Source organism: Asterias amurensis, chromosome 19 (assembly GCF_032118995.1).
Source record: "Asterias amurensis chromosome 19, ASM3211899v1".
NCBI classification, from domain to species: Eukaryota; Metazoa; Echinodermata; class Asteroidea; order Forcipulatida; family Asteriidae; genus Asterias; species Asterias amurensis.
The window spans coordinates 6,646,861-6,900,460 of NC_092666.1; the positions used below are offsets into that span (position 1 = coordinate 6,646,861).

Genomic DNA, 253,600 nt, shown 5'->3' on the forward strand with positions numbered 1-253,600 from the left:
CGGCCATTTTGTTCTATTCTCTTATGCAATCAGTATGAGGCTGAGTTCTTAATCAAGCGACTATGGCTACAACTGTGAATGTTGGCTTCAGCGACAACTGTTTTGAGTAATCGTCATTAAAGGCAGTGGACACTATTAGTAATTACTCAATGTAGTCTGTGAGAAACGGCTCCCCCTCAAGTAACTGAGGTTTTCAAGAAAGAAGTAGTTTTCCACGAATTTGATTTCGAGACCTCAGAATTAGATTTTGAGGTCCCGAAATCAAGCATCTGACAGCACACAACTTCGAGTGACAAGGGTGTTTCTTCTTTCATTATTGATATTGAGATACACACCAAAAGAGAGGACTGGTCTTTGACAATTACCAATAGTGTTTCTCGCCTTGGCCACCACCAAATGTCGGGCACTATCCTACACCAAGCCAAGACTAGAAGAAACACGTTATAGTCAGGTACCTTTTCATTTAATAAAAACAGAATCATCAGTGATCGCTATGCACACATGCCACATGGTGACATACTTCACTAATCTAAAAAAAGTAAACAAACAATTTTAAATGTAGGTTTACATTTAGATTTTGTAAGTGTTTACCCCTTGTGGTTCTGTACACATAAGTATTGCCAATCAATTCAACTAAAAAAAATTTTGTATTTCAAAAGATTTTTGATACCAATTATTCCCATGGCACTTTGTCATCGTGCATCTGAAAAGCTTGATACATGTACTTCTCCACTAAATCCCAGAATAAACCAATACTTTTAAATTACAATAATTAACACCATACACGATAGTTTGCATGTTATCTGTTGGTCTTATTTTGCACCGTGGCTTCTCAAAAATATTTGACCTTTAATCACATCGTACTAAACAATTTGCAATAATTAAATACTAAATAAATACAAATTATGCATACTTCTTTGCTTATATACTTACAAGTTTTATTTAAGTATCATATTCGAAATGCATGTTTTTATAATATGACGCTTTACTATTTGATTCAAATCGGGAACTGCATAGTAGTTGGTGCTGTGAGGGTGAGGTGTTAATAGTTAAATATTAAATTGTGAGTGATATTTGTTATGGTATTAGTGTTATTGGTAAAGTTAAAGTGTTACGTTAGTGCAGGGTTAAGGCCCGGTCACACAGGCCCCGATAACGAGAACGAAAACGATAACGATACAAATGCACGCCCTCGATTGGTTGAACGAGCGTGGGCGTATTCTGCGTGGATCAATTCAACCAATCGCGAGTGTGCATTTTATCGTTCTCGTTTTCGTTCTCGTTATCGGGGCCTGTGTGACCGGGCCTTTAGGGTGAGGAGTAGAGAGTTCGGTTTCACAAAAACACTCAGATTCACCTAAAGACAAGTTGTCAATATCACCATGGTGATTTGTACTATGGCATCATCACACATTGCCAAGTAACTCAGACTGAAATTATTATCTTAAGTTCTTTGTAAACCGAGCCCTGGTGTTATGATTGTTGCCATGGTTTGTGTTGACATGGCAACAGGAGTCTGGGTCCAATTTCATAGAGCTGCATGCTTAAGCATACAAAGTGGCCACCAAAATTATGCTAAGCAATATTTTCTATTTAAGCAGCGTTATGAAAAGTGGGCCAAGCTCAATGCGCACTTCACTAATACACCCATTTCAATAAAACATTTGTCTATTTTGCGCTCAAGTACACTTCTCCCACACTTATTTGAATATGATAATTGTTTAGCCAAGAATAACTTTGATTTAATCCGACAAAATGTAAGATAAAAAAATTAGACAACTTGGAAATTAATGTTACACTTGTGTCATAAGTATATCAGGTTTTCTACCATCATAATTTTTTTTATCTGACATTGTTCAACAGTCAAATTACTAACGCTGAGCTTTTTTTTTTTTCCATGATTTCTAGCATTTCTGAGCAAAGTGGTAACTCACAGTTTAATTTGGACAAAACTTGAGTCTCCCTGCGTGTAACTGTAGACAATTTCACTGATTAAGTTTTTTGTAGCCAAAAAGGTCTTGGCAAAAAAAAAAAACTTCATAAATGCCGCGCATTACCGGTACACTGACAAAATTTGGTATCCTTAATGTATATAGGATTTGAGGCATTGCATGGTGGGGTTTCAATATATATTTGGTTTCCGGTAACACTATGTGTGTATCTACTTGCAGGTAGAGTTGTTCTTAGGGAACTGTCTTGCTTTATCCTACTGCCCCGGAGTAGATAATCGGAGGTTCGGGAGACTTCTCAGTTCTGAAAAGAACAGTCCTGCTTTATAACTATTACCAGGGCGGATGGTATAGAAATTAGACTGGACTACTACTTTAGCTTATAGGATCGTAATAACTGTACTGCCGCGGAGTCAGTTCGGAATTGGTCTCAACATTTCGACTAGCTTGCTCTAGTCATCGTCATTATCCTTAATGTATTATTCCTTTACTTCTCTTTACCAAAGCTATACCATCTTTGGGAGTTGTATTCCAAACTACTCCAACACCTACAAAATGCAATGGATACTTTACTTGATGTGAATGAACTTGTTTTTCCACGATAAACAAACACTGCTTGGCATAAGGCAAGAGGTGTGCCAACTTTTATCAAATTAACTGTTGGGAGTATACAGAGCTGCACTGTAGAATATGATTGGAGTTTGATGGAGTCAAGAAAAGCCAATTGAGGAAACATTAATCTAAGGCCGTTACTGAGGTAGTGACTGTGGATGTGGCATGATCGCCATGACAACATGTATTAGCAGCAATTGCACATGAAGCCATAGCAACAGCCACATACATAGCCACAGCTGTATGTTCAGCACGGACTAAAAGGGTCCTCTCCTCAGTGGCGTAACTAGACATTTTCGTTTGGTGGGGCAAGTGGGGGCAAAGATTAAATTTGGGGGGGGCCAAAGAAGTGCAAGATTATTATTAAATATGTTAACTGATATATAGTTGATACACACCAATGCAGTTCTAAAACAGTCTATAGTCAGCATGTAACAAAAGATTGCGAAAACAACAAAATCTTAGAGAACATGTCATTTTGTATAAGATAAAACTCTTTGACTGTATAAAAGGATTAAATTACCAACTGTGGTCAACAAGTACCAATTTAGAGTTGTACACGGTATTCTCAACTAGGCTTTGTGGGTGTGTAAATACCCAAAACATAATAATATTAGGTCAAGTAAAAATAGAAAAATAGAAATGTTTAGCGTCCCCGCCCGCTTCCTTTTTACAGGACACCTCTTTTTTTTTTCTTAAGTTTTTTTATGCACATTTTTTTTTTCTTTTTTTTTTTTTGAAAAAGGGTTATTTTAAATGATCTCAGCAAAAAAAAAAAAAAATCTGAATGTCTTGTCTGAATGCCTTGACCAAACTGTTTCATTAATGTTTTGTGTATTTCAGCAGCAGAAAAAAAAACAGTTGATATTTGACATTCATGGCGACCATCTTGAAATAAAAAATAAAAAGCCCCTCCTCCTTCCTTATTTTTGAGAAACCCAGACACTAAACATGTTTCTTTTTTTACTCGGCCTTATTGTAACAAAAATACAGGATCGAAATTGTGGGTGTTTAATAATCACATTTTAGTTACGAAACGGATATTTAAAAATAATAGGCCTACCTCTCAATTGCACCGCTTGCTTCAAAGGAGAAGAAATGGTCTAAGCAACCTTTTTCGCTGGCCATTTTTGTGCTGTAGTAAATTTCTCTGTAGTGCATCTGACCATGGAGGTAGCATGATCTGACTTTGTGTTTACGGAGCTATTGGTCTGCGTTCAGACCACCACGTATTTAACAGAACTTTGTCACATCCTGCACTCTCTGTAACCGCAAAACCACAACAAACATTTACCGCCAATACGATCGCGCGCGCGTTTCCACGCATTTTTCATGTTATAGTCCACATAGGGCCTACTGATAATGAATAAAAGTTTTCCGTTTTACGGCAGCATTTTATGCAGCCTTAAACGATTTATATATAAGGCCTATAAGAATATACTTATCTCTGATTTCATATGGGGGGGGCAAGAGGGGGGCAAGGGTTCTGAGCGGGGGGGCGCCGGCCCCCCCTGCCCCCCCTCTGGTTACGCCACTGCCTCTCCTCTTCATTATAGTAAAATAAATGGCGCCATCATTGTCCAAATTGAATTAGTTGAACATCATCTGACTAGACTCAACAGTCTTTCTTCTATGGCTACCTTCCAAAAATAGTCTTAGTTACAAATGTAGCGACAACATCACTATGCGAGTTGTACTTGTTGCGGAGAGACTTTGCATAGTCTTTCTGCAGTCATCAAATGGCGACCTTCCATTATGCACAAGTTACAAAGGTAGCATCAATATCAACTTGTAGCGGAGACTGGGTAAACTTGATGTAGTCTTTTAGCTGATGGCACCTGTCCAAAACACGTTGGTTGGGCTCAACATTCATACATCTGTTTAGCAGTTGAACACTATCAGGCTAGGCACTGACACAGTCTCTCTTCTATGGGGACCTTCCAAAAAGCATTTTTTAAGTTCAAATTGTAGCGGAGTCAACTTGCTGGTGGCACACAGTCCAAAAAACATTGGTTGGGCTCAACAACCTGAAGTCACTTTAAGAGTTAAGGAGAGAAACACCAGGCTAGGCTTGACGTCGTCCTCACTCAGACAGTGGCAATGATTAGCCTCAAGATTGGTTGTACGTCATCTTCACAGGGCATCTTCTCAATCTGTAGGGGGAAAAAATTCAAAAGGATTATTGTTGATAACGAATTGGGATACTACAAGAATCAGTTGAGTCTGAATGTAAAGGGGAATTCCCCTCAAGCTCCAATCAGTTCTTCTTGTCTTGTCATTATAGACTTAAAGGCAGTGGACACTATTGGTACTTGTCAAAGACTAGCCCTCACAGTTGGTGTATCTCAACATATGCATAAAATAACAAACCTGTGAAAATTTGAGCTCAATTGGCCAATGAAGTTGCCAGATAACTATAAAAGAAAAAACACCCGTGTCACATATTTTCAGATGCTTGATTTCGAGACCTCACATTCTAAATCTGAGGTCTTGAAATCAAATTCATGGAAAAACACTTCTTTCTCGAAAATTACTTCACTTCAGAGGGAGCCGTTTCTCACAATGGTTTATACAATCAACCTCTCCCCATTACTCGTTACCAAGTAAGGTTGTACCCTAATAATTATTTTGAGTAATTACCAAGTGTCCACTGCCTTTAAAATACTAGTTCATTTTACAAACTAGTTCGTAATTTGCTTCTCTTCGGAGGTTGTTTGGTATTCATGCTTGTTGCAGAATATTAAACAATACTAATTAGTACTTCGGTTGTAGGGTTACAAATCTTTACTTCTAAAAAGATTTGTTTGATGGATTATAAATAAATGTGTTGGGCATTGTTAGACAATGGTTGTTTGGTATTCATGTTTGTTGCAGAATGTTAAACAAGACTAATTAGTACTTCGGTTGTAGGGTTACAAATCTTTACTTCTAAAAAGATTTGTTTGATGGATTCTTAATAAATGTGTTGGGCATTGTTAGACAATGGTTGTTAGGTATTCATGTTTGTTGCAGAATGTTAAACAAGACTAATTAGTACTTCGGTTGTAGGGTTACAAATCTTTACTTCTCAAAAGATTTGTTTGATGGATTCTAAATAAATGTTTTGGGCATTGTTAGACAATGGTTGTTTGGTATTCATGCTTGTTGCAGAATGTTAAACAATACTAATTAGTACTTCGGTTGTAGGGTTACAAATCTTTACTTCTAAAAATATTTGTTTTGGGCATTGTTAGACAATGGTTGTTTGGTATTCATGCTTGTTGCAGAATGTTAAACAATACTAATTAGTACTTCGGTTGTAGGGTTACAAATCTTTACTTCTAAAAATATTTGTTTGATGGATTATAAATAAATGTGTTGGGCATTGTTAGACAATGGTTGTTAGGTATTCATGCTTGTTGCAGAATGTTAAACAAGACTAATTAGTACTTTGCTTGTACGGTTACAAATCTTTACTTCTAAAAAGATTTGTTTGATGGATTATAAATAAATGTTTTGGGCATTGTTAGACAATGGTTGTTTGGTATTCATGCTTGTTGCAGAATGTTAAACAATACTAATTAGTACTTCGGTTGTAGGGTTACAAATCTTTACTTCTAAAAATATTTGTTTGATGGATTCTAAGTAAATGTTTTGGGCATTGTTAGACAGTGGTTGGCTGTTGTTCATGCTCGTTGTTGCAGAATCTCAAACAATACAAAGTGTTTTGACTGCTGGTTACAACTGTCTTTACTACTTAAAGGACTTGGGTACCTTTTCAAAATTTCCTTAGATTTACATTTAACTTACAGGGTTTGAAGACAATGATAGTGGAAAGTTTCCCTTCAAACTTTACTTACTGAGGTGCTGTAGTTTTTGAGAAATGAGTAAAACAATGTTATAATAAGTTTGTAAATGCTTAAAATAATTTTCGTCTCATGAGACAAAAATTATTTTCATGACATTGTTTTACCATTTCTCAAAAACTACAGCACCTCAGCACGTAATATTTTCAGGGAAGCTTTCTACTATCATCATCTTCAAACTGTGTAAGTTTAGTGTAAATCTGTGGACATTGTGTTTTTTGTCCTACAAAAGTTACATACACCCTTTAAGAGATTTGTTTGGGGGATTGCAAATATTCTTTGTTTTGCTGCATATCTCGTTTGTTAAATGTCATTCCAAAGTTATCAATATGTCAGACTTGACATAGTCCTTTAGGGCCAAATTTCATAGAGCTGCTAAGCAAAATAAACAGCTTATCAAGAAATTTCTGCCTTGATACAGGATTACCATAGAGTAAGGGATTACCAACCAAATGTTTCAAATGTTGCATTGCTTGTTCAGCTGTTGTTTGCTTATCCTGAAAATCACATGGAAATTGTGTTGGTAATCCCGTTTTTATCAAGGCAAACATTTCATGCTAAGCAAACTTCTGTGTTTAGCAGCTCTATGAATATAGGCCCAGGTTGTGGCACAAAATTGAAAAAGAATGAGTTTACATCAACATCTCTACTCACCTCAACAGTTAAACTTGTAGTCTGTGATGAGAGTCATCTAGCTGGACTTGACACAGTCCTTCATCAGTTGGTGAAACCATGGAGGAAGAAAATATTTTCTTCCTCCATGGTGAAACTCAGTCCAGAAAGCATTGATTGAAGCCTCAAGATTAGGGGCGTGTCGTCTCCAAAGGGCATCTTCTCAATCTGTAGAAAATAAACAATATTTAACATTTATTTTTGAGCAACTTTTTTTAATGAAAGAGTAATATCTTTGATGAATATTTCAGTCGGAGTGCAATCATGTGCAAGGAACTTCTCCAGCTCCAATCAGTTCTTCAAATAGTTAGACTTACAGACATGCAGCATCCCAAGGGGGGGATTTCCACAAAGAGTTAAGACTAGTCTTATCTCGAGTAAGGGCAAGTTACTCATTCTAAAGGCCGAGTAACACTGCAGCGATAACGAAAACAATATTGATCAAGACGCAAAAAGAACGCATTCTATTGGTTGAACTGCTCCATGCAGAATACATGCACGCTCTATCAACCAATAGAATGTGTTCTTTTTACATCATGATCGTTATTGTTTTCGTTATCACAGCAGTGTGACTCGAAGTTAACTTGTAACTAGCCTCATCCTAACTTAGGCCTAGCCTCAAATTACTAGGTCTTTCTTTGTAAAATCGACCCCAGGTTTTGTTGTCCTTTTTGTGTGTTTTCATTTCTAAACAACTTGACCTTCTATTTTAACCAAGTTTTCCACCAGTTTGTTGTATGGTATGTTTAATTGAAACTGATGACAAGGATACAATCTTTTGAAACTTTGAGTTAAAGGCAGTGGACACTATTGGTAATTACTCAAAATAATTATCAGCATAAAACCTCACTTGGTAACAAGTAATGGGGAGAGGTTGATAGTATAAAACATTGTGAGAAACGGCTTCCTCTGAAGTGCCATTGTTTTCGAGAAAGAAGTAATTTTCCACAAATTTGATTTCGAGACCTCAGATTTAGAATTTTAGGTCTCAAAATCAGGTGTCTGAGTATGCCTACACTACACGTTGTTTTATAAACATTGACCTGCTATTTTATTCAAGTTTTCCACCAGTTTGTTGTGTGATGACAAGTGTATTGCAAGCTTAAGGATGAAAATGAATATATACTTTGAAATTTTAAAATACAACTTAAAATCTTAGAAGCAAATTCTGAAACAGTTATTGCTTTTCAAAGTTTGTTGAATGAAACTTCTCAATCGAAGAAAAGTTGTAGGATTTTTGTTTTTCAAACTTACCTGGACGCCCAATTTTTGACTCTTTGCACACATACACTGTAGAAATGATCATCCAAACAGGTCTGGCGTCTGGGTTGTAGTCACAGCTCCGCAAGAGACCGCTCTCCCCGTTTCCTCCAACGATGCTCATCCAAACAGGTCCAGTTGTTGTAACCACTCCAAAGGAGACTGTTCAACTAAGAGACCATTAAAGGGAAGGTACACATTTGGTAATTACTCAAAACAAATTTTAACTTAAAAACTGACTTTGTAAGAGCATTGGAGAGCTGTTGTTGACAGTATAAAACATTGTGAGAAACGGCTCCCTCTGAAGTAGCAAAGATTTAGACAAAGAGGTAATTTGTCACTCAAATAATAAACGACTTCTAGCTAGAAGTCTTTTACTCCTATCTGAAAGCACATAAACTCATCCAACAAGGGTGTTTTTTCTTTCATCTTTTTCTCGCAACTTCGATGACCAATTACTCGATAGTAATTTAGTTTACTTTTTTAAAATCCTTCAGGGGTGCTTCTTTTTTTCTTATTGTATTGTATGTTCTTGTTTTTGTTTTCTTACTGTTCTTATTGTCTGTGCTTGAATTTTTGCCTGTGAAATTAATAAATGAAATGAAATGAAATAAGACCAAAATTTTCACAGGCTTGTTATTTAATGGTTATGATGAGATACACCAAGTGAGAAGCCTGGTCATTGACATATACCAAACGTGTACCGTCCCTTAAAGTTGAAACTAGCATTTACCATTCTTTGTGGTAAACTGCAAGAAGAGCCGACTAATACATTATTCCAAGAAGACTTTTCGATTTGTTTGGATTGTTCCAGCACAATTTTGTGGTTGGTCGGTTGGTTTTTGCCCATTGCTGTTGTAGAATATTAAATGATACTAGTCATTTGTACTGCTGGTTACAAACTGTCTTTACTTGTTGGAGAGATTTGTCTTGCGGAGAGATTCAAGTTCATCACTTTATTTTTGTTTTGGTATGTTGAATGTTTCACTTTCCTTCCTAAAGTATCAATAAACTATAGGTTTAGATTTGTTCATGATTCTCCAAAATTCTTGGCGTAGCTGTTCCGTTTATAAGGTGGTCCATTTCAGAAGTAGTTTCACCTTGAAGTTTAACCTACATATAAATAAACTGATACATTACCAAATCTTTTGCTTACCACCCTGGTGTATGCATCACCTCAGCTCAGTGAAGATCAGGTTCACCATAAACGTTACCTGGAACCTTGATACTTAACCAAACCCTCGTCAACTGTGCCGCCGTCTTCGCAGAAATTGCTACAATCCCCTTAAAGATTAACCACTACAAACTGTGAAAAACAAAAAACATGGTTGTTGCCTGTAGAGGAATAAAAGTTAGAGCTATGGGGAAAGGATGACTAGTTCCTTGTTCCAAAACAGAGCCCCACAAGTCTTTTTGTTTTCAGCGGATTGTATCCCCATGTGGAACCAGCTTCCGCTGTCTGTCAGATCTATTGTCCCCTTTATAGTCAGCATTTAAGACTCTTTTAGTTTTTAACTGTGGGGTGGGTATTAGCGGACATTCTTTGGCAGGACGACTTTGGGGGATTGTTATTTTGTTTAATTATTTTGCCTATTTGTATCTTTATGTATCGATTTGTTGCCTCCGCAAGAAGGTCTGGTTTGGATCAAAAGCTAAGGCCATCTACCTTACTCATTTTATGTCTTGATTTGTATATTTTTATGCCAGTGTAAAGTTGAATAAAACTAAACTAAAGCTAGTCTTTCACGATCCCCCCCCCCCCAATTTACATAAAACCTTACAAAATACTTAACCTTTGATGCTTTGAACCTGCTGACCTCGGTTCGACATTCCGGAACATCAAAGAGATTTTTGTAATGTCGCTCCTTTCTCTCAGTCTAGTACAAAAAATGCTTGTTAGTCGCTGTGATAAAAACGCTTGTTAGTCGCTGTGAAAGAAACGCTTGTAACTTGCTGTGAAAGAAAGTAACGCTTGTTAGTCGCTTTGAAGAAACACTTGTTAGTCGCTGTGAAAGTAACGCTTGTTAGTTGCTTTCGAAGAACCGCTTGTTAGTCGCTGCGAAAGAAACGCTTGTAGTCGCTTTCAAAAGAACCGCTTGTAAGTCGCAGTGAAAAAAAAGCTTGTTAGTCGCTGTGAAAGAAACTGTTGTTAGTCATTGTGAACAGAAACGCTTGTTAGTCGCTGTGAAAGAAACGCTTGTTAGTCGCTGTGAAAGAAACGCTTGTTAGTCGCTGTGAAAGAAACGCTTATTAGTTGCTGTGAAAGAAACGCTTGTTAGTCGCTTTCGAAGAACCGCTTGTTAGTCGCTGTGAAAAAAAAGCTTGTTAGTCGCTGTGAAAGAAACTCTTGTTAGTCGTTATGAACAGAAACGCTTGTTAGTCGCTATGAAAGAAACGCTTGTTAGTCGCTGTGAAAGAAACCCTTTTTATTCGCTGTGAAAGAAACGCTTTTAAGTTGCTGTGAAAGAAACGCTTTATAGTTGCTGTGAAAGAAACGCTTGTTAGTCGTGTTAAATAAAACGCTTTTTAGTCGCTGTGAAAGTACACTTTTTAGTCGCTGTGAAAGAAACGCATTTTAGTGGCTTTAAAAGTAACGCTCGTTAGTCGCTGTGAAAAAAAAGCTTGTTAGTCGCTGTGAAAGAAACGCTCGTTAGTCGCTGTGAAAGAAATGCTTGTTAGTCGCTGTGGAAGAAACGCTTTTTATTCACTGTGTAAGAATCGCTTTTTAGTCGCTGTGAAAGAAACGCTTGTTATTCGTGTGAAAGAAGCGCCTGTTAGTTGCTGTGAAAGAAACGCTTGTTAGTCGCTGTGAAAAGAACCGCTTGTTAGTCGCTGAAAAAGAAACGCTTAGTCGCTGTAAAAGAAACGCTTGTTAGTCGCTGTGAAAGAAACGCTTTTTAGTCACTGTGAAAGTAACGCTTTTAAGTTGCTGCGAAGGAAATGCTTGCTAGTCGCTGTGGAAGAAACGCTTTTTATTCATTGTGTAAGAAACGCTTTTTATTCGCTGTGAAAGAAACGCTTGTTAGTTGCTGTGAAAAGAAAAGCTTGTAGTCGCTCTGAAAGAAACGCTGAGCGGCTGTAAAAGAAACGCTTGTTAGTCGCTGTGAAAGAAACGCTTTCTAGTAACTGTGAAAGTAACGCTTTTTAGTCGCTGTGAAAGAAACGCTTGTTAGTCGCTGTGAAAAAAACGCTTGTTATTGTGTGAAAGAAACGCTTGTTAGTTGTGTGAAAGAAACGCTTGTTAGTCGTGTGAAAGAAACGCTTGTTATTGTGTGAAAGAAACGCTTGTTAGTCGCTGTGAAAGAAATGCTTGTTAGTCGCTTAGAAAGAAATGCTTGTTAGTCGTGTGAAAGAAACGCTTGTTAGTCGGGTGAAAGAAAAGCTTCTTAGTCCCTAGGAACGAAACGCTTGCCAGTTGTGTGAAAGAAACGCTCGTAAGTCGTGTGAAAGAATCGGTTGTTATTTAGTTGCTGTGAAAAAAACGTTTGTTAGACCCTGATACTTAACTTCTGCTGCAAACACCTGGCCTCGATCACATCCAGTCACTCCAGGGACATCAAAGGGAGAGTCTTCTCAAGTTGTGGCTTTACTGATGACTGGGTAGCTCTTAGTTTTGCTTTAAGATTGAGTATCTTAGAATCAAGACTAAGACTTACACCAGTCATATATTTTCTACTTTATCCATAGCCAATGATCGTGCTGAAAGACATCGTTGGCCCTCTACATTTTTTCAATACTCTAGGCCTACAGTACACTAGGTTACCACCCATACAAACCCAAACATTGGTGGTGTCTTTTTCCCCTTGGATAAACTGCTCCTTTTTTCTTCCTCTCCTGTCTTTTTTTCCCTTTCTTCTTCCTTTTTTAATTTCTTCTTTCCGTGTCTTTATCGCAGCGCACGCAAATAAATAGCTGAGAAGTTTTTGCATTTTGCTCATTTTTTACGCATTTTTGTTCCTATTTTTTTCGGCATTTTGTGTTTGTGAAAAATACCTTTAACCTGTGTGTGTATGTGTAACAGGTCCCCCCCTCCTTATTTATCTTTTTTTTTTTTTTACTTTTATTTAAATGGGCAAGGGTCAAAGACATGTTGTTTATTTATTGTCAGAATGGATGTAATGCTGATATTTGGATGGTAAATATTAATTTAGCTCAGGTCTAAATTGTCTATTTACTACTCCAAAATCGAACACTAATCAATCATTAATGGGACAGACAATTGTTGACTTTACAGTTACCTCTAAGACATTTGGTGGGTTTTGGGAGGGTTATTTTATTGCTCTACAAAGACACTTTATGGTTACATTTTTGCATTTTTCTTATTTTTTTTTGCAATTTGCATTTTGCATTTGTGAAAAAGACCTTTAACTTGTGTGTATGTGTACAACAGGTCCCCCCTCCTAGTTTATCATTTGAACCTTTATTTAAATGGGCAAGGGTATGTTTATTTATTGTCAGAATTGATGTAATTCGGATGGTAAATATTAATTTAGCTCTGGTCTAAATTGTTTATTTACTACTCCAAAATTGAACACTAATCAATAATTAATGGGGCTGACAATTGTTGACTTAATGGTTACCTCTAAGACATTTGGTGGGTTTTGGGAGGGTTGTTTTATTGCCCAGGGCAGTTGCCCTTCTAAAGACACCTCATGGTTACCTCTAAGACACTTGGTGGGTTTTGGGAGGGTTGTTTAGTTGCCCAGGGCAATTGCCCTTCTAAAGACATGGTTACCTCTAAAACACTTGGTGGGTTTTGGGAGGGTTGTTTAGTTGCCCTAATTCTAAAGACGTAAATTGACCTGTTATTAAGTTTGTATAAGCATTGCGCTATTTTAAATATAAAATCACAACAATTTTAAATAACATAACAACTGATGACTTGAAGTACCAACCCCACAGAAATTTCCAGTAAGACTAGTCTCCTAACTAACAAGCATCATCGGCTTCGACCGATATGCAAATTAAGAAATGCCGAGGAAACTCTGATGAGGTCACCTTGAAATCTCTACTAGCAAGGACACATCAACAAGATCGAGGAACATTGGGGCGGGGGCACAACGGGGGTTGGACTCTGCAAGAGAGCGGGTTAGATCTCCTCTTACCCTTCGCCGACTTCACACACCTCCTCTTTTACACCTTAACGTCAACTTGCGTTTTCCGACCTCCACTATAGCGCTCTAGTTTAATAATGTAACTTTGTTTTTCGTTACTTTATGGAAAATGTCCAATGATTTAAGCAGGTTTTAACTGATAAATTATAACGATTCAATTAAAAAAAAAAAAAACATGTGAAAACACATGAATTGGGTTGTTTCCCGCTATAGCGCTCTTTAAAAGAGTAACTTTGTTTGTCAATACTGTTTAGAAGGTTAAATTGTTTAAGCAGTTTTAAACTAATGAATGATAACATCCAGTTCAACTAAAATATCAATGTTTAAACACATGAATTTGGGAAAATTGGATTTTTGTCTCTTGTGACAAATGAAGTGTAAGAACATTGGGTCTCCGAATACATTAATACATTGTATAATAACAGTTGTTCAGCAGAATAAAATAAAAATTACGAACAAAATAAATTCCAAAATCTATCAAAGAGATGAATATTATTGCACAAACAAAGTTACAAGTGGAGGTCGGATTTTGCCAAGTTTTCCTTACCTGAATCCGGCGATGACTCCAGCGATGACTCCAGCGTTGACTCCAGATCCACAGATATAACACACCCAAACCACACATCCATAGATAAAACTGGTCACAGACTCTTGAGAGTCTTCAGCAAAAAGATGTTCTCACTTGCTGCTCGCTGTCTCTGACCTGGAAAAAAACAACCCCTAAATTATTTACTATTTTAGTCAAAGTTTCATTTTAACTCTAAAAATCGTAATACAAGTCCAACCAAATTACGTTCTGTGGATGTCTCAGTTGTTCCTTTTGCTATGTTACTCCACGATAAAAAGTTACAGCCTACAATACACAACATATTCACTGTCACTGACTTGGAATTCCATCTTTAAAGGCAGGGCCATTTTTTTTATTTTGCAAAAGGCACTTTCATCGGAAAATAGAAAAAACATTTGAAAGGGGAACCAAGGTCATGGCCTCCGTTGCCTACGTATCATACCAGGCCTGCTGTCAAGCATAAAGTTTGATAAGTTTCCACCAAATTTTGAAACGAAAACAAAACGCCTTGAGATTGTTTGCCCATGTGTTTCTGTTGTCATCTTTATTTCTGCCAAGGTTTGCATACCAAGTGTCTGCTAAATGTAAGAGTCAGCCTGGTTCAACAAATGTTTCGATCAGCAGCCATCTTTTCATTACAAATTGCTTTACCTAGAGAATTTATGCAAGACTAGTGTAGAAATGAATTTCAGAATATCTGCCTTCTAGCCATATATGAGAAAATATGAAGTAGAAAGCACACAACATAGAAACAAATTGGAATGCAATCATTTGAAAACAAATTGCCCATTAGGGGCCATTCATAAATGTTTTTAAAAAATTCTCAAAAGTGTTTTGAACCCACCCACCCACCCCAAATTTCAATTTTTAAATATTTATTTACTTCACAATCATACTCTATAAACTCAATAATAAAGTAATGTCTTAAATTATGCAGATTTATCAGGTCAAAGGACTCCAACATAGAGCAGATCGAGCAGCCTTCTTTATTTTATCATGTAAAAATAAAATAAGTTATTTCTTTTGACCCACCCACCAACAATTACGAAAAAAGATCGATATATTTTTTAAACATTGACTATTATGAATGGCCCCTTAATGAAGTTGAATGGTAAACCCTTCATTTTCAAACAAAAGAAAATGAGCTGGTTATTAAAATGAATGAATTTTGGCAATAAAAAAAAACCAACTGATGAGATTTCTAACTTTAGGGTTTGTGATAACAGCAACTCACCTTTCGTTGTGTAGTTCCACATGGCCATCTTCGCATGGTGGAGTGTTGCAACTAGGTAAAACTTTACACTGGTCAGACACGAGTCCATGAAAAGATCAAAAAGACCTGCAAGGGAAAAAAGAGCTAAATTATGACAGGAGAAAGAAATGTTGACTTTATTAGACATAGTAATTACTCAAAATAAATATTAGCATAAAGCACTACTTTGTAACAAGTAATGGAGAGCTGTTGTTAGAATAAAACATTGTGTGAGACAGCTCCCTCTGAAGTAGCGTAGTTTTTAAGAAAGAAGAAATTTCTCACTAAAATATTTGATTCTGGTTTTGAGCTGAGTGTGGTCTAAATGAAATGCTGCTATATAAGAACCCATTATCTTGTATAGTGTTGTATTGTATTGTATATTGAGACTTCAGAATTAGATTTTGAGGTCGCGAAATCAAGCATCTAAAAGCACACAAATTGTGCAACGAGGGACTTTTTTGCTTCCATTAGTCTCTCGTTTTTTTTATGCATTATGTTGAGAAACACTAAGTGGAAAAAATGGGCCCAATTTCATAGAGCTGCTTAAGCACAAAATTTTGCTTAAGCGAAAAAATCATTGGCTAGTAAAATCAGATTATTGGCCAAGACTCCACTCAATTTTTTTGCTAAGTAAACAACAGCTAAATACCAGTCACAAGCAATGTATATGGCATTTAATTCTGGCCAGTAACATGTGTAAAATAAGCGAGCTATTTTCGTGCTTAAGCAAATTTTTTGCTTAAGCAGCTCTATAAAATTGGCCCCAGGTCTTTGACAATTACTTGCGTCCAATTCTAGTAATTAGCTTTTCAATTCTGTTGAATGTCAAAGATAAGTCATACCTTGTCTATACTGCTTGTTAAAATAAAAACAGTTTACACGTAAAAATCTGAAGAAAGTTGTATCCCGTTTAAACTTTTGTTTTCTAACTTTATTCCAGTCCGGTGAAAGTTTTAAGCTAGAAGCCCTGCAATCTTGTGGCAATTTACACCCAATTCAATGTCTGAAGTATTGGTATCAAATGGAACAAAGCTTGACCCAAGTTCACTTAACTGGGGTCGATTTCACAAAGAGTTAGAACTAGTCCTAGCTTAGGACTAGTCCTAGGAGATATACAAATTGCATGGATAGTCCTAAGTTAGGACGAGTAACTGGTCCTAACTCGAGATAAGACTAGTCCTAACTCTTTGTGAAATTCACCCCTGGTCTCATTATTTCAAGACCACTTACGCATAAATTATACTCTCAGAAAGACACCAGTGTTCAAGCAAAGTACTTTTCAATTGAGTATCAAGTACTGTTGAGTACTCAGCGTTCGAACTGAACAGGTGAACGAGTAGTAGGCTACTGCTCAAGTTTGAGTACTTTAGCTGCTGAGTGTACAAGTGTTAAGGTACCAAATTTTCCGTTTTCCCAGCACGGAGTCGCTTGGATTTGAATCAAAGACCTCCAAATTAATGTGCCGGTGCTCCATCAACTGAGCTAGCACTTTGTTAAAGGATTTTGGTACTTTTTTGTAGCACAAAACTCAATGTCCAAAGATTTACATTAAACTTACACCGTTTGAAGATAATGATAGTAGAAAGCATACCTTAAAATATAAGTTGCTGAGGTGCTGTAGTTTTTGAGAAATGAGTAAAACAATGTCATGAAAATACGTTTTACATGCTAAAATATTTTTATGACATTGTTGTACTCATTTCTCAAAAACTACAGCACCTCAGCAAATAATATTTTCAGGGAAGCTTTCTACTATCATTATCTTCAAACTGTGTCAGCTTAGTGTAAATCTGTGGACTTGTGTTTTTTGTCCTACAAAAAGTACATAGAACCTTTATGGAGGTCTCCCTATTTTGTCAGTATCTTGGTTTTGGGTACCAGTCAGAAGCAATGCAACAAGGATCACACCTATGTTTCTGACAATGGAAATTCACAAACAACATGAGGCCTGGTGTCTTTTTACCTTTCAGGTTTGTGGACTTCATTGGAGCCATCCTTGCTCGATGTTTAGTAACGCCGTCGCCAATCATTCTCCTTCTTTAGAGAATGTCCTCCCGCTGTCATCCGGATACAACTTGAGATAATGAGATATTGAAGCCAACTTCAAGAAGAAGCTCAACAGGGAAATAAGCCCGGTGCGGAGGGATTTGCTACAGCTATCTTCAAGAGAAAGCTTGGCCTCTTCCTCGGAGCCTCTGGTCACACGAGCTCAACATCAATGTCGGCAGTTCAGTTCTCAACTCTGTAGTGACGTACTGAAGCATTTTACACACACTGCAGCCATCATTTACAGTGCTGCCAAAATAAAGCAAAACTGGTTAAAGTTAGTTAGCTGTTGTCTTTTGACATTGCATCAAGGATAAGAGATGCAGAATCATCTCATTTGCATAACAAAGAGATTTGCATACAGTTTAGCAAAGCCTTGCTTTGAAGAATGCATAGAAACTAGTAATAGTTTCTTTTAATTATTCAGCGCCCAGGCGCATGTGTACATGTAGAGGCGTGAAATAAATCTTCATTATTATTGTTATTATTATTTATATTATTATTATTATTATTATTGTTATTATTAAACTGAAGATAAAATAAGAACACTGCTGTATGTTTTTATGCTTTTTGGTCCTGTAACTAAGATGTATGTTCAAGGTAAGCAAGAGAGTGGTTGTAAAGACCCTTCCCATGAAATATGTAAATTTCACATAGCGCATGCGCATTAACATTTTGGTTGGCAAAATTAGGGAAAATCGCGCCGTTTTGTACATGGCTAATGGCTGCGAGAGGCAGACGCGATTGCGCGTCTACTTAGTGCACAACTCTATGGCGTTTGCCAACCAATAGGGTCTGTTCGCATGCGTGAATGTAATTAGCATATTTCATGGGAAGGGTCCATTATAGGCCCTATGCATTATTAAGCCCCCCCCAAAAAAAACAAAAGGGATACAAAGAAGAAATAAAACCTTTTTTTGAAGGAATCAGGGTCAAATATACACAATGCTTTTCTGAACAAGTATTTGTGAAAAACTAAAAATACTTTTTCTCTTAAAAGGGGGTAAACCTAAGATATAATTGCAACAACAGTGACGCAAGTAGTACAACACAATAACTGTGTCTATAGAAAAAAGTAAGAGTTTAAATGGCGTTCCAGAAAATAATGTCAAATTATGTCGAAAACAATATGAAAACAATGAAAATTGCCCTTTAAAGGATTTCATTCATTCATTCATTCATTAAGGTTTATTAAAAATATCACCAAAAATCCACGACAGAAGTTAAAAAGACTTAAATTGGCGTGCTTACATTCATTTTTGTTAAAAATTATTAAAAAAACAACTGACTTAAAAAAGAGAAGAAAAACTGAAGGCATAAATGCACAAAAAATGATAAAAATTTGATTAAATTTGATAACAATTTTGATTTGGGTACTTTTTGTAACACAAAACACATTGTCCACAGATTTACGTTAAACTTACACAGTGGGAAGATAATGATACTGAAAGCGTACCTTAACACATCCGTTGCTGAGGTGCTGTAGTTTTTGAGAAATGAGTAAAACAATGTCATGAAAGTAAATTTTTACATGCTAAAATATTCTTTGTCTCATGATCACTGAGACAAAAAATTATTTTCATGATATTGTTTTACTCATTTTTTCTAAAACTAAACCAACTCAGCAGGAAGCTTTCTTTTCTTCTATCATTATCTTCAAACTGTGTACATTTAGTGTAAATTTGTAGACATTGTGGGTTTTTTTTCCAACAAAAAGTACATAGACCCTTTAAAAGCAAAGTTTGGAATCTCTCCGATTTATTTTCTTTGTTACCAAATACAACCAGTGTGAGCGTTTTGAATTAAAAAACAACATTAGGCCTGGGTGTTTACCTTTCTGGTTTGTGGACTTCACACAGCGGCAGCAGCCATCCTTGCGGGGCCGGGCTGCTGCAGCTCTAGTCCCACGGTCTGGTTGGGTGTGCTCTGGTCCCGCGCCGGGTGGGCTGGGTCGTATGCTCTTGCAGTGGACCTTTGGTCAGTACCGCCTTCGCAAGTCAGTATTTATTCCCGTTGTCATCGAGATCCAACTAATAAAGAGTGACACTTTGAAGCCAACTTGAAGAAGCAAGCAACTGAAAGCTCAACAGAGAAGTAAGCCCCGGTGCGGAGGGATTTGCTACAGCTATCTTCAAGAGAAAGCTGGGCCTCTTCCCCGGAGCCTCTGGTCGCTCGAGCTCAACATCAATGTCGGCAGCAATTTCGTAAAGTTCAGTTCTCACTCTATGGCGACGACGTACTGAAGCATTCTACACACACTGAGGTCATTAACACTGCTGCAAACACACACCAACAAATCACCTATTTTATAGAAAACTAATTAAAGTTAACTAGGTTTTTAATTTGGATACAAGCAAGTGCGGGGGTTACTTTTAAGTGGGCGAGAAAATGTAGCAACCCTCGTGTTCAGTCCGCAGTACCAGTGTAAAACCACATGGTTTCGCCCACTGCTGGTAGTAGTTAGCTGTTGCCAAAAAGAGCATTGCATTCAGGATACGAAACACGGAATCGTCTCATTTGCATAACCAAGATATTTGCATACAGTTTGGCAAAGTATTACTTTAAAGAATGCGGGGAATTTACAAGATGCCTGCAAACTTATTTTGGTAACCTGTTTTTGGCGTGGTTTTTACGGTCGAGTGCATTTTGCTGAGCAAACAAAAATCTTAACAACAAAATTACCAAGAATAAAGAGGGGGATCAGCGTGTTCATAAACTGGATTAAAACAAAAGTCAGGCTAATATGGTTGGTTTTCAGAGGAATAACTAGAAAATACCCCTTTCCCCCCAACAGTGAACCGGTATTATTATTATCATTTATTATTATTATTATTTCATTATTATTATTATTTTTTTTTGGGGGGGGGGGAGGGGGAGGTTAGTATAGTTTAATTTATTTGTAAATTTAAAAAAAATGAATGTCAAAAATTTACTTTTTTGTAATGTTGCCTCAGCACATCTTTGTGAAGTGCATGACAAATTATAGCCATTTTTATAAAAATCGCTGAAGAACATTGGACAAATGATTTTTTTTTGTAATGGGGGTGGGGGGGAATGAGAAAATGTCTCGGAACACTGCAAAGAAATGTCTTGAAAACTGAGTTGGGCACCTCAACAGCTCTCCATTGTTCGTTACCAAGTAAATTTTACGCTAACAATTATTTTGAGTAATTACCAAAAGTGTCCATGCCTTTACCAGTCACTATAATGTAAACGTCATAATGTAATTTGGCTGATAACCTATGTTTGTTTTTTACATGCTTAGCAGGTTTTTGTGCATACAAGCTTAATGGAAATTGGACCCTTTGCTGAAAGACGCCTCTCTTTGACAACTACCAATAGTGTCCAGTGTCTTTAAATGAACCTGTTGCCTTGGATCGGTCGAGTTGGTCTTTGAAAAGCGTTTGTAACCGTTTGTTATAAAATGCATATGATTAGAAAGATATTTTAAAAGCAGAACATAATGATCCACACAAACATGCCTCGAAATTGCGTGGTTTTCCTTTTACCTCGTCGACTAACACGGTCGGCTATTCATCGGAGTCAAATTTTTGACTCCTATAAATGGCCGACCGTGTTAGTTTGCAAAGTAAAAGGAAAACCACGCAATTTCGAGGCAAATGTGAGTGGATCATTGTATTCTACTTTTAAAAGATATTCTGCATTTTATAACAAACGGTTACAAACGCTTTTCAAAGACCAACTCGACCGATCCGAGGCAACGTGTTCCTTAAACGATATTTCAAACCAAATTCTTCTTCATGTTGTGAATTGAAACAAAACTCGAATAATCTGAATGTCACTTTGTCAAAATCGAACTTGTCAAAACATCCTTTGAAAACCCTGTATAATGGAATATGCAAGCGAATCAAACGTCACTTTCGATCGTAGATAACAGGAATCATTTAAGTTATTGCTAATCTTGTACTTAGTGAGGGATAACAATAAGAAATCAATAATAGTAACATGGGACACTGAAAGAAAAAAATCTCACACAAATAATTTCCATACAAAACTTCAAGAATAAGTTGGTGTTTTATTCTCTTGAGAAAATAGAATAAGCTGTTGCAAACAACTTACCAACAAAATGGAAAGAAAATAGTTAATGGCCTGACATTTCGACCTAAGCCAAGTCTTATTCTTTTATTCTCTCATTACATTCACTCCAAGAATCCCGTGTCAGAATTGACCCGGATTTGGGTCCCAGGGGGCCAGACCCATTTCTGGGCCTGTTTGACCCGGAATCCATATAAATGTGACCCGGAATCCGTGTCATTGTGACCAGAAATTTGGTTAAATACGGGGATTTTGAATCGGATTCCGGGACACATTGACACGGATTCCGGGTCAAACTGACCCAGAAATGGGTCTGGCCCCCTGGGACCCAAATCCGGTGTCAATTCTGACCCGGGAGTTTTTAGAGTGTTCTACAACAGTTCAATAGGCAAGGCAATGAGAGTGTAATTTTTCTTAGCATTGTACCTTACATACACTCGCCTCAATGAAAAGGAACATAAATAACAAAACTATAAACAACACTGTTTCATCAGTCAACATAAATAATCTGTAGACACATTTTATCAAGGAGTTAAAGGAACACGTTGCCTTGGATCGGTCGAGTTGGTCATTGAAAAGCGTTTGAAGCCGTTTGTTATGAAATGCATATTGGTAAGAAATATATTTTAAAAGTAGAATATAATGATCCATACAAGTATCACTCGAAATTGCTGATCATTAGGTACCAATTAATAATAACCATAATAATAGCTGCATTTATGTAGCGTTTAATACAAGGTTTCTAAGCGCTGTTAGTGTTACAGATAAGTGTAAAATAGAAGACAAAATTCTACGTTAGATGATAATACATGTAGCTTATACTGAAATCTTTGTCTTTAAAGTTAATATTCCAAATAAGTTCTTCTAAACGAACTAAATGACCAATTATAAATCTACATGTTTAGTGTAAATTTTTCATTGATAACAGTGTCAACTGTCAACCAACTGCTGTCTGAAATACTACCATTAACCAGAGACCATGAACCAATCGGGGGACAATCTTGGATGTGTGGCAAAAAATTATCCCCAACATTTGGTTCTTATATAATTGGCAATCAAAAGTCTTTCTATTTAAAGGCAGTGGACACTATTGGTATTACTCAAAATGATTATTAGCATAAAACCTTACTTGGTAACGAGTAATGGGGAGAGGTTGATAGTAAAAAAAACATTGTGAGAAACGGCTCCCTCTGAAGTGACGTAGTTTTCAAGAAAGAAGTAATTTTCCACGAATTTGATTTCAAGACCTCAGATTTAGAATTTGGGGACTCAAAATCAAGCATCTGAAAGCAAACAACTTAGTGTGACACAGTGTGTTGTTCTTTCATTGAGCTCAAATTTTCACAGGTTTGTTATTTTATGCATGTTGAGATACACCAAGTGAGAAGACTGGTCTTTGACAATTACCAATAGTGTCCAGTGTCTTTAAACATGCCCACAATCCATGTCAAAGGATTTACCAGTATTTATAATCATATAAGAAGATAAACCATTCATAGGTTGGTTTTGATCTGTTTGTTGGAAACTAAAGAGGATCGGAATGACTGTGCTCTTCAAATAAAATAGTATCACGCTTTTTTAAATCCTACCTTTCAACTAGAAATACTACGGTGTGTCTTTAATTATTAATGAATACCCTAAAGGCACTGGACACTATTGGTAATTACTCAAAAATAATTATTAACATACTTGGTAACGAGCAATGGAGAGCTGTTAGTAGTGTAAACAAACTTTGTGAGAAACGGTTCCCCCTCTGAAGTAGCATAGTTTTTGAGAAGGAGTAATTTCTCAGTAAAATATTTGAATTGATTTTGAGACCTCACACACAAGGTCTCGACATCAAACACCGAAAGCACACAACTTCGTGTGAAAAGGGTGTTTTGATCCATCCATTATTATCTCAACTTTGACGACCAATTGAGTTCAAATTTTCACAGGTTTATTATTTTGTGCAATTTCCAAAGGTGTCTATAGTGTCTTTATTATAAGAAAACTCCCATCTAGATCAGGGTGCTACATCTAGACAACCACAAAAGTGAACATAATAAATAAAATTGAAATGCAAAGTAGATTGGAATTGAACAGTTTACTAATTCTTCTTGACCATTTGATTTTTCTCTCATCCCATGTTTGGTCAAGTTCTTCTTGGTACTCGACTTTTATTGTAGAACTAGAAAAAGTTGCCTTTAGTAATTGAAATATTACACCAGATGTTTGTTTATATTTCACTGGATACTTGTCTATTTCATGTCTTGTTTTATTATACCAAAGTAACTTAACTCCATAACTCTGGGGAAGTGTCGTGGCCGCGCAGTTAAGAGCACCGAATTAAACACTGGTATTACTGATCAGCAGAGTGTGGGTTCGAATCCCCAGCCGTGACACTTGTTTCCAAAGGGTATATGTACTTTTTCCTAACAGGTTTACATTAAACTTACAGTTTGAAGATTATGATAGTAGAAAGCTTCCCTTTAAATTTTACTTACTGAGGTGCTGTAGTTTTTGAGAAATGAGTAAAAGTAGTAATTTTCGTCTCAGTTTTAGCATAAAAAACGTATTAACCAGTTATGCTATGGTTTTAGTATAATATCATAACTAGTTAAGGGGATTTTACATGCTAAAATCATTTTGGTCTCATTAGACCAAAATGATTTTATGACTTGTTTTACTCATTTCTCAAAAACTACACAACCTTAGTTAGTAGTATTCAAAGGGAAGCTTTCCACTATCATTATCTTCAAACCCTGTAAGATTAATGTAAATCTGTGGACATTTTGAAAAAGTACCCGAATGCTTTAAGCAAGACACTAAACCATTGCTTTGTCCTTCGGATGAGACGTTAAGCCGTTGGTCCCATGTGTTGTGTAACGCATGTAAAAGAACCAAGTGCACTTATCGAAAAAAAGAGAAGGGGTTAGCCCCGGTGTTCCTGGCTGTGGCTGCTGTATGCGCCCTAGCCTTGTAAACCCTTATAAGGTGCTACATAATTCAGTTTCAGAATTCATCACTGCAATAACCTATATTTCTGAAAGTTTGTATATACTCAGCGCCTTGAGTACCTTGTTTGGTAGATACATGTACGTGCGCTATATAAGCCTCTGATATTATTATTATTACATCCCAACACAAATAAAGTTTACATCATGACAGCAGAGATAGCTTACAGTATTCGTTTTAAAGGAACGTTACAGAATTGGTAAGAAACAAAAATTGTGAAGATCACAGGTTTACATAAAACTTACACGGTCTAATGATGATGATAGTAGAAAACATCCTGTGAAATATTATTGTCTTTAAATGTCATATATTTGTTGAGGAATAAATTATTTCGTGTTTGGAGTTTATCGCTCAGTGAGCGTTTTATTCATTTTTCTTTTTGCATTGATTGTAATGCAAAAATGTGATTTGGTTTTTCACTATTTTCTCGGACCCAGATGGCCAATCGATCTCAAACTTCTACAGGTTTGTTAGTTTATATTACATATCTGGTGGATTACATAAAGTGCTTACACTGCCAGCAACTGTTTTGTCAGCAAAATCAATTCTGTAAAGTTCCTTTAGTCTAATTTAAAAGAATATCTTTCCCTCAACTTAGCAGAGAGCACAATTGTACTTGGCTTTAAATACACAGACAGTGAAACTTCATTTACCTTGAACTACATCTAATTGCATTCTTGTATAAAACTGTGAGTGTTTAGTTATAACAAAAAATAATAGAAGTTCTAAAAATATACATCAGATTTGCCTTTATTTACACACACACATAAGAGATGATGACATGATGCTTAACTCCTGCACCACGTTTCTGTCAATGTATTAACACAACCAGGGCCCAATTTTAATTCCATGGTTTAACTTTTAAGAAAGTTGTTCCCGTTGCATTCAGACAGCACTGCGTAAAACCCGATACAATTTATCTTTGGTTTTAAGAGGTCAAAGCAAACTTGACCCCGTTCCTCTAACATCTGGTTTATTGTCTTGTTCATTGGTCACAGTGTGTTTACGTAATGATTACGGAGGTCAATGGGTCGTCTGTTGTGAGTGAAACCGGATATGGTCTTTTTTATTCTGTCCACACAGTGTTAAAAGAAAAACCTGAAAGCGGTTTCAAGATAAACCCCCTCGTTGGACGGTCTATGTTTTGTGGGTTGAACTCGATTCGGTCTTACTTTAGACACACAGAGTTGAACTTGATCAGGTTGAACCATGAGTTCAACCAACTTTAGTACTGTGTCTGAACGTACATTATGAACGCGGTGCAAGACTAGCCAACTTGAATGCGCGCATTCGTGTGACAAAGGGAAAAAACATCTTCCCATGAATGGAGGGGAAGGAGTTGTGTATGTTTATTGTGAAACTTGCTGTTCGTTTTCTGTATTAGAGATGATGTCGTTATTTGGCTTTTGATGATTATAGGCAAAATTATAAGCCACGGGTTCAACTTCAGTGGTGTGTTATATTTGAGTGTATTCACCTATAAGGACATGAAGAAGTCAGAGCCATGGGACACTTGATCAACTGCTGCTCAACAAGAATCATTTCAACCACTTAGTTGGGCAGTGCAATTTGTATTTGTCACAGCTTCGGAACATCATGCTCAGCTTATGAAGGTTCTTCCATCTTCTTTAGTGATGGTACCCATATTGCAGCGGAACCAGCCAAAGGTTTCGTTCATCTCGATGTATTGATAATACCTTACACCATGTACATTAGAACATGGAAGGAAGGATGCAGTGCAGAGTGTTGTAGAGTCACCATTACATCATGCATGAGGACCGTTGAGGTTTAGCTTGTCTTAAAGCTAGCCGTCTTTTTCACAAATTTTTCAAAATCTTTGGATCATCCATTGAGAATTATTCATTTATGACCAAATGGGGCAAACCACGCCATGCATTATCAATATGTGTAACATCTTCATCTTCAAGTAAACAGAAGCTCAAGTAAAGCTTCTGAAGGTTCTCCATCTTCTTGAAGTGATGGGCCCATGATGCAGCAGAACCACCAAGGGATCTATTTTCTGAAAGATCCAACTCAACCAAGTTGGGAAGATCACACAGTGCAGGATCAATATGTGTCATATCTTCACTCGTCAAAAAAGGGAACCTCAAGTAAAGCTTCTGAAGGTTCTTCATCTTCTTGAAGTGATGGGCCCATGATGCAGCAGAACCACCAAGTGATTTATTTTTTCTTAAGATCCAACTCAACCAAGTTGGGCAGATCACACAGTGCAGGATCAATATGTGTCATATCTTCACCTGTCAATAAGCAGCCATTCAAGACAAGCTTCTGAAGGTTCTCCATCTTCTTGAAGTGATGGGCCCATGATGCAGCAGAACCACCCAGGGATTTATTTTCTGAAAGATCCAGGTCAACCAAGTTGGGCAGATCCCACAGTGCAGGAACAATATGTGTCATATCTTTACCTGTCAATGAGCAGTCACTCAAGAAAAGCCTCTGAAGGTTCTTCATCTTCTTGAAGTGATGGGCCCATGATGCAGCAGAACCACCAAGGGATCCAATTATCGAAAGATGCAACTCAACCAAGTTGGGCAGATCCCACAGTGCAGGAACAATATGTGTCATATCTTCACCTGTCAATAAGCAGTCACTCAAGAAAAGCCTCTTAAGGTTCTTCATCTTCTTGAAGTGAAGGGCCCATGATGCAGCAGAACCAATAAGGGATGTATTTCCCCCAAGATCCAATTTAACCAAGCTGGGCAGATCACACAGTGCAGGAGCAATATGTGTCATATCTCCACCTGTCAATGAGCAGTAATTCAAATTAAACGTCATAAGGTTCTCCATCTTCTTGAAGTGATGGGCCCATGATGCAGCAGAACCTCCAAGGGATTCATTCATCGAAAGATCCAACTCAACCAAGTTGGGCAGATCACACAGTGCAGGAGCAATATGTGTCATATCTTCACCTGTCAATGAGCAGCAAATCAAGACAAGCCTCTTAAGGTTCTTCATCTTCTTGAAGTGATGGGCCCATGATGCAGCAGATGAGGCTGCTCCTGATAAAGCAGAATATTCTTCAGTACTCTCATTCAATTCGCATTCATCCAAAGTCACTGTTGAAAGATTCGTCATTAAGCTCATAGAGTCTACCAAGTCTGACATACACCCACCCAAGTGACAGGAATGTATCACTACTGACTGTACCTTCTCAAGATAATCAGTTTGTTTGTTTTCCACTGTGCATGTGTGAACATTTCTAAGCAAATATGTGAATGAGTTAAGAGTGTCCCTGTTCCAAAAATTAATGTCTATATGATCTGTTAGAACAGACTTCATGAACTCCACTGGGGGTAAATCTTTTGTCTGACCCTCAAAGTAGTAGTCAAGGCCGATTTCCATCCAGCCTGGTACTTTAGCAAGTGTTTGTAAAATGCTATTTGTACATGTCATGTTGTCACCAGCACAAAACCGCAAAATATAATGAAAGTCACCACTTCTAGAAATGATCATTTCATCCAGGCTCTTTTGGAATTCCACCGGGTCTGTTTCTAACAAGCTTTGTAAGTATTTACCAGCACAACACTCTTGAAAAGTCTTATGAAGGAATTGAATGCTGTTGTGACTTTTCATTCCCTTCAAGACCTTTTGTCTTGTAAGAATACCTGCTTTTATGGCAGATTCAAGCACATTTGGTTCAAACACTTGCTCAGGAAAAGCAAGCTGTTGTTCTGGAGCAAGAAGACCAAGCAAGGCAATCTTTCCAAGTTCATTTGTTACTTTTGATATCTCATTTGATGACATATCAGTTTTTCTGTGAAATATGTACTCCAATGCCTCACTGTAGATACGAGACATTGTTTCTGGGAGTTTAGAATCCTCTCTCCACAAAATGCACATCAACAGAAGTAGCATTGGACTCTTTGCCAAATCAGATAAAGCATTTGAGGATTTGATCCTCCGAATAAGCCCTTCTGCTTTGTCATGTTCATCCGAGTAAAATCTCTTCACATACTTCTTGATATCTTCACTATCAAAACCTTCAACCTTGACCTGTGTGAAAGGCTCTTGAATTAATGATCTTGTCACTAATTTATCATAGTGAGAGGGGCGAGTGGTAACTACAACAAAACACTCTCTGTCTTTCTTACGGTTCAGGATCTTTAGAATTGAACCAAATAAGGCTTTATCAAGGGCACGGGTCTTCAACTCATCAAAGCCATCAAACAAGAACAGTACTTTCTCTTGATTGTGACTGATAAAAGAACTCAACGAGTTCTTATCTACACTTGTTACTCCGCTTAAAAGTTGGTCAAAAATTGAGTCAACTAGCTCTGTGCTTTGTTCAACTGCACTCATTCTTATAACAAATACAAGCTCAAACTGCTGCAGTGCTTCACCACATGCCCAATCATAAGCCATCTTATCAATGAGGGTAGACTTCCCTCTTCCAGCTAACCCACTCAAAACAGCCTGATTTATGCAATCACCATCTCTTGTTTTCTGAAGGAAAATATCCTTATATGACTCCAGTTTCTTTCCAGATTTCTCCAATGTTAATTCTGTAAAGATATCTTTGATGTGTTTCGTGTCATCATCCTCCCATGGTATCAGTTTCACATAGCTACCTGTTTTCCTATAATGAGTTCTTATTGCCTTTCCACAACTCTTTGCAGCGACCTGGGCTGGATCGTTTGTCGAATGGGCTCCTTGCACACTTCCATCATCTGATTGTAAACAAAAAACATGATATGGAACAATTAATCTTGATTCATAAACACGCCCCTTACAGTTTCTCTTCTCCTATTGGTGGAGAGCGCGTCACAAGGGGGTGTTTAAACGGTTGATAAGGACCAGCTGGAGCTGTTTATAACCAGCTGACTTCCGCGAGTCGGGCGTGCGCGTACACCAATATATCACACAGAGCGCACAATTCATAGCTATTAGTAATCTATTTCTAAGCGCGCGCACGTAAGCTATTTCTAAGCGCGCGCGCGTAAGCTATTTCTAAGCGCGCGCGCGTACACACAACCCACGTGCATGAAACAGATTCTTCACAAAGTTTTTGACAAAAATACTTCAAACCTCGAATTTTCATTGTCAAAGTGTCTATAATTGTATTGTTTTAATGTTTTTTAACAAAAGGGCATTTATGAATGAGAATAAGAGTAGTGACTCGATCATAAACGTCCGTTTAAAACCTTGCAGGATCGTTGCCATGCGATAAAGGCCCTATCACACGGCAACGACCTTGCCGGATTTAAACGGCCGTTAAAGAACTCGTTGCTACCCTTTTATTCCCTTATTTAAATTGTTTCACTTGGCTGCTTGGAGGTTTTTTTAGGAATCACAAACGATATCTGCATCCATTTATTGTTTGCATTACTTGGGTATGTTGACTTTTTAGTAAAGCTAATCTGCAATCATGTCTCATCTTGTCCCAAGTTGACCATCACAAGAAATGACACCATGTACTTACCTGAAGTTTTGGGTTGTATTGACGTTCCACTGGCAGTGGCAGTAGCTTGGGAGGAGTCAACTAGCTTTGGAATCTTGGGTGGAGTGCACTCTTGGTCAGACCCTACAACACAGTTTAAAGGGCATGTTTGATGATCAAATATCAACATATCATGGTTTTATTTTCATCAATGTATAAAAACAAACAAAGTTTAAGGAAAGCCCATAAGATACTGGCAATCTTTTAGAAATTTTAGGTCTAAACTGGGAGTGTTGTGACGGGGGCCCACATTAATTTCAGAGATTTCTTGACGCTGCAAGCCTCCTTATCAAATCATTGCCACCAAGGCCCTTTCAGCAGAAACTGCCAGAAAAAAACAACACAGCAAACTTCTTCTCTTAATGATCAGTGTGGGTATAATAATGACTATCCAAGATTTGACATGTTTTGGTTGATTAAATTACCTGTTGGTTTTACTGCTGAATCCAAAGCTTGTTTCTGTTGTAAAGTGGCAGTTAGTTTCTCCAATGCAGGTAAAATATTCTCTGGAAGACAAAGTTAAAGAAAGAAATAACGGTTATTAAGATTAGATGATAAATTATAGAGAAAACTCTTGAGTAGCTGAACTATTTACAAGCAAAATGTAGCACAATGGATGCACAATCTGGATACATATCAAGAAACCTCACTCCATGATGTATTAAATTCAGTACTAGCTCATTTTACAGACAATATTTTTGATGGTGTAACTGCGAACCTCATCACAATATATATTATTATAGTTGTCATCTCCCACCGGTGATGTGTTTATATTGTTGTTTACAATTTATACGTTTCTCTTACGTTTATCAGCTTATCCTTGTTTGCATAAAGTCAAAGTTCAGTGACCACAGCCAATCGCCTGCGGGCATCTTAGGAATTTGTTTTAAGGTGTGGCAAGCCCATATTATTTCTGTACACAGGTATTGGGGTGCCGGTATTTCTAAGTCATTTCTTTTCCTGGTTTCGTTTGGTTAAGTTCGCCGTATTTTTTGTAGACAACCCCAGCTAGTTTTCATTGCCGTTTTCGTAAGTAGTATTTCTTCATTGTATAATATTTAATGTCACTTATTTCAATTATATAAATGTATTGGTTATTGTAAATTATTTCCTTTTTATTACGATGATTTTGGCTAGTTGGAGTTATTTTTCTGGTTCATCCAAAAGCTGTAATTTTGGGATCCTAAATAGATCTGGCACAAATTTTTTGGATTGCTAAGATTTTTTGGCGCCACTAGGCAAAGCTGTTTTATTCTTCTAAGTCCTATTTTTGTACCCAACATATTTGTTTCTTAAAATTACTTATATTATCATGTGTGTATTTCCCAACAGTTTTGTTATATCAGTATGCCGCCGTAAACTCCTGTAAACTCCTGTAAACCTATCTGTACATCGCCGTTAAGTTTCCCACTGTGTTAAAGTGATTTCCACGGTAACAATTTGTAAGTGTTAATTTAGTACAGTCTATAATTGTTATAATTGTTCATCGTTTGATACCGAATTGTTGTGAAGTAGAATTGTTCAAGCTTTTAATAATTGCTTTCTTTAATCCTTCTGGAAACCCCCGATTGCTAATTTCCTTTAATCTTTTCTGGAAACTATTTACCGTTCATTTTTGTATAATCTTTCCGGAAACCTCTGATTGCGTGTTTTCTTTAAATATCTTTCTGGTACTTTGATTTATTATTGAGTTAATTACGTATTTATATATTAATTATCTATTTCATTATTTGACATTCTAGTTCACCTGCTCCTCGCTGAGTGCAAATAAACTACCGGGTCGATAAAACACAATTTGTCCACGGCTTATTATTGTTATCATCAACACGGTGACAATAATTGAATATAAAATTATCTCTACTATCGAATTCCTCTGTTCCGATGTTTTGGATATAAATCAAAACAAACAATTTCCACCTTTGTCTTTTCCACTATAAAAATTCTAATAAAATTCTAATTCATGTTTAATTTGTTCTACATTTGTAACTTAAAGGAACATTATAGAATTGGTTTTTGCTAACAAAACAAATGCTGGCAGTGTAAGCGCTTTATGTAATCCACGTTATACATTAACTGACAAACCTGTAGAAGTTTGAGATTGATTGACCATCTAGGTCACAAGAGAACAGTGAAAAACCGATCACAAATTGTGCATTGCATCCATGCCACAATAAAAATGAATAAAACGCTCATTGAGCGATAAACTTCAAACACAAACTAAGTATATTTATTTTACATTAAATATGACATTTCCCAAAAAAATATTTCAAGGGATGTTTTCTACTATCATTATCATTAAACCGTGTAAGTTTTAGGTAAATCTGTGATCTTCACGATGTTTGTTTCTTACCAATTCTGTAATGTTCATTTAAAAGAAAGAAACCAATCTACAAAATATCTTCATGTTTGTGCCTTACCTGTTGCTCCTGGCTTCAGCTGTAGGATGTTGAACGTACAGTTAGTAGGATTACCAACAGCCAAATTACCACTGCCTTCAATACGGTGTAGAGCCAAAGACTGGTTGGCCATCAAACAGGTTCCTTGACCTAATTGATTTTCTGCTGTAGGGGCAATGAAGGAAAGTCATTTCTACAAAACATAACAACATAACAATTCAAATTACTAAAGCGCTATTCCATAAAGATCATAGCGCACTGGAACAAAATTAAACATGGAATAAAGGTGACTCTTAAGGACTTTACAAAAAAGCAGATAGAGTATTAGATTCCATAATGGCAGTAGGGAGATTGTTCCTAATCATCAGCCCAGCTACACTGAATGCAAATTTGACCTGGAACTTTGTTTGCTCGGGTATTATTCAAGCGAGTGATGTCAAGTGTGGACCTAAGAAATCATGGAGGAGTGTAATGTGACAGTAAAGTGGTAACATAATAAGGTGTAGTTTTGTTAAAGCATTTAAAGACACTGGACACTATTGGTAACTGTCAAAGACCAGTCTTCTCACTTTGTGTATCTCAACATATGCATAAAATAACTAACCTGTTAAAATTTTACCTCAATTGGTCGTCAAAGTTGCGAGATAATAATGAAAGAAATAACCCTTTTCACACGAAGTTGTGTGCTTTCAGATGCTTGATTTCGAGACCTCAAAATATAATTCTATGGCCTCAAAATCAAATTCGTGGAAAAATACTTCTTTCTCGACAACTAAACTACTCTTTTCTCGACAACTACGTTACTTCAGAGGGAGCGGTTTCTCACAATGTTTTATACTAACAACCTCTCCCCATTACTCGTTACCAAGTAAGGTTTCACTAATAATTATTTTGAGTAATTACCAATAGTGTCCACTGCCTTTAAGAATGTCATTTACAAACTTGTCCACACTGTGTCCAAGAATAATTAATTTATGCATTTTGTATGTCATGTCCCATGTATAATTTGTTTAGAAAAAAACGTGCATGATACTTTTTGTAAAAGAATGGTAGAATTTATAAGAAATATCTAACTACTGGCCTCTCAGAAAAAAGCCTTAAGGTAGTGTGCCATGCTTAGCCAAGTATTTGCATATCTGCCGAGTTGAAGGAAATTCATTCTACAAATAGTTAGGTTAAAATTAATCCTCTTTATATAACACCCAAGCAGATGCTTGCCATTTGATTGGATGATTGTCCGTCACATGATAGCAAATAAAAGTACTATTGCACGCTTACGTCACCCACCGTGCATTTTTCGTTCCATTCACCGTGTATTTTTCGTTCCATCCGAAAAGTACTATTGCACAGTGAGTAAAAACATCACTGTGCGCGCGTGTTTGCCAATGCAGCAGTGTTACTGAACTGCAAGGCACATACTACATACAGCGTCTGCATGTCTCAAAATAGCTGTACAGAACGCACATAGTCACTGTTAAATCCCAGCAGACCGAACCAAAAGAAACAGTGTAATTTCATCTGCTGAAAGGTGGAATGTTCAATTCAACTCGGCTCCGCCTCGTTGAATAGAACATTCCACCTTTCAACTCACGAAAATATTTGCACCATTGCACTCATAACAATCATTATTTGTATACTACCAACCATGCCAACTCTTTATTAATTTAAAATTGATGTTATATCCCTTCTCCAGGGTGTTGGGTGTATTTTCTAGTTTAAAAGGGTGTGTGTACTTTTTTCTAACACAAAACATAATGGCCACAGATTTACATTTAACTTAATCGGTTTGAAGATAATGATAGTAGAAAACTTCCTTTAAAATATTACTTACTGAGGTGCTGTAGTTTTTTAGAAATGAGTAAAACAATGTCACAAAAATAATTTTCGTCTCATTTTTAGCATGTAAAAAGGTATTAACTAGTTATGGTATGTTATGGTATGATAGAGAGGTTTCGCAGAGTTGCGGATATGAATACACATACAGATATCGAACCGTACGTGTTCGCGTCAAGTGAGCTGTGTAGTTTTGTTTCGCAAAATTCTAACGAATACCCTCAACTTGAGGCTCAAGAGGGCGCTATTAACCAAATGGCTGCACCCATGGACAATCGCCGTTTGTCTTTTTCTGAAGCATGGTGGTTAACAAATGTCCAACTACGTCCATGTATGATACCTCTTATAGACATGGTGAAAACCTGGTACATTTGAAAATAACAATCCGCTACAAAAACATGAACAAAATATACTCGTTGTTTACTTACGTGTATGGCGACAGATTCCCATTTTGGGCAACTATTCTAACTTGTGTACAACGGTTATACGCCACATGGACCTCAAAAAGTGATGACCTATTATGACGTACACGTTCACGTAAGAGTATCGGTGACTCTGCGAAACCTCTCTAGTATCATGTTTTACGTTTTTACATGCTAAAAAAATTTTCGTCTTACTAAAACGAAAATTATTTTGTGACTTGTTTTATTCATTTCTCAAAAACTACAGCACCTCAGTATGTAATATTTGAAGGGAAGCTTTCTACTATCATTATCTTCAAACCTTGTAAATTTAATGTCAATCTGTGGACATTTTGAAAAAGTATCCGCATCCTTTAAGGAATAAAACAAGATATCAAATCAAATAAGATATTGTTTTTATAGACAATGGTGCCCATTATTACATAACTCATCTACAGATAAATACATTTCAAATTATGCACAGTAAGTTTATAGGCCTACCTTGAAGCATTTGTGTGTTTTCTGCTCTCACTAAGTCCCTTGTTTCTGGTGATGGTTGAATATTTTCAACAACAGCCATTAATCTTTGTTCTAGTTCTTGAGATTGCCTGGCCATCTCCTCCTCTTTCATGGTCTCCTCACTCTGGTCAGCCATTATCTGACACAATCTTAGGAATCAAAGAAAGATATTGACTCAGATGCCTTTTCGTGTTTCATTCTTGTCTATGGATCACGACAAACAATATATTTCTGATTAGATGTCAAAGTTCATGAAATACTGGTCAGTTATATGATGTAGTCTCTTACCTTCAGTTCAAGGACCAATCAGTGCTTTAGCCAGGCTCATTCACCCAATAGTCCAAAAGACGAAACATCTTCACTGAAGTCCTAGCCCATTACAAAGTCCATGTTGAGTTGCTTGACAAACCTAATTTTGAGAGCAAGAATTCAAAGAAATGTTCTAAAACAATAAAGATGCATGGTGATATAAATTCAGGTTTTGAACTTTTCCTTGTCTGACTGTGTTAATAATCGAGTTATAACGAGTAATATCAACTCATGACAAGACCTAAGAAATCCTCTTTTATTGTTCAACAGCTGAGTGTGGAACTTCTCTCTAGTCACATGATCCATCCATAAGATGCCCTCCTCAATGTGCTCCATGTGTGGACAGCTTTTCAAGTCTTCAATTATCCTAACAAGTCTTTTTATCAGTCGTTTATTGAAAAGGTTATATTATAAGGTGTCGTGGCCGAGCGGATAAGAGCACCCAACTTAAGCACTTTGTGCTTCTGTTCAGCAGAGTGTGGGTTCGAATCCCGGTCGTGACACTTGTGTCCCTGTGCAAGACACTTAACTGCTTCTCTTACCAATCAAAATTACCAATAATGTTCAGTGTCTTTACAATTATATGTGATGACCCATATGCCACATCAAACTCAGCCACTTCTTGGAAAAAGCAAAAAATATCTTTACAGTGAAGACAGCCATGAACTGAAGGAAGGGTGAGAATTTGAGAAAGCTGACCACCCACCCTTATCAATAAAATGTAAAAAAAGGTAGCACTAATCTAATGACACTTCTCATAGATTGATAAATACTCTCAACAACGAAAAGCCCATAAAAACGTACTTGTTAGCTGTTGAGTGAGACAGAAATCCCCAGCAATAATGTGGTTTCGATAATTGTTCACAATCATCTACAACTGTTAACAATTTACGCATATTTTATGTTTCTCAGATTTCGGATGCTTGATTGAAAATGGAAATTTGAATCATAGAATTAGAAATTATGATGTTCATTCGCACATGCTGCAGTCATGGAGGTAGAAATTTTGCAGCTAGCTAAATATGCAGTTGGTGCCCGCTGTCACCTTGCTACAAAAGTTAATGCAACTGACAATTGATATTCTTGTGAAAAGTTTTTGCTAATTTTTAAAACAACAGACATCGTTTTCATCTAAAATTTCAAAGGAATCCAGATCTTTTTACTTAAAAAAAAATCAAAGTATAAATTGAGTATTCAAAATCGGCATTTGACCGTCCAAAACAAATCAACAACACTACCTTTCAACAAAGTTGTGATACTAACTGTACACATGGAGGTAGAAATTTAGTATTTCTACCTCCATGCCGTACACAAATAATATTTAAAAGCTCCAGGCAGGCAGTGGACACTATTGGATATTACTCAGAATAATGATTAGCATAAAACCTTACCTGGTAACAAGTAATGGGGAGAGGTTGATAGTATAAAACATTGTGAGAAACGGCTCACTCTGAAGTGACGTAGTTTTCGAGAAAGAGGTAATTTTCCCCGAATTTGATTTCAACTTTTCAAGACCTCAAATTAGACGTCTCGAAATCAAGCATAATCAAGAAGAATACCGGACACTTGGGCACCTCGCAAAGTTGGCACTTGCAAAGTCGGCACCTTGCAAACTCGGCACCTTGCACACTCGGCACCCACTCGGCACCAAGAATGTCGGCACCATACAAACTCGGCACCAAGCGAAAAATTACTATCACCTCGAGGAGTCAAGTGGTTACAAATAAAGTAGCGTGCGTGTTCTTACACAATGAAAAATGGTTTGGTAGTTGGTAGCTTTGTAAACTATGTTAAATCACTAATTCTGTGGGTGATGAAAATTCTGAACTTTCGAGAACATTTGGGCCCCCGGAAGTTTACCGTCCGGCCCCCATGTGCTGTGTTTAGTCAACAAGTAGGCTGCATGTCGGTGAAAGTACGGTGCCATTTTCTTATGATTTTGGCTCTGAACAAGTTTAATAAGGGTTTGTTTTATAGTCAGGTAAATAATTTTAATGGATTTTTGCCTCTTAACAGAGCGTGATTTGCCGAAAGGCACTGGCCGGATAATTTCTCGAGGGCTCCGTTTTGTGCGTGATATGGACGGCATGCAGGCACACGCCACTAGATCGTTTGGTGTGCACACTCCTTCCAGTGCTAATTTATTATTATTTTTTTACGATAATTATATTCAAATAATATTTGCAATGTTATTACTAATAACTTTATAACAGAATCAAGCTTTTTATGGGACTATGATGGTGGGACTGATAACATAAAAACGAGGCCTACCACACAGTGTGAAAATCAAACTTTTTCAACTGCGTGCCGAGTTTGTATTTGATACATGTGCCGAGTTTGTGGGTGCGAGTTTGCAAGGTGCTGAGGTTGTGGGTGCCGAGTTTGCAGGTGCCGAATTTGCAAGGTGCCGAAGTGACCGGTACCCATAAAGAAAGCACACTCTTCGTGTGACAACAAGGGTAATTTTTTCTTCCATTATCATCTCGCAAATTCAACGACCAATTGAGTTCAAATTTGTACAGGTTTGTTATTTTGTGCATATGTTGAGATACACCAAGTGAGAAAACTGGTCTTTGACAAAATTACCAATAATAGTGTTCAGTGTCTTTACTATTGAGCGTCATACGTTATCGACCCTCATATGTTTTCGAACCCCAACTTTGACTCCCGTTTACCGCGAGATTGTGCAAGCTGCACCGGTGACAGAAGCTATGCAGTTTACTCTTGGTCTGTATTTTCATCAGGCTTAATCATGCTGAGAATAAAGTTTCCTGTCGTTGGTTATGCTCAAACATTTATAAAATGATTGATTTTTGGTACAAATCACTAGTGCATTATTATGCCAACATTCAAATGATTCATTAGAAACATCATCCAACCTCAAAAGTTCAAAACAAAATTACTATCTGCTAGATTGAGTTTCATTCTGCTGTCACTAGATGGATCATGTGAGGTGGTTACTATTTGAGATTCTATGGTGTGCCAATAAAAGGGAACAAATCAAAACATTTTAAGTGAAAATGACAACAACAAAAATTTGATTTTAAAACTGCATACTGTAATACATTCCGCCAAGCGTAATAAATATTAAGTCTACAGAGAAAATAATCATAGATTGGTTTCTTATCTCCTGAAACCAAACATTACTGGTCTGAAATGGGGGAAAACGGATTGTTATGAAGTGTGTGTATTTCAAGGGGGTGGGGTGTTTTACTTTCATGCCTTATGATATTTCTGGATTCTAATATAGTAGCCATGCCTTAGGACAAAAATGTAATTAAATTTGTTAAGTAGTAATTGAATAATATTTTTGATTTATTTTGCACGCCATACTAGCTTCTGAATATTCAATAAAATACCAACCAATGAAAGGTGTGAAAACATATGACGTTGCTCCAATGTCGTGCATGCATAACCACTGTTAATGGCGGACTGTCTCTCGCAACGTAAAACCAAAACTTTAAAAATTTCAACACACCATGAAGTTAAAGTATTATTGTTAAAAAATTGGATAGATGATTTGAAAAAAAAAAGTTTAGTTTTTGATTGTGAACAATTTTCCTGTTATCCTACTGAAAACACATGACACCAGGATACTAGCCCACCTTGTTGAGCTGTTAATGGCTCCGCTTTTAACATCGGTCTCATCACTGTCACGGTGACAGTGATGAGACCGATGTTAAAAAAAAAAAGCGGAGCCAGCCATGAACAGCTCAACAGGACCTCCTACGATACACTAGACTTAGACTAGCTCACACCACCTGCCCGATATTCACACGGCCACCCATTTCTAAAAAATAAAGAAGGAGTGATAAACGTTAAATTATGTACTTACGTATACTCCAAAAATGATGATAATCTGAAGATGTGTACAGTGTAGGCAATGGGGAGTTTTTTCCCCAGGTTTTTCGTGTGTAACTTGTCTACGCCGACACAATTTGGCAATAATTTCCACTCCTATTCATTTCCGCATAGATGACATTGACCTTGTCGTCGACAGAGGGCGGTATTTTTTTATTAGTACCGTGACTTAAAAGTTATGCTGATCGAGGGTGCTCCACAATAAAATAAAACTCCCATGTAGGTAATCAATGTTAAATGCTAAATATTCAAAAATTCTCATTAACTATTTTAAAGTTTCTTGAAAACCAGTCAGATAAATTTAGACCCCTAAACTTCTTATTTTTATTAAATTGTTTGCAGGTCAGAAAGCTAAATAGGAAAAACTCTTAAAAACCCAAACTTATCATCTCCCCAGAAACTGAAAACTCACAACACCATGTCGTGATCTATCTCAATCCTTTCTCACTCTCGAGTCTACTACTTTTTCATTGTGACAAAGTAGGTAACAATTACATTTAATGGATGTGTTGTAGAGTCTGAATTAAAGCAAGACTTTGTGGGGGGGGGGGGGGGGGTCTGCAAATGAACCCTACTTATTTTTGAAATACTCAACTCGAGTTATAGAAATAGATGGTCCCTCCACCACACAATCATTTTTCGCTGATTACAAAAGAAAACTCAAATGTCGTATCTATGTTCTAACGCTTGCAAGGTGGTAAACTGTGCAAGAATGTTAGGATAACAATCTCGCGAGAGCTGCAAATACAAACAAATTGGGGATCGGTGAAAAATTAAAAGGAGCAAGTATAATAAGTGATCCAGTAATCACACGTAGGCCTGATGGGTAGGTCTTACGTCCTTCTTCTCGAAGACAAACTCTCAATTTCCAAAATTTGTCCACTAAAATGAGTCTCAATTAGGCCGACTAGAGTTGTTTATTTAACGATATTCAAAATTCATATGTTAATCGAAACAAAGAATTTGATTGTCACTTTGTCAAGATCGAACTTGTCAAAACTTCCTTTGAAAACCATGATAGAATATGCAAGTGAATCAAAGGTCACTTTCGATCGTAGATAACAAGAATCATTTAAGTTATGGTTAATCTTGTACTTAGTGAGGGATAACAATAAGAAATCAATAATAGTAACATGGGACACTGAAAGAAAAAACCTCACACAAATAATTTCCATACAAAACTTCAAGAATCAGTTGGTGTTTTATTCTCTTGAGAAAATAGAATAAGCTGTTGCAAACAACTTACCAACCAAATAGACCAATGGCATTATATGCAAAAAGAAAAAATAGTTAATGGCTTGACGTTTCGACCTTAGCAGAGTCTTATTCTTTTATTCTCTTATTACATTCTACTACAGTTCAATAGGCAAGGCAATGAGAGTGTAATTTTTCATATCATTGTACCTTACATACACTCGCCTCAATGAAAAGGTGCATAAATAACAAAACTAAAAAACACTATTTCATCAGTCAACATAACTTGTAGATACATTTTTATCAAGGAATTAAAGGTTCACGTTGCCTTGGATCGGTGGAGTTGGTAATTGAAAAGCGTTTGTAACCGTTTGTTATAAAATGCATATTGGTAAGAAATATATTTTAAAAGTAGAATATAATGATCCATACAAGTATCACTCTAAATTGCACAGTTTTCCTTTAACATCGTCGACTTACACGGTCGGCCATTTATGGGAGTCAATTTTTTGACTCCCATAAATGGCTGACCGTGTTAGTAAAATAAAAAGAAAACCACGCAATTTTGAGGCAAATTTGTGTGGATCATTGTATTCTACTTTTAAATCATCTTTCTATGCATTTTATAACAAACAGTTACAAATGCTTTTCAAAGACCAACTCGACCGATCCAAGACGTGTTCTTTTAAATTTCACTGAATTAGATTGACGATATCTCTCACCAATTGCACTAGTATGAACTTTATCATCAGTTTTTTATTCAGTGAACTTTCAGATAATTAAAACTGATCATTTATCATCAACAGTTACCAATTAATAATAACAATAATAACAGCTGCATTTATGTAGCATTTAATACAAGGTTTCTAAGCGCTGTTAGTGTTACAGATAAGTGTAAAAATAGAAGGCATAATTCTACGTTAGATGATAATACATGTAGCTTATACTGATATCTTTGTCTTTAAAGTTAATTTTCAAAATGAGTTATTCTAAACGAACTAAATGACCAATTATAAATCTACATGTTTAGTGTAAATTTATTTTCATTGATAATAGTGTCAACTGTCAACCAACTGCTGCCTCAAATACTACCATTAACCAGAGACCATGAACCAATCGGGGGACAATCTTGGATGTGTGGCAAAAAATTATCCCCAACATTTGGTTCTTATAATTATTGGCAATCAAAAGCCTTTCTATTTAAAGGCAGTGGACACTATTGATAATTACTCAAAATGATTATTAGCATAAAACCTTACTTGGTAATGAGTAATGGGGAGAGGTTGATAGTAAAAAACATTGTGAGAAACGGCTCCCTCTGAAGTGACGTAGTTTTCGAGAAAGAAGTCATTTTCCACGAATTTGATTTCAAGACCTCAGAATTTGGGGACTCTAAATCAAGCATCTGAAAGCACACAACTTTGTGTGAGACAGTGTTTTATTGTTTCATTGAGCTCAAATTTTCACAGAGTTGTTATTTTATGCATGTTGAGATACACCAAGTGAGAAGACTGGTCTTTGACAATTACCAATAGTGTCCAGTGTCTTTAAACATGCCCACAATCCATGTCAAAGCATTTACCAGTATTTATAATCATATAAGAAGATAAACCATTCATAGGTTGGTTTTGATCTGTTTGTTGGAAACTATAGAGGATCGGAATGACTGTGCTCTTCAAATAAAATAGTATCACGCTTTTTTAAATCCTACCTTTCAACTAGAAATACTACGGTGTGTCTTTAATTATTAATGAATACCCTAAAGGCACTGGACACTATTGGTAATTACTAAAAAATAATTATAAACATACTTGGTAACGAGCATTGGAGAGCTGTTAGTAGTAAAAGACTTTGTGAGAAACGGCTCCCCCTCTGAAGTAGCATAGTTTTTGAGAATTTCTCAGTAAAATATTTGAATTGATTTCGAGACCTCACACTCAAGGTCTCGAAATCAAGTACAATGCACACAACTTCGTGTGACAAGGGTGTTTTTCCTGCCATTATTATCTCAACTTCGACGACCAATTGAGCCCAAATTTTCACAGGTTTATTATTTTGTGCAATTTCTAAAGGTGTCTAGTATCTTTAATATAAGAAAACTCCCATCTAGATCAGGGTGCTACATCTAGACAACCACAAAAGTGAACATAATAAATTAAGTTGGAATGCAAGGTAGATTGGAATTGAACAGTTTACTAATTCTTCTTGACCATTTGATTTTTCTCTCATCCCATGTTTGGTCAAGTTCTTCTTAGTACTCGACTATTATTGTAGAACTAGAAAAAGTTGCCTTTAGTAATTGAAATATTACACCAGATGTTTGTTTATATTTCACTGGATACTTGTCTATTTCATGTCTTGTTTTATTCTACCAAAGTAACTTAACTCCATAACTCTGGGGAAGTGTCGTGGCCGCGCAGTTAAGAGCACCGAATTCAAACACTGGTATTACTGATCAGCAGAGTGTGGGTTCGAATCCCCAGCCGTGACACTTGTGTCCTTAAGCAAGACACTAAACCATTGCTTTGTCTTTCGGATGGGACGTAAAGCCGTTGGTCCCATGTGTTGTGTAACGCATGTAAAAGAACCAAGTGCACTTATCGAAAAGAGAAGGGGTTCTCCTAAGTGTTGCGCTCTAGCACCTTGTAAACCCTTATAAGGTGCTACATAATTGGGTCTCAGAATTCATCACTTCAATAACCTATATTTCTGAAAGTTTGTATATACTCAGCGCCTTGAGTACCTTGTATGGTAGATACATGTACGTGCGCTATATAAGCCTCTGATATTATTATTATTACATCCCAATACAAATAAAGTTTACATCATGACAGCAGAGATAGCTTACAGTATTCATTTTAAAGGAACGTTACAGAATTGGTAAGAAACAAAAATTGTGAAGATCACAGGTTTACACAAAACTTACACGGTCTAATGATGATGATAGTAGAAAACATCCTGTGAAATATTATTGTCTTTAAATGTCATAAATTTGTTGAGGAATAAATTATTTTGTGTTTGGAGTTTATCGCTCAGTGAGCGTTTTATTCATTTTTCTTTTTGCATCGATGTAATGCAAAAATGTGATTTGGTTTTTCACTATTTTCTCGGACCCAGATGGCCAATCGATCTCAAACTTCTACAGGTTTGTTAGTTTATATTACATATCTGGTGGATTATATAAAGTGCTTACACTGCCAGCAACTGTTTTGTCAGCAAAACCAATTCTGTAAAGTTCCTTTAGTCTAATTTAAAAGAATATATTTCCCTCAACTTAGCAGAGAGCACGATTGTACTTGGCTTTAAATACACAGACAGTGAAACTTGCTTCATTTACCTTGAACTACATCTAATTGCATTCTTGTATAAAACTGTGAGTGTTTAGTTATAACAAAAAATAATAGAAGTTCTAAAAATATACAACAGATTAGCCTTTATTTACACACACGCATAAGAGATGATGACATGATGCTTAACTCCTGCACCACGTTTCTGTCAATGTATTAACACAACCAGGGCCCAATTTTAATTCCATGGTTTAACTTTCAAGAAAGTTGTTCCTGTTGCATTCAGACAGCACTGCGTAAAACCCGATACAATTTATCTTTGGTTTTAAGAGGTCAAAGCAAACTTGACCCCGTTCCTCTAACATCTGGTTTATTGTCTTGTTCATCGGTCACAGTGTGTTTACGTAATGATTACGGAGGTCAATGGGTCGTCTGTTGTAAGTTAAACCGGATATGATCTTTTTTATTCTGTCCACACAGTGTTAAAAGAAAAACCTGAAAGCGGTTATAAGATAAACCTCCTCGCTGGACGGTCTATGTTTGTGGGTTGAACTTGAATCGGATTAACTTTAATACCGTTCAGACGCACAGAGTTGAACTTGATCGGGTTGAACCTGATCGGGTTGAACCATGAGTTCAACCGACTCGGTACTGTGTCTGAACGACCTCTATGTATTTGAGGGTGATTATTACTGCCCTATGAGCGTACATTTGAGCGCTCGTGCAAGACTAGCCTTTCACTTGAATGCGCGCGTTCGTGTGACACAGGAAAAAAACATCTTCCCATGAATGGAGGGGAAGGAGTTGTGTATGTTTATTGTATGGGATGAAACTTGCTGTTCGTTTTCTGTATTGGAGATGAAGTCGTTATTTGGCTTTTGATGATTATAGGCAAAAATATTAGCCAAGGGTTCAACTTCAGTGGTGTGTTATATTTGAGTGTATTCACCTGTAAGGTCATGAAGAAGTCATGAACCATGGGACACTTGATCAACTGCCGCTCAACAAGAATCAATTCATTCACTTAGTTGGGCAGTGCAATTTGTATTTGTCACAGCTTTAGAACATCATTCTCAGCTTATGAAGGTTCTTCCATCTTCTTCAGTGACGGTACCCATAAATGCAGCAAAACCAACCAAAGGTTTTGTTCCTCTCGATGTAGTGAAATACTTTACACCATGTACATTAGAACATGGAAGGAAGGATGCAGTTCAGAGTGTTGTAAAGTCACCAGTACATCATGCATGAGGACCGTTGAGATTTAGCTTGTCTTGAAGCTAGCCGTCTTTTTCACAAATTTTTTAAAAATCTTTGGATCATCCATTGTGAATTACTCATTTATGAATTATCTTCCGGTTACAACCAAATGGGGCAAACCATGCAATGCATTTTCAACATGTGTCATATCTTCATCTTCAAGATAACAGAAGCTCAAGTCAAACTTCTGAAGGTTCTCCATCTCCATGAAGTGATGGGCCCATGATGCAGCAGAATCACCAAGGTCTACATTTTCTGAAAGACCCAACTCAACCAAGTTGGGCAGATCACACAGTGCAGGAGCAATATGTGTCATATCTTTACCTGTCAATGAGCAGCCCCTCAAGACAAGCTTCTTAAGGTTCTTCATCTTCATGAAGTGATGGGCCCATGATGCAGCAGAATCACCAAGGGATTCATTCATCGTAAGATCCAACTCAACCAAGTTGGGCAGATCACACAGTGCAGAAGCAATATGTGTCATATCTTCACCTGTCAATGAGCAGCTACTCAAGACAATTCTAAGCCTCTTACGGTTCTTCATCTTCTTGAAGTGATGGGCCCATAATGCAGCCGAACCACCAAGAGATTCATTTCCCCAAAGATTCAACTCTTACCAAGTTGGGCAGAACACACAGTGCAGGAGCAATATGTGTAATCTCTTCGGCCGTCAATACACCGAACCACAAGTAATCCTTAAGGTTCTTCATCTTCTTGAAGTGATGGGCCCATGATGCAGCAGAACCACCAAGGTCTACATTTCCTAAAAGATTCAATTCAATCAAGTTTGGCAGATCACACAGTGCAGGAGCAATATGTGTCATATCTTCACCTGTCAATGAGCAGCCACTCAGGACAAGCTTCTGAAGGTTCTTCATCTTCTTGAAGTGATGGGCCCATGATGCAGCAGAACCACAAACGTACGGGTTACAGGAAAGATCCAACTCAACGAAGTTGGGCAGATCACACAGTGCAGGAGCAACATGTGTCATAGTTTCACCTGTCAATAAGCAGTCCCTCAAGACAAGCTTCTGAAGGCTCTTCATCTTCTTGAAGTGATGGGCCCATGATGCAGCAGAACCACCAACGTACGGGTTACCGGAAAGATCCAACTCAAGGAAGTTGGGCAGATCACACAGTGCAGGAGCAACATGTGTCATAGCTTCACCTGTCAATAAGCAGTCCCTCAAGACAAGCTTCTTAAGGTTCTTCATCTTCTTGAAGTGATGGGCCCATGATGCAGCAGAACCACCAAGGGATTGATTTACCGAAAGATCCAACTCAACGAAGTTGGGCAGATCACACAGTGCAGGAGCAATATGTGTCATATCTTCACCTATCAATGAGCAGTAAGCTAAGACAAGCCTCTTAAGGTTCTTCATCTTCTTTAAGTGATGGGCCCATAATGCAGCCGAACCACCAAGAGATGTATTTGCCGGAAGATTCAACTCAACCAAGTTGGGCAGATCACACAGTGCAGGAGCAATATGTGTCATATCTTCACCCGTCAATGAGAAGCCCCTCCAGACAAGCTTCTTAAGATTCTTCATCTTCTTGAAGTGATGGGCCCATGATGCAGCAGAAAAACAAACGTACGGGTTACCGGAAAGATCCAACTCAACGAAGTTGGGCAGATCACACAGTGCAGAAACAATATGTGTCATATCTTCACCTGTCAATGAGAAGCCCCTCCAGACAAGCTTCTTAAGATTCTTCATCTTCTTGAAGTGATGGGCCCATGATGCAGCAGAACCGCTAAGGTATCCATTTTCCGAAAAATCCAACTCAACCAAGTTGGGCAGATCACACAGTGCAGAAACAATATGTGTCATATCTTCACCTGTCAATGAGAGGCCCCTCCAGACAAGCCTCTTAAGGTTCTCCATCTTCTTGAAGTGATGGGCCCATGATGCAGCAGAACCGCTAAGGTATCCATTTTCCGAAAGATCCAACTCAACCAAGTTGGGCAGATCACACAGTGCAGAAACAATATGTGTCATATCTTCACCTGTCAATGAGAAGCCCCTCAAGACAAGCCTCTTAAGGTTCTTCATCTTCTTGAAGTGATGGGCCAATGATGCAGCAGATGAGGCTGCTCCTGATAATGCAGAATATTCTTCAGTACTCTCATTCAATGTGCTAACAACTATGTCCACCTTTGAAAGATTCGTCATTAAGCTCATAGAGTCTACCAAATCTGACATACACCCACCCAAGTGACAATTAGTTACCCTTACTGACTGTACCTTCTCAAGATAATCAGTGTGTTTGTTTTCCACTGTGCATGCATGAACATTTCTAAGCAAGTATATGAATGAGTTAAGAGTGTCCCTGTTCCAACCGTCAATGTCTATATGATCTGTTAGAACAGACTTCATGAACTCCACTGGGGGTAAATCTTTTGTCTGACCCTCAAAGTAGCAGTCAAGGCCGATCTGCATCCCGCCTGGTACTTTAGCAAGTGTTTGTAAAATGCTATTTGTACATGTCATGTTGTCACCAGCACAAAACCGCAAAATATAATCAAAGTCATCACTTCTAGAACTGATCATTTTATCCAGGCTCTTTTGGAATTCCACCGGGTCTGTTTCTAACAAGCTTTGTAAGTATTTACCAGCACAACACTCTTGAAAAGTCTTATGAAGGAATTGAATGCTGTTGTGACTTTTCATTCCCTTCAAGACCTTTTGTCTTGTAAGAATACCTGCTTTTATGGCAGATTCAAGCACATTTGGTTCAAACACTTGCTCAGGAAAAGCAAGCTGTTGTTCTGGAGCAAGAAGACCAAGCAAGGCAATCTTTCCAAGTTCATTTGTTACTTTTGATATCTCATTTGATGACATATCAGTTTTTCTGTGAAATATGTACTCCAATGCCTCACTGTAGATACGAGACATTGTTTCTGGGAGTTTAGAATCCTCTCTCCACAAAATGCACATCAACAGAAGTAGCATTGGACTCTTTGCCAAATCAGATAAAGCATTTGAGGATTTGATCCTCCGAATAAGCATTTCTGCTTTGTCATGTTCATCCGAGTAAAATCTCTTCACATACTTCTTGATATCTTCTTTATCAAAACCTTCAACCCTGACCTGTGTGAAAGGCTCTTGAATTAATGATCTTGTCACTAATTTATGATAGTGAGAGGGGCGAGTGGTAACTACAACAAAACACTCTCTGTCTTTCTTACGGTTCAAGATCTTTAGAATTGAACCAAATAAGGCTTTATCAAGGGCACGGGTCTTTAACTCATCAAAGCCATCAAACAAGAACAGTACTTTCTCTTGATGGTGACTGATAAAAGAACTCAACGAGTTCTTATCTACACTTGTTACTCCGCTTAAAAGTTGGTCAAAAATTGAGTCAACTAGCTCTGTGCTTTGTTCAACTGCACTCATTCTTATAACAAATACAAGCTCAAACTGCTGCAGTGCTTCACCACATGCCCAATCATAAGCCATCTTATCAATGAGGGTAGACTTCCCTCTACCAGCTAACCCATTCAAAACAGCCTGATTTATGCAATCACCATCTCTTGTTTTCTGAAGGAAAATATCCTTATATGAATCCAGTTTCTTTCCAGATTTCTCCAATGTTAATTCTGTAAAGATATCTCTGATATGTTTGGTGTCATCATCCTCCCATGGTATCAGTTTCACATAGCTACCTGTTTTCCTATAATAAGTTGCTATTGCCTCTCTACAGCTCTTTGCAGCGACCTGGGCTGCAGCGACCTGGGCTGGATCTTTTGTCGAATGGGCTCCTTGCACACTTGGTTCATCTGATTAAAAACGAAAAACACGATATGGAACAATTATTCTTGATTCATTTTCTCCACTCCTATTGGTGGAGAGCGTGTCGCGTGGGGGTGTTTATACGGTTGATAATGACCAGCTGGAGCTGTTTATAACCGGCTGGCTTCCGCATGTTGGGTGCGTAAGATTATCACGCGGAACGCAATTTAAACCGTTTAGTAACAGCGCATAATCTGTTTCTAAGCACCCGCGCATACACACAACTTATGCCCATCAAACAGATTCTTCACAAAGTTTTTGAAAAAAATATTTCAAACCTCAAATTTTCAGTTGTCAAAGTGTCTATAATTGTATTTTTTAACATTTTTATCAAAAGGGCATTTATGAATGGGTGGTGTTGAATAAGGGAATAAAAAGTAGTGACTCGTTCTATAAACATCCGTTTAAAACCTTGCAGGGTCGTTGTCGTGCGATAAAGGTCCTCGCCTTCTGTTTGGGCCTTTATCACACAGCAACGGCCCTGCCGGTTTTAAACGGCTGTTTAAGAACTTGTCGCTACCATTTTATTCCCTTATTCAACACCATCAATAAATAAATTCAGAACAACCTTAAGAGAGATGAATGTAGCTCTAGTACTTCATCATCCATTTATATAATCTTATAACACCCGGCCTTACAACAATTCTGCCTTTTCATCTGTTTAGAGCGTGTCACATGATATGTCTTAGTTTTACTAGAAACCCGGCGGCCGTGTGATAGTCGTTTGCCATGCAATAGCAGACTATTACATGGCACGTGATACCCAGACGTCTTTTAACCCACCTTGAAGCCAATCAGTTGTGTGCTGTGTACCTGAAAAACACGTACGAATACACGTGTACGAGGATGATAAATAGTCTGTTGGGTGTAATGAAACAAATATTGACTGCCTTTACTTGTGCTTTGGTTAAAACTCCTGCTCTCTTGGTAATCCCCGGACCGTTCCATTTTTTCCTCAGCTTCGCCTTTTGTATTCTGGTTGGCTGAAACACGGTCACATGGGATGAACTAATATAGGCTAGTGATCGCGCGCGCGTGTTTTGCGGGAATAGTACCAGAGCGGGGAATAGTCTTTGAATATAGTGCCCGCGGTAACAGCGCCCTCTCTTGACTTGAACCATGAACAACAACTACAAAACTCCTTGTTCTGTTCTTATTTGACATTTAAGACCGAGCTGTTATACAACACATATTGACTGGCATAAATCGGTAACTATTGTACGTCCTATTCCCCTCGGGCCTGTGAGTGACCAGAAGAGGGGCCTATTTCCCTTGGTCTTCGGCCTCGGGAAATAGGTTCGCTCTTCTGGTCACTCAAAGTCCCTCGTGGGAATAGACGTATACATAGTTACCTCGTTGCCAGTCAATATGTGTATACTAGAGCATGTCCATTCAATATCAACCACCATGGCAGGGTTTGCCCTTAACTTTGTCAGCAACTAGCCAGCAGGACCAATTAGCTTGATATTTCACAAGTTCATCATTTTTTTCACCGGACCACTCGCAGGGTATTCTAACTGGTCTTGGGTGTTTTAACTGACATTAGGTCAGCGGACCACTAGCGCGTAGTGTCCGAAAACAACCGGATATAAACAGAGCACCAGCTGGTCATTATCAACCGTTTAAACACCCCCATGTGATGCGCACTCCAACAATAGGAATAGCGAAACTGTCTGAGGTATTTATGAATTCCTATTAAATAGCCATAACACTAAACAAGCCAGTCGGACCACTTGGAGAGTGTTCTAACTGGTCCTCAGGTGTTTTAACTGACATTAGGTCAGCGGACCACAGTTAAGGGAGAACGCTGAATGGTTTTTATTGCAAGAAAAGCCACCGTATGCTACAATGATATCATAAAGTGAATGGAATGTTCAAAATGTTCATGGGATGTACTTACCTAAGGTTTTGGGTTGTATTGACGTTCCACTGGCAGCAGCTTGGGGGCAGTTATCTAGTTTTTGAATATTCGGTGGAGTGCACTCTTGTCCAGATCCTACAAGACAGTTTAATGGGCATGATTGATCAAACATATCATTGCTTTATTTTCAAACAAAGTTTAAGGAAAGCCCATGAGATACTGGCAATCTTTCGCACTCAATGAAATTTTAGGTCTAAACTGGGAATGTTGTGAAGGGGGGCCCACATTAATTTCAGAGATTTTCTTGACGCTGCAAGCCTTGTCATCAAAACATTGCCACCAAATACAAATATTTCTGTAAGTACGTTCCAGGGGGTAGATCAGCGTTTTTTTGAAAGAGTTTATTTTATTCATATCCTCTGTTAATTCCAAACTCATTAAAGGCAGTGAACACTATTGGTAATTACTCAAAAACATTATTAGCATAGAACCTTACCTGGTAACGAGTAATGGAGAAAGGTTGATAGTATAAAATATTGTGAGAAACAACTCCCTCTGAAGTGACATAGTTTTCGAGAAAGAAGTTATTTTTGACGATTTTGATTTTGAGACCTCAGATTTAGAATTTGAGGTCTCAAAATCAAGCATCTGAAAGCACACAACTTCATGTGGCAAGGGTGTTTTTTCTTTCATTGTTATCTCGCAACTTCGACGACCAATTGAGCCCAAATTTTCACAGGTTTGTTATTTTATATTTATACATATGTTGAGATACACCAAGTGAGAAGACTGATCTTTGACAGTTACCAATAGTGTCCAGTGTTTTTAAAACAACCAACCTGTGAATTATATTATCCATCATGACATGCTGGCCTGGAATTTCATCTTTAAAAGAGCAAGGACATTTTCTTTTTTGCAAAAGGCACGTCCGTTGTAAAATCTGAAAGTCTATGGGACACTTTTGAAGGGCACCAAAGCCAAGACCAGGGGCACCAAGGCCAAGACCAGGGGCACCAAGGCCAAGACCAGGGGCACCAAGGCCAAGACCAGGGGCACCAAGGCCAAGACCAGGGGCACCAAGGCCAAGACCAGGGGCAACAAGGCCAAGACTAGGGGCACCAAGGCCAAGACCAGGGGCACCAAGGCCAAGACCAGGGGCATCTCAGGCCAAGACCAGGGGCACCAAGGCCAAGACCAGGGGCACCAAGGCCAAGACCAGGGGCACCAAGGCTAAGACCAGGGGCACCAAGGCCAAGACCAGGGGCACCAAGGACAAGACCAGGGGCACCAAGGCTAAGACCAGGGGCACCAAGGCCAAGACCAGGGGCACCAAGGACAAGACCAGGGGCAACAAGGCCAAGACCAGGGGCATCTCAGGCCATGGCCTCCGTGGACTCCATGTTAATTCCAGGCCTGACAAGTCTCACATAATAAAAAACCTACAACAATTGCCTTTTGTTTTGACAGTTATTTTGTATATTCTAAATATTGATTGCTTGATTGTTGCAAACAAAAATTATTCTTGTTTAAGACAGGTCGCCCTATGCTCATGGGCGTCAATCAGGGGGGGGGGGACAGGGGGACATGTCCCCCCCACCTTTTGGAGGGTGGGGGACACAATATCAAATGTACCCCAACCTTTTTGACCACCTTTATCATGAAGCCCAAGTTTTGCACTGTGTAAGACGAAACCAGGTGTCCCTATGGGCATTAATCCCGTGGGCAAAAGATGACACAATTTTTTGAAGGGTGGGGGACACTATATCAAATGTCCCCCCTCAAAATTGGCCCTAGATTGCATCACAGAGCATCTAAAATGCAAAATTTCCCCGGGCTCTTAATCGGGCCCGCACCTCACGACGTAAAGGCTTCCCACACGCATGGTCCATCGTTGACAGATTTGCACCTCCCCCTGAAAGAGTGGAAGGAACGTGAACCCCCACCCCATTTTCGAAGGGTGGGGGACACAGTATCAACTGTTCCCCGTGTCTTTTGACCACCTTTATCATGAAACTCATGTTTTGCACTCTGGAACTGTGGAGCAATGGAACACAATATTCCCACAGCTCATTGTTCTGTTTCGTTTGCCATTTGGCCGCTAAATGGCCTAAAGATTGCACCATCTAAAAATACAAAATTTTCCCGGGCCCTTAAGCGGGCCCGGACCCATGCCGTAAAGGTTTCACATTCGCGTGCTCACTCTTTGGCAGATTTGCCCCCTAAAATTCGTGTCAGATCAACACCTGAACATGCTGTTAACCAAAAAGATTCTACTGCTGCTAACATTTTTACAGATGTTCTGTTCCATTCTGTAAGTGAAAGCCTCTTATTGGCCTAAGATTGCACCACAGAGCATCTAGAATGCAAAATTTTCCCGGGCCCTTAAGCGGGTCCGGACCCATGCCGTAAAGGTTTCACATTTGCGTGCTCACTCTTTGGCAGATTTGCCCCCAAAAATTTGTGTCATAGATCAACACATGAACATGCTGTTAACCAAAAAGATTCTACTGCTACTCACATTTTACAGATGTTCTGTTCCATTCTGTAAGCCTCTTATTGGCCTAAAGATTGCACCACAGAGCATCTAGAATGCACAATTTTCCCGGGCACTTAAGCGGGCCCGAACCCATGCCGTAAAGGTTTCACATTCGCGTGCTCACTCTTTGGCAGATTTGCCCCCTAAAATTCGTGTCAGATCAACACCTGAACATGCTGTTAACCAAAAAGATTCTACTGCTGCTCACATTTTTACAGATGTTCTGTTCCATTCTGTAAGTGAAAGCCTCTTATTGGCCTAAGATTGCACCACAGAGCATCTAGAATGCAAAATTTTCCCGGGCCCTTAAGCGGGTCCGGACCCATGCCGTAAAGGTTTCACATTTGCGTGCTCACTCTTTGGCAGATTTGCCCCCAAAAATTTGTGTCATAGATCAACACATGAACATGCTGTTAACCAAAAAGATTCTACTGCTGCTCAAATTTTACAGATGTTCTGTTCCATTCTGTAAGCCTCTTATTGGCCTAAAGATTGCACCACAGAGCATCTAGAATGCACAATTTTCCCGGGCACTTAAGCGGGCCCGGACCCATGCCGTAAAGGTTTCACATTTGCGTGCTCACTCTTTGGCAGATTTGCCCCCAAAAATTTGTGTCATAGATCAACACATGAACATGCTGTTAACCAAAAAGATTCTACTGCTGCTCACATTTTACAGATGTTCTGTTCCATTCTGTAAGCCTCTTATTGGCCTAAAGATTGCACCACAGAGCATCTAGAATGCACAATTTTCCCGGGCCCTTAAGCGGGCCCGGACCCATGCCGTAAAGGTTTCACACTCGCGTGCTCACTCTCTCACAGATTTGCCCCCTAAAACAAGGTTCGTAGATCCGCACTTGAAGGTGCTGTTAACTCAAAAGGTTCTACTGCTGCTCACATTTTACAGATGTTCTGTTCCATTCTGTAAGCCTCTTATTGGCCTAAGATTGCACCACAGAGCATCTATTATGCAAAATTTTTCCGGGTCCTTCAGCGGGCCCGGACCCATGCCGTAAAGGTTTCGCACTCGTGTGCTCACTCTTTGACAGATTTTCCCCCTAAAACTTGGTTCATAGATCCGAACTTGAAGATGCTGTTAACTCAAAAGGTTCTACTGCTGCTCACATTTTACAGATGTTCTGTGCCATTCTGTATGCATCTTATTGGCCTAAGATTGCACCTCGGAGCATCTAGAATGCAAAAAATTTCCGAGCCCTTAGGCCTGGACCCAAGGCCATAAAAGGCTTTGTGTTCCGCTTTATAGCAGGCTCCATCTTTAATACCCACCAAGGATGAACTGCCGTCTGAGCATTATAATGCAGAAACAATATGGATATTACGAAGCTATAATTGAGTTGTTTTTTAGGTACAATAACCATGAAAGCAAAAATAGGTGTATCATAGCTTGAAATAGGCATTAAATTCCAACATCTGAGAGGGGGGAACATCACCACTCAGACTCCCTAGATTGCATCACAGAGCATCTAAAATGCAAAATTTCCCCGGGCTCTTAATCGGGCCCGCACCTCACGACGTAAAGGCTTCCCACACGCATGGTCCATCGTTGACAGATTTGCACCTCCCCCTGAAAGAGTGGAAGGAACGTGAACCCCCACCCCATTTTCGAAGGGTGGGGGACACAGTATCAACTGTTCCCCGTGTCTTTTGACCACCTTTATCATGAAACTCATGTTTTGCACTCTGGAACTGTGGAGCACTGGAACACAATATTCCCACAGCTCATTGTTCTGTTTCGTTTGCCATTTGGCCGCTAAATGGCCTAAAGATTGCACCATCTAAAAATACAAAATTTTCCCGGGCCCTTAAGCGGGCCCGGACCCATGCCGTAAAGGTTTCACATTCGCGTGCTCACTCTTTGGCAGATTTGCCCCCTAAAATTCGTGTCAGATCAACACCTGAACATGCTGTTAACCAAAAAGATTCTACTGCTGCTAACATTTTTACAGATGTTCTGTTCCATTCTGTAAGTGAAAGCCTCTTATTGGCCTAAGATTGCACCACAGAGCATCTAGAATGCAAAATTTTCCCGGGCCCTTAAGCGGGTCCGGACCCATGCCGTAAAGGTTTCACATTTGCGTGCTCACTCTTTGGCAGATTTGCCCCCAAAAATTTGTGTCATAGATCAACACATGAACATGCTGTTAACCAAAAAGATTCTACTGCTGCTCACATTTTACAGATGTTCTGTTCCATTCTGTAAGCCTCTTATTGGCCTAAAGATTGCACCACAGAGCATCTAGAATGCACAATTTTCCCGGGCACTTAAGCGGGCCCGAACCCATGCCGTAAAGGTTTCACATTCGCGTGCTCACTCTTTGGCAGATTTGCCCCCTAAAATTCGTGTCAGATCAACACCTGAACATGCTGTTAACCAAAAAGATTCTACTGCTGCTCACATTTTTACAGATGTTCTGTTCCATTCTGTAAGTGAAAGCCTCTTATTGGCCTAAGATTGCACCACAGAGCATCTAGAATGCAAAATTTTCCCGGGCCCTTAAGCGGGTCCGGACCCATGCCGTAAAGGTTTCACATTTGCGTGCTCACTCTTTGGCAGATTTGCCCCCAAAAATTTGTGTCATAGATCAACACATGAACATGCTGTTAACCAAAAAGATTCTACTGCTGCTCAAATTTTACAGATGTTCTGTTCCATTCTGTAAGCCTCTTATTGGCCTAAAGATTGCACCACAGAGCATCTAGAATGCACAATTTTCCCGGGCACTTAAGCGGGCCCGGACCCATGCCGTAAAGGTTTCACATTTGCGTGCTCACTCTTTGGCAGATTTGCCCCCAAAAATTTGTGTCATAGATCAACACATGAACATGCTGTTAACCAAAAAGATTCTACTGCTGCTCACATTTTACAGATGTTCTGTTCCATTCTGTAAGCCTCTTATTGGCCTAAAGATTGCACCACAGAGCATCTAGAATGCACAATTTTCCCGGGCCCTTAAGCGGGCCCGGACCCATGCCGTAAAGGTTTCACACTCGCGTGCTCACTCTCTCACAGATTTGCCCCCTAAAACAAGGTTCGTAGATCCGCACTTGAAGGTGCTGTTAACTCAAAAGGTTCTACTGCTGCTCACATTTTACAGATGTTCTGTTCCATTCTGTAAGCCTCTTATTGGCCTAAGATTGCACCACAGAGCATCTAGAATGCAAAATTTTTCCGGGTCCTTCAGCGGGCCCGGACCCATGCCGTAAAGGTTTCGCACTCGTGTGCTCACTCTTTGACAGATTTTCCCCCTAAAACTTGGTTCATAGATCCGAACTTGAAGATGCTGTTAACTCAAAAGGTTCTACTGCTGCTCACATTTTACAGATGTTCTGTGCCATTCTGTATGCATCTTATTGGCCTAAGATTGCACCTCGGAGCATCTAGAATGCAAAAAATTTCCGAGCCCTTAGGCCTGGACCCAAGGCCATAAAAGGCTTTGTGTTCCGCTTTATAGCAGGCTCCATCTTTAATACCCACCAAGGATGAACTGCCGTCTGAGCATTATAATGCAGAAACAATATGGATATTAAGAAGCTATAATTGAGTTGTTTTTTAGGTACAATAACCATGAAAGCAAAAATAGGTGCATCATAGCTTGAAATAGGCATTAAATTCCAACATCTGAGAGGGGGGAACATCACCACTCAGACTCCCTAGATTGCACCAGAGAGCATCTACGGCCTAAAAAATTCCCGGGGCCCTAAAGCGGGCCCCGGACCCCACGCCGTAAATGTTATGTCCCCCCCCACTTTTCAAGACGGATTGACGCCCCTGCCTATGCTATGTTTTTGATGTTTGCGACTCATTTATAATATACCTTGCAAATCACATTCAGCAGAAACTGTCAGAAACAAATGCCACAGCAAACTTCTTCTCTTAATCTTCTCTTAATGAAAGTGTTGGTATAATAATGACTATCCAAGATTTGACATGTTTTGGTTGAGTAAATTACCTGTTGGTTTTAATGCTGAATCCAAAGCTCGTTTCTGTTGTAAAGTGGCAGTTAGTTTCTCCAATGCAGGTAAAATATTCTCTGGAAGACAAAGTTAAAGAAAGAAATAACGGCTAACAAGATTAAATGATAAATTATAGAGAAAACTCTTGAGTAGCTGAACTATTTACAAGAAAAATGTAGCACAATTGATGCACAATCTAGCTAGATACATTTCAAGAAACCTCACTCCATGATGTATTAAATTCAACACTAGCTCATTTTACATACATTATTTTTGATGGTGTAACTGGGAACCTCATCACAATATATATTATTATAGTTGAATATAAAATTATCTCAACTATCGAATTCCTCTGTTCCGATGTTTTGGATATAAATCAAAACAAACAATTTCCAATTTTGTCTTTTCCACTATAAAAATTCCAATAAAATTCTAATTCATGTTTAATTTGTTCTACATTTGTAACTTAAAGGAACATTAAAGAATTGGTTTTTGCTAACAAAAAAATGCTGGCAGTGTAAGCGCTTTATGTAATCCACCTTATACATAAACTGAAAAACCTGTAGAAGTTTGAGATCGATCTACCATCTAGGTCACAAGAGTGAAAAACAGTGAAAAACAGATTACAAATTTTGCATTGCATCGATGCCACAATAAAAATGAATAAAACGCTCATTGAGCGATAAACTCCAAACATAAACTAAGAATATTTATTTTACATTGAGTATGACATTTCAGAAAAAAATATTTCAAGGGATGTTTTGTACTCATTAGACCATGTAGATCATCATTAGACCATGTATATTTTAGGTAAATCTGTGATCTTCACGATGTTTGTTTCTTACCAATTCTGTAACGTTCCTTTAAAAGAAAGAAACCAATCTACAAAGGTTGTTCATGTTTGCACCTTACCTGTTGCTCCTGCCTTCAGCTGTATGAACGTACAGTGGCTAGGATTGGCAACAGCCAAATTACCACTGCCTTCAATGCGGTGTAGAGACAAAGACTGGTTGGCCATCAAACAGGCTCCTTGACCTGATTGATTTTCTGCTGTAGGGGCAATGAAGGAAAGTCATTTCTACAAACATAACAACATAACAATTCAAATTATTAAGGCGCTATTCCATCAAGATCATAGCGCACTGGAATGAAATTAACCTTTATCGAATGGCAACAAACCTGCACCCGCATTGCCCGTAACGAAAAACGTCTTGCGCCAAGACTAGCGTGCAGTATCTGAAAACAACCAATTATAAACAGAGCTCCAGCTGGTCATTATAAACCATATAAACACCTCAACGTGACATGCTCTCCACCAATGGGAATAGTGAAATTGTCAAGTAATTACGAGTTCAAAATTATTCACCAGGATGATGGGTATATTTTTTAGTTTAAAAGGTCTGATACTTTTTTCTAACAAAAAACACAATGTTCACAGATTAACATTAGACTTACTCAGTTTGAAGATAATGATAGTAGAAAGATTCCTTTAAAATATTACTTACTGAGGTGCTGTAGTTTTTGAGAAATGAGTAAATAATTTTTGTCTCAATTATAGCATTTAAAAACGTATTCACCAGTTGTGGTATGTTATTATAAGTTATCACACAAGCAAAAGTTGAATACGGAAAAATATAGCGCTTCTGTGTCCCATATCCATGGGACGCAGACGTGCTATTTTTTTTTTTTTTTTTCGAGCGCGCGTGTTATAACGAATTTATCTTCAAGTCTCACGTGCAAAGCGCAAAGTTTAAAAACTCAGAACGTTATGCTGAATGTAATTTTTGCACTGTCCGTATACATTGACACTCACAATACGCACTGTGCAATAAAAACAGAGAAAGTAGTATATTAAACAGAGGAAGTAGTATATATGTTTTTATCCCCCTAGTCGTTCGAGCATCTGATTGGTGGATTAGCGCGTACTGGAAGATACTATATGTTTTTACATGCTAAAATAATTTTTGTATTTTGTGACTTGTTTTATTCATTTCTCAAGAACTACAGCACCTCAGTAAGTAATATTTGAAGGGAAGCTTTCTACTATCATTATCTTCAAACCATGTAAGTTGAATGTAAATCTGTGGACTTTTTCAAAAGTATCAAAATCCTGTAAGGAATAAAAATAATATCAAATTAAACAAGATTTGAAAACAAACACTTTTATAGACAATGGTTCCGATTATTGCATAACTCAGCTAAAGATGAATACATTTCAAATTAGCGAACAGATTGATACTAATAATCACAGTAAGTTTATACCTTGAAGCATTTGTGTGTTTTCTGCTCTCACTAAGTCCCTTGTTTCTGGTGATGGTTGAATATTTTCAACAACAGCCATCGATCTTTGTTCTGGTTCTTGAGATTGCCTGGCCATCTCCTCCTCTTCCGTGGTCTCCTCACTCTGGTCAGCCATTATCTGACACAATCTTAGGAATCAAAGAAAAATATTGACTCAGATGACATATTGTGTTTCGTTCTTGTCTATGGATCACGACAAACAATCTACTTCTGATTAGATGTCAAAGTTCATGAAATACTGGTCAGTTATATCATGGAGGAAGGAATAGAAGGAGCTCGAACGAAGGGACTTCAAAAGTCGAACCTGCGGTACCGCGGTCGTTTAACAACACCTCGTAATCACCGACATACCTTATACAGACAATGGGCGAACTGGCGTAAGTGAGTTTGCGCGTGCGGACTTGGTTCTTCACTCAACCAAGGTGTCGTATGTCGTATGGATATAATACAGAAAAACAGAGACCTGATTAAAATTGTGTACACTTGTGCTCACCAAATCGAAAAACACAATTGAATACCTACCACCCTCGTGTGCTAATACCCAAATTTTGAACCACCGCTAGTGACCGGAAAGTAAAAAAAAATGAAAAAATATGCCATGATGTTTCAGTGAAACACCACAAACGGTAAATGAACGTGTAATATTCACAATTCTTGTCTCCAATGATTCAACTTTTCACGAAGGCAACGGTGCAGAGCGGCGGTACCGCACGTTCTGTACAAAGAGATCTAATCCTGCTCGTTAATCGGCCGTCCAGCTGGAGGTCTCCTATCTTTTTCAACTGGTCAGACAGGGGCATTGTCAGGGTATTCTTTTGTTACTCTGCGGTTTTGCGGATCGTTTGAGCTCCTTCTATTCCTTCCTCCATGGTTATATGATGTAGTCTCTTACCTTCAGTTCAAGGACCAATCAGTGCTTTAGCCAGCCTCATTCACCCAATAGTCCAAAAGATGAAACATCTTCACTGAAGTCCTAACCCATTACAAAGTCCATGTTGAGTTGCTTGACAAACCTAATTTTGAGAGCAAGAATCCAAAGAAATGTTCTAAAACAATAAAGATGCATGGGTGATATAAATTCAGGTTTTGAACTTTTCCTTGTCTGACTGTGTTAATAACCGAGTTATAACGAGTATCAACTAATGCAAGTCCTAAGAAATTCTCTTTTATTGCTCAACAGCTGAGTGTGGAACTTCTCCCTAGTCACATGATCAATCCAGAAGATGCCCTCCTCAATGTGCTCCATGTGTGGACAGCTTTTCAAGTCTTCAACTATCCTAACAAGTCTTTTTATCAGTCGTTTATTGAAAAGGTTATGGTGTCGTGGCCGAGCGGATAAGAGCACCCAACTCAAGCACTTTGTGCTTCTGTTCAGCAGAGTGTGGGTTCAAATCCCAGTCATGACACTTGTGTCCCTGTGCAAGACACTTAACTATAATTGCTTCTCTCCACCCAGGGGTAAATGGGTACCTGTGAGGGCAGAGGTGGTTCTTGTGACTGATTTAGCCGAGTAGCGCTTATTAATGTTGCACAGGCTGTTTACTCCCCAGGGAGCTGAAATGGTCTAAGGAATGAATTAAGGTCTAGTGACCAGGGGTAGTATTGTTGGAAGCGCTTTGAGGCGCCCAACGGGTATGAAAAGCGCTAATATTTAAAAAAGAGGTTAAAGTATGTTATGTTTTTTATTTATTTCCTGGTGGTTTTAACTTAAAAGTGTAAAGAACAAAAAACAGTTTGAGAAGGATTGCAGACTTTGGACTAAATTAATTGGAGAGCCACAGAAAGACCGTACCCAGTTCTTTGATCAATAGATAGGAAAACTCAATCAATCTTAACCAGTGATAATCATGTACGTATAAACAATTGTTTCAATTCCTTCCTTATGACATTGATTTAGACTCCCTCCTTGCAAAACAAATGGAAGAAAGTTCTCTTTTGTTCCAGTGGCAGCCAGATGAAGTTTTGCACTTGTTTTCAAACATTTTTGTGTGCGGGATGTCAGCTATTTGGAGGTCTGGTTCGCCACTGTTTATCTGTTTACACTGTATCTATATACTTTGTTATTTGTTGTGTTTTTTTACTCATGTATCGTAGGAAGTCCTGTTTTCAAGGTGTCCCTAAAATCGTGGCAAATCTTTTACCTCTCTGTGCACGATTTAAACAGTCCCTTGATACAATGTTTGTGGTTTTACTTGCCAAACAAAGAGTCTCCTCTCCCTTGACCAAAACTCAGAAACACATAAGGCTCCCCTGGTTTTGCACTTGTAATGCAAAAAGTTTGGTATTTTAGGCATTTCTACAAGGTATAAATATATGTCATACTGTTGAGGCCATATAAAAAATTTGCCCACCGAAAAAAATTCATCAAACACTATTTCAATTCACAATTCACGATGATTAAGTCATGTGACTGAACATTTTACTGAGCATTCTGGGAAAAAAAATACAGAGGCTTAAAGAAGCCATGTGCCTTGTAACATTTTCTAATATTTTTTGAAAATTTTTGTTTTAACTGTCATATCAATATTATTATTAATAATAAACTGCGCCAATAAAGTATCTAAACACTTACAAATGGTCAGATTTATCGGAACCTGAAATAGTATACAAAAAAATAATTATTCATTTCTATTCACCGTTAACTTCTGCACATTTTGACACATCTTGTGTTGCGCTACGATGTTGTTGGGTGGATTTATGGGCACTTGAGTGGCTTAAGGTCGAATTTCAAAAGTTGCAAAAGCCCCTATTCACCCCAATTCCAGAAGGGAACTCGCACAAGCACCACACACAGACAAAATCAAAAGACACAAACTCGTTTCGTTTACTTGACCATGAAATTTATTGCCGTATCTTTAACTTTAAAACTGCTGATATCCTGTCCTCAGTTCTTAGTGTGTCCTCCATCACTGTCCTGAACGCCAAGGAGTCGTCTTCTCATACTCCCAATGAGACCTCTGATCTGTACCTGGTCAATCCCCTGCCATTTCCTGATCAGGTTGCGTCGCAATCCCTCGAGAGTGGTGTCAGGCTTTATGGACTTGTTAACTTTCTTCTGCTGCAGAAGTCACCCTCGGACGGCCACTCCTTGACAGGTCGTCCCCATTTCCCTGAGCTTGGTAGTCATTTCATCATTTACTGACCGTCGCTGGTGACGTTGTAACCATGAGCTGCAGCTCGCATCGACGTACCGGCTTCTATCAAACCAACGATCCGTCCTCTTTCCTGTTTGGTCATTTGAGCCATCTTTCCTGTTATCTTGAACCACCTTTCCCTATCTCATCATAATCAGGGATTCTGGCTCTTAACCCATATTGTTGTAAGCCTCCCATCTTTGACCCCTTTGCTTGGTTACTGACAATTATTGCTGATGTTCATCACAACCGATTTATCAAACAAGCGACCAAAAAAATCGTTTATAAAAGGTGGGCAAAAGAAACGCTGATCTTACTCGTCACAATACAACGATTTAGCTTGAATAGGGGCTTTTACAACTTTTGAAATTCGACCTTAAGCCACTCAAGTGTCCATAAATCCACTAAACAACATCGTAGCGCAACACAAGATGTGTCAAAATGTGCAGAAATTAACGGTGACTTGAAATGAATAATTATTTTTTGGCATACTTTTTCAGGTTCCGATATATCTGACAATTTGCAAGTGTTTAGATACTTTATTGGCGCAGTTTATTAAAATTTAAACATCGGCTTTGTTATTCAATTATCACTGTTTATTTATAGGCTTTATTATAAATGTTAAAGATAAAAATTAAATAAATAAATAAAAATCAGATTTGAACAAGGCCATTAATTATTCACACTTTTTATTTATTTTTTATTTATTTTTTATTTTTTGCCAATTACCATGGTTATTTTTAAGAGGTCATAAAAAATATTTTTAATAAAATGAAGACAACTGTTTGCTATAGAGACATACACAGAGTCTCAAAGAACACCTGTAGTCACTGCAGATGTTTCTACCACGTATGGCCTCACCGGGAAACCATACTTTCTCGTTTGCCTTGAAAACAGGAAAAACTCAAAACAAATGGGACCAAGACTTGAAGTCATCGAAGATCGGTGTGTGGTGTGAACATTTAAATTTCCATCAAGTTTTAATATATGTTTGTATACTTCGTATATCCAAATATTTACTATCACTATTTTTTTGCCAATTCAAAGAAAAAGACATAATACCGTGAAAACAGGTAAGACGAGGATCATTCAATAAATGTTTTTTAAATGTAATTACATGTAATTGCTGTGGTTTCAACCACTTTTTACACTTTGTGCTTATTGTCATTTTGTCAAATAATCTTTATATTTTTAAAATAATTGTATTCGTCTATTTATAATCATAACTGTATTTGTTTATATATGGAGCTAGCTAACTGATGTAATTGTCTTTTGAGGATGATTAAAGTTTGTTTTATTGAATTGCATTAAATTCAATGAGGCACACAACAATTACTATTTCTACATCCATGCCGTATTATTTAAAAGCTCCAGGCAGTGGACACTACTATTGGTAATTACTCTCAGAATAATTACAAGTAGCATAAAACCTTAATTGGTAACGAGTAATGGGGAGAGGTTGGTAGTAAAAAACATTGTCAGAAACGGCTCCCTCTGAAGTGACGTACGTAGTTTTCGAGAAAGAGGTAATTTTTCCCCGAATTTGATTTCAAGAAATCAGAATTAGAATTAGAGGTCTCAAAATCAAGCATCATAACGCATAGCACACCTTGTTGAGCTGTTAATGGCTCCGCTTTTAACATCGGTCTCACCACTGGATGGCGACAGTGATGATGAGACCGATATTAAAAGCGGAGCCATTTACAGCTCAACAAGGTGGGCGACAAGTTTTTTTTTTCTTCCATTATCATCTCGCAAATTCAACGACCAATTGAATTCAAATTTTCACAGGTTTGTTACTTTGTGATGATGATAATATTGAGATACACCAAGTGAGAAAACTGGTCTTTGACAAAGGTTTTCGAGTCTTTTTTAAATCTCAACACCTGCTCGATATTCACACCCACTTCTAAAACTAGAGTTTTTACAAGAAGGGGTGATAAACTTTAAATTATGTACTTACCATACTCCAAATTATGATAATCTGAAGATGTGTACAGTGTAGGCAATGGGGAGTTTTTTCAAATCAATGTGTAACTTTGGTCTACGCCCAGCCTATGAACAATCCAGACACTGACTGTTTGGCAATAATTATTTCCAACCCTATTTTTGTATTTCCGCATAGAGGACATTGACCTTGTCGTCGACAGAGGGCGGTACTTTTTGTAGTACCGTGAGTGAAAAGTTATGAGGGTGCTCCACATTAAAATAAAACTCCCATGTATAAATGTTTATAATGCTAAAATATAAAACAATTTTCATAAGTCTCTTAAAACCCAGTCAGATGAATTTAGACCCCTAAACTTGTTATTTATATTAAATTGTTTGCACGTCAGAGTTTTCGATTTTTTTTGTTAACTCTCCGCCAGTTTTCATGAGGCAATTCTCCATTTCCCAAACTAAATAGGAAAAACTTTTAAAAACCAAACTTATCAACTCCCTCAGAAACTGAAAACTCAGAACACCATGTTGTGATCTATCTCAATCCTTTCTCACTCTGTAGCCTACTACTTTTTCATTATTACAAGAAGTAGGTAGGAAACACGGCATTTAATGGACATGTTCTAAAAGCAAGACTTGGTAGGGGGGGGGGGGGGGGTGCTGAAAATGAACTCTTCTTCTTTTTGAAATACTTGACTCGAGTTATAAAAATAGATGGCCCCTCCACCACACAATCATTTTTTGCTAATTTCAAAAGGAACTTTTTTTTTTACAAAATGAAAACTCGAATATCGAACCTATGTTCTGAGCTTGCAAGGTGGTAAACTGTGCAAGAATGTAGGATAACAAACTCGCGATCGGTGAAATAGTCAAAGGAGCAAGTAAGAAGTGACCAGTAATCACACGTAGGCCTGATGGGTAGGTCTTACGTCCTCACAAAGAAAATAGTTTTCTTCTCAGCGATGACAAACTCTCAATTTCCAAAATTTGTTTACTTAAACGAGTCTCAAAGGCCGAGTTGTTTATTTAACGATATTCAAAATCAATTCTTTTTCATGTGATCACTTAAACAAAACTCAAATAATCTGAATGTCACTTTGTCAGAATCGAAATTGTCAAAACTCCTTTGAAATCCAGCTGTATATATGGAATATGCAAGTGAATCAAACGTCACTTTCGATCGTAAATAACAAGAATCATTTAAGTTATGGCTAATCTTGTAAATAGTAGGAGGGATAACAATAAGAAATCAATAATAGTAACGTGGGACACTGAAAGAAAAAAACCTCACACAAATAATTTCCATACAAAACTTCAAGAATAAGTTGGTGTTTTATTCTCTTGAGAAAATAGAATAAGCTGTTGCAAACAACTTACCAACCAAATGGAAAGAAAATAGTTAATGGCCTGACATTTCGACCTAAGCCGAGTCTTATTCTTTTATTCTCTCATTACATTAACTCTAAAAATCCCGTATCAGATTTGGGTCTCAGGGGGCCAGACCGTCCATTTCTGGGCCTGTTTGACCCGGAATCCGTGTCGATGTGACCCGGAATCCGTGTCATTGTGACCAAAAATTTGGTTAAATGAGGGGATTTTGAATCGGATTCCGGGACACATTGACACGGATTCCGGGTCAAACTGACCCAGAAATGGGTTTGGCCCCCTGGCACCCAAATCCGGGTCAATTCTGACCCGGGAGTTTTTAGAGTGTTCTACTACAGTTCAATAGGCAAGGCAATGAGAGTGTAATTTTTCTTAGCATTGTACCTTACATACACTCGCCTCAATGAAAAGGAACATAAATAACAAAACTATAAACAACACTATTTCATCAGTCAACATAAATAATCTGTAGATACATTTTATCAAGGAGTTAAAGGAACATGTTGCCTTGGATCGGTCGAGTTGGTCATTGAAAAGCGTTTGAAGCCGTTTGTTATGAAATGCATATTGGTAAGAAATATATTTTAAAAGTAGAATATAATGATCCATACAAGTATCACTCGAAATTGCTGATCATTAGTTACCAATTAATAATAACAATAATAATAGCTGCATTTATGTAGCGTTTAATACAAGGTTTCTAAGCGCTGTTAGTGTTACAGATAAGTGTAAAATAGAAGACATAATTCTACGTTAGATGATAATACATGTAGCTTATACTGAAATCTTTGTCTTTAAAGTTAATATTCCAAATAAGTTCTTCTACACGAACAAATGACCAATTATAAATCTACATGTTTAGTGTAAATTTATTTTCATTGATAATAGTGTCAACTGTCAACCAACTGCTGCCTGAAATACTACCATTAACCAGAGACCATGAACCAATCGGGGACAATCTTGGATGTATGGCAAAAAATTATCCCCAACATTTGGTTCTTATATAATTGGCAATCAAAAGTATTTCTATTTAAAGGCAGTGGACACTATTGATATTACTCAAAATGATTATTAGCATAAAACCTTACTTGGTAATGAGAAATGGGGAGAGGATGATAGTAAAAAAAACATTGTGAGAAACGGCTCCCTCTGAAGTGACGTAGTTTTCGAGAAAGAAGTAATTTTCCACGAATTTGATTTCAAGACCTCAGATTTAGAATTTGGGGACTCGAAATCAAGCATCTGAAAGCAAACAACTTAGTGTGACACAGTGTTTTGTTCTTTCATTGAGCTCAAATTTTCACAGATTTGTTATTTTATGCATGTTGAGATACACCAAGTGAGAAGACTAACTGGTCTTTGACAATTACCAATAGTGTCCAGTGTCTTTAAACATGCCCACAATCCATGTCAAAGGATTTACAAGTATTTATAATCATATAAGAAGATAAACCATTCATAGGTTGGTTTTGATCTGTTTGTTGGAAACTATAGAGGATCGGAATGACTGTGCTCTTCAAATAAAATAGTATCACGCTTTTTAAATCCTACCTTTCAACTAGAAATACTACGGTGTGTCTTTAATTATTAATGAATACCCTAGAGGCACTGGACACTATTGGTAATTACTCAAAAATAATTATAATCATACTTGGTAACGAGCAATGGAGAGCTGTTAGTAGTAAAAGACTTTGTGAGAAACGGCTCCCCCTCTGAAGTAGCATAGTTTTTGAGAAGGAGTAATTTCTCAGTAAAATGTTTGAATTGATTTCGAGACCTCACACTCGAGGTCTCGAAATCGAACACCGAAAGCACACAACTTCGTGTGAGAAGGGTGTTTTGATCCATCCATTATTATCTCCACTTTGACTACCAATTGAGTTCAAATTTTCACAGGTTTATTATTTTGTGCAATTTCCAAAGGTGTCTAGTGTCTTTATTATAAGAAAACTCAGTCTAGATCAGGGTGCTACATCTAGACAACCACAAAAGTGAACATAATAAATTAAGTTGGAATGCAAGGTAGATTGGAATTGAAGTTTCCAAATTCTTCTTGACCATTTGATTTTTGTCTAATTCCATGTTTGGTCAAGGTCTTCTTGGTACTCGACTTTTATTGTAGAACTAGAAAAAGTTGCCTTTAGTAATTGAAATATTACACCAGATGTTTGTTTATATTTAACTGGATACTTGTCTATTTCATGTCTTGTTTTGTTCTACCAAAGTAACTTAACTCCATAACTCTGGGGAAGTGTCGTGGCTGCGCAGCTAAGAGCACCGAATTCAAACTCTGGTATTACTGATCAGCAGAGTGTGGGTTCGAATCCCCAGCCGTGACACTTGTGTCCTTAAGCAAGACACTGAACCATTGGTTTGTCTTTCGGATGGGATGTAAAGCCGTTGGTCCCATGGGTTGTGTAACGCATGTAAAAGAACCCAATGCACTAATTGAAAAGAGAAGGGGTTCTCCCCAGTGTTCCTGGCTGTGGCTGCTGTATGCGCCCTAGCACCTTGTAAACCCTTATAAGGTGCTACATAATTGGGTCTCAGAATTCATCACTGCAATAACCTATATTTCTGAAAGTTTGTATTACTCAGCGCCTTGAGTACCTTGTTTGGTAGATACATGTACGTGCGCTATATAAGCCTCTGATATTATTATTATTACATCCCAATACAAATAAAGTTTACATCATGACAGCAGAGATAGCTTACAGTATTCATTTTGAAGGAACGTTACAGAATTGGTAAGAAACAAAAATTGTGAAGATCACAGGTTTACACAAAACTTACACGGTCTAATGATGATGATAGTAGAAAACATCTTGTGAAATATTATTGTCTTTAAATGTCATATATTTGTTGAGGAATAAATTATTTCGTGTTTGGAGTTTATCGCTCAGTGAGCGTTTTGTTCATTTTTCTTTTTGCATTGATTGTAATGCAAAAAATGTGATTTGGTTTTTCACTATTTTCTCGGACCCAGATGGCCAATCGATCTCAAACTTCTACAGGTTTATTAGTTTATATTACATATCTGGTGGATTACATATAGTGCTTACACTGCCAGCAACTGTTTTGTCAGCAAAACCAATTCTGTAATGTTCCTTTAATCTAATTTAATAGAATGTATTTCCCTCAACTTAGCAGAGAGCACCATTGTACTTGGCTTTAAATACACAGACAGTGAAACTTCATTTACCTTGAACTACATCTAATTGCATTCTTGTATAAAACTGTGAGTGTTTAGTTATAACAAAAAATAATAGAAGTTCTAAAAATATACATCAGATTTGCCTTTATTTACACACACACATAAGAGATGATGACATGATGCTAAACTCCTGCACCACGTTTCTGTCAATGTATCAACACAACCAGGGCCCAATTTTAATTCCATGGTTTAACTTTCAAGAAAGTTGTTCCCGTTGCATTCAGACAGCACTGAGTAAAACCTGATACAATTTATCTTTGGTTTTAAGAGGTCAAAGCAAACGTGACCCCGTTCCTCTAACATCTGGTTTATTGTCTTGTTCATTGGTCACAGTGTGTTTACGTAATGATTGCGGAGGTCAATGGGTCGTCTGTTGTAAGTTAAACCGGATAATGATCTTTTTTATTCTGTCCACACAGTGTTTTGGGCAAGTTGGGCAGATCACACAGTGCAGGAGCAATATGTGTCATATCTTCACCTGTCAATAAGCAGCCCTTCAAGACAAGCTTCTGAAGGTTCTCCATCTTCTTGAAGTGATGGGCCCATGATGCAGCAGAACCACCAAGGGATCTATTTTCTGAAAGATCCAGGTCAACCAAGTTGGGCAGATCCCACAGTGCAGGAACAATATGTGTCATATCTTTACCTGTCAATGAGCAGCCAATCAAGAAAAGCCTCTGAAGGTTCTTCATCTTCTTGAAGTGATGGGCCCATGATGCAGCAGAACCACCAAGGGATCTATTTTCTGAAAGATCCAGGTCAACCAAGTTGGGCAGATCCCACAGTGCAGGAACAATATGTGTCATATCTTTACCTGTCAATGAGCTTTCCCTCAAGACAAGCTTCTTAAGGTTCTTCATCTTCTTGAAGTGATGGGCCCATGATGCAGCAGAACCACCAAGGGATCCAATTATCGAAAGATGCAACTCAACCAAGTTGGGCAGATCACACAGTGCAGGAGCAATATGTGTCATATCTTCACCTGTCAAAAAGCAGTCACTCAAGAAAAGACTCTTAAGGTTCTTCATCTTCTTGAAGTGAAGGGCCCATGATGCAGCAGAACCAATAAGGGATGTATTTCCCCCAAGATCCAATTTAACCAAGCTGGGCAGATCACACAGTGCAGGAGCAATATGTGTCATATCTCCACCTGTCAATGAGCAGTAATTCAAATTAAACGTCATAAGGTTCTCCATCTTCTTGAAGTGATGGGCCCATGATGCAGCAGAACCTCCAAGGGATTCACTTCCCCCAAGATCCAATTCAACCAAGTTGGGCAGATCACACAGTGCAGGAGCAATATGTGTCATATCTTCACCTGTCAATGAACAGAATGTAAAGACAAGCTTCTGAAGGTTCTTCATCTTCTTGAAGTGATGGGCCCATGATGCAGCAGATGAGGCTGCTCCTGATAAAGCAGAATATTCTTCAGTACTCTCTTTCAATTTGCACAAACCCAACTTCACCTTTGAAAGATTCGTCATTAAGCTCATAGAGTCTACCAAATCTGACATACACCCACCCAAGTGACAATCAAATATCCCTACTGACTGTACCTTCTCAAGATAATCAGTTTGTTTGTTTTCCACTGTGCATGTGTGAACATTTCTAAGCAAATATGTGAATGAGTTAAGAGTGTCCCTGTTCCAAAAATCAATGTCTATATGATCTGTTAGAACAGACTTCATGAACTCCACTGGGGGTAAATCTTTTGTCTGACCCTCAAAGTAGTATTTAAAGCCGATTTCCATCCAGCCTGGTACTTTAGCAAGTGTTTGTAAAATGCTATTTGTACATGTCATGTTGTCACCAGCACAAAACCGCAAAATATAATCAAAGTCACCCCTTCTAGAAATGATCATTTCATCCAGGCTCTTTTGGAATTCCACCGGGTCTGTTTCTAACAAGCTTTGTAAGTATTTACCAGCACAACACTCTTGAAAAGTCTTATGAAGGAATTGAATGCTGTTGTGACTTTTCATTCCCTTCAAGACCTTTTGTCTTGTAAGAATACCTACTTTTATGGCAGATTCAAGCACATTTGGTTCAAACACTTGCTCAGGAAAAGCAAGCTGTTGTTCTGGAGCAAGAAGACCAAGCAAGGCAATCTTTCCAAGTTCATTTGTTACTTTTGATATCTCATTTGATGACATATCAGTTTTTCTGTGAAATATGTACTCCAATGCCTCACTGTAGATACGAGACATTGTTTCTGGGAGTTTAGAATCCTCTCTCCACAAAATGCACATCAACAGAAGTAGCATTGGACTCTTTGCCAAATCAGATAAAGCATTTGAGGATTTGATCCTCCGAATAAGCCCTTCTGCTTTGTCATGTTCATCCGAGTAAAATCTCTTCACATACTTCTTGATATCTTCACTATCAAAACCTTCAACCTTGACCTGTGTGAAAGGCTCTTGAATTAATGATCTTGTCACTAATTTATCATAGTGAGAGGGGCGAGTGGTAACTACAACAAAACACTCTCTGTCTTTCTTACGGTTCAGGATCTTTAGAATTGAACCAAATAAGGCTTTATCAAGGGCACGGGTCTTCAACTCATCAAAGCCATCAAACAAGAACAGTACTTTCTCTTGATTGTGACTGATAAATGAACTCAACGAGTTCTTATCTACACTTGTTACTCCGCTTAAAAGTTGGTCAAAAATTGAGTCAACTAGCTCTGTGCTTTGTTCAACTGCACTCATTCTTATAACAAATACAAGCTCAAACTGCTGCAGTGCTTCACCACATGCCCAGTCATAAGCCATCTTATCAATGAGGGTAGACTTCCCTCTACCAGCTAACCCATTCAAAACAGCCTGATTTATGCAATCACCATCTCTTGTTTTCTGAAGGAAAATATCCTTATATGATTCCAGTTTCTTTCCAGATTTCTCCAATGTTAATTCTGTAAAGATATCTCTGATATGTTTGGTGTCATCATCCTCCCATGGTATCAGTTTCACATAGCTACCTGTTTTCCTATAATAAGTTGCTATTGCCTCTCTACAGCTCTTTGCAGCGACCTGGGCTGCAGCGACCTGGGCTGGATCTTTTGTCGAATGGGCTCCTTGCACACTTGGTTCATCTGATTAAAAACAAAAAACACGATATGGAACAATTATTCTTGATTCATTTTCTCCACTCCTATTGGTGGAGAGCGTGTCGCATGGGGGTGTTTATACGGTTGATAATGACCAGCTGGAGCTGTTTATAACTGGCTGGCTTCCGCATGTTGGGCGCGTAAGATTATCACGCGGAACGCAATTTAAACCGTTTAGTAACAGCGCGTAATCTGTTTCTAAGCACGCGCGCCTACACACAACCCATGCCCATCAAACAGATTCTTCACAAAGTTTTTGAAAAAAATATTTCAAACCTCAAATTTTCAGTTGTCAAAGTGTCTATAATTGTATTTTTTAACATTTTTATCAAAAGGGCATTTATGAATGGGTGGTGTTGAATAAGGGAATAAAAAGTAGTGACTCGTTCTATAAACATCCGTTTAAAACCTTGCAGGGTCGTTGTCGTGCGATAAAGGTCCACGCCTTCTGTTTGGGCCTTTATCACACAGCAACGGCCCTGCCGGTTTTAAACGGCTGTTTAAGAACTTGTCGCTACCATTTTATTCCCTTATTCAAACCATCAATAAATAAATTCAGAACAACCTTAAGAGAGATGAATGTAGCTCTAGTACTTCATCATCCATTTATATAATCTTGTAACACCCCTTACAACAATTCTGCCTTTTCATCTGTTGGGTGTAATGAAACAAATATTGACTGCCTTTACTCGTGCTTTGGTTAAAACTCCTGCTCTCTTGGTAATCCCCGGACCGTTCCATTTTTCCCTCAGCTCCGCCTTGGGAAAATAGAACGCTCTGGGGATCACCTCGGGAGTTGTAGTTTCAACCATAGCACTCGAAGTAGTCAATATTTGTATATTATAACACACCTCTTGCTCGTTCTGTATTCTGGTTGGCTGAAACACGGTCACATGGGATGAACTAATATAGGCTAGTGATCGCGCGCGCGTGTTTTGCGGGAAAAGTACCAGAGCGGGGAATAGTCTTTGAATAAAGTGCCCGCCGTAACAGCGCCCTCTCTTGACTTGAACCATGAACAACAACTACAAAACTCCTTGTTCTGTTCTTATTTGACATTTAAGACCGAGCTGTTATACAACACATATTGACTGGCATAATTCGGTAACTAGTGTACGTCCTATTCCCCTCGGGCCTGTGAGTGACCAGAAGAGGGGCCTATTTCCCTTGGTCTTCGGCCTCGGGAAATAGGTTCGCTCTTCTGGTCACTTAAAGTCCCTCGTGGGAATAGACGTATACATAGTTACCTCGTTGCCAGTCAATATTTGTATACTAGAGCATGTCCATATCAACCACCATGGCAGGGTTTGCCCTTAACTTTGTCAGCAACTAGCCAGCAGAACCAATTAGCTTGATATTTCATGAGTTACTCAACTTTTTTACCGGACCACTCGCAGGGTATTCTAACTCGTCCTTGGGTGTTTTAACTGACATTAGGTTAGCGGACCACAGTTAAGGGAGAACGCTGAATGGTTTTTATTGCTAGAAAAGCCAACATATGCTACAATGATATCATAAAGTGAATGGAATGTTCAAAATGTTCATGGGATGTACTTACCTAAGGTTTTGGGTTGTATTGACGTTCCACTGGCAGCAGCTTGGGGGGAGTTATCTAGTTTTTGAATATTCGGTGGAGTGCACTCTTGTCCAGATCCTACAAGACAGTTTAATGGGCATGATTGATCAAACATATCATTGCTTTATTTTCAAACAAAGTTTTAGGAAAGCCCATGAGATACTGGCAATCTTTCGCACTCAATGAAATTTTAGGTCTAAACTGGGAATGTTGTGAAGGGGGGCCCGCATTAATTTCAGAGATTTTCTTGACGCTGCAAGCCTCGTCATCAAAACATTGCCACCAAATACAAATATTCATGTAAGTACAATTCAGGGGGTAGATCAGCGTTTTCTGAAAGAGTTTATTTTATTCATATCCTCTGTTAATTCCAAACTCATTAAAGGCAGTGAACACTATTGGTAATTACTCAAAAACATTATTAGCATAGAACCTTACCTGGTAACGAGTAATGGAGAAAGGTTGATAGTATAAAACATTGTGAGATACGACTCCCTCTAAAGTGACATAGTTTTCGAGAAAGAAGTTATTTTTGACGATTTTGATTTTAAGACCTCAGATTTAGAATTTGAGGTCTCAAAATCAAGCATCTGAAAGCGCACAACTTCTTGTAGCAAGGGTGTTTTTTCTTTCATTGTTACCTCACAACTTTGAAGACCAATTGAGCCCAAATTTTCACAGGTTTGTTATTTTATACATATGTTGAGATACACCAAGTGAGAAGACTGATGATCTTTGACAGTTACCAATAGTGTCTAGTCTCTTTAAAACACCCAATTTGTGAATTATATTATCCATCATGACATGCTGGCCTGGAATTTCATCTTTAAAAGAGCAAGGACATTTTCTTTTTTGCAAAAGGCACGTCCGTTGTAAAATCTGAAAGTCTATGGGACACTTTTGAAGGGCACCAAGGCCAAGACCAGGGGCACCAAGGCCAAGACCAGGGGCACCAAGGCCAAGACCAGGGGCACCAAAGCCAAGACCAGGGGCACCAAGGCCAAGACCAGGGGCACCAAGGCCAAGACCAGGGGCACCAAGGCCAAGACCAGGGGCACCAAGGCCAAGACCAGGGGCACCAAGGCCAAGACCAGGGGCACCAAGGACAAGACCAGGGGCACCAAGGCCAAGACCAGGGGCACCAAGGACAAGACCAGGGACACCAAGGCCAAGACCAGGGGCACCAAGGCCAAGGCACCAAAGCCAAGACCAGGGGCACCAAGGCCAAGACCAGGGGCACCAAGGCCAAGACCAGGGGCATCAAGGCCAAGACCAGGGGCACCAAGGCCAAGACCAGGGGCACCAAGGCCAAGACCAGGGGCACCAAGGCCAAGACCAGGGGCACCAAGGCCAAGACCAGGGGCACCAAGGACAAGACCAGGGGCACCAAGGCCAAGACCAGGGGCACCAAGGCCAAGACCAGGGGCACCAAGGCCAAGACCAGGGGCACCAAGGACAAGACCAGGGGCACCAAGGCCAAGACCAGGGGCAACAAGGCCAAGACCAGGGGCATCAAGGCCAAGACCAGGGGCACCAAGGCCAAGACCAGGGGCATCTCAGGCCAAGACCAGGGGCACCAAGGCCAAGACCAGGGGCATCTCAGGCCAAGACCAGGGGCACCAAGGCCAAGACCAGGGGCACCAAGGCCAAGACCAGGGGCACCAAGGACAAGACCAGGGGCACCAAGGCCAAGACCAGGGGCAACAAGGCCAAGACCAGGGGCATCAAGGCCAAGACCAGGGGCACCAAGGCCAAGACCAGGGGCATCAAGGCCAAGACCAGGGGCACCAAGGCCAAGACCAGGGGCATCTCAGGCCAAGACCAGGGGCACCAAGGCCAAGACCAGGGGCATCTCAGGCCAAGACCAGGGGCACCAAGGCCAAGACCAGGGGCACCAAGGCCAAGACCAGGGGCACCAAGGACAAGACCAGGGGCACCAAGGCCAAGACCAGGGGCAACAAGGCCAAGACCAGGGGCATCAAGGCCAAGACCAGGGGCACCAAGGCCAAGACCAGGGGCATCTCAGGCCAAGACCAGGGGCACCAAGGCCAAGACCAGGGGCATCTCAGGCCAAGACCAGGGGCACCAAGGCCAAGACCAGGGGCACCAAGGCCAAGACCAGGGGCACCAAGGCCAAGACCAGGGGCACCAAGGCCAAGACCAGGGGCATCTCAGGCCATGGCCTCCGTGGACTCCATGTTAATTCCAGGCCTGACAAGTCTCACATAATAAAAAACCTACAACAATTGCCTTTTGTTTTGACAGTTATTTTGTATATTCTAAATATTGATTGCTTGATTGTTGCAAACAAAAATTATTCTTGTTTAAGACAGGTCGCCCTATGCTATGTTTTTGATGTTTGCGACTCATTTACAATATACCTTGCAAATCCCATTCAGCAGAAACTGTCAGAAACAAACGCCACAGCAAACTTCTTCTCTTAATCTTCTCTTAACACCATATCTGCTTTTAAATTGTATGATAAACTTATAACTTTGAATTTTAACCATTCTTTGTGTCGTTGGATTTTAGATTTTTTATTGGATCGCTCACAGAAGGTTAGAATTGGTCAATGTTTCTCTAAGTCACTTGTCCTAAGTACAGGAGCGCCACAAGGATGTATTTTATCTCCAATGCTGTACTCATTGTTTACGCATGATTGTGAAGTAAACTCTGTTAATAATTTTATGGTAAAATATGCTGACGACACTACATTAGGTGGACTAATTTTTAAGGACGATTCCATGTATCGTGATGAAGTTAATCATTTAGTTCAATGGTGTCACGACAATAACTTAGAATTAAATGTTCAAAAGACTAAGGAAATTATTGTAGACTTCAGAAGAAATCCAGACAAAGTTGAGCCGCTACATATTAATGGATCCGAAGTGGAAATTGTCGACTCTTTTAAATTTCTAGGAGTGCACCTATCAAACGATCTTAAGTGGGTGACTCATGTTGATTCCATTGTTAGGAAGGCCCAGCAACGGTTGTTCTTTCTTAGAAGATTGAGGAGTTTTCGTGTCAGCCAAGATTTGCTGGTAAAGTTTTATCGGGCAGTTGTTGAGAGTATTTTGACACTCTCGATCACTGTCTGGTATGGCAACACCACGGCAGATGACCGAAAACGCCTCAATCGTGTAGTCGGTACTGCTAGCTTTATCATTGGTCGTGAGCTTCCTGCTTTGGATAAACTTTATACTGCTCGGGTTCTGAAGAAATCTAGATCTATTATTTCGGATGAATTTCACCCTGCGAACAGTTTGTTTGAATTAATGAGATCAGGTAAGCGATATAGAGCGACCAGAGCCGACTCCAACCGTACTCGCAATAGTTTTTATCCCAGTGCAATAAGGTTACTTAATGATTAATACTTTTTAATTTGTTTTGGGGGTTTGCAATTTTGTTACTGTTATTGTCTCTCTGCATATTGTGCGCATACTGTTTATTTGTTCGTTATTGTATGCCTATGTGGTTTTAGGGTTTTCTGTATTTTTTGTAATTTTTGTAATTGTTAATATTTTTAGACTCGCAAGCCGAAGTGAATTTCACTGTATATGTATTTATATGTGTGACAATAAACAATTGAATTGAATTGAATTGAATTGAATGAAAGTGTTGGTATAATAATGACTATCCAAGATTTGACATGTTTTGGTTGAGTAAATTACCTGTTGGTTTTACTGCTGAATCCAAAGCTCGTTTCTGTTGTAAAGTGGCAGTTAGTTTCTCCAACGCAGGTAAAATATTCTCTGAAAGACAAAGTTAAAGAAAGAAATAACGGCTAACAAGATAAACTTATAAATTATAGAGAAAACTCTTGTGTAGCTGAACTATTTACAAGCAAAAATGTAGCACAATGGATGCACAATCTGGATACATATCAAGAAACCTCACTCCATGATGTATTAAAATCAGTACTAGCTCATTTTACAGACATTATTTTTGATGGTGTAACTGCGAACCTCATCACAATATATATTATTATAGTTGTCATCTCCCACCGGTGATGTGTTTATATTGTTGTTTGTAATTTATACGTTTCTCTTACGTTTATCAGTTTATCCTTGTTTGCATAAAGTCAAAGTTAAGTGACCACAGCCAATCGCCTGTGGGCATCTTAGGAATTTGTTTTAAGGTGTGGCAAGCCCATATTATTTCTGTACACAGGTATTGGGGTGCCGGTATTTCTAAGTCATTTCTTTTCCTGGTTTCGTTTGGTTAAGTTCGCCGTAATTTTTGTAGACAACCCCAGCTAGTTTTCATTGCCGTTTTCGTAAGTAGTATTTGCTTCATTGTATAATATTTATGTCACTTATTTCAATTATATAAATGTATTGGTTATTGTAAATTTTTTCCTTTTTATTTCGATGATTTTGGCTAGTTGGAGTTATTTTTCTGGTTCATCCAAAAGCTGTAATTTTGGGATCCTATTTTGGAATTACAGATATCGTTTATATATAAGAGAAAGAGTATTGGACCTAGAATTGAGCCTTGAGGTACGCCACATTTAATAGTTTTAGATGTAGAGTCATAATCTTTCCAATGAACGAATTGTTTCCTATCAGAGAGATAGCTTTTGAACCAGTTCAAGGCCTTTCCCCTAATTCCATACCTCTCAAGCTTTGAAAGTAAGATAACATGATCAATAGTGTCGAATGCCTTTGAAAGGTCCAAGAACAATCCTATAGTGTGGTTACATTTATCAAGAGACGAACTGATTTTGTCAACAAGGTCTATAAGTGCCGTTTGGGTTGAGAAGTTAGCACGGAAACCATACTGGGAGTTATGCAGAATATTATACTTAGTTAAAAAGGTATTAAGACGATTAGCAACCAAGCGCTCAAGCAATTTGGAGAGACAAGGTAATATAGAAATAGGGCGGTAGTTGCATATTAATTTAGGGTCACCATTTTTATACAAAGGAATAACCTTAGCCTTCTTAAAATCATGTGGCACAATTCCTGACTCCAGCGATAGGTTAAATATTTTCAGCAACGGCCCAGCAATAATGGTACCAGTCTTTTTAATAAGATAGCTGTCTAATTTATCATGGCCAGGACTTTTGTTAGACGATAAACCATCAATACACTTCAGAAGTTCACTTTTAGTTATAGGGGTAATAAAAAGAGAATTAGGATAATCACCTTCGATAAAGTCAGTGGGGTTTAGTCTTGAATCCGGAATCTTTGATGCCAGGTTAGGACCAATATTAGTAAAGAAATCGTTAAAATGCTCAGCAATGTGTCTTGGGTCGTCTACGGTCGTACCATTGACAAGGAATGAATCAGAACCGGGCGGCTTTTTACTTCTTTTGTTCAAGACATTATTGATCATTTTCCATGTTTGTTTAATATTACCTTTTTCCTTATCAAAGGAAGCAGTGAAATAAATCTTTTTCGCTTCTCTAATACAGTTGTTAACTTGTTTCTGTATTTATCATACTTTCTTTTGTTAGATTCATTTGGGTTTCGGAGATAGCATTTATACAACTTGTGTTTTCGTCTGATTGATTTCAACAGACCCTTGGTCATCCAGGGATTGCACACTGATTTCTTACATTTGAATCGTTTATATGGAACATATCTATCAAACACTTCATTTAATTTTGTAACAAACCGGGAGTAACATTCATTTACATCTTCAGTATTAACAATGTCATCCCATTGGATTGTGTCCATTTCACGTTTCATGAAGGAGACATTTCGATCTCTGGTATCCCGTTTCCAATAAAACATATTTGAGTTTTTAACTTTAACAAAACTGGGACCGAACAATACAATTGGCAAATGATCACTAAGACCTGAAGTAATAATTTCTGCCTCATGAGAGTCTACGCTGTTGGTGAAAATGTTGTCAATAAGAGTAGCTGAATTGCACGTTATTCTTGTTGGTTTGTCTACAGTTGGGCAAAAGGAGTGTGAATATAAGATATCCAAAAACTTGCGAGTTGGGTTATGGGAATCACTTTTAAGTAAGTTTATATTGAGATCCCCTAAAATGTAGCAGATTTTGTTTTCAGTCGTTAGTTTGTTAAGAATTTCATCCATTTCTTCGGAAAAGTTAAAAACAGCAAGACCGGGAGGTCTGTAAATTAAACCTATGATGATAGTTTTCTTTGTATTTGTACCGATTTCTAAAAAAATTGATTCAAAACATCCTGAAGCACTAACAATGTCGGGCCGAATGGTGTATTGCAATGAGTCTTTTACATATAACATGACACCACCGCCATTTTGCATAGGTCTATTTTTGTGCTCACATTTATATCCAGGAATGGATAACATAGAATGCGGGGTGCTTTTGAGCCATGTTTCAGTAAGACCGATAATGTGGAACTTATGTTGTATTTCATTTAGAGTAAAAGTGAGATCTTCAAAATTTTTGTTTACACTTCTGATATTGGCGTGGAAGATTGAAAAGGAGTCATTTTCTAATTCCTTTGTTTTATCTCTGAGTTGTCTTTCTGACTTGTATTGAGCACCACAGGTGTTAAATAAAAGCTGACTAGGATCCGCTGAATTCAGAATTGTCGGGTTAAAAACACAATCATTGAAACGAAGAGTAGTGTCTTTCAATGGCTCAGAGCTACTGTCGTTCATTTTTGTATAATCTTTTCGGAAGCCTTCAATTGCATTTACGTCTGATTACATGTTTTCTTTCAATATCTTTCTTGTACTTTGATTTATTATTGAGTTAATTACGTATTTATATATTAATTATCTATTTCATTATTTGACATTCTAGTTCACCTGCTCCTCGCTGAGTGCAAATAAACTACCGGGTCGATAAAACACAATTTGTCCACGGCTTATTATTGTTATCATCAACACGGTGACAATAATTGAATATAAAATTATCTCTACTATCGAATTCCTCTGTTCCGATGTTTTGGATATAAATCAAAACAAACAATTTCCACCTTTGTCTTTTCCACTATAAAAATTCTAATAAAATTCTAATTCATGTTTAATTTGTTCTACATTTGTAACTTAAAGGAACATTACAGAATTGGTTTTTGCTAACAAAACAAATGCTGGCAGTGTAAGCGCTTTATGTAAACCACCTAATACATAAACTGACAAGCCTGTAGAAGTTTTAAATTGATCAACCATCTAGGTCACAAGAGAACAGTGAAAAACCCATCACAAATTGTGCATTGCATCGATGCCACAATAAAAATGAATAAAACGCTCATTGAGCGATAAACTCCAAACGCGAAATAAGAATATTTATTTCTCATCAAATATGACATTTCAGACAGAAATATTTCAAGGGATGTTTTCTACTATCATTATCATTAAACCGTGTAAGTTTTAGGTAAATCTGTGATCTTCACGATGTTTGTTTCTTACCAATTCTGTAATGTTCATTTAAAAGAAAGAAACCAATCTACAAAATATCTTCATGTTTGTGCCTTACCTGTTGCTCCTGGCTTCAGCTGTAGGATGTTGAATGTACAGTTAGTAGGATTACCAACAGCCAAATTACCACTGCCTTCAATACGGGGTACAGCCAAAGACTGGTTGGCCATCAAACAGGCTCCTTGACCTGATTGATTTTCTGCTGTAGGGGCAATGAAGGAAAGTCATTTCTACATAACATAACAACATAAGTGTTACAATTTATGAGGCACTATTCCATCAAGATAAGTACAGTGAGTACAAACATTGCACTCATAAACATTCATAATTTGCATACTACTAACTCTTTATTAATTTAAAAATGTTGTTATATCCCTTCTCCAGGGTGATGGGTGTATTTTCTAGTTTAAAAGGGTGTGTGTACTTTTTTCTAACACAAAACACAATGGCCACAGATTTACATTTAACTTAATCGGTTTGAAGATAATGATAGTAGAAAACTTCCTTTAAATTATTACTTACTGAGGTGCTGTAGTTTTTGAGAAAGGAGTAAAACAATGTCACAAAAATACTTTCATATTTCAATAAAAAGGTTTTAACAAGTTATGGTATGTTATGGTATAATATCATAACTGGTTTTACGTTTTTACATGTTGAAATAATTTTCGTCTTACAAAGACAAAAATAATTTGTGACTTGTTTTATCCATTTCTCAAAAAATATAGCACCTCAGTAAGTAATATTTGAAGGGAAGCTTTCTTCTATAACTAAAACCCTTGTAAGTTTAAGTTAAATCTGGGGACATTTTTATCCGAATCCTTTAAGGAATAAAACAAGATATCAAATCCAATAAGACTTTGTTTTTATACAGACAATGGTGCCCATTATAACATAACTCATGTACAGATAAATACATTTCAAATTATGTGTACAGATTGATACTAATCACAGTAAGTTTATACCTTGAAGCATTTGTGTGTTTTCTGCTCTCACTAAGTCCCTTGTTTCTAGCGATGGTTGAATATTTTCAACAACAGCCATCGATCTTTGTTCTGGTTCTTGAGATTGCCTGGCCATCTCCTCCTCTTCCGTGGTCTCCTCACTCTGGTCAGCCATTATCTGACACAATCTTAGGAATCAAAGAAAGATATTGACTCAGATGACATATTGTGTTTCGTTCTTGTCTATGGATCACGACAAACAATCTACTTCTGATTAGATGTCAAAGTTCATGAAATACTGGTCAGTTATATGATGTAGTCTCTTACCTTCAGTTCAAGGACCAATCAGTGCTTTAGCCAGGCTCATTCACCCAATAGTCCAAAAGATGAAACATCTTCACTGAAGTCCTAACCCATTACAAAGTCCATGTTGAGTTGCTTGACAAACCTAGTTTTGAGAGCACGAATTCAAAGAAATGTTCTAAAACAATAAAGATGCATGGGCGATATAAACTCAGGTTTTGAACTTTTCCTTGTCTGACTGTGTTAATAACCGAGTTATAACGAGTATCAACTCATGCAAGTCCTAAGAAATTCTCTTTTATTGTTCAACAGCTGAGTGTGGAACTTCTCTCTAGTCACATGATCCATCCAGAAGATGCCCTCCTCAATGTGCTCCATGTGTGGACAGCTTTTCAAGTCTTCAATTATCCTAACAAGTCTTTTTATCAGTCGTTTATTGAGTGGGTTTTATTTTAGGGTGGCGTGGCTGAGCGGATAAGAGCACCGACTTCAAGCACTTGTGCTTCTATTCAGCAAAGTGACAGTTCGAATCCCAGTCATGACACTTGTGTCCCTGTGCAAGACACTTAACTATAATTGCTTCTCTCCACCCAGGGGTAAATGGGTACCTGTGAGGGCAGAGGTGGTTCTTGTGATTGATTTAGCCGAGTAGCGCATATTAATGTTGCACAGGCTGTTTACTCCCCAGGGAGCTGAAATGGTCTAAGGAATGAATTAAGGTCTAGTGACCAGGGGTAATATTGTTGGAAGCGCTTTGAGGCGCCCCACGTGTATGAAAAGCGCTAATATTAAAAAAAGAGGTTAAAGTATGTTATGTTTTTATTTCCTGGTGGTTTTAACTTAAAAGTGTAAAGAACAAAAAACAGTTTGAGAAGGATTGCAGACTTTGGACTAAATTAATTGGAGAGCCACAGAAAGACCTTACCCAGTTCTTTGAACAATAGATAGGAAAACTCAATCAATCTTAACCAGTAATAATCATGTACGTATAAACAATTGTTTCAATTCCTTCCTTATGACATTGATTTAGACTCCCTCCTTGCAAAACAAATAGAAGGAAGTTCTCTTTTGTTCCAGTGGCAGCCAGATGAAGTTTTGCACTTGTTTTCAAACATTTTTGTGTGCGGGATGTCAGCTATTTGGAGGTCTGGCTCGCCACTGTTTATCTGTTTACACTGTATCTGTATACTTTGTTATTTGTTGTTCTTTTTTACTCATGTATCGTAGGAGGTCCTGTTTTCAAGGTGTCCCTAAAATCGTGGCAAATCTTTTACCTCTCTGTGCACGATGTAAACAGTCCCTTGATACAATGTTTGTGGTTTAACTTGCCAAGCAAAGAGTCTCCTCTCCCTTGACCAAAACTTAGAAACACATAAGGCTCCCCTGGTTTTGCACTTGTAATGCAAAAGGTTTGGTATTTTAGGCATTTCTACAAGGTATAAATATATGTCATACTGTTGAGGCCATAAACAAAATTTGCCCACCGAAAAAACCTCATCAAACACTATTTCAATTCACAATTCACGATCATTAAGTCATGTGACTGAACATTATACTGAGCATTCTGGGAAAAAAATACAGAGGCTTAAAGAAGCCATGTGCCTTGTATCATTTTCTAATATTTTTGGAGAATTTTTGTTTTAACCGTCATATCAATATTATTATTAATAATATTAAAATTTAAACATCGGCTTTGTTATTCAATTATCACTGTTTATTTATAGGCTTTATTATAAAATAATGTTTAAGAAAAATAAATAAATAAATAAACAAAACTCAGATTTGAAAAAGCCAATAATTATTCACACTTTTTATTTATTTTTTATTTATTTTTTATTTTTTGCCAATTACCATGGTTATTTTTAAAAGGTCATAAAAAATATTTTAAATAAAATGAAGACAACTGTTGGCTATAGAGTCATACACAGAGTCACACAGAACACTTGTAGTCACTGCAAATATTTCTAGCACGTATGGCCTCACCGCGGGAAACTATACTTTCTCGTTTGCCTTGAAAACAGGAAAAACTCAAAACAAATGGGACCAGGACTTGAAGTCATCGAAGATCGGTGTGTGGTGTGAACATTTCAATGTCCATCAAGTTTTAATATATGTTTGTATACTTCGTATATACAAATAAAGATAATTAGTAGGGCATCAGTTGATATAGATCACTAGTTTTTTCAAAGAAAAAGACATAATACCATGAAAACAGGTAAGAGGAGAATCATTCAATAAATGTTTTTTAAATGTAATTACATGTAATTGCTGTGGCTTCAACCACTTTTTACATTTCTGCTTATTGTCATTTTGTCAAATAATCTTTATATTTTTTACAATTGTAAATTCATCTATTTATAGTCATAACTGTATTTGTTTTTATATGGAGCTAGCTAACTGATGTAATAGTCTTTTGAGGATGATTAAAAAAATTTTTAATTGTATTAAATTCAATGAAGCACACAACAATTACTATTTCTACATCCATGCCGTATTATTTAAAAGCTCCAGGCAGTGGACACTACTATTGGTAATTACTTTCAGAATAGTTATAATTAGCATAAAACCTTAATTGGTAACGAGTAATGGGGAGAGGTTGGTAGTAAACAACATTGTGAGAAACGGCTCCCTCAGAAATCAGAATTATAATTTGAGGTCTCGAAATCAAGCATCATAATAAAGCATAGCCCACCTTGTTGAGCTGTTAATGGCTCCGCTTTTAACATCGGTCTCACCACTGGATGGCGACAGTGATGAGACCGATGTTAAAAGCGGAGCCATTTAAACAGCTCAACAAGGTGGGCTAAATATTGAGATACACCAAGTGAGAAAACTGGTCTTTGACAAAGGTGTTCGAGTCTTTTTTAAATCTCAACACTTGCTCGATATTCGCACCCACTTTTAAAACTAGAGTTTTTACAAGAAAAGGGGTGATAAACTTTAAATTATGTACTTACGTACAATGATGATAATCTGAAGATGTGTACAGTGTAGGCAATGGGGAGTTTTTTCAAATCAATGTGTAACTTTGGTCTACGCCCAGCCTATGAACAATCCAGACACTGACTGTTTGGCAATAATTATTTCCAACCCTATTTTTGTATTTCCGCATAGAGGACATTGACCTTGTCGTCGACAGAGGGCGGTACTTTTTGTAGTACCGTGAATGAAAAGTTATGAGGGCGCTCCACATTAAAATAAAACTCCCATGTATAAATGTTTATAATGCTAAAATATAAAACAATTCTCATAAAATATTTTAAAGTCTCTTAAAACCCAGTCAGATAAATTTAGACCCCTAAACTTGTTATTTATATTAAATTGTTTGCACGTCAGAATTTTCGATTTTTTTTTTAACTTGCTGCCAGTTTTCATGAGGCAATCCTACATTTCGCAAGCTAAATAGGAAAAACTTTTAAAAACCAAACTTATCATCTCCTCAGAAACTGAAAACTCACAACACTATGTTGTGATCTATCTCAATCCTTTCTCACTCTCGAGCCTACTACTTTTTTATATTATTACAAGAAGTAGGTAGGAAACACGGCATTTAATGGACATGTTTTAAAAGCAAGACTTGGTAGGGGCATTAGGGGGAAGGGGGGTGGTGAAAATGAACTCTACTTCTTTTTGAAATACTTGACTCGAGTTATAAAAATAGATGGCCCCTCCACCACACAATCATTTTTCGCTAATTCCCAAAGGAACTTTTTTTTTTACAAAAATGAAAACTCGAATATCGAACCTATGTTCTGAGCTTGCAAGGTGGTAAACTGTGCAAGAATGTAGGATAACAAACTCGCGATCGGTGAAATAGTCAAAGGAGCAAGTAAGAAGTGACCAGTAATCACACGTAGGCCTGATGGGTAGGTCTTACGTCCTCACAAAGAAAATAGTTTTCTTCTCTGCGATGACAAACTCTCAATTTCCAAAATTTGTTTACTTAAACGAGTCTCAAAGGCCGAGTTGTTTATTTAACGATATTCAAAATCAATTCTTTTTCATGTGATCACTTAAACAAAACTCAAATAATCTGAATGTCACTTTGTCAGAATCGAAATTGTCAAAACTCCTTTGAAATCCAGCTGTATATATGGAATATGCAAGTGAATCAAACGTCACTTTCGATCGTAAATAACAAGAATCATTTAAGTTATGGCTAATCTTGTAAATAGTAGGAGGGATAACAATAAGAAATCAATAATAGTAACGTGGGACACTGAAAGAAAAAAACCTCACACAAATAATTTCCATACAAAACTTCAAGAATAAGTTGGTGTTTTATTCTCTTGAGAAAATAGAATAAGCTGTTGCAAACAACTTACCAACCAAATGGAAAGAAAATAGTTAATGGCCTGACATTTCGACCTAAGCCGAGTCTTATTCTTTTATTCTCTCATTACATTAACTCTAAAAATCCCGTATCAGAATTGACCCAGATTTGGGTCTCAGGGGGCCAGACCGTCCATTTCTGGGCCTGTTTGACCCGGAATCCGTGTCGATGTGACCCGGAATCCGTGTCATTGTGACCAAAAATTTGGTTAAATGAGGGGATTTTGAATCGGATTCCGGGACACATTGACACGGATTCCGGGTCAAACTGACCCAGAAATGGGTTTGGCCCCCTGGCACCCAAATCCGGGTCAATTCTGACCCGGGAGTTTTTAGAGTGTTCTACTACAGTTCAATAGGCAAGGCAATGAGAGTGTAATTTTTCTTAGCATTGTACCTTACATACACTCGCCTCAATGAAAAGGAACATAAATAACAAAACTATAAACAACACTATTTCATCAGTCAACATAAATAATCTGTAGATACATTTTATCAAGGAGTTAAAGGAACATGTTGCCTTGGATCGGTCGAGTTGGTCATTGAAAAGCGTTTGAAGCCGTTTGTTATGAAATGCATATTGGTAAGAAATATATTTTAAAAGTAGAATATAATGATCCATACAAGTATCACTCGAAATTGCTGATCATTAGTTACCAATTAATAATAACAATAATAATAGCTGCATTTATGTAGCGTTTAATACAAGGTTTCTAAGCGCTGTTAGTGTTACAGATAAGTGTAAAATAGAAGACATAATTCTACGTTAGATGATAATACATGTAGCTTATACTGAAATCTTTGTCTTTAAAGTTAATATTCCAAATAAGTTCTTCTAAACGAACCAAATGACCAATTATAAATCTACATGTTTAGTGTAAATTTATTTTCATTGATAATAGTGTCAACTGTCAACCAACTGCTGTCTGAAATACTACCATTAACCAGAGACCATGAACCAATCGGGGGGACAATCTTGGATGTGTGGCAAAAAATTATCCCCAACATTTGGTTCTTATATAATTGGCAATCAAAAGTCTTTCTATTTAAAGGCAGTGGACACTATTGGTATTACTCAAAATGATTATTAGCATAAAACCTTACTTGGTAATGAGTAATGGGGAGAGGTTGATAGTAAAAAAAAACATTGTGAGAAACGGATCCCTCTGAAGTGGCGTAGTTTTCGAGAAAGAAGTAATTTTCCACGAATTTGATTTCAATACCTCACATTTAGAATTTGGGGACTCGACATCAAGCATCTGAAAGCACACAACTTTGTGTGACACAGTGTTTTATTGTTTCATTGAGCTCAAATTTTCACAGGTTTGTTATTTTATGCATGTTGAGATACACCAAGTGAGAAGACTATAACTGGTCTTTGACAATTACCAATAGTGTCCAGGGTCTTTAAACATGCCCACAATCCATGTCAAAGGATTTACCAGTATTTATAATCATATAAGAAGATAAACCATTCATAGGTTGGTTTTGATCTGTTTGTTGGAAACTATAGAGGATCGGAATGACTGTGCTCATCAAATAAAATAGTATCACGCTTTTTTAAATCCTACCTTTCAACTAGAAATACTACGGTGTGTCTTTAATTATTAATGAATACCCTAGAGGCACTGGACACTATTGGTAATTACTCAAAAATAATTATAATCATACTTGGTAACGAGCAATGGAGAGCTGTTAGTAGTAAAAGACTTTGTGAGAAACGGCTCCCCCTCTGAAGTAGCATAGTTTTTGAGAAGGAGTAATTTCTCAGTAAAATGTTTGAATTGATTTCGAGACCTCACACTCGAGGTCTCGAAATCGAACACCGAAAGCACACAACTTCGTGTGAGAAGGGTGTTTTGATCCATCCATTATTATCTCCACTTTGACTACCAATTGAGTTCAAATTTTCACAGGTTTATTATTTTGTGCAATTTCCAAAGGTGTCTAGTGTCTTTATTATAAGAAAACTCCGTCTAGATCAGGGTGCTACATCTAGACAACCACAAAAGTGAACATAATCAATTAAGTTGGAATGCAAGGTAGATTGGAATTGAAGTTTCCAAATTCTTCTTGACCATTTGATTTTTGTCTAATTCCATGTTTGGTCAAGGTCTTCTTGGTACTCGACTTTTATTGTAGAACTAGAAAAAGTTGCCTTTAGTAATTGAAATATTACACCAGATGTTTGTTTATATTTAACTGGATACTTGTCTATTTCATGTCTTGTTTTGTTCTACCAAAGTAACTTAACTCCATAACTCTGGGGAAGTGTCGTGGCTGCGCAGCTAAGAGCACCGAATTCAAACTCTGGTATTACTGATCAGCAGAGTGTGGGTTCGAATCCCCAGCTATGACACTTGTGTCCTTAAGCAAGACACTGAACCATTGGTTTGTCTTTCGGATGGGATGTAAAGCCGTTGGTCCCATGGGTTGTGTAACGCATGTAAAAGAACCCAGTGCACTAATTGAAAAGAGAAGGGGTTCTCCCCAGTGTTCCTGGCTGTGGCTGCTGTATGCGCCCTAGCACCTTGTAAACCCTTATAAGGTGCTACATAATTGGGTCTCAGAATTCATCACTGCAATAACCTATATTTCTGAAAGTTTGTATTACTCAGCGCCTTGAGTACCTTGTTTGGTAGATACATGTACGTGCGCTATATAAGCCTCTGATATTATTATTATTACATCCCAATACAAATAAAGTTTACATCATGACAGCAGAGATAGCTTACAGTATTCATTTTGAAGGAACGTTACAGAATTGGTAAGAAACAAAAATTGTGAAGATCACAGGTTTACACAAAACTTACACGGTCTAATGATGATGATAGTAGAAAACATCCTGTGAAATATTATTGTCTTTAAATGTCATATAGGAGTTTATCGCTCAGTTTATCGCGGAGTTTATCGCTCAGTGAGCGTTTTATTCATTTTTCTTTTTGCATAGATGTAATGCAAAAAATGTGATTTGGTTTTTCACTATTTTCTCGGACCCAGATGGCCAATCGATCTCAAACTTCTACAGGTTTGTTAGTTTATATTACATATCTGGTGGATTACATAAAGTGCTTACACTGCCAGCAACTGTTTTGTCAGCAAAACCAATTCTGTAAAGTTCCTTTAGTCTAATTTAAAAGAATATCTTTCCCTCAACTTAGCAGAGAGCACAATTGTACTTGGCTTTAAATACACAGACAGTGAAACTTCATTTACCTTGAACTACATCTAATTGCATTCTTGTATAAATCTGTTAGTGTTTAGTTATAACAAAAAATAATAGAAGTTCTAAAAATATACATCAGATTTGCCTTTATTTACACACACACATAAGAGATGATGACATGATGCTTAACTCCTGCACCACGTTTCTGTCAATGTATTAACACAACCAGGGCCCAATTTTAATTCCATGGTTTAACTTTTAAGAAAGTTGTTCCCGTTGCATTCAGACAGCACTGCGTAAAACCCGATACAATTTATCTTTGGTTTTAAGAGGTCAAAGCAAACTTGACCCCGTTCCTCTAACATCTGGTTTATTGTCTTGTTCATTGGTCACAGTGTGTTTACGTAATGATTACGGAGGTCGATGGGTCGTCTGTTGTGAGTGAAACCGGATATGGTCTTTTTTATTCTGTCCACACAGTGTTAAAAGAAAAACCTGAAAGCGGTTTCAAGATAAACCCCCTCGCTGGACGGTCTATGTTTTGTGGGTTGAACTCGATTCGGTCTTACTTTAGACACACAGAGTTGAACTTGATCAGGTTGAACCATGAGTTCAACCAACTTTAGTACTGTGTCTGAACGTACATTATGAACGCGGTGCAAGACTAGCCAACTTGAATGCGCGCATTCGTGTGACAAAGGGAAAAAACATCTTCCCATGAATGGAGGGGAAGGAGTTGTGTATGTTTATTGTGAAACTTGCTGTTCGTTTTCTGTATTAGAGATGATGTCGTTATTTGGCTTTTGATGATTATAGGCAAAATTATAAGCCACGGGTTCAACTTCAGTGGTGTGTTATATTTGAGTGTATTCACCTATAAGGACATGAAGAAGTCAGAGCCATGGGACACTTGATCAACTGCTGCTCAACAAGAATCAATTCAACCACTTAGTTGGGCAGTGCAATTTGTATTTGTCACAGCTTCGGAACATCATGCTCAGCTTATGAAGGTTCTTCCATCTTCTTTAGTGATGGTACCCATATTGCAGCGGAACCAGCCAAAGGTTTCGTTCATCTCGATGTATTGATAATACCTTACACCATGTACATTAGAACATGGAAGGAAGGATGCAGTGCAGAGTGTTGTAGAGTCACCATTACATCATGCATGAGGACCGTTGAGGTTTAGCTTGTCTTAAAGCTAGCCGTCTTTTTCACAAATTTTTCAAAATCTTTGGATCATCCATTGAGAATTATTCATTTATGACCAAATGGGGCAAACCACGCCATGCATTATCAATATGTGTAACATCTTCATCTTCAAGTAAACAGAAGCTCAAGTAAAGCTTCTGAAGGTTCTCCATCTTCTTGAAGTGATGGGCCCATGATGCAGCAGAACCACCAAGGGATCTATTTTCTGAAAGATCCAACTCAACCAAGTTGGGAAGATCACACAGTGCAGGATCAATATGTGTCATATCTTCACTCGTCAAAAAAGGGAACCTCAAGTAAAGCTTCTGAAGGTTCTCCATCTTCTTGAAGTGATAGGCCCATGATGCAGCAGAACCACCAAGGGATTCATTTTCTGAAAGATCCAACTCAACCAAGTTGGGAAGATCACACAGTGCAGGATCAATATGTGTCATATCTTCACTCGTCAAAAAAAGGAACCTCAAGTAAAGCTTCTGAAGGTTCTTCATCTTCTTGAAGTGATGGGCCCATGATGCAGCAGAACCACCAAGTGATTTATTTTTTCTTAAGATCCAACTCAACCAAGTTGGGCAGATCACACAGTGCAGGATCAATATGTGTCATATCTTCACCTGTCAATAAGCAGCCATTCAAGACAAGCTTCTGAAGGTTCTCCATCTTCTTGAAGTGATGGGCCCATGATGCAGCACAACCACCAAGGGATCTATTTTCTGAAAGATCCAATTCAACCAAGTTGGGCAGATCCCACAGTGCAGGAACAATATGTGTCATATCTTTACCTGTCAATGAGCAGCCAATCAAGAAAAGCCTCTGAAGGTTCTTCATCTTCTTGAAGTGATGGGCCCATGATGCAGCAGAACCACCAAGGGATCCATTTATCGAAAGATGCAACTCAACCAAGTTGGGCAGATCACACAGTGCAGGAACAATATGTGTCATATCTCCACCTGTCAATGAGCAGTCACTCAAGAAAAGCCTCTTAAGGTTCTTCATCTTCTTGAAGTGATGGGCCCATGATGCAGCAGAACCATCAAGGGATCCATTTATCGAAAGATCCAATTTAACCAAGCTGGGCAGATCACACAGTGCAGGAGCAATATGTGTCATATCTCCACCTGTCAATGAGCAGTAATTCAAATTAAACGTCATAAGGTTCTCCATCTTCTTGAAGTTATGGGCCCATGATGCAGCAGAACCTCCAAGGGATTCATTCTTCGAAAGATCCAACTCAACCAAGTTGGGCAGATCACACAGTGCAGGAGCAATATGTGTCATATCTTCACCTGTCAATGAGCAGCAAATCAAGACAAGCCTCTTAAGGTTCTTCATCTTCTTGAAGTGATGGGCCCATGATGCAGCAGAACCAATAAGGAATATATTTCCCCCAAGATCCAATTTAACCAAGCTGGGCAGATCACACAGTGCAGGAGCAATATGTGTCATATCTTCACCTGTCAATGAGCAGCCAATCAAGACAAGCCTCTTAAGGTTCTTCATCTTCTTGAAGTGATGGGCCCATGATGCAGCAGATGAGGCTGCTCCTGATAAAGCAGAATATTCTTCAGTACTCTCTTTCAATTTGCACAAAACCAACTTCACCTTTGAAAGATTCGTCATTAAGCTCATAGAGTCTACCAAATCTGACATACACCCACCCAAGTGACAATCAAATATCCCTACTGACTGTACCTTCTCAAGATAATCAGTTTGTTTGTTTTCCACTGTGCATGTGTGAACATTTCTAAGCAAATATGTGAATGAGTTAAGAGTGTCCCTGTTCCAACCATTAATGTCTATATGATCTGTTAGAACAGACTTCATGAACTCCACTGGGGGTAAATCTTTTGTCTGACCCTCAAAGTAGCAGTCAAGGCCGATCTGCATCCTGCCTGGTACTTTAGGAAGTGTTTGTAAAATGCTATTTGTACATGTCATGTTGTCACCAGCACAAAACCGCAAAATATAATGAAAGTCACCACTTCTAGAACTGATCATTTTATCCAGGCTCTTTTGGAATTCCACCGGGTCTGTTTCTAACAAGCTTTGTAAGTATTTACCAGCACAACACTCTTGAAAAGTCTTATGAAGGAATTGAATGCTGTTGTGACTTTTCATTCCCTTCAAGACCTTTTGTCTTGTAAGAATACCTGCTTTTATGGCAGATTCAAGCACATTTGGTTCAAACACTTGCTCAGGAAAAGCAAGCTGTTGTTCTGGAGCAAGAAGACCAAGCAAGGCAATCTTTCCAAGTTCATTTGTTACTTTTGATATCTCATTTGATGACATATCAGTTTTTCTGTGAAATATGTACTCCAATGCCTCACTGTAGATACGAGACATTGTTTCTGGGAGTTTAGAATCCTCTCTCCACAAAATGCACATCAACAGAAGTAGCATTGGACTCTTTGCCAAATCAGATAAAGCATTTGAGGATTTGATCCTCCGAATAAGCCCTTCTGCTTTGTCATGTTCATCCGAGTAAAATCTCTTCACATACTTCTTGATATCTTCCTCATCAAAACCTTCAACCTTAACCTGTGTGAAAGGCTTTTGAATCAATGATCTTGTCACTAATTTATCATAGTGAGAGGGGCGAGTGGTAACTACAACAAAACACTCTCTGTCTTTCTTACGGTTCAGGATCTTTAGAATTGAACCAAATAAGGCTTTATCAAGGGCACGGGTCTTCAACTCATCAAAGCCATCAAACAAGAACAGTACTTTCTCTTGATTGTGACTGATAAAAGAACTCAACGAGTTCTTATCTACACTTGTTACTCCGCTTAAAAGTTGGTCAAAAATCGAGTCAACTAGCTCTGTGCTTTGTTCAACTGCACTCATTCTTATAACAAATACAAGTTCAAACTGCTGCAGTGCTTCACCACATGCCCAATCATAAGCCATCTTATCAATGAGGGTAGACTTCCCTCTACCAGCTAACCCACTCAAAACAGCCTGATTTATGCAATCACCATCTCTTGTTTTCTGAAGGAAAATATCTTTATATGAATCCAGTTTCTTTCCAGATTTCTCCAAAGTTAATTCTGTAAAGATATCTTTGATATGTTTGGTGTCATCATCCTCCCATGGTATCAGTTTCACATAGCTACCTGTTTTCCTATAATGAGTTCTTATTGCCTTTCCACAGCTCTTTGCAGCAACCTGGGCTGGATCTTTTGTCGAATGTGCTCCTTGCACACTTCCATCATCTGATTGAAAACAAAAAACATGATACGGAACAATTAATCTTGATTCATACATACCCCCGTCAGTTTCTCTTCTCCTATTGGTGGAGAGCGCGTCACGTGGTGGAGCTGTTTATAACCAGCTGGCTTCCGCGAGTCGGGTGCGCGCGTACACCAATATATCACGCAGAACGCACAATTCATAGCTATTGGTAACAGCGCGTAATCTATTTCTAAGCGCGCGCGTAAGCTATTTCTAAGTGCGCGCGCAGACACACAACCCACGCGTATCAAACAGATTCTTCACAAAGTTTTTGAAAAAAATACTTCAAACCTCAAATTTTCATTGTCAAAGTGTCTATAATTGTATTGTTTTAACGTTTTTTAACAAAAGGGCATTTATGAATGGGAATAAAAGAGTAGTGACTCGTTCGTAAACGTCCATTTAAAACCTTGCAGGATCGTTGCCATGCGATAAAGGCCCTATCACACGGCAACAACCTTGCCGGATTTAAATGGCCGTTAAAGAACTCGTCGCTACCCTTTTATTCCCTTTTTAAAATTGTTTCACTTGGCTGCTTGGAGGTTTTTTTAGGAATCACAAAACAATATCTGCATCCATTTATTGTTTGCATTACTTGGGTATGTTGACTTTTTAGTAAAGCTAATCTGCAATCATGTCTCATCTTGTCCCAAGTTGACCATCACAAGAAATGACACCATGTACTTACCTGAGGTTTTGGGTTGTATTGACGTTCCACTGGCAGTGGCAGTAGCTTGGGAGGAGTCAACTAGCTTTGGAATCTTCGGTGGAGTGCACTCTTGGTCAGATCCTACAAGACAGTTTAAAGGACATGTTTGATGATCAAATATCAACATATCATTGTTTTATTTTCATCAATGTATAAAAACAAACAAAGTTTAAGGAAAGCCCATAAGATACTGGCAATCTTTTAGAAATTTTAGGTCTAAACATTGGAGTGTCGTGACGGGGGCCCACATTAATTTCAGAGATTTCTTGACGCTGCAAGCCTCCTTATCAAACCATTGCCACCAAGGCCCTTTCAGCAGAAACTGCCAGAAAAAAACAACACAGCAAACTTCTTCTCTTAATGATCAGTGTGGGTATAATAATGACTATCCAAGATTTGACATGTTTTGGTTGATTAAATTACCTGTTGGTTTTACTGCTGAATCCAAAGCTTGTTTCTGTTGTAAAGTGGCAGTTAGTTTCTCCAATGCAGGTAACATATTCTCTGGAAGACAAAGTTAAAGAAAGAAATAACGGTTATTAAGATTAGATGATAAATTATAGAGAAAACTCTTGAGTAGCTGAACTATTTACAAGCAAAATGTAGCACAATGGATGCACAATCTGAATACATATCAAGAAACCTCACTCCATGATGTATTAAATTCAGTACTAGCTCATTTTACAGACAATATTTTTGATGGTGTAACTGCGAACCTCATCACAATATATATTATTATAGTTGTCATCTCCCACCGGTGATGTGTTTATATTGTTGTTTATAATTTATACGTTTCTCTTACGTTTATCAGTTCATCCTTGTTTGCATAAAGTCAAAGTTCAGTGACCACAGCCAATCGCCTGTGGGCATCTTAGGAATTTGTTTTAAGGTGTGGCAAGCCCATATTAATAATAATAATAACAATAACAATAACAATAACAATAACAATAACAATAACAATAACAATAACAATAACAATAACAATAACAATAACAATAACAATAACAATAACAATAACAATAACAATAACAATAACAATAACAATAACAATAACAATAACAATAACAATAACAATAACAATAACAATAACAATAACAATAACAATAACAATAACAATAACAATAACAATAACAATAACAATAACAATAACAATAACAATAACAATAACAATAACAATAACAATAACAATAACAATAACAATAACAATAACAATAACAATAACAATAACAATAACAATAACAATAACAATAACAATAACAATAACAATAACAATAACAATAACAATAACAATAACAATAACAATAACAATAACAATAACAATAACAATAACAATAACAATAACAATAACAATAACAATAACAATAACAATAACAATAACAATAACAATAACAATAACAATAACAATAACAATAACAATAACAATAACAATAACAATAACAATAACAATAACAATAACAATAACAATAACAATAACAATAACAATAACAATAACAATAACAATAACAATAACAATAACAATAACAATAACAATAACAATAACAATAACAATAACAATAACAATAACAATAACAATAACAATAACAATAACAATAACAATAACAATAACAATAACAATAACAATAACAATAACAATAACAATAACAATAACAATAACAATAATAATAATAATAATAATAATAATAATAATAATAATAATAATAATAATAATAATAATAATAATAATAATAATAATAATAATAATAATAATAATAATAATAATAATAATAATAAGACTTGTAATGCGCACATATCCACCCTGCTGGGTGTTCAAGGCGCAGTAAAACCAAAAACAAAACAAAACACAACACAAAGAAAAACAGACACAACAAAATTAGTCGTTGAAAACCTGTGACATAAGATAAGTTTTGAGAAGAGACTTGAATTTTGCGGTACAAACACAAGATCGAAGATTAAGTGGTAGAGAGTTCCAGATGCGTGGCGCGGCTGAAGAAAAAGACCTGTCACCCATGAGTATCGAGACTTGGGTTCAATGAGGAGAAGCATGGAACTTGATCGAAGATTCCCTGATGGAGTGTAAACTTGAAGCAGTTCAGAAATATAGTGGGGAGCCTTGCCATTTAGAGCTTTGTGGACAATGAGCATCAGCTTGAAGATGATTTGTTGAGAGATAGGGAGCCAGTGTAGTTGTTTCAGAATGGGGGTGATAGAACAGGATTTTCTAGACAGTGTCACAATGCGGGCAGCAGTATTTTGGAGCCGTTGAAGTCGGGAAATCTGGTTGTTAGGAAGACTGTAGAGAAGAGCATTGCCGTTGTCAAGACGAGAAGTAACAAATGCGTGAATGACCTTTTCAGTGGCACTTTTGTCCAAGTACTTGCGAATCTTACCTATATTCCTGATGTGATATGATGATAAACGAACAATATTGTTGATGTGTGGCTGAAGTGTCATCGATGAATCAAAAATAACCCCCAAGTTCCGAGCTTTCAGCGAGGGAGCTATCCGAGCATCACCGATGGAGATGTATGGCACTGAAACCTTGGTTAACTGTTGACGTGACCCAAATAAAAGGAACTCTGTCTTATCATCATTTAACTTCAGGAAGTTTTGTTGTGTCCAACGCCGAATCTCTTGGATGCATTTCTCAAGTCTTGCAATAGATGCATTGGCGTTTTCTTGAGAAGATTTAAACGTGATGTATAGCTGAGTGTCGTATTATTTCTGTACACAGGTATTGGGGTGCCGGTATTTCTAAGTCATTTCTTTTCCTGGTTTCGTTTGGTTAAGTTCGCCGTATTTTTTGTAGACAACCCCAGCTAGTTTTCATTGCCGTTTTCGTAAGTAGTATTTCTTAATTGTATAATATTTAATGTCACTTATTTCAATTATATAAATGTATTGGTTATTGTAAATTATTTCCTTTTTATTTCGATGATTTTGGCTAGTTGGAGTTATTTTTCTGGTTCATCCAAAAGCTGTAATTTTGGGATCCTATTTTGGGGCACAAGTTTTTTGGATTGCTAAGATTTTTTGGTGCCACTAGGCAAAGCTGTTTTATTCTTCTAAGTCCTATTTTTGTACCCAACATATTTGTTTCTTAAAATTACTTACATTATCATGTGTGTATTTCCCAACAGTTTTGTTATATCAGTATGCCGCCGTAAACTCCTGTAAACTCCTGTAAACCTCTCTGTACATCGCCGTTAAGTTTCCCACTGTGTTGAAGTGATTTCCACGGTAACAATTTGTAAGTGTTAATTTAGTAGTCTATAAAATTGTTATAATTGTTCATCGTTTGATACCGAATTGTTGTGAAGTAGAATTGTTCAAGCTTTTAATAATTGCTTTCTTTAATCCTTCTGGAAACCCCCGATTGCTAATTTTCTTTAATCTTTTCTGGAAACTATTTACCCTTCATTTTTGTATAATCTTTTCGGAAGCCTTCGATTGCATTTTATTTAATCTTTCCGGAAACGTCTGATTGCGTGTTTTCTTTCAATATCTTTCTTGTACTTTGATTTATTATTGAGTTAATTACGTATTTATATATTAATTATCTATTTCATTATTTGACATTCTAGTTCACCTGCTCCTCGCTGAGTGCAAATAAACTACCGGGTCGATAAAACACAATTTGTCCACGGCTTATTATTGTTATCATCAACACGGTGACAATAATTGAATATAAAATTATCTCTACTATCGAATTCCTCTGTTCCGATGTTTTGGATATAAATCAAAACAAACAATTTCCACCTTTGTCTTTTCCACTATAAAAATTATAATAAAATTCTAATTCATGTTTAATTTGTTCTACATTTGTAACTTAAAGGAACATTACAGAATTGGTTTTTGCTAACAAAACAAATGCTGGCAGTGTAAGCGCTTTATGTAATCCACGTTATACATTAACTGACAAACCTGTAGAAGTTTGAGATTGATCGACCATCTAGGTCATCACAAGAGAACAGTGAAAAACCGATTACAAATTTTGCATTGCATCGATGCCAAAATAAAAATAAATAAAACGCTCATTGAGCGATAAACTTCAAACACAAACTAAGTATATTTATTTTACATTAAATATGACATTTCCAAAAAAAAATATTTCAAGGGATGTTTTCTACTATCATTATCATTAAACCGTGTAAGTTTTAGGTAAATCTGTGATCTTCACGATGTTTGTTTCTTACCAATTCTGTAATGTTCATTTAAAAGAAAGAAACCAATCTACAAAAGTTCTTCATGTTTGTGCCTTACCTGTTGCTCCTGGCTTCAGCTGCAGGATGTTGAACGTACAGTTAGTAGGATTACCAACAGCCAAATTACCACTGCCTTCAATGCGGTGTAGAGCCAAAGACTGGTTGGCCATCAAACAGGCTCCTTGACCTAAATGATTTTCTGCTGTAGGGGCAATGAAGAAAAGTCATTTCTACAAAACATAACAACATAACAATTCAAATTACTAAAGCGCTATTCCATAAAGATCATAGCGCACTGGAACAAAATTAAACATGGAATAAAGGTGACTCTTAAGGACTTTACAAAAAAGCAGATAGAGTATTAGATTCCATAATGGCAGTAGGGAGATTGTTCCTAATCATCAGCCCAGCTACACTGAATGCAAATTTGACCTGGAACTTTGTTTGCTCGGGTATTATTCAAGCGAGTGATGTCAAGTGTGGACCTAAGAAATCATGGAGGAGTGTAATGTGACAGTAAAGTGGTAACATAATGAGGTGTAGTTTTGTTAAAGCATTTAAAGACACTGGACACTATTGGTAACTGTCAAAGACCAGTCTGCTCACTTTGTGTATCTCAACATATATGCATAAAATAACTAACCTGTTAAAATTTTACCTCAATTGGTCGTCGAAGTTGCGAGATAATAATGAAAGAAATAACCCTTTTCACACGAAGTTGTGTGCTTTCAGATGCTTGATTTCGAGACCTCAAAATATAATTCTATGGCCTCAAAATCAAATTCGTGGAAAAATACTTCTTTCTCGACAACTAAACTACTCTTTTCTCGACAACTACGTTACTTCAGAGGGAGCGGTTTCTCACAATGTTTTATACTAACAACCTCTCCCCATTACTCGTTACCAAGTAAGGTTTACGCTAATAATTATTTTGAGTAATTACCAATAGTGTCCACTGCCTTTAAGAATGTCATTTACAAACTTGTCCACACTGTGTCCAAGAATAATTAATTTATGCATTTTGTATGTCATGTCCCATGTATAATTTGTTTAGAAAAAAACGTGCATGATACTTTTTGTAAAAGAATGGTAGAATTTATAAGAAATATCTAACTACTGGCCTCTCAGAAAAAAAGCCTTAACCCTAACCATGCTAAATGCAACAATATGCACCAGATTTTTTAAGTTGTTGTAATTTGTTGCATTTGGCAGTCAACTCAGATGTCTTTCTTTGACTGAATTTGTTGCATTTGGCAGTCAAGTGACTGTGTATTGGTGTTGCATTGTGTTGCACTGGGCAGTCAACTCAAATTCTCACCTTGATGGAATCTGTTGCAATTAGCAGCCAAGTGATTTTCTTATGTTGCATTCTGTTGTAATTAGGGTTGTTATTTCATTGGGCACCACACAATGATGTTATTGTTATTTGGTGAATTACATACTGTATAGTTGTAAATGCTTGGGTACTTACATTGTGTCGGGGTCACATCCACTAGTTTCTATTGGTTGCAAGGTCAATATACAGGGGTTGTGGGTAATGTAAGCTCTCAATCACGCCTCATTATGTTAACTATGTAAACTTAGAGCTTGGGTGATTCCATTGTATTTGAGCAACTTATAATGGGTGTTTACAAATAATTTATTGTTTGGGAAAAGTATTGGGAAGTAATTATGATGTAATATTGGGTAATATTTATAATTTAAATGGAATTGAAAAGAATAATGTAACAGTAAAAACATTTAAATAACAGTTACATTTACATAACAGTTACATAAAAAAGTATATAAGGCCTCCCAAATCTCCAGCAACCCACACATTCTTATGTGGTAGCATCCTGTTAACATGTCAAGCCGTGAGGCCAAGAATCTGCAGTTTGCACTGAAGGAAAGCGAGAGCAACATCTTTATGGATTCCATCATGGAGAAAAAGAAGAGGAAATGTAGAGGAAAGAAGAGTCGGCCTCTGGGAGGAAAGAAGAGGAATGGAGGGAAAGGACTCCTCGATAAGAAATGTGACAGGCGCTACCAGCAGCGAAAGAAGGAGGAGGAGAGGCAAGCCCTTAGAGAGTCCCTGAGAAGGAGTTGCAATGAGGCCGGCATTGCCATGACGAGAGGCAACTACCGAGCTGTAGTTGATGTGTCAACGGAATCCGAAGACGAGTACTTAGATGGGATCGTCGATCAGCTAATGGAAGACTGCCCACCTGAGAGCCCGGTAGTTGATGATGAGGAGGCTGATGAGGACTTCCAGTCTTCTGAGGAGCAAGAGGGAGAGTTTGATGACAGAGAGGAAGATGAAGTTGATTCCCCGGAAGAGGACATGGAGGTGCCAACTTCATCAACTGGAAGAAAGAAGCGCCCCAGGAAGGTCTACAGTCCAGATTCTGACAATGATCCAGACCCACCCGGTGCCGATGACCACCACTATGCTCCTGATGAGTTTGGATGGAGCAGAACCCTCAGACGAGTGAAGGTGCAGCGGTTCAAGGGGCCAACACCAACTGGCCCAACCTTCAGACGACACAGGACACCTGCCAAGTACTTCTTGGCCTTCTTTCCACTTGCTGTACTCTCCCTCATTGTGGAATGGACTAACATCAATCTCCGTGATGCAGGATGTAAAATTCTTTCTTCAGTGGCGGAGCTACGCGCTTGGTTTGGTATCCGGATCGTCATGGGCCTGGTCAAGATACCCTACTACCAGGACTACTGGTCCAACAGTCCTGGCTACTACAACAGACTCATCGCTACCACCATGACGAGGAGTAGATTTGACCAGATAACTCAACATTTAGCTTGTGCAAACCCGGCAGAGAACCCCGAGGCATATCCCCACCGAGACCCTTCCATGTTTTCTGACAAAAAACACCACTACAGCTACATGCGGAAGCACCCCCTCTATCCCCTGCAGCCTGTTTGGGATGCTGTGCTAGCAAAATGCAAGGGAAACTACAACCTCAGCAAGAACTTGGCAATAGACGAGGCCATGGTCAAGTACTCTGGCTTCAAGGCCAAGGTTCGGAAGTTCTTCATGCCATTGAAACCGATCAGATCGGGTTTCAAGATCTACGCCCTGGCTGAGTCTTCAACTGGGTACATGGCAAACTTCATGGTCCATCCCTTCAAAACAGGCAAGCCAGCCAAGATGGTGGACATTGCGATGTCTGTGGCCAGTCCGTTTGTAGGAGTTCACCACCACATCTACACGGATAAGCTCTACACCTCTGTTGAGCTTGCTCGGAGACTTTTGGCAGCCAACACCTACCTGACTGGAGCGGTGAAGTCAACGAGCAAAGGTCTGCCCACCGATTTCAGCAAGAATTCGGAGAAAAACCCACGCCACTTCAGGAAACTGAAGGCCCTGAACAAGATGCCCCGAGGGACTTTCTACAGTAGACAAGCTGACCAACTCACTGCTATTGCCTGGAAGGACTCCAGAGTGATGACGATGCTCAGCTCTGCTCACCAAGGGTACAGAAACAGGATTACCGACAAGCTCACACGGAAAGTCAAGGATGATAGTGGCCGGAGGGTGTCATCATCTGTTGCAGCCCCAAGCCAGGCAGTAGACTACACCAAGAATATGGGCGGTGTCGATAGGGGAGACCAGCTGAGAGCCTACTACACCTGCTCCAGGAAGTCTCAGTACTGGTGGAGAAAGCTGCTTTACTTCCTTGTGGACATCGCTCAAACCAATGCCTGGGTATCCTACAAGAGCCACCACGCCGCTACAGAGGGTACCACGACATGCACCACATCCGAGGATGATCTAGGCAGAAAGACAGGCAGAATGAGCCATTCTGCATTCGTCATGGAGGTGGGAACTGGGCTGATCAAAGGCTACTCAAAGGGGAGCACTCCTCGTCAGTCCTCCACAAGGCCACTGTCATCTGCCACCATGCCTCTCCATCACAGACAGAAGATGCCGGGGAAATACGCCAAGCAGTGTAGATGGTGCCTGCGAGGCAAGAAGACGGCGGGGAAGCGGGTTTCAATGAGTCGGCACGGCTGCCTGACATGTAATGTTCACTTGTGCGAGGGCACCTGCTTCCTCCAGTTTCATGGCGGCCAGCAGTAAAATTGAACAAACATCCGGTACACCAAAGATGGAAAGAAAAAGAGAGAAAAAAAAAGCCAAACAAAACAAGCCCAAGTGTAAATAATACTTTCCCAAAAAACAAGGGAAAAAACAAAAAATAAACCAAGTGTACAGTGTAAATAAAAGTTCCCAAAAGAAGAAGAAACAGGGCAAAAACACGTGTATATAGTGTAAATAAAAGTTGGCAAAAAAAAAAACAAAAAAAACATAGGGCAATGATGATTATTTCTTTTGCAGTCAGACACAAAGCAGTGCATGCAAGATAACTGAGCCCTAATAAATAGTCCCACATGTTAACTGTGCATACTGTTGCAATTAGCAGGGCAACCCACCCAAAGCTAATTCCTGTCACAAACACATGCCTGCACAATGCAACACAACCCGCTGTTGCATTGTGTTGCATTTGGCATGGCTCTCATTTCAACTGTGTTGCATTCTGTTGTATTTGGCAGGGTAGGTGGACGGACCCTTTTGATGGTTAGGGTTAAGGTAGTGTGCCATGCTTAGCCAAGTATTTGCATATCTGCCGAGTTGAAGGAAATTCATTCTACAAATAGTTAGGTTAAAATTAATCCTCTTTATATAACACCCAAGCAGATGCTTGCCATTTGATTGGATGATTGTCCGTCACATGATAGCAAATAAAAGTACTATTGCACGCTTACGTCACCCACCGTGCATTTTTCGTTCCATTCACCGTGTATTTTTCGTTCCATCCGAAAAGTACTATTGCACAGTGAGTAAAAACATCACTGTGCGCGTGTTTGCCAATGCAGCAGTGTTACTGAACTGCAAGGCACATACTACATACAGCGTCTGCATGTCTCAAAATAGCTGTACAGAACGCACATAGTCACTGTTAAATCCCAGCAGACCGAACCAAAAGAAACAGTGTAATTTCATCTGCTGAAAGGTGGAATGTTCTAATCAACTCGGCTCCGCCTCGTTGAATAGAACATTCCACCTTTCAACTCATGAAAATATTTGCACCATTGCACTCATAACAATCATTATTTGTATACTACCAACCATGCCAACTCTTTATTAATTTAAAAATGTTGTTATATCCCTTCACCAAGGTGATGGGTGTATTTTCTTGTTTAAAAGGGTGTGTGTACTTTTTTCTAACACAAAACACAATGGCCACAGATTTACATTTAACTTAATCGGTTTGAAGATAATGATAGTAGAAAGCTTCCTTAAAAATAATATTACTTACTGAGGTGCTGTAGTTTTTGAGAAATGAGTAAAACAATGTCACAAAAATAATTTTCGTCTCATTTTTAGCATGTAAAAAGGTATTAACTAGTTATGGTATGTTATGGTATGATAGAGAGGTTTCGCAGAGTTGCGGATATGAATACACATACAGATATCGAACCGTACGCGTTCGCGTCAAGTGAGCTGTGTAGTTTTGTTTCGCAAAATTCTAACGAATACCCTCAACTTGAGGCTCAAGAGGGCGCTATTAACCAAATGGCTGCACCCATGGACAATCGCCGTTTGTCTTTTTCTGAAGCATGGTGGTTAACAAATGTCCAACTACGTCCATGTATGATACCTCTTATAGACATGGTGAAAACCTGGTACATTTGAAAATAACAATCCGCTACAAAAACATGAACAAAATATACTCGTTGTTTACTTACGTGTATGGCGACAGATTCCCATTTTGGGCAACTATTCTAACTTGTGTACAACGGTTATACGCCACATGGACCTCAAAAAGTGATGACCTATTATGACGTATACGTTCACGTAAGAGTATCGGTGACTCTGCGAAACCTCTCTAGTATCATGTTTTACGTTTTTACATGCTAAAAATATTTTCGTCTTACTAAAACGAAAATTATTTTGTGACTTGTTTTATTCATTTCTCAAAAACTACAGCACCTCAGTATGTAATATTTGAAGGGAAGCTTTCTACTATCATTATCTTCAAACCTTGTAAATTTAATGTCAATCTGTGGACATTTTGAAAAAGTATCCGCATCCTTTAAGGAATAAAACAAGATATCAAATCAAATAAGATATTGTTTTTATAGACAATGGTGCCCATTATTACATAACTCATCTACAGATAAATACATTTCAAATTATGCACAGTAAGTTTATAGGCCTACCTTGAAGCATTTGTGTGTTTTCTGCTCTCACTAAGTCCCTTGTTTCTGGTGATGGTTGAATATTTTCAACAACAGCCATTAATCTTTGTTCTGGTTCTTGAGATTGCCTGGCCATCTCCTCCTCTTTCATGGTCTCCTCACTCTGGTCAGCCATTATCTGACACAATCTTAGGAATCAAAGAAAGATATTGACTCAGATGCCTTTTCGTGTTTCGTTCTTGTCTATGGATCACGACAAACAATATATTTCTGATTAGATGTCATAGTTCATGAAATACTGGTCAGTTATATGATGTAGTCTCTTACCTTCAGTTCAAGGACCAATCAGTGCTTTAGCCAGGCTCATTCACCCAATAGTCCAAAAGACGAAACATCTTCACTGAAGTCCTAGCCCATTACAAAGTCCATGTTGAGTTGCTTGACAAACCTAATTTTGAGAGCAAGAATTCAAAGAAATGTTCTAAAACAATAAAGATGCATGGTGATATAAATTCAGGTTTTGAACTTTTCCTTGTCTGACTGTGTTAATAATCGAGTTATAACGAGTAATATCAACTCATGACAAGACCTAAGAAATCCTCTTTTATTGTTCAACAGCTGAGTGTGGAACTTCTCTCTAGTCACATGATCCATCCATAAGATGCCCTCTTCAATGTGCTCCATGTGTGGACAGCTTTTCAAGTCTTCAATTATCCTAACAAGTCTTTTTATCAGTCGTTTATTGAAAAGGTTATATTATAAGGTGTCGTGGCCGAGCGGATAAGAGCACCCAACTCAAGCACTTTGTGCTTCTGTTCAGCAGAGTGTGGGTTCAAATCCCGGTCGTGACACTTGTGTCCCTGTGCAAGACACTTAACTGCTTCTCTTACCAATCAAAATTACCAATAATGTTCAGTGTCTTTACAATTATATGTGATGACCCATATGCCACATCAAACTCAGCCAATTCTTGGAAAAAGTAAAAAAAATCTTTACAGTGAAGACAGCCATGAACTGAAGGAAGGGTGAGAATTTGAGAAAGCTGACCACCCACCCTTATCAATGAGATGTAAAAAAAGGTAGCACTAATCTAATGACACTTCTCATAGATTGATAAATACTCTCAACAACGAAAAGCCCATAAAAACGTACTTGTTAGCTGTTGAGTGAGACAGAAATCCCCAGCAATAATGTGGTTTCGATAATTGTTCACAATCATCTACAACTGCTAACAATTTACGCATATTTTATGTTTCTCAGATTTCGGATGCTTGATTGAAAATGGAAATTTGAATCATAGAATTAGAAATTATGATGTTCATTCGCACATGCTGCAGTCATGGAGGTAGAAATTTTGCAGCTAGCTAAATATGCAGTTGGTGCCCGCTGTCACCTTGCTACAAAAGTTAATGCAACTGACAATTGATATTCTTGTGAAAAGTTTTTGCTAATTTTAAAACAACAGACATCGTTTTCATCTAAAAATTCAAAGGAATCCAGATCTTTTTACTTAAAAAAAAATCAAAGTATAAATTGAGTATTCAAAATCGGCATTTGACCGTCCAAAACAAATCAACAACACTACCTTTCAACAAAGTTGTGATACTAACTGTACACATGGAGGTAGAAATTTAGTATTTCTACCTCCATGCCGTACACAAATAATATTTAAAAGCTCCAGGCAGGCAGTGGACACTATTGGATATTACTCAGAATAATGATTAGCATAAAACCTTACCTGGTAACAAGTAATGGGGAGAGGTTGATAGTACAAAACATTGTGAGAAACGGCTCCCTCTGAAGTGACGTAGTTTTCGAGAAAGAGGTAATTTTCCCCGAATTTGATTTCAACTTTTCAAGACCTCAAATTAGACGTCTCGAAATCAAGCATAATAAAGAAGAATACCGGACACTTTGGCACCTCGCAAAGTTGGCACTTGCAAAGTCGGCACCTTGCAAACTCGGCACCTTGCACACTCGGCACCCACTCGGCACCAAGAATGTCGGCACCATACAAACTCGGCACCAAGCGAAAAATTACTATCACCTCGAGGAGTCAAGTGGTTACAAATAAAGTAGCGTGCGTGTTCTTACACAATGAAAAATGGTTTGGTAGTTGGTAGCTTTGTAAACTATGTTAAATCACTAATTCTGTGGGTGATGAAAATTCTGAACTTCCGAGAACATTTGGGCCCCCGGAAGTTTACCGTCCGGCCCCCATGTGCTGTGTTTAGTCAACAAGTAGGCTGCATGTCGGTGAAAGTACGGTGCCATTTTCTTATGATTTTGGCTCTGAACAAGTTTAATAAGGGTTTGTTTTATAGTCAGGTAAATAATTTTAATGGATTTTTGCCTCTTAACAGAGCGTGATTTGCCGAAAGGCACTGGCCGGATAATTTCTCGAGGGCTCCGTTTTGTGCGTGATATGGACGGCATGCAGGCACACGCCACTAGATCATTTGGTGTGCACACTCCTTCCAGTGCTAAATTATTATTATTTTTTTACGATAATTATATTCCAATAATATTTGCAATGTTATTACTAATAACTTTATAACAGAATCAAGCTTTTTATGGGACTATGATGGTGGGACTGATAACATAAAAACGAGGCCTACCACACAGTGTGAAAATCAAACTTTTTCAACTGCGTGCCGAGTTTGTATTTGATACATGTGCCGAGTTTGTGGGTGCCGAATTTGCAAGGTGCCGAAGTGACCGGTACCCATAAAGAAAGCACACTCTTCGTGTGACAACAAGGGTAATTTTTTCTTCCATTATCATCTCGCAAATTCAACGACCAATTGAGTTCAAATTTGTACAGGTTTGTTATTTTGTGCATATGTTGAGATACACCAAGTGAGAAAACTGGTCTTTGACAAAATTACCAATAATAGTGTTCAGTGTCTTTACTCTTTACTATCTTTACTACGACCCTCATATGTTTTCGAACCCCAACTTTGACTCCCGTTTACCGCGAGATTGTGCAAGCTGCACCGGTGACAGAAGCTATGCAGTTTACTCTTGGTCTGTATTTTCATCAGGCTTAATCATGCTGAGAATAAAGTTTCCTGTCGTTGGTTATGCTCAAACATTTATAAAATGATTGATTTTTGGTACAAATCACTAGTGCATTATTATGCCAACATTCAAATGATTCATTAGAAACATCATCCAACCTCAAAAGTTCAAAACAAAATTACTATCTGCTAGATTGAGCTTCATTCTGCTGTCACTAGATGGATCATGTGAGGTGGTTACTATTTGAGATTCTATGGTGTGCCAATATAGGGAAAAAATCAAAACATTTTAAGTGAAAATGACAACAACAAAAATTTGATTTTAAAACTGCATACTGTAATACATTCCGCCAAGCGTAATAAATATTAAGTCTACAGAGAAAATAATCATAGATTGGTTTCTTATCTCCTGAAACCAAACATTACTGGTCTGAAATGGGGGAAAACGGATTGTTATGAAGTGTGTGTATTTCAAGGGGGTGGGGTGTTTTACTTTCATGCCTTATGATATTTCTGGATTCTAATATAGTAGCCATGCCTTAAGACAAAAATGTAATTAAATTTGTTAAGTAGTAATTGAATAATATTTTTGATTTATTTTGCACGCCATACTAGCTTCTGAATATTCAATAAAATACCAACCAATGAAAGGTGTGAAAACATATGCCGTTGCTCCAATGTCGTGCATGCATAACCACTGTTAATGGCGGACTGTCTCTCGCAACGTAAAACCAAAACTTTAAAAATTTCAACACACCATGAAGTTAAAGTATTATTGTTAAAAAATTGGATAGATGATTTGAAAAAAAAATGTTTAGTTTTTGATTGTGAACAATTTTCCTGTTATCCTACTGAAAACACATGACACCAGGATACTAGCCCACCTTGTTGAGCTGTTAATGGCTCCGCTTTTAACATCGGTCTCATCACTGTCACGGTGACAGTGATGAGGCCGATGTTAAAAAATAAAAGCGGAGCCAGCCATGAACAGCTCAACAGGACCTCCTACGATACACTAGACTTAGACTAGCTCATCACACCACCTGCCCGATATTCACACGGCCACCCACTTCTAAAAAATAAAGAAGGAGTGATAAACGTTAAATTATGTACTTACGTATACTCCAAAAATGATGATAATCTGAAGATGTGTACAGTGTAGGCAATGGGGAGTTTTTTCCCCAGGTTTTTCGTGTGTAACTTGTCTACGCCGACACAATAATTTGGCAATAATTTCCACTCCTATTCATTTCCGCATAGATGACATTGACCTTGTCGTCGACAGAGGGCGGTATTTTTTTATTAGTACCGTGACTTAAAAGTTATGCTGATCGAGGGTGCTCCACAATAAAATAAAACTCCCATGTAGGTAATCAATGTTAAATGCTAAATATTCAAAAATTCTCATTAACTATTTTAAAGTTTCTTGAAAACCAGTCAGATAAATTTAGACCCCTAAACTTCTTATTTTTATTAAATTGTTTGCAGGTCAGAAAGCTAAATAGGAAAAACTCTTAAAAACCCAAACTTATCATCTCCCCAGAAACTGAAAACTGACAACACCATGTCGTGATCTATCTCAATCCTTTCTCACTCTCGAGTCTACTACTTTTTCATTGTGACAAAGTAGGTAACAATTACATTTAATGGATGTGTTGTAGAGTCTGAATTAAAGCAAGACTTTGTAGTGGGGGGGGGGTCTGCAAATGAACCCTACTTATTTTTGAAATACTCAACTCGAGTTATAGAAATAGATGGTCCCTCCACCACACAATCATTTTTCGCTGATTACAAAAGAAAACTCAAATGTCGTATCTATGTTCTAACGCTTGCAAGGTGGTAAACTGTGCAAGAATGTTAGGATAACAATCTCGCGAGAGCTGCAAATACAAACAAATTGGGGATCGGTGAAAAATTAAAAGGAGCAAGTATAATAAGTGATCCAGTAATCACACGTAGGCCTGATGGGTAGGTCTTACGTCCTTCTTCTCGAAGACAAACTCTCAATTTCCAAAATTTGTCCACTAAAATGAGTCTCAATTAGGCCGACTAGAGTTGTTTATTTAACGATATTCAAAATTCATATGTTAATCGAAACAAAGAATTTGATTGTCACTTTGTCAAGATCGAACTTGTCAAAACTTCCTTTGAAAACCATGATAGAATATGCAAGTGAATCAAACGTCACTTTCGATCGTAGATAACAGGAATCATTTAAGTTATGGTTAATCTTGTACTTAGTGAGGGATAACAATAAGAAATCAATAATAGTAACATGGGACACTGAAAGAAAAAACCTCACACAAATAATTTCCATACAAGACTTCAAGAATAAGTTGGTGTTTTATTCTCTTGAGAAAATAGAATAAGCTGTTGCAAACAACTTACCAACCAAATGGACCAATGGCATTATATGCAAAAAGAAAAAATAGTTAATGGCCTGACGTTTGGACCTTAGCAGAGTCTTATTCTTTTATTCTCTTATTACATTCTACTACAGTTCAATAGGCAAGGCAATGAGAGTGTAATTTTTCATATCATTGTACCTTACATACACTCGCCTCAATGAAAAGGTACATAAATAACAAAACTAAAAAACACTATTTCATCAGTCAACATAACTAACTTGTAGATACATTTTTATCAAGGAATTAAAGGTTCACGTTGCCTTGGATCGGTGGAGTTGGTAATTGAAAAGCGTTTGTAACCGTTTGTTATAAAATGCATATTGGTAAGAAATATATTTTAAAAGTAGAATATAATGATCCATACAAGTGTCACTCTAAATTGCACAGTTTTCCTTTAACATCGTCGACTTACACGGTCGGCCATTTATGGGAGTCAATTTTTTGACTCGCATAAATGGCTGACCGTGTTAGTAAAATAAAAAGAAAACCACGCAATTTTGAGGCAAATTTGTGTGGATCATTGTATTCTACTTTTAAATCATCTTTCTATGCATTTTATAACAAACAGTTACAAATGCTTTTCAAAGACCAACTCGACCGATCCAAGACGTGTTCTTTTAAATTTCACTGAATTAGATTGACGATATCTCTCACCAATTGCACTAGTATGAACTTTATCATCAGTTTTTTATTCAGTGAACTTTCAGATAATTAAAACTGATCATTTATCATCAACAGTTACCAATTAATAATAACAATAATAACAGCTGCATTTATGTAGCATTTAATACAAGGTTTCTAAGCGCTGTTAGTGTTACAGATAAGTGTAAAAATAGAAGGCATAATTCTACGTTAGATGATAATACATGTAGCTTATACTGATATCTTTGTCTTTAAAGTTAATTTTCAAAATGAGTTATTCTAAACGAACTAAATGACCAATTATAAATCTACATGTTTAGTGTAAATTTATTTTCATTGATAATAGTGTCAACTGTCAACCAACTGCTGCCTCAAATACTACCATTAACCAGAGACCATGAACCAATCGGGGGACAACCTTGGATGTGTGGCAAAAAATTATCCCCAACATTTGGTTCTTATAATTATTGGCAATCAAAAGCCTTTCTGTTTAAAGGCAGTGGACACTATTGATAATTACTCAAAATGATTATTAGCATAAAACCTTACTTGGTAATGAGTAATGGGGAGAGGTTGATAGTAAAAAACATTGTGAGAAACGGCTCCCTCTGAAGTGACGTAGTTTTCGAGAAAGAAGTCTTTTTCCACGAATTTGATTTCAAGACCTCAGAATTTGGGGACTCTAAATCAAGCATCTGAAAGCACACAACTTTGTGTGAGACAGTGTTTTATTGTTTCATTGAGCTCAAATTTTCACAGAGTTGTTATTTTATGCATGTTGAGATACACCAAGTGAGAAGACTGGTCTTTGACAATTACCAATAGTGTCCAGTGTCTTTAAACATGCCCACAATCCATGTCAAAGCATTTACCAGTATTTATAATCATATAAGAAGATAAACCATTCATAGGTTGGTTTTGATCTGTTTGTTGGAAACTATAGAGGATCGGAATGACTGTGCTCATCAAATAAAATAGTATCACGCTTTTTTAAATCCTACCTTTCAACTAGAAATACTACGGTGTGTCTTTAATTATTAATGAATACCCTAAAGGCACTGGACACTATTGGTAATTACTAAAAAATAATTATAAACATACTTGGTAACGAGCAATGGAGAGGTGTTAGTAGTAAAAGACTTTGTGAGAAACGGCTCCCCCTCTGAAGTAGCATAGTTTTTGAGAAGGAGTAATTTCTCAGTAAAATATTTGAATTGATTTCGAGACCTCACACTCGAGGTCTCGAAATCAAGTACAATGCACACAACTTCGTGTGACAAGGGTGTTTTTCCTGCCATTATTATCTCAACTTCGACGACCAATTGAGCCCAAATTTTCACAGGTTTATTATTTTGTGCAATTTCTAAAGGTGTCTAGTGTCTTTAATATAAGAAAACTCCCATCTAGATCAGGGTGCTACATCTAGACAACCACAAAAGTGAACATAATAAATTAAGTTGGAATGCAAGGTAGATTGGAATTGAACAGTTTACTAATTCTTCTTGACCATTTGATTTTTCTCTCATCCCATGTTTGGTCAAGTTCTTCTTAGTACTCGACTATTATTGTAGAACTAGAAAAAGTTGCCTTTAGTAATTGAAATATTACACCAGATGTTTGTTTATATTTCACTGGATACTTGTCTATTTCATGTCTTGTTTTATTCTACCAAAGTAACTTAACTCCATAACTCTGGGGAAGTGTCGTGGCCGCGCAGTTAAGAGCACCGAATTCAAACACTGGTATTACTGATCAGCAGAGTGTGGGTTCGAATCCCCAGCCGTGACACTTGTGTCCTTAAGCAAGACACTAAACCATTGCTTTGTCTTTCGGATGGGACGTAAAGCCGTTGGTCCCATGTGTTGTGTAACGCATGTAAAAGAACCAAGTGCACTTATCGAAAAGAGAAGGGGTTCTCCTAAGTGTTGCGCTCTAGCACCTTGTAAACCCTTATAAGGTGCTACATAATTGGGTCTCAGAATTCATCACTTCAATAACCTATATTTCTGAAAGTTTGTATTACTGATAGTAGAAAACATCCTGTGAAATATTATTGTCTTTAAATGTCATATATTTGTTGAGGAATAAATTATTTCGTGTTTGGAGTTTATCGCTCAGTGAGCGTTTTGTTCATTTTTCTTTTTGCATCGATGTAATGCAAAAATGTGATTTGGTTTTTCACTATTTTCTCGGACCCAGATGGCCAATCGATCTCAAACTTCTACAGGTTTATTAGTTTATATTACATATCTGGTGGATTACATAAAGTGCTTACACTGCCAGCAACTGTTTTGTCAGCAAAACCAATTCTGTAAAGTTCCTTTAGTCTAATTTAAAAGAATATATTTCCCTCAACTTAGCAGAGAGCACAATTGTACTTGGCTTTAAATACACACACAGTGAAACTTCATTTACCTTGAACTACATCTAATTGCATTCTTGTATAAAACTGTGAGTGTTTAGTTATAACAAAAAATAATAGAAGTTCTAAAAATATACATCAGATTTGCCTTTATTTACACGCACACATAAGAGATGATGACATGATGCTTAACTCCTGCACCACGTTTCTGTCAATGTATTAACACAACCAGGGCCCAATTTTAATTCCATGGTTTTAACTTTCAAGAAAGTTGTTCCCGTTGCATTCAGACAGCACTGAGTAAAACCCGATACAATTTATCTTTGGTTTTAAGAGGTCAAAGCAAACGTGACCCCGTTCCTCTAACATCTGGTTTATTGTCTTGTTCATTGGTCATAGTGTGTTTACGTAATGATTACGGAGGTCAATGGGTCGTCTGTTGTAAGTTAAACCGGATAATGATCTTTTTTATTCTGTCCACACAGTGTTAAAAGAAAAACCTGAAAGCGGTTTCAAGATAAACCCCCTCGCTGGACGGTCTATGTTTTGTGGGTTGAACTTGAATCGGATTATCTTTAGTACCGTTCAGACGCACAGAGTTGAACTTGATCGGGTTGAACCATGAGTTCAACCGACTTTAGTACTGTGTCAGAACGACCTTTATGTATCTGAGAGTGATTATTACTGCCCTTTGAGCGTACATTATGCGCGCTCATGCAAGACTAGCCTATAACTTGAATGCGCGCATTCGTGTGACACAGGGAAAAAACATCTTCCCATGAATGGAGGGAAAGGAGTTGTGTAAGTTTATTGTGTGGGATGAAACTTGCTGTTCGTTTTTTGTATTAGAGATGAAGTCGTTATTTGGCTTTTGATGATTATAGGCAAAATTATAAGCCACGGGTTCAACTTCAGTAGTGTGTTATATATGAGTGTATTCACCTGTAAGGTCATGATCAAGTCAGCGCCATGGGACACTTGATCAACTGCTGCTCAACAAGAATCAATTCAACCACTTAGTTGGGCAGTGCAATTTCCATTTGTCACAGCTTCAGAACATCACTCTCAGCTTATGAAGGTTCTTACATCTTCTTCAGTGACGGTACCCATAAATGCAGCAGAACCAACCAAAGGTTTTGTTCCTCTCGATGTAGTGATAATACCTTACACCATGTACATTAGAACATGGAAGGAAGGATGCAGTTCAGAGTGTTGTAAAGTCACCAGTACATCATGCATGAGGACCGTTGAGATTTAGCTTGTCTTGAAGCTAGCCGTCTTTTTCACAAATTTTTCAAAATCTTTGGATCATCCATTGAGAATTATTCATTTATGAATTATCTTCCGGTTACAACCAAATGGGGGCAAACCATGCAATGCATTTTCAACATGTGTCATATATTCATCTTCAAGATATTAGAAGTCAAACTTCTGAAGGTTCTTCATCTTCTTGAAGTGATGGGCCCATGATGCAGCAGAACCACCAAGGGATTCATTCATCATAAGATTCAACTCAACCAAGTTGGGCAGATCACACAGTGCAGGAGCAATATGTGTCATATCTTCACCTATCAATGAGCAGTAAGCTAAGACAAGCCTCTTAAGGTTCTTCATCTTCTTTAAGTGATGGGCCCATAATGCAGCCGAACCACCAAGAGATTTATTTGCCCAAAGATTCAACTCAACCAAGTTGGGCAGATCACACAGTGCAGGAGCAATATGTGTCATATCTTCACCTGTCAATGAGCAGCCACTCAAGACAAGCTTCTGAAGGTTCTTCATCTTCATGAAGTGATGGGCCCATAATGCAGTAGAACCACCAAGGGATTTATTTCCCGAAAGATCCAACTCAACTAAGTTGGGCAGATCACACAGTGCAGAAGCAATATGTGTCATATCTTCACCTGTCAATGAGCAGTCCCTCAAGACAAGCTTCTTAAGATTCTTCATCTTCTTGAAGTGATGGGCCCATGATGCAGCAGAACCGCTAAGGTATCCATTTTCCGAAAAATCCAACTCAACCAAGTTGGGCAGATCACACAGTGCAGAAACAATATGTGTCATATCTTCACCTGTCAATGAGCAGCCACTCAAGACAAGCTTCTGAAGGTTCTTCATCTTCATGAAGTGATGGGCCCATAATGCAGTAGAACCACCAAGGGATTTATTTCCCGAAAGATCCAACTCAACTAAGTTGGGCAGATCACACAGTGCAGAAGCAATATGTGTCATATCTTCACCTGTCAATGAGCAGCCACTCAAGACAAGCTTCTGAAGGTTCTTCATCTTCATGAAGTGATGGGCCCATAATGCAGTAGAACCACCAAGGGATTTATTTCCCGAAAGATCCAACTCAACTAAGTTGGGCAGATCACACAGTGCAGAAGCAATATGTGTCATATCTTCACCTGTCAATGAGCAGTCCCTCAAGACAAGCTTCTTAAGATTCTTCATCTTCTTGAAGTGATGGGCCCATGATGCAGCAGAACCGCTAAGGTATCCATTTTCCGAAAAATCCAACTCAACCAAGTTGGGCAGATCACACAGTGCAGAAACAATATGTGTCATATCTTCACCTGTCAATGAGCAGCCACTCAAGACAAGCTTCTGAAGGTTCTTCATCTTCATGAAGTGATGGGCCCATAATGCAGTAGAACCACCAAGGGATTTATTTCTCGAAAGATCCAACTCAACTAAGTTGGGCAGATCACACAGTGCAGAAGCAATATGTGTCATATCTTCACCTGTCAATGAGCAGCCACTCAAGACAAGCTTCTGAAGGTTCTTCATCTTCATGAAGTGATGGGCCCATAATGCAGTAGAACCACCAAGGGATTTATTTCTCGAAAGATCCAACTCAACTAAGTTGGGCAGATCACACAGTGCAGAAACAATATGTGTCATATCTTCACCTGTCAATGAGCAGCCACTCAAGACAAGCTTCTGAAGGTTCTTCATCTTCATGAAGTGATGGGCCCATGATGCAGCAGATGAGGCTGCTCCTGGTAATGCAGAATATTCTTCAGTCCTCTCATTCAATGTGCATCTAGACAATACCACCGACGAAAGATTCGTCATTAAGCTCATAGAGTCTACCAAATCTGACATACAACCACTCAAGTTACAACCATATATCCTTACTGACTGTACCTTCTCAAGATAATCAGTTTGTTTGTTTTCCACTGTGCATGTATCAACATTTCTAAGCAAGTATGTGAATGAGTTAAGAGTGTCCCTGTTCCAACAATTAATGCCTATCTGATCTGTTAGAACATACTTCAAGAACTTCACTGGGAGTAAATCTTTTGACTGACCCTCAAAGTAGCAGTCAAGGCCGATCTGCACATCGCCTTGTTCTTTAGCAAGTGTTTGTAAAATGCTATTTGTACATGTCAAGTTGTCACCAGCACAAAAACGCAAAACATAATCAAAGTCATTAATTCTAGAATTGATCATTTTATCCAGGTTCTTTTGGAAATCCACTGGATCTGTTTCTAACAAGCTTTGTAAGTATTTACCAGCACAACACTCTTGAAAAGTCTTATGAAGGAATTGAATGCTGTTGTGACTTTTCATTCCCTTCAAGACCTTGTGTCTTGTAAGAATACCTGCTTTTATGGCAGATTCAAGCACATTTGGTTCAAACACTTGCTCAGGAAAAGCAAGCTGTTGTTCTGGAGCAAGAAGACCAAGCAAGGCAATCTTTCCAAGTTCATTTGTTACTTTGGATACCTCATCTGATGACAAATCAGTTTTTCTGTGAAATATGTACTCCAATGCCTCACTGTAGATACGAGACATTGTTTCTGGGAGTTTAGAATCCTCTCTCCACAAAATGCACATCAACAGAAGTAGCATTGGACTCTTCGCCAAATCAGATAAAGCATTTGAGGATTTGATCCTCCGAATAAGCCCTTCTGCTTTGTCATGTTCATCCGAGTAAAATCTCTTCACATACTTCTTGATATCTTCCTCATCAAAACCTTCAACCTTAACCTGTGTGAAAGGCTCTTGAATTGATGATCTTGTCACTAATTTATCATAGTGAGAGGGGCGAGTGGTAACTACAACAAAACACTCCCTGTCTTTCTTACGATTCAGGATCTTTAGAATTGAACCAAATAAGGCTTTATCAAGGGCACGGGTCTTCAACTCATCAAAGCCATCAAACAAGAACAGTACTTTCTCTTGATTGTGACTGATAAAAGAACTCAACGAGTTCTTATCTACACTTGTTACTCCGCTTAAAAGTTGGTCGAAAATCGAGTCAATTAGCTCTGTGCTTTGTTCAACTGCACTCATTCTTATAACAAATACAAGCTCAAACTGCTGCAGTGCTTCACCACATGCCCAATCATAAGCCATCTTATCAATGAGGGTAGACTTTCCTCTACCAGCCAACCCACTCAAAACAGCCTGATTTATGCAATCACCATCTCTTGTTTTCTGAAGGAAAATATCCTTATATGACTCCAGTTTCTTTCCAGATTTCTCCAATGTTAATTCTGTAAAGATATCTTTGATATGTTTGGTGTCATCATCCTCCCATGGTATCAGTTTCACATAGCTACCTGTTTTCCTATAATGAGTTCTTATTGCCTTTCTACAGCTCTTTGCAGCGACCTGGGCTGGATCTTTTGTCGAATGGGCTCCTTGCACACTTTCTTGCACATCATCTGATTGTAAACAAAAAACATGATATGGAACAATTAATCTTGATTCAACACCATCAATAAATAAATTCAGAACAACCTTCAGAGAGATGAATGTAGCTCTATTACTTATGGAATGGTAATACCATGGCTTGAAACATCATCCATTCATATAATCTTATAACACCCCTTTCAACAATTCTGCCTTTTCATCTGTTTAGACAGTTAGAGCGTGTCACATGACATGTCTTAGTTTTACTAGAAACCCGGCAGCCGTGTGATAGTCGTTTGCCATGCAATAGCAGACTATTACATGGCGCGTGATACCCAGACGTCTTTTAACCCACCTTGAAGCCAATCAGTTGTGCGTCTGTGTATCTGAAAAACGCGTACCAACGTGTACGAGGATGATAAATAGTCTGTTGGGTGTAATGAAACAAATATTGACTGCTTTTACTCGTGCTTTGGTTAAAACTCCTGCTCCCTTGGTAATCCCCGGACCGTTCCATTTTTCCCTCAGCTCCGCCTTGGGAAAATAGAACGCTCTGGGGATCACCTCGGGAGTTGTAGTTTTAACCATAGCACTCGAAGCAGTCAATATTTGTATATTATAACACACCTCTTGCTCATTCTGTAATCTGGTTGGCTGAAACACGGTCACGTGGGATGAACTAATATAGGCTAGTGATCGCGCGCGCGTGTTTTGCGGGAATAGTACCAGAGCGGGGAATAGTCTTTGAATATAGTTCCCGCGGTAACAGCGCCCTCTCTTGACTTGAACCATGAACAACAACTACAAAACTCCTTGTTCTGTTCTTATTTGACATTTAAGACCGAGCTGTTATAAAACACATATTGACTGGCATAAATCAGTAACTATTGTACGTCCTATTCCCCTCGGGCCTGTGAGTGACCAGAAGAGGGGCCTATTTCCCTCGGTCTTCGGCCTCGGGAAATAGGTTCGCTCTTCTGGTCACTCAAAGTCCCTCGTGGGAATAGACGTATACTAGTTACCTCGTTGCCAGTCAATATGTGTATACTAGAGCATGTCCATTCAATATCAACCACCATGGCAGGGTTTGCCCTTAACTTTGTCAGCAACTAGCCATCCAGCAGGACCAATTAGCTTGATATTTCACGAGTTCATCAACTTTTTCACCGGACCACTCGCAGGGTATTCTACCTCGTCCTTGGGTGTTTTAACTGACATTAGGTCAGCGGACCACTGGCGCGTAGTGTCCGAAAACAACCGGATATAAACAGAGCACCAGCTGGTCATTATCAACCGTTTAAACACCCCCATGTGATGCGCACTCCAACAATAGGAATAGCGAAACTGTCTGAGGTATTTATGAATTCTTATTAAATAGCCATAACACTAAACAAGCCAGTCGGACCACTTGGAGAGTATTCTGACTGGTCCTTGGGTGTTTTAACTGACATTAGGTCAGCGGACCACAGTTAAGGGAGAACGCTGAATGGCTAGAAAAGCCAACGTATGCTACAATGATATCATAAAGTGAATGGAATGTTCAAAATGTTCATGGAATGTACTTACCTGAGGTTTTGGGTTGTATTGACGTTCCACTGGCAGCAGCTTGGGGGAAGTTATCTAGTTTTTGAATGTCTGGTGGAGTGCACTCTTGTCCAGATCCTATAAGACAGTTTAATGGGCATGATTGATCAAACATATCATTGCTTTATTTTCAAACAAAGTTTTAGGAAAGCCCATGAGATACTGGCAATCTTTTGCACGCAATGAAATTTTAGGTCTAAACTAAGAATGTCGTGAAGGGGGGCCCACATTAATTTCAAAGCAAGCCTCGTCATCAAAACATTGCCACCAAATACAAATATTCATGTAAGTACGTTCCAGGGGGTAGATCAGCGTTTTCTGGAAGAGTTTATTTTATTCATATCCTCTGCTAATTCCAAACTCATTAAAGGCAGTGAACACTATTGGTAATTACTCAAAAACATTATTAGCATAGAACCTTACCTGGTAACGAGTAATGGAGAAAGGTTGATAGTATAAAACATTGTGAGAAACAACTCCCTCTGAAGTGACATAGTTTTCGAGAAAGAAGTTATTTTTGACGATTTTGATTTTGAGACCTCAGATTTAGAATTTGAGGTCTCAAAATCAAGCATCTGAAAGCACACAACTTCATGTGGCAAGGGTGTTTTTTCTTTCATTGTTATCTCGCAACTTCGACGACCAATTGAGCCAAAATTTTCACAGGTTTGTTATTTTATACATATGTTGAGAAACACCAAGTGAGAAGACTGATCTTTGACAGTTACCAATAGTGTCTAGTCTCTTTAAAACACCCAATTTGTGAATTATATTATCCATCATGACATGCTGGCCTGGAATTTCATCTTTAAAAGAGCAAGGACATTTTCTTTTTTGCAAAAGGCACGTCCGTTGTAAAATCTGAAAGTCTATGGGACACTTTTGAAGGGCACCAAGGCCAAGACAGGGGCATCTCAGGCCAAGACCAGGGGCACCAAGGCCAAGACCAGGGGCACCAAGGCCAAGACCAGGGGCACCAAGGCCAAGACCAGGGGCACCAAGGCCAAGACCAGGGGCACCAAGGCCAAGACCAGGGGCACCAAGGCCAAGACCAGGGGCACCAAGGCCAAGACCAGGGGCACCAAGGCCAAGACCAGGGGCACCAAGGACAAGACCAGGGGCATCAAGGCCAAGACCAGGGGCACCAAGGCCAAGACCAGGGGCACCAAGGCCAAGACCAGGGGCACCAAGGCCAAGACCAGGGGCACCAAGGCCAAGACCAGGGGCACCAAGGCCAAGACCAGGGGCACCAAGGCCAAGACCAGGGGCACCAAGGCCAAGACCAGGGGCATCTCAGGCCATGGCCTCCGTGGACTCCATGTTAATTCCAGGCCTGACAAGTCTCACATAATAAAAAACCTACAACAATTGCCTTTTGTTTTGACAGTTATTTTGTATATTCTAAATATTGATTGCTTGATTGTTGCAAACAAAAATTATTCTTGTTTAAGACAGGTCGCCCTATGCTATGTTTTTGATGTTTGCGACTCATTTATAATATACCTTGCAAATCCCATTCAGCAGAAACTGTCAGAAACAAACGCCACAGCAAACTTCTTCTCTTAATCTTCTCTTAACACCATATCTGCTTTTAAATTGTATGATAAACTTATAACTTTGAATTTTAACCATTCTTTGTGTCGTTGGATTTTAGATTTTTTATTGGATCGCTCACAGAAGGTTAGAATTGGTCAATGTTTCTCTAAGTCACTTGTCCTAAGTACAGGAGCGCCACAAGGATGTATTTTATCTCCAATGCTGTACTCATTGTTTACGCATGATTGTGAAGTAAACTCTGTTAATAATTTTATGGTAAAATATGCTGACGACACTACATTAGGTGGACTAATTTTTAAGGACGATTCCATGTATCGTGATGAAGTTAATCATTTAGTTCAATGGTGTCACGACAATAACTTAGAATTAAATGTTCAAAAGACTAAGGAAATTATTGTAGACTTCAGAAGAAATCCAGACAAAGTTGAGCCGCTAAATATTAATGGATCCGAAGTGGAAATTGTCGACTCTTTTAAATTTCTAGGAGTGCACCTATCAAACGATCTTAAGTGGGTGACTCATGTTGATTCCATTGTTAGGAAGGCCCAGCAACGGTTGTTCTTTCTTAGAAGATTGAGGAGTTTTCGTGTCAGCCAAGATTTGCTGGTAAAGTTTTATCGGGCAGTTGTTGAGAGTATTTTGACACTCTCGATCACTGTCTGGTATGGCAACACCACGGCAGATGACCGAAAACGCCTCAATCGTGTAGTCGGTACTGCTAGCTTTATCATTGGTCGTGAGCTTCCTGCTTTGGATAAACTTTATACTGCTCGGGTTCTGAAGAAATCTAGATCTATTATTTCCGATGAATTTCACCCTGCGAACAGTTTGTTTGAATTAATGAGATCAGGTAAGCGATATAGAGCGACCAGAGCCGACTCCAACCGTACTCGCAATAGTTTTTATCCCAGTGCAATAAGGTTACTTAATGATTAATACTTTTTAATTTGTTTTGGGGGTTTGCAATTTTGTTACTGTTATTGTCTCTCTGCATATTGTGCGCATACTGTTTATTTGTTCGTTATTGTATGCCTATGTGGTTTTAGGGTTTTCTGTATTTTTTGTAATTTTTGTAATTGTTAATATTTTTAGACTCGCAAGCCGAAGTGAATTTCACTGTATATGTATTTATATGTGTGACAATAAACAATTGAATTGAATTGAATTGAATTGAATGAAAGTGTTGGTATAATAATGACTATCGAAGATTTGACATGTTTTGGTTGAGTAAATTACCTGTTGGTTTTACTGCTGAATCCAAAGCTCGTTTCTGTTGTAAAGTGGCAGTTAGTTTCTCCAACGCAGGTAAAATATTCTCTGAAAGACAAAGTTAAAGAAAGAAATAACGGCTAACAAGATAAACTTATAAATTATAGAGAAAACTCTTGTGTAGCTGAACTATTTACAAGCAAAAATGTAGCACAATGGATGCACAATCTGGATACATATCAAGAAACCTCACTCCATGATGTATTAAAATCAGTACTAGCTCATTTTACAGACATTATTTTTGATGGTGTAACTGCGAACCTCATCACAATATATATTATTATAGTTGTCATCTCCCACCGGTGATGTGTTTATATTGTTGTTTGTAATTTATACGTTTCTCTTACGTTTATCAGTTTATCCTTGTTTGCATAAAGTCAAAGTTAAGTGACCACAGCCAATCGCCTGTGGGCATCTTAGGAATTTGTTTTAAGGTGTGGCAAGCCCATATTATTTCTGTACACAGGTATTGAGGTGCCGGTATTTCTAAGTCATTTCTTTTCCTGGTTTCGTTTGGTTAAGTTCGCCGTAATTTTTGTAGACAACCCCAGCTAGTTTTCATTGCCGTTTTCGTAAGTAGTATTTGCTTCATTGTATAATATTTATGTCACTTATTTCAATTATATAAATGTATTGGTTATTGTAAATTTTTTCCTTTTTATTTCGATGATTTTGGCTAGTTGGAGTTATTTTTCTGGTTCATCCAAAAGCTGTAATTTTGGGATCCTATTTTGGAATTACAGATATCGTTTATATATAAGAGAAAGAGCATTGGACCTAGAGTTGAGCCTTGAGGTACGCCACATTTAATAGTTTTAGATGTAGAGTCATAATCTTTCCAATGAACGAATTGTTTCCTATCAGAGAGATAGCTTTTGCACCAGTTCAAGGCCTTTCCCCTAATTCCATACCTCTCAAGCTTTGAAAGTAAGATAACATGATCAATAGTGTCGAATGCCTTTGAAAGGTCCAAGAACAATCCTATAGTGTGGTTACATTTATCAAGAGACGAACTGATTTTGTCAACAAGGTCTATAAGTGCCGTTTGGGTTGAGAAGTTAGCACGGAAACCATACTGGGAGTTATGCAGAATATTATACTTAGTTAAAAAGGTATTAAGACGATTAGCAACCAAGCGCTCAAGCAATTTGGAGAGACAAGGTAATATAGAAATAGGGCGGTAGTTGCATATTAATTTAGGGTCACCATTTTTATACACAGGAATAACCTTAGCCTTCTTAAAATCATGTGGCACAATTCCTGACTCCAGCGATAGGTTAAATATTTTCAGCAACGGCCCAGCAATAATGGTACCAGTCTTTTTAATAAGATAGCTGTCTAATTTATCATGGCCAGGACTTTTGTTAGACGATAAACCATCAATACACTTCAGAAGTTCACTTTTAGTTATAGGGGTAATAAAAAGAGAATTAGGATAATCACCTTCGATAAAGTCAGTGGGGTTTAGTCTTGAATCCGGAATCTTTGATGCCAGGTTAGGACCAATATTAGTAAAGAAATCGTTAAAATGCTCAGCAATGTGTCTTGGGTCGTCTACGGTCGTACCATTGACAAGGAATGAATCAGAACCGGGCGGCTTTTTACTTCTTTTGTTCAAGACATTATTGATCATTTTCCATGTTTGTTTAATATTACCTTTTTCCTTATCAAAGGAAGCAGTGAAATAAATCTTTTTCGCTTCTCTAATACAGTTGTTAACTTGTTTCTGTATTTATCATACTTTCTTTTGTTAGATTCATTTGGGTTTCGGAGATAGCATTTATACAACTTGTGTTTTCGTCTGATTGATTTCAACAGACCCTTGGTCATCCAGGGATTGCACACTGATTTCTTACATTTGAATCGTTTATATGGAACATATCTATCAAACACTTCATTTAATTTTGTAACAAACCGGGAGTAACATTCATTTACATCTTCAGTATTAACAATGTCATCCCATTGGATTGTGTCCATTTCACGTTTCATGAAGGAGACATTTCGATCTCTGGTATCCCGTTTCCAATAAAACATATTTGAGTTTTTAACTTTAACAAAACTGGGACCGAACAATACAATTGGCAAATGATCACTAAGACCTGAAGTAATAATTTCTGCCTGATGAGAGTCTACGCTGTTGGTGAAAATGTTGTCAATAAGAGTAGCTGAATTGCACGTTATTCTTGTTGGTTTGTCTACAGTTGGGCAAAAGGAGTGTGAATATAAGATATCCAAAAACTTGCGAGTTGGGTTATGGGAATCACTTTTAAGTAAGTTTATATTGAGATCCCCTAAAATGTAGCAGATTTTGTTTTCAGTCGTTAGTTTGTTAAGAATTTCATCCATTTCTTCGGAAAAGTTAAAAACAGCAAGACCGGGAGGTCTGTAAATTAAACCTATGATGATAGTTTTCTTTGTATTTGTACCGATTTCTAAAAAAATGGATTCAAAACATCCTGAAGCACTAACAATGTCGGGCCGAATGGTGTATTGCAATGAGTCTTTTACATATAACATGAAACCACCGCCATTTTGCATAGGTCTATTTTTGTGCTCACATTTATATCCAGGAATGGATAACATAGAATGCGGGGTGCTTTTGAGCCATGTTTCAGTAAGACCGATAATGTGGAACTTACATGTATGTTGTATTTCATTTAGAGTAAAAGTGAGATCTTCAAAATTTTTGTTTACACTTCTGATATTGGCGTGGAAGATTGAAAAGGAGTCATTTTCTAATTCCTTTGTTTTATCTCTGAGTTGTCTTTCTGACTTGTATTGAGCACCACAGGTGTTAAATAAAAGCTGACTAGGATCCGCTGAATTCAGAATTGTCGGGTTAAAAACACAATCATTGAAACGAAGAGTAGTGTCATTCAATGGCTCAGAGCTACTGTCGTTCATTTTTGTATAATCTTTTCGGAAGCCTTCAATTGCATTTTATTTAATCTTTCCGGAAACGTCTGATTGCGTGTTTTCTTTCAATATCTTTCTTGTACTTTGATTTATTATTGAGTTAATTACGTATTTATATATTAATTATCTATTTCATTATTTGACATTCTAGTTCACCTGCTCCTCGCTGAGTGCAAATAAACTACCGGGTCGATAAAACACAATTTGTCCACGACTTATTATTGTTGTCATCAACACGGTGACAATAATTGAATATAAAATTATCTCTACTATCGAATTCCTCTGTTCCGATGTTTTGGATATAAATCAAAACAAACAATTTCCACCTTTGTCTTTTCCACTATAAAAATTCTAATAAAATTCTAATTCATGTTTAATTTGTTCTACATTTGTAACTTAAAGGAACATTACAGAATTGGTTTTTGCTAACAAAACAAATGCTGGCAGTGTAAGCGCTTTATGTAAACCACCTAATACATAAACTGACAAGCCTGTAGAAGTTTTAAATTGATCAACCATCTAGGTCACAAGAGAACAGTGAAAAACCCATCACAAATTGTGCATTGCATCGATGCCACAATAAAAATGAATAAAACGCTCATTGAGCGATAAACTCCAAACGCGAAATAAGAATATTTATTTCTCATCAAATATGACATTTCAGACAGAAATATTTCAAGGGATGTTTTCTACTATCATTATCATTAAACCGTGTAAGTTTTAGGTAAATCTGTGATCTTCACGATGTTTGTTTCTTACCAATTCTGTAATGTTCATTTAAAAGAAAGAAACCAATCTACAAAATATCTTCATGTTTGTGCCTTACCTGTTGCTCCTGGCTTCAGCTGTAGGATGTTGAATGTACAGTTAGTAGGATTACCAACAGCCAAATTACCACTGCCTTCAATACGGGGTACAGCCAAAGACTGGTTGGCCATCAAACAGGCTCCTTGACCTAATTGATTTTCTGCTGTAGGGGCAATGAAGGAAAGTCATTTCTACATAACATAACAACATAAGTATTACAATTTATGAGGCACTATTCCATCAAGATAAGTACAGTGAGTACAAACATTGCACTCATAAACATTCATAATTTGCATACTACTAACTCTTTATTAATTTAAAATTGATGTTATATCCCTTCACCAGGGTGATGGGTGTATTTTCTAGTTTAAAAGGGTGTGTGTACTTTTTTTCTAACACAAAACAACGGCCACAGATTTACATTTAACTTAATCGGTTTGAAGATAATGATAGTAGAAAACTTCCTTTAAAATATTACTTACTGAGGTGCTGTAGTTTTTGAGAAAGGAGTAAAACAATGTCACAAAAATACTTTCATATTTCAATAAAAAGGTTTTAACAAGTTATGGTATGTTATTAACTTAAATGGTATAATATCATAACTGGTTTTACGTTTTTACATGCTGAAATAATTTTCGTCTTACAAAGACAAAAATAATTTGTGACTTGTTTTATCCATTTCTCAAAAAATATAGCACCTCAGTAAGTAATATTTGAAGGGAAGCTTTCTTCTATAACTAAAACCCTTGTAAGTTTAAGTTAAATCTGGGGACATTTTTATCTGAATCCTTTAAGGAATAAAACAAGATATCAAATCCATTAAGACTTTGTTTTTATATAGACAATGGTGCCCATTATAACATAACTCATGTACAGATAAATACATTTCAAATTAAGCGTACATATTGATACTAATCACATTAAGTTTATACCTTGAAGCATTTGTGTGTTTTCTGCTCTGACTAAGTCCCTTGTTTCTAGCGATGGTTGAATACTTTCAACAACAGCCATCGATCTTTGTTCTGGTTCTTGAGATTGCCTGGCCATCTCCTCCTCTTCCGTGGTCTCCTCACTCTGGTCAGCCATTATCTGACACAATCTTAGGAATCAAAGAAAGATATTGACTCAGGGTATGTTCAGACGTGGGGTTAAACTAGTCCTTAATCCGAGCACCGCGGGTGTCCAAAAGATAAACATGACTTAGTCCAAAATTGGCTTGCGTTCACACAGTGAGTTTATTCTGGTCAAGCGGACTAAACTAGCCCACGATGTTGATTATTGGGTCATGCATCGGCGAACCTTACCATTGCTGGTTCCGGTTTGTTACATTGTCCATGCGTTTTCCACAGGGTTTCGATCCGCTATCGTCTCTACAAACCTCATGGTCATCATGTATCCCATCTTTAAAGACGGCAAAATCACTTCGTATCCTTGCTTGGCCCCTTGCTCTATGCTTGGCCCCAGCACAAACACGATTCTATTGTGCCCGCTGAAGTTTCCGTTCCGCACTGCCCGCGATGAACGAAACATTTACACGTTTTTGTTAAAAGCTTCAAATTGTTTTCGAGTGTGAACTTTTGTAAATATATCACAACTTAGTCATTGAGAAGTCGTAGCCTACACACATTCTCATGTTACGTTAAAAATTGTTTTTTAATTCAACATTAGTCTGGTACTCGTATAACTGTTACGTAAAGTTGTTGAGGGCAGGAACCAGATACAACCTAGTTTTCGAACCCAAACTTTGGTCTTAATATTGTCGATCCCGTGTGTGTAGCTTAGCTGTGATTAGATGCCACTTTCTTCAAAGCAAAACCCGTTCGTTATCATAAAGTAGCGTTGTGCACAGAAGAAGTGAATTTAAAAACTAAATAGTGCCACTAAAAATGAGAACTTGTTTTCGTGCGACGTCCATTTCAAACATTTTCGGCGAAGGGGAATACCAGGGCCCCAACACTTAATGGTAACATAAAGGGAAGGCAGCGGAGAGACGCAAGGAGATACTATAGTATAGCTCCATGGATTCATCATGCAGACACCACCCAATACTCGCTGCCGATCCATCCATACACGTGGAATGACGTCACCTTTGTTGCCGCGGTCATTTGGGCTAAAATAGACCGGAAGTAGCAGGTCAGTTGCGTTCCAACGATGGTTTACTGGGCCTCGCAGCGGTTCGCAGCGGGGGGTTGGTCGTAAAACCTGGGCTAAGATAGGCTAGTCCACCATTTTTTTTGGTTTAGTTTAGCCCAGCTCAGTGGGTCAAATTAACCCTCGCGGACCAGAATATTGCGTTCCCACGCAGGGTTAGTTTAGCACTTTTGGATTAAGGACTAGTTTAACCCCACGTCTGAATGTACCCTCAGATGACATACTGTGTTTCTTGTCTATGGATCAAGACAAACAATCTATTTCTGATTAGATGTCAAAGTTCATGAAATACTGGTAGTCTCTTACCTTCAGTTCAAGGACCAATCAGTGCTTTAGCCAGGCTCATTCACTCAAAAGTCCAAAAGATGAAACATCTTTACTGAAGTCCTAACCCATTACAAAGTCCATGTTGAGTTGCTTGACAAACCTAATTTTGAGAGCAAGAATTCAAAGAAATGTTCTAAAACAATTAAGATGCATGGGTGATATAAATTCATGTTTTGAACTTTTAATTCCTTGTCTGACTGTGTTAATAACCGAGTTATAACAAGTAATATCAACTCAAGACAAGACCTAAGAAATTCTCTTTTTTTGCTCAACAGCTTAGTGTGGAACTTCTCTCTAGTCACATGATCCATCCAGAAGATGCCCTCCTCAATGTGCTCCATGTGAGGACAGCTTTTCAAGTCTTCAATTATCCTAACAAGTCTTTTTATCAGTCCTTTATTGAAAAGGTTATATTATAAGGTGTCGTGGCCGAGCGGATAAGAGCACCCAACTCAAGCACTTATATGCTTCTGTTCAGCAGAGTGTGGGTTCGAATCCCGGTCGTGACACTTGTGTCCCTGTGCAAGACACTTAACTATAATTGCTTCTCTCCACCCAGGGGTAAATAGGTATCTGTGAGGGCAGAGGTGGTTCTTGTGACTGATTTAGCCGAGTAGCGCTTATTAATGTTGCACAGGCTGTTTACTCCCCAGGGAGCTGAAATGGTCTAAGGAATGAATTAAGGTCTAGTGACCAGGGGTAATATTGTTGGAAGCGCTTTGAGGCGCCCAACGGGTATGAAAAGCGCTAATATTTAAAAAAGAGGTTAAAGTATGTTATGTTTTTTATTTATTTCCTGGTGGTTTTAACTTAAAAGTGTAAAGAACAAAAAACAGTTTGAGAAGGATTGCAGACTTTGGACTAAATTAATTGGAGAGCCACAGAAAGACCTTACCCAGTTCTTTGATCAATAGATAGGAAAACTCAATCAATCTTAACTAGTAATAATCATGTACGTATAAACAATTGTTTCAATTCCTTCCTTATGACATTGATTTAGACTCCCTCCTTGCAAAATAAATAGAAGGAAGTTCTCTTTTGTTCCAGTGGCAGCCAGATGAAGTTTTGCACTTGTTTTCAAACATTTTTGTGTGCGGGATGTCAGCTATTTGGAGGTCTGGTTCACCACTGTTTATCTGTTTACACTGTATCTATATACTTTGTTATTTGTTGTGTTTTGTTACTCATGTATCGTAGGAAGTCCTGTTTTCAAGGTGTCCCTAAAATCGTGGCAAATCTTTTACCTCTCTGTGCACGATTTAAACAGTCCCTTGATACAATGTTTGTGGTTTTACTTGCCAAACAAAGAGTCTCCTCTCCCTTGACCAAAACTCAGAAACACATAAGGCTCCCCTGGTTTTGCACTTGTAATGCAAAAAGTTTGGTATTTTAGGCATTTCTACAAGGTATAAATATATGTCATACTGTTGAGGCCATAAAAAAAAATTTGCCCACCGAAAAAAATTCATCAAACACTATTTCAATTCACAATTCAGGTTGATTAAGTCATGTGACTGAACATTTAACTGAGCATTCTGGGAAAAAAATACAGAGGCTTAAAGAAGCCATGTGCCTTGTAACATTTTCTAATATTTTTTGAAAATTTTTGTTTTAACTGTCATATCAATATTATTATTAATAATATTAAAATTTAAACATCGGCTTTGTTATTCAATTATCACTGTTTATTTATAGGCTTTATTATAAATGTTAAAGATAAAAATTAAATAAATAAATAAAAATCAGATTTGAACAAGGCCAATAATTATTCACACTTTTTATTTATTTTTTATTTATTTTTTATTTTTTGCCAATTACCATGGTTATTTTTAAAAGGTCATAAAAAATATTTTTAATAAAATGAAGACAACTGTTTGCTATAGAGACATACACAGAGTCTCAAAGAACACCTGTAGTCACTGCAGATGTTTCTACCACGTATGGCCTCACCGGGAAACCATACTTTGTCGTTTGCCTTGAAAACAGGAAAAACTCAAAACAAATGGGACCAGGACTTGAAGTCATCGAAGATCGGTGTGTGGTGTGAACATTTCAATGTCCATCAAGTTTTAATATATGTTTGTATACTTCGTATATCCAAATATTTACTATCACTATTTTTTTTGCCAATTCAAAGAAAAAGACATAATACCGTGAAAACAGGTAAGACGAGGATCATTCAATAAATGTTTTTTAAATGTAATTACATGTAATTGCTGTGGTTTCAACCACTTGTTACACTTTGTGCTTATTGTCATTTTGTCAAATAATCTTTATATTTTTAAAATAATTGTATTCGTCTATTTATAATCATAACTGTATTTGTTTATATATGGAGCTAGCTAACTGATGTAATTGTCTTTTGAGGATGATTAAAGTTTTTTTTAATTGTATTAAATTCAATGAGGCACACAACAATTACTATTTCTACATCCATGCCGTATTATTTAAAAGCTCCAGGCAGTGGACACTACTATTGGTAATTACTCTCAGAATAATTACAATTAGCATAAAACCTTAATTGGTAACGAGTAATGGGGAGAGGTTGGTAGTAAAAAACATTGTCAGAAACGGCTCCCTCTGAAGTGACGTACGTAGTTTTCGAGAAAGAGGTAATTTTTCCCCGAATTTGATTTCAAGAAATCAGAATTAGAATTAGAGGTCTCAAAATCAAGCATCATAACGCATAGCCCACCTTGTTTAGCTGTTATAATGGCTCCGCTTTTAACATCGGTCTCATTTACCACTCGATGGCGACAGTGATGATGAGACCGATATTAAAAGCGGAGCCATTGACAGCTCAACAAGGTGGGCGACAAGGTTTTTTTTCTTCCATTATCATCTCGCAAATTCAACGACCAATTGAATTCAAATTTTCACAGGTTTGTTACTTTGTGCATATGATGATAATATTGGGCTCAATTGCAGAATACCCCACAACTCATAAGCACCACCTCATAGGCGGCGACTCCTAATATTGAGATACACCAAGTGAGAAAACTGGTCTTTGACAAAGGTTTTCGAGTCTTTTTTAAATCTCAACACCTGCTCGATATTCACACCCACTTCTAAAACTAGAGTTTTTACAAGAAGGGGTGATAAACTTTAAATTATGTACTTACCATACTCCAAATTATGATAATCTGAAGATGTGTACAGTGTAGGCAATGGGGAGTTTTCTCAAATCAATGTGTAACTTTGGTCTACGCCCAGCCTATGAACAATCCAGACACTGACTGTTTGGCAATAATTATTTCCAACCCTATTTTTTTATTTCCGCATAGAGGACATTGACCTTGTCGTCGACAGAGGGCGGTACTTTTTGTAGTACCGTGACTGAAAAGTTATGAGGGCGCTCCACATTAAAATAAAACTCCCATGTATAAATGTTTATAATGCTAAAATATAAAACAATTCTCATAAAATATTTTAAAGTCTCTTAAAACCCAGTCAGATAAATTTAGACCCCTAAACTTGTTATTTATATTAAATTGTTTGCACGTCAGAATTTTCGATTTTTTTTTAACTTGCTGCCAGTTTTCATGAGGCAATCCTACATTTCGCAAGCTAAATAGGAAAAACTTTTAAAAACCAAACTTATCATCTCCACAGAAACTGAAAACTCACACCATGTTGTGATCTATCTCAATCCTTTCTCACTCTCGAGCCTACTACTTTTTCATTATTACAAGAAGTAGGTAGGAAACATGGCATTTAATGGACATGTTCTAAAAGCAAGACTTGGTAGGGGGGGGGGGGTGCTGAAAATGAACTCTTCTTCTTTTTGAAATACTTGACTCGAGTTATAAAAATAGATGGCCCCTCCACCACACAATCATTTTTTGCTAATTTCAAAAGGAACTTCTTTTTTACAAAATGAAAACTCGAATATCGAACCTTATATGTTCTGAGCTTGCAAGGTAGTAAACTGTGCAAGAATGTAGGATAACAAACTCGCGATCGGTGAAATATTCAAAGGAGCAAGTAAGAAGTGACCAGTAATCACACGTAGGCCTGATGGGTAGGTCTTACATCCTCACAAAGAAAATAGTTTTCTTCTCTGCAATGACAAACTCTCAATTTCCAAAATTTGTTTACTTAAACGAGTCTCAAAGGCTGAGTTGTTTATTTAACGATATTCAAAATCGATTCTTTTTCATGTAATCACTTAAACAAAACTCAAATAATCTGAATGTCACTTTGTCAGAATCGAAATATTGTCAAAACTCCTTTGAAATCCAGCTGTATATATGGAATATGCAAGTGAATCAAAGGTCACTTTCGATCGTAGATAACAAGAATCATTTAAGTTATGGCTAATCTTGTACTTAGTGAGGGATAACAATAAGAAATCAATAATAGTAACATGGGACACTGAAAGAAAAAACCTCACACAAATAATTTCCATACAAAACTTCAAGAATAAGTTGGTGTTTTATTCTCTTGAGAAAATAGAAAAAGCTGTTGCAAACAACTTACCAACCAAATGGAAAGAAAATAGTTAATGGCCTGACATTTCGACCTAAGCCGAGTCTTATTCTTTTATTCTCTCATTACATTCACTCTAAGAATCCTGTGTCAGAATTGACCCGGATTTGGGTCCCAGGGGACCAGACCCAATTCTGGGCCTGTTTGACCCGGAATCCGTATCAATGTGACCCGGAATCCGTGTCATTGTGACCAGAAATTTGGTTAAATGCGGGGATTTTGAATCGGATTCCGGGACACATTGACACGGATTCCGGGTCAAACTGACCCAGAAATGGGTCTGGCCCCCTGGCACCCAAATCCGGGTCAATTCTGATCCGGGAGTTTTTAGAGTGTTCTACAACAGTTCAAAAGGCAAGGCAATGAGAGTGTAATTTTTCTTAGCATTGTACCTTACATACACTCGCCTCAATGAAAACGAACATAAATAACAAAACTATAAACAACACTATTTCATCAGTCAACATAAATAATCTGTAGATACATTTTGTCAAGGAGTTAAAGGAACACGTTGCCTTGGATCGGTCGAGTTGGTCATTGAAAAGCGTTTGAAGCCGTTTGTTATGAAATGCATATTGGTAAGAAATATATTTTAAAAGTAGAATATAATGATCCATACAAGTATCACTCGAAATTGCTGATCATTAGTTACCAATTAATAATAACAATAATAATAGCTGCATTTATGTAGCGTTTAATACAAGGTTTCTAAGCGCTGTTAGTGTTACAGATAAGTGTAAAATAGAAGACATAATTCTACGTTAGATGATAATACATGTAGCTTATACTGAAATCTTTAAAGTTAATATTCCAAATAAGTTCTTCTAAACGAACTAAATGACCAATTATAAATCTACATGTTTAGTGTAAATTTATTTTCATTGATAATAGTGTCAACTGTCAACCAACTGCTGTCTGAAATACTACCATTAACCAGAGACCATGAACCAATCGGGGGACAATCTTGGATGTGTGGCAAAAACTTATCCCCAACATTTGGTTCTTATATAATTGGCAATCAAAAGTCTTTCTATTTAAAGGCAGTGGACACTATTGGTATTACTCAAAATGATTAAAACCTTACTTGGTAATGACTAATGGGGAGAGGTTGATAGTAAAAAACATTGTGAGAAACGGCTCCCTCTGAAGTGACGTAGTTTTCGAGAAAGAAGTAATTTTCCACGAATTTGATTTCAAGACCTCAGATTTAGAATTTGGGGACTCGAAGTCAAGCATCTGAAAGCACACAAGTGTGAGACAGTGTTTTGTTCTTTCATTGAGCTCAAATTTTCACAGGTTTGTTATTTTATGCATGTTGAGATACACCAAGTGAGAAGACTAACTGGTCTTTGACAATTACCAATAGTGTCCAGTGTCTTTAAACATGCCCACAATCCATGTCAAAGCATTTACCAGTATTTATAATCATATAAGAAGATAAACCATTCATAAGTTGGTTTCGATCTGTTTGTTGGAAACTATAGAGGATCGGAATGACTGTGCTCTTCAAAATAAATAGTATCACGCTTTTTTAAATCCTACCTTTCAACTAGAAATACTACGGTGTGTCTTTAATTATTAATGAATACCCTAAAGGCACTGGACACTATTGGTAATTACTCAAAAATAATTATTAACATACTTGGTAACGAGCAATGGAGAGCTGTTAGTAGTGTAAAAAAACTTTGTGAGAAACGGCTCCCCCTCTGAAGTAGCATAGTTTTTGAGAAGGAGTAATTTCTCTGTAAAATATTTGAATGGATTTTGAGACCTCACACACGAGGTCTCGAAATCAAACACCGAAAGCACACAACTTCGTGTGAAAAGGGTGTTTTGATCCATCCATTATTATCTCAACTTTGACGACCAGTTGAGTTCAAATTTTCACAGGTTTATTTTGTGCAATTTCCAAAGGTGTCTAGTGTCTTTATTATAAGAAAACTCCCATCTAGATCAGGGTGCTACATCTAGACAACCACAAAAGTGAACATAATAAATTAAGTTGGAATGCAAGGTAGATTGGAATTGAACAGTTTCCAAATTCTTTTTGACCATTTGATTTTTCTCTCACCCCATGTTTGGTCAAGCTCTTCTTGGTACTCGACTATTATTGTAGAACTAGAAAAAGTTGCCTTTAGTAATTGAAATATTACACCAGATGTTTGTTTATATTTCACTGGATACTTGTCTATTTCATGTCTTGTTTAATTCTACCAAAGTAACTAAACCCAAAACTCTGAGGAAGTGTCGTGGCCGAGCAGTAAATAAGAGCACCGAATTCAAAATCTGGTATTACTGATCAGCAGGGTGTGGGTTCGAATCCCCAGCCGTGACACTTGTGTCCTTAAGCAAGACACTAAACCATTGCTTTGTCCTTTGGATGGGACGTAAAGCCGTTGGTCCCATGGGTTGTGTAACGCATGTAAAAGAACCCAGTGCACTTATCAAAAAGAGAAGGGGTTCGCCCCGGTGTTCCTGGCTGTGGCTGCTGTATGCGCCCTAGCACCTTGTAAACCCTTATAAGGTGCTACATAATTGGGTCTCAGAATTCATCACTTCAATAACCTATATTTCTGAAAGTTTGTATATACTCAGCGCCTTGAGTACCTTGTTTGGTAGATACATGTACGTGCGCTATATAAGCCTCTGATATTATTATTATTACATCCCAATACAAATAAAGTTTACATCATGACAGCAGAGATAGCTTACAGCTTTCATTTTAAAGGAACGTTACAGAATTGGTAAGAAACAAAAATGGTGAAGATCACAGGTTTACATAAAACTTACACGGTCTTGATAATGTCAGTAGAAAACATCCCATGAAATATTATTGTCTTTAAATGTCATGTTTGTTGAGGAATAAATTATTTCGTGTTTGGAGTTTATCGCTCAGTGAGCGTTTTGTTCATTTTTCTTTTTGCATCGATGTAATGCAAAAATGTGATTTGGTTTTTCACTATTTTCTCGGACCCAGGTGGCCAATCGATCTCAAACTTCTACAGGTTTGTTAGTTTATATTACATATCTGGTGGATTACATAAAGTGCTTACACTGCCAGCAACTGTTTTGTCAGCAAAACCAATTCTGTAAAGTTCCTTTAGTCTAATTTAAAAGAATATCTTTCCCTCAACTTAGCAAAGAGCACAATTGTACTTGGCTTTAAATACACAGACAGTGAAACTTCATTTACCTTGAACTACATCTAATTGCATTCTTGTATAAAACTGTGAGTGTTTAGTTATAAAAAAAAATAATAGAAGTTCTAAAAATATACATCAGATTTTCCTTTATTTACACACACACATAAGAGATGATGACATGATGCTTAACTCCTGCACCACGTTTCTGTCAATGTATCAACACAACCAGGGCCCAATTTTAATTCCATGGTTCAACTTTTAAGAAAGTTGTTCCCGTTGCATTCACACAGCACTGCGTAAAACCTGATACAATTTATCTTTGGTTTTAAGAGGTCAAAGCAAACTTGACCCCGTTCCTCTAACATCTGGTTTATTGTCTTGTTCATTGGTCACAGTGTGTTTACGTAATGATTACGAAGGTCAATGGGTCGTCTGTTGTAAGTTAAACCGGATATGGTCTTTTTTATTCTGTCCACACAGTGTTAAAAGAAAAACCTGAAAGCGGTTTCAAGATAAACCCCCTCGCTGGACGGTCGATGTTTTGTGGGTTGAACTTGAATCGGATTATCTTTAGTACCGTTCAGACGCACAGAGTTGAACTTGATCGGGTTGGACTTTAGTACTGTGTCAGAACGACCTCTATGTATCTGAGAGTGATTATTACTGCCCTTTGAGCGTACATTATGCGCGCTCGTGCAAGACTAGCCTATAACTTGATTGCGTGCATTCGTGTGACACAGGGAAAAAACATTTTCCCATGAATGGAGGGAAAGGAGTTGTGTATGTTTATTGTGTGGGATGAAACTTGCTGTCTGTTTTCTGTATTAGAGATGAAGTCATTATTTGGCTTTTGATGATTATAGGCAAAATTATAAGCCACGGGTTCAACTTCAGAGGTGTGTTATATTTGAGTGTATTCACCTGTAAGGACATGAAGAAGTCAGAGCCATGGGACACTTGATCAACTGCTGCTCAACAAGAATCAATTCAACCACTTAGTTGGGCAGTGCAATTTCCATTTGTCGCAGCTTCAGAACATCATGCTCAGCTTATGAAGGTTCTTCCATCTTCTTCAGTGATGGTACCTTTAATGCAGCGGAACCAACCAAAGGTTTTGTTCATCTCGATGTAGTGATAATACTTTACACCATGTACATTAGAACATGGAAGGAAGGATGCAATGCAGAGTGTTGTAGAGGCACCATTACATCATGCATGAGGACCGTTGAGATTTAGCTTGTCTTAAAGCTAGCCGTCTTTTTCAAAAAAAATTCAAAATCTTTGGATCATCCATTGAGAATTATTCATTTATGACCAAATGGGGCACACCAAGCAATGCATTTTCAACATGTGTCATATCTTCATCTTCAAGTAAACAGAAGCTCAAGTCAAACTTCTGAAGGTTCTTCATCTTCATGAAGTGATGGGCCCATGATGCAGCAGAACCACCACGGGATTTATTTTCCGAAAGATCCAATTCAACCAAGTTGGGCAGATCACACAGTGCAGGAGCAATATGTGTCATATCTTCACCTGTCCATGAACATAGCGTCAAATCAAGCTTCTGAAGGTTCTTCATCTTCTTGAAGTGATGGGCCCATGATGCAGCAGAACCACCAAGGGATCCATTACACCAAAGATCCAACTCAACCAAGTTGGGCAGATCACCCAGTGCAGGAGCAACATGTGTCATATCTTCACCTGTCAATGAGCAGCCACTCAAGACAAGCTTCTTAAGGTTCTTCATCTTCATGAAGTGATGGGCCCATGATGCAGCAGAACCACCAAGGGATTCATTTCTCGAAAGATCCAATTCAACCAAGTTGGGCAGATCACACAGTGCAGGAGCAATATGTGTCATATCTTTACCTGTCAATGAGCAGTAACTCAAATTAAACGTCATAAGGTTCTTCATCTTCACAAAGTGATGGGCCCATGATGCAGCAGAACCAATAAGGGATCTATTTCCCCCAAGATCCAATTCAACCAAGTTGGGCAGATCACACAGTGCAGGAACAATATGTGTCATATCTTCACCCGTCAATGAGCAGTAACTCAAATTAAACGTCATAAGGTTCTTCATCTTCATGAAGTGATGGGCCCATGATGCAGCATAACCACCAAGAAATCCATTTTTCGAAAGATCCAATTCAACCAAGTTGGGCAGATCACACAGTGCAGGAGCAATATGTGTCATATCTCCACCTGTCAATGAGCAGCCCCTCAAGACAAGCTTCTTAAGATTCTTCATCTTCACAAAGTGATGGGCCCATGATGCAGCAGAACCACCAAAGAAGTTATTTGCCGAAAGATCCAATTCAACCAAGTTGGGCAGATCACACAGTGCAGGAGCAACATGTGTCATATCTTCACCTGTCAATGAGCAGTAACTCAAATTAAACGTCATAAGGTTCTTCATCTTCTTGAAGTGATGGGCCCATGATGCAGCAGAACCTCCAAGGGATTCGTTTAACGAAAGATCCAACTCAACCAAGTTGGGCAGATCACACAGTGCAGGAGCAACATGTGTCATATCTTCACCTGTCAATGAGCAGCCCCTCAAGACAAGCTTCTTAAGATTCTTCATCTTCATGAAGTGATGGGCCCATGATGCAGCAGAACCAAGCTTCTTAAGATTCTTCATCTTCATGAAGTGATGGGCCCATGATGCAGCAGAACCACCAAGGGATTTATTTGCTGAAAGATCCAATTCAACCAAGTTGGGCAGATCACACAGTGCAGGAGCAACATGTGTCATATCTTCACCTGTCAATGAGCAGCCCCTCAAGACAAGCTTCTTAAGGTTCTTCATCTTCATGAAGTGATGGGCCCATGATGCAGCAGAACCACCAAGGGATTCATTTTTCGAAAGATCCAAACAAACCAAGTTGGGCAGATCACACAGTGCAGGAGCAATATGAGCAGCCCCTCAAGACAAGCTTCTTAAGGTTCTTCATCTTCATGAAGTGATGGGCCCATGATGCAGCAGAACCACCAAAAGATCCAATTCCCGAAAGATCCAATTCAACCAAGTTGGGCAGATCACACAGTGCAGGAGCAATATGTGTCATATCTTCACCCGTCAAAGGGCAGTCAATCAAGACAAGCCTCTTCAGGTTCTTCATCTTCTTGAAGTGATGGGCCCATGATGCAGCAGATGAGGCTGCTCCTGATAATGAAGAATATTCTTCAGTACTCTCATTCAATTCGCATTCATCCAATTCTTCAGTACTCTCATTCAATTCGCATTCATCCAAAATCACTGTTGAAAGATTCGTCATTAAGCTCATAGAGTCTACCAAGTCTGACATACGCCCACCCAAGTGACAGGAATGTATCACTACTGACTGTACCTTCTCAAGATAATCAGTTTGTTTGTTTTCCACTGTGCATGTGTGAACATTTCTAAGCAAATATGTGAATGAGTTAAGAGTGTCCCTGTTCCAACCGAGAATGTCTATATGATCTGTTAGAACAGACTTCATGAACTCCACTGGGGGTAAATCTTGTGTCTGACCCTCAAAGTAGCAGTCAAGGCCAATCTGCATCTTGCCTGGTACTTGAGCAAGTGTTTGTAAAATGCTATTTGTACATGTCATGTTGTCACCAGCACAAAACCGCAAAATATAATCAAAGTCATAACTTCTAGAACTGATCATTTTATCCAGGTTCTTTTGGAATTCCACCGGGTCTGTTTCTAACAAACTTTGTAAGTATTTACCAGCACAACACTCTTGAAAAGTCTTATGAAGGAACTGAATGCTGTTGTGACTTTTCATTCCCTTCAAGACCTTTTGTCTTGTAAGAATACCTCCTTTTATGGCAGATTCAAGCACATTTGGTTCAAAGTCTTCTTCAGGAAAAGCAAGCTGTTGTTCTGGAGCAAGAAGACCAAGCAATGCAATCTTTCCAAGTTCATTTGTTACTTTCGATATCTCATCTGATGACATATCAGTTTTTCTGTGAAATATGTACTCCAATGCCTCACTGTAGATACGAGACATTGTTTCTGGGAGTTTAGAATCCTCTCTCCACAAAATGCACATCAACACAAGTAGCATTGGACTCTTCGCCAAATCAGATAAACCATTTGAGGATTTGATCCTCCGAATAAGCCCTGCTGCTTTGTCATGTTCATCCGAGTAAAATCTCTTCACATACTTCTTGATATCTTCCTTATCGAAACCTTCAACCTTGACCTGTGTGAAAGGCTCTTGAATTAATGATCTTGTCACTAATTTATGATAGTGAGAGGGGCGAGTGGTAACTACAACAAAACACTCTCTGTCTTTCTTACGGTTCAAGATCTTTAGAATTGAACCAAATAAGGCTTTATCAAGGGCACGGGTCTTCAACTCATCAAAGCCATCAAACAAGAACAGTACTTTCTCTTGATTGTGACTGATAAAAGAACTCAACGAGTTCTTATCTACACTTGTTACTCCGCTTAAAAGTTGGTCAAAAATCGAGTCAACTAGCTCTGTGCTTTGTTCAACTGCACTCATTCTTATAACAAATACAAGTTCAAACTGCTGCAGTGCTTCACCACATGCCCAATCATAAGCCATCTTATCAATGAGGGTAGACTTCCCTCTACCAGCTAACCCATTCAAAACAGCCTGATTTATGCAATCACCATCTCTTGTTTTCTGAAGGAAAATATCCTTATATGACTCCAGTTTCTTTCCAGATTTCTCCAATGTTAATTCTGTAAAGATATCTTTGATATGTTTGGTGTCATCATCCTCCCATGGTATCAGTTTCACATAGCTACCTGTTTTCCTATAATGAGTTCTTATTGCCTTTCTACAGCTCTTTGCAGCGACCTGGGCTGGATCTTTTGGCGAATGGGCTCCTTGCACACTTCCGTCATCTGATTGTAAACAAACCATGATATGAAACAATTAATCTTGATTCATAAATACCCCCCCGACAGTTTCTCTTCTCCTATTGGTGGAGAGCGCGTCACGTGGTGGAGCTGTTTATAACCAGCTGGCTTCCGCGAGTCGGGCGCGCGCGTACACCAATATATCACGCAGAACGCACATTTCATAGCTATTAGTAACAGCGCGTAATCTATTTCTAAGCGCGCACGCGCGCAAGCTATTTCTAAGCGCGCGCGCGTACACACAACCCATGTGCATGAAACAGATTCTTTACAAAGTTTTTGAAAAAAATTTGAATGGCGAATGGGCTCCTTGGACACTTCCATCATCTGATTGTAAACAAAAAACATGATATGGAACAATTAATCTTGATTCATAAATACGCCCCTTACAGTTTCTCTTCTCCTATTGGTGGAGAGCGTGTCACGAGGGGGTGTTTAAACGGTTGATAAGGACCAGCTGGAGCTGTTTATAACCAGCTGGCTTCCGCGAGTCTGGCGCGCGCGTACACCAATATATCACACAGAGCGCACAATTCATAGCTATTAGTAACAGCGCGTAAGCTATTTCTAAGCGCGCGCGCGTAAGCTATTTCTAAGCGCGCGCGCATACACACAACCCACGTGCATGAAACAGATTCTTCACAAAGTTTTTGACAAAAATACTTCAAACCTCGAATTTTCATTGTCAAAGTGTCTATAATTGTATTGTTTTAACGTTTTTTAACAAAAGGGCATTTATGAATGAGAATAAAAGAGTAGTGACTCGATCATAAACGTCCGTTTAAAACCTTGCAGGATCGTTGCCGTGTGATAAAGGCCCTATCACAAGGCAACGACCTTGCCGGATTTAAACGGCCGTTAAAGAACTCGTCGCTACCCTTTTATTCCCTTATTTAAATTGTTTCACTTGGCTGCTTGGAGGTTTTTTTAGGAATCACAAACGATATCTGCATCCATTTATCGTTTGCATTACTTGGGTATGTTGACTTTTTAGTAAAGCTAATCTGCAATCATGTCTCATCTTGTCCCAAGTTGACCATCACAAGAAATGACACCATGTACTTACCTGAGGTTTTGGGTTGTATTGACGTTCCACTGGCAGTGGCAGTAGCTTGGGAGGAGTCAATGTATAAAAACAAACAAAGTTTAAGGAAAGCCCATAAGATACTGGCAATCTTTCGCACGCAATGAAATTTTAGGTCTAAACTGTGAGTGTCGTGACGGGGGCCCACATTAATTTCAGAGATTTCTTGATGCTGCAAGCCTCCTTATCAAATCATTGACACCAAGGCCCTTTCAGCAGAAACTGCCAGAAAAAACAACACAGCAAACTTCTTCTCTTAATGATCAGTGTGGGTATAATAATGACTATCCAAGATTTGACATGTTTTGGTTGATTAAATTACCTGTTGGTTTTACTGCTGAATCCAAAGCTCGTTTCTGTTGTAAAGTGGCAGTTAGTTTCTCCAATGCAGGTAAAATATTCTCTGGAAGACAAAGTTAAAGAAAGAAATAACGGTTATTAAGATTAAATGATAAATTATAGAGAAAACTCTTGAGTAGCTGAACTATTTACAAGCAAAATGTAGCACAATTGATGCACAATCTAGCTAGATACATTTCAAGAAACCTCACTCCATGATGTACTAAATTCAACACTAGCTCATTTTACATACATTATTTTTGATGGTGTAACAGGGAATCTCGTCACAATATATATTATTATAGTTGAATATAAAATTATCTCAACTATCAAATTCCTCTGTTCCGATGTTTTGGGTATAAATCAAAACAAACAATTTCCACCTTTGTCTTTTCCACTATAAAAATTATAATAAAATTCTAATTCATGTTTAATTTGTTCTACATTTGTAACTTAAAGGAACATTATAGAATTGGTTTTTGCTAACAAACCAAATGCTGGCAGTGTAAGCGCTTTATGTAATCCACCTAATACATAAACTGACAAACCTGTAGAAGTTTGAGATCGATCGGCCATCTGGGTCACAAGAGAATAGTGAAAAACCGATTACAAATTTTGCATTGCATCGATGCAAAAATAAAAATAAATAAAACGCTCATTGAGCGATAAAATCCAAACACAAACTAAGAATATTTATTTTACATTAAATATGACATTTCAGAAAAAAATATTTCAAGGGATGTTTTCTACTATCATCATCATTAGACCATGTATATTTTAGGTAAATCTGTGATCTTCACGATGTTTGTTTCTCACCAATTCTGTAGCGTTCCTTTAAAAGAAAGAAACCAATCTACAAAGGTTGTTCATGTTTGCACCTTACCTGTTGCTCCTGCCTTCAGCTGTATGAACGTACAGTGGCTAGGATTGCCAACAGCCAAATTACCACTGCCTTCAATGCGGTGTAGAGACAAAGACTGGTTGGCCATCAAACAGGCTCCTTCACCTGATTGTTTTCTGCTGTAGGGGCAATGAAGGAAAGTCATTTCTACAAACATAACAACATAACAATTCAAATTATTAAGGCGCTATTCCATCAAGATCATAGCGCACTGGAATGAAATTAACCTTTATCGAATGGCAACAAACCTACACCCGCATTGCCCGTAACGAAAACGTCTTGCGCCAAGACTAGCGTGCAGTATCTGAAAACAACCAGTTATAAACAGAGCTCCAGCTGGTCATTATCAACCATATAAACACCTCAACGTGACGTGCTCTCCACCAATGGGAATAGTGAAATTGTCGAGTAATTATGAGTTCAAAATTATTCTCCAGGGTGATGGGTGTATTTTTTAGTTTAAAAGGTCTGATACTTTTTTCTAACAAAAAACACAATGTTCACAGATTAACATTAGACTTACTCAGTTTGAAGATAATGATAGTAGAAAGCTTCCTTTAAAATATTACTTACTGAGGTGCTGTAGTTTTTGAGAAATGAGTAAATAATTTTTCGTCTCAATTTTAGCATGTAAAAACGTATTAACCAGTTGTGGTACATGTTATTATAAGTTATCACACAAGCGCAAGTTGAATACGGTAAAATATAGCGCTTCTGTGTCCCATATCCATGGGACACAGACGTGCTATTTTTTTTTTTTTTTTCGAGCGCGCGTGTTATAACGAATTTATCTTCAAGTCTCACGTGCAAAGCGCAAAGTTTAAAAACTCAGAACGTTATGCTGAATGTAATTTTTGCACTGTCCGTATACATTGACACTCACAATACGCACTGTGCAATAAAAACGGAGAAAGTAGTATATAAAACAGAGGAAGTAGTATGTATGTATTTTTCCCCCTAGTAGTTCGAGCATCTGATTGGTGGATTAGCGCGTACTGGAAGATAAGGTATAATATCATAACTGAACTATATGTTTTTACATGCTAAAATAATTTTTGTATTTTATGACTTGTTTCATTCATTTCTCAAAAACTACAGCACCTCAGTAAGTAATATTTGAAGGGAAGCTTTCTACTATCATTATCTTCAAACCATGTAAGATTAATGTAAATCTGTGGACTTTTTCAAAAGTATCAAAATCCTTTAAGGAATAAAAAATAATATCAAATTAAACAAGATTTGAAAACAAACACTTTTATAGACAATGGTTCCCATTATTGCATAACTCAGCTAAAGATGAATACATTTCAAATTAGCGTACAGATTGATACTAATCACAGTAAGTTTATACCTTGAAGCATTTGTGTGTTTTCTGCTCTGACTAAGTCCCTTGTTTCTGGTGATGGTTGAATATTTTCAACAACAGCCATCGATCTTTGTTCTGGTTCTTGAGAATGCCTGGCCATCTCCTCCTCTTTCACGGTCTCCTCACTCTGGTCAGCCATTATCAGACACAATCTTAGGAATCAAAGACAAATATTGACTCAGATGACATATTGTGTTTCGTTCTACTTCTGATTAGATGTAAAAGTTCTTGAAATACTGGTCAGTTATATGATGTAGTCTCTTACCTTCAGTTCAAGGACCAATCAGTGCTTTAGCCAGGCTCATTCACCCAATAGTCCAAAAGATGAAACATCTTCACTGAAGTCCTAGCCCATTACAAAGTCCATGTTGAGTTGCTTGACAAACCTAATTTTGAGAGCAAGAATCCAAAGAAATGTTCTAAAACAATAAAGATGCATGGGTGATATAAATTCAGGTTTTGAACTTTTTCTTGTCTGACTGTGTTAATAACCGAGTTATAACGAGTATCAACTCATGCAAGTCCTAAGAAACTCTCTTTTATTGCTCAACAGCTGAGTGTGGAATTTCTCTTTAGTCACATGATCCATCCAGAAGATGCCCTCCTCAATGTGCTCCATGTGTGGACAGCTTTTCAAGTCTTCAATTATCCTAACAAGTCTTTTTATCAGTCGTTTATTGAGTGGGTTATATTTTAGGGTGTCGTGGCCGAGCGGATAAGAGCACCCAACTCAAGCACTTATGTGCTTCTATTCAGCAGAGTGTGGGTTCCAATCCCGGTCATGACACTTGTGTCCCTGTGCAAGACACTTAACTATAATTGCTTCTCTCCACCCAGGGGTAAATAGGTACCTGTGAGGGCAGAGGTGGTTCTTGTGACTGATTTAGCGGAGTAGCGCTTATTAATGTTGCACAGGCTGTTTACTCCCCAGGGAGCTGAAATGGTCTAAGGAATGAATTAAGGTCTAGTGACCAGGGGTAATATTGTTGGAAGCGCTTTGAGGCGCCCAACGGGTATGAAAAGCGCTAATATTTAAAAAAGAGGTTAAAGTATGTTATGTTTTTTATTTATTTCCTGGTGGTTTTAACTTAAAAGTGTAAAGAACAAAAAACAGTTTGAGAAGGATTGCAGACTTTGGACTAAATTAATTGGAGAGCCACAGAAAGACCTTACCCAGTTCTTTGATCAATAGATAGGAAAACTCAATCAATCTTAACCAGTGATAATCATGTACGTATAAACAATTGTTTCAATTCCTTCCTTATGACATTTATTGAGACTCCCTCCTTGCAAAACAAATAGAAGAAAGTTCTCTTTTGTTCCAGTGGCAGCCAGATGAAGTTTTGCACTTGTTTTCAAACATTTTTGTGTGCGGGATGTCAGCTATTTGGAGGTCTGGCTCGCCACTGTTTATCTGTTTACACTGTATCTGTATACTTTGTTATTTGTTGTTCTTTTTTACTCATGTATCGTAGGAGGTCCTGTTTTCAAGGTGTCCCTAAAATCGTGGCAAATCTTTTACCTCTCTGTGCACGATGTAAACAGTCCCTTGATACAATGTTTGTGGTTTTACTTGCCAAGCAAAGAGTCTCCTCTCCCTTGACCAAAACTTAGAAACACATAAGGCTCCCCTAGTTTTGCACTTGGAATGCAAAAAGTTTGGTATTTTAGGCATTTCTACAAGGTATAAATATATGTCATACTGTTGAGGCCATAAAAAACAATTTGCCCACCGAAAAAAATTCATCAAACACTATTTCAATTCACAATTCACGATGATTAAGTCATGTCACTGAACATTATACTAAGCATTCTGGGAAAAAGAAACAGAGGCTTAAAGAAGCCATGTGCCTTGTATCATTTTCTAATATTTTTGGAGAATTTTTGTTTTAACCGTCATATAAATATTATTATTAATAATATTAAAATTTAAACATCGGCTCTGTTATTCAATTATCACTGTTTATTTATACGCTTTATTATAAATGTTAAGGAAATGTTTTGTTTTTTTGCCAATTACCATGGTTATTTTTTAAAAGGTCATAAAAAATATTTTTAATAAAATGTAGACAACTGTTGGCTATAGAGTCATAAACAGAGTCAAACAGAACACTTGTAGTCACTGCAAATGTTTCTACCACGTATGGCCTCACCGGGAAACCATACTTTCTCGTTTGCCTTGAAAACAGGAAAAACTCAAAACAAATGGGACCAGGACTTGAAGTCATCGAAGATCGGTGTGTGGTGTGAACATTTCAATGTCCATCAAGTTTTAATATATGTTTGTATACTACATTCATATAACCAAATAAAGATAATTAGTAGGGCATCGATTGATATATGGCATCACTATTTCTTTGCCAATTCAAAGAAAAAGACATAATACCGTGAAAACAGGTAAGAGGAGGATCATTCAATAAATGTTTTTTAAATGTAATTACATGTAATTGCTGTGGTTTCAACCACTTTTTACATTTTGTGCTTATTGTCATTTTGTCAAATAATCTTTATATTTTTTTAAATAATTGTATTTGTCTATTTATAATCATAACTGTATTTGTTTTTATATGGAGCTAGCTAACTGATGTAATTGTCTTTTGAGGATGATTAAAGTTTTTTTTTTTAATTGTATTAAATTCAATGAGGCACACGACAATTACTATTTCTTCATCCATGCCGTATTATTTAAAAGCTCCAGGCAGTGGACACTACTATTGGTAATTACTCTCAGAATAATTACAATTAGCATAAAACCTTAATTGGTAACGAGTAATGGGGAGAGGTTGGTAGTAAAAAACATTGTGAGTAACGGCTCCCTCTGAAGTGACGTACGTAGTTTTCGAGAAAGAGGTAATTTTTCCCCGAATTTGATTTCAAGAAATCAGAATTAGAATTAGAGGTCTCAAAATCAAGCATCATAACGCATATCCCACCTTGTTGAGCTGTTAATGGCTCCGCTTTAAACATCGGTCTCACCACTGGATGGCGACAGATGAGACCGATGTTAAAAGCGGAGCCATTGACAGCTAAACAAGGTGGGCGACAAGGGTTTTTTTCCTTCCATCATCATCTCGCAAATTCAATGACCAATTGAATTAAAATTATCACAGGTTTGTTACTTTGTGCATATGATGATAATATTGAGATACACCAAGTGTGAAAACTGGTCTTTGACAAAGGTTTTCGAGTCTTTTTTAAATCTCAACACCTGCTCGATATTCGCACCCACTTCTAAAACTAAAGTTTTTACAAGAAGGGGTGATAAACTTTAAATTATGTACTTACCATACTCCAAATTATGATAATCTGAAGATGTGTACAGTGTAGGCAATGGGGAGTTTTTTCAAATCAATGTGTAACTTTGGTCTACGCCCAGCCTATGAAAAATCCAGACACTGACTGTTTGGCAATAATTATTTCCAACCCTATTTTTTTATTTCCGCAGAGGACATTGACCTTGTCGTCGACAGAGGGCGGTACTTTTTGTAGTACCGTGACTGAAAAGTTATGAGGGTGCTCCACATTAAAATAAAACTCCCATGTATAAATGTTTTGTAATGCTAAAATATAAAACAATTCTCATAAAATATTTTAAAGTCTCTTAAAACCCAGTCAGATAAATTTAGACCCCTAAACTTGTTATTTATATTAAATTGTTTGCACGTCAGAATTTTCGATTTTTCTTTTTTTAACTTGCCGCCAGTTTTAATGAGGCAATCCTACATTTCGCAAGCTAAATAGGACAAACTTTTAAAAACCAAACTTATCATCTCCTCAGAAACTGAAAACTCACAACACTATGTTGTGATCTATCTCAATCCTTTCTCACTCTCGAGCCTACTCCTTTTTCATTATTACAAGAAGTAGGTAGGAAACACGGCATTTAATGGACATGTTTTAAAAGCAAGACTTGGTAGGGGCATTAGGGGGGAAGGGGGGTGGTGAAAATGAACTCTACTTCTTTTTGAAATACTTGACTCGAGTTATAAAAATAGATGGCCCCTCCACCACACAATCATTTTTCGCTAATTCCCAAAGGAACTTTTTTTTTTACAAAATGAAAACTCGAATATCGAACCTATGTTCTGAGCTTGCAAGGTGGTAAACTGTGCAAGAATGTAGGATAACAAACTCGCGATCGGTGAAATAGTCAAAGGAGCAAGTAAGAAGTGACCAGTAATCACACGTAGGCCTGATGGGTAGGTCTTACGTCCTCACAAAGAAAATAGTTTTCTTCTCAGCGATGACAAACTCTCAATTTCCAAAATTTGTTTACTAAAACGAGTTTCAAAGGCCGAGTTGCTTATTTAACGATATTCAAAATCAATTCTTTTTCATGTAATCACTTAAACAAAACTCAAATAATCTGAATTTCACTTTGTCAGAATCGAAATTGTCAAAACTCCTTTGAAATCCAGCTGTATATATGGAATATACAAGTGAATCAAACGTCTCTTTCGATTGTAGATAACAAGAATCATTTAAGTTATGGCTAATCTTGTACTTAGTGAGGGATAACAATAAGAAATCAATAATAGTAACATGGGACACTGAAAGAAAAAACCTCACACAAATAATTTCCATACAAAACTTCAAGAATAAGTTGGTGTTTTATTCTCTTGAGAAAATAGAATAAGCTGTTGCAAACAACTTACCAACCAAGTGGAAAAAAAATAGTTAATGGCCTGACATTTCGACCTAAGCCGAGTCTTATTCTTTTATTCTCTCATTACATTCACTCTAAAAATCCTATGTCAGAATTGACCCGGATTTGGGTCCCAGGGGGCCAGACCCATTTATGGGCCTGTTTGACCCGGAATCCGTGTCAATGTGACTCGGAATCCGTGTCATTGTGACCAGAAGATTGGTTAAATGCGGGGATTTTGAATCGTATTCCGGGACACATTGACACGGATTCCGGGTCAAACTGACCCAGAAATGGGTCTGGCCCCCTGGGACCCAAATCCGTGTCAATTCTGACCCGGGAGTTTTTAGAGTGTTCTACAACAGTTCAATAGGCAAGGTAATGAGAGTGTAATTTTTCTTAGCATTGTACCTTACATACACTCGCCTCAATGAAAAGGAACATGAATAACAAAACTATAAACAACACTATTTCATCAGTCAACATAAATAATCTGTAGATATATTTTATCAAGGAGTTAAAGGAACACAGTGCATTGGATCGGTCGAGTTGGTCATTGAAAAGCGTTTGAAGCCGTTTGTTATGAAATGCATATTGGTAAGAAATATATTTTAAAAGTAGAATATAATGATCCATACAAGTATCACTCGAAATTGCTGATCATTAGTTACCAATTAATAGTAACATTAATAATAGCTGCATTTATGTAGCGTTTTTAAACGTATTAAAATACAAGGTTTCTAAGCGCTGTTAGTGTTACAGATAAGTGTAAAATAGAAGACATAATTCTACGTTAGATGATAATACATGTAGCTTATACTGAAATCTTTGTCTTTAAAGTTAATATTCCAAATAAGTTCTTCTACACGAACAAATGACCAATTATAAATCTACATGTTTAGTGTAAATTTATTTTCATTGATAATAGTGTCAACTGTCAACCAACTGCTGCCTGAAATACTACCATTAACCAGAGACCATGAACCAATCGGGGACAATCTTGGATGTATGGCAAAAAATTATCCCCAACATTTGGTTCTTATATAATTGGCAATCAAAAGTCTTTCTATTTAAAGGCAGTGGACACTATTGATATTACTCAAAATGATTATTAGCATAAAACCTTACTTGGTAATGAGAAATGGGGGGAGGTTGATAGTAAAAAAAACATTGTGAGAAACGGCTCCCTCTGAAGTGACGTAGTTTTCGAGAAAGAAGTAATTTTCCACGAATTTGATTTCAAGACCTCAGATTTAGAATTTGGGGACTCGAAATCAAGCATCTGAAAGCAAACAACTTAGTGTGACACAGTGTTTTGTTCTTTCATTGAGCTCAAATTTTCACAGATTTGTTATTTTATGCATGTTGAGATACACCAAGTGAGAAGACTAACTGGTCTTTGACAATTACCAATAGTGTCCAGTGTCTTTAAACATGCCCACAATCCATGTCAAAGGATTTACAAGTATTTATAATCATATAAGAAGATAAACCATTCATAGGTTGGTTTTGATCTGTTTGTTGGAAACTATAGAGGATCGGAATGACTGTGCTCTTCAAATAAAATAGTATCACGCTTTTTTAAATCCTACCTTTCAACTAGAAATACTACGGTGTGTCTTTAATTATTAATGAATACCCTAGAGGCACTGGACACTATTGGTAATTACTCAAAAATAATTATAATCATACTTGGTAACGAGCAATGGAGAGCTGTTAGTAGTAAAAGACTTTGTGAGAAACGGCTCCCCCTCTGAAGTAGCATAGTTTTTGAGAAGGAGTAATTTCTCAGTAAAATGTTTGAATTGATTTCGAGACCTCACACTCGAGGTCTCGAAATCGAACACCGAAAGCACACAACTTCGTGTGAGAAGGGTGTTTTGATCCATCCATTATTATCTCCACTTTGACTACCAATTGAGTTCAATTTTTCACAGGTTTATTATTTTGTGCAATTTCCAAAGGTGTCTAGTGTCTTTATTATAAGAAAACTCAGTCTAGATCAGGGTGCTACATCTAGACAACCACAAAAGTGAACATAATAAATTAAGTTGGAATGCAAGGTAGATTGGAATTGAAGTTTCCAAATTCTTCTTGACCATTTGATTTTTGTCTAATTCCATGTTTGGTCAAGGTCTTCTTGGTACTCGACTTTTATTGTAGAACTAGAAAAAGTTGCCTTTAGTAATTGAAATATTACACCAGATGTTTGTTTATATTTAACTGGATACTTGTCTATTTCATGTCTTGTTTTGTTCTACCAAAGTAACTTAACTCCATAACTCTGGGGAAGTGTCGTGGCTGCGCAGCTAAGAGCACCGAATTCAAACTCTGGTATTACTGATCAGCAGAGTGTGGGTTCGAATCCCCAGCCGTGACACTTGTGTCCTTAAGCAAGACACTGAACCATTGGTTTGTCTTTCGGATGGGATGTAAAGCCGTTGGTCCCATGGGTTGTGTAACGCATGTAAAAGAACCCAGTGCACTAATTGAAAAGAGAAGGGGTTCTCCCCAGTGTTCCTGGCTGTGGCTGCTGTATGCGCCCTAGCACCTTGTAAACCCTTATAAGGTGCTACATAATTGGGTCTCAGAATTCATCACTGCAATAACCTATATTTCTGAAAGTTTGTATTACTCAGCGCCTTGAGTACCTCATTGGTAGATACATGTACGTGCGCTATATAAGCCTCTGATATTATTATTATTACATCCCAACACAAATAAAGTTCACATCATGACAGCAGAGATAGCTTACAGTATTCGTTTTAAAGGAACGTTACAGAATTGGTAAGAAACAAAATTGTGAAGATCACAGGTTTACATAAAACTTACACGGTCTAATGATGATGATAGTAGAAAACATCCTGTGAAATATTATTGTCTTTAAATGTCATATATTTGTTGAGGAATAAATTATTTCGTGTTTGGAGTTTATCGCTCAGTGAGCGTTTTATTCATTTTTCTTTTTGCATCGATGTAATGCAAAAAATGTGATTTGGTTTTTCACTATTTTCTCGGATCCAGATGGCCAATCGATCTCAAACTTCTACAGGTTTATTAGTTTATATTACATATCTGGTGGATTACATAAAGTGCTTACACTGCCAGCAACTGTTTTGTCAGCAAAACCAATTCTGTAAAGTTCCTTTAGTCTAATTTAAAAGAATATCTTTCCCTCAACTTAGCAGAGAGCACAATTGTACTTGGCTTTAAATACACAGACAGTGAAACTTCATTTACCTTGAACTACATCTAATTGCATTCTTGTATAAATCTGTTAGTGTTTAGTTATAACAAAAAATAATAGAAGTTCTAAAAATATACATCAGATTTGCCTTTATTTACACACACACATAAGAGATGATGACATGATGCTTAACTCCTGCACCACGTTTCTGTCAATGTATTAACACAACCAGGGCCCAATTTTAATTCCATGGTTTAACTTTTAAGAAAGTTGTTCCCGTTGCATTCAGACAGCACTGCGTAAAACCCGATACAATTTATCTTTGGTTTTAAGAGGTCAAAGCAAACTTGACCCCGTTCCTCTAACATCTGGTTTATTGTCTTGTTCATTGGTCACAGTGTGTTTACGTAATGATTACGGAGGTCGATGGGTCGTCTGTTGTGAGTGAAACCGGATATGGTCTTTTTTATTCTGTCCACACAGTGTTAAAAGAAAAACCTGAAAGCGGTTTCAAGATAAACCCCCTCGCTGGACGGTCTATGTTTTGTGGGTTGAACTCGATTCGGTCTTACTTTAGACACACAGAGTTGAACTTGATCAGGTTGAACCATGAGTTCAACCAACTTTAGTACTGTGTCTGAACGTACATTATGAACGCGGTGCAAGACTAGCCAACTTGAATGCGCGCATTCGTGTGACAAAGGGAAAAAACATCTTCCCATGAATGGAGGGGAAGGAGTTGTGTATGTTTATTGTGAAACTTGCTGTTCGTTTTCTGTATTAGAGATGATGTCGTTATTTGGCTTTTGATGATTATAGGCAAAATTATAAGCCACGGGTTCAACTTCAGTGGTGTGTTATATTTGAGTGTATTCACCTATAAGGACATGAAGAAGTCAGAGCCATGGGACACTTGATCAACTGCTGCTCAACAAGAATCAATTCAACCACTTAGTTGGGCAGTGCAATTTGTATTTGTCACAGCTTCGGAACATCATGCTCAGCTTATGAAGGTTCTTCCATCTTCTTTAGTGATGGTACCCATATTATTGCAGCGGAACCAGCCAAAGGTTTCGTTCATCTCGATGTATTGATAATACCTTACACCATGTACATTAGAACATGGAAGGAAGGATGCAGTGCAGAGTGTTGTAGAGTCACCATTACATCATGCATGAGGACCGTTGAGGTTTAGCTTGTCTTAAAGCTAGCCGTCTTTTTCACAAATTTTTCAAAATCTTTGGATCATCCATTGAGAATTATTCATTTATGACCAAATGGGGCAAACCACGCCATGCATTATCAATATGTGTAACATCTTCATCTTCAAGTAAACAGAAGCTCAAGTAAAGCTTCTGAAGGTTCTCCATCTTCTTGAAGTGATGGGCCCATGATGCAGCAGAACCACCAAGGGATCTATTTTCTGAAAGATCCAACTCAACCAAGTTGGGAAGATCACACAGTGCAGGATCAATATGTGTCATATCTTCACTCGTCAAAAAAGGGAACCTCAAGTAAAGCTTCTGAAGGTTCTCCATCTTCTTGAAGTGATAGGCCCATGATGCAGCAGAACCACCAAGGGATTCATTTTCTGAAAGATCCAACTCAACCAAGTTGGGAAGATCACACAGTGCAGGATCAATATGTGTCATATCTTCACTCGTCAAAAAAAGGAACCTCAAGTAAAGCTTCTGAAGGTTCTTCATCTTCTTGAAGTGATGGGCCCATGATGCAGCAGAACCACCAAGTGATTTATTTTTTCTTAAGATCCAACTCAACCAAGTTGGGCAGATCACACAGTGCAGGATCAATATGTGTCATATCTTCACCTGTCAATAAGCAGCCATTCAAGACAAGCTTCTGAAGGTTCTCCATCTTCTTGAAGTGATGGGCCCATGATGCAGCACAACCACCAAGGGATCTATTTTCTGAAAGATCCAATTCAACCAAGTTGGGCAGATCCCACAGTGCAGGAACAATATGTGTCATATCTTTACCTGTCAATGAGCAGCCAATCAAGAAAAGCCTCTGAAGGTTCTTCATCTTCTTGAAGTGATGGGCCCATGATGCAGCAGAACCACCAAGGGATCCATTTATCGAAAGATGCAACTCAACCAAGTTGGGCAGATCACACAGTGCAGGAGCAATATGTGTCATATCTTCACCTGTCAATAAGCAGTCACTCAAGAAAAGCCTCTTAAGGTTCTTCATCTTCTTGAAGTGATGGGCCCATGATGCAGCAGAACCACCAAGGGATCCATTTATCGAAAGATCCAATTTAACCAAGCTGGGCAGATCACACAGTGCAGGAGCAATATGTGTCATATCTCCACCTGTCAATGAGCAGTAATTCAAATTAAACGTCATAAGGTTCTCCATCTTCTTGAAGTTATGGGCCCATGATGCAGCAGAACCTCCAAGGGATTCATTCATCGAAAGATCCAACTCAACCAAGTTGGGCAGATCACACAGTGCAGGAGCAATATGTGTCATATCTTCACCTGTCAATGAGCAGCAAATCAAGACAAGCCTCTTAAGGTTCTTCATCTTCTTGAAGTGATGGGCCCATGATGCAGCAGATGAGGCTGCTCCTGATAAAGCAGAATATTCTTCAGTACTCTCTTTCAATTTGCACAAAACCAACTTCACCTTTGAAAGATTCGTCATTAAGCTCATAGAGTCTACCAAATCTGACATACACCCACCCAAGTGACAATCAAATATCCCTACTGACTGTACCTTCTCAAGATAATCAGTTTGTTTGTTTTCCACTGTGCATGTGTGAACATTTCTAAGCAAATATGTGAATGAGTTAAGAGTGTCCCTGTTCCAACCATTAATGTCTATATGATCTGTTAGAACAGACTTCATGAACTCCACTGGGGGTAAATCTTTTGTCTGACCCTCAAAGTAGTAGTCAAGGCCGATTTCCATCCAGCCTGGTACTTTAGCAAGTGTTTGTAAAATGCTATTTGTACATGTCATGTTGTCACCAGCACAAAACCGCAAAATATAATGAAAGTCACCACTTCTAGAACTGATCATTTTATCCAGGCTCTTTTGGAATTCCACCGGGTCTGTTTCTAACAAGCTTTGTAAGTATTTACCAGCACAACACTCTTGAAAAGTCTTATGAAGGAATTGAATGCTGTTGAGACTTTTCATTCCCTTCAAGACCTTTTGTCTTGTAAGAATACCTGCTTTTATGGCAGATTCAAGCACATTTGGTTCAAACACTTGCTCAGGAAAAGCAAGCTGTTGTTCTGGAGCAAGAAGACCAAGCAAGGCAATCTTTCCAAGTTCATTTGTTACTTTTGATATCTCATTTGATGACATATCAGTTTTTCTGTGAAATATGTACTCCAATGCCTCACTGTAGATACGAGACATTGTTTCTGGGAGTTTAGAATCCTCTCTCCACAAAATGCACATCAACAGAAGTAGCATTGGACTCTTTGCCAAATCAGATAAAGCATTTGAGGATTTGATCCTCCGAATAAGCCCTTCTGCTTTGTCATGTTCATCCGAGTAAAATCTCTTCACATACTTCTTGATATCTTCACTATCAAAACCTTCAACCTTGACCTGTGTGAAAGGCTCTTGAATTAATGATCTTGTCACTAATTTATCATAGTGAGAGGGGCGAGTGGTAACTACAACAAAACACTCTCTGTCTTTCTTACGGTTCAGGATCTTTAGAATTGAACCAAATAAGGCTTTATCAAGGGCACGGGTCTTCAACTCATCAAAGCCATCAAACAAGAACAGTACTTTCTCTTGATTGTGACTGATAAAAGAACTCAACGAGTTCTTATCTACACTTGTTACTCCGCTTAAAAGTTGGTCAAAAATTGAGTCAACTAGCTCTGTGCTTTGTTCAACTGCACTCATTCTTATAACAAATACAAGCTCAAACTGCTGCAGTGCTTCACCACATGCCCAATCATAAGCCATCTTATCAATGAGGGTAGACTTCCCTCTACCAGCTAACCCACTCAAAACAGCCTGATTTTTGCAATCACCATCTCTTGTTTTCTGAAGGAAAATATCCTTATATGACTCCAGTTTCTTTCCAGATTTCTCCAATGTTAATTCTGTAAAGATATCTTTGATGTGTTTCGTGTCATCATCCTCCCATGGTATCAGTTTCACATAGCTACCTGTTTTCCTATAATGAGTTCTTATTGCCTTTCCACAACTCTTTGCAGCGACCTGGGCTGGATCGTTTGTCGAATGGGCTCCTTGCACACTTCCATCATCTGATTGTAAACAAAAAACATGATATGGAACAATTAATCTTGATTCATAAATACGCCCCTTACAGTTTCTCTTCTCCTATTGGTGGAGAGCGCGTCACAAGGGGGTGTTTAAACGGTCGATAAGGACCAGCTGGAGCTGTTTATAACCAGCTGGCTTCCGCGAGTCGGGCGCGCGTGTACACCAATATATCACGCAGAACGCACAATTCATAGCTATTAGTAACAGCGCGTAATCTATTTCTAAGCGCGCGCGCGTAAGCTATTTCTAAGCGTGTGCATACACACAACCCACGTGCATGAAACAGATTCTTCACAAAGTTTTTGACAAAAATACTTCAAACCTCGAATTTTCATTGTCAAAGTGTCTATAATTGTATTGTTTTAACGTCTTTTAACAAAAGGGCATTTATGAATGAGAATAAAAGAGTAGTGACTCAATCATAAACGTCCGTTTAAAACCTTGCAGGATCGTTGCCGTGTGATAAAGGCCCTATCACACGGCAACGACCTTGCCGGTTTTAAACGGCCGTTAAAGAACTCGTCGCTACCCTTTTATTCCCTTATTTAAATTGTTTCACTTGGCTGCTTGGAGGTTTTTTTAGGAATCACAAACGATATCTGCATCCATTTATTGTTTGCATTACTTGGGTATGTTGACTATTTAGTAAAGCTAACCTGCAATCATGTCTCATCTTGTCCCAAGTTGACCATCACAAGAAATGACACCATGTACTTACCTGAGGTTTTGGGTTGTATTGACGTTCCACTGGCAGTGGCAGTAGCTTGGGAGGAGTCAACTAGCTTTGGAATCTTCGGTGGAGTGCACTCTTGGTCAGATCCTACAAGACAGTTTAAAGGGCATGTTTGATGATCAAATATCAACATATCATTGTTTTATTTTCATCAATGTATAAAAACAAACAAAGTTTAAGGAAAGCCCATAAGATACTGGCAATCTTTCGCACGCAATGAAATTTTAGGTCTAAACTGGGAGTGTCATGACGGGGGCCCACATTAATTTCAGAGATTTCTTGATGCTGCAAGCCTCATTATCAAATCATTGCCACCAAGGCCCTTTCAGCAGAAACTGCCAGAAAAAAAAAAAAACAGCAAAATTCTTCTCTTAATGATAAGTGTGGGTATAATAATGACTATCTCAGATTTGACATGTTTTGGTTGAGTAAATTACCTGTTGGTTTTACTGCTGAATCCAAAGCTCGTTTCTGTTGTAAAGTGGCAGTTAGTTTCTCCAATGCAGGTAAAATATTCTCTGGAAGACAAAGTTAAAGAAAGAAATAACGGTTATTAAGATTAGATGATAAATTATAGAGAAAACTCTTGAGTAGCTGAACTATTTACAAGCAAAATGTAGCACAATGGATGCACAATCTGGATACATATCAAGAAACCTCACTCCATGATGTATTAAATTCAGTACTAGCTCATTTTACAGACAATATTTTTGATGGTGTAACTGCGAACCTCATCACAATATATATTATTATAGTTGTCATCTCCCACCGGTGATGTGTTTATATTGTTGTTTATAATTTATATGTTTCTCTTACGTTTATCAGCTTATCCTTGTTTGCATAAAGTCAAAGTTCAGTGACCACAGCCAATCGCCTGCGGGCATCTTAGGAATTTGTTTTAAGGTGTGGCAAGCCCATATTGATTCTGTACACAGGTATTGGGGTGCCGGTATTTCTAAGTCATTTCTTTTCCTGGTTTCGTTTGGTTAAGTTCGCCGTATTTTTTGTAGACAACCCCAGCTAGTTTTCATTGCTGTTTTCGTAAGTAGTATTTTCTTCATTTATAATATTTATGTCACTTATTTCAATTATATAAATGTTTTGGTTATTGTAAATTATTTCCTTTTTATTTCGATGATTTTGGCTAGTTGGAGTTATTTTTCTGGTTCATCCAAAAGCTGTAATTTTGGGATCCTATTTTGGGGCACAAATTTTTTGGATTGCTAAGATTTTTTGGTGCCACTAGGCAAAGCTGTTTTATTCTTCTAAGTCCTATTTTTGTACCCAACATATTTGTTTCTTAAAATTACTTACATTATCATGTGTGTGTTTCCCAACAGTTTTGTTATATCAGTATGCCGCCGTAAACTCCTGTAAACTCCTGTAAACCTCTCTGTACATCGCCGTTAAGTTTCCCACTGTGTTGAAGTGATTTCCACGGTAACAATTTGTAAGTGTTAATTTAGTAGTCTATAAAATTGTTATAATTGTTCATCGTTTGATACCGAATTGTTGTGAAGTAGAATTGTTCAAGCTTTTAATAATTGCTTTCTTTAATCCTTCTGGAAACCCCCGATTGCTAATTTTCTTTAATCTTTTCTGGAAACTATTTACCGTTCATTTTTGTATAATCTTTTCGGAAGCCTTCAATTGCATTTTATTTAATCTTTCCGGAAACGTCTGATTGCGTGTTTTCTTTCAATATCTTTCTTGTACTTTGATTTATTATTGAGTTAATTACGTATTTATATATTAATTATCTATTTCATTATTTGACATTCTAGTTCACCTGCTCCTCGCTGAGTGCAAATAAACTACCGGGTCGATAAAACACAATTTGTCCACGGCTTATTATTGTTGTCATCAACACGGTGACAATAATTGAATATAAAATTATCTCTACTGTCGAATTCCTCTGTTCCGATGTTTTGGATATAAATCAAAACAAACAATTTCCACCTTTGTCTTTTCCACTATAAAAATTCTAATAAAATTCTAATTCATGTTTAATTTGTTCTACATTTGTAACTTAAAGCCATTGGACCCTTTCGGTAAACAGTATTGTCCAAGGCCCACACTTCGTGTATCACAACTTCTATATCAAATAACAAACCTGTGGATATCTAGGCTCAATCGGACATCGGAGTCGGGAGAAAATAACGGGAAAACCCACTCCTGTTTTCGCGCGTTTCGCCGTGTCATGACATGTGTTTATAACAAATCCGTAATTCTCGTTAACGAGAATTTATATTGTTTTACCGTTTTCTCAAAAAGTAAAGCATTTCATGGACTAATATTTCACGAGAAGTCTTTCACCATTACCTTCTGTAAACCCTGTAAATTATTTGTAAATCTGTGAACTTTTTTTATTTTTTCTGTACCGAAAGGGTCCAATGGCTTTAAAGGAACATTACAGAATTGGTTTTTGCTAACAAAACAAATGCTGGCAGTGTAAGCGCTTTATGTAATCCACCTAATACACAAACTGACAAACCTATAGAAGTTTTAAATTGATCAACCATCTAGGTCACAAGAGAACAGTGAAAAACCCATCACAAATTGTACATTGCATCGATGCCAAAATAAAAATGAATAAAACGCTCATTGAGCGATAAACTTCAAACATAAACTAAGAATATTTATTTTACATTAAGTATGACATTTCAGAAAAAAATATTTCAAGGGATGTTTTGTACTATCATCATCATTAGACCATGTATATTTTAGGTAAATCTGTGATCTTCACGATGTTTGTTTCTTACCAATTCTGTAACGTTCCTTTAAAAGAAAGAAACCAATCTACAAAGGTTGTTCATGTTTGCACCTTACCTGTTGCTCCTGCCTTCAGCTGTATGAACGTACAGTGGCTAGGATTGGCAACAGCCAAATTATCACTGCCTTCAATGCGGTGTAGAGAAAAAGACTGGTTGGCCATCAAACAGGCTCCTTGACCTGATTGATTTTCTGCTGTAGGGGCAATGAAGGAAAGTCATTTCTACATAACATAACAACATAACAATTCAAATTAATAAGGCACTATTCCATCAAGATCATAGCGCAGTAGAATGAAATTAACCTTAAGTAGGATTTGAAACTTTGCATGGTGGAGATAAGATATAGAAGAGTTTGCGGTAACACCATGTAATAACAATCTCTAAATGAGTTGGGGTGGTTCTGAAAAGAACCGTTGGGTTAACTCGACGTTTCGATCAGTATGCTCTGATCGTCTTCTGGAGAATGCTGGACTCTGATGCTGCATGCTGCTTAAGTACTAGGCGGTGGATCAGCGGAAATTAACCTTTATCGAATGGCAACAACCCTACACCCGCATTGCCCGTAACGAAAAACGTCTTGGGCCAAGACTAGCGTGCAGTATCTGAAAACAACCAGTTATAAACAGAGCTCCAGCTGGTCATTATCAACCATATAAACACCTCAACGTGACGTGCTCTCCACCAATGGGAACAGTGAAACTGTCGAGGTATTCATGAGTTCAAAATTATTCACCAGGATGATGGGTATATTTTTTAGTTTAAAAGGTCTGATACTTTTTTCTAACAAAAAACACAATGTTCACAGATTAACATTCCCCTTACTCAGTTTGAAGATAATGATAGTAGAAAGCTTCCTTTAAAATATTACTTACTGAGGTGCTGTAGTTTTTGAGAAATGAGTAAACAATTTTCGTCTCAATTATAGCATGTAAAAACGTATTCACCAGTTGTGGTATGTTATTATAAGTTACCACACAAGCGCAAGTTGAATACGGAAAAATATAGCGCTTCTGTGTCCCATATCCATGGGACGCAGACATGCTATTTTTATTTATTTTTTTCGAGCGCGCGTGTTATAACGAATTTATCTTCAAGTCTCACGTGCAAAGCGCAAAGTTTAAAAACTCAGAACGTTATGCTGAATGTAATTTTTGCACTGTCCGTATACATTGACACTCACAATACGCACTGTGCAATAAAAACAGAGAAAGTAGTTCGAGCATCTGATTGGTGGATTAGCGCGTACTGGAAGATAAGGTATAATATCATAACTGAACTATATGTTTTTACATGCTAAAATAATGTTTGTATTTTATGACTTGTTTCATTCATTTCTCAAAAACTACAGCACCTCAGTAAGTAATACTTGAAGGGAAGCTTTCTACTATCATTATCTTCAAACCATGTAAGATTAATGTAAATCTGTGGACTTTTTCAAAAGTATCAAAATCCTTTAAGGAATAAAAAATAATATCAAATTAAACAAGATTTGAAAACAAACACTTTTATAGACAATGGTTCCCATTATTGCATAATTATTGAGTTTCTCATGTGGTCTTGCCAGGGGATGTTTAGGGTCATACGCTGCATCCTGGTGTAGCAACCATCCAGAGACTTCTCCATCCTGGTGGTTAGGGTCTAGGTCTCATCTCCGTATAGTAGCACTGACTCCACTGTTGTGACAAAAGGTGATCTTTTCACTCCCACTCCAGCGCTGCTGCGTGCTGCAGATGAAAATAAACATTACACAATAACTTTACATTTCTAATACAAGCAATTTGGACAGTAACAACAAGAATTTTTACTACTGGCACTACAATTATTTATTGCTAATAGGGTTATGGGTCAGTCAGTTTTTTAAACCCAGGATTTGAGCTGCCTCTAGCCATCGGGCTAGCTCGGTGGTCTAGTTGTAGGACATCTGCTTTAGCAATGCAAAGGTCGCGCGTTCAAATCCCACTCGAGTGATTTGCATACTATATTTGTTTTCACAGGGTACAGTGGTTAAAACACATCAGTGTAAAGGTTAAAAACAAATTATAAACCCAGAAATGGTTGAGTTAATAAATGCATTCTCATTCAGGGACAATCGATAAAAGGAATGACGATCTCAAAAACAAGTACAAAGTTGTATCTTTAAAGGGTTTTGGTACCTTTTGTATAACAATTTTGCCCATTACATAAATCCCTATGCACTGTGAATGATGTACATGTACTATACAATTTTAGCAACATTAGTTTTAAAGTTTTGCGAAGAAAACAAAAGGCAAAATCAAACAGCAAGGTTTTCAGGAGAGTAGCGTAAACACGTTTTACATGCTAAGATCACTTTTGTTTCATGAAACAAAAACTACTTTCATAATATTTTTTTACTCATGTCTCAAAACTTACAACCTCAGCAAGGCAAGTAATATTTTAGAAGCCTTCTACCACCATTATCTTCAAACCGGATAGTTTAATGTATATCTGCTGACATTGAGTTTTGTGTTGTACAAAAGGTATCCAAACCCTTAAGTACGGTGTTGCTGAGATGTAATCTTGAATAAGAAAAAAAACAGTGTCTCTTACAGAGTCTTCCTCCGCTTCCTGTTATCCTTCATTTGACTCTCCAGCTCAGCTCTTTTGCTCTCTTGGGTTTTGTGCAACTGAGAAAATGAGAAAACATTCATAATGTTATAATTTCTTTAGAGTGACCATTAGCATCGACGTCAATCTGTCTTGAAAGATGGGGGGAGGAACATCGTTAGTCATACCATCTACGGCGTGGGGTCCCGCCTCGCTTAAGGGCCCCAGGAAAATTTTAAGGCCATTTATGCTCTCTAGTGCAATCTTATGAGTCTGAGGGAAGATGTGCCCCATCTGAGATCTTGGAATTTAATGGCTATTTCGAGCTATGACAAATGATGCACCATTTAATTGCTATCCTGGTTATTAGCTAAAAACCAATTCAATTATAGCTGCGTATACAAATTATTTCTACATATAATGCTCAGACGGCGGTTCATTCCTAGCATCGTCAAGGGTGGATTAAGACAGGAAATTCTATAAAGGGGGTGGGGGCTTGTTGGTAGGGCAAACCAATTAAAGATGGAGCATGCTATAAAGCGGAACGCAAAACCTTTTTCGGCCTGGGGAAAACTTTGCATTCTAGATTCTCTGGTGCAAACTTAGGCCAATAGGCAAAACGAATGGAACAGAACATTTATAAAGCCTTTTAAATGTGAGCAGCAGTTGTATAACCTTTTTGGTTAACATCATCTTCATGTGCGGATCTATAAGCATGCTCGTGTGAAAACTTTACGGCGTGGGTCGGGCCCGTTTAAGGGCCTGGGAACAGTTCACATTCTAGATGCTCTGTGGTGCAATCTTAGGGCAACTGTCAACAAGAGGCAAAAAGAATGGAATAGAGCAAAGCCTTTACAATGTGAGCAGCAGTAGAACCTTTTGAGTTAACAGCATCTTCAAGTACGGATCTACATACATGACACAAGTTGTAGGGGGCAAATGAGTCCGGGCTCGCCTAAAGACTCTGGACACTATTGGTAATTTTCAAAGACCAGTCTTCTCACTTGGTGTATCTCAAAATGCCTAAAATAACAAACCTGTGAAAATCTGAGCTCAATCGGTCGTTGCGAGATATTAATGCACAAAACAAAAAAACACCTGTCACACAGAGTAGTGTGCTTTCAGATGCTTGATTTCGAGACCTTGCATTCTAAATCTGAGATCTTGAAATGAATTTCATGAAAAATTACTTCTTTCTCGGGAACTACGACACTTCAGAGGGAGCCGTTTCTCACAATGTTTGATACTATCAACCTCTCCCCATTGCACGTTACCAAGTGAGGTTTTAGGCTGATAATTATTTTGAGTCACTACCAATAGTGTCCACTGCCTTTAATCAGGCCTGGATCTTAGATGCTGTTTGGCTTCTCACACTATTGCTCAAACGTTGACAAAATTGCACCTCCCCCTTGAAACAGTGGAAGGGACTACCCCCCCCCTCCCCCCCCCATTTTTGAAGGGTGGAGGGCATAAACTCAAATGTTTGCCGTATCTAATGACTTGTCTTTATCTTGAAACTCAAGTATTGCACCGTATAAGACCAAACCCTGTGTCCCGTCAATGGCATCAATCATAATGTTTGAGCATTTGTGTGAGAAGCCAAACAGCATAGGGTCCAGGCCCGCTTATAGACGATGTGACCATGTTTACATTCAAACCACCCTCTGTTGACAAAACACTCTATACGTCATGTTTCGCCGGGCACCTGAGTTGCGCAGTCACAGTAAGATTGCGTACACTTTCTAGCTGGCTGCCAAAACACAAAGGTTTTGCCTGGCAGTATGCGCGCGAATCATGTTATGGTTTTCGTGTGATGTCAGAGGTCACATCGTCTATAGGCACGGGAAAATTCTGCATTTTAGATGCTCTGTGGTGCAATCTTCGGTCAATTTTGAGAGGGGGACGTTTGATATAGTGTCCCCCACCCTTCTAAAAAGTTGTGTCATCCTTAGGGGTCTTGTCAAAACTCATCCTGGACAGACCACAGGACGAGGCTCGTCCGATGTCACATTTTTGTCGGACGGGCCACAGGATGGGAGTTCATATGGAACAAGGTTCCACACGATGAAATGTGTATTCCCGTCCGATACACAGTACCCAAGGCACCCCACTGAGCGCTCTGCGGTTTCACTGGCTCATTAAACACTAACTAAACAAACCTGGGGTTTGCGGTTTGGGGCAAGTCTGGACTGACTGTTTGGAGGTCACTGTAGGAAAGATTATACTAGCATAGCTCATGTAAACCGTTAACAGTGTTTTATTCTCCATTCCTAAATTGTATAGGTTTATAAAAATTAAACCAATGAAAAATATAAAGCATCAAATGAAAACTTATTGCAATATTGGTGAAATTATCCACCATCTTGAAAAATAACCACATGGATGCTAATCATGGCCACCCGTTCATACACAGGAAATTCCCTTCAAAGATTTATACCCTTCAAAAATGGACCATAACACTTCAAACTTGTTGGATTGTGGGGTGATGTTCCAAGGTTATTTATTGTCTAAATTACTTTCAGGATAATTTCTATTCAATCACGATGCATCAAAAGGGATACATCATTGTAAAGGTGCTGTTTAATAACATGGATTTCTCAAATAATTAGATTTTAATCTAAAGATTTTAAAAGGGGTTGTCCCACTAGATTGAATGGCACCAACACGCATAAACATAAAACTGACTGTTTATTGTGTTGATCCTAATTCATCTTTTGACGTTTGTGACTTTTGTTTTAAGGAAATATATACCGTAAGAACCGTTTGCTTTTTAACATTTTATAATCACTGCGTACAATTTTGAAAATACCATTGTAAGATATCTATTTAAAATGCGTACATTTTAAGTGCATAAAACTTCTATCCTTTTGTTGATAATGAGTTAAATTAAGTATATATACTGTAATTAAAAACACCCCGACCGATTTAAACTTTGTAATGAACTGAGTTTTATGGGGGGTTGATGCAACACAATTACATTCGAGTGCCTTCAAGTTTAAGTTGACCATTAATAGTGAAAGATACGAGAATCGGATCCGTCTCATTGTTCCAAACTCTAATAAAACAAGGTACCCCGTTTGTTCGAAAACTTTTCTTGTTGATATGTTGAAACTGATTCTCTAGGATCTCAAATAATTAAATAAGCTTTTATTGACGCAGAAGAACAACATAGACAATAAAGACAATTGCAATTTTGTCCACAGACTGAAATAAAAACGTTGAAACCCATCCTGTTAAAAAGTTACAAATTGAAATGCACAGAGAGCTTAAGATATGACCAATTTGTCTGTAGTAAATACTCAAGGTCATTGAAGCCCAGTGTGAAACCCCAAACTGGCCCTCGGGAGACCCCCTGCTTGTTTTCCAGTAGATAGCAATCTAAACACTCTGCGGTTTGTAAACAAATGATCTCTGGTGAAGGCCAGTCACTGCGAGCTCGTCCTATAGCCCGTCCGATAAAGTAATCACTACAAGGGAATTGAACATGGGACAGAAACCTGGTCCTGGACGGGCGCCCGTCCGTTGGCTGTCCAGGATGAGTTTTGACAAGGTCCCTTAGCCCCCAGGATTAATGCCCATGGCGAGACACAGGGTTGGTCTTACACAGTGCAATACTTTGGCTTCATGATCAAGGTGGTCAAAAAGATGGGGGGGGGGGACATTTGATATTGTGCCCCTCTCCCCTTGTCACACCCCACCCCCACCTATTTGATGCCCACCACCATTAGTAGAATTTGAAACTTTGTATGGTGGAATTATAACTATAAGAACATTTTGTGATAACACCGTGTGAGTCTCTTTTTGAATAGTGTTGGTTAGGAAAAGAACTATTGGTTAAAGACTCATGTTTCTATTAATATACGCTGATCATCTACAGGAGAAAAATCATTAGAAAGACTGTACTTACCGTTTGTCTAGATGCTACTGCTCGCCGAATGTACTTCTGTAGGGCTTCTCTACGCAACCTACAATAGACAACAAATATCGGACAAATTTACATCAGCTGCTGTTAAACGAAGAAATTCAGTCTGAATGATCTACATGTGTAGTTGCATGTTTTGTGTGCATTTGATCACTAGCACTAGGCATAGTTAATTTTTTACAGTATTACATTTAACAATCACCAGTTTCTTAAAAGCTCAGAAATGCCTAGTTCATTTTGATGGGCCATAATAAATAATTTGCAGATATTAATTACCTATTTGTCTTTTTAAAGACAAATTTGTCTTTTTAAAGACAAATAAAGCACTTGTGTTTTAATCCAACGAAGTCTTTTGGGGAAAAAAGTACCTACATGTGAGGTGAAACTAAACATGGATTGGAAATCACTAACAAGGCAATACTTTTTTTAGAAACCTCTTTCATCAGTGAAAAGGGTACAAAAGAATTTAGGCTTTGCATGGTGAGGTATCAATTGTATTTGGTTTGCGGTAACAAACACCATGTGTGTTTCTACTTGCCAGGTAGAGTTTGTTCTTTAGAGAACTGTCTTGCTTTATTTTACTACCGCAAAGAGTAGAATATCAGATTTTGGGGAAACTTGTTCTGAAAAGAACTGTCCTGCTTTGTAAATATACCCTGGCGCAGGTATAGAAAATTGGCTGGGACAACTACTTTAGCTTTATAGGATCATAATTAACTGCACTACCCCGGAGTCAGTCTCTTGACGATGGCTAGAGCAAGCTAGTCAAAATGTTGAGACCAATTCAAGAACTGAATAGTGATTTGGTTCCCTATTGGGCAATCCATATAGGCTTCTGCTTGCTTTTTGTTGATATGTCTCTAATTATTTTACTAATAATGCAAAAGTTATACATTTCTACTTATTGTTGCTGTGTGTTTTGAAGTTTTTAAAGCCTGGGTGAATAAATAAATAAACAAATAAATAAACTACTTGTCCTCTGCATTGTTCTCACTAAGCCTCTTCCTTGATGCAACCTCTTCCCTGCAAACAGCCAATCAAAACAAACAAAGCTCGGTAAATAACACCAAACTCACAAATCTCAACTCATGTTAATCCGGCATGGTTAGGCCTGTCGTCTTCTTGATACTCCAAGGGTTTATGAAGATGCACCAAAAATTCAATCCATACTCAGTGATACTGCCTCTTGAAATACATAATTCTAAAAACACCCCCTTTCTGGAGCTCCAGCCCTGACCCCACGCGTCGACCTGGTATTCTTTTAAAACGTAAGAGCCCATAATTTAATAACAACAAGTATGCTAGTAGCTGGGTTAAACAACAGAGGAACCGCAGTTGAAATGACCAGATAGAGAAAGGACCAATAACACTATAATTAATACCAGTATCAGCCACCAGACTTGAGATTTGCTGAATTGGGCCCGCCAGACACCCCCCCCCCTCTCCTGGGTTAAACATCTGAGGAACCACCTAAAACCAAGTTGAAATGACCAATGATGACACTATTCCCAATACCAGTATCAGCCACCAGACAAAGGTTTTGCTGCATTAGGCCTGCCAGACCCCCCCACGTTAAATATCAGACCCCCTTGTAAACCAAGTTGAAATGACAAATGATGACACTATTCCCAATACCAGTATCAGCCGCCCGACAAAACATTTGCTGCATTTTTATTTATTTATTTATTTTAAATCTTTAGACATACACAATAGTTGCAAGTTGTACAGGGGCTGTCAAGGCTAAAACAAAAGTATAAAACTGTCATCAAAAGATGTGTAAAACCAGACCCCTGCCAACGATAAAAATATAATTATACAATATAAAAAGGTGATTGCACTGAAACATTTAAGAATCACACAATAGAAATCATTAAAACACAACAAAATCAGACTATTGAAAACAAAAAACTACACCCACAACAAAACACCGCAGCGATAAGAGGAAGGGACAACAATTGAAAATAATAAAAAACATAGAATGGACTAAAAAAAAACAGAAAAAATAAAATTGGCACAGAGTGCACCCTCACAGATTCATGCCAACCCACCGGGCTCGAGGACAATGATAGCAGAGAGCCTCCCCAAACACCACCCAAAAAGCACAAAGACCCCTTAGACAATTAAAACCACTAGCACTTTTAACATACTAAAAATTCCCCCCTCAGCTTCATACGAAAGGACTTGTACCCCTCCAAAATCAAAACATTCCTGGTATCCAAAGTGAGCTCTGAGAACATTTTAGGAAAGCGAACAATGGTAGAAAATTTATAAGCATCCGTCCTAGGTTTTAGGTGATGAAAAGTGAGCAATTCTGTGTGACGGGAGTTAACTTTAGACAGATTAGTTAAGTCATTCATAAAACTATACCGAGTGGACATCAACAGTTTTACAATAAAGCAAATGTTTAAAAAAATTCTTCTGTCAGACAGCAACATAAGACCCAGAGTCTTCAGTCTTTCTTGATAAGGCTGTTCCATATATGTTTGCCGAAGTATCATCCTGCTGGCTCTGCGCTGTACCGATTAGATTGATATGATGTGTTTTTTACGGTGAACCCACCAGACGGGTGAGCAGTAGTCCAAGATTGGCTGCACAAGAGTCTTGAACAAATGGAGCGATACGCACGAAGGACAGTTGCCAGAGATGAGGCGAATCAAACCAATCAGTCTATTACATTTTGAAGTAACAGCCTGCACTTGTAGATCCCAAGATAAGTTACTCTGGAATATACAGCCTAGAAGCTTGATGGAGTCCACACATTCCAGGGGGGAGTTTCCAAGATTGTATTCTGGTTTGCTCATACGTCGCTAAGTCAACCGTATCGATTTGCACTTGTCAGCATTTGAGCGCAAACAGTTCAATTTAGCCCAGTTAACTATAGTGTTTAGGTCCTTCTGAAGTAGAGAATCCGGCGCGTCAGTTGTAACATTTTTGAACTAAAATGTGTCATCTGTGTACTGTACAAGGTTTGAAGAAAGTTGAAGCTGAAGATCGTTCGCGTACAAAACAAAGAGCAGGGGGCAAAGTACAGAGCCCTGTGGCACTCCTGAACCGACCGGTAGCCAGTCTGAAGTAAAGCCTTTGTAGACAACTCGTTGCAGGCGGTTTGTTACAAACGACTCAATCCAGTCAAGAGCAGCACCCTTTATGTTGTAGCAAAGTTGGAGTTTCTTAACAAGAATATCGTGGCTTATAGTGTCAAACGCACGACTGAAATCTAAGGAGATTACATCCACTGCAGGTACCCGTGCGTCCAAAGATTGAAGCCATCGAGAACTAGCTGACACCAATGCTGTAGAACAAGACCTCCCAGGAATGAACCCATGTTGCCGGTCAGCTACAAGTCCGTTGATTTGACAGTGGTCGAGAATTTGACGACACAAGATTTTTTCTAAAAGCTTGCAGATTATTGGAGTCAAAGAAACGGGTCTGTAATTGATCAAGTTGCTCTTTTCTCCTTTTTTGAAGACGGGCACTACATTAGCACGTTTCCACGCACTTGGAAGACAACCTGAAGCAAGAGTGTGGTTGTAAAAAGTTGTGAGAACAGGAACAATGGCTGGGGCAGCAAGTTTCAACATTTGGGCGCTAATACCATCAGGTCCATATGCTTTGTGTGCGGAAAGATTCCGAATCTCAGACGAAACTTGAGTTGAAGTGATGGAAAAACGTTCCAACGGGGGAAATTCCAACGTGGGAGAAGTGACACGGTCCTGGTCGGTGGATCCGGAGAAAAAACTGGCGAAAAGAGAGTTAAACTCATTTGCAATCCGAGATGGGTCACTTATATTTCACCATTGATGAAATAAGAATTGGTAGATTGAGAAGATTTGCGTTTGGACTTCACAAAAGACCAGAAAGTTTTCCGATTATCTCTTTTCTTAAACAAATCAGTTACCAACTCACTGTACGCCCTTTTGGAGAGATTGCGTACTTTGTTCCTGACAAGTTTAAATTGTTTCCAAGCTGTCTCAGTTCCACTTACACGAGCTCGTTTAAACAACCTTTGCTTCTCAAGGATGAGCCGATTAAGTTCCTCGGTGATCCAGGCTTAGCTCTCTTGCTACCTTTTCGGACAGGAACACACTCCTTGACGCAATTGAGGAAGAAATCACTGAACGTATCCCAAGCATCGTTAATGTCGTTGTAGTCAATCACTCCCCAAGGAACTGCAGCTAGCAAAGTCTGGAAATGAACAAGGTCCGTTTTGTGGTACTGGAAGGTTTCCCTTACACGACGTGGTAATTTTCCAGGCGACCCGCGAATTAGGGGCCCGCCATCCAGGGGCCCGCCAGACACCCCCCCCCCCCCCCCCCCGGGTTAAACATCAGAGGAACAGCCTGAAACGCAGTTGAAATGACCATAGAGAATTAGGACGATTAACACTATTCTTAATACCAGTATTCAGCTGCCTGACAGAAGTTTTGCTGCATTGGGCCCGCCCGACACCCCCCCCCCCTACTTAAGTAAACATCAGAGGAACCACCTCAAACAAAGTTGAAATGACCAATGACACTATTCCCCAAACCAGTATCAGCCGCCAGACAAGGTTTTTGCTGCATTGGGCCCGCCAGACTCCTCCTCTCCCAACCCCCAGGTTAAACATCGGAGGAGCCACATAAACCAAGTTGAAATGACCAATAACACCATTCCCTATACAAAGTTGGGGGGGGGGGAGCAGAGCGTCTGCCAGGCCAAATGCAGCAAAACATTTGTCTGGCGGGTGACACTTTGTTTTTGGAAAAGTGTTTTTGGTCATTTCCACTCGGTTGCAGGTGGTTCCTCCGATATTATGTCAAAGGGGCGGAGGAGCGGGATGTCTGCAGGCCTAAGCGGTTTGTCTAGCAGTTCATACATGTGGATGTAAAGGGTTTTAAACCAGAAAGGGCTTTCAACCTTTTTCAGTTGCTCAGATCTCATGGTGTTATCTCCTTTCATAAATTTTGAACAAAAGGTTGTATAAACCTAGAGTTTTCAAAGTAGCAGAGTATAGCTTTTGCTCTTTTCAGATTTCCAAAAATTAAATAAAAAATGACAAGGGTCGAAAGACAACTCAATTTGCCTTAAAGCATCATTGTACAAACTTAAAGTCACCTGGAAGTACAATTTTTTTCTTTCAAACATAAGAGTATATAATTTTTTTAGTAATTGTTTGTCACGATATATATGTTAAAAAAATATATAAAGTTGTTTGGGGGCTGACTCCGCCTACCCCTTTTGTGACGCCATTCGAGGCAGACTTTGCCTGCAATGCGTATAATAAACACACGTGCAAAGTACATGTACGTCCAAGTCGTGAGTTGGTACATTTCAAAAAGTGTTTTTCTGCATTCAGCAGCAATACACCTGGTCGGCATTGCCGGAAAAAAACATTTTTGTTTGTTTTTAAAAGTACAAACTCACGACTTGGTCCGTACATTTTGCAATTGTGTTTACTCTACGCATTACAGGCAAAGTCTGCCTCGATTGACGTCACGAACAGCGCCTTCTCGGGTCGGGGTCTACTGTTAAATTTGTAAATAACATAAGAACTGATTTTTTAAAACCTTAGTTAACTGATTCACATTCCACTCATCAAACCACATTAGTGACAAAAGCTTTATTTTTAAAAAATACCACTTCCAGGTGACTTTAAGAGCCCAATAAAACTTCTGCCCACAAATTAATCACAGAAGCTGTTCAACTGCCTCACTGGCTGATGACCATTATGCAATACAAGACCTACCATTGGAACTAGTTGTGGTATTGGCAGTCTGTTTTTCAGCTGAAGTGCCAGGCGGAACATGTCAGTACTGGGCAGGCCCGCCCACCGTCGCCCACCATGGCTACAACACTGATCATCACCAATGAAGGTAAGTATTACAGTTCCAACATCAAGAGTACTGTACTGTAAACAAAAAAGGTGAAAGCAAATGAGAAAATTGGAAAGAAGTTGTTCAATCTTCACTTACCTTCATCCATTGTTGAAATGAACGAGCTTTACCACTGATTGGTGATGTCTTTACCTCTTCCACAGAATAGAAGAAGCAGGCGTGGGTAAACAAAGCACACATCACATATCCGTAGACAACGAAACAGGCCTAGGCCTAGTGTCAATTATTATTAAAAAAATTTTTATAGGTAATACAGCATGTACACAAAACAATGAGATCAACTGGATTATTATTAGGCCCAAAGAGAAGAAACACAGCACTAGTAACCTTAATAATCAACCACTTGATGATTGGGTACTCCGGAACTTCTGTAACTACGGTAAAACACTACCATATCGTAACTGGTAAATAACAAACTTTCCCATGCACGCAGCAAACCATCAATGATTAATCATCACACTGATCACGAGCCCCATACTTAAAAAATACCAATATCCCATCTTTAGAGATAACAAAAGAAGAAAAGTCCTACTCACTTCTATACTGCACGCACGGGCGAGAATTAACTGGTTGATGGATGAAGAATAATCTGTAATTTTTAAGGCGATTTCGTGAAATTATTGGAGAACATTGGTGAAGAACAATTGGCGATATAATTTGAATCATAATGAAATTAGCCTGTCAATAGAGGGCGCTATCAAAGTTCAATTTGTATGACTTTTTCCAATATTTTTGTGCAGAAATCCAGCCTTCTATTTATTTGGTCGTTATCATACAGCATTTTTCATAATATGAGCAGTGGAATGTATTGCCTGCCAGGAAATAGACTGGAACGTAGGCCTAATTTCATTATGCCTGGAAGCACAAACACTTGCTAAGCACAGAAAAATAGCTTAAAGGCAGTGGACACTATTACTCAAAATAATTATTAGCATAAAACCTTACTTGGTAATGAGTAATGGGGAGAGGTTCGTAGTATAAAAGATTGTGAGAAACGGCTCCCTCTGAAGTGGGTAGTTTTCGAGAAAGAAGTAATTTTCCACGAATTTGATTTCGAGACCTCAAGTTTAGAATTTGAGGTCCCGAAATCAAGCATCTGAAAGCACACAATTTTGCGTGACAAGGGTGTTTTTTTCTTTCATAGTTATCTCGCAACTCCGACGACCAATCGAGCCCAAATTTTCACAGGTTTGTTATTATATGCATATTATGTTGAGATACAGCAAGTGGGAAGACTGGTCTTTGACAATTACCAATAGTGTCCAATGGCTTCTGGCGACCCCAAAATTTAATGTAAGAAGCGTCACTGCGGTAATGCTTCTCAGATTGTGTTTCTATAGGAACTATTCTTCCCATTATGACAATGAAACTCTGAAAAACCAGTGGAAAAAAATCTAAGTGGTAAGAAGTACGACAGCTTTGGATAGTACAATGCATCGTTTAAGAAGTACATTTACGTCCGGGTATGGAAAACGGGGTACCACTTTTTATTCCCTCCCCTCCCCCCCCCCCCCCCAAATTGAATATAAAAGCATTACCGCAGTAACGCTTCTCGGATTGTATCCCTATTGTATCCTAATTTGACTAAATTCTTTCCAGTTAGACCATATTGAACTCTGGAATGCCATAAAACTTTATACATGCGGTGAGGAGTAGGGCCTATAGCAGTTGGATAGTAGGCCCTACAGTGCAAGTTTTAGATAAAAAAATTATACTTCGCTTCCTGTTACAAACGCTTGACCCCCCCCCCCCTCCCCGATCATAACACGCATTACCGCGGTAATGCTTCTCAGATTATATTCCTATTGGGATTATCCTTCCTATTTTTATTCTCCCAAATAATTAAAATGAGAAGCGTTAAAGGGAAGGTACACGTTTGGTAATTACTCAAAACAATTAACTTAAAAACTGACTTGGTAACGAGCATTGGAGAGCGGTTGTTCATGGTATAAACATTCTGGGAAACGACTCCCTCCGAAGTAACGTAATTTTTGAGAAAGGGGTTATTTCTAACTAAAATATTAAAAGACTTCTAGCTAGAAGTATTTTATTCCTAGCTGCAAGCACACCAAATGTTTTCTCGCAGCTTCGATGGCCAATTGAGCCCAAATTATGACAGGCTTGTTATTTTATGCTTATGATGGGATACACCAAGTGAGAATACTGGTCTTTGACAATTACCAAACGTGTACAGTGCCTTTATTGCCTCCCAGATTGTATTCCTATAGATAATATTCAACTTTCAAATAATGGGTCAGTAAAATCTTATAACTGCGGTGAAGCTTAGTAAACAGCTTTAGATAATCGCATTTTGAGAAACATTTCATCTTTTTTGTACATTATGGGGATGAAAAAGGTGTAACAATTTTGAACCCCTCTCACAAATTGAACATAAGAATCGTTACAGCGGTAATGCTTTCCAGCTTGTATTCCTATATAAAGGGAAAATTCTTTCCATGTTGACACAAATAACACAGGTTTTTAAAAACGCAATCACTTTTTGAAATGTTTTGTTGCAGATTAATTCTATGTTTGAAGTTCTGGCATAAAGAATCGTTAACCAACGGTCTTTAAAACAAACACTTCTCAAAACAGATGTTTTACTGTATACTATCTCTTTAATAAAACTTCCACCGTGCAAAGTTTCAAATCATATCAAAGGAAATTACTGACTGGGCAAATTGTAAATGATTTTGGGGTGAACAAAGACAAATTCACTGGAGTGGGATACAAACCAAATAACTTAAGGTTTTTCCGGATTTTTTATAGGTTAACAAATCATAATTCACACAGGCCCCTTTTCCTTTGACATTTTGACAAAACAATGCACGGTTGTTTTACAGGGCAGGGGTATTTCTACTATTTTTTACAATGATCAGTCTACATCACACAGTTGTTTCCTGTTTCACATGACCAATGCATTTATTTTACTCAAAAGCCATACTTGTACACTGAATGTTAAGCTCTATTTTTCTCTGCCTCAATAAACAACCAATTGGTTATCCTTTACAAAACCAATTATTGTTTGTACTTGATTTCATGAAGATAAATGTAAGTTTGAATGAATAAAAACCTGGCAACACAAATTGAACATTTTAAAACTTACTATAGCTTAGACCTAATGGCAAAAGAAAACACTTCAAAGTAAAGTGATTGATAATTATGTTAATGAGCATTACCAGCAATGACATACGGATACTAAAAATAACATAATGCCAGGGAGCTGATACACAGTCGAGTTATGATAATGCATTAAAGTTAATAAACTGCAAACTAAGAAAGCTTAGACGGAAGTTTTACTGAAAATTCATGAAATTTATAAAAATCCATTCATAAATACCCAAGACAGTTTCGCTACTCCTATTGGTTGAGAGCGCTACACCTGAGGTGTTTAAATGGTTGAGAATGACCAGGGCCCAATTTTATGGCTCTGCTTACCGCCGAATTCCGCGCTTACCATCACGATTCCCCGCTTACGTGCAAGCGCCAAATTTCTGAGGTAGGCTTTTAAGCGTAGAATGCCTAGAAGCGTGGAGTAGGCTTGCGCAAAAGCCAAAATTCGTCGCAAGCCCGTGAAATACACTTGCCATATACACAGAATTCACTGCTTCCGTAAGCGCTGATTCTTTGCTTACGGCAAGCAGAGCCATGATATTGGGCCCAGCTGGAGCTGTTTATAACCAGCTTTCTGTGCTAGCCTTTTAAGCAGAGAATGCATAGAAACGTGGAGTTACCATCACGATTCCCCGCTTACGTGCAAGCGCCAAATTTCTGAGGTAGGCTTTTAAGCGTAGAATGCTTAGAAACGTGGAGTAGGCATGCGCAAAAGCCAAAATACGCCGCTAACTTGTGAAATACGCTTGCCGTATACACAGAATTCCCTGCTTCCGTAAGCGCTGATTCTCTGCTTATCGTAAGCAGTGCCATGAAATTGGGCCCAGCTGGAGCTGTTTATAACCGGCTTTATGTGCTAGCCTTTAAAGCGTAGAATGCCTAGAAACATGGAGTAGGCACGCACAAAAGCCAAAATTTGCCGCTAACCCGTGAAATATGCTTGCTGTATACACAGAATTCCCTGCTTCCGTAAGCGCTGATTCTCTGCTTATCGTAAGCAGTGCCATGAAATTGGGCCCAGCTGGAGCTGTTTATAACCGGCTTTATGTGCTAGCCTTTAAAGCGTAGAATGCCTAGAAACATGGAGTAGGCACGCACAAAAGCCAAAATTTGCCGCTAACCCGTGAAATATGCTTGCTGTATACACAGAATTCCCTGCTTCGGAGAGCGCTGATTCTCTGCTTACTGTAAGCAGTGCCATGAAATTGGGCCCAGCTGGAGCTGTTTATAACCGGTTTTATGTGCTAGCCTTTCAAGCGTAGAATGCCTAGAAACGTCATGCGCAAAAGCCAAAATTCGCCGCTAACCAGTGAAATACGCTTGCCGTATACACAGAATTCCCTGCTACCGTAAGCGCTGATTCTCTGCCTACCGTAAGCAGTGCCATGAAATTGGGCCCAGCTGGAGCCGTTTATAACCGGATTTCATTGCTAGCCTTTTAAGCGCAGAATGCCTAGAAATGTGGAGTAGGCACGCGCAAAAGCCAAAATTTTCCGCTAACCTGTGAAGTACGCTTGCCGTATACACAGAATTCCCTGCTTCGGTAAGCACTGATTCTCTGCTTACTGTAAGCAGAGCCATGAAATTGGGCCCAGCTGGAGCTGTTTATAACCGGCTGGCTTCCGCGTGTCAGGCTTGCACGTACGCCAATATACTCATGCCAAACACGCAATTCATAGCTTTTAGTAACAGGGCGTAATGTAAGTGCGCACACATATCTATTTCTAAGCGCGCTTTTTAACAAAAGGGCATTATTATTAATGGGAATAAAAGAGTAGTGACTTGTTCTTAAACGTATGTTGCCGTGCAATAAAGGCCCTCGCCATCTGCTCGGGCCTTTATCACCTGGCAATGACCCTGCTGGTTTTAAAAGGCCAATAAAGAACTCGTCGCTTCCCTTTTGTTCCCCTATCAAACGTCCATCAATTGAACAGATAAACAGTTCTTGAACTTGGTTCATGATCTGCTCTAATGAACATGTTATGAACTGTTTTAGGCATGGTCATTGACTGATCATGAACATTCTTGAAAGTTCATCGAGCCTGATGGGGTTACTGGTTAAATGCATAGAGCTATATATACATACGTATATACAGCTGTATTGTTTGATGACAATTAGTTAACAACAGGGTGGACCACGTGAAGGTTGTCATCTCCCACCCCACAAAAGGGATCGTAATAAATTTGAGTGTGTAACCACTACAACAATTGCTTATTTGTAATGTTACCCCTCTCTGAAAATTATTTATCACTATTATTTTATATTATTATTATAATATAAAATCTTGTTAATGAGTACTCTATTCAGCTAAGACAATGCCATGACCTTTGTAATTATTAATTCTTGTTAATGAGTACTCTATACAGCTAAGACAATGTCATGACCTTTGTAATTATAAAACCTTGTCAATGAGTACTCTATACAGCTAAGACAATGTCATGACCTTTGTAATTATAAAACCTTGTTAATGAGTACTCTATACAGATAATGTCATGACCTTTGAAATTATTCAACCTTGTTAATGAGTACTCTATACAGCTAAACAATGTCAATAGCTGTGTAACTAAATAACCTCGTTAATGAGTACCCTATGACATTGTCAACACCTTTGTAGTTTAATCACCTCGTTAATGAGTGCTCTATGACAATGTCATTCCCTTTGTAATTAATTAACCTCGTTAATGAGTACTCTATGACATTGTCATTCCCTTTGTAATTAAATAACCTCGTTAATGAGTACTCTATGACATTGTCATTCCCTTTGTAATTAATTAACCTCGTTAATGAGTACTCTATGACATTGTCATTCCCTTTGTAATTAAATAACCTCGTTAATGAGTACCCTATGACATTGTCAATACCTTTGTAATTAAATCATCTCATTGGTGAGTACTCCATGACATTGCCATTCCCTTTGTAATTAATTAACCTCGTTAATGAGTTCTCTATGACATTGTCATCACCTTTGTAATTAATATAACCTCGTTAATGAGTACTCTATGACATTGTCAATACCTTTGTAATTAAATCATCTCATTGGTGAGTACTCTATGACATTGCCGTTCCCTTTGTAATTATTTAACCTCGTTAATGAGTTCTCTATGACATTGTCATCACCTTTGTAATTATATAACCTCGTTAATGAGTACTCTATGACATTGTCATTCCCTTTGTAATTAATTAACCTTGTTAATGAGTATTCTATGACATTGTCATCACCTTTGTTATTAATTTACCTCGTTAATGAGTACCCTATGACATTGTCAATACCTTTGTAATTAAATTACCTCTTTAATGAGTACTATATGACATTGTCATGACCTTTGTAATTAAATAACCTCGTTAATGAGTACTCTGTGACATTGTCATTCCCTTTGTAATTAATTAACCTCGTTAATGAGTACTCTATGACATTGTCATAACCTTTGTAATTAAATAACCTCGTTAATGAGTACTCTATGACATTGTCATTCCCTTTGTAATTAAATAACCTTGTTAATGAGTACCCTATGACATTGTCATGACCCTTGTACTTAAATAAACTCGTTTAATGAGTACTCTTAACCAACCTCCATTTTCACACGACACAATGGCATGACCTTTCACATTAAAAGCTTTATTCAGAGTTACCAACAACAAAGTATGGTGGCCACCATGTAAGCTACCCCAGAACAAATACCATGTAAACAATTAGACTAATAAATAATTGATAGACAGAATGACACATTACAAAAGTTACATTTTATATTTGATTCACTATTCAAATTAAGTAGTAACAATACAAAACTTAATGTCTAATAAACACTTAAACAAACTCATTAAAACAAATTCTCTTTTTATTTGTTATGAATTTACTACAAATAAAATTATGTTGTTTCGTATTTTGTAATTAGCAAACTGCATTACAAATTAACTTAACTTGTTTCATGGTTGTAATGCGGTACTTCATTACGCACATGAAGCTTTTACATACTTGCAATAAGGTACTTTATTGCAAGCATGTTATAATTACATGATTGTAATGAAGTACCTCATTACAAACATGCAATTTTTGTATGTGAATACATGAACTTGTATAGTACCTCGATACAAGTTTATTATGTATTCTGTCTACATACTTGTAATGAAGTACCTCATTTCAAGTATGTTGACAATATTTCTAAAAGCACATATACTTCCAAGAATGAATTAAACATGCCAACGAAATGTGAAATCTTCACAAATCTTTTTTTTTTTATTGTAAGTGACATAATATCTAGCCTATGTGGCTCCATACTGCAGAAGGAAGGCTTCTTCATCACCATTCCACCTTGATCTTTCTTGTGCTTGTTGCTTGATGTCATCCATCTAACGCCAACTTGGTCTGTCTCTTCGTCTCATTCGTGTACTTGGGTTCCATTCTGTTGACAATGTGTTCATCTGTTGTCATGACGCCTTAGATGAGGTGGTGATGATGATGTTGTATGCTATGCTGACTTTAAATGGTACGGCATAAGGTGGCTCAGCATCTTGATGTGTCCAACTCAAAGTTGTTCGACTGCGTTAGTCCTGTAATATGATCAAAAACCGAAAAATAAACCAGTTAGATTGCGACTTGGATTTAAAGATCGAAGATTTGTGCATAATAGTAACAATAATGGCTTTTTATAAAGCATGCATATCCCTCACTCAGTGACGCTCCTGGCCCTTTAACAGTATTCGTGCAAGGTAAATGGGACTAACTTTAATTATGAGACCCAAGAAATGTCAATTTTATGCACTTTAATTGACTTCTAAACTTGAAAGTCAAGCTTAACTTAAAAGACATCTTACCTTCATATTCCATTTGGGACCCTGGTATGTAGCTGCCTCAAGCCATGATGTATCTCTCTCTCTCTGTACTGTGCTGTCACATCTTCATGGTCCATGTTGACGGGATGGCTGGAAAGCAGTCGTCACAATCATCTGAAAGAAAATTACAATGTACTACATAAGTACAAACCATATAAAGACATAGATCATCAGGGGCAAATTTCATAGAGATGCTTATAGGCACAAAAAGGATCCAAGCATAAAATAATAGAGAACTGTTTTAGCAATATTTCTGCCTAAACAGCTCTATAAAATTGGTCCCAGATGATCATCACAGGACTACTGCTTAAAAAAATGCTTAAACTGACTTTTAAAGCACTTTTAAAGGCATTTATCGAAGAAAAGGAACCTTGTAGGGGATGGAACTTCCAACACCATTTGGGGGTCTAAACCAACATGTTTTCTACGAGGGACCAAGTGTTAAACCGAGAGCCCTTTAATTAACAAGATAATTTTCTAGCCATCTACCAATGTTTGATGTGCTTCAATCACATGGGATGATGGCTCGTAGTCAGGCACCCTCTGGGATGTGGCTCGTAGTCAGGCACCCTCTGGGATGTGGCTCGTAGTCAGGCACCCTCTGGGATGTGGCTCGTAGTCAGGCACCCTCTGGGATGTGGCTCGTAGTCAGGCACCCTCTGGGATGTGGCTCGTAGTCAGGCACCCTCTGGGATGTGGCTTGTAGTCAGGCACCCTCTGGGATGTGGCTCGTAGTCAGGCACCCTCTGGGATGTGGCTTGTAGTCAGGCACTAAAAAGATTCACACAAAAAAACTTGGCTAGGGCAAGCACTTTTAAAGGCATTTATCGAAGGAAAGGAACCTTGTAGGGGATGGGACTTCCAACACCATTTGGGGGTCTAAACCACCATGCTTTGTAAGATGGACCAAGTTTTAAACCGAGACCCAATGAATTAACAAGATCATTTTCTAGCCATCTACCAATGTTTGATGTGCTTCAATCACATGGGATGATGGCTCGTAGTCAGGCACCCTCTGGGATGTGGCTCGTAGTCAGGCACCCTCTGGGATGTGGCTCGTAGTCAGGCACCCTCTGGGATGTGGCTCGTAGTCAGGCACCCTCTGGGATGTGGCTTGTAGTCAGGCACCCTCTGGGATGTGGCTTGTAGTCAGGCACCCTCTGGGATGTGGCTCGTAGTCAGGCACCCTCTGGGATGTGGCTTGTAGTCAGGCACTAAAAAGATTCACACAAAAAAACTTGGCTAGGGCAAGCACTTTTAAAGGCATTTATCGAAGGAAAGGAACCTTGTAGGGGATGGGACTTCCAACACCATTTGGGGGTCTAAACCACCATGCTTTGTAAGAGGGACCAAGTTTTAAACCGAGACCCAATGAATTAACAAGATCATTTTCTAGCCATCTACCAATGTTTGATGTGCTTCAATCACATGGGATGATGGCTCGTAGTCAGGCACCCTCTGGGATGTGGCTCGTAGTCAGGCACCCTCTGGGATGTGGCTCGTAGTCAGGCACCCTCTGGGATGTGGCTTGTAATCAGGCACCCTCTGGGATGTGGCTCGTAGTCAGGCACCCTCTGGGATGTGGCTCGTAGTCAGGCACCCTCTGCGATGTGGCTCGTAGTCAGGCACCCTCTGGGATGTGGCTCGTAGTCAGGCACTAAAAAGATCCACACAAAAAAACTTGGTTAGGGCAAGCACTTTTAAAGGCATACATCAACGGAAAGACACCATGTAGGGGATGGGACTTCCAACACCATTTGAGGGTCTAAACCAAAAAGTTTTCTAAGAGGGACCAAGTCTTAAACCGAGACCCCTTGAATTAACAAGATCATTTTCTAGCCATCTACCAATGTTTGATGTGCTTCAATCACATGGGATGATGTCCTTTAGGCAGGCACCCTCTGGGATGTGGCTCGTAGTCAGGCACCCTCTGGGATGTGGCTCGTAGTCAGGCACCCTCTGCGATGTGGCTCGTAGTCAGGCACCCTCTGCGATGTGGCTACAACTGCGACTACAACTGCGACTACAACTGCGACTACAACTGCGACTACAACTGCGACTACAACTGCGACTACAACTGCGACTACAACTGCGACTACAACTGCGACTACAACTGCGACTACAACTGCGACTACAACTGCGACTACAACTGCGACTACAACTGCGACTACAACTGCGACTACAACTGCGACTACAACTGCGACTACAACTGCGACTACAACTGCGACTACAACTGCGACTACAACTGCGACTACAACTGCGACTACAACTGCGACTACAACTGCGACTACAACTGCGACTACAACTGCGACTACAACTGCGACTACAACTGCGACTACAACTGCGACTACAACTGCGACTACAACTGCGACTACAACTGCGACTACAACTGCGACTACAACTGCGACTACAACTGCGACTACAACTGCGACTACAACTGCGACTACAACTGCGACTACAACTGCGACTACAACTGCGACTACAACTGCGACTACAACTGCGACTACAACTGCGACTACAACTGCGACTACAACTGCGACTACAACTGCGACTACAACTGCGACTACAACTGCGACTACAACTGCGACTACAACTGCGACTACAACTGCGACTACAACTGCGACTACAACTGCGACTACAACTGCGACTACAACTGCGACTACAACTGCGACTACAACTGCGACTACAACTGGGACTACAACTGGGACTACAACTGCGACTACAACTGCGACTACAACTGCGACTACAACTGCGACTACAACTGCGACTACAACTGCGACTACAACTGCGACTACAACTGCGACTACAACTGCGACTACAACTGCGACTACAACTGCGACTACAACTGCGACTACAACTGCGACTACAACTGCGACTACAACTGCGACTACAACTGCGACTACAACTGCGACTACAACTGCGACTACAACTGCGACTACAACTGCGACTACAACTGCGACTACAACTGCGACTACAACTGCGACTACAACTGCGACTACAACTGCGACTACAACTGCGACTACAACTGCGACTACAACTGCGACTACAACTGCGACTACAACTGCGACTACAACTGCGACTACAACTGCGACTACAACTGCGACTACAACTGCGACTACAACTGCGACTACAACTGCGACTACAACTGCGACTACAACTGCGACTACAACTGCGACTACAACTGCGACTACAACTGCGACTACAACTGCGACTACAACTGCGACTACAACTGCGACTACAACTGCGACTACAACTGGGACTACAACTGGGACTACAACTGGGACTACAACTGGGACTACAACTGGGACTACAACTGGGACTACAACTGGGACTACAACTGGGACTACAACTGGGACTACAACTGGGACTACAACTGGGACTACAACTGGGACTACAACTGCGACTACAACTGCGACTACAACTGCGACTACAACTGCGACTACAACTGCGACTACAACTGCGACTACAACTGCGACTACAACTGCGACTACAACTGCGACTACAACTGCGACTACAACTGCGACTACAACTGCGACTACAACTGCGACTACAACTGCGACTACAACTGCGACTACAACTGCGACTACAACTGCGACTACAACTGCGACTACAACTGCGACTACAACTGCGACTACAACTGCGACTACAACTGCGACTACAACTGCGACTACAACTGCGACTACAACTGCGACTACAACTGCGACTACAACTGCGACTACAACTGCGACTACAACTGCGACTACAACTGCGACTACAACTGCGACTACAACTGCGACTACAACTGCGACTACAACTGCGACTACAACTGCGACTACAACTGCGACTACAACTGCGACTACAACTGCGACTACAACTGCGACTACAACTGCGACTACAACTGCGACTACAACTGCGACTACAACTGCGACTACAACTGCGACTACAACTGCGACTACAACTGCGACTACAACTGCGACTACAACTGCGACTACAACTGCGACTACAACTGCGACTACAACTGCGACTACAACTGCGACTACAACTGCGACTACAACTGCGACTACAACTGCGACTACAACTGCGACTACAACTGCGACTACAACTGCGACTACAACTGCGACTACAACTGCGACTACAACTGCGACTACAACTGGGACTACAACTGGGACTACAACTGGGACTACAACTGGGACTACAACTGGGACTACAACTGGGACTACAACTGGGACTACAACTGGGACTACAACTGGGACTACAACTGGGACTACAACTGAGACTACAACTGAGACTACAACTGAGACTACAACTGAGACTACAACTGCGACTACAACTGCGACTACAACTGCGACTACAACTGCGACTACAACTGCGACTACAACTGCGACTACAACTGCGACTACAACTGCGACTACAACTGCGACTACAACTGCGACTACAACTGCGACTACAACTGCGACTACAACTGCGACTACAACTGCGACTACAACTGCGACTACAACTGCGACTACAACTGCGACTACAACTGCGACTACAACTGCGACTACAACTGCGACTACAACTGCGACTACAACTGCGACTACAACTGCGACTACAACTGCGACTACAACTGCGACTACAACTGCGACTACAACTGCGACTACAACTGCGACTACAACTGCGACTACAACTGCGACTACAACTGCGACTACAACTGCGACTACAACTGCGACTACAACTGCGACTACAACTGCGACTACAACTGCGACTACAACTGCGACTACAACTGCGACTACAACTGCGACTACAACTGCGACTACAACTGCGACTACAACTGCGACTACAACTGCGACTACAACTGCGACTACAACTGAGACTACAACTGAGACTACAACTGAGACTACAACTGAGACTACAACTGAGACTACAACTGAGACTACAACTGAGACTACAACTGCGACTACAACTGCGACTACAACTGCGACTACAACTGCGACTACAACTGAGACTACAACTGAGACTACAACTGAGACTACAACTGAGACTACAACTGCGACTACAACTGCGACTACAACTGCGACTACAACTGCGACTACAACTGCGACTACAACTGCGACTACAACTGCGACTACAACTGCGACTACAACTGCGACTACAACTGCGACTACAACTGCGACTACAACTGCGACTACAACTGCGACTACAACTGCGACTACAACTGAGACTACAACTGGGACTACAACTGGGACTACAACTGAGACTACAACTGGGACTACAACTGGGACTACAACTGGGACTACAACTGAGACTACAACTGAGACTACAACTGAGACTACAACTGGGACTACAACTGGGACTACAACTGGGACTACAACTGGAACTACAACTGGCACTACAACTGGAACTACAACTGAAACTACAACTGAAACTACAACTGAAACTACAACTGAAACTACAACTGAAACTACAACTGAAACTACAACTGAAACAGTACTCACAAAACATAGCACAGCAAAGCAAAGCAAAACAGCACAGCACACAGATCCACCAAGAAGCACTTCCAACCGCGGCATATTGGCGAGTCACTCAACCGTGCTGTGTGCAGGTTTCGTAGCAGAAATTTCCACTCAATCACGTGCTTACTTGAGAAGAACTATTCACAACTGGGCTATTCACATTCAAATTAGCCAAGGAGCATGCAAGCCCCACACCAAAAATAACAAAGAAATTGGATCACAAAAGCGCTCTTCTTAATCAATACGATCTTATAGCAGTAGCGATCAATGGAATCTTCACGGGCTTTTACTTTCTGAGTTATAATTGGTCAGCTATGAAATGATGTACGAAGTCATACATCCATGGGCTAGTTCCATAAGCTGTTAAAGGCACTATTTGTAATTACTAAAAAAGATGATTTTTTAGCATTTCCCCCCCGGAAAGTAGACAATCTGACGTGAAATGAAAGTTAAAAAAATAATTACTCACTAATAAGCCTCCAAAAGCACAAAAGTGCGCTCACTTTAGGCAGAATTGCTCCCAAATTCTCGAGACTAAAGATTTGCATAAAAACGAGTATTAATCAAAGACGTTTACTTTACGTCAGATTTTTGCAAAGTTCTTTTTTTTCGCACCATGACTAGAACCACGCACCCAAAATACCCCCTTGCCAAATCCCTATTCAAGGCCTGCGCAAAAAGGGCAGCAAAAAAGCTACTCCTTACCCTAAGGGAAAAAGGCTCAAAACGTACGTTTTTCTTCAAACAATGACACTACACGGAGGCCCATATCGTATCCAAGACATTATTGAATTCGCACATACTATACACCAACGGAAAGCGCTAATCATGGGCTACAGTTTCATGTTTTTGTTTTGTGTATCTGGTTTTGGTATTAGCGATGCAAGCCGACAAAGGAGGGAGCCATTTTCGGCCATTTTGGCGTGTGTGAAAATGCCAGGAATCGGGGTGGAATACGATACACCAACGGAAAGCGTAAATCATGGGTTACAGTTTCATGTTTTTGTTTTGTGTCTGTGGCTTGGATCTAAGCGATGCAAGCCGACAAAAGAGGGAGCCATTTTCGGCCATTTTGGGCAAGTTTGAAAATGCCAGGCAACGGGGTGCCGAAAATGGTTGGCATACAAGTTCGCTCAGAGTCTGTGAACTTGACCATTGTTCCTGAACTTGGTAGGCTAGAGAAATAATCAGGGTACCTGTGTGTGGCTTGAATAATACCGCATCCGATGATCAACTTGCGGAGACCCTCCATCAACTCTGTGGTGCTCAAAAAAACGTTTGAGCAAGCCTACTCCGAATGGTTGGCACGAAGAGTGTTTTCCGGACGTCAATATTAGCCATTCTGGAGAGAAATTCAAAGTACAAAGGTTATTTTGAACCCGAAGAATTTTGTTGATCCACACATAATATACACCAGAGGAAAGCCCCATTCAAGGGCTACACGTTTATAATTGTTTCGTGTCTGACGCATAAATCTGCGCAACAAGGGCGGCGAAAAAGCTACCCCTCACCCTAAGGGAGAAAAAGGCTAAAAAAGTAAGTTTTTCTCCAAGTAATGACACTACACGGAGGCCCATATCATATCAAAGACATTATACAATTCGCACATACTATACACCAACGGTCGCGCTAATCATGGGCTACAGTTTCATGTCTTTGGTTTGTGTCTGTGGCTTGGATCTAAGCGATGCAAGCCGACAAAGGAGGGAGCCATTTTCGGCCATTTTGGTCAAGTTTGAAAACGCCAGGCAACGGGGTGCCGAAAATGGTTGGCATACAAGTTCGCTCAGAGTCTGTGAACTTGACCATTATTCCTGAACTTGGTAGGCTAGAGAAATAATCAGGGTACCTGTGTGTGGCTTGAATAATACCACATCCGATAATCAACTTGATGAGACCCTACATCAACTCCGTGGTGCTCAAAAAGTGTTTGAGCAAGCCTACTCCGAATGGTTGGCACGAAGAGTGTTTTCCGGACGTCAATATTAGCCGTTCTGGAGAGAAATTCAAAGTACAAAGGTTATTTTGAACCCGAAGAATATTGTTGATCCACACATACTATAAACCAGAGGAAAGCCCTATTCAAGGGCTACACGTTTATAATTGTTTCGTGTCTGACGCATAAATCTGCGCAACACGGGCGGCGAAAAAGCTACCCCTCACCCTAAGGGAGAAAAAGGCTAAAAAAGTAAGTTTTTCTCCAAATAATGACACTACACGGAGGCCCATATAATATCCAATACATTAATATTTGATTCGCACATACTATACACCAACGGAAAGCGTAAATCATTGGCTACAGTTTAGTGTTTTTGTTTTGTGTCTGTGGCTTGGATCTAAGCGATGCAAGCCAAAAAAGGACGCCTACTTTTGGCCAATATTTTCAATTCTATTTGAACATTCTTAAGCCCAGATAGTAGTACAATTAAGAAAACTTTCACCTCAAATTTTAATGCAAACGTTTCTTGAAACTTAAAAATACAAAGCATAGAAAATGTATACAAGTTTAGAAATATTGGAAACTTGCACAAGTTCAAATTGCCGTTTTCGCCTGTTATTTCCACTAGTTTATGTGTGCACACGCCCTGATAGTTGTTTAATAGACCGATTCACTAAGCTCCGCCCAATTGCGTATTGACCAATCACAAAGCAACGAAGGTCCGACATGTGTGCGCGTATCTTGGTGCGCGCGGCAGAGTTCTGCAGAAAAGCATTGGAGAGCCCCACGTGTTCTTGATCACACGTGCGTCGTGAGCGGTGCCTTCTGGATCGGTCTATTGATATCACTGTCACACTGAATTTGCATGCAACTGTCTCTTGAAACTAACCCTACCAAATAAAGCATCTAAGGTGACAATAAAGTGAAACTAAATTTGTTTAATTTAAGTTACTTGCGTTTAATGCCTAACAAGAAATGCGAGACTGCTTTAATTTATGTCTGTCGCCTTGGACCGGTCACCACTGGAACGGAAGATATTAGAGAGGGGTTGCAAAAGTATTATCTCTAGCAGGGTTATGGGGCTTTAAGTATTTTTTGGGACTGAACTTAGTTTAATAAGTATTACGTCACGTATTACAATGCACTAAAAGTTATTGAAATAATTATGTCACTTGCGCTTTAAATTATGCTGGACACCTTAGACTGGGCACCACTAGGTAAGGCTGTCAACCTCCCTAACATCTACTGACCTTGTGTGGTCAGGCCTTAAAAAGGTGCACTCATTATTACAAGCATTTGTAGGGGCTTGTTACGCACGTAATCTTAATTAAACAAATTTAATTAAATTATACTGGAACCCCCATGACAGGGCTAGGGATAAAAAACTTGTAAAGTTTGGAACCTCATTAAAGGAACACGTTGCCTTAGATCGGACGAGTTGGTCTATGAACAGCGTTTGAAACCGTTTGCATATGGTTAGAAAGATGTTTTAAAAGTAGAATATAATGATCCACACAAGTATCACTCAAAATTGCACGGTTTTCATTTTACGTCGTGAACTAACTCGGTCGACTATTTATGGGAGTCAAAGTTTTGACTCCCATAAATGGCCGACCGTGTTTATCGACGAGGTAAAACGAAAACCACTCAATTTTGAGGCATATTTGTGTAGATCATTGTATTCTACTTTTACAACATCTTTCTAACCATAACAAGCGGTTACAGGACGCTTTTCAAAGACCAACTCGACCGATCCAAGGCAACGTGTTCCTTTAACATTTTCAACCTAGGGTGCTAAGTCCAAGACGTCAAACATAATTTAAAGACGCAGTCATTATTGCATTACTTGTTAGTGCATAATACGCGCGTAACTCTAAATGTACAAATTCAATTAAAATGTATTTGCATTTGTGATACCTCGAATATGGTTGATACATTATTCGGGAGGGTTACCTTGTTTCAAGAGACATATGACAAGATATCAATTATTCTGGAACTATCAGGGCGTGTACACACATACACATAGTGAAAAACAGGCGAAAACAGACAATTTTGAATTTATGCAGTTATGAATATTTTTCGTGGTTCCTTTTTTCTACGTGATACAATGTTTTGGGTTGTTTCAAAATTGATTTCAAAATTTGAAGTGAAAATGATATAACTTTGACTACTACCAGGGATACATACATACATTAATGTACCTAGAGGCAAAATGGCAACTTGAAATTTCACAAACAATGCATATTTTACCTGCTTGCTTTTTTCTACTTTTTCGATGTGGTGTTGCAATTTCGTCTACAGGTCAAGTCATTTTTGGGGGGCCTTTAAAGACTAGACTATTTGGCGTATAACGGGCTGAACTGTAATCTTCTAGCGCCTCCTTTGCTTTAAAAAAACACCTGGTAATGCTTCGATGAACTAGGAATGGTAGATCTGTATAGGACTCTTTGTACTGTAAATCCGTACACTATATTTAATAATACGAAAGTATATGGCCGCCAGGTCTATAGGTATGGCAACTATTACCGCGCTGTTGCGTTCTTGCAGCCAACGCTAAGTCCTCCCACCAAACAAAACTCAACTTTTATTCGCCTTTGCTTTGCGTATAGGCATCAAATAGGGTTCTGTATCGGGCGACATAACAATTACACCGACACATCAGTTTCATTACCTCGTAAAAGATGACAGTTTGCAGAAAGTGTCCTGTAGCCATCTTGGCATCTACGGTCTTCTTAGCTCCAATTCTTTCTTGGATGCCTCCTCTGATACTAAAACTCTCTGTCTGTCCTCTGAGGAAATGCTGGTTTTTCTCCCATCTCTCGAGACGTTGGATGATGGTTATCCGACCAGATTTGCTTGTATCAGTTTTCCCAACCGAATTTCTAACTGTCCGCAGAAATGAAAACGGTGCTATTTTCTCGCTATTGTTAGCTGTTGTGCCTCTCCCCGCTCAAAGCTCTTTAAATCTTACATCAGCCTCGTTTGATGTTGCGTTTGTGATCGACCGGAGCTTTCAGTCGAAATAATGCTGTTTCGATTGGCAAGTCAGTGTAAACCCCAGTCGGCTCCTCTTTTTTTATACATCGTTTCTCGATAGTACTGATTTACTATAATGTAAGGTATTGACATGTATCCTATGGCGTATAGCGGCCTGACCTAAATTTTCTAGCGCCACTTCTATACAGGGTTATGCTTCATTGAACTAGGAATGTCAACTATTTCCTTGACTTGTTATTGGAATAAATGGATGATGCAAGATTCTCTGTATAACAACGGGACAAACTTTAAGATGTCCCACAGCTTTCATGAGCAGTTGGCAATGCACCATTTCGTTTTAAGATTAACCATGGTGGAAGGATGGTTTAATAAATATGAGTACCGAGTACTGAGTAGGCATATGTACAGTGCTAACACACGTCGGTGTGTGTGGGTAAAAAACAAAATGAATATTCTTTATCCCCGATGCAAATTTAACATTAATAAATCGTTCGCAGTACCCGCTGCTAAAACATAATATCCGAACTGCCTCTAGTGTAGCCACCGGGCAATCTATGTGGTTTAGTTGGTATGACACTGCTCTAGAATTTCAAGGGTCGTGGGTTCCAATCTCACCCGAGTAATATGCCTGTGATTTTACAAGTACTTAGTTTACAAGGTTGTTAAACACATCTGTGTGTAACTGTAAAAATCCTCATGTCGCGCACCTTACTTTGGTGGATCTGGAACCTGAGATCCGATCTGGACCCAATCTCATAAATACCACGATAGCCACAATATGCAAACTTCTTTTGCTAACAATCTGTTTCTGCTAAGCAATACTTTTATGTGCTTACGTTTTTTTGTATTCCTGCATGCCTACGAAATTGGTCCCAGTATGTAGCTGCTTTAAGGCAGTGGACACTATTGGTAATTACTCAAAATTTCTTATCCTACCTCCATGCTCAAAATAATTGTTGGCATAAAACCTATCTTTGTGACGAGTAATGGGGAGAGGTTGATTGTATAAAACATTGTGAGAAACGGCTCCCTCTGAAGTGCCATAGTTTTCGAGAAGGAAGTAATTTTCCACGAATTTGATTTCGAGACCTAAGATTTAGAACTTGAGGTCTCGAAATCAACCATCTAAACGTACACAACTTAATCTGACTAGGGTTATTTTTCTTTCATTATCTCGCAACTCCAATGACCGATTGAGCTCAAATTTTCACAGTTTTTTGTTATTGTATGCATATGTTGAGATACACCAACTGTGAAGGCTATTCTTTGACAATTACCAATAGTGTCCACTGCCTTTAACGGCAGATTTTGCGCTCACTGTGTGATTTCCATTTTAAAGCAAACGCAATACCTATGCCCTACTTCTTGGAATAAACACTTAAACCCATCGCTTAAAGGCACTGATGGACACTTTGGTAGTTTCTCAAATAATAATTGTAAGCAAACAAACTAGCTTTGTAAAAAACAAACAATGAAGGGCTGTTGACAGTACAAAGTATTGTGAGAAAAGGCTCCCTCTGAATGAAGTAGCGTAGTTTTTTATATTCGAGACCTCAGATGAGATCTCTAATTCAAGCATCTGTCAACACAATCTCTTGCAACTTCGACGACAAATATTGAGTCCAAATTTTCACAGGTTTATTACTTTATGAATTTCTTGAAATACACCTAGTGAGAAGACTGGGCAAAAATTCAGCCCGTTGCTTGTACCGTGCACAGAATCGGCGCTTACGGAAGCAGGGAACAATGAACTATAACCTCAAGGCTAACGCAAAAACTCGGCGCTTGCAATAGCGGGGAATCGTGATCATCAGGGCAGAATTCTGCGGTAAGCAGAGCCATGAAGTAGTGCCCTGGTCTTTGACCAAAGGTGTCCAGTGCCTTGAATAATGAAGCATTGCTAGATAATAATTTTCCCAATCAGTCTTCATTCCTGGTTAAATCTCTTAACAACAGATTAATGGACAAAGTTCGAGGTCCTTTCAAAATTTGGAATAAGTGGAAAGCGTAATTCCGAAAGGATGTCAGTTGGAGATGGTTTCATATTTTATTTCTTCATAGGTTCATGGTTAATGATGTTTTTATCCAGATTGAACCATTTTTAACCATAATATTGAGGATATGGTGCACTTATTGTGTCAACTAGCCATAAGTTTTTCAATTTTGGAAAAAAGTAAGTAAGAACAAGCTTTTTATTAAAACTTAATATTGATCTTCTGAATATAATATCATGTTTGGTTACAATTTGTTTAAAGGCGCTTGACACGTTTGGTAGGTGTTTATCAACATACGCATAACATACATGTAACAAACCAGTGAAAATTCGAACTCTTTGTCGTCAATGTTGCGAGAGAATAATGGAGGAAACACACCCTTGTCGCACAAGTTGTGTGCTTTCAGATGCTTGAATTCAAGACAACTTCATTGCTCGTTACCAAGTAAGTTGTTATTTTTGTTTACAATTATTTTGAATAATTGCCAGTAGTGCCGTGAGCTTTTAACCAAGATTTGTTTAAAAAGTAATTGATTTTCTTAGGCGAGCAATACATTTATACTGATTTAGAATTGACCCAATCTCTTAATCATTCAAGACAAATTATGGAGAGACTGGAAATTAATCAGACTAAATGCTTTTATAGTAAGTGGTCTTTGATAAGGAATCAAATCAAACCCTCTCCTACAATATTTTACTTTGTATCCAAGTGGTCGTTGTTGTTAAATTAGTTCCAAATTTATTTAGCTTATTTTCTTTCTGTCTCTCTTCTCTCATATTGACGGAAATTCTCCATGTTACTTCACAGAAGAAGAGATCTCAAGAATTACCTCCTGTACACATTGGTGAGACCCGGGTCTCATGTAGTGGTGCAGTGAGGGATCTTGGGGTGACACTAGACAGCCATCTATCTCTACGCCAGCATCTGAACATAGTATGTCGCAAAGCCTCATTCGCACTTTATAGAATCGGCAAAGTGCGCCATCTTCTCGATAAGCAAACTACAGAGATTCTGGTCCACTCATTTGTAAGCTCCCTTCTGGATAACTGCAGCTCTCTCTTGTTTGACATTCCCCAAAAAGACATAGCTAAACTTCAACGTATCCAGAATTCCGCTGCCCGTCTGGTCTCACGTTCTACTAAGCGCAAACACATCACTCCGGTTCTGAAAGAATTACACTGGCTTCCCATCTCTTTTAGAATTCAATACAAGCTCCTCATCACTACGTTTAAAGCAATCCATAGAACATGCCATAGCTACCTGTCTGACCTCATCATCCCTTATGTACCAGCCCGTCCACTCCGTTCACCATCACAACATCTTCTCACCATACCACCCGTTCGAACTAAATCCTTCGGTTCAAGGACTTTCTCTAGTGCCGCCCCCCAACTTTGGAACTCTCTTCCTGGCTACATCCGCTCTCCACAGAGCATGGAACAATTCAAAACTCTGCTCAAATCCCGTTTGTTTTCTATTGCCTTCTGTTCAGTTTAATCCTTTCGTTTGCATTTTGTTAGCGTATTTTTTGTTATTGGTTGCTTTATTGTTTGCCTTTTGTTTTTTGTTAAGCGCATTGGTATTTCTTTCAGTTATGAAATGCGCTATATAAGAATTAGCTATTATTATTATTATTATTATTGTTTATTTATTTTTATTTTTTTTTATTGTTTTTTTTGTATTCAGTGTTGTTTTGCAAAAAAACTATTAAGATAACTTTTTGGTAAAGTAAGTTGTTATTTTTTTTACAATTATTTTGAATAATTGCCAGTAGTGTCGTGAGCTTTTAAACAAGATTTGTTTAAAATGTAATTGATTTTCTTAGGCGAGCAATACGTTTATACCGATTTAGAATTGACCCAATCTCTCAATCTTTCAAGACAAATTATGGAGACCCTGGAAATTATTCAGAAAGACTGAATGCTTTTATAGTAAGTGGTCTTTGACAAAGAATGAAATCAAAACCCTCTCCTACAATATTTTGCTTTGTATCCAATCTTCTTTGTTGTTAAATTATTTCCAAATTTATTTAGCTTAGTTTTTTCTCTCTTCTCTCCTATTGTTTATTTATTTATTTGTTTATTTTTATTTGTGAATAAAAAATATTAAGATAACTTTTTGGTTGCTTAAAGGCAGTGGACACTTTTGGTAATTACTCAAAATAATTATTAGCATAAAAGCTTACTTGGTGACAAATAATGGGAACAGGTTGATAGTATTAAACATTGTGAGAAACGGCTCCCTCTGAAGTAATGCAGTCTTCGGAATAGAAGTAATTTTCCATGAATTTGATTTCGAGACCTCAGATTTAGAATTTGAGGTCTCGAAATCAAGCATCTGATAGCACACAACTTCCTGTGACAAGGGTGTTTTCTTTTTCATTATTATCTCGCAACTTCGGCGACCGATTGAGCTCAAATTTTCACAGCTTTGTTAATTAATGCATATAATGTTGAGATACACCAACTGTGAAGAGAAGTCTTTAGAAATTACCATTAGTGTCCACTGCCTTTAACTAAAACAAAAACGAAACAAGAAACGAGAATGTCCAAAATTACAGACACCTAGGTAGCACCATATCGACTCGTAAAACAAGAAGTATTATTCGAGTTTACAGATCACACTTAAAGCTTAATTCACACGAGAGCACTTTTAGCAAGGGTCCATTGCTAAATTGTAGCATGGTTGTTAAATTTTACAAAGATGTAGTCATGTGAAAGGACAACAATTTGTTTCTACTGCCCAAGTGTTCTTGCGAAATTTTGTTAAACATTGCTACAGTTTACAACCATGCTAAAATTAAGCAAGGGACCCCAGTTAAACAGAACGTAGACCAAGAACTTGGACAGTAAAATTTACCGATCAGAATGATTTCAGTGATTTGTTTTCAGTCCTTTCCTGCATACAAGATACAAGGCACTTGGCATGTAAGGGAAAATCAACCAAATAAATGTGGCGGTTCAACAATATACATTAAAAGCCTACCACCATATCAATTGTTTGTTAAAATTAAATTCATGATTCTCACTTCTAAGATACCAAATAAGCCACACAGATAGATTTAATGTGATTTGGTGTCTACCTTAAAGCTCAGATACACGGCATCCTATACGCAGGAGAAAATGGTTATTTGAGTGTGAAACAATATCAGGGTGATAGTATAATAGTGAAAGTGGCCTTTGAATAAAAGTTTTTTTATCTAAGACTTATAAGAACATGCCTAAGTTTATAACCCAAGAGGGGTTGTGGCCCAAAGATTAAAAGTAACATTTAAACCCGTTTTTTAAACTGGTTAAAAACTTACTTTATTTACAGAGTTAAAACGGAGACTTGGCATTTGGCATCTTGTAAATGGCAAGACACTCAGCAGATCAAGCCAGAAATACAATCTTATTACATACATTTCAATGCATAAAGACGGAGGACAAGTTGCATCAAACATTATTAAACTAGCCTCTACATTTGAAATGTTCAAAGGCACTGGACACATTTGGTTATTGTCAAAGACCAGTTTTCTCATTGGTGTATCTCAAAATATGCTTTAAATAACAAACCTGTCAAGATTTGAAATCAACTGGTCATCGAGCTTGCAAGATTATAATGAAAGAAAAAAACACCCTTGTCGCAAAAGTTTCGAGACATCAGCTGATAACTCAGCTGAGGTCTTGAATTCAATGCAAATGTTTTTGCGAGAAATTACATCTTTCTAAAAAACTACGTTACTTCAGAGAGATCCGTTTCTCACAATGTTTTATACCATAAACAGCTCTCCATTGCTAACAATTATTTTAGGTAATTGCCGTTAGTGTCCAGTGCCTTTAATAAAACCGAAAAAAGTTGAATTAAATACATTGATTAATTTCTTCAAATAAAAAATGACCCTAGCAGGACTGAGTAGAAAGTTTGGTTGCAATTTTCAATCTAACCTTGTCAAAAAAAAGACACTGAACACATTTTGGTAACTGTCAAAGACCAGTCTTCTCACTACGTGTATCTCAACATCTTGAACTCAACTGTTCATACTATGAAGTTGTGAGATAATAATGGGAGAAAAAAACTCTTGTCACACGAAGTTGTGTGATTTCAGATGCCTGAATTTGAGACCTCAAAATCAGTTCTGAGGTCATGAAATCAAATTCAATTATTTCAGTGAGAATTACTTCTTTCTAAAAAACCACATTACTTCAGAGGGAGCTGTTTATCACAATGCTCCCCAACAGCTCTCCAATGCTTGTTGCCAAAAAAGTTTGTATGCTAACAATTATTTTGAGCAATTACCAAAAGTGTCCAGTGCTTTTTTAATAAAATAATGTCCGAGCTACTCAGGACATAATAATAAGTGACAAATGCATGAAACGCCAATTTCACCATAGTTGCATACATGAGTGTTATAGACATAATAAACAGATTGTTTTCGAATTTGAAAACCATTAAAACACATTACTTGAAAGTGTTATAACTTCACAAAATGTCACTACTTTTACTTCGAAGTCACACCAATTTTCGAAATGATAAATAAAACTTGTTTATCATAGAGTGGCGCTGCCGAGTGGTTAAGAGCATCGAATTCAAGTTCTGCCTGAATTCACCGGAGTGTGGGTTCAAATCCCGGTCGTGACACTTGTGTCCTTGAGCAAGATACTTTACTATAATTGCTTCTCTTCACCCAGGGGTATAAATGGGTACCTGCCAGGGTAGAGGTTGATATTGTGAATGAAAAGCTTTTGGAGTGCACAGCAGCTCGGGGCTGTATACTCCCTAATGGGAGCTGAGAAAGATTAAAGGGATGTTTATTGGCTCAATGACCAGGGGACTAATGTAAAGCGCATTGATTCGGTTTATTGTGAAATGCCCTATATAAGAACTTGTTATTATTATTATTATACCATTTTTTATTACTAATAGTTCAGGGTTGAATATCATACCTCCTGATTCGTCTAGGTGTCTGACCAATCTGAGCCGTTGTTTCATTCATTTTATAAGAGGCTTGCTTTGATTGGCCAAGCGAGATTTCTTGTAGTGATCCATTTGATTGGCTGGAAAGAGTACTCTCTTGCGAAGAAGTATGTGGTGCTGGCTATCTAAGAAAAATAAAGAAATCCGATAGAAATATAATGATTAATTGACTGGGTTTGTTTTGGTGTTAGCTCTTTTTCTTTTCCAAATTAAAAAATACCCTTGGTTGGCCTGCCTGGTATTAACTAAAAGTAATGATAAAACTAAAGCCTTGTAATGTGCACATATCCACCATGCTGGGTGTTCAAGGCGTAGTAAAAACCAAAAACAAAATTAAAGAAAACAGACACAACAAAATTAGTCCTAATTGAAAACCTGTGGCATAAGATAAGTTTTGATTAGATTTAAATTTTGTGGTACAAAGAAAAGATCCAAGATTAAGTGGTAGAGAGTGCCAGTACGACGCTGCACTGTTCCTCACTCCAAAGATTCGAGGAAGAAGCTGAGATGATGGGGATGCACACATCATGGGCAAAAACCAAGATCCAGAACTGTACCAACCTCCGCCAAACACCTGCTTCAGTCAACGTTGAGGGTAACTCTGTCCAAATTACACAGAAGTTCAGGTATCTCGACTGTGACATCCATTCCTCCGGCTCATCCTCCCCCGACATTCTCCGACGTCTTGGACTTGCCTCATCCACCTTTGGCCAATGAGATTGTGTCTGGAGAAACAAACGCCTGAAGCTCACAACCAAGCTGAAGGTATTTACTACCCGTGTCCTCCTCGTCCTACTCTTTGGCTCAGAAACATGGACACTCCGGGCAGACGACACAGGAAGGCTCCAAGCCTTCAGCCTAAAGTGTCTACTTCATCACTAATGCAACAATCTCGGAGACCACCATCATTGATGACATCCCAGAGGATACACCTTCCCATGTGACCATTAAGCTGAATGTCGACGCACGGGGAGGATCCCGCCCCTGCCTACCTTGCGGACTTTGAGTATCTGCGTGGCAGCTGTGGCGAAGAGCATTAGAACCCATTGGTTTGGCAGCTTAACGTCCCCATAATGTATTAAGAGAATGATGACGACGACGATGATGATGATGATGATGATGTTCCAGATGCATGGCAAAGCTGAAGAAAAAGACCTGTCACTCCATGAGTGTTGAGACTGGGGTTCAATGAGGAGAAGCATGGAACATGATCAAAGACTCCATGACAAAGTGTAAACTTGAAGCAACTCAGAGATATAGTGGGGAGCCTTGCCATGTCAATTTCCCCAAGTCCACACTTTCCTGACCCGAAGTTTGCTGCAAACGCTGGCAATAAAAAAAAAGAAGCTAGGAATAATCTAGACTTGTGGACAAGTCTAGGATTAATCTTGTGGACAAGTCGTTAAATCGGCCCCTCGGGCTGAGATAGCGCTCTCACGAGATCAATGCTCTTGCGCGAACTGATGGCTCCCCGATTTCGACTCCTTAGCGCGTGGGGCCGATTTACCGACTTGTCCACAAGTCTAGGATTAATCTTGTGGACAAGTCGTTAAATCTGCCCCTCGGGCTGAGATAGTGCTCTCACGAGATCAGTGCTCTCGCGTGAACTGATGGCTCCCCGATTTGGACTCCTCAGCGCGTGGGGTCGATTTAACGACTTGTCCACAAGTCTAGGATGAATCTAGACTTGTGGACAAGTCGTTAAATCTGCCCCTCGGGCTGAGACAGTGCTCTCTCTCGATTATGACTCCTCAGAGTCATAATCGGAAACCATCAGTTCACGCGAGAGTGCTCTCATGCGAGCACTATCTCAGCGCGTGGGGCCAATTTAACGACTTGTCCACAAGTCTAGGATTAATCCCGATCTAGAGTAAGGACAAGTTACTCATCCCAACTTAAGGAAGGGTTCAATGTGTCTTAACTAGTATGGTTACGGAACTTAACTCGTCCTAAGCCATTAGATTATATCCTAAGTTAGGAAGAGTTTGGTGAAATCAACGGCTGGTTATACAGTGGATCACACGCTGTATAATAAACAACTAGCATTAGTTGAGTAATTGACTGATTGATTGATTGATTGATTGACTGATTAAAGTTATTTGGTTAAAAATACAGTAAGAACATGCCGAAAAAACACACACACAACAACATGAGAAAAAAAATGAAATAAGATAAACCAAAATGTAACGTAAGATAGAAATACTGCACAATTATAACCCCCAAAAATCAACCTTACAATGTCAAAGACCAACAAGGTTTTTATACCAATCTTCACAAACTGTTATTTTGTCTGTATTTATTTTGTTTTTCTCTATTGTTACAAACAAGTACACTACCATCAGCTATTGTTGTAATCTACAAACAAGTACAGTACCATCAGCTATTGTTGTAATCCGAATGAATTATATGAATTGTATGGATTCGTTTGAAAACAATACCTTCTTTAAAAACTCTGGCAAGCGTATTGGGCAGTCTTCCCTGGTACCAGTCTTTCCAAGCACAGTTTAATAAAAAAGGCAAGGACCTGGAGATACAGATAAGAAGACGGATGATAAATTAGCAACACCCCCTGAATACAAAACATTACAAGACATGTTGAAATAAAAATGAATAACGAAATAAATCACAGCAGGACTGGGCACCTATCAATGTGGTGGGTGTTGGTACTTAACAAGAAAAATATGAGAGCAGAAAAATAAGTAAGTGAAATCCTTGTAAAGAGAAGTTCATATGCTCACTATTGGTAATGACTCAAAAAAGTTATTAGCATAACACCTTACTTGGTGACGAGTAATGGGGAGAGTTCGATAATAAAGAACATTGTGAAAACATTGTGAGAAACAGCTCCCTCTGAAGTGACATAGTTTTCGAGTAAAAAGTAGTTTTCCATGAATCTGATTTCAAGACCTCAGATTATTTGCTAACACGTGACGGACAATCCTGCAATCAAATGGCAAGAATCTGCTTGGGTGTTATATAATATAAAACATTGCGAGAAACAGCTCCCTTTGAAGTGACGTAGTTTACGAGAAAGAAGTAATTTCCACGAATTTGATTTCAAGACCTCAGATTTATAATTTGAGGTCTCGAAATCAAGCATCTGAAAGCACACAACTTCGTGTGACAAGGGTGTTTTTTATTTCATTCATATCTTGCAACTTCGACGACAAATTGAGCTCAAATTTTCACAGGTTTGTTATTTTATGCATAATAGATGTTGAGATACAGAAGACTGGTCTTTGACAACTACCAATAGTTTCCACTGTCTTTAAATGATGCTGTTAAATATTCATCATCTCTATCTGTGTTTGTTAAAAACCTACATAACAGTTCCGTTCCTTGACTCTTTTTCAAGTTGTGTTGGTCTTGTCTCATCCAGAGCCTAGAGCACTTTGGTTAAACGAACAAGGTACCAATATTTGAGTACAAGAACATTTACTGGATAACCTGACATAGTCAGATATGGATGTTTGCCATGGACACCCAACAAAGACGCAATATAATGAGCTGAATCAAACATTGTAGGTACCACCTAAAACCAAGTCGAAATGAACAGTAACGATATTCTTCGTTTAAGTATCAACCGCCAGACACGCCCCCCCCAAAAAAAAAAATCAGAGGAACCACCTCAAACCATGTTGAAATGACCAAAATCAATATTTCCTATACGACGTATGAGCCGCCAAACAAATGTTTTGCTGCATTAGGCCCGCCAGACAACCCCCCCCCCCCCCCCGTGCCATGGGTTAACCATCAGAGTAACCACCTGAAACCATGTTGAAATGACCACATTGGAGGAACCACCTGAAACCAAAATGAAATGACCAGTAACAATATTCCCAATAAAAAGATCAACATCCGTACAAATTGTCTGCTGCATTTTGCCCGCCAGTCACCCTCTATCCCCTCTCCCTGGGTTTACTATCTGAGAAAGTAATTGCAACCAAGTTGAAAATGACCAATAACACTATTCTTTAAACAAGTATCAACAACCAGACAGGCTGCAATACACCCCCCCCCCCCACATCGGAGGAACCACCTGATGAAACAGTGCTGAAATGATTAAAAGCACTATTTCTTAAACAACGTGTGAGCCGCCAGACAAATGTTTTGCTGCATTTAGGCCCACCAGACAACACCCTCCCCGCCCCCTGGGTTATGCATCAGAGTAACCACCTGAAACCATGTTGAAATTACCAAAAAAAGTATACTAAATACATAGTATCAGCCACCAGACAATCATGACAATGCAGACACCCCCCACCCCCCTCACCCAACATTGGAGTAACCACTTGAAACCAAGTTGAATATGACCAGTAACACTATTCCCAATGAAAAGATCAACAGCCAGACAAATTGTCTGCCCCATTTTGCCTGCCAGACACCCTATATCCCCTCTCCCTGGGTTTACCATCTGAGAAAGTACCTGCAGTTGAAAATGACCAATAACACTATTCTTCATACAAGCATCAACCACTAGACAAGTTTTCTGCTGCATTAGGCCAGCCAGACCTCCCCCCTCCCCACATCAGAGGAGCCCCATGAAGCTATGTTTAAATGACCCAAAACTCTAATCCCAATACAAAGTAGACTCTGCTTTGCTGCATTAGGCCTGCCATGGAAAGCACCCCCACCCCCCGAAGTACCACCTGAAACGAAGTTCAAATGAACGATAACAGCATTGCCAATGAAAAGTATCAGCCACTAAACAAATTGTCTGCTGCATTTTGCGCCCAGACACCCACCCCCCCCCCCCTCCCTGGGTTTACCATCTTAGAACACCACCCCCTTCCCCTCTCTTGGTCAAAACCAAGTTGAAATTACTAATAACACTTTTCTCCATACAAGCATTAACCGCCATACAAACTGTCTGCCGCTTTAGGCTGCCATACACCCCCCCCCCAACATCGGAGGAACCACCCGATGAAACAATGTTGAAATGATCAAAAACACTATTTCCTAAACAACGTACATGTTTGAGCCGCCAGACAAAAGTTTTGCTGCATTAGACCCACCAGACAACCCCCCCTCCCCGTCAGAGTAACCACCTGAAATCATGTTGAAATTACCAAAAAATATACCGAATACATAGTATCAGCCACCAGACAATGCAGACACCCCCCCCACCCAACATTGGAGTAACCACTTGAAACCAAGTTGAATATGACCAGTAACTCTATTTTCAAAGAAAAGATCAACAGCCAGACAAGTTGTCTGCTCTTTTTTGCCTGCCAGACACCCTCTATCCCCTCTCCTTGGGTTTGCCATCTGAGAAAGTACCTCCAACCAAGTTGAAATGACCAATAACACTATTCATCATACAATAAGTATCAACCACCAGACAAGTTTTCTGCTGCATTAGGCCTGCCAGACACACCCCCCCCCCACATCAGAGTAGCCTAATAAAACCATGTTTAAATGACCCACAACACTAATCCCAATACAAAGTAACCTCTGCTTTGCTCGATTGTTGACTTTGATGGATTTGAATCTTGTAAAAGTTACCTCACACTCAGCCACAACAGCAATCTCATTGTATCCATTCTTCTGCAGGGTGTATTTTCCTCCAATTTCGTCGATTCTCAATCCCGACTGTGAGACGTCTCCCTACTTCGAGCCACCTTCTCACCGGACCTGGGCGAAGAATGCTTCTTCCTACACAGGGATGTCCTTGACACCTGTTTTGTCTTGGGCTTAGGAAAACGTCTTGAAAGTTTACTTGTGTGCGTGTTGACATTGGGATGTTAACGGCTACACTGGGATCTAGCTTGTAAATTATGTAAGAAGAAAGACAGACAAAAATCAGTTAATTTATTTTTGCAGATTACTAGATTGTTTAAAGACTAATTCTGTCATAGCGCTGACATGAACTAACAGTAAAACATGTATGAAGCTATTTACATGTAGTATTGTATTGGTCTGTCATGATGAATTTGGACTAATCTATGGCATGTGATTTAGGCCTAGATGTATGATACTTCACTGTGGCACCAAAGGCGATTGCCTCCCTGGCCCCTGGTCATTGCCTTGGTGCCCTTGAAATGCTCCAGTACAAATTTATAATTTCCTCCCCTTTTCCAAGAGAAAATGCCTTGGTGCGCTTGCCCTTTCAAAAACGAAGCAATAGCATACAGGCCTGATGTATTGTATTGGTCCCTCTTGATGAATTTTGAATATGGCATGGGATTTAGGCCTAGATGTATGTAAAAAGCACATCGAAAAAGAGTAAATGTACAACCATAAATCACTAAATAATATGGACACAATAAAACTCACTAAAATAACTAAACTGCACTAACAAAGTATTTAACTACTTACAAATGGTCAGATTTATCGGAACCTGAATTAGTATGCAATAAAATAATTGGTTGACTCAATTCACAGGATTTAAAGGCAGTGGACACTGTTGGTAATTATCAAAGACTAGCCTCCACAGTTGGTGTACCTCAACACATGTATAAAATAACTAACCTGTGAAAATTTGAGCTCAATCAGTCATCAAAGTTGCAAGATAATAATGAAAGAAAAAACACCCTTGTCACACGAAGTTGTGTGCGTTAGGACATGTTAGATGGTCGATTTTGAGACCTCAAGTTCTAAATCTGAGGTATCGAAATCAAATTCATGGAAAATTACTTCTTTCTCGAAAACTATGGCACTTCAGAGGGAGCCGTTTCTCACAATGTTTTATACCATCAACCTGTCCCTACTACTCGTCACCAAGAAAAAATTTGTGCTGAACATTATTTTGAGTAATTACCAATAGTGTCCGACTGCCTTTAAGGGCACTTGAGCGGCTAAAAGATGCTATGTCAGATGTTTGGCCCCAAACATAAAAAAATAGATTTGTTTGAGTGAATGGTATTTCAAAGAGTATCACCTGCTCCAACGAAAAAAAGTTTAACTTTTACTTTACTTTCAATGGTCAGGAACCATTTTACAGAACGGTTTAGCCCATTTAGCCCATCAACAAAATAATGCGTTTGATGCGACAGGTTCAAAATATGAACCTGGGAATCGCTCCAGGATCTGTAAGTTTTTGTCCATTGTTCTTCGAAAAATATTCTAAATGGTGTTTTGAGTATTATGGAAGGCTGCATTAGACATTGCGGATTAAGTTCGTACCCTCAGAATTTGTGTCATGATTTTTGAAAGTGGTAAAGATGGGGCAAATCTGGTGACTAGCTGTCGAAATTGTATGTGTTGGACCAGATCAACTGTTTCCGATCAAAAGAATCTCGTAACCCTATGGCCTGGCGGCCGTCGGGAGGAGAGTTACGTATCGCAACTAGTATGTGATGCTTAAGTGCTAGTTCCCAAGGTTCTGGAATTGGGTGAATGGGCTTTTGCAACTTTTCAAATTTGACTTTAAAGGCAGTGGACACTATTGGTAGTTACTCAAAAACATAATTAGCACAAAACCTTACTTGGTACGGAGTAATGGGGAGAGGTTAATGGTAAAAAACATTTTGAGAAACGGCTCCCTCTGAAGTGCCATAGTTTTCGAGCAAGAAGTAATTTTCCACGAATTTGATTTCGAGACCTCAGATTTAGAACTGGAGGTCTCGAAATCAACCATCTAAACGCACACAACTTCGTGTGACAAGGGTGTTTTTTTTTTTCATTATCTCGCAAGTTCAATGACCAATTGAGCTCAAATTTTCACAGGTTTGTTATTTTATGCATATGTTGAGATACACTAACTGTGGGGACTAGTCTTTGACAATTACCAACAGTGTCCACTGCCTTTCAGCCACTCAGGTGCCCATAATAATTCTGCAAAACAACATCATCATCATTCAATCATACTCATAGACATAGTGCAACATTAAAGGAACACGTTGCCTTGGATCGGTCGAGTTGGTCTTTGAAAAGCGTTTGTAACCGTTTTTTGTAAAATGCGAATGAGTAGAAAGATGTTGTAAAAGTAGAATACAATGATCCACACAAACATGCCTCGAAATTGCGTGGTTTTCCTTTTACCTCGTCGACTAACACGTCGGCCATTTATGGGGGTCAAAATTTTGACTCCCATAAATGGCGGACCATGTTAGTTCGCATAGTAGAAGGAAAACCACGCAATTTCGAGGCAAACTTGTGTGGATCATTGTATTCTACTTTTAAAACATCTTTCCAACCATATGCATTTTATAAAAAACGGTTACAAACGCTTTTGTTTTGACCAACTCGTCCGATCCAAGGCAACGTGTTCCTTTAATACTGGTGTCAATCAAAATGCTCAGTCAGTAATTGTGAACCGAATTAACAAACTATTTTGTTGCCTACTACACTCAAGTTCCGCTAAATCTGACCATTTGGATAACTTTCCGTATGGCGCCACCACCTTTTCACTCATTTTTACAAAAAGGGATATATCAATCAGGTAAATTAGATACTATATTATTTTATTTCGAATGAAAAAGTGGTGGCGCCATACGGAAACTTTTCCGACCTTTTTTTAAAGTGTAACATAATCCTGAGTGACCATTTGTAAAGTTTTTAGGCATTTTATTGGTGCAGGTTAGATAATACTGCAGAAGTACTGTATCTGGTAATATTGCACATGTCTTATGATGTACACATGTACTGTGTACTATGCATTGGTAAGTAATGTACTTTACAAAGGAATATGCAAGTTAAAGTTGGGCAATTTCGAGTCAATAAAAGAAGTACTCTTGTTTGAACACTGATGACTGAAGTAAGGTACGCTACCAAAATAAATAATTTTGCTTTGGTTTTCCATAACATACCTTAATAGATCTTCCCTTGCCAGAATACTTATTGTAGGCCCTTACAATTATGAAAATACACACCGGCTGTGTGGTCCAGTTCACGGACCAGTTTCAGGATCTCCGCCGTTTCAGCAGCCGAGGAATACACCGCCAGTTGGTGGCGCTACAACATCAGGGTTCGAATTATCTGGGCGTTTTAGAAACGGCGAATGGATATAGCAGACTTTAAGTACTTTTGGATCCTGACCTGTAAAAATACCTGCGTTTCAAAAAGACCCTGGTATTTTCGAAACGGCGGAATGGAAACAACAGGTTTTCAGAGCACTACACTCACACTCACGCGATGCTGTTTGTTCAACTTACAAAATGGCCGCACAAACACACGCTGTGAGATAGCTGTGTTGTCAACTTAAAAAATGGCCGCCTGCTCGCATACCGGGGCGCGTATATAGGTCAGTGCGCGCTCTAGTTCTTATATATAACTCTAAGGTTTGTGCTTGCTAAAAGTAGCTATATGAAATTGGGCACTGATGTTAATGCTACTGTACAAGTACATTGCATGGTTTGTTAATACTATCACAGGCAGTACGCATCTTAATTTAAAAAAAAAAAACAATAAGGACTGAACACGTTTGGTTTTTGTCAAAGACCAGTATTCTTACTCGGTGTATCCGAACATATATGCATAAAGAAACAAGAATGTGGAAATTTGGACTCAACTGTTCATTGAAGTTGCAAGAAACTGATGAAAGAAAAAATCACCCTTGTTGTATAAAATAGTGTGCTTCTGGCCAATTTTTATATATATTATTTTAGTGAGAAATTATCTCTTTATAGGAAGTCGTTTCTCACAATGTTTTATACTATCAACAGTCTTCCGTTGCTCGTTACCAAATAATGTTTTATGCTAATAAAGGCCTATTTTGAGTAATTACCGAATGTGTACAGTGCCTTTAAAACAGTAAGTTAACTTTGTTCCTTGTTATAAGTTTTGCTTTTTATACAAACCCTACTATCCCATATAACATCATATAATTTTTTTAATTTGTTGTTGTATTCATGCCCTTATGGAAAGGGTTTGCTTTGTGTATGGCATCCTGTCACATAATTTGATAAAGGCATTAACAAGTCCACGGTGCTAATTCATTTAGGGGTTAGCACTGCATACCAGTTGATTATGAGTAATGGGGAGAGGGTGATAGTATAAAACTTTGTGAGCTCAAATTTTCTCAGGTTTGTTATTTTGTGCATATGTTGAGATACACCAACTGTGAAGACTAGTGTTTGACAATTACCAATAGTGTCCAGTGTCTTAAAAGCCAAGTTAAATAATTATACATCTGAGGTGGTTTAATACATTTAAAAGCAACTGGTACAACTGTAGCGTCATTGTTGCAGTTAATATGTATAAAACTCAAGGATAACAAAACAATAAAACCTGTTTAAAAAACTTCGGGATTGACGCCTTCTTCCGGTACTTTCTTATGGCTGATGCTTCTGGTGTGATGACCAGGAAACGCTGCAGAGAGCTCATCACCTTGGGATTTCTGTGGTGAACCCCAAGGTGATGGGATGACAGCATCTTTTCTTGGAGATTTCTCCGTTGATCGTGTTGGCGATGGAGGCTCTGAACCGACTGACTTTGGTGAAGCATTACCAAATTCATCACTGTGACAAAAATGACGTCGTCTGAGCGACTGGACTTCAAAATGGTGGACCTCACCAGTCTTATCTGACCTCTCCTTAGGATTTGGCTTGGTGACCACCTGAACCTCAAGATTCCCATTGGTGTTCTGGTCGGCAGACTATGGGGCTCTCTTGATGGGCTTGGGTACCATCACTATAGACTATGATTACAGGTGTTTTGGATGAGGCCTGATGAGCTGCTCGCAGTTTGAATCATACTCCCAATCAATCAAGTCAAGCGCCATCTAGAGGCTCGAGCCTGCTCAGTGATTTTTCTCCAGATGTTCCGGTCCAGCATGAAGGAGCGTAGTTCTTCAGCGCTGGTCAAGCCGATGTCTCATTTCAGTGTGTCTAGGTAGGAGAGTCATCTTCTCCCACGAGAAGCCTTGCCTTGGGTGGGCTCTCAGAGGATGATTGGGCAAGGGGCAAGCTCTGAGTGGCGGACACAGTGCCGAGCAAGCTTGAGGCGGCGTTCACGGATCTTCTCTGTAGCCTTTGGCCAGCCAGCATACAGATTGGAGTTTCTCATGTGGTCTTGCCAGGGGATGTTTAGGGTCATACGCTGCATCCTGGTGTAGCAACCATCCAGAGACTTCTCCATCCTGGTGGTTAGGGTCTAGGTCTCATCTCCGTATAGTAGCACTGACTCCACTGTTGTGACAAAAGGTGATCTTTTCACTCCCACTCCAGCGCTGCTGCGTGCTGCAGATGAAAATAAACATTACACAATAACTTTACATTTCTAATACAAGCAATTTGGACAGTAACAACAAGAATTTTTACTACTGGCACTACAATTATTTATTGTTAATAGGGTTATGGGTCAGTCAGTTTTTTAAACCCAGGATTTGAGCTGCCTCTAGCCATCGGGCTAGCTCGGTGGTCTAGTTGTAGGACATCTGCTTTAGCAATGCAAAGGTCGCGCGTTCAAATCCCACTCGAGTGATTTGCATACTATAATTGTTTTCACAGGGTACAGTGGTTAAAACACATCAGTGTAAAGGTTAAAAACAAATTATAAACCCAGAAATGGTTGAGTTAATAAATGCATTCTCATTCAGGGACAATCGATAAAAGGAATGACGATCTCAAAAACAAGTACAAAGTTGTATCTTTAAAGGGTTTTGGTACCTTTTGTATAACAATTTTGCCCATTACATAAATCCCTATGCACTGTGAATGATGTACATGTACTATACAATTTTAGCAACATTAGTTTTAAAGTTTTGCGAAGAAAACAAAAGGCAAAATCAAACAGCAAGGTTTTCAGGAGAGTAGCGTAAATACGTTTTACATGCTAAGATCACTTTTGTTTCATGAAACAAAAACTACTTTCATAATATTTTTTTACTCATGTCTCAAAACTTACAACCTCAGCAAGGCAAGTAATATTTTAGAAGCCTTCTACCACCATTATCTTCAAACCGGATAGTTTAATGTATATCTGTTGACATTGAGTTTTGTGTTGTACAAAAGGTATCCAAACCCTTAAGTACGGTGTTGCTGAGATGTAATCTTGAATAAGAAAAAAAACAGTGTCTCTTACAGAGTCTTCCTTCGCTTCCTGTTATCCTTCATTTGACTCTCCAGCTCAGCTCTTTTGCTCTCTTGGGTTTTGTGCAACTGAGAAAATGAGAAAACATTCATAATGTTATAATTTCTTTAGAGTGACCATTAGCATCGACGTCAATCTGTCTTGAAAGATGGGGGGAGGAACATCGTTAGTCATACCATCTACGGCGTGGGGTCCCGCCTCGCTTAAGGGCCCCAGGAAAATTTTAAGGCCATTTATGCTCTCTAGTGCAATCTTATGAGTCTGAGGGAAGATGTGCCCCATCTGAGATCTTGGAATTTAATGGCTATTTCGAGCTATGACAAATGATGCACCATTTAATTGCTATCCTGGTTATTAGCTAAAAACCAATTCAATTATAGCTGCGTATACAAATTATTTCTACATATAATGCTCAGACGGCGGTTCATTCCTAGCATCGTCAAGGGTGGATTAAGACAGGAAATTCTATAAAGGGGGTGGGGGCTTGTTGGTAGGGCAAACCAATTGAAGATGGAGCATGCTATAAAGCGGAACGCAAAACCTTTTTCGGCCTGGGCAAAACTTTGCATTCTAGATTCTCTGGTGCAAACTTAGGCCAATAGGCAAAACGAATGGAACAGAACATTTATAAAGCCTTTAAAATGTGAGCAGCAGTTGTATAACCTTTTTGGTTAACATCATCTTCATGTGCGGATCTATAAGCATGCTCGTGTGAAACCTTTACGGCGTGGGTCGGGCCCGTTTAAGGGCCTGGGAACAGTTCACATTCTAGATGCTCTGTGGTGCAATCTTAGGGCAACTGTCAACAAGAGGCAAAAAGAATGGAATAGAGCAAAGCCTTTAAAATGTGAGCAGCAGTAGAACCTTTTGAGTTAACAGCATCTTCAAGTACGGATCTACATACATGACACAAGTTGTAGGGGGCAAATGAGTCCGGGCTCGCCTAAAGACTCTGGACACTATTGGTAATTTTCAAAGACCAGTCTTCTCACTTGGTGTATCTCAAAATGCCTAAAATAACAAACCTGTGAAAATCTGAGCTCAATCGGTCGTTGCGAGATATTAATGCACAAAACAAAAAAACACCTGTCACACAGAGTAGTGTGCTTTCAGATGCTTGATTTCGAGACCTGGCATTCTAAATCTGTGATCTTGAAATGAATTTCATGAAAAATTACTTCTTTCTCGGGAACTACGACACTTCAGAGGGAGCCGTTTCTCACAATGTTTGATACTATCAACCTCTCCCCATTGCACGTTACCAAGTGAGGTTTTAGGCTGATAATTATTTTGAGTCACTACCAATAGTGTCCACTGCCTTTAATCAGGCCTGGATCCTAGATGCTGTTTGGCTTCTCACACTATTGCTCAAACGTTGACAAAATTGCACCTCCCCCTTGAAACAGTGGAAGGGACTATCCCCCCCCCTCCCCCCCCATTTTTGAAGGGTGGAGGGCATAAACTCAAATGTTTGCCGTATCTAATGACTTGTCTTTATCTTGAAACTCAAGTATTGCACCGTATAAGACCAAACCCTGTGTCCCGTCAATGGCATCAATCATAATGTTTGAGCATTTGTGTGAGAAGCCAAACAGCATAGGGTCCAGGCCCGCTTATAGACGATGTGACCATGTTTACATTCAAACCACCCTCTGTTGACAAAACACTCTATACGTCATGTTTCGCCGGGCACCTGAGTTGCGCAGTCACAGTAAGATTGCGTACATTTTCTAGCTGGCTGCCAAAACACAAAGGTTTTGCCTGGCAGTATGCGCGCGAATCATGTTATGGTTTTCGTGTGATGTCAGAGGTCACATCGTCTATAGGCACGGGAAAATTCTGCATTTTAGATGCTCTGTGGTGCAATCTTCGGTCAATTTTGAGAGGGGGACGTTTGATATAGTGTCCCCCACCCTTCTAAAAAGTTGTGTCATCCTTAGGGGTCTTGTCAAAACTCATCCTGGACAGACCACAGGACGAGGCTCGTCCGATGTCACATTTTTGTCGGACGGGCCACAGGATGGGAGTTCATATGGAACAAGGTTCCACACGATGAAATGTGTATTCCCGTCCGATACACAGTACCCAAGGCACCCCACTGAGCGCTCTGCGGTTTCACTGGCTCATTAAACACTAACTAAACAAACCTGGGGTTTGCGGTTTGGGGCAAGTCTGGACTGACTGTTTGGAGGTCACTGTAGGAAAGATTATACTAGCATAGCTCATGTAAACCGTTAACAGTGTTTTATTCTCCATTCCTAAATTGTATAGGTTTATAAAAATTAAACCAATGAAAAATATAAAGCATCAAATGAAAACTTATTGCAATATTGGTGAAATTATCCACCATCTTGAAAAATAACCACATGGATGCTAATCATGGCCACCCGTTCATACACAGGAAATTCCCTTCAAAGATTTATACCCTTCAAAAATGGACCATAACACTTCAAACTTGTTGGATTGTGGGGTGATGTTCCAAGGTTATTTATTGTCTAAATTACTTTCAGGATAATTTCTATTCAATCACGATGCATCAAAAGGGATACATCATTGTAAAGGTGCTGTTTAATAACATGGATTTCTCAAATAATTAGATTTTAATCTAAAGATTTTAAAAGGAGTTGTCCCACTAGATTGAATGGCACCAACATGCATAAACATAAAACTGACTGTTTATTGTGTTGATCCTAATTCATCATTTGACGTTTGTGACTTTTGTTTTAAGGAAATATATACCGTAAGAACCGTTTGCTTTTTAACATTTTATAATCACTGCGTACAATTTTGAAAATACCATTGTAAGATATCTATTTAAAATGCGTACATTTTAAGTGCATAAAACTTCTATCCTTTTGTTGATAATGAGTTAAATTAAGTATATATACTGTAATTAAAAACACCCCGACCGATTTAAACTTTGTAATGAACTGAGTTTTTTGAAGGGTTGATGCAACACAATTACATTCGAGTGCCTTCAAGTTTAAGTTGACCATTAATAGTGAAAGATACGAGAATCGGATCCGTCTCATTGTTCCAAACTCTAATAAAACAAGGTACCCCGTTTGTTCGAAAACTTTTCTTGTTGATAATAATAATAATAATAAATAATAATAAGACTTGTAATGCGCACATATCCACCCTGCTGGGTGTTCAAGGCGCAGTAAACCAAAACAAAACAAAACAAAAACACAACACAAAGAAAAACAGACACAACAAAATTAGTCATTGAAAACCTGTGACATAAGATAAGTTTTGAGAAGAGACTTGAATTTTTCGGTACAAAGACAAGATCGAAGATTAAGTGGTAGAGAGTTCCAGATGCGTGGTGCGGCTACAGAAAAAGACCTGTCACCCCATGAGTGTCGAGACTTGGGTTCAATGAGGAGAAGCATGGAACTTGATCGAAGATTCCTTGATGGAGTGTAAACTTGAAGCAGTTCAGAAATATAGTGGGGAGCCTTGCCATTTAGAGCTTTGTGGACAATGAGCATCAGCTTGAAGATGATTCGTTGAGAGATAGGGAGCCAGTGTAGTTGTTTCAGAATGGGGGTGATAAAACAGGATTTTCTAGACAGTGTCACAACGCGGGCAGCAGTATTTTGGAGCCGTTGAAGTCGAGAAATCTGGTTGTTAGGAAGACTGTAGAGAAGAGCATTGCCGTTGTCAAGACGAGAAGTAACAAATGCGTGAATGACCTTTTCAGTGGCACTTTTGTCCAAGTACTTGCGAATCTTACCTATATTCCTGATGTGATATGATGATAAACGAACAATGTTGTTGATGTGTGGCTGAAGTGTCATCGATGAATCAAAAATAACCCCTAAGTTCCGAGCTTTCAGCGAGGGAGCTATCCGAGCATCACCGATGGAGATGTATGGCACTGAAACCTTAGTTAACTGTTGACGTGATATGTTGAAACTGATTCTCTAGGATCTCAAATAATTAAATAAGCTTTTATTGACGCAGAAAAGAACAACATAGACAATAAAGACAATTGCAATTTTGTCCACAGACTGAAATAAAAACGTTGAAACCCATCCTGTTAAAAAGTTACAAATTGAAATGCACAGAGAGCTTAAGATATGACCAATTTGTCTGTAGTAAATACTCAAGGTCATTGAAGCCCAGTGTGAAACCGCAAACTGGCCCTCGGGAGACCCCCTGCTTGTTTTCCAGTAGATAGCAATCTAAACACTCTGCGGTTTGTAAACAAATGATCTCTGGTGAAGGCCAGACACTGCGAGCTTGTCCTATAGCCCGTCCGATAAAGTAATCACTACAAGGGAATTGAACATGGGACAGAAACCTGGTCCTGGACGGGCGCCCGTCCGTTGGCTGTCCAGGATGAGTTTTGACAAGGTCCCTTAGCCTCCAGGATTAATGCCCATGGCGAGACACAGGGTTGGTCTTACACAGTGCAATACTTTGGCTTCATGATCAAGGTGGTCAAAAAGATGGGGGGGGGGACATTTGATATTGTGCCCCTCTCCCCTTGTCACACCCCACCCCCACCTATTTGATGCCCACCACCATTAGTAGAATTTGAAACTTTGTATGGTGGAATTATAACTATAAGAACATTTTGTGATAACACCGTGTGAGTCTCTTTTTGAATAGTGTTGGTTAGGAAAAGAACTATTGATTAAAGACTCATGTTTCGATTAATATACGCTGATCATCTACAGGAGAAAAATCATTAGAAAGACTGTACTTACCGTTTGTCTAGATGCTACTGCTCGCCGAATGTACTTCTGTAGGGCTTCTCTACGCAACCTACAATAGACAACAAATATCGGACAAATTTACATCAGCTGCTGTTAAACGAAGAAATTCAGTCTGAATGATCTACATGTGTAGTTGCATGTTTTGTGTGCATTTGATCACTAGCACTAGGCATAGTTAATTTTTTACAGTATTACATTTAACAATCACCAGTTTCTTAAAAGCTCAGAAATGCCTAGTTCATTTTGATGGGCCATAATAAATAATTTGCAGATATTAATTACCTATTTGTCTTTTTAAAGACAAATTTGTCTTTTTAAAGACAAATAAAGCACTTGTGTTTTAATCCAACGAAGTCTTTTGGGGAAAAAAGTACCTACATGTGAGGTGAAACTAAACATGGATTGGAAATCACTAACAAGGCAATACTTTTTTTAGAAACCTCTTTCATCAGTGAAAAGGGTACAAAAGAATTTAGGCTTTGCATGGTGAGGTATCAATTGTATTTGGTTTGCGGTAACAAACACCATGTGTGTTTCTACTTGCCAGGTAGAGTTTGTTCTTTAGAGAACTGTCTTGCTTTATTTTACTACCGCAAAGAGTAGAATATCAGATTTTGGGGAAACTTGTTCTGAAAAGAACTGTCCTGCTTTGTAAATATACCCTGGCGCAGGTATAGAAAATTGGCTGGGACAACTACTTTAGCTTTATAGGATCATAATTAACTGCACTACCCCGGAGTCAGTCTCTTGACGATGGCTAGAGCAAGCTAGTCAAAATGTTGAGACCAATTCAAGAACTGAATAGTGATTTGGTTCCCTATTGGGCAATCCATATAGGCTTCTGCTTGCTTTTTGTTGATATGTCTCTAATTATTTTACTAATAATGCAAAAGTTATACATTTCTACTTATTGTTGCTGTGTGTTTTTAAGTTTTTAAAGCCTGGGTGAATAAATAAATAAACAAATAAATAAACTACTTGTCCTCTGCATTGTTCTCACTAAGCCTCTTCCTTGATTCAACCTCTTCCCTGCAAACAGCCAATCAAAACAAACAAAGCTCGGTAAATAACACCAAACTCACAAATCTCAACTCATGTTAATCCGGCATGGTTAGGCCTGTCGTCTTCTTGATACTCCAAGGGTTTATGAAGATGCACCAAAAATTCAATCCATACTCAGTGATACTGCCTCTTGAAATACATAATTCTAAAAACACCCCCTTTCTGGAGCTCCAGCCCTGACCCCACGCGTCGACCTGGTATTCTTTTAAAACGTAAGAGCCCATAATTTAATAACAAGTATGCTAGTAGCTGGGTTAAACAACAGAGGAACCGCAGTTGAAATGACCAGATAGAGAAAGGACCAATAACACTTTAATTAATACCAGTATCAGCCACCAGACTTGAGATTTGCTGAATTGGGCCCGCCAGACACCCCCCCCCCCCTCTCCTGGGTTAAACATCTGAGGAACCACCTAAAACCAAGTTGAAATGACCAATGATGACACTATTCCCAATACCAGTATCAGCCACCAGACAAAGGTTTTGCTGCATTAGGCCTGCCAGACCCCCCCACGTTAAATATCAGACCCCCTTGTAAACCAAGTTGAAATGACAAATGATGACACTATTCCCAATACCAGTATCAGCCGCCCGACAAAACATTTGCTGCATTTTTATTTATTTATTTATTTTAAATCTTTAGACATACACAATAGTTGCAAGTTGTACAGGGGCTGTCAAGGCTAAAACAAAAGTATAAAACTGTCATCAAAAGATGTGTAAAACCAGACCCCTGCCAACGATAAAAATATAATTATACAATATAAAAAGGTGATTGCACTGAAACATTTAAGAATCACACAATAGAAATCATTAAAACACAACAAAATCAGACTATTGAAAACAAAAAACTACACCCACAACAAAACACCGCAGCGATAAGAGGAAGGGACAACAATTGAAAATAATAAAAAACATAGAATGGACTAAAAAAACCCAGAAAAAATAAAATTGGCACAGAGTGCACCCTCACAGATTCATGCCAACCCACTGGGCTCGAGGACAATGATAGCAGAGAGCCTCCCCAAACACCACCCAAAAAGCACAAAGACCCCTTAGACAATTAAAACCACTAGCACTTTTAACATACTAAAAATTCCCCCCTCAGCTTCATACGAAAGGACTTGTACCCCTCCAAAATCAAAACATTCCTGGTATCCAAAGTGAGCTCTGAGAACATTTTAGGAAAGCGAACAATGGTAGAAAATTTATAAGCATCCGTCCTAGGTTTTAGGTGATGAAAAGTGAGCAATTCTGTGTGACGGGATTTAACTTTAGACAGATTAGTTAAGTCATTCATAAAACTATACCGAGTGGACATCAACAGTTTTACAATAAAGCAAATGTTTAAAAAAATTCTTCTGTCAGACAGCAACATAAGACCCAGAGTCTTCAGTCTTTCTTGATAAGGCTGTTCCATATATGTTTGCCGAAGTATCATCCTGCTGGCTCTGCGCTGTACCGATTCGATTGATATGATGTGTTTTTTACGGTGAACCCACCAGACGGGTGAGCAGTAGTCCAAGATTGGCTGCACAAGAGTCTTGAACAAATGGAGCGATACGCACGAAGGACAGTTGCCAGAGATGAGGCGAATCAAACCAATCAGTCTATTACATTTTGAAGTAACAGCCTGCACTTGTAGATCCCAAGATAAGTTACTCTGGAATATACAGCCTAGAAGCTTGATGGAGTCCACACATTCCAGGGGGGAGTTTCCAAGATTGTATTCTGGTTTGCTCATACGTCGCCAAGTCAACCGTATCGATTTGCACTTGTCAGCATTTGAGCGCAAACAGTTCAATTTAGCCCAGTTAACTATAGTGTTTAGGTCCTTCTGAAGTAGAGAATCCGGCGCGTCAGTTGTAACATTTTTGAACAAAAATGTGTCATCTGCGTACTGTACAAGGTTTGAAGAAAGTTGAAGCTGAAGATCGTTCGCGTACAAAACAAAGAGCAGGGGGCCAAGTACAGAGCCCTGTGGCACTCCTGAACCGACCGGTAGCCAGTCTGAAGTAAAGCCTTTGTAGACAACTCGTTGCAGGCGGTTTGTTACAAACGACTCAATCCAGTCAAGAGCAGCACCCTTTATGTTGTAGCAAAGTTGGAGTTTCTTAACAAGAATATCGTGGCTTATAGTGTCAAACGCACGACTGAAATCTAAGGAGATTACATCCACTGCAGGTACCCGTGCGTCCAAAGATTGAAGCCATCGAGAACTAGCTGACACCAATGCTGTAGAACAAGACCTCCCAGGAATGAACCCATGTTGCCGGTCAGCTACAAGTCCGTTGATTTGACAGTGGTCGAGAATTTGACGACACAAGATTTTTTCTAAAAGCTTGCAGATTATTGGAGTCAAAGAAACGGGTCTGTAATTGATCAAGTTGCTCTTTTCTCCTTTTTTGAAGACGGGCACTACATTAGCACGTTTCCACGCACTTGGAAGACAACCTGAAGCAAGAGTGTGGTTGTAAAAAGTTGTGAGAACAGGAACAATGGCTGGGGCAGCAAGTTTCAACATTTGGGCGCTAATACCATCAGGTCCATATGCTTTGTGTGCGGAAAGATTCCGAATCTCAGACGAAACTTGAGTTGAAGTGATGGAAAAACGTTCCAACGGGGGAAATTCCAACGTGGGAGAAGTGACACGGTCCTGGTCGGTGGATCCGGAGAAAAAACTGGCGAAAAGAGAGTTAAACTCATTTGCAATCCGAGATGGGTCACTTATATTTTCACCATTGATGAAATAAGAATTGGTAGATTGAGAAGATTTGCGTTTGGACTTCACAAAAGACCAGAAAGTTTTCCGATTATCTCTTTTCTTAAACAAATCAGTTACGAACTCACTGTACGCCCTTTTGGAGAGATTGCGTACTTTGTTCCTGACAAGTTTAAATAGTTTCCAAGCTGTCTCAGTTCCACTTACACGAGCTCGTTTAAACAACCTTTGCTTCTCAAGGATGAGCCGATGAAGTTCCTCGGTGATCCAGGGCTTAGCTCTCTTGCTACCTTTTCGGACAGGAACACACTCCTTGACGCAATTGAGGAAGAAATCACTGAACGTATCCCAAGCATCGTTAATGTCGTTGTAGTCAATCACTCCCCAAGGAACTGCAGCTAGCAAAGTCTGGAAATGAACAAGGTCCGTTTTGTGGTACTGGAAGGTTTCCCTTACACGACGTGGTAATTTTCCAGGCGACCCGCGAATTAGGGGCCCGCCATCCAGGGGCCCGCCAGACACCCCCCCCCCCGGGTTAAACATCAGAGGAACAGCCTGAAACGCAGTTGAAATGACCATAGAGAATTAGGACGATTAACACTATTCTTAATACCAGTATTCAGCTGCCTGACAGAAGTTTTGCTGCATTGGGCCCGCCCGACACCCCCCCCCCCCCCTACTTAAGTAAACATCAGAGGAACCACCTCAAACAAAGTTGAAATGACCAATGACACTATTCCCCAAACCAGTATCAGCCGCCAGACAAGGTTTTTGCTGCATTGGGCCCGCCAGACTCCTCCTCTCCCAACCCCCAGGTTAAACATCGGAGGAGCCACATAAACCAAGTTGAAATGACCAATAACACCATTCCCTATACAAAGTTGGGGGGGGGGAGCAGAGCGTCTGCCAGGCCAAATGCAGCAAAACATTTGTCAGGCGGGTGACACTTTGTTTTTGGAAAAGTGTTTTTGGTCATTTCCACTCGTTTGCAGGTGGTTCCTCCGATATTATGTCAAAGGGGCGGAGGAGCGGGATGTCTGCAGGCCTAAGCGGTTTGTCTAGCAGTTCATACATGTGGATGTAAAGGGTTTTAAACCAGAAAGGGCTTTCAACCTTTTTCAGTTGCTCAGATCTCATGGTGTTATCTCCTTTCATAAATTTTGAACAAAAGGTTGTATAAACCTAGAGTTTTCAAAGTAGCAGAGTATAGCTTTTGCTCTTTTCAGATTTCCAAAAATTAAATAAAAAATGACAAGGGTCGAAAGACAACTCATTTTGCCTTAAAGCATCATTGTACAAACTTAAAGTCACCTGGAAGTACAATTTTTTTCTTTCAAACATAAGAGTATATAATTTTTTTAGTATTTGTTTGTCACGATATATATGTTAAAAAAATATATAAAGTTGTTTGGGGGGCTGACTCCGCCTACCCCTTTTGTGACGCCATTCGAGGCAGACTTTGCCTGCAATGCGTATAATAAACACACGTGCAAAGTACATGTACGTCCAAGTCGTGAGTTGGTACATTTCAAAAAGTGTTTTTCTGCATTCAGCAGCAATACACCTGGTCGGCATTGCCGGAAAAAAACATTTTTGTTTGTTTTTAAAAGTACAAACTCACGACTTGGTCCGTACATTTTGCAATTGTGTTTACTCTACGCATTACAGGCAAAGTCTGCCTCGATTGACGTCACGAACAGCGCCTTCTCGGGTCGGGGTCTACTGTTAAATTTGTAAATAACATAAGAACTGATTTTTTAAAACCTTAGTTAACTGATTCACATTCCACTCATCAAAACACATTAGTGACAAAAGCTTTATTTTTAAAAAATACCACTTCCAGGTGACTTTAAGAGCCCAATAAAACTTCTGCCCACAAATTAATCACAGAAGATGTTCAACTGCCTCACTGGCTGATGACCATTATGCAATACAAGACCTACCATTGGAACTAGTTGTGGTATTGGCAGTCTGTTTTTCAGCTGAAGTGCCAGGCGGAACATGTCAGTACTGGGCAGGCCCGCCCACCGTCGCCCACCATGGCTACAACACTGATCATCACCAATGAAGGTAAGTATTACAGTTCCAACATCAAGAGTACTGTACTGTAAACAAAAAAGGTGAAAGCAAATGAGAAAATTGGAAAGAAGTTGTTCAATCTTCACTTACCTTCATCCATTGTTGAAATGAACGAGCTTTACCACTGATTGGTGATGTCTTTACCTCTTCCACAGAATAGAAGAAGCAGGCGTGGGTAAACAAAGCACACATCACATATCCGTAGACAACGAAACAGGCCTAGGCCAGTGTCAATTATTATTAAAAAAAAATTTATAGGTAATACAGCATGTACACAAAACAATGAGATCAACTGGATTATTATTAGGCCCAAAGAGAAGAAACACAGCACTAGTAACCTTAATAATCAACCACTTGATGATTGGGTACTCCGGAACTTCTGTAACTACGGTAAAACACTACCATATCGTAACTGGTAAATAACAAACTTTCCCATGCACGCAGCAAACCATCAATGATTGATCATCACACTGATCACGAGCCCCATACTTAAAAAATACCAATATCCCATCTTTAGAGATAACAAAAGAAGAAAAGTCCTACTCACTTCTATACTGCACGCACGGGCGAGAATTAACTGGTTGATGGATGAAGAATAATCTGTAATTTTTAAGGCGATTTCGTGAAATTATTGGAGAACATTGGTGAAGAACAATTGGCGATATAATTTGAATCATAATGAAATTAGCCTGTCAATAGAGGGCGCTATCAAAGTTCAATTTGTATGACTTTTTCCAATATTTTTGTGCAGAAATCCAGCCTTCTATTTATTTGGTCGTTATCATACAGCATTTTTCATAATATGAGCAGTGGAATGTATTGCCTGCCAGGAAATAGACTGGAACGTAGGCCTAATTTCATTATGCCTGGAAGCACAAACACTTGCTAAGCACAGAAAAATAGCTTAAAGGCAGTGGACACTATTGGTAATTACTCAAAATAATTATTAGCATAAAACCTTACTTGGTAATGAGTAATGGGGAGAGGTTCGTAGTATAAAAGATTGTGAGAAACGGCTCCCTCTGAAGTGGGTAGTTTTCGAGAAAGAAGTAATTTTCCACGAATTTGATTTCGAGACCTCAAGTTTAGAATTTGAGGTCCCGAAATCAAGCATCTGAAAGCACACAATTTTGCGTGACAAGGGTGTTTTTTTCTTTCATAGTTATCTCGCAACTCCGACGACCAATCGAGCCCAAATTTTCACAGGTTTGTTATTATATGCATATTATGTTGAGATACAGCAAGTGGGAAGACTGGTCTTTGACAATTACCAATAGTGTCCAATGGCTTCTGGCGACCCCAAAATTTAATGTAAGAAGCGTCACTGCGGTAATGCTTCTCAGATTGTGTTTCTATAGGAACTATTCTTCCCATTATGACAATGAAACTCTGAAAAACCAGTGGAAAAAAATCTAAGTGGTAAGAAGTACGACAGCTTTGGATAGTACAATGCATCGTTTAAGAAGTACATTTACGTCCGGGTATGGAAAACGGGGTACCACTTTTTATTCCCTCCCCTCCCCCCCCCAAATTGAATATAAAAGCATTACCGCAGTAACGCTTCTCGGATTGTATCTCTATTGTATCCTAATTTGACTAAATTGTTTCCAGTTGGACCATATTGAACTCTGGAATGCCATAAAACTTTATACATGCGGTGAGGAGTAGGGCCTATAGTTGGATAGTAGGCCCTACAGTGCAAGTTTTAGATAAAAAAATTATACTTCGCTTCCTGTTACAAACGCTTGACCCCCCCCCCCTCCCCGATCATAACACGCATTACCGCGGTAATGCTTCTCAGATTATATTCCTATTGGGATTATCCTTCCTATTTTTATTCTCCCAAATAATTAAAATGAGAAGCGTTAAAGGGAAGGTACACGTTTGGTAATTACTCAAAACAATTAACTTAAAAACTGACTTGGTAACGAGCATTGGAGAGCGGTTGTTCATGGTATAAACATTCTGGGAAACGACTCCCTCCGAAGTAACGTAATTTTTGAGAAAGGGGTTATTTCTAACTAAAATATTAAAAGACTTCTAGCTAGAAGTATTTTATTCCTAGCTGCAAGCACACCAAATGTTTTCTCGCAACTTCGATGGCCAATTGAGCCCAAATTATGACAGGCTTGTTATTTTATGCTTATGATGGGATACACCAAGTGAGAATACTGGTCTTTGACAATTACCAAACGTGTACAGTGCCTTTATTGCCTCCCAGATTGTATTCCTATAGATAATATTCAACTTTCAAATAATGGGTCAGTAAAAACTTATAACTGCGGTGAAGCTTAGTAAACAGCTTTAGATAATCGCATTTTGAGAAACATTTCATCTTTTTTGTACATTATGGGGATGAAAAAGGTGTAACAATTTTGAACCCCTCTCACAAATTGAACATAAGAATCGTTACAGCGGTAATGCTTTCCAGCTTGTATTCCTATATAAAGGGAAAATTCTTTCCATGTTGACACAAATAACACAGGTTTTTAAAAACGCAATCACTTTTTGAAATGTTTTGTTGCAGATTAATTCTATGTTTGAAGTTCTGGCATAAAGAATCGTTAACCAACGGTCTTTAAAACAAACACTTCTCAAAACAGATGTTTTACTGTGTACTATCTCTTTAATAAAACTTCCACCGTGCAAAGTTTCAAATCATATCAAAGGAAATTACTGACTGGGCAAATTGTAAATGATTTTGGGGTGAACAAAGACAAATTCACTGGAGTGGGATACAAACCAAATAACTTAAGGTTTTTCCGGATTTTTTATAGGTTAACAAATCATAATTCACACAGGCCCCTTTTCCTTTGACATTTTGACAAAACAATGCACGGTTGTTTTACAGGGCAGGGGTATTTCTACTATTTTTTACAATGATCAGTCTACATCACACAGTTGTTTCCTGTTTCACATGACCAATGCATTTATTTTACTCAAAAGCCATACTTGTACACTGAATGTTAAGCTCTATTTTTCTCTGCCTCAATAAACAGCTTTGTTTATTGGTTATCCTTTACAAAACCAATTGTTTGTACTTGATTTTATGAAGATAAATGTAAGTTTGAATGAATAAAAACCTGGCAACACAAATTGAACATTTTAAAACTTACTATAGCTTAGACCTAATGGCAAAAGAAAACACTTCAAAGTAAAGTGATTGATAATTATGTTAATGAGCATTACCAGCAATGACATACGGATACTAAAAATAACATAATGCCAGGGAGCTGATACACAGTCGAGTTATGATAATGCATTAAAGTTAATAAACTGCAAACTAAGAAAGCTTAGACGGAAGTTTTACTGAAAATTCATGAAATTTATAAAAATCCATTCATAAATACCCAAGACAGTTTCGCTACTCCTATTGGTTGAGAGCGCTACACCTGAGGTGTTTAAATGGTTGAGAATGACCAGGGCCCAATTTTATGGCTCTGCTTACCGCCGAATTCCGCGCTTACCATCACGATTCCCCGCTTACGTGCAAGCGCCAAATTTCTGAGGTAGGCTTTTAAGCGTAGAATGCCTAGAAGCGTGGAGTAGGCTTGCGCAAAAGCCAAAATTCGTCGCAAGCCCGTGAAATACACTTGCCATATACACAGAATTCACTGCTTCCGTAAGCGCTGATTCTTTGCTTACGGCAAGCAGAGCCATGATATTGGGCCCAGCTGGAGCTGTTTATAACCAGCTTTCTGTGCTAGCCTTTTAAGCAGAGAATGCATAGAAACGTGGAGTTACCATCACGATTCCCCGCTTACGTGCAAGCGCCAAATTTCTGAGGTAGGCTTTTAAGCGTAGAATGCTTAGAAACGTGGAGTAGGCATGCGCAAAAGCCAAAATACGCCGCTAACTTGTGAAATACGCTTGCCGTATACACAGAATTCCCTGCTTCCGTAAGCGCTGATTCTCTGCTTATCGTAAGCAGTGCCATGAAATTGGGCCCAGCTGGAGCTGTTTATAACCGGCTTTATGTGCTAGCCTTTAAAGCGTAGAATGCCTAGAAACATGGAGTAGGCACGCACAAAAGCCAAAATTTGCCGCTAACCCGTGAAATATGCTTGCTGTATACACAGAATTCCCTGCTTCCGTAAGCGCTGATTCTCTGCTTATCGTAAGCAGTGCCATGAAATTGGGCCCAGCTGGAGCTGTTTATAACCGGCTTTATGTGCTAGCCTTTAAAGCGTAGAATGCCTAGAAGCATGGAGTAGGCACGCACAAAAGCCAAAATTTGCCGCTAACCCGTGAAATATGCTTGCTGTATACACAGAATTCCCTGCTTCGGAGAGCGCTGATTCTCTGCTTACTGTAAGCAGTGCCATGAAATTGGGCCCAGCTGGAGCTGTTTATAACCGGTTTTATGTGCTAGCCTTTCAAGCGTAGAATGCCTAGAAACGTCATGCGCAAAAGCCAAAATTCGCCGCTAACCAGTGAAATACGCTTGCCGTATACACAGAATTCCCTGCTACCGTAAGCGCTGATTCTCTGCCTACCGTAAGCAGTGCCATGAAATTGGGCCCAGCTGTCGCCGTTTATAACCGGATTTCATTGCTAGCCTTTTAAGCGCAGAATGCCTAGAAATGTGGAGTAGGCACGCGCAAAAGCCAAAATTTTCCGCTAACCTGTGAAGTACGCTTGCCGTATACACAGAATTCCCTGCTTCGGTAAGCACTGATTCTCTGCTTACTGTAAGCAGAGCCATGAAATTGGGCCCAGCTGGAGCTGTTTATAACCGGCTGGCTTCCGCGTGTCAGGCTTGCACGTACGCCAATATACTCATGCCAAACACGCAATTCATAGCTTTTAGTAACAGGGCGTAATGTAAGTGCGCACACATATCTATTTCTAAGCGCGCTTTTTAACAAAAGGGCGTTACTATTAATGGGAATAAAAGAGTAGTGACTTGTTCTTAAACGTATGTTGCCGTGCAATAAAGGCCCTCGCCATCTGCTCGGGCCTTTATCACCTGGCAATGACCCTGCTGGTTTTAAAAGGCCAATAAAGAACTCGTCGCTTCCCTTTTGTTCCCCTATCAAACGTCCATCAATTGAACAGATAAACAGTTCTTGAACTTGGTTCATGATCTGCTCTAATGAACATGTTATGAACTGTTTTAGGCATGGTCATTGACTGATCATGAACATTCTTGAAAATTCATCGAGCCTGATGGGGTTACTGGTTAAATGCATAGAGCTATATATACATACGTATATACAGCTGTATTGTTTGATGACAATTAGTTAACAACAGGGTGGACCACGTGAAGGTTGTCATCTCCCACCCCACAAAAGGGATCGTAATAAATTTGAGTGTGTAACCACTACAACAATTGCTTATTTGTAATGTTACCCCTCTCTGAAAATTATTTATCACTATTATTTTATATTATTATTATAATATAAAATCTTGTTAATGAGTACTCTATTCAGCTAAGACAATGCCATGACCTTTGTAATTATTAATTCTTGTTAATGAGTACTCTATACAGCTAAGACAATGTCATTCCCTTTGTAATTAATTAACCTCGTTAATGAGTACTCTATGACATTGTCATTCCCTTTGTAATTAAATAACCTCGTTAATGAGTACCCTATGACATTGTCAATACCTTTGTAATTAAATCATCTCATTGGTGAGTACTCTATGACATTGCCATTCCCTTTGTAATTAATTAACCTCGTTAATGAGTTCTCTATGACATTGTCATCACCTTTGTAATTAATATAACCTCGTTAATGAGTACTCTATGACATTGTCAATACCTTTGTAGTTAAATCATCTCATTGGTGAGTACTCTATGACATTGCCGTTCCCTTTGTAATTATTTAACCTCGTTAATGAGTTCTCTATGACATTGTCATCACCTTTGTAATTATATAACCTCGTTAATGAGTACTCTATGACATTGTCATTCCCTTTGTAATTAATTAACCTTGTTAATGAGTATTCTATGACATTGTCATCACCTTTGTTATTAATTTACCTCGTTAATGAGTACCCTATGACATTGTCAATACCTTTGTAATTAAATCACCTCTTTAATGAGTACTATATGACATTGTCATGACCTTTGTAATTAAATAACCTCGTTAATGAGTACTCTGTGACATTGTCATTCCCTTTGTAATTAATTAACCTCGTTAATGAGTACTCTATGACATTGTCATAACCTTTGTAATTAAATAACCTCGTTAATGAGTACTCTATGACATTGTCATTCCCTTTGTAATTAAATAACCTTGTTAATGAGTACCCTATGACATTGTCATGACCCTTGTACTTAAATAAACTCGTTTAATGAGTACTCTTAACCAACCTCCATTTTCACACGACACAATGGCATGACCTTTCACATTAAAAGCTTTATTCAGAGTTACCAACAACAAAGTATGGTGGCCACCATGTAAGCTACCCCAGAACAAATACCATGTAAACAATTAGACTTATAAATAATTGATAGACAGAATGACACATTACAAAAGTTACATTTTATATTTGATTCATTATTCAAATTAAGTAGTAACAATACAAAACTTAATGTCTCATAAACACTTAAACAAACTCATTAAAACAAATTCTCTTTTTATTTGTTATGAATTTACTACAAATAAAATTATGTTGTTTCGTATTTTGTAATTAGCAAACTGCATTACAAATTAACTTAACTTGTTTCATGGTTGTAATGCGGTACTTCATTACGCACATGAAGCTTTTACATACTTGCAATAAGGTACTTTATTGCAAGCATGTTATAATTACATGATTGTAATGAAGTACCTCATTACAAACATGCAATTTTTGTATGTGAATACATGAACTTGTATAGTACCTTGATACAAGTTTATTATGTATTCTGTCTACATACTTGTAATGAAGTACCTCATTTCAAGTATGTTGACAATATTTCTAAAAGCACATAATACTTCCAAGAATGAATTAAACAGGCCAACGAAATGTGAAATCTTCACAAATCTTTTTTTTTTATTGTAAGTGACATAATATCTAGCCTATGTGGCTCCATACTGCAGAAGGAAGGCTTCTTCATCACCATTCCACCTTGATCTTTCTTGTGCTTGTTGCTTGATGTCATCCATCTAACGCCAACTTGGTCTGTCTCTTCGTCTCATTCGTGTACTTGGGTTCCATTCTGTTGACAATGTGTTCATCTGTTGTCATGACGCCTTAGATGAGGTGGTGATGATGATGTTGTATGCTATGCTGACTTTAAATGGTACTGCATAAGGTGGCTCAGCATCTTGATGTGTCCAACTCAAAGTTGTTCGACTGCGTTAGTCCTGTAATATGATCAAAAACCGAAAAATAAACCAGTTAGATTGCGACTTGGATTTAAAGATCGAAGATTTGTGCATAATAGTAACAATAATGGCTTTTTATAAAGCATGCATATCCCTCACTCAGTGACGCTCCTGGCCCTTTAACAGTATTCGTGCAAGGTAAATGGGACTAACTTTAATTATGAGACCCAAGAAATGTCAATTTTATGCACTTTAATTGACTTCTAAACTTGAAAGTCAAGCTTAACTTAAAAGACATCTTACCTTCATATTCCATTTGGGACCCTGGTATGTAGCTGCCTCAAGCCATGATGTATCTCTCTCTCTCTGTACTGTGCTGTCACATCTTCATGGTCCAGGTTGACGGGATGGCTGGAAAGCAGTCGTCACAATCATCTGAAAGAAAATTACAATGTACTACATAAGTACAAACCATATAAAGACATAGATCATCAGGGGCAAATTTCATAGAGATGCTTATAGGCACAAAAAGGATCCAAGCATAAAATAATAGAGAACTGTTTTATTTCTGCCTAAACAGCTCTATAAAATGGGTCCCAGATGATCATCACAGGACTACTGCTTAAAAAAATGCTTAAACTGACTTTTAAAGCACTTTTAAAGGCATTTATCGAAGAAAAGGAACCTTGTAGGGGATGGAACTTCCAACACCATTTGGGGGTCTAAACCAACATGTTTTCTACGAGGGACCAAGTGTTAAACCGAGAGCCCTTTAATTAACAAGATAATTTTCTAGCCATCTACCAATGTTTGATGTGCTTCAATCACATGGGATGATGGCTCGTAGTCAGGCACCCTCTGGGATGTGGCTCGTAGTCAGGCACCCTCTGGGATGTGGCTCGTAGTCAGGCACCCTCTGGGATGTGGCTCGTAGTCAGGCACCCTCTGGGATGTGGCTTGTAGTCAGGCACCCTCTGGGATGTGGCTTGTAGTGAGGCACCCTCTGGGATGTGGCTCGTAGTCAGGCACCCTCTGGGATGTGGCTTGTAGTCAGGCACTAAAAAGATTCACACAAAAAAACTTGGCTAGGGCAAGCACTTTTAAAGGCATTATCGAAGGAAAGGAACCTTGTAGGGGATGGGACTTCCAACACCATTTGGTGGTCTAAACCACCATGCTTTGTAAGAGGGACCAAGTTTTAAACCGAGACCCATTGAATTAACAAGATCATTTTCTAGCCATCTACCAATGTTTGCTGGCTTCAATCACATGGGATGATGTCCTTTAGGCAGGCACCCTCTGGGATGTGGCTTGTAGTCAGGCACCCTCTGGGATGTGGCTCGTAGTCAGGCACCCTCTGGGATGTGGCTCGTAGTCAGGCACCCTCTGCGATGTGGCTTGTAGTCAGGCACCCTCTGGGATGTGGCTTGTAGTCAGGCACCCTCTGGGATGTGGCTCGTAGTCAGGCACCCTCTGGGATGTGGCTCGTATTCAGGCACCCTCTGGGATGTGGCTCGTAGTCAGGCACCCTCTGGGATGTGGCTCGTAGTCAGGCACTAAAAAGATCCACACAAAAAAACTTGGTTAGGGCAAGCACTTTTAAAGGCATACATCAACGGAAAGACACCATGTAGGGGATGGGACTTCCAACACCATTTGAGGGTCTAAACCAAAAAGTTTTCTAAGAGGGACCAAGTCTTAAACCGAGACCCCTTGAATTAACAAGATCATTTTCTAGCCATCTACCAATGTTTGATGTGCTTCAATCACATGGGATGATGTCCTTTAGGCAGGCACCCTCTGGGATGTGGCTTGTAGTCAGGCACCCTCTGGGATGTGGCTCGTAGTCAGGAACCCTCTGGGATGTGGCTCGTAGTCAGGCACCCTCTGCGATGTGGCTACAACTGCGACTACAACTGCGACTACAACTGCGACTACAACTGCGACTACAACTGCGACTACAACTGCGACTACAACTGCGACTACAACTGCGACTACAACTGCGACTACAACTGCGACTACAACTGCGACTACAACTGCGACTACAACTGCGACTACAACTGCGACTACAACTGCGACTACAACTGCGACTACAACTGCGACTACAACTGCGACTACAACTGCGACTACAACTGCGACTACAACTGCGACTACAACTGCGACTACAACTGCGACTACAACTGCGACTACAACTGCGACTACAACTGCGACTACAACTGCGACTACAACTGCGACTACAACTGCGACTACAACTGCGACTACAACTGCGACTACAACTGCGACTACAACTGCGACTACAACTGCGACTACAACTGCGACTACAACTGCGACTACAACTGCGACTACAACTGCGACTACAACTGCGACTACAACTGCGACTACAACTGCGACTACAACTGCGACTACAACTGCGACTACAACTGCGACTACAACTGCGACTACAACTGCGACTACAACTGCGACTACAACTGCGACTACAACTGCGACTACAACTGCGACTACAACTGCGACTACAACTGCGACTACAGCTGCGACTACAGCTGCGACTACAGCTGCGACTACAACTGCGACTACAACTGCGACTACAACTGCGACTACAACTGCGACTACAACTGCGACTACAACTGCGACTACAACTGCGACTACAACTGCGACTACAACTGAGACTACAACTGAGACTACAACTGAGACTACAACTGAGACTACAACTGAGACTACAACTGAGACTACAACTGAGACTACAACTGAGACTACAACTGAGACTACAACTGAGACTACAACTGAGACTACAACTGAGACTACAACTGAGACTACAACTGAGACTACAACTGAGACTACAACTGAGACTACAACTGAGACTACAACTGCGACTACAACTGCGACTACAACTGCGACTACAACTGCGACTACAACTGCGACTACAACTGCGACTACAACTGCGACTACAACTGCGACTACAACTGCGACTACAACTGCGACTACAACTGCGACTACAACTGCGACTACAACTGCGACTACAACTGCGACTACAACTGCGACTACAACTGCGACTACAACTGCGACTACAACTGCGACTACAACTGCGACTACAACTGCGACTACAACTGCGACTACAACTGCGACTACAACTGCGACTACAACTGCGACTACAACTGCGACTACAACTGCGACTACAACTGCGACTACAACTGCGACTACAACTGCGACTACAACTGCGACTACAACTGCGACTACAACTGCGACTACAACTGCGACTACAACTGCGACTACAACTGCGACTACAACTGCGACTACAACTGCGACTACAACTGCGACTACAACTGCGACTACAACTGCGACTACAACTGCGACTACAACTGCGACTACAACTGCGACTACAACTGCGACTACAACTGCGAGTACAACTGCGAGTACAACTGCGAGTACAACTGCGAGTACAACTGCGAGTACAACTGCGACTACAACTGCGACTACAACTGCGACTACAACTGCGACTACAACTGCGACTACAACTGCGACTACAACTGCGACTACAACTGCGACTACAACTGCGACTACAACTGCGACTACAACTGCGACTACAACTGAGACTACAACTGAGACTACAACTGAGACTACAACTGAGACTACAACTGAGACTACAACTGAGACTACAACTGAGACTACAACTGAGACTACAACTGAGACTACAACTGAGACTACAACTGAGACTACAACTGCGACTACAACTGCGACTACAACTGCGACTACAACTGCGACTACAACTGCGACTACAACTGCGACTACAACTGCGACTACAACTGCGACTACAACTGCGACTACAACTGCGACTACAACTGCGACTACAACTGCGACTACAACTGAGACTACAACTGAGACTACAACTGAGACTACAACTGAGACTACAACTGAGACTACAACTGAGACTACAACTGAGACTACAACTGAGACTACAACTGAGACTACAACTGAGACTACAACTGAGACTACAACTGAGACTACAACTGAGACTACAACTGAGACTACAACTGAGACTACAACTGAGACTACAACTGAGACTACAACTGAGACTACAACTGCGACTACAACTGCGACTACAACTGCGACTACAACTGCGACTACAACTGCGACTACAACTGCGACTACAACTGCGACTACAACTGCGACTACAACTGCGACTACAACTGAGACTACAACTGAGACTACAACTGAGACTACAACTGAGACTACAACTGAGACTACAACTGAGACTACAACTGAGACTACAACTGAGACTACAACTGAGACTACAACTGCGACTACAACTGCGACTACAACTGCGACTACAACTGCGACTACAACTGCGACTACAACTGCGACTACAACTGCGACTACAACTGCGACTACAACTGCGACTACAACTGCGACTACAACTGGGACTACAACTGGGACTACAACTGGGACTACAACTGGGACTACAACTGAGACTACAACTGAGACTACAACTGAGACTACAACTGAAACTACAACTGGGACTACAACTGGGACTACAACTGGGACTACAACTGGAACTACAACTGGAACTACAACTGGAACTACAACTGAAACTACAACTGAAACTACAACTGAAACTACAACTGAAACTACAACTGAAACTACAACTGAAACTACAACTGAAACAGTACTCACAAAACATAGCACAGCAAAGCAAAGCAAAACAGCACAGCACACAGATCCACCAACAAGCACTTCCAACCGCGGCATATTGACGAGTCACTCAACCGTGCTGTGTGCAGGTTTCGTAGCAGAAATGACCACTCAATCACGTGCTTACTTGACAAGAACTATTCACAACTGGGCTATTCACATTCAAATTAGTCAAGGAGCATGCAAGCCCCACACCAAAAATAACAAAGAAATTGGATCACAAAAGCGCTCTTCTTAATCAATACGATCTTATAGCAGTAGCGATCAATGGAATCTTCACGGGCTTTTACTTTCTGAGTTATAATTGGTCAGCTATGAAAAGATGTAAGAAGTCATACATCCATGGGCTAGTTCCATAAGCTGTTAAAGGCACTATTTGTAATTACTAAAAAAGATGATTTTTTAGCATTTCCCCCCCCGGAAAGTAGACAATCTGACGTGAAATGAAAGTAAAAAAAAATAATTACTCACTAATAAGCCTCCAAAAGCACAAAAGTGCGCTCACTTTAGGCAGAATTGCTCCCAAATTCTCGAGACTAAAGATTTGCATAAAAACGAGTATTAATCAAAGACGTTTACTTTACGTCAGATTTTTGCAAAGTTCTTTTTTTTTCGCACCATGACTAGAACCACGCACCCAAAATACCCCCTTGCCAAATCCCTATTCAAGGCCTGCGCAAAAAGGGCAGCAAAAAAGCTACTCCTTACCCTAAGGGAAAAAGGCTCAAAACGTACGTTTTTCTTCAAACAATGACACTACACGGAGGCCCATATCGTATCCAAGACATTATTGAATTCGCACATACTATACACCAACGGAAAGCGCTAATCATGGGCTACAGTTTCATGTTTTTGGTTTGTGTCCTGGAGAGAAATTCAAAGTACAAAGGTTATTTTGAACCCGAAGAATATTGTTGATCCACACATACTATAAACCAGAGGAAAGCCCCATTCAAGGGCTACACGTTTATAATTGTTTCGTGTCTGACGCATAAATCTGCGCAACAAGGGCGGCGAAAAAGCTACCCCTCACCCTAAGGGAGAAAAAGGCTAAAAAAGTAAGTTTTTCTCCAAATAATGACACTACACGGAGGCCCATATCATATCCAATACATTATTGGATTCGCACATACGATACACCAACGGAAAGCGTAAATCATGGGTTACAGTTTCATGTTTTTGTTTTGTGTCTGTGGCTTGGATCTAAGCGATGCAAGCCGACAAAAGAGGGAGCCATTTTCGGCCATTTTGGGCAAGTTTGAAAATGCCAGGCAACGGGGTGCCGAAAATGGTTGGCATACAAGTTCGCTCAGAGTCTGTGAACTTGACCATTGTTCCTGAACTTGGTAGGCTAGAGAGATAATCAGGGTACCTGTGTGTGGCTTGAATAATACCGCATCCGATGATCAACTTGCGGAGACCCTCCATCAACTCCGTGGTGCTTTAAAAAACGTTTAAGCAAGCCTACTCCGAATGGTTGGCACGAAGAGTGTTTTCCGGACGTCAATATTAGCCATTCTGGAGAGAAATTCAAAGTACAAAGGTTATTTTGAACCCAAAGAAATTTGTTGATCCACACAAAATATACACCAGAGGAAAGCCCCATTCAAGGGCTACACGTTTATAATTGTTTCGTGTCTGACGCATAAATCTGCGCAACAAGGGCGGCGAAAAAGCTACCCCTCACCCTAAGGGAGAAAAAGGCTAAAAAAGTAAGTTTTTCTCCAAGTAATGACACTACACGGAGGCCCATATCATATCCAAGACATTATACAATTCGCACATACTATACACCAACGGTCGCGCTAATCATGGGCTACAGTTTCATGTCTTTGGTTTGTGTCTGTGGCTTGGATCTAAGCGATGCAAGCCGACAAAGGAGGGAGCCATTTTCGGCCATTTTGGTCAAGTTTGAAAACGACAGGCAACGGGGTGCCGAAAATGGTTGGCATACAAGTTCGCTCAGAGTCTGTGAACTTGACCATTATTCCTGAACTTGGTAGGCTAGAGAAATAATCAGGGTACCTGTGTGTGGCTTGAATAATACCACATCCGATAATCAACTTGATGAGACCCTACATCAACTCCGTGGTGCTCAAAAAGTGTTTGAGCAAGCCTACTCCGAATGGTTGGCACGAAGAGTGTTTTCCGGACGTCAATATTAGCCGTTCTGGAGAGAAATTCAAAGTACAAAGGTTATTTTGAACCCGAAGAATATTGTTGATCCACACATACTATAAACCAGAGGAAAGCCCTATTCAAGGGCTACACGTTTATAATTGTTTCGTGTCTGACGCATAAATCTGCGCAACACGGGCGGCGAAAAAGCTACCCCTCACCCTAAGGGAGAAAAAGGCTAAAAAAGTAAGTTTTTCTCCAAATAATGACACTACACGGAGGCCCATATAATATCCAATACATTATTTGATTCGCACATACTATACACCAACGGAAAGCGTAAATCATTGGCTACAGTTTAGTGTTTTTGTTTTGTGTCTGTGGCTTGGATCTAAGCGATGCAAGCCAAAAAAGGACGCCTACTTTTGGCCAATATTTTCAATTCTATTTGAACATTCTTAGGCCCAGATAGTAGTACAATTAAGATAACTTTCACCTCAAATTTTAATGCAAACGTTTCTTGAAACTTAAAAATACAAAGCATAGAAAATGTATACAAGTTTAGAAATATTGGAAACTTGCACAAGTTCAAATTGCCGTTTTCGCCTGTTATTTCCACTAGTTTATGTGTGCACACGCCCTGATAGTTGTTTAATAGACCGATTCACTAAGCTCCGCCCAATTGCGTATTGACCAATCACAAAGCAACGAAGGTCCGACATGTGTGCGTGTATCTTGGTGCGCGCGGCAGAGTTCTGCAGAAAAGCATTGGAGAGCCCCACGTGTTCTTGATCACACGTGCGTCGTGAGCGGTGCCTTCTGGATCGGTCTATTGATATCACTGTCACACTGAATTTGCATGCAATTGTCTCTTGAAACTAACCCTACCAAATAAAGCATCTAAGGTGACAATAAAGTGAAACTAAATTTGTTTAATTTAAGTTACTTGCGTTTAATGCCTAACAAGAAATGCGAGACTGCTTTAATTTATGTCTGTCACCTTGGACCGGTCACCACTGGAACGGAAGATATTAGAGAGGGGTTGCAAAAGTATTATCTCTAGCAGGGTTATGGGGGTTTAAGTATTTTTTGGGACTGAACTTAGTTTAATAAGTATTACGTCACGTATTACAATGCACTAAAAGTTATTGAAATAATTATGTCACTTGCGCTTTAAATTATGCTGGACACCTTAGACTGGGCACCACTAGGTAAGGCTGTCAACCTCCCTAACATCTACTGACCTTGTGTGGTCAGGCCTTAAAAAGGTGCACTCATTATTGCAAGCATTTGTAGGGGCTTGTTACGCACGTAATCTTAATTAAACAAATTTAATTAAATTATACTGGAACCCCCATGACAGGGCTAGGGATAAAAAACTTGTAAAGTTTGGAACCTCATTAAAGGAACACGTTGCCTTAGATCGGACGAGTTGGTCTATGAACAGCGTTTGAAACCGTTTGCATATGGTTAGAAAGATGTTTTAAAAGTAGAATATAATGATCCACACAAGTATCACTCAAAATTGCACGGTTTTCATTTTACGTCGTGAACTAACTCGGTCGACTATTTATGGGAGTCAAAGTTTTGACCCCCTTAAATGGCCGACCGTGTTTATCGACGAGGTAAAACGAAAACCACTCAATTTTGAGGCATATTTGTGTAGATCATTGTATTCTACTTTTACAACATCTTTCTATCCATAACAAGCGGTTACAGGACGCTTTTCAAAGACCAACTCGACCGATCCAAGGCAACGTGTTCCTTTAACATTTTCAACCTAGGGTGCTAAGTCCAAGACGTCAAACATAATTTAAAGACGCAGTCATTATTGCATTACTTGTTAGTGCATAATACGCGCGTAACTCTAAATGTACAAATTCAATTAAAATGTATTTGCATTTGTGATACCTCGAATATGGTTGATACATTATTCGGGAGGGTTACCTTGTTTCAAGAGACATATGACAAGATATCAATTATTGTGGAACTATCAGGGCGTGTACACACATACACATAGTGAAAAACAGGCGAAAACAGACAATTTTGAATTCATGCAGTTATGACTATTTTTCGTGGTTCCTTTTTTTCTACGTGATACATTGTTTTGGGTTGTTTCAAAATTGATTTCAAAATTTGAAGTGAAAATGATATAACTTTGACTACTACCAGGGATACATACATACATTAATGTACCTAGAGGCAAAATGGCAACTTGAAATTTCACAAACAATGCATATTTTACCTGCTTGCTTTTTTCTACTTTTTCGATGTGGTGTTGCAATTTCGTCTACAGGTCAAGTCATTTTTGGGGGGCCTTTGAAGACTAGACTATTTGGCGTATAACGGGCTGAACTGTAATCTTCTAGCGCCTCCTTTGCTTTAAAAAAACACCTGGTAATGCTTCGATGAACTAGGAATGGTAGATCTGTATAGGACTCTTTGTACTGTAAATCCGTACACTATATTTAATAATACGAAAGTATATGGCCGCCAGGTCTATAGGTATGGCAACTATTACCGCGCTGTTGCATTCTTGCAGCCAACGCTAAGTCCTCCCACCGAACAAAACTCAATTTTCATTCGCCTTTGCTTTGCGTATAGGCATCAAATAGGGTTCTGTATCGGGCGACATAACAATTACACCGACACATCAGTTTCATTACCTCGTAAGATGACAGTTTGCAGAAAGTGTCCTGTAGCCATCTTGGCATCTACGGTCTTCTTAGCTCCAATTCTTTCTTGGATGCCTCCTCTGATACTAAAACTCTCTGTCTGTCCTCTGAGGAAATGCTGGTTTTTCTCCCATCTCTCGAGACGTTGGATGATGGTTATCCGACCAGATTTGCTTTTATCAGTTTTCCCAACCGAATTTCCAACTGTCCGCAGAAATGAAAACGGTGCTATTTTCTCGCTATTGTTAGCTGTTGTGCCTCTCCCCGCTCAAAGCTCTTTAAATCTTACATCAGCCTCGTTTGATGTTGCGTTTGTGATCGACTGGAGCTTTCAGTCGAAATAATGCTGTTTCGAATGGCAAGTCAGTGTAAACCCCAGTCGGCTCCACTTTTTTATACATCGTTTCTCGATAGTACTGATTTACTATAATGTAAGGTATTGACATGTATCCTATGGCGTATAGCGGCCTGACCTAAATTTTCTAGCGCCACTTCTATACAGGGTTATGCTTCATTGAACTAGGAATGTCAACTATTTCCTTGACTTGTTATTGGAATAAATGGATGATGCAAGATTCTCTGTATAACAACGGGACAAACTTTAAGATGTCCCACAGCTTTCATGAGCAGTTGGCAATGCACCATTTCGTTTTAAGATTAACCATGGTGGAAGGATGGTTTAATAAATATGAGTACCGAGTACTGAGTAGGCATATGTACAGTGCTAACACACGTCGGTGTGTGTGGGTAAAAAACAAAATGAATATTCTTTATCCCCGATGCAAATTTAACATTAATAAATCGTTCGCAGTACCCGCTGCTAAAACATAATATCCGAACTGCCTCTAGTGTAGCCACCGGGCAATCTATGTGGTTTAGTTGGTATGACACTGCTCTAGAATTTCAAGGGTCGTGGGTTCCAATCTCACCCGAGTAATATGCCTGTGATTTTACAAGTACTTAGTTTACAAGGTTGTTAAACACATCTGTGTGTAACTGTAAAAATCCTCATGTCGCGCACCTTACTTTGGTGGATCTGGAACCTGAGATCCGATCTGGACCCAATCTCATAAATACCACGATAGCCACAATATGCAAACTTCTTTTGCTAACAATCTGTTTCTGCTAAGCAATACTTTTATGTGCTTACGTTTTTTTGTATTCCTGCATGCCTACGAAATTGGTCCCAGTATGTAGCTGCTTTAAGGCAGTGGACACTATTGGTAATTACTCAAAATTTCTTATCCTACCTCCATGCTCAAAATAATTGTTGGCATAAAACCTATCTTTGTGACGAGTAATGGGGAGAGGTTGATTGTATAAAACATTGTGAGAAACGGCTCCCTCTGAAGTGCCATAGTTTTCGAGAAGGAAGTAATTTTCCACGAATTTGATTTCGAGACCTAAGATTTAGAACTTGAGGTCTCGAAATCAACCATCTAAACGTACACAACTTAATCTGACTAGGGTTATTTTTCTTTCATTATCTCGCAACTCCAATGACCGATTGAGCTCAAATTTTCACAGTTTTTTGTTATTGTATGCATATGTTGAGATACACCAACTGTGAAGGCTATTCTTTGACAATTACCAATAGTGTCCACTGCCTTTAACGGCAGATTTTGCGCTCACTGTGTGATTTCCATTTTAAAGCAAACGCAATACCTATGCCCTACTTCTTGGAATAAACACTTAAACCCATCGCTTAAAGGCACTGATGGACACTTTGGTAGTTACTCAAATAACAATTGTAAGCAAACAAACTAGCTTTGTAAAAAACAAACAATGAAGGGCTGTTGACAGTACAAAGTATTGTGAGAAAAGGCTCCCTCTGAATGAAGTAGCGTAGTTTATTATATTCGAGACCTCAGATGAGATCTCTAATTCAAGCATCTGTCAACACAATCTCTTGCAACTTCGACGACAAATATTGAGTCCAAATTTTCACAGGTTTATTACTTTATGAATTTCTTGAAATACACCTAGTGAGAAGACTGGGCAAAAATTCAGCCCGTTGCTTGTACCGTGCACAGAATCGGCGCTTACGGAAGCAGGGAACAATGAACTATAACCTCAAGCGTATTTCACAGGTTATCGACGAATTTTGGCTTATGTGCGTGTGTACTCCGCGTTACTAGACATTCTACGCATACAAGGCTAACGCAAAAACTCGGCGCTTGCAATAGCGGGGAATCGTGATCATCAGGGCAGAATTCTGCGGTAAGCAGAGCCATGAAGTAGTGCCCTGGTCTTTGACCAAAGGTGTCCAGTGCCTTGAATAATGAAGCATTGCTAGATAATAATTTTCCCAATCAGTCTTCATTCCTGGTTAAATCTCTTAACAACAGATTAATGGACAAAGTTCGAGGTCCTTTTAAAATTTGGAATAAGTGGAAAGCGTAATTCCGAAAGGATGTCAGTTGGAGATGGTTTCATATTTTATTTCTTCATAGGTTCATGGTTAATGATGTTTTTATCCAGATTGAACCATTTTTAACCATAATATTGAGGATATGGTGCACTTATTGTGTCAACTAGCCATAAGTTTTTCAATTTTGGAAAAAAGTAAGTAAGAACAAGCTTTTTATTAAAACTTAATATTGATCTTCTGAATATAATATCATGTTTGGTTACAATTTGTTTAAAGGCGCTTGACACGTTTGGTAGGTGTTTATCAACATACGCATAACATACATGTAACAAACCAGTGAAAATTCGAACTCTTTGTCGTCAATGTTGCGAGAGAATAATGGAGGAAACAACACCCTTGTCGCACAAGTTGTGTGCTTTCAGATGCTTGAATTCAAGACAACTTCATTGCTCGTTACCAAGTAAGTTGTTATTTTTGTTTACAATTATTTTGAATAATTGCCAGTAGTGCCGTGAGCTTTTAACCAAGATTTGTTTAAAAAGTAATTGATTTTCTTAGGCGAGCAATACATTTATACTGATTTAGAATTGACCCAATCTCTCAATCATTCAAGACAAATTATGGAGAGACTGGAAATTAATCAGACTAAATGCTTTTATAGTAAGTGGTCTTTGATAAGGAATCAAATCAAACCCTCTCCTACAATATTTTACTTTGTATCCAAGTGGTCGTTGTTGTTAAATTAGTTCCAAATTTATTTAGCTTATTTTCTTTCTGTCTCTCTTCTCTCATATTGACGGAAATTCTCCATGTTACTTCACAGAAGAAGAGATCTCAAGAATTACCTCCTGTACACATTGGTGAGACCCGGGTCTCATGTAGTGGTGCAGTGAGGGATCTTGGGGTGACACTAGACAGCCATCTATCTCTACGCCAGCATCTGAACATAGTATGTCGCAAAGCCTCATTCGCACTTTATAGAATCGGCAAAGTGCGCCATCTTCTCGATAAGCAAACTACAGAGATTCTGGTCCACTCATTTGTAAGCTCCCTTCTGGATAACTGCAGCTCTCTCTTGTTTGACATTCCCCAAAAAGACATAGCTAAACTTCAACGTATCCAGAATTCCGCTGCCCGTCTGGTCTCACGTTCTACTAAGCGCAAACACATCACTCCGGTTCTGAAAGAATTACACTGGCTTCCCATCTCTTTTAGAATTCAATACAAGCTCCTCATCACTACGTTTAAAGCAATCCATAGAACATGCCCTAGCTACCTGTCTGGCCTCATCATCCCTTATGTACCAGCCCGTCCACTCCGTTCATCATCACAACATCTTCTCACCATACCACCCGTTCGAACTAAATCCTTCGGTTCAAGGACTTTCTCTAGTGCCGCCCCCCAACTTTGGAACTCTCTTCCTGGCTACATCCGCTCTCCACAGAGCATGGAACAATTCAAAACTCTGCTCAAATCCCATTTGTTTTCTATTGCCTTCTGTTCAGTTTAATCCTTTCGTTTGCATTTTGTTAGCGTATTTTTTGTTATTGGTTGCTTTATTGTTTGCCTTTTGTTTTTTGTTAAGCGCATTGGTATTTCTTTCAGTTATGAAATGCGCTATATAAGAATTAGCTATTATTATTATTATTATTATTATTATTGTTTATTTATTTTTATTTTTTTTTATTGTTTTTTTGTATTCAGTGTTGTTTTGCAAAAAAAACTATTAAGATAACTTTTTGGTAAAGTAAGTTGTTATTTTTTTTACAATTATTTTGAATAATTGCCAGTAGTGTCGTGAGCTTTTAAACAAGATTTGTTTAAAATGTAATTGATTTTCTTAGGCGAGCAATACGTTTATACCGATTTAGAATTGACCTAATCTCTCAATCTTTCAAGACAAATTATGGAGACCCTGGAAATTATTCAGAAAGACTGAATGCTTTTATAGTAAGTGGTCTTTGACAAAGAATGAAATCAAAACCCTCTCCTACAATATTTTGCTTTGTATCCAATCTTCTTTGTTGTTAAATTATTTCCAAATTTATTTAGCTTAGTTTTTTCTCTCTTCTCTCCTATTGTTTATTTATTTATTTGTTTATTTTTATTTGTGAAAAAAAAATATTAAGATAACTTTTTGGTTGCTTAAAGGCAGTGGACACTTTTGGTAATTACTCAAAATAATTATTAGCATAAAGGCGTACTTGGTGACAAATAATGGGAACAGGTTGATAGTATTAAACATTGTGAGAAACGGCTCCCTCTGAAGTAATGCAGTTTTCGGAATAGAAGTAATTTTCCATGAATTTGATTTCGAGACCTCAGATTTAGAATTTGAGGTCTCGAAATCAAGCATCTGGTAGCACACAACTTCCTGTGACAAGGGTGTTTTCTTTTTCATTATTATCTCGCAACTTCGGCGACCGATTGAGCTCAAATTTTCACAGCTTTGTTAATTAATGCATATAATGTTGAGATACACCAACTGTGAAGAGAAGTCTTTAGAAATTACCATTAGTGTACACTGCCTTTAACTAAAACAAAAACGAAACAAGAAACGAGAATGTCCAAAATTACAGACACCTAGGTAGCACCATATCGACTCGTAAAACAAGAAGTATTATTCGAGTTTACAGATCACACTTAAAGCTTAATTCACACGAGAGCACTTTTAGCAAGGGTCCATTGCTAAATTGTAGCATGGTTGTTAAATTTTACAAAGATGTAGTCATGTGAAAGGACAACAATTTGTTTCTACTGCCCAAGTGTTCTTGCGAAATTTTGTTAAACATTGCTACAGTTAAGCAAGGGGCCCCAGTTAAACAGAACGTAGACCAAGAACTTGGACAGTAAAATTAACCGATCAGAATGATTTCAGTGATTTGTTTTCAGTCCTTTCCTGCATACAAGATACAAGGCACTTGGCATGTAAGGAAAAATCAACCAAATAAATGTGGCGATTCAACAATATACATTAAAAGCCTACCACCATATCAATTGTTTGTTAAAATTAAATTCATGATTCTCACTTCTAAGATACCAAATAAGCCACACAGATAGATTTAATGTGATTTGGTGTCTACCTTAAAGCTCAGATACACGGCATCCTATACGCAGGAGAAAATGGTTATTTGAGTGTGAAACAATATCAGGGTGATAGTATAATAGTGAAAGTGGCCTTTGAATAAAAGTTTTTTTATCTAAGACTTATAAGAACATGCCTAAGTTTATAACCCAAGAGGGGTTGTGGCCCAAAGATTAAAAGTAACATTTAAACCCGTTTTTTAAACTGGTTAAAAACTTACTTTATTTACAGAGTTAAAACAGAGACTTGGCATTTGGCATCTTGTAAATGGCAAGACACTCAGCAGATCAAGCCAGAAATACAATCTTATTACATACATTTCAATGCATACAGACGGAGGACAAGTTGCATCAAACATTATTAAACTAGCCTCTACATTTGAAATGTTCAAAGGCACTGGACACATTTGGTTATTGTCAAAGACCAGTTTTCTCATTGGTGTATCTCAAAATATGCTTTAAATAGCAAACCTGTCAAGATTTGAAATCAACTGGTCATCGAGCTTGCAAGATTATAATGAAAGAAAAAAACACCCTTGTCGCAAAAGTTTCGAGACATCAGCTGATAACTCAGCTGAGGTCTTGAATTCAATGCAAATGTTTTTGCGAGAAATTACATCTTTCTAAAAAACTACGTTACTTCAGAGAGATCCGTTTCTCACAATGTTTTATACCATAAACAGCTCTCCATTGCTAACAATTATTTTAGGTAATTGCCGTTAGTGTCCAGTGCCTTTAATAAAACAGAAAAAAGTTGAATTAAATACATTGATTAATTTCTTCAAATAAAAAATGACCCTAGCAGGACTGAGTAGAAAGTTTGGTTGCAATTTTCAATCTAACCTTGTCAAAAAAAAGACACTGAACACATTTTGGTAACTGTCAAAGACCAGTCTTCTCACTTAGTGTATCTCAACATCTTGAACTCAACTGTTCATACTATGAAGTTGTGAGATAATAATGGGAGAAAAAAACTCTTGTCACACGAAGTTGTGTGATTTCAGATGCCTGAATTTGAGACCTCAAAATCAGTTCTGAGGTCGTGAAATCAAATTCAATTATTTCAGTGAGAATTACTTCTTTCTAAAAAACCACATTACTTCAGAGGGAGCTGTTTATCACAATGCTCCCCAACAGCTCCCCAATGCTTGTTGCCAAAAAAGTTTGTATGCTAACAATTATTTTGAGCAATTACCAAAAGTGTCCAGTGCTTTTTTAATAAAATAATGTCCGAGCTACTCAGGACATAATAATAAGTGACAAATGCATGAAACGCCAATTTCACCATAGTTGCATACATGAGTGTTATAGACATAATAAACAGATTGTTTTCGAATTTGAAAACCATTAAAACACATTACTTGAAAGTGTTATAACTTCACAAAATGTCACTACTTTTACTTCGAAGTCACACCAATTTTCGAAATGATAAATAAAACTTGTTTATCATAGAGTATCGCTGCCGAGTGGTTAAGAGCATCGAATTCAAGTTCTGCCTGAATTCACCGGAGTGTGGGTTCAAATCCCGGTCGTGACACTTGTGTCCTTGAGCAAGATACTTTACTATAATTGCTTCTCTTCATCCAGGGGTATAAATGGGTACCTGCAAGGGTAGAGGTTGATATTGTGAATGAAAAGCTTTTGGAGTGCACAGCAGCTCGGGGCTGTATACTCCCTAATGGGGAGCTGAGAAAGATTAAAAGCTGGTTTATTGGCTCAATGACCAGGGGACTAATGTAAAGCGCATTGATACGGTTTATTGTGAAATGCGCTATATAAGAACTTGTTATTATTATTATTATACCATTTTTGATTACTAATAGTTCAGGGTTGAATATCATACCTCCTGATTCGTCTAGGTGTCTGACCAATCTGAGCTGTTGTTTCATTCATTTTATAAGAGGCTTGCTTTGATTGGCCAAGCGAGATTTCTTGTAGTGATCCATTTGATTGGCTGGAAAGAGTACTCTCTTGCGAAGAAGTATGTGGTGCTGGCTATCTAAGAAAAATAAAGAAATCCGATAGAAATATAATAATTAATTGACTGGGTTTGTTTTGGTGTTAGCTCTTTTTCTTTTCCAAATTAAAAAATACCCTTGGTTGGCCTGCCTGGTATTAACTAAAAGTAATGATAAAACTAAAGTCTTGTAATGTGCACATATCCACCATGCTGGGTGTTCAAGGCGTAGTAAAAACCAAAAACAAAATTAAAGAAAACAGACACAACAAAATTAGTCCTAATTGAAAACCTGTGGCATAAGATAAGTTTTGATTAGATTTAAATTTTGTGGTACAAAGAAAAGATCCAAGATTAAGTGGTAGAGAGTGCCAGTACGACGCTGCACTGTTCCTCACTCCAAAGATTCGAGGAAGAAGCTGAGATGATGGGGATGCACACATCATGGGCAAAAACCAAGATCCAGAACTGTACCAACCTCCGCCAAACACCTGCTTCAGTCAACGTTGAGGGTAACTCTGTCCAAATTACACAGAAGTTCAGGTATCTCGACTGTGACATCCATTCCTCAGGCTCATCCTCCCCCGACATTCTCCGACGTCTTGGACTTGCCTCATCCACCTTTGGCCAATGAGATTGTGTCTGGAGAAACAAACGCCTGAAGCTCACAACCAAGCTGAAGGTATTTACTACCTGTGTCCTCCTCGTCCTACTCTTTGGCTCAGAAACATGGACACTCCGGGCAGACGACACAGGAAGGCTCCAAGCCTTCAGCCTAAAGTGTCTACTTCATCACTAATGCAACAATCTCGGAGACCACCATCATTGAGGACATCCCAGAGGATACACCTTCCCATGTGACCATTAAGCTGAATGTCGACGCACGGGGAGGATCCCGCCCCTGCCTACCTTGCGGACTTTGAGTATCTGCGTGGCAGCTGTGGCGAAGAGCATTAGAACCCATTGGTTTGGCAGCTTAATGTCCCCATAATGTATTAAGAGAATGATGACGACGATGATGATGATGATGATGATGATGTTCCAGATGCATGGCAAAGCTGAAGAAAAAGACCTGTCACTCCATGAGTGTTGAGACTGGGGTTCAATGAGGAGAAGCATGGAACATGATCAAAGACTCCATGACAAAGTGTTAACTTGAAGCAATTCAGAGATATAGTGGGGAGCCTTGCCATGTCAATTTCCCCAAGTCCACACTTTCCTGACCCGAAGTTTGCTGCAAACGCCGGCAATAAAAAAAAAGAAGCTAGGAATAATCTAGACTTGTGGACAAGTCGTTAAATCGGCCCCACGCGCTGAGATAGTGCTCTCGCGAGATCAATGCTCTTGCGCGAACTGATGGCTCCCCGATTTCGACTCCTTAGCGCGTGGGGCCGATTTACCGACTTGTCCACAAGTCTAGGATTAATCTTGTGGACAAGTCGTTAAATCGGCCCCTCGGGCTGAGATAGTGCTCTCACGAGATCAATGCTCTTGCGCGAACTGATGGCTCCCCGATTTCGACTCCTTAGCGCGTGGGGCCGATTTACCGACTTGTCCACAAGTCTAGGATTAATCTTGTGGACAAGTCGTTAAATCTGCCCCTCGGGCTGAGATAGTGCTCTCATGAGATCAGTGCTCTCGCGTGAACTGATGGCTCCCCGATTTGGACTCCTCAGCGCGTGGGGTCGATTTAACGACTTGTCCACAAGTCTAGGATGAATCTAGACTTGTGGACAAGTCGTTAAATCTGCCCCTCGGGCTGAGACAGTGCTCTCTCTCGATTATGACTCCTCAGAGTCATAATCGGAAACCATCAGTTCACGCGAGAGTGCTCTCATGTGAGCACTATCTCAGCGCGTGGGGCCAATTTAACGACTTGTCCACAAGTCTAGGATTAATCCCGATCTAGAGTAAGGACAAGTTACTCATCCCAACTTAAGGAAGGGTTCAATGTGTCTTAACTAGTATGGTTACGGAACTTAACTCGTCCTAAGCCATTAGATTATATCCTAAGTTAGGAAGAGTTTGGTGAAATCAACGGCTGGTTATACAGTGGATCGCACTCTGTATAATAAACAACTAGCATTAGTTGAGTAATTGACTGATTGATTGATTGATTGACTGATTAAAGTTATTTGGTTAAAAATACAGTAAGAACATGCCGAAAAAACACACACACAACAACATGAGAAAAAAAATGAAATAAGATAAACCAAAATGTAACGTAAGATAGAAATACTGCACAATTATAACCCCCAAAAATCAACCTTACAATGTCAAAGACCAACAAGGTTTTTATACCAATCTTCACAAACTGTTATTTTGTCTGTATTTATTTTGTTTTTCTCTATTGTTACAAACAAGTACACTACCATCAGCTATTGTTGTAATCTACAAACAAGTACAGTACCATCAGCTATTGTTGTAATCCGAATGAATTATATGAATTGTATGGATTCGTTTGAAAACAATACCTTCTTTAAAAACTCTGGCAAGCGTATTGGGCAGTCTTCCCTGGTACCAGTCTTTCCAAGCACAGTTTAATAAAAAAGGCAAGGACCTGGAGATACAGATAAGAAGACGGATGATAAATTAGCAACACCCCCTGAATACAAAACATTACAAGACATGTTGAAATAAAAATGAATAACGAAATAAATCACAGCAGGACTGGGCACCTATCAATGTGGTGGGTGTTGGTACTTAACAAGAAAAATATGAGAGCAGAAAACTAAGTAAGTGAAATCCTTGTAAAGAGAAGTTCATATGCTCACTATTGGTAATGACTCAAAAAAGTTATTAGCATAACACCTTACTTGGTGACGAGTAATGGGGAGAGTTCGATAATAAAGAACATTGTGAAAACATTGTGAGAAACAGCTCCCTCTGAAGTGACATAGTTTTCGAGTAAAAAGTAGTTTTCCATGAATCTGATTTCAAGACCTCAGATTATTTGCTAACACGTGACGGACAATCCTGCAATCAAATGGCAAGAATCTGCTTGGGTGTTATATAATATAAAACATTGCGAGAAACAGCTCCCTTTGAAGTGACGTAGTTTACGAGAAAGAAGTAATTTCCACGAATTTGATTTCAAGACCTCAGATTTATAATTTGAGGTCTCGAAATCAAGCATCTGAAAGCACACAACTTCGTGTGACAAGGGTGTTTTTTATTTCATTCATATCTTGCAACTTCGACGACCAATTGAGCTCTAGTTTTCACATGTCTGTTATTTTATGCATATGTTTACATACACCAAGTGCGAAGACTGTTCCTTGACAATTACCAATAGCGTCCACTGTCTTTAAAGCAGATAATATTCCTGCTTGATGCCCTAACACTCATAACAAGTAATTAGTCGTACCTGAACTGTTTTTCGCATTCCCATGCCATCTCCCAATATAGCACCCTCGCCCATCTTATAATGCTGGCACAAGAGCTTCACTCCCTCCCTTTGGTCATCTCTCAAATATCGGTTGATAGTTACAGGAACCTACTGGGTGATCACAAAGAAAACAAAGATAGGATGAGTTGCTTAGTGTTCTTCAATTACAAGTCATAAATGATTTGTGAGTTTTGTCTAAAATTGCGTCTGGTTACAAGAATGCCACTTGAAATAAATAAGATGTACATGTAAGATGGAAAAAACCATCATAGCACATGAAAACAGTTATCATTACTAATAATTACAACAATCAAGCCTTGTCAGTCAACACATTAATTGTGTCGCCAGACACACATGGCCTGAAGGCCACTTCAAGTTATTGCCTTCAATCAACTGTTTTTCTACAGGATTACCCCCTATACTGTACAGTCCATACAGATTCAGACTTGGGTATAATCTATCTGAAGCCTGGCTGGAAGAGCAGAAAGCACTACCTCCCCAACTTTTATGAAGCAATATGGTTACGTGTCTTGCTTAAGAACACAAGTGTAACGACCAGGACTCACATCTGCGTACACTCTACTGATCTAACGCCAGAGCTTGAATCTGCCGCTCTTAACTGCTAGACCATTACTCGTTACTGTTGTGTTTACGAGCGACTAACAGCTCTAGTCTAATTACCATTAGGTCAAAGGTGATGTGTGCATGTGCCGACAGGATTGTGATTTGTAGTTTAGATACGAATAAACCGAAGATTCAACATTGGCGACAAGGATAATCCGGAAAAATCATGGAGAAAACATTAATCCCCATATTTGACTGTTTTTCGGAGCCAGCAACCCTTGGACCACGATGGGAAAGGTGGCTAATGTCGTTCGAGCTGTATGCAGACGGCAAAGGCCATATTATTGGGTCCACCACGGCACCGAAGGTAAAGCAACGACGACGTGCACTAATGCTCCATCTTACCGGACCGGACGTACAGGACATTTTCTTGACATTACCGGACACGGGCGTAACTACTGATATTGAAGCTGCCAAAACCGCACTGAACAAATACTTCGTGTCGCAGAAAAATGCAGCATTTGCACGGCAGACTTTTCACTAAGTCGTCCAGAAGGAAGGGGAAACGGTATAACAATTTGTAACCAGACTTCGGAGAGCGGATAGTTTATAGAGACTGTGATTTTGGAGGTGAAAAAGACAACCAGATAAGAGATGCTGTGCTGAGTAAGTGCAAATCTGATTACGTTAGACGCAAGCTATTGGAAGCAGGGGATGAACTAACTTTAGCAAAGGCAATGAAAGTAGCTGATAAATGTGAAAAGGTAGAAAGTCAGATGGCTGCACTGTCTGTCAAGAGCAAAACCTCTCTGTCTGACACTACTGTCAACATGGTGTCTGACAGGAAACCAAAGCTTCATGACAAATCAAGCAAGCCTAAGAAATGGACCCAACAATCCAAATATCAGAGACAGGAAAACCAATCAGTGAAATCCGCAACCACTACCATGACTACCAAAGGTGCTTGTTACAGGTGTGGTCGAACTGGGCATTTTGGTCGAGACCCCAAGTGCCCCGCAAGAGGCCAGACATGCCAAAAATGTTCTGGAAGAGATCATTTTGCCAAAGTCTGGAAGACCAAGTCCAAGCCAACAGTCAACTAAATCGGTGAGCAACATCTTGATTCAGAACCATCGCATGACTATGCATTTCTCATTCATGAGAATACTTACTCGAATAAGATGAAGGTAACTGTTGGTGGAATTGACCTTCACATGTTGATTGATTCTGGGGCCACGAGCAACATTATTGATGAACATATATGGGAATCACTGAAAAATGCCAAAATTAAGTGTGAATCTCGTGTCGCCCCACCAAACAGGAAATTGTGGGCATACGGTGCTGACCAAGCCCTATCGTTGAAAGGTCTCCTCAGCTGTGAAGCGAGTATATCAAGGAAATCTGTACTAGCTGAATTCATTGTCATGAAAGGCAAAGTTACTGCAATGGAGTTGGGTGTACTCAAAATTGGAGTGGATGCAGCTAACGGTCCTCCACACACCCCAGCGGTAGCCAGTATTGATGAGCGCACAAAGAACGGCTCGACCCAGTTCCATAAGCAATTTCCAGATGTGTTCAAAGGTGTGGGTAAGCTCAAAACTGAACAAGTGAAGCTTCACATTGACCCCTCTGTAAAGCCAGTAGCACAACCACTAAGACGCACTCCATTCAATATACGCAGTAGAGTGGAGGAAAAGATTCATGAATTGGAGGATCTGGATATCATTGAGCGTGTGGATGGTCCAACCCCTTGGGTCAATCCAGTAGTCACCGTGCCAAAACCGAATGGTGACATACGACTCTGCCTCGACATGAGACGCGCTAATGACGCGATAATACGCGGTCGTCATCCAATACCGACAGTAGATGAACTGTTGCAGACAATGAATGGATCAAAGTTCTTCAGCAAGCTCGACCTCAAATGGGGCTATCACCAGTTGGAACTTGATAACGAGTCGCGAGGGATCACAACCTTTGTTACTCATTGCGGTCTCTACCAATACAAACGCCTACTCTTTGGAGTTAGCTCTGCCAGTGAGCAATACCAATACATGATCGCAAAGACACTAGCGGGACTTGAAGGTGTGGAAAACATCTCAGATGACATCATCGTTCATGCGTCTGACAAGGAGACATACAATAACAGAGTATTCGCAGTGTTACGCAGATTAGAGGAGGTAGGTCTTACCTTGAACCAAGAGAAGTGCCAGTTTAACATGAGTCGGTTGGTATTCATAGGAATCCTACTATCAGAGAAAGGCATTGGTCCTACACAAGAGCGCATAAGAGCTGTAGCAGAAGCGTAACGTCTCAGAGATTCGAAGCTTTCTGGCCTCGTTGGGTTTAGTGGCAGATTCATACCTAACTTTGCTACAGTATCAGATCCACTTCGAAAGCTAACCAGGAAAGGAATTCCATTTCAATTTGGATCTCACGAGCGAACAGCCCTTCAATTCGCTAAAGGAAAGCCTCGCAAACGCAACCACGCTCGCGTACTATGACAAGAACGCACCGACAAAAGTGATAGCTGATGCGAGTCCAGTAGGACTGGGTGCTGTTTTAGTCCAGGAACAACACGACGGTTTAGTTCCGATCTGCTATGCCAGTCGCAGTCTGACAGATTGCGAGAGGAGATATTCGCAAAAAGAGAAAGAAGCCCAATCACTCGTCTGGGCTTGTGAAAGGTTTCACGCATTCATCGATGGTCGCAGTTTTGAACTACTGACTGATCACAAACCATTGGAGGCGATATATGGACCCCGATCTAAACCATATGCACGGGTTGTATACATCCCTGGAGGCGATAACATTGCCGACGCTTTGTCCCGGCTTTCGCAGGAAAAGATTCAATTCAAGCATGACCACGGGGCAGAGGACTATGTGCGTTTTGTAGCCATCTCTGCCACACCCAGTGCTATGACAACGAAACAAGTTGAAAGCGCATCCGCAGAGGATAAAGAGCTAGCAGAGTTAAGAGAAGCAATTCGAACCGGCCACTTTGAAAACTGTAAGGCGTATGCGCCGATTGCAGGAGAGCTATGTGTCATCGGACAGCTGATATTACGTGGAACGCGTATCGTCTTACCACAGAAACTCAGACAACAAGCCTTAGCTCTTGCGCACGAGGGTCACCTTGGTATTGTGGGAACGAAGCAAAACCTTCGCACAAAAGTATGGTGGCCAGGAATGGAAAAAGGTGCCGCAAAGTTCTGCAGATCGGGCCATGGATGTCAAATTGTAGCACGGCCTGACCCCCCGAGCCACTGAGACAACCACACTCCCTGACGGTCCTTGGCAGGACTTAGCAACTGATTTACTTGGACCATTTCCATCAGGACATTCCGTTCTAGTAGTTATTGAACTACAGCCGATACTATGAGTACCAGATACTGAGTTCCACTACCGCAGACAAAGTCATTGATTCCCTAGAGGAAATCTTCAGCCGTCATGAACTTCCAGTGACACTGAAATGCGACAATGGTCCACAGTTCCGTTCTCATGAGTTTCGCGAGTTCTGTGAGGAGAACGGTATAGACCATGTCAAGGTCACAGCTAAGTGGGCTCAAGCGAATCACGAAGTGGAACGCCAAAATGACTCAATCATGAAAAGAATCCGTATCGCACAGGCCGAAGGTCAAAACTGGCGAAAGGAACTACGAAAATATGTCACAAAGTATCGCGCTACTGAACACCCTGCCACAAGGAAAATTCCAGCTGAGTTGTTGTTCAATCGAAAAATGCGCGGAAAACTACCAGTGTTTCAGGCCGAGAATCATTCTGACTTGGAAGTCCGCGATTGCGATGCCGAAAACAAAGGAAAAGCCAAGCTTTACACGGACGCTCGTCGGAATGCAAGATACTCTGAGGTGGAAGTCGATGATGAAGTCCTTGTGAGACAAGAGAAAACAAACAAGTTTTCTACCCCGTTCAACCCTGAACCCTTCACAATTGTGGGCAAAACTGGCAATAGTGTCATAGTTGCCTCCCTGAAAGGTGCTCAATATTCGCGAAACACTAGCCATGTGAAGAAGTTTATGCAAACTGCACGTGACGCGGATATGCCACTGTCTGACCCTGCCATTCAACCATCCAAAATGGATCACGGAAGAGCTGTCCCTGAACAGATTTAAGTTTCCCCGACTCAGAGTTTGGCAGATACCAATTCATTAGCGACCCCCCACCTGTCGTGGACCAACAATCTTCCCCACCATTGCCAGACCCAAAAGACAGTGTGGCATGCATCCGAAATACAAAGACTTTGTTCCAAACTGAATGAACTGGACAGAACTTTGAACTTGAAGATGAGAATACATTGAAAACATTGAAAGCATTGTTCTTTGTTTATTAAAGTTTGTTTAAAAGTTGAAGTTTTTCATTGTATTAAAAAGCAGT

The 253,600-nt window shown here is 38.9% G+C and overlaps 7 protein-coding genes, 6 long non-coding RNA genes and 2 pseudogenes across 15 annotated transcripts; 1 reads left to right on the plus strand and 14 right to left on the minus strand.

Moving 5' to 3' along the window:
• Positions 1-1,292: 1,292 nt before the first annotated feature.
• LOC139951725 (uncharacterized) lies at positions 1,293-12,218 on the minus strand. 2 transcript variants are annotated; one of them, XR_011787832.1, is made up of 5 exons: positions 10,132-12,218; positions 9,495-9,644; positions 8,333-8,508; positions 7,061-7,246; positions 1,293-4,714 (listed from the first exon to the last, which is right to left on the minus strand). It is a non-coding gene; the product is annotated as an uncharacterized lncRNA (long non-coding RNA). The 2 variants fall into 2 exon arrangements; XR_011787831.1 differs by having other exon boundaries at positions 9,495-12,218.
• A 3,059-nt stretch (positions 12,219-15,277) lies between these two features.
• LOC139951849 (uncharacterized) lies at positions 15,278-19,577 on the minus strand. Its single transcript, XR_011787844.1, has 3 exons — positions 19,155-19,577; positions 17,239-17,570; positions 15,278-15,359 (listed from the first exon to the last, which is right to left on the minus strand). It is a non-coding gene; the product is annotated as an uncharacterized lncRNA (long non-coding RNA).
• A 1,509-nt stretch (positions 19,578-21,086) lies between these two features.
• LOC139951630 (leucine-rich repeat-containing protein 31-like) lies at positions 21,087-39,245 on the minus strand (annotated as a pseudogene).
• Positions 39,246-45,370: 6,125 nt separating this feature from the next.
• LOC139951623 (NLR family CARD domain-containing protein 4-like) lies at positions 45,371-64,582 on the minus strand. Of its 2 annotated transcripts, none has more exons than XM_071950592.1 (7): positions 64,454-64,582; positions 60,249-60,369; positions 59,318-59,484; positions 57,968-58,102; positions 57,052-57,132; positions 50,584-50,679; positions 45,371-48,670 (listed from the first exon to the last, which is right to left on the minus strand). In XM_071950592.1, exons 3-7 carry the CDS (start codon positions 59,469-59,471, stop codon positions 45,480-45,482), a joined length of 3,657 nt encoding a protein of 1,218 aa, XP_071806693.1. In that variant the 5' UTR covers positions 59,472-59,484; positions 60,249-60,369; positions 64,454-64,582; the 3' UTR covers positions 45,371-45,479. The 2 variants fall into 2 exon arrangements, with proteins under 2 accessions (XP_071806693.1, XP_071806692.1); XM_071950591.1 differs by having other exon boundaries at positions 57,968-58,105.
• A 1,184-nt stretch (positions 64,583-65,766) lies between these two features.
• On the minus strand, positions 65,767-85,405 carry LOC139951627 (NLR family CARD domain-containing protein 4-like). The gene is made up of 7 exons (XM_071950596.1): positions 85,279-85,405; positions 82,346-82,466; positions 82,040-82,206; positions 81,136-81,279; positions 77,385-77,465; positions 73,696-73,791; positions 65,767-72,122 (listed from the first exon to the last, which is right to left on the minus strand). Exons 3-7 carry the CDS (start codon positions 82,191-82,193, stop codon positions 69,412-69,414), a joined length of 3,186 nt encoding a protein of 1,061 aa, XP_071806697.1. The 5' UTR covers positions 82,194-82,206; positions 82,346-82,466; positions 85,279-85,405; the 3' UTR covers positions 65,767-69,411.
• A 3,132-nt stretch (positions 85,406-88,537) lies between these two features.
• LOC139951624 (NLR family CARD domain-containing protein 4-like) lies at positions 88,538-109,637 on the minus strand. The gene is given in 8 exon segments (XM_071950593.1): positions 88,538-91,579; positions 91,581-94,240; positions 94,948-95,049; positions 95,392-95,472; positions 99,229-99,372; positions 105,393-105,559; positions 105,699-105,819; positions 109,509-109,637. Coding segments are annotated over 6 exon segments (3,648 nt in total). The 5' UTR covers positions 105,547-105,559; positions 105,699-105,819; positions 109,509-109,637; the 3' UTR covers positions 88,538-91,072.
• LOC139951628 (piggyBac transposable element-derived protein 4-like) lies at positions 100,733-103,739 on the plus strand. Its single transcript, XM_071950597.1, has one exon. The coding sequence runs from the start codon at positions 101,014-101,016 to the stop codon at positions 103,246-103,248; it is 2,235 nt and encodes a 744-aa protein (XP_071806698.1). The 5' UTR covers positions 100,733-101,013; the 3' UTR covers positions 103,249-103,739.
• Positions 109,638-110,715: 1,078 nt separating the features above from the next.
• On the minus strand, positions 110,716-132,289 carry LOC139951622 (NLR family CARD domain-containing protein 4-like). The gene is made up of 7 exons (XM_071950590.1): positions 132,181-132,289; positions 129,038-129,158; positions 127,513-127,679; positions 126,600-126,743; positions 122,825-122,905; positions 120,014-120,109; positions 110,716-118,479 (listed from the first exon to the last, which is right to left on the minus strand). The coding sequence occupies exons 3-7, from the start codon at positions 127,664-127,666 to the stop codon at positions 115,220-115,222; spliced, it is 3,735 nt and encodes a 1,244-aa protein (XP_071806691.1). The 5' UTR covers positions 127,667-127,679; positions 129,038-129,158; positions 132,181-132,289; the 3' UTR covers positions 110,716-115,219.
• Positions 132,290-136,312: 4,023 nt separating this feature from the next.
• LOC139951631 (NLR family CARD domain-containing protein 4-like) lies at positions 136,313-148,691 on the minus strand. The gene is made up of 7 exons (XM_071950600.1): positions 148,553-148,691; positions 145,533-145,653; positions 145,253-145,419; positions 143,884-144,000; positions 142,984-143,064; positions 139,769-141,562; positions 136,313-139,230 (listed from the first exon to the last, which is right to left on the minus strand). Exons 3-7 carry the CDS (start codon positions 145,404-145,406, stop codon positions 137,990-137,992), a joined length of 3,387 nt encoding a protein of 1,128 aa, XP_071806701.1. The 5' UTR covers positions 145,407-145,419; positions 145,533-145,653; positions 148,553-148,691; the 3' UTR covers positions 136,313-137,989.
• Positions 148,692-154,154: 5,463 nt separating this feature from the next.
• On the minus strand, positions 154,155-161,689 carry LOC139951626 (NLR family CARD domain-containing protein 4-like). The gene is given in 5 exon segments (XM_071950595.1): positions 154,155-154,865; positions 154,867-157,358; positions 158,096-158,197; positions 158,548-158,628; positions 160,940-161,689. Coding segments are annotated over 5 exon segments (3,288 nt in total). The 5' UTR covers positions 161,046-161,689; the 3' UTR covers positions 154,155-154,358.
• A 630-nt stretch (positions 161,690-162,319) lies between these two features.
• On the minus strand, positions 162,320-173,918 carry LOC139951707 (uncharacterized). Its single transcript, XR_011787826.1, has 5 exons — positions 173,781-173,918; positions 173,097-173,258; positions 167,357-167,414; positions 163,453-163,529; positions 162,320-162,608 (listed from the first exon to the last, which is right to left on the minus strand). It is a non-coding gene; the product is annotated as an uncharacterized lncRNA (long non-coding RNA).
• A 23,504-nt stretch (positions 173,919-197,422) lies between these two features.
• On the minus strand, positions 197,423-210,517 carry LOC139951488 (uncharacterized; annotated as a pseudogene).
• Positions 210,518-215,247: 4,730 nt separating this feature from the next.
• Positions 215,248-221,791, minus strand: LOC139951489 (uncharacterized). The gene is made up of 3 exons (XR_011787784.1): positions 221,654-221,791; positions 220,971-221,132; positions 215,248-215,292 (listed from the first exon to the last, which is right to left on the minus strand). It is a non-coding gene; the product is annotated as an uncharacterized lncRNA (long non-coding RNA).
• Positions 221,792-228,347: 6,556 nt separating this feature from the next.
• On the minus strand, positions 228,348-229,293 carry LOC139951602 (uncharacterized). Its single transcript, XR_011787806.1, has 3 exons — positions 229,170-229,293; positions 228,669-228,800; positions 228,348-228,404 (listed from the first exon to the last, which is right to left on the minus strand). It is a non-coding gene; the product is annotated as an uncharacterized lncRNA (long non-coding RNA).
• Positions 229,294-245,070: 15,777 nt separating this feature from the next.
• Positions 245,071-248,715, minus strand: LOC139951615 (uncharacterized). The gene is made up of 3 exons (XR_011787811.1): positions 248,624-248,715; positions 247,731-247,816; positions 245,071-245,298 (listed from the first exon to the last, which is right to left on the minus strand). It is a non-coding gene; the product is annotated as an uncharacterized lncRNA (long non-coding RNA).
• Between the last annotated feature and the right edge of the window lie 4,885 nt (positions 248,716-253,600).

What these genes read in the sequence shown, in the direction of transcription:
- LOC139951623 (XM_071950591.1), bottom strand. Translation starts at nt 59,471, where the DNA reads ATGGCTGACCAGAGTGAGGAGACCACGGAAGAGGAGGAGATGGCCAGG. An exon ending in TTCAGCATTAAAACCAACAG is followed by an intron (nt 50,680 to 57,051) that starts GTAATTTACTCA and finishes ACTGTCTTGTAG; the next exon opens with GATCTGGACAAGAGTGCACT. An exon ending in AATACAACCCAAAACCTTAG is followed by an intron (nt 48,671 to 50,583) that starts GTAAGTACATCC and finishes GTTTTTAATCAG; the next exon opens with ATGAACCAAGTGTGCAAGGA.
- LOC139951627 (XM_071950596.1), bottom strand. Translation starts at nt 82,193, where the DNA reads ATGGCTGACCAGAGTGAGGAGACCACGGAAGAGGAGGAGATGGCCAGG. An exon ending in GCTGAAGCCAGGAGCAACAG is followed by an intron (nt 77,466 to 81,135) that starts GTAAGGCACAAA and finishes TTTGTCTTTCAG; the next exon opens with AGAATATTTTACCTGCGTTG. An exon ending in TTCAGCAGTAAAACCAACAG is followed by an intron (nt 73,792 to 77,384) that starts GTAATTTACTCA and finishes ACTGTCTTGTAG; the next exon opens with GATCTGGACAAGAGTGCACT.
- LOC139951628 (XM_071950597.1), top strand. Translation starts at nt 101,014, where the DNA reads ATGTCAAGCCGTGAGGCCAAGAATCTGCAGTTTGCACTGAAGGAAAGC.
- LOC139951622 (XM_071950590.1), bottom strand. Translation starts at nt 127,666, where the DNA reads ATGGCTGACCAGAGTGAGGAGACCACGGAAGAGGAGGAGATGGCCAGG. An exon ending in GCTGAAGCCAGGAGCAACAG is followed by an intron (nt 122,906 to 126,599) that starts GTAAGGCACAAA and finishes TTTGTCTTTCAG; the next exon opens with AGAATATTTTACCTGCGTTG. An exon ending in TTCAGCAGTAAAACCAACAG is followed by an intron (nt 120,110 to 122,824) that starts GTAATTTACTCA and finishes ACTGTCTTATAG; the next exon opens with GATCTGGACAAGAGTGCACT.
- LOC139951631 (XM_071950600.1), bottom strand. Translation starts at nt 145,406, where the DNA reads ATGGCTGACCAGAGTGAGGAGACCGTGAAAGAGGAGGAGATGGCCAGG. An exon ending in GCTGAAGGCAGGAGCAACAG is followed by an intron (nt 143,065 to 143,883) that starts GTAAGGTGCAAA and finishes TTTGTCTTCCAG; the next exon opens with AGAATATTTTACCTGCATTG. An exon ending in TTCAGCAGTAAAACCAACAG is followed by an intron (nt 141,563 to 142,983) that starts GTAATTTAATCA and finishes GTTTACAATCAG; the next exon opens with ATGACGGAAGTGTGCAAGGA.